Here is a 288,358-nt window from a genome sequence, read left to right as displayed (position 1 = left end):
CTGCCTGCGCTCATCTCTGAAACCAGACCATGTCAACAGGCTGGTGTTTCTTGCAAAAAATCTTTAAGAGATGACATGAGCAGCCCTACCAGCATGTGCCATGGTGGCCAAAACATTTTTATTTGGTCTTAACATGGTTCAACATTTATTTCCTGTTACTTCTGGACCATGACGGTTGGCCAGCCTTCAACGTTTAACTGAGTGGAATATGTTGAATATGTTTTACCAAAATGTTGGCTATATGTTCAGCAGGTTGTGACAGTGCACTGCATCATATTTGATTTAATTTATCTTGGTCTAATTTATTTTTATTTATCATATTAATAATATATGTTTAGTATGGTTTTGGAAGTGTGCTCCAACATATTTGTTGATCTTGTTTATTGGTAAAATATTATTTGTTTTAAAGTTCAATAAATGGCCAATGAATAATCGTCAAAATAATCGTGATATCAATTATTGACCCAAATAATCGTGATTATGATTTTTGCCTTAATCGCACAGCCCTAATATATATATATATATATATGTGTGTGTGTTGGAGGAGGGGCTCTGTAAGGAAGTGGCAGATTTTCTCCGGTCGTGTATTTTTTTTAATTCTAGCGATCTCGAGCCGGTGTTCCGGATTAACTGGTTCCCAGATCAACTGGTTTACAGAGGTGGGGTGCGTGGCCTTTGACTGAAATACACATTTATCCCTTATAAAAACAGTATTCTGCAGCACTCATCCAGATAAGATGTGACTGTTAACTCGTTTTGCAAAGATAGCAGCAGAAATGTCATTGCTGCATGTGCAGGTACTTAGACTTTAAAATGCTGATGGATCATTAATGTTGTCCTACTTAGTGCAGAAGTAGACGCCGTAAACGTTTTAAAAATCGCCGCATATCCATTATTGCTAATTATTGTAATAGCTGAATCACTAATTGTATGCAAATAAAAGCGAGGAAACTTGTGTCCTTAACCTCATAGTCACACACACAAACGTCACAACATGCGACTGCTCAAAAATGAAATGATTTCAAACAAAACATGATATTGAGATTTGTATTGTAACAATCATTATATTAATGCCCCCCCCCCCGCAAAATCCGCCTATGTTTTTAAGGATTTATTCGAGCGGATTACCACAGCTGAAGACTTCTCCACGCTGCTTTCAAACTCTGAGTAAACAACGTGTGCTTCACTTGGAGGCTGTCTGAAGGTGTACACAGGTCTCAGATGGACTTGGTATCACATTAAGAACGATATTCAGTAATAAGTCTGGCAACAATAGCTGGTTTGAATGATTTATTGGAGCTTGCAACGTTTTGAACAGACATACCCATCAAAGCGTGTAGACAAGGACGTCACACATAAACAGATCATGAAACAGCAATATGAAAAAATATGAAACAGCAAAAATGGAGATTGAGAATATGTGTCTGTAAGAGAGAGAGAGCAAATGATGGAGAGAAAGCATCGGGTACAACAATGAGTCTGCCGACCCCTCCCCCATCCTCGCATCCAGGGCTACAGTAGTCTACAATGGGTCCTCAACACAGACACACAGTCTCAGCCAATACAACCATATAAACTCCGACAAACCACAGGAATGCCCTGCAAACGTCCAACTCTGTCACTGGGGTTGCATTTAAATATGTATGCCTATTGTGATCCAGAAATACTACTAGGGTGATACGGATAAACACAAAGGCTTCCGTTTTTATAGATTTTCTAATATTATACACTGAATTAAAAAAAAAATGAAATTAATATGTGTATCCTCTGTCTTGGCTGATAAGAAAAAGTGGCAACCCGTTTAAAATATCTGGCTTAAAGAATTGTAATTAAATATCCATCTTTATACCATTAGGTGATGACAGCCCGTTTGAAATCCTTTATCTCTGCTAGAGTTTGTAACATCTTAACAAACCTTTTTGCAGCTCACAAGCTAAACTAGTGGACGTGTATTAATAAACAACACGAGGGGCTGGCTGCTGCAGTGACACTGCAATACCCCGATGTGTTGACAGGCCAAGATTTCTCACCTTGAAATTGCTGGAGTTCACCCATCCTGCCAGCTCGTCGATGGTTTTATCGAGCCGGGGTTTGTCCTGCTCCACGTCCGAGGAGCGGTCCGGATCATTCAGATAGTCAATGAGGTCCTGACCCACCTGCAATCTGCGGCTAACATCTTTCTGCACTAACTGCTGGTAAAAATAGTCCATATTGTTATGGTCCTCCATTTGGGCACTCAGGTCCGTGTGGCCAGCCACTGAAGCCGGCCGAAGATAGAAGACAGTGGTCGGTGGGACGGGGTGTAAAGCACAGTGGAGGGGCAGAGAGACTGTGCGGTCTGGATTGAATTTAATTTATGATTGAGGATCAGCATGCAATCCTCAAAAAAAACGAAGAGAGACTATTTAATCCCACAAATCATCTCTGCCAAAAAAACTATACTTTGTATGACAAAGACGTTACGTTAGCTCGCTAGCTTACTTATTGTGCAACATTAGCTGCGAAGGTTCATTTAAAACTTAGAGAAAGTTCCAGAAATGTGTAATTGTAGTTGCACACAGTAGGTTTCTTCAATATGCCAACATCAAAACAAGCTTGGCTAATTGTTATGCTAACAAAGATAGCACGTAGCCAGTTAGCACAGCGACCCAAACAAGGGTAGAGCTTCCCATCCGCTAGCCGGGCAGCTAACGTTATGATCCGCAGGCCGGACGCCTGGCTCCGCTCTTTAGTCCATGACCACGGGCTGAAGAGTCTTCAGAGCGGTCTGTTGTGTACTCTTTTAGCGGTAAAGTTGCACCAAACTTCAACAATAGTTGCTCAACTCCAGTCCTGCAGTACTGCTTTCTCTTTAGTCCAGGAATAATCGCTGCTGCCGCTAAACCCGTTAAGTGGCGCTGAAAGCTCGCGGCTACCGGTGACTGCAACCGATAAACGATCAGAGGGGTCCTCAGGCACTGCACAGCTAGCCAGTAACATGCCTGATCAAAAATGAAGGATCATGAAGAGTACTGTGGACTGCAATGTGCTTAAACAGTAAGAATATACTCATACTAAGTCAAATTATATGTTTTCAATAGTTATTGCTAGATGTTTAATGTTTTCTCTTATAAAATAATGAATGAGACAGACCGCACTGTGTGTGGGTGTGTCTGCAGACTACACGGCCCCTGGGTGACATCTAGCGGCTCAGCGGTGCTGTGGTCTGTATTCAGTTTGCCGCAGTTTACTATAAAGTACTCTTATATTGCAGCACTGTTAGATTAAGACAGTGGTGGGAAGTAACTAAGTAAAATAAAGAACATTTTGAGTTGTTACATTTCTGCTACAATATACATCTACTCCAGAGACTAATATTTGACTTCTTAATTAACTACATGTATTTGAACTTGCTTTAGTTAGCCTATTTTCTATATCAAAATATAATCAACATATTCGTTATATTATTGATGTATAAAAAAGTATTGTGATCCCAAGATACATTTACAAACTAACAAGGCACATTTTAATTAATATATTTTTAAAAAATGTACGTAAATAAATTAAAATAGGCCCCACATTTACCAGCTGTAAAACCAAAGTGAATGTAACCCAACAACCACTGGGTTATAGGAGAAAATAATCTCACACTAGAGACAAAGCACATTTACTTAGTCACTTTTATTTATTCAGTTGTTTATTTATTTTTTATGTATTTCTTTATTTTCTTAAACATAAAACTGTTAAACAGCTGTCAGAAAGAGGGCATTAGTATCACAGCCAGTGAAGTCAGCTTTGTATCCATCGGAGTCTTTTTTCAATCTCTCTGTCTGCTCTCCTTCTTAATTCCTATCCATTGTCCTGCCAATCTCCCCCGTTTTTGAGCACTTGCCAGTCTCAACATTGTGAGCTGCTTCTGTTGTGTTTTATTTTCATTGCTTTGTGTATGTGGCATGACATTTCCCATAGACACATTATTCTGCATGGCAAAACAGATCATGTTGAGGTTCTGAACGAGTGCTTGTTTAGAGTCTCTTAACCTGTTACCTGTTGGTTCTGGAGCTGCATATCACATCCCTCTTGTCAAGTGTTTTGTAGGATTCGACCAGTTGATTGCTGATCAATTTAATGCATTCGATTTGCCTAGTGCTATTTATGAACCATTTCTCATGTGCTTCTTCATTAAGCAACACATTATTATATCCTACCTATCATCAGTAAATTGCCAATTACACAACACTTAGACTAAAATAGCTTTCAAATACACAAATTCCTGTGATTGTCAAAAAGTTGAAGTGCCTTTGCTCACATTCTCTAAACTATAATCTCAGTTTTAGGCAAATTTCCATTTTAAAGCAAAATTGCACCAAGGTGAGCCCCTGATTTATGTCCTAGTAATACATTTGATTCATGGACGTCACAGTCCAGTCAACAACTGTGGGTTAACCCCAATTATATAAGTGTACTAAACTCACTCTGAATAGTAGGGAGATTGGACATCCACCGATGTAAACATGTTTGTCTGTGGTGCTAACCTAATCCAGGTTGTAAACAAATGCTTAAGTGGTCAAGTAGGAGCTAGCGCACAGGGCTAATGACAGGATTGGATCAGGGCCTACGCGCCAACAGAACCAGGCAGAACACATGAGAGGCCACACATCGCAGACGCATACACAGTCAACATAACGCTTTTAGACGCTGAGGGTCTGAATCATAGGTCCTTTTTTTGTTAAACAGCAACAGTTGCTTCTTTTCCATTTAAAAATGAATGACAAACAATCTTCCTCTCTGGATAAACAGGCATGGACAATTACAATAAGCATTTTTAAAAAAGGAACTAATTTCCCCCCCAATCTTTAGTGAATTGCCATAAGTGTGTAACTTTTTTTCCATTGCAAAACATTCTCTGTACAAACAGAATCTAAATCTCAACAAAAAGTTTCTCAGATGCACAAATGTCACATTATGTACTTCCTGCCTTCTCTCAACTCTTCCACACTACAGAGTTTAGTTGAATATGCCGATCTTCTTATATCCAGAAAACCTGCCTTTCCTTCACCCCAGAGCTGCTCCCCCTCCATGCTGCGTGTTTTTGTTCAAAGCATAATGAATCACAGGATGGTCACATAGAGGCGTCATGTGATTGTTGAGATGATACTCCGCAGAGAGCCAACTGTATTCCAAGATGACATTTTCGTCTTTTTTTCATTTTCAGTTTGAACATGATGCATGTAGTTCCACTTTTCAGACCCCGTCCAACACCATCTCCAGATGCAGTCCTTTTTTCAGGGGTCTGAGGAGTAGGATGGAGTGGAGAACTTGTTTTTGTCTTTACAGTGAGAGAGAGAAAGAGAGAGAAAGAGAGATAAAGAGAGAGTCCATCCATCCATGTTCTCTCCACAAACCCCGATGCCCAAACCCCGGGCTGCTGCAATCCTTATCGGTGAGCACGAGGAGAGAGGAGGGGCAGGTTCAACTGATCAGGGGCGATCAGTCTATGTATTGATCAGTGATCAGGAGCAGTGAGTGGGTCCAGCCCCTCCTCTCCCCTACACCTACCCCAGTCATCCCCCTTCCCCCTTCCCCCATCCCATTTCCGCTCGTATCAGAGCAGCAGGACCTGCAGACAGAGGTGGCCCCCTCTGGCCCTCCACTGTCAGAGGATGATGCAGCAGCGACACAGACGCTGGCCACCTCCGTGTACAGAGGGAGGGGGTGTCACTGGGGCAAAGTAGGCGTGGACCTTGATCTCTGGAAGGTGGGCCTGTGTAGGTAGGACAGAGGAGTGTTAACACAAGGGAATAAAAACAAACAAGAAAAAGGCACTAAAAAAAGCACATCATCTGGCTTTGCTTGTGTCCAGTCAACTGTTCTCCCCCAAAGAAATAGTTTGGATGTAAATGTCAAGAGTAAAAGAGAAGATCAGTACCACTCTGTGCCAACCTCTCATCCTTTTCCAAGATGTTAAACTATATATCTTTCACTCAAATAAAAACTACTAATAACTCATATTTAATCTCTTTAAGTGTTTCAATATTTACAGTTAGTTATCCATTTATGTATAAACGTCTCACTCTCTGATTTGACTGCAATTGAGAAATTGGTTCGGGCGGAGACCTGGCACTATATCTGTAAATGATTTACCACTGATCTAAGGTGTATGATTTTTAGATAAAATAAGGAACTCCCTGATCCAATCCCCAACGACAACTCATCATGTGTGATCAAAAAGCCTTTCGTTTGAAATATTTGCCCATGATCTCCACTGACCCGGATGCGTTTGATGCCAGCCCTGGTGACCTGCTGACAGTCGTAGAGCTCGATGCGCTCCAGACGATGGCAGCTCTTCAGGTGCTCCAGAGTCACATCAGTGATGAGGGGGCAGTTGTCCAGCTCCACCACAGTGAGGCGCTCTTGGCCACAGGTACTGCTGCTCAGAGCTCTGATGCCATCGTCTGTGATCAGCTCGCAGTGGGACAGGGACTGTATGGGACACAGAAAACATGGTTGTCGACACACATAGATGGATTAAAGCTCCAGAAGCTGGTACTGCAGGTGTGAGTGTTTACCAGAGCTTGGAGGCGAGGGCAGTGAATAGACAGCTGAACCAGGGTGTTATCGGTCACCTGAGGAGAGGAGAAGGTTGATCAACAAACTGTACATTAAATTGATAAAAAGCTAAAATGAATCCAGGTTCAACATGGATAATGACACTAAATAAGGAAACCATAAATCGTCTTACCAAAATACATTCTTCTAAGTCCATTTTTTCAAGCTCATGACAGTTCTGTGAAGAGAAATATGAATCATCCAATGATACTTTAATCAAATATCAATGTGATGGGGAAGATTAAAACAGAGGGTCACAGAAAAGAAAACAAAAGAGACTCACCCTGGCCAGCACGGTGAACCCAGCGTCCGTAACGTGTGAGCATCGTGCAGCTTCAAGGATCCTGAGGACACAGTCGCACAGAAAAACATGAAAAGGCTACTTGAAGTTTATGGTTCAGTATGTTGTGGTAATCAAAATCTTAACCAGCAGAGGGGGATTAGTTTGAACCAGACCCGAGATCCTTATCAGATTGTAACCTTGTCTGTTCAATAAAATAAATAAAAAAGCTTTTGACAATGTGTGGGACCTTTTTTCCTGTGGTTGCTCTGATGAATCTATTTAATTTTAACAAACATATGGAAGTCCTGATGCAAAGGAGACTTTCTGTTAATTATGGCATATTCAAAAGGCTAAAATTATAAATATTTATATTGATCTTGTCTGTTTTGGAGAATAAAACTGAGAAGGATATTTTGTGGATATTGATATTGAGCTGTTGGTGTCCTTGTGAAGATTGGTGGGACAGCTTTTGTGTGTTTTCTCACTTGAGTCGGGGACAGTTGAGTCCCATTGCAGTGAGGGAGGCGTCAGTGATGTTACTGCAGCCAGACACACAAAGGATCTGTAACTTGTGGCATCCTCGGCACAGACTGACCAGGCCTTCATCCGTTATCTGCTAGAGGCAACAGACGAGGAAAACAAATCACAAAAACAAGGAGGCATACAAAAACATTCCTCATGCTTTATTATCGCCCTGCCCCCATCCCCCATCCCACAACCAAAGCTTTCTCTGACCGTGCAGGACTGCATGTTGATGGTGGTGAGTTCTGGGCAGTATTTCTGAAGGTGTTTCAATGCTCCGTCTTCCAGCTGGGTTAAAAAAATTAAAGCATATTATTTGTAATCAAACACCGGGATCAATATTTGTTATATGTTTCTGGGTTTTTGTGTGTTGTTAGGGAAACATTTCCTATATTAGGCCCTTGTTTTAAAATGTGATAAGCCCATTGACATGCCACACTGTTATTTGTGAGCCCCAAAAGACAATTCAAGGAGGTTTCACAATATATATATATTTTTCAGGCAAGAATGATTTATGTTATTGCATATATAGTTTTCCCTGGATATTTTGGATTCTCAGATTCCAAGGAAGTGCACAGACATCTCCCCTTTTTGAGGAATGTGAATACACCTCTCCAGTGATTTTTACTAGATCTTCACGTAATCTGGTAAATTAAAGTTATTTGTTTTTTGTAGCTTTACAATGTGTTTTACAAATGATCCTATAGAGAAGCATAATGTGAGCTCTCTTCACCACCAGAGGACCCTGTTTACAGTACATTTCGATTAATCACTGCTCTGGTAGCAGGGAACACAAAAGTGTACACATTTTATGGTTAACAATTGGTCAATTTTCATTTGATGTGATTGATTTGATACGAGTCGTGTATGGAGAAGACTGAGGAAGAAAGGTAGAACAGTGTTAGATTACATATTAAAAAGAGGTAGGACTTTATAAGTATTCACTTCTTTCTACTCCTTTATGAGCATTACATACTTACTTATTTTGTTTTTGAGTTTGCTGTAGATGCTTGTTAAGTATTCTTGTTGTGTTTTTTTACTTCTTTTTTTTCAATGTTGGAAATAAAAATAAAAATCTAATATAAATACCCACTGAAAGAATAAATAACCGTACCTGTGTGCAGCCTCTGAGGAACAGTGCTCGTAAACCATTGCAGCCTCTAGCCAGAGCCTCAATGCCGTCACGTGTGATCTGGTCACACCAAGATAGGTTCAACATCTCCAGCATTCTGCAGCCATCGCTGAGCATATGAAGAAAGAGACCAAAGAAATAGGACGTGTGAACCAAATGAAAATGACCATATTGTTACATTTATTGTGGGAAGGCGTATGCAGAGAACATAGTGGTTTTGAGATATGGGTTTGGTTAACCAGGGTGTGTGGGTGCTACCTGAGGGCCTTGAGGGAGTGGTTGCTGATGGAAACACAGGAAGTGAGATCTAGCTGTTTGAGTTTGTAGCAGAACTTGCTCAGGCTGAGACAGGTGCTGTCTGTGATCTTGGTGCAGCCGTTGAGGTTCAACACTTCGATGTTTCTGCAGTTTTGCGCAAATGTCCTGAGAGACAGTGGTAGAGAGGGAGAAAGGGAATTACACAAGAGTTGCTTCATTGATTAAATAAGAACTGTGATGCTGGGAGCTGCCCAGGAGCCAATTAACAGTCGTCTTCAGGCCCTTGGGAGGTTGCTGTTCAGCTACTGTATGTTTTTTTCTCTCCGAAGAACAAAAAACTTGTACTTATGGTACTGTAATGGATATCTTCAAGTGAAACCAAGTGAAACAAGAGGTTCTACGGTATCATGTAAAAATATTAGACCCCCATAGTTATTCTTTTGTTTAGTTCTTGTGTGTGTATACAGTGACGTGAGATTAAACAGAAGCAGAAAATAGAGTTTCCCCTGGGACCGAAGAAGCCCAAGCTGCTTAAACGTTAAATAATCACACTTAATACATTAACATAGTTACATTAAACAACAATAGCAATACATCAAACTAATGAGACAATGATATTCTGGTACATGTCAAAGCAGAAGCACACTTGTTTCATCACATTGAATGCCAGAGTGACAATGACAATCTCACTTCATGGAGGCATCTCCCACGCTCAGGCAGCCCCTGAGGCTCAGCTGCCTCAGGAAGCCTCCGCAACGCTTCGAAATGTTCTCCACCACCCGACCCTGAGAGAGAGAGATGGAGAGGGTAATGAGAGAGAGAGTGATATGACTTGGTCCACAGGACAGAGGATCAGCTGTTATGTCACAGTCTGCACCAAAGCCTACCGACCCAGAGTTAAGCCTTGGGCTGGATAAAGCTACTCAACAAGCACACACGTGTAGCACGTATACAAACACACACATACACAAACACAGTTAATTGACCCACTTCACGCTTCCTTTTATTCTCTCATAAAAAACACCCCACACCTCAATGTCCGTCTGGAAGTTGAACAGGTCAATCTTCTGCCAGTTACTGCCGTCGAGGGCCAGGACATTCCACGCCTGAGAGGGTGACAGACAGATTGTGGACAGAGTCCGACATGTGGGTCAGACAGAGGTGGGGGGGAGGTGAATGGTGATCATAATATGCAGGAGAGATGAATAAACATAGTGAGTCAACCCCTATAGTTTACTCTGTCTAAATATGAACTGTGACCACTTTCTGGGGCTGCGAAATGTATTTTTTTTTTGTCATCGCAATGTCAACCTGCTTTTTTGTTGTTGTATTTTAGCATTACACTGAAAGCAAAAATAAATCAAAAGAAAGATTATTTTAACTTCTGTTTATTTGTTGCAAGTATTATTGTTCAGTATTATCAAATATGGAATATTTTCTTCATACAGTGCAGCCTTAACACGTTCTGTTTTTGTTGGTAATGGAGAAAGTGTACGAGTTGCTGTTTTCACTCCTATATCCATCCGTCTAATCTAAAGGTGTTTTCTCTGACGTATATCATCGTTACCTGGAAATTATTTGATTTTGGAATGTTGGTCAGACAACAACAGAGTCTCGGAAACATGCCCTTTGGCTCCAAGAAATTACAATGTTTTTTTCTCCAGGTGTCTGATATATATTGTATTCACAGTCATTTAGCTTTGTCACAGGCGGAGAGAAGTAACATTTTCCCAATAGAAATAAATTAATATGAGAAGCAGCCACCATAGCTCTGCATTCACAGCCCAAGTGCCAAGCCCTGAAACCTCAATCATATAAAACGTTGAGCTGCAGTGCACTACAAACAGGGGCCCATTTACAACTAACCAGCAGATGGCACCATGTTATAGACATTTCTAAAGAATTTGGTAATGGTAATCCGGTTTCAATTTCCATCATTCCATTAAAGGTGGGGTAGGTAATTTTGGAGAAACCAGCTCGAGTGCGCTAGAATTAGAAAATACACAGCTGGAACAAATCTGCCACTTCCTTACAGAGCCCCTCCTCCAACACACACGAACGCGCACATGACCAATGAGGGCACGAGATAAGTTTGTGCACAGATGGAAGGCTGACAGGCAGGTAGGCCATCCCGTTATTTTAGCCGGGCCGGCTCAGATGATTGGTCGTGCTTTTTACAGCGCTACGGCTTCCACAGATGAAATTTTTTTTTTTATGGATTTGTTGTCAAAGCACTTAAGATATTCATTACTATCGGGATGTTAAGAGCATTCCATGGAAGATAACAAAAAGTGTATCTCGAGCCGGTTTCTCAAACTTACCTACCACACCTTTAATTAGAATCACAAAATGCAATACTTTAAGGAGGATGTGAGGAGGTTTTTAATGTGGGAGGATGTGAGGAGGTTTTTAATGTGGGAGGATGTGCTTACCTTTGATACTTGGGCACACCTACACAGTGTAACCACATCTAGATAGGAGAATATTCTAAAAAGAAAGACAAAAAAAGCGCATGAGTTTTTCACAATCAACCTCAGATAAAGAGGTCAGTTTGTAACTAAACTTTAAATCTGAACATCTTTTATTCTGTGTGATTTTATATGTGTGTAGGAAACAGAACAATCCCCTATGGTGTTGGTTGGTAGCAGGAGAGCCCCACAAACGGGCAGTGTTTGAGCTTTGGGGCGGTCGTCCACAAAGGGCTTCATGCAGCCGGCTACTGGGTCAGCTCAATCCATTAATCTGCCAATGAGTAATCTCTGGCACTCAGACAAGCAAGGCCACGGACAGACAAACTTACTTACATATACAGAAGGACCCATGAAACCAAACATGTATGCATGGTCTGAGTTCCCGGTGATTAAAAGGTTACTGCTCAAAACGTGCCTCATCTATGGAAAATGTGAGGTATTCAGAGAATTGTCATGGTGCCAAAGCTTTGAGTGCAGCTGGGGTCTGAATGTCCTTTTAACCCTAGGAAACAGGAGCTGGCCATTGTCTCCTTCATATAGAGGCGGACAAAGGCTGTGTGTTTTGATGTGTGTAGGGTAAGGGCATGTTGGGACATGTTCCTATAATCTGTACTGGAGTTTTGCATCAGGGAGTACATGCACACAATTGACAAAGCAATGCATAGACAAACGGAAAGTAACGCACACTCACACATTGAACACAAAGTCCTTGAAGTGATTGCGGGGAACCAGAGAAGCTGACCAATCAAGCAGGCGCTTATCGATCACCCTTCTAACAACTGGTTAATGGCTGTGACGCTGACCATTGATTGACTGTTTAAATCAAACAGCATCTGACTTTCCATTATGAGCGAGAGTGCGGCCTTTTACTGACCACCGAAGTATTCAGTTAATCATATTCAGAGGGAAGCAATCCGTCAGTCTGAGTCCTGTTTGGAGTTCTGTTAACCCTATTTGACATTTGCTCTTGATCACTATAAGGGCCAAATACCTTGGCTAGTGCAATCAGAATTGTTTGTGAAGGTGATATCAAATGTGTGTATCGACCCAGGGATTTAGACCTGGCCCAACATTTATTGGGTTCTTCCATGGCCCATTTTACCGCCCATTAGATAAAGTTTCCTTAAAAAACAAAAAGGACCTCCTTAGTGGAAGTAATACAAGGATAATTGTTGAGAAAAGCCCTGATGTTTAAGATAAAGATAGATTGTTGTAATCAAATATATTATAGATGCATCAATGACTTTTTCCACAACCAAGGATTTACAACAATAAGGCCAAATCAGAGATAAAACATCAAGATTGTTTACCTTACTTAAAACAAGAAAGCCCCAATGTTGCAGAACAGAAAACAAGCTTTAGATTACTTCGTGAAATCCTGCCTATTTTTTCTGAAATGGTACGTAATGGGATTTGAATGGAGTGTACTTCCATTTGTGGACATAATGTAGGCCTACACCTGGCTCTTCAAGCACGACGAGATAAGAGAGTCAAGTCTTCGCTGTGTGTCTCATGCTGGTTGTCATAGTAACTCCAGTCAGACATAAATTTGGGAGGTGGTGGTAGGGATTGCTGAGTCAGTGCTTCTAGTTAAGAGTACCCAGAACCACTCTGAAGTCTCCGAGCGTCCTCTGTCAGACAAGGATCTTCTATAATAGCACGGCACTGTTTACAGTTTAAATCCATGCTGCACTGGCCTAGATAACAGCGGTGTACAATGCACCGCCTGAAAGGCAGATAAAATGTGAAAACAAGTCAGGTACCCGGGCTGGCTCACATTAAACGTAAACAGTACTGCTAATAACAACGTTAATTAAACAAATTAACAGGCTAATTAGCAAGTATTGTCCTACTGCAATGTACCTGCCAATGCATACCAAACAGGTGATCTGCTCCAGTGGTTTCAAACCTGTTTTTGGCAGGCGACATCTCAAAGGAAGCTGTGTCTGTTGGCAACTCTATACAGGTCACTTTATGTGAATGAATTACTAGCAAGCCGCAACTATCAGGTTTGAAAAGTGAAGTGCCTTAAACATGCATCCTTTTAAAAGGCCCAGCAGGGTGCAACTCCTCGGGTTGCAAAGAAAAAGCAGATTTGATTGAAGTCTACGAGAAAATTATCCAACCACATGATTTATAAACATTTCCCTGGTGAGTTTATGTTCTTATTTGTGTCGTGTTTGAATCAAAAACACTCTAGCGTCTCTAATGTAATGTTCTCGATGTTACGCTTATCTTTGTCACATCTACATATTTATTTATTTGTCTTGCAAACTCTTAGAAGTGGTATCAACTAATCTCCTTTTTATGACTTTGTTTGCAAATGTCTAAACACAGATGCATCCTTGCATTATAGAAATGCACCAGGGACAACATAACGTCACTCCCTATACCATGGTGACGGGGCATAAGAAAATGATAAAGAAAGAAAACAAATGGCTTCAGTCAACCCACTTTCCATGGTTTTAAAACAAGATGAACTGCCATAACAATGAGTCTTCCTCACATCTGATGTTCTGCAAGTGCCTCAAAACAGCACATGTGACACTAAGAAATGTGTTGTAGCTAGAGAGTGCAGTGAGACTGTGATGTTCTGTCTACCAGTGAAAGTAGTAATGGGTGTACTGGTAGTCTAGAGCACAGCTGGAGCACCACCCACACACACACACAGCTTATGAGTAACCCTGACCTCAGCCCAGGGTGTTTTATTGTGTGTATGTGTGTGTATGTGTGTGTGCGCGTGTGCGTGTGCGTGTGTTTGGAGGGGGGATGTTGATTATTAATAATCTTACCTAAGAAGAAGCTCTTTGGGGAGCTTCTTGTTAATGGGGGCTTCATCGCTGTTTGAGAACACCTGCAAAGACACACAAGATAAACAATGAGTGTGTGTGTGTGTGTGTGTGTGTGTGTGTGTGTGTGTGTGTGTGTGTGTGTGTGTGTGTGTGTGTGTGTGTGTGTGTTTAAGGTGGTCAAAATCAGGGACACAGAAAGAAGACAAACAGTAAGAGGGACAAAAGAGATAAAAATAAAAAGTATATTACCATAAAACAAAAATAAGGGAACTTTAACTTTATAAATATATATACAATAATTTTTCTGTAATGGAAAAGAGGAATAATTAATCAAAACCATCAACACTTTGAATGTGTAGTATGACAACATTTAAAAATATGAACCATTCCTTAAATAAAAAACACACATTATCAATATCTTTACTATTTCTGATGAGGAAATAATACAATTTATTAAGCATCAGTAATAAAAAAAAGACAAAGCTTCATTTGGCTTTCCACGTCCCCTCCTTACGAGCTTATAATTCAGTTAGCCTGGTCAGCTTGTTGGCATGCTTATCTCAAGTCTACTCACTGAATGTCTGGCCATCTGCTTACTCACACACACGCACACGCACACACGTTATTAAAGTCAGACCTCTCTGTGAACAGCGGCAGATCATACTCGATCAGGTGGGTTGTATATTCAGCCATGAATTTAAATTACGTCAAGCACCCACATTCGCTGTGCCTCTGCAGACGCGCATCCTGCCAGTGATACACTTGTATCCTCAAAGACTCAGCAACCGTATCTAATGAGGGGGAACTCCCTGCTGTTTCACAGCCAAACGCAAACGCTGAAATGTAAAAACACAAAAGGGGAGCGAGGGGAAAGGCACAGGAGGCGTAAAGGTTGAGTCTGAAAACGTCTCAGATCCAGCTACCTCCATGACAGATGCAGGTTTCTCGAAGGAGAACGTAATAAAGAAGAGAGAAGATGGGAGAAAAGGGAAGGAAGGGGGAGCAGGAGGACGTAGGAGACGCAGGCAAACAAAGAAATGTTGCGACAATAAGGGAAAAAAAGATGTACAAAAGTCATTATTGAATTGAAGTGAAATGTGAGGAGTGTGAGGAAGGAAGGAAGTAAAGGCCATTTGAGAGGAAATGGGGCTTGAAGACAAAAAGAGGGAGTTGTCCAGTCAAGGTCCGGCAAAAAATAAACTGACTAAAACTGGTTTATATTTTAATCTATGCTCAGGTAACAACACAGCAGACAAAGAGCTTTGAAAGAGATCCATTAACTACATCCAAAGATAGCTCTAGGTTAAAGTCAAAACCTTCCATTGGTTCCCACATACCCCTGTATTAAAAACCACATTGGGGCCAACAACCTAATGCAGGCTCACCACAATCTCTGAATAAATGCTTTACAATAAAGCTTTTATCTTCATGATGTGACTTTCAGTTTCAGTTATATTTTGAACCGTATCAATTGATTTACCTGAGAGTAAATTGACCTTAATTGAACAATACTCTGCGTAAGAGACAAATGGCGCGTTTCCACTGCAGGCCTCGCTCGGTTTGGTTAGGCCTCATTAGGCCCGGCTCACTTTAATGCTGCGCTTCCATTACAGTTTAGGAACTGGGGCAGTTACTATAGTAACGCAGTGTAGGCGGAGCCGTGGCGTCATCTTCAATGAGAACCCCAGAAAAACAACACAGCGGTTAGCTCTTAGCACTCAGAGCTCACAGCTCCTCATATCTATTCAGAAACTAGACAAAAGTTAAACAAGTACAAACCACAGACTGCCTGTGTCATGGCGAATACAGTCGCTGGTTTATTTATGTCTGTATAGGCCGTTGTTGTGAGTGTGGACGGTCGGGGCATATATAACGTTAGCTTAGCCAAGCTACATTTAGAAAACACGCATTTTAAAAGGGTTTTTCGCCTGCCGTCTGTCTGCAGATTTGTCAAAGCATTAATTCATGGTTTTTACTAACTGGTATCAGTATGTTGTTACTTCGGCATCATTTTTGAAACGTGTATTAAATCACGGTCAAATATGTTCATCTTGTTGTAGTTGTAGCCCCCTTGCCAGCGATTCTCTCTAGTTTAGCATACTCAGCCTGGTTGTTCCTGGCCCTAGAACCACGATTTAGTCGGGCCAGAAAAAAGGTGAAAAAGTAGCCCGGGCCAAAACTAGGCCAAGTGGAAACGCAACCAAAAACGGGCCCCGCACGGCTCGGCACGCTTAAAGCGAGCTACAAGCTGCAGTGGAAACGCGCCAAAAGCCTGCAGTGTATTGACTCGTCTCTCTAAAGCCGCAGGATTTAGGACTACATTTAGACTTAATTCCAAACCATCTCTGTAACAAATCACTCACCTTTGACCTTTCCTTAAATAGACAGACAAACTGAAACCTGGTGGGCTTCATATAAGGTACATAAAATAGTTTGATCTTGCAAAAAGGAAACAATGATTGTTACTTTGTAATGCCTTCTAGTAATTTACTAATCAGATTTACATTCAGACATTTCAGATTACTGCTCAAACAGTCATTGAAGTCATTTCTCAGGGAGAAATACAAAATATTTGATGGTTCAAACCCGGCTACTATTTCCTGTTTAACCTTATTAAGGGCTGCCAGTGACAATTGTTTCAATACAAATGAATCTGAGGATGTGCTTAATCTAATAGAGCTCATCAAATATCCTGTTTGATGAAGTCCCAAAGCTAAGATATTCAGTTCCCTTTGAAATGAGAAAAGAAAAAAATTCTCACAAATTTGGAAAGCCTTGGCAGCCAAATAGTTATAATAGAGTTCATGGAACATGGCTAGTTTAATTCAAAACCAAGGACTTTTTTAACATCATACTTCCCTTTCTCCCCCCCTGTTCACTGTTAACTGTCCAATAAGAATAAACTTGAATGAAAAACAGATGATAACCAGTGGTCTAATAAACTAATCATTGCAGCGCTAATAACGTACACTGATATGGTTTTTGACTGCTGTCATAGATAACTTTCATTATTATTTATAGACTTAACCAGTAATACATTTTAAAGATCTATAAGTAGATAATACAAATAATCTTTACTGACAGCCCTATTTCATATACATCTTATTTCTATGCCAATGGGCAGTGAGTCAAATAGTTGTGTAACCTAATCCCTGATGGAGAAGTAGTGTAGTGGAACGGCATGAACAAAGTATTTGGTGTGTGATCTCAGCCACAGTTATGACATTATGACACCAGGGTTCATCTCTCGTACGTGTGCTTCATTAAAAGTTATCACCTCAGGACGCTGGTGCCCTCGTTCCCTGTGCCAGGGGAGCAGCATTCCCAAGCAGGGAGTTCCTCTCTAAAGTCATACTCCTATTCCTAGACGGTGTACAACCAGGCGGAAATGTGGTTTCTGAACTTGCATGTCTCAGGTTTAAAGTTGCCACATGAAAGCAACTATAAATAAATTAGATATGGGCCATGTTTTCAATATGTGGCCTTCATAACAACAACACCAATGGGCTTGTTCTTGGTGTTTTTTTAACATCATCTCAGGTGTGCATGGTCAACCAACCAACCTTTACTCATCTAACACACAAAACAACACCCCACACTGATTTTTAACTGCATCTAAGAAGCTTACATCTCTGTGGAGAAATCCACTGGCAACACACATCAGGGCCACTACCGCCTTCTGTTCTCATTCAGTCACACGTAGACACGTACGCTCATGCTACTGACAAGCTTACAGCGAGCTGAACACCTGATGGAGAAAAGTCGAGTACCATCAAGTCAAAGCCGAAAACACCTAAAAAATGTGTGTACAAAATGTCAGATAACCAATGCTCACAGCTCAGACGACCCATAACCAGTTGGGGCGGGAGATCATTTGAGGCTTGTACACCAATTATGAGGGTAATGGTTATTATTTTACGACAGGTACTTCTCATAAATCAATGCAAATGAGCTCAAATGCCATTCAAAGCCATCTGTAAAACAGCATGCAGTAGTAGAAAGTAACCTAGTAGCTTACTCAAACACTGTGGTATATGTACTTTACATGAGTGATTCAGGTTCTTGATACAATACATTTCAGAGACAAATATTGTACTTTTCACTGCACCACTATCATTTGACAGCTGTCGTCACTGGTCACTTTGAAAGGCAACATTTTAAACACAAAGCAGATAACCATCTTTTTAAATATAAAACAACAAACCACATATAAAATACTATTATATTTTACCTCAACTTGGAACAACAGAAGATGCTACATACACAATAATACAGATCATTCTGCCTGCATTTTGACAATGATTTTGTAACGTAAAAATTATGTAATATTTGGAATGCAAGAATTTTCCTTACTTGTAGTACATTGATTTCAGCTTCCTAAGTAAACGATCTAAATAATGTTTTACCCTTGCAGTTGAGTAGTGAGTTTTAACACAATGTACAAAAGAGTGTGCACCACTGTCTGGTAGAATCATCTTGGGAAATGGAAAGGTTGTGTAAGGACATATGGCCAGTCATAGGTCTCATGTAATACACTATAACATCACTGATTATTGAAAAACAAAAGCACCATCTGTAGTGTGCCAGTGACTCTCAGAAAGCCCCTCAAAACCTCCTGAGACACCTGTCATTCAAAGGTACCAGGGGGTGTCACATCAGCGTTACCTGCCAAGCCCAAGTGATAACTAATTTATCGTGCATAGCATAACTACTTGTTATGCTATGCACGAAATTCTTTATTATTCCGCCGGGTTATGTTGGCCGTCTTCTTCTCCCACATTCCACATCGTAGAAGCTCCGTTCAAACATCAAAACGTTCAGCTCCGTCGGGAATCGATTGCTATTACTTTTCTCATTCATAACTTTCATAATTCCAGAGATATATCCCATAATTCATCAAATTGTTGACATTGAAGTCAATGGAGAAACTCTTCAGACTTGAAAAATCTTCATGCGACTTCAACTGCTTACTGTTCCTTCATACTTTCACTAAGAAACCTCATTTCAACTTTAAAATGTTACACTTCTTTCTGACATTATTCATATTAAACAACATTGTTCAGACCTTGGTAAAGAGGCCTTCTTCAGATTTTAACATTAATGTGTATTGCGCAGCTCGTTAACGCGAGTGTGTGATCTCAAAACTAGAGTGGAGGACAGCTTGAAATTCGCCTTCATATTTTTTAAAACCTGCCATAATTCCCAAACCCTACACTCCTGAGACATCATTTTTTATGAGAAACATAGGAAAACATCTCGTAGCTTGAAAAATGAAAAATAATTATACATAATGCCTCTTGAGGGCATGAAGTGACAATAACTTTCAACATGTCTCCATTAAACCCCATTGTAAATTCAGGCTGCTCTTTCCTCACGGCAGCAGCCGCACACCTTTAGTTAATCTGCCAAAAAGGCCACATTATGAACCAGAAAGTACACAAAAAGCACACTTCAGATGCTCAGAGTTCCTGACATGCTTCACGCTTTGAAATTTCACCGATATCTGTTACGGTTCTTCAACAAAATGTTCACATGTAATAGGTTTATCTCATTCAGAACAATGAAAATGCTCTCCTCTCACCGATTACTGCACATCACCATGGAAACCTTTGATCTCTGGACACGTCGTTAGCTCAAATACAAACACCTGTGTTATGGAACACGATGATGTCATAACTCCAACTGACATGCTCAGAGCAGCAGACTTCAGATAATGGTTAATGGTCCTGCCCTCAACAGCTCTACGTCAATTATGGGGTGTTATCATATGCCGTTTCCATGGAAACGCATCCCTCGCCATAAAACACGATTTCACTGTAACTCCAATGGACACGGTCCGATCGTCCCCCAAACTTCGCTTGTATATCACCGGCCCATGCCTCAACAGCTTTACGCCAAATCTGAGATCTCACCATAGGTTGTTGCCATGGAAACGCATCCCTCGCCATAAAACACGATGTTGTCGTAACGCCAATGAAAAGGGTCAAAACAGCGCCACACCTCAGATAATGGTTAACGGTCCAGCCCTCAACAGCTCTATGTCAATTATGGGGTTTCATCATATGCCGTTTCCATCCCTCGCCATAAAAGACTATGTCGCTATGACTCCTATGAAAATGTTCAAAAAGTGCTCAAACTTCACATGTGTGCTAACAGTCCAGCCGTGAAGACATCTACGGGACAGTTTTGAGATTTCTTCAAATTCCGTTGCCATGCCAACACAATGAAACACGGTTCTCATAACTAGAGTGAAAATGCTCCAAACGGCCCAAAACTTCACAGGTTTGGTAACGATGCAGCCATCAACGCATCCAAGCATATTATGGGATGTCATCAAATGCTGTTGGCATGGCGACAGATCATTCGCCATCAAATTAGTTCAAAAGTTTGCAATATTCTGCTGCTTTTCCAAGCCTTTTTCTTTTATTTTCTTCTCTCATTACACATTCAAGACCCCAGTGTTCATGTATCATTTCAATCTAAATTCTTCACTTTCTTCTTACACATTAAATTTCAGCATAGCAGTTTAGCGTCAGCTTTTCAGCATAAAGCATTCCCACTAGCAATTTCTTCAGGAATTGCATTCTCTTGTTGAAAGCTGTTACACTGCTTTTTATGCACAACATGCCTCTCCTATCTGCAGCCCCCCTGGTGAAAGCATGTAACCTCAGGTGACTCAGTGCCAGCAGCAGCCAGCCTCGGCCCTGATATATCGACTATCCTCGGCCACAGCCCTCCTGTCCCGCAGTCCTCAGCTCCATGTTGTATCTGTCTGCTGGTGCGGCAGGACAACAACAGGATTTCGGATTACCCTTGACCAGCAAAACGGCTCCTGACTGCATGTAAAATTAGGAGCACAGTCGACCACACACATACACACACTTTGCTTATACAAGACTCCCACGTCTAGTAGAAACAAACAGTTAGTGGTCCACTCCCTCTGTCATACCTCGAACCGGCCCTTGGTGATACCGTTCATGTCTGCGGCGGCACGTCCCTGCTACAACCCGCAGACAACCAGTCGTTTGACGAATATTGTTTTTGTCGCCGTTTTATTTTTGGTCGGTGGGGGAGTGTAGGGAGCCGAGCTGGAGCTGGGTCCTCACACCCTCCCTCCCCCCAGCCGTCTCCTGTCTCCGGGTCAGTGCGGAGGTAGTGAGGGTGGTGTCGGTTCGGCGGCCCGGTCTGCGGTAACGTTAACGGTCGTTGTCTCGGAGACCAACGGCTCCCAAGCCCGTCTCATCACAGGGCTAACCAAAATAACAATAATAACATGGACGATCTGTCAAGTGACTTCACTTCCGCCTCTCCCTTCATCGAGTCAGCTGGCCCCAAATCCCTTAACTTTACTAAAAACACACGGGAAACGCTGCGTTAATGTCCGCCTTTCTCTTTCTCAGCTTGTTCCCCGCAGCAGACGCTCGTGCAGCCGCTGACATGAACGTATTCCTCTTTTTATGTTTACTTGAGGAGATAAGGGGGCGGGCTTACGTGACGTCATTGCTGCGGGAAAAGCACGCGTGGTCGATTTGTTTTGATTGTGGGGTCTTGCGGAGATTTAGGGAAAATTACGATATTTTTTGGACTCGTTCACCGTGGCTGTCACGGGAAATACAACACAGAGAGGAGTGACCTGCCATGAACCCGTGGGTCCGATTAAAGGAAGGAAACACTCTCGCCTGTGAGGAGGACGCCAGATCCAGGAGCCAAGTGTGTGTCTCCATTAGAGATGTTTAACACACACACATACCCAAACAACAGAGATCGACTTCTCTGTCCCACCTGCATTATGTAAACTGAGCATACTTAACAGTTCTTAACAGCAGCACAATATGTCACTAATAATGGTATGCAAATGACAGTCCTGCATTTGATCTGCATGTTAAAACCACATTAATTGCAAAACAAATTCTGTGCATTCCTGCATTTACAAATATAGAACAATAGTGTATGAGTGAGTAAATAAACGTTAACTCAGTTTTTAAGTAGGCTCCAATTGCAATTTCCTTAAGGATTCCATTGTAATGCTATACTTCAGTACAATTGAGATAAAAACATATAGGCCTAGTAGCCTACTGTTTAGTGCTCTACATTTATTTGAGAGCTACATTGCAGGTTCTTTTTCAAGTAAAATATTAAATTAGACAGCAATGATGCATAATAAATATTGTGTACACATACACATATATACCGCTTACATTTACATTGGGCTTACATTACAAGTACTTCCTTTTGATACTAGTACGTTTTTGTACAACACGTGAACATGCTACCATTACTTTATAGTTATTGCAGACCTGTGGTACAGACAAAAATATACAAAATATCTTCATTTCGTTGTCAGCATTGACAGCTAGAGGGCGATCTAATGCAACTATATTCATCCTGCACCGTTGCAATAAGGGGATGATCATTTAATGTGTATTGTTGTAATACATACCTCAGAAGAATAGGGTATGACCGTATGACATGCAATACTTAACATAGCCTTTTCTGGGATTTTTTACAACATATAAAAGGGAAATATTGTGCTTTGAACTTCACTAAATGTAGTTTAGTTTCATTTCAGATAACACTTTTCATAGCATTCCTGTCCAGTGGTAGAATGTAAGTACAATTACCTCTGCCTTCAGTTTCAGAGGTGGTGCATCCTGGTTCAAGTCATCCTGACTTAAAGGGACAATTTAATATAGCAGAGCCATTGTTAATGTGATTAGTTACAGCTGTGGTTTTCCTGCTAAGCCAAAATGCCTGCTGTGAAAAAGGCCTATAAAGAAAAATGTATTTGTCCCACTTTAAGAAGTTGTTATAGGAAAGTGAGGCGGATGTCTGTCAAGCTCCATTTATGTTCACCCACACATTACTGAGGGGGGGTGTAATTAGGCAAAGTATGTTAAAGCACCTGTGTGTGTGTGTGTGTGTGTGTGTGTGTGTGTGTGTGTGTGTGTGTGTGTGTGTGTGTGTGTGTGTGTGCGCGCGCGCGTGTGTGTGTGCGTGCGTGCGTGTACTTGTAAAGGGCCTTAACGGGGAGACACTACAGGTGAACAGGGTAAACAACTTAAGTAATAAATATTACCACATATCTTCCCTAGTAGGTGACTTACATAAGAGACCATTTTTATGTCATGTTCAGATATGCAGATGTGACATAATTTAATGCTAACTATTGGTTAATTTAGGAGAAATATACAGAAGCAAATGGATAAATTTGGTATAATAAAGACCTTAATGTATCATAAGAACTTAGTTATTGAAGCAAAATATTGACCAGTGCATGAAAACACTTTTTTGTCTGTTTCAGTTTTCTGCAAAAACAGTAAAGTAGTTATATTTATTATAAACTGTATTATTCTGTAAAATAAATACAGCTCAGAGGCGGATCAGACAAAGTTGTGTGTGTGCGTTTTGGCAGCAACACAAACATTTTCTGATGCTTGTGCTAAATCCCTATCATCTGCATGCCACACAATTTCAATCTCACTGCATTGCATGGTAATTAACAATCTCTCATCGAAAGTCAAATTCATTAACTCAGCTCTTTGAATAGCTCCTGCTCTTCTCGCCCTGATTCTGCTGTGGCTGGCAGCTCCGTGTTGAATGTGTCCCGAGGATCGCAGGAACTCCGCTGATGTCAGCCAGGGACATCTCTGTTTAATACTGTTTCTATAGACGTATTCTAATGATGTAGGGGTTGACTGTTAACAGGTGTACTTTACTATCTTTAAAGACTTATTTGTATTAGCGTATTAGGACTTTTTGTCATCATCATGCCTAATCCATTTTTGTAATGTGAACCTTTTTTTGTTTATTTTTATTTCTGTTTGATTACAGTGTGTTGCATTTACTGTATCCATCCATGATTATTTGTTTTATTCTGGGTCGCTGTGTGTTATTAAAGGTGCTATAGATATTAAAATACTTGTATACTGTAGCTTAAACACACATTTATCTGCAGGTCCAGAACAGAAGCACAAACACACATACATTATTGTTACAGCACAGTGAAAACCCAATGTAAACTCTAATAGTTGTAAAAGGCATGAAAATACAGTTGCAGTGGTCACACATTTCAGTCCAAACATGTCTGTCCAATTATGAGCTGTTTTACTGCATGGGTTTAACCAAAAATATTCTGATATCTCTCCTAATCTGGACACTTAAAATCTGCTAACAAATGTTCCCTTTCTGAAATAAAACTCAAGTTAAATGAATGGAGGTAATTTTACTTAAAACACACACACACACACACACACACACACACACACACACACACACACACACACACACACACACACACACACACACACACACACACACACACACACACACACACACACACACACACACACACACACACACACACTCACACGCAAACATTCCTCATCAATCATCTCTTTTAAATCAAACATTTTTCAGCTTCAACTTCATTCTTTCAAAGCTCATCCTGTTTCATCCGGACCCTCACTTCTCATGGAGGATGTTGCCATGGAGACAAAACCATACCCTCCCCTCTGTCCCCGGGATGCACCAGTATGACCAATGATTTCCTCTGAGTCAGTCACACACACCTGCACTACACCTCATTCTGACAGGACATGCCTCACATGGGAAGTAGCCGGTCTCACACATACTCAGAGCAATCTTGTGGTGTGTGTGTGTGTGTGTGTGTGTGTGTGTGTGTGTGTGTGTGTGTGTGTGTGTGTGTGTGTGTGTGTGTGTGTGTGTGTGTGTGTGTGTGTGTGTGTGTGTGTTTACTTCCAGACTGTCTGATGGGTAATGGAAGTCCTGTGAGATTACACATCTGTGTCAAGGACACCTGCAGCAAACATAATTCTCACCAGCCCTTCTGAGACGGTGCAAGTGTGAATCACTGTCTCTCTCCTATTCACCATCACTCTCTTCTCTTCTCCTCTACGACCCCACCTCTCCAGAAATAGCCCCCTGCATGAGTCAGGATCCCAGCCCACCCTAAACTCCCTCATCCATATCCTTTTAACGGGAGGTGAAACTATTTAGAGGTGCATTAAAGGAGGTTGAAAAAAGGTAACAGAGAGCATAAAGAAGAGTGACTGCAATGAAAAGAACATCAGTACGATGCAGAAGCATGAGTTATTCCATTGGGGCAGAGTGAAAGCGCAGATTTATAAAAAAGGAAAAGGGGGGGGGGTGAAATAATGTAATGGAGAGAGAGATATGTAAGTGTGAATCCTTAACAAAGGTGTCACTCCTTAAGGAATTTATATATTGCAGTTAACCGTGTACACACACACACACACACACACACACACACACACACACACACACACACACACACACACACACACACACACACACACACACACACACACACACACACACACACACACACACACACACACACACACACACACACACACACACACACACAGATACTGTTCCTGTCCACTGGTAGTTTTCTCTTTTTCGAAAGCACAACAATCTCCTCTACCATTGCAGCGAGCAGGAGAAGTCCTTTTGTACAAATGTTTTCATTTTGTCATCTTCTCTCCTTTTTTACTTTTTCACCTCGATGGATTTAACAGAGACACAGAATAGAAGAACTATTTAAAATACAAAAGTGATTCCCCCATAAACACCAACACGTACCCAACATGAAAAGACATTTTATAAGACTTGAATGCATGCGATAAAATAAGATTAGAAATTGACCGAAGGTTAATACAATTGATCAAGAAATTCAGAAGATTAATCAATAATGAAAATGATTAATCAATCACTGTTTCCAAGTTAAAGAATTAACTCTCAGCTTTAAGATATTCCATTTTTGTGGCTTGTAAAATCATAGTTATTCCCAAAAAAATCACTTAAAGGACGAAAAGTCTAATACTATCCTCTTGTATATGATGTGTTATACTAGGTGTTTGACAGAAAGCCATGCATATCACCACTGTACCATCCTTGAAAAACACAATTTCTTGAGCTTTGACACTTTTAAGTGCTTTACTTATAAATGTTTACATGGACTGGCCCCCCCTCCCTTAGGGGAACTCATCCACAAAAAACACACTGGACGCTGCACTAGGTCAGAAACCAGAGGAGGCTGTGAATTCCACCATAGACGGACCACTTTTGGATAAAATGTCCTTTCCATTAAAGGCAGCTCATTGTGGAATAGCCTCCCAACTGAGATACAGGATTGTCAAAGATCAACTCAAAGAATGGTTGAGAAACAAATCACCGCTAAATGCACTTTAATACAGGGGTATCCTCTTGCACTTTATGTAGCTCTTCTCTTGCACTTATTGCTGCTATATTGTATTACCATGTCATAAATACTTGTGTATGCTGCTCTTGCTCTTTTGCACTTTTTGCATATCATGTATTTTGTTTTTGCTATGTTTGCAAAATGTAATTTTTTAAAAATGTTTTATGTGAGGGACTGCGGATGGAAATGAGCTCAAAGCTAAATCGAGCACTGTTACGCTTGACATATTTTAATGTTTTAAGTGTTCATTACTGTGCATTGTCCCTGCCAAATAAACAATTAAATAAATAAATAAAATGTAGGGCACATGCATCTAGAACAGTGCATTTATTCATTTATAAAAAGCGTATGTGCACACTGAGATAACTTTAATTGTCGATGTATAATGTTATATTTATAGATTGCTAGGTTTTACAATGTGGATCCTGTATGTACTTGACTATTTGGCTGGTGGTTATCTTCACCTGCAGATTCACTTAAACAATGGCTGCATGCTCCAAATTAAGCTCTCTAACAGCCATGGTCATGTGTCTTTATCTCTCACACCATATAGGACACTCACACTCACACACACACACACACACACACACACACACACACACACACACACACACACACACACACACACACACACACACACACACACACACACACACACACACACACACACACACACACACACACACACACACACACACACACACACACACACACACACACACACACACACACACACCGGGGGACAATCCACTTTTATTAAGGCTTTTTGCTCTATGGCACAGCAGAATTTGTCTTTCCTGAACCTTATTATATTACCTCGTACCAGGTGTTCAATTCAAAACACACTGCACACGCTTCTTTGCATTTATAACAATAAAACAACTCAATTTACAACAATTAATAACGATCTCTCTCTGTCTCTCCCTTAGTGCAAAAAACATTAATTTTGCTATAATTGGAGAGGTTAGTTTCTTTATTATTGACAAATGCACTATAATTCATATTCCATACATCTGTATTTAGATCTGTTTTACAGTAATTATTAGTGTGATACGCTCTAGCTCTAGGACATGTTTGTTGATTGTTGTGTTTGTACCTGCCCAGGAACTGCAGATATATAATAGTAGCCTATGTTGTACAAGGTGGCACTCTCTCTCTCTCTCTCTCTCTCTCTCTCTCTCTCCTCTCTCTCTCTCTCTCTATCTCTCTCTCTCTCTCTCTCTCTCTCTCTCTCTCTCTCTCTCTCTCTCTCTCCACCTTTCCTCTGTAAAGGAGCAGTCCGGCAGTCTCTCTCTCTCTCACCGCCCTTTGCCCAACCTCAAGATTTTGAGCCGTGACGTATTTACTGACAGGGACACGCGAGTTTTCACACCGGTGCTCCATCTGCTTGCGAGGGCGAGTATTTGGGGGAGATATACTGCGCCTCGCTCTTGAGACGCTCTCACCGTTTTCTTTCCGTTATCACCCGGACCTGTCAACAAGCATACATGCCGCTCGGTCCACCGCAGGACTCTCCACCGGCTCTCTGACCTGCAGGACTGTGCACACACAAGTCGTGTGGAAGTTTTTTGGACACGTTTTCCAACATAAAAAGTGAGATTGTGCCAAAAGATGTTGGATCGTTGTAACAAAACTCTTCTACCTTTGTTCTTTGGATGCCTGTCTTGTCTTGTGGGGACATCTGTTGTAAATGCAGACGGTAAGTTAATATTTTATTACTTTTTAATAGAAAAATAAAATTATTACATATTGTTTTATACGTGTGACGACAAACCATGACTTCATTACACATTACAATTGTATTCCCACTCATAATAATGAGTTTTTATGGCAATATCCAGATAGTTTCCAACATAAAAGTTAGATTATGGTGCAGCAGCAGCAATAACCGTTACTTATAATTGGCACATGCCCAAGTTTTATCAGTATTTTCCCTCTCAGCATTAGCAATAATGTCCAAATAGTTAGATTTAAGATGTTAAATATAAAATTACATTTCTTTGTGATCCTGAAAACCAGCTAATGATGTGACAATGAGGTGATGATTATGCTCCTGTGATGCAGTAAAGTAACCACATCTGTAGCCAATACACATACATAAATCAAACTTTATGAAGCACATTTTCATGTTATGTCTCCAAAATATAGTTTCTATTATGTTGTGAAATGAATTTGGAGCAATCATGTCATGGGATGATATGCTGAAAGCTTAATTACCAAAGCAATGTCTTGATTATTTACTATAGTGGTATTCAATGCAAATCTGCGTCATTGCACACATAATTAAGCTATATATTTCAATATAATTGTCTAAATCCATACGTGTGTGTTGCTGCCTCAAAGTATCCTTTCACATGAAATAAAACAGACAACCTGCTTTACTTTGAGCAACCTCAACAATGTATGCCCAATAAATGTAAGCCCAACATTGTGCAATATAATAATAACAATTATATTAATAGATAATTCAGCATTAGTTCTTTATTGCTTTACAATAAAGCAAATGAGACATAGAATGAACATTAAAAATGAATGGGGAATAGGATGGAAAATAAAACACACTTGGGAATAATAGTTACATTTAAGATACAAAAATAAAGCAAGATCAAATAAGATGAAATAGAAAACTGAAAAAAGTTGGAAAATAAAACTGATTGAATAATAACAATTAGTTTTTTTAATCCAAATTAGCAGCATGCACATACACACAAAAGAACGGAACAACAAAAGCTCTATAGTCTCTTCTACTCTGTTTTAAACATTTTATATTGGGATAAATATTGAATATATAAGGTTTATCATATTGTATAAGAAGTTTTAGAGGTTTTTCTTCCTGCTTTTCTCTCCTCAGGTCGAGTGTTCGTGTTGGACCTGAGGAACTCCTCCGGCCTGCAGGGCTTCAGAGATGCCGAGGGGGCTTGTGCCGCCCGACATGCCCGCCTGGCCTCAGCAGAGGAGCTGCATCACGCCGTGGAGGAGTGCTTCTTCTCCCCGTGCACCCGTGGGTGGCTCTACGCAGGCACAGTAGGGTAAGAAAATAAGTTTGTGCCTGAGGGACTTCATTGTTTCAAGGGACATGTAGGGAGGCTTGAGATTTCTCAAGGTGTCAAAGGTCATATTGCTGTGTGCGCTCTTGTGTGTGTTTGTGCGGCGGTTGAAGGAACAGATGAAAGAGAGAGGAAGCAAAGGCAGCAGCGGCAGTTAAGAGAGAGTGGGAAGATAGAAGAAGAGAGTGACACATTTCAGGAGGGAAAGAGAAAAAGGGAGAGAGGAAGAGCGGGAGAAAGACTCCTCTGTTCCTTCCTGGTGAGGGAGGGAATTCTGAGCCGGGGTGTCATGTCGACAACTGCCTCCATTTACACCTCTCATCTCCACGGTAACATGACAGCACCCAAAGACAGAAGCAGACAGACAGGCAGTGAGACAGACCGGGAGTATAGGAAGACACACTGTTAGTTTATAGTGAGGTGATTGACAGTATGTTTATGCTGTTCTCTTGTGGTGATGAGAGGATTCATGATTGGTCTGTGGGGTTGATTTCAGGTGATTTCAGGTACATGGTGCTGACGTTACCAAGATGGTGGTGGGTTGATTGTGTTGTGTTCAAAAACTGCCTTGGATTCTTCGATGTATTGGCAGAGGACTAACCTACTTCAAGCCCCCAATTGATTGTTAAACACAATTTCTAGGACCACATTTCCAAATAAGGGAGAAAAAACAACATGACCGAAAGGAGAAAGAACAACATGAGTAAAAAGTAAAGTCTCTGTTTCCGAATGGCCATTGTGAAGCTCAAACTGGGTGGCTCAGGCGAAGGCCATCTTGGTACCTTCCCCATTGTCTAACTCCTGGATAAAACAAAAATGGGCATCATTGGTGGAGTTGAGGCGGGCCAAGTGGACACAGAGAGCTAGTGGCTAACATCCTGAGAAGGCACCCACCTGTCATTCAAAGCGACAACGCCCAAATAATGCTTATACTGAACCCTTAGTATATTATAACGGTACAAATCACCCAAATATTCATGAATAGGGAAATAAGCTCTTATACTTTGACACCAATACTTTATGACAATTCTGTGTAAAGTCGGGCTTTTAACATGGCCGTATATAGAGATTTACTCCCTTTTAGAGCAAGCCTCATGTGGTCATTCAATGATGACCTGCAGTTTTGTGCACTTCCTCAAATACGTCATTGCTTTGTAATGACCCACATAAAAATGTAGCTTAGTCTCACTTATCAATATTTGCAATTGTTAAAATGTAATGTGTCCAGGATTATAATTTCTAAGATTTTGTATTCAAATTAGTTTGGACAGGATACTCATATTTATAGTATCATCCCATGGCTACTCAAAGTGCCTTTTCAAGTGCCTAAAGAAACAGAAAATGGGCTGAATTAGGTATTGCAACCTATTGATGGGTCCAAATTGGGTCCAAGAATGACAAATGTCTTGTCGGAGGAAAAGCTGACACACTTGTTAGATGTGCCAAGAGCAAGGACTGTCTCAGGTAAGACAGCTTTTATGTGCGCAGCTCCACTTGCTTGGAACAATCTTCAGCAAGAATTGAAACTGAGCAATCTCATTCCTCTGCATGTTTTTAAAGCTAGGGTAAATGAAATGCTTGCCGATACAATGGGCACTTGTAAATGTCTATAACTATGTATCCTGTAAATATAATGTATAATGTTTTATGTTTCATGTGGAACCTATATGCTGCAGGTCTCCCTTGAAAAAGAGATCTATGATCTCAATGGGACCAATCTGGTTAAATAAAGGTTTGAAATGAAATGAAAAAATGTATTCTTCCGTTACACTCCGTGCTCTCTTGGTGTTGGCCAATGGACATTAGCTTTCACACCCTCTTACCATGTTTCACAGTGTATCACCCATCTATTGTTGTCTGTCTAAGCCGAGGGTATCCTTTTAACCCAGACCTTCTTCTCTCTCTGTCTTGATCTTGTGACCCACCCCAAATCTCAATCAAATTTTTTGGATGAATTCATGCGCCAAGACCATGGTGGTGCACATATATGAGCACATAACATTTCATCAGCTCCTTGGATGTACCCTTTTTTTTTCTCACTTGCCTCTTATGGCTTCCACAAGTAACGCTGTGGTGTTAGTGCCAGTAAACCTGTAGTCCTTGAATTTTTTAGGTCTATTGCATAATACAAAATGCTTCTCAGATGGACTCCCCTACCTTAACGTCTTCCTCTTACCTGTCAATCACAAATCTACTTCCCGGCAACCAAACACAAAATACCAGCCGATATCTGAGTTTTCCCTTTAAATACATTAAATTACCCTAAATTGCATTTGGCTGACACTTTTATCCAAAGCGACCTTTGTTGTTAAAGGGGCCCTTTTGTTGTGGTTTTTTACTTTCCTGTAGTGTTATAGGTCTTTGAGCATGTTAATGTTCAATCAATCAATGTTTATTTATATAGCCCAATATCACAAATGTCACATTTGTCTCAGTGGACTTCACAGTTTGTACAGAATATCAGTATGACAATACGACACCCTCTGTCCTTAGACCCTCACATCGTACAAGGAAAAACTTCCAAAAAAGGAAAAACCCCACAGTTTAAAGGGGAAAATGGGAGAAACCTCAGGGAGAGCAACAGAGGAGGGATCCCTCTCCCAGGACGGACAGACGTGCAATAGATGCCGTGTGTAAATCAAAAAGATAATACATTTACAACTTAGGTAGACCAAATGTTTTAAAATCTGGAAAGGCTCAAATCCTAACATTCTCTTCAAAGACGTTATTGAACATCATATCTGAAACCGGAAAATTAGCATAATACGGCCCCTTTATCTATGATAATACACATACAAAAAGAAGCCTGGAGCAAGTTAATGTTAAAACAGTCTGTTTTTTGTCTCTCTCTAAATGTTTTCTTGGCGATTTCTGTCTTGCTGCCCGTTTCTCTCTCTGATTTTTGTCCTTATAAGCTCAAGTTAGCATGGCACAAGCATGCAGCATGACTCACACCACTTCTCACAAACTCACTGCTCTGCCAGTCAAATTCTTTCCAATTACTGACGCTTTGATTAACTTAATTACTGCAAACACCCACCCAAACCCACACAAGTATCCCTTTAATGATGCTTGATTAGTAATATCACCATGCAATATTATATGAAAAGTGTAATAAGTCTAACTTTTAATGATGTTTCGGAACTTTGAATTTACTTTCCACATGACGGTGATATGGGAACTAAATTTGATCCGTCTGGAAAGTAAGAGTCAGTCTTATCTGGTGCTTTTGGATGACAAATAGGCTAATGATGCTATAAACGTTAACGTGGCAACAAAAATAGACTATTTACTCAGCATTTTTTTGCCACTACATTTTGTAGGCATTACTAATTTTGTCTGGTGAATGTGTTAAGTCGCTAATGTTGTGATTGTGCTATTTGAATTTGGGTGTAACTGAAGGCTCCTACATGGGAACATCTATTAATGACCATAGTGTGATAATATTGTGCCAGAGGCTACAGCTGCTGATACTGCAGCATGTCCGAGCCATGATGTGTGTTTCTGGACACTGATGTCATTCTGTAATAATATTTGAATAAGCAACAAAGAGCAGCACGTATATCTGTTTGCGCATGTCGTCAGATTACCCATATATAAACCGAAGCTGCAGCTTTACGTGTGATACTGATCCGTGTGCAGAGATCTCACTTAAATGTTATCAGTGGTGTAATGTTATAATAATATATGACATTATACGACTGATAATACTGCACATTTGTCAGTAAGCAGCATGTAACTGTTGTAGCTGCTTAGGGGGAGGCTAGTTTGAACTACTTTTTGCTAAAGGTATTTCATCTAGTGGTTCCCAACCTGTGGGTCAGTGCCATTCAGTGAAAGAAAAAGAAAACAGTTATGATACATTATGCTGCCTAATACTTAAAACGTATTAAAGAAATCAATAATCTGACACAAAATATTGATTTTAAATTATTTTCTGTTACTTTACCTGGTCCTCCAGAGTCTACCATCAGAATTGTATCTAGCAGTTCTCTGCTATAGGGAAATAACAGACTGGTGTATTCTGTAATTGACCAATCAGATCAGAGTATTGAGCAACGCTGTCTAAAAATGTATTGCTCTTATTTAATGCGATGTTAATCTAAAAAATGCTTCCATCCTTATTTAAATGCTTGGCTGTTCGGCTATATGCACCCATATCAAATTGGAATTAATGAGTGTTTTTATCTCCATCTATCTAGGATGACGGTGTGTAACGTTGTGGGCAGTACACTGAAAGCAGTGGATGTGAGAACAGAAAACGCCACCGAGGACTCTGAAAACCTGGACGCCTTCTGTATCAAAGACAGGGGTCAGTAAACACACCATACACACACATCATTTGTATTTGTGTGGGTGTATGTGGATCTTTCCTGAGATATTTACTGAGGTGTGAAAGAGTGTGTGTTCCTGCGTTCCATCTTCTACTTTCAACACTCTCCATTCTTCCAGTGTGTGTGTGTGTGTGTGTGTGTGTGTGTGTGTGTGTGTGTGTGTGTTTGCCAGTTCTATGTTTCAACTCAAATCTGTCGTCAAATACCAAACTTTTTGCCTCCTCGTGAATATCTGAGTGTGTGAAGGTATTACTTGATCCATGAATGTACGTAAGGCCAGACATAGCATTTCACACACTGGCCTGGATTTAAGAGGGGGGGGGGCAGTCAGTCGTTAGTTTTGGATCAGACTATTTGTTGGCATTACCTAGAGGTCTCTAGTCCTTCCTCATAAGCAGTAGAGCTCCTGTGGCTGTTGATACACAACACACACACTCTGCTGTGAGGAAAAATGGACAGTACAGATCAAAACTGATTTACAGGCAACATTGTGCTTATATCGTTATAGTTATGATAAGAAGTATAAAGTGATATATTAGCCCAATTCTAAAATGAAGATGTTAAAATGTCCACTTCAGGGCGCTTTAAAGATAACAATAAATAAAATAAAAAATGTAACAGGGCATTATTTTACATTTGGAAAAACACGAAATAGAATAACAGAAATAACAAAAAGAAAATAAACGTTTTGTTTTGTCAAGAACATGTTAATATTTTTCAGATTAACTGTGTTGCCTTTTTATAATTACCATACAGAATAAGACCAGAGTCAAGACAATACACAGCCTTTGTCTCTTCCCAGTGGCATTGTTTGTGGTTTTGTTTGTCAAAATTACATCCACATTTACCACAAAGCTCTTGCTTACCGCCCCTTGCGTCATTCTAATCTCTTTCTGTTTACAAGTTGGATAGTCATGCTCTAAAACTGGATAATAATTACCATGAGTCATGTTTCATTAACCGTGCTGTTTAATCCTGAATATGGACTTTTTGTGTGTTGATTTGTTTTTGTTGTTGACAGATGTGCCGTGTGGTGACCCTCCATCCTTTCCTAACGCTCATCTCCAGGAGCACTCTGGGTATGAGATGGGAGACGAGCTGCTGTACAAATGTTTGCCCGGTCATGTCATGCCCAGTGGACGCAGAGCGTTCAGTCTGCTGTGCGACAGCTGTGGAGAGTGGTACGGATTAGTGGAGATTTGTGTCAAAGGTAAGAAGGTGTTTAAACAGTTTATGTTGCAGGAGCGGGAAATAAATAGAAAGAGGCAGAAAACAGAAAGCCCCCCTTTTGTTCGTTTTCTTCAAAGCTTTGACAGAGACGTACAGGAGAGCACTCTGAGGTCTACCTTCTCACTTCTTGCTTGTTAGCTCCCAGTGTTGTGAGGTGATCGGGCGGTGACTCCGAGCTTTTTTTGGAAAATAGACTCTCAGTTGTGAGTTGGAAATGGCTGCGATGACACCTCAGTGTGACATGCCATCGTGTGTCCCGGTTTTAGGGGAAGAAGAAGAAGGGCAAGAGTTGTCCATGAAAGCAAAAGGCCAGGCTTGTGTCCATAGTTAGCTCACACAGTCGTTGTCATGTTTGTGCGCTACAGCAGGAGTTCCTAAACAGTCCTAAAATAGTGTCACGGTGATCGAATGTTTTCAATACCACCGTGACAGATTGAAATGAAATTGCAGGTTTAACAAGATAAGATATTTTTATGAAAAATATAAATATAAAAAGGCTAGTATACTAAGAGAGTGACTGTAGTAAACACTTACAATAATACAACTCTTACATTTGTGAAAACAATACTCTGAGACTGCCTCACTTTAAAAAAAAAAAACTAAATAATGTGTCTTATTTTGGCTGCTGTCCATCTTGACAAATGCAATCTATTAAACATTTTCAAGGAGTCTTTTATTCTCCTTGAGATTAAACAAATAAACATTATATTTGATGTAGACTCGTCACCTGATCAAGTGTTTCATTATGTTTCTGCAGATGAGACTGAAAGTCACGTAGACTATGAGGACAAGTTTCCAGATTCCTATGGAGAGGCAGAGCACCATAGCGAGAGGCCAGAGGAGGCTCAGGGTCCGGTGTACGAGGAGGTGCACGGAGCTGAATACCCACAAGGGGAAAGGCGTCAGGTTCAACAAGAGACGAGCTTCAATGTCGAAGTAGAGGAGGAGCATCAAGACCAACATGGAGTGCCTGAAGTGGAAGAGGAGGTCATCGATACAACATTTGTGGTAGTAGGAGAGGAGAAAACTACAGAAGCACCTGTGTCTCTTCTCTCCCAGAAACACCTCTTCTGGTTCCCCTCTGAGGCCTTCCAGGATGAGGGACGTCCCGCCTCCACCAATCCAGTCACACAGACCACACAGAGAGCTTCAGGCGCCCAATCAGAGGAGAGCAAAGAGCAGGACAGCCAAGAAACGCACCACCACCAGCGTCCAGTTGATGTTGACGACCATGGTCACGACGACCATGACGACCTGGACAACCATGATGACGGTGAACAGAGTCACCGGGAGGAAGACGACGGAGATGATCATGTGAAGCATTATATTCCAGCTAAGGTTGATGACCAGGACAGACGGGACCGGCACAAAGATACAGACGACCATTATGACATGGGTGAACACGAAGACGACCGGGATCGTGTTCGTTACGGAGGTCAAGAGTACGACGATACTTACGATGAACATGAAAGCTACGAAGAGCATGAAGATGTGACTGACGATCGAGAACGTCCTGACGAATCTAAAGAACATCCTGACCCCGATGAAAGTGATGACCGTGAGGAGCCTTATAATCCTGAGGAGGAAGATATTGATCGTAACACTGACCACGATGACCACGATGACCACGATGCCCACGATGACCATGAATCCGACGACCATGAACACGATGTCCACGACCACGATGACCATGAACCCGACGACCATGAACACGATGTCCACGACTACAATGACCATGAACACGATGACCATAACCACGATGACCATGAGAGCCACGAAGATGACAATGACAGTCACCAGCGTGTGATCTTTTCCCAAGAGACGGATATAAAACAGAATGTTACAGCAGAAGAAGAAGCCCCCACAGACGACACCTGGCTGGACGGCTACCCTGTCGTCCTGGAGGAAACAGAGAAAGGGGACTCCACACCAGAAAGGGTTAGACCAGAGGATACAGCAAGGGGGACAGTTGTGAGGACAACTGACAGACCTAATGAGGTGGAAGTTGGTAGACCCGTCCCTTACACCAGCCTACCAGAAGTACCTGTGTCTTCCACAACAGAGCCTGCTTTAGCTCAAGGTGGAGAGGACGAAATGTTGACAGGCTTCATCCCCACCGCTGCTCCCTCACAGCCCTCCGACTCCCCCTCACACTCAGACACCTTGGACTACGACACCCAACAGGCAGCTCCCACCCACTCCTGGCAGGACGACCTCTCTCAGCACCCCTTCCTGGATCATGGCCCAGTTCCCCCGATGCAGGACAGCGACAGCGGAGTTACAGAAGAGCACACTGTACACATCCTTCCAGGGGAGACCGGCGAGAGAGGTGAGGTGGAGGGAGAGTTGGGGGAGGCAATCTGTACCGGTGAGAACTGCCCTCCGAGCTCCTCCAGCCAAGGTCCCACTGTTGCCGCCATAATCGTGGCGGTTTGCGCTATCGCCACGGCGATGATCGTTGGGGTGTGGTGCTACTGCCACAAACAGAAGAAGAGCTCAATGTACGAGATGAACGGGAAGGGCCATAGTCAGAGCAGACAGGGCCAACAGATAGAGATGCAGCAAAAAGTGTAAGGGCGACCAATGATGGAGGGCAGAGACATTTGGGAGGGAGGGAAAAATTCAGAGAAATTTAAGAGGAAACCACAGCCCTTCATCTTGCTAGAAACTCATCAATAACTGAAGATTTTGGATAGGTATGAAGAGATGGGCCCTGTTTGAAGAGCAAAATGTGGTTAAAAGAAAAATTGAGCAAAGCAGTAAGAACTGATGTTTAACACAGTGAAACAAGATAGTTTTTAAGGATTTTTACCTATCTATGATGTACCTACCCACTATTTTCAAATCTCTGATATCTAGCTGGATAAGTGGAGAGGGGCTGGACTCAACTCCAGGAACTGAAAAAGGATATTATAAGGGAATAACCATGTAGGAAAAACACAAGAAGGCATGCCTGCCCGCCTGAATATATGAACTGAGACTTCAGCCTCTTGGACATTGTGGTTAAAGATTCTCTGTGTTCAATTTGTGTTGACTTCTTTGATGTTTATTGCTTATTCAGTTGTGTGTTTCCTGATTTTTCCAAATCCCAATCTCTCTCTGATTGCCTGAGAACTGTGTTGGAAAAAATAACAACTTTATTCCACTTGTTATTCAACGGCAAGAGCGCTGAAGACTTGGGCAGGTTGTCCCAAATGTAGACAAGGTTATTTTGTTATCAGTAAGAACAAAAAGGAGGATGATAGTTAAAAATATGAGAGGGTCGAGTGAGCGGTATGGAGGGAAAGGTGTGAGAAAGAAGGATGGCAGGTGAAACATTTTAAGATCTTCCTGCCTGTGTTGGTTTTGACAAGGGGCTGCTGAAGGATGAACAGCAGCAGGCCATCCAGACTTCAGAGTTATCCCCATGGTGTGTGTGTGTGTGTGTGTGTGTGTGTGTGTGTGTGTGTGTGTGTGTGTGTGTGTGTGTGTGTGTGTGTGTGTGTGTGTGTGTGTGTGTGTGTGTGTGTGTGTGTGTGTGTGTGTGTGTGTGTGTGTGTGTGTGTCTCAGGTGCATGCAATCTGCCAATCAGCGGTACGTCGTGTTTGCTGACGGCAAAACAGAGATAAAACATCATGGTGCCTCCATGGTAACATTTCATTTTCTTTAAGAACAAGTGTATAGGATTTAGTGACATCTAATGCTGAGGTTGAAGATTGCAACTAAATATCCCTCTGTTCACCCTTCCCATTTCCAAGAAAGTTGGAGAACTTCAAGTGAAAGGCACTCTCTAGAGCTGGAATTTGGTTTGTCCCTTCTAGGCTACTGTAGAAACATGATGGTGCAACTTGGCAGATTGCGAGGTACGGCTCACTATCTCGGAGGGAACAAGCCCCCAGGAAGTGCGCCGGCCGTTAAAGCAAATGTTCGCAGCGGTTCGCAGCGGCTGAACAGTGGTACTACACTGCTGTATTTTCTGTGATGTCAATTTGGCTGCAATAGACTTTTTCTCATTGATTTTCACATTGGAAAAGAGACATCTGTAAATTACTGAACCTTTTATTTTAGCTAAATAAACTACCCAGTACTACAGAGTATACTTTCAGGGCCCTTATATAAATCATGAGGGTCTAAAAGTAGTAAAATGCGCTAAATCCGATCCAGTGTTATTTTCTCATTCATTTGACTGAGCGGATAACAGAGTAAAGAGGCGGGGCTTAGGGTGGAAACTCAAGTGCGCATGCTCTATGGGCCTAAGTGCCAGGACGATGCGGCGACTCTTTTAATTTACCCTTGCTCCATTTTTGGCTTCATGTGCATATCATTTTATGCACATGAACTCACTGTTCCTTTTAAGGTTAGTAGCCTACACTTTCTGACGGTTTTGTGAAAATGTGTACATTTGTTGAGTATATGTAGGTAGCAGTGGCGAACCGTGTCTATCATAACTGGACCTTCTGACCCCCCCCCTCCGCGACATTATAATGTCCGTCTTTTCACTGAATTGTCGTCTTGGAAAGGGTACTCACAACAATTCCGCAACAACTTCATCTTCACCTGTTGCACTTGTCATTTCAACGTTAAAAACAATAAAACGGCGTGAATTGCTTCGTCGCATTCATTCTAGATCCTCTGTCTCGAGCCAGTTAACTAGCGGGCCTTCTAGAATACCCTGGAACCGAGGGAAACTCTGAAAGAATACGCCCATTGGCTACAAATCAATATATGATTGGTTGATCAAACTGTCAGTCCAAACGTACGCTCTCATTCAGTGTAACGGCCAGGGCATCCTATCAAGGATGTAGAATACCTTGGTTAAAGGATATTCTACCATGAGACCCAGAACAAGATCTGATTGGTTGCTTTCTTTTCTAACACAAAACCACTGAAATGCGTAGTGCATGGTCCGACAAGGACAAACAAATCAACGTAACACTGTAATAGCAGGTCTCCCTTGAAAAAGAGATCTATGATCTCAATGGGACCAATCTGGATAAATAAAGGTTTGAAATGAAATGAAATATTACAGATCAACAACACAGATACAATTCTCATTTATTCATTTTATTTATATAATTAAATCGATTTTTTTGTTTGTTTTATCTGAGTGTTCCAGGGTATTCTCTGAATACATTGAAGGCCCTGACGGTTCGCCACTGGTAGGTAGGCCTATGACTTTGGGTTAATATGGGTTAATAACAGGCGCATGTAATATCTTTCATATGGTATTCAATATTTTGAATTACATTAATGTAATTTACCTTCATACTCGTGCTCTGTTATGTTTGTTAAGATAAAAAACCAGAATGAAAGTTTTAAGAGGGGTTTTCTCGACTGGACTTTTAATAACCGCCGTTTTATTTAAAATGTTTGGGACATCAGAAAATGTGCGCTGTTAGCAAATTTTGTTAGAATTTCACAATGTTTATACATGTGGTTAACTCTCCAGTCGTAGTTCAGACTTTCATAGTGTACTAGCTGCATCATCAATGATATTCTTTCTCGCTGTCTTCGTACTGTGCCAAACACTTAAGAGCAAAGGTCAAATGTAAATACATTAAATAGCATTAGGAGGGCTTGAACTTAGATATTAGAGTTTGTATTTCTGGTGATGTATAAAGACTACACAAATAATTACTTGGCAATACCTTAAATAGGAGGTGCTTTACTTGTAATACATGTCAAACCTAGGTGACAAAGCACTTCTTGGTGTCATCAGTCATGAATAATAATCAATGTTCCACCATTGTCTCACATGATTTCTAAAAAATTGTTTTAAAATGGTATTATTTAGTAACATGTTTAGTTATAAAATAAGGATTTGTTTGTTTGAGGAAGTGAATACCCACTATTGTTGATTTCATAACAAATATTTCTTACTTTTTTAAATTTCTGTATTTTGGTATCTGAATCGATTTAGTAATGTCCTAATGTTGCGATGGAAAGGGCAATACATTACCTACTGTCTTTATGTTTCTGTAAACATGAATCCCTCCTTAAAATAACCTAAACACTACTTCACTTCGTTATTTCTTCAAAAAGACAGTCTGACTTTAGACATTACAATATATGTCGTTTTCTTTGCTACAGTCAAACTTTTATTAGATTTTTTTAAGTGCATCATGATCTTAAATTACTTGTCCATACTTTACTGCCCTTTATCTCACCTAGATAAAGCTGTTAAAACACAAGTGTTGTCCTCGCAATATCATGGATTGTAGATTATTTAGCAATGAACTGTCTGGTCACACATTTTGCAGATGTTCAATTAGAATTAGTGGTCATCAAGAAGATGGAGAGAGTTGTGATGCAAAAATCACAAATTTGATAGTAAGTAAAGGGCGTTTCTATCATTCACATGATGCTAATATTTCTCCATGTCTGTTTCTTCTTCATCTCAAACAGCCTGATGTGTGTGATGTCAGAATGAAATGTGTACTGTATACGTGTTCTCCCAATAAACTCCTAAACATGTGGTTTGAACTTTGGTGTCTAATTTAATTTTTGCAAGATCAGCTTGTAGATCTCAAATAGCATGGCTATTGGTTCATTCCCATGGTTCATTGTTTGACATAAGTTTTTTATGGGAAAGTGACTGACTTTTTCGTATAAAGGTGTAACTTTGACCTTTACCCCTGCCATCAGCCTTTAATGTTATGTTTCAGACAAGTGCCCTCTTCCCGCCATATACGCCGATTTCTTTGTGATATGTTCAAGAAATGTTCAGAATTTGTTTTAGTATGTTTCAAGAGAAGAAGGCAGCTAATAGGAGGAAGTCATTGGTAAATGAGAAGAGCAGGTAATAAAAGAGACGGGTGGATACAGGCAGCAGAGGAACGCAGAGTCACAGAGGGATACAGTAATACAGCGAGAATGTTCCCCTGTGGGTTTTTAACATCAATGTGTGACAAACTGCACAGAGACTCAATGTTCAAACATTATTAAACAACTCAGTGTTTTCTCTGCATGCCGCTCAGCTCAGCAGGAGGACGCTTGCAAACATCCTGCTGTATGAAGACTCCAGTCAAAAATTATTGGACTGTAACGGTATTATTCACTTGATGAATTGAGCAATCAATTCTCAAGCAAAAGTTTTTTTTAAATGTGTTATGGACCCTATTATGCAAATGTTCAGGTTTCATAATTGGATTTTATTTGGCTAATGTTCAAAAAGGTCTTTATTTGTCTCATACTACCTGTGCTGCAGCACCTCTTTTCACCCCGTGTCTGAAACCAGAGCCCAGTTTGCTCTGATTGGTTATCTGGCCGCTTAGAGATGTTCTACTCCTTAGCATATCACGTACAAATGTTGGAGCGCTAGCCAATAGAAGCGCAAGTGTTAGGTAGTGATGTGACTTTGTTACAGAAGTAAACAAAGGAGTCCAATGGAGGTGTTTCAGGCATGGGGGATAGAAACTCCCTCTGGAGGGAACTTTCAGACCATTTACATGCACAAAAACCTAACACTCTACAGGAGAGGGAAAACCCCAAAAAAGCATAATAGGGACCCTTTAATTTTTACAATTGACCACACCGTGAAAACCAGCATCTGTAGTATAACAACAAAAATACTGATGTTTGGCAAGTTATATTATCCTTTTATTGTAAAATTGACCATTTGACAGACAACATACATGATTCACAGTGGAGGAAAGTATCCATAAAACAGTGAGTTAAAATATTAATATCTCTATTATTATCATTGTCTTTAAATCATGTAGCCATTGTCCATAACCACTGAACTGGAGGTTTAGTGCATAAAAAAGGAAATAGGAAAAAAAACTCAGGATGTGGATCTGCAGGTTAACACACAGTGATCAGTCAGAGACTCTTGCAAAACAAAATAAATACAAACTTGCGGGTGTGGTTTTGTTTTGTTGTTTGTTTCAGATTTTAGGCGGAGTTTCCAGTTTGGGTTCTTCCACAACTTCCAGGAACTGATCTATAAACTCAAACACCTCTCCCTGCAGACACACACATAAGAAAGAAATAAAGAAAATCCACTCAGGAGGGTCTGTTTGAAGGACATTAGCATAAATCCTCCCTCACACAGTTCTCATACCTGGCATTACTAAAGAGATTACAGTGAATAACTGAATGGTGTTTAACGCATAAAGCATGTAATCCTGGTTTATGTGGGGTTGCCCTAATTGCCACAGTCCTTGTGCTGCATCATAATAGTTTAAAGAAGAGCCAGTGTCATGCTGCCACCTCATGGCCGTCTGTAACACTGTAGCCTGATAAACACAGTGTCCATATTGTACTGCAGGGTGTCATGTGACCAGACAGGAGGTTCCCAGGTTTTTACATAAGTTACATGAGGACAGAGCCTCATCCAAACTATAAATGATGTCACGTGAATCATGCAGGTCTTTTTTTCAAGCTGTGTCCCTTTCAGTGTAATACAGAAAACCTAATTACTGGCTAAAGGTCTCCTGATGTGGTGCACTAACACATACAAATATGCAGCTGAACAAAGGCACTCACCTCATCGTCGCTCACCAGGCGCTGTTTGGAGAACTCCAACATCCCTAACTGCATAGAGGTCTGATTGTGGTACCGCAGCGCCTCCTGTAGCACACACAAAGGAGCACAGCAGACAAAATGTGAGTTATAGTGAACCAAAGGCATAACAATAAGAAATCATTTAAGAAGGTTCCCCAGGCATGTGTGTCTCTTAATATAAAACTAATAACATGAAGCAGCCAGATAGCTTAGCTGATTAAAAAGACTGTAAAGTGCTACACTGTTTCTCTCACATCGTCTCTGCGCCTGGCCGAGAAGTATGCACATAACCCCAGGAACAACAACAGTTGCAGTTCTCACACTTCTGTTTTAGTACAGATTGAATAAACAAAATAATGTTAATTAGTGAGCTTAGAAACAATTTCCCCCCCCCTCCAGACGGAGCCATGCAACCATTTTTTTCTCTGTTTACATTTGTTAAGCAAACAAGATTTACTGTACAATGTTCTCATCTAACTGCCTTAAATACTAAGATAACCTTTTAAAAAACGTTTGACCTAATTAAATCAGTACGCTTCTTTGCCTCGAGTTACTGTGAACGGGAAGATTGTTGCATGGACACGGAAAGACCCCAACACCTCTCCTATACGATCTACAGACACAAACCTCATGTTGTAGTCTTTTTTGTTTTGTTTGTGGATGATTTGCCCCTTAATTTAGTCGCTATGCATTGCCTTGCAGTTGCCTTGTGTCTATTTGTATTAATTTTAAGGCTGTTTGTATCTTTTTATAGTTGTTGTTTCTTTGAGGTCGTGCAAGTCTCTTCCTGGTTAGTACGTGTCTCATTGACTGACATTTGTGGGAGAAAGCCTGGGGGGTCCCTTACATAGGGCCCCTAGGCTTGGTCTGTTCAGTAGTTGATCCATGCTGAAAGCTCACTAATTAGCAGGTGTATCTTGTTTGATTAATCTGTGTCTAGCAAACTTGGGACCTATGGAACTGGAGAAAAAAGATTTGAAGTCATTCATATTTCTTACTGTTCTGGGGAGGAAGTCCTCCTCTGTCAGTTCCCACGGTTTCTTGTGATACTGGTAATAGGCAACGTTATTCTTCATCACTTCATCCTTGGGGTCAAAGAGCATGTAGCTGGCTGCACATGGTACTGCGTTCTTCAGGTCCTTCACTAAAAACACAACAATTATAGAGCTTAAACCAGGGCTTCTCATCACAAGTCATAAAACATAAGTTTATCTTAGGAAACAACATGCTACTCACATTTGTAATAGGCGAACTGAAGGTAGTGGTACATGGTTGCCACAAAATTATCAACGACGAAACCCCCGACGACAGGCGTCAGGTCACTTTCACACTTCACCTTCCTCTCGAGGACCTCAATGTAGTGATCTGTAGAGAGATTAGTAACAAGATGAGAAACAAGATGCTAAGAAATAAAGATTAAACTTAGACATAACAGAAAACCTGTTGAAGAAAGGATTAATTCCATAACAAAAAGAAGACTGATGCAAAATGGGGCATTTATCTAGAAGTAAAAGAGAAACACGCTAATAGATGGACAGAGCAGGAGGATCGAAGGTTAACTGACCAGCTATAGAGGGGTAGAAGTCTTTAAAGTCTTTGACGTCTCTGGGACCCTCGGACGCAGCCAGACACTCGTCGTAGACCTTGAAGAAGTCCCGCAGAGCCAGCTCCATGTCTGACACCGAAGTGCGGTAGTTTTCCCCATTATACGCCCGCACCGCACGCACAAATAGTGTCTGCAATAACACACAGAATGGAATTAATGTTTATTTTGTGTATCTTAAAAAAATACATTTCAAACTGTGAGAGACTGATTAGGGCTACTGTACTTTGGAACCAACCGCCTGCAGAAATTAGGCTTGCAAAATAAGTTTAATCTTTTAAATCCTTTCCAAAAAACACCATGTTGACTGGCTTTTAAGTGAATCGCTCTCAATCTATTTTGAAAAGTTTTGCAAAGGTTCTTTATCTCTGTGTGTTGTGTGTTGCATCTTTTAACTCATAAATACATTTTATGTTGTTATTGTTGCTGTTCTTCAGTTCGATTGTAAAGCTATTTAGAAAAGTTATATACAAATGAAAGATTTTGTTATTATACCTCATAGGATTTGGTCTCCAGGTCTTTGAGGTGTTCCTCAGATCCGGGCATACTCTTGTAGTAGGCCATGTTCCTCTGCATCATCTCATCATCGGGGTGTTTGAGCAGGAAGGTGTGAGCAGCAGACACCGCCTTGGCCAGGTTGTCGGACTGGAAGTAATAAAACAAACACACATTGTAAAACCGTTATTTTATGTTTTGCTCATCAGTACAGGTTGATGAGGGTCGATGTGTTTCTTCTCTAGAAATTAATGACTTTATGGCAATTATCAGGTCATATCAAGTCAAATATTCAGGTTTTAAGATAGATAAAAACAGGGACATTACATCTACTCAAGAGTCAAAAAAGTAATTGATTGACAAATAAAAAAAGAAACGAGACAAAAACAAAGAAATAGCACAGTAATATACACTATTTACATTTGTCAGCCTATATAACCTTTTCTGTTAATTTGTCAAACCTTTGTATATAATATGTACATACAAATAAGACAACTGAATCGAAGTCTTAATGTGAGCCAACGTTGGACTCTAAATAAACTAATTCATAACCTAATCTTAAATCTGAACTACTTGAAGTATTTATGTATTTCTTTGACTGTACAAGCCTTGGTGACTAATGTCTATGAAGGGTGCAATATCAAAATAACTGTGTTTGATGGCTAGATCCCTTATTGGGTTGATGATGATCATTTAAATGTCTTTATTAGGGTTTGTTTACTTCCTAATAGGAATGACAAGAAAACACAAGCATTCACAGGTGAAAGATCAGGACCTCCCCCTCTTGCAGAGCAGACCCCCCTGTGTATCCGTGGCACGTAAGTGACGTCAGAACACGTTTCAGGAAAAAACAAAGTGACGTTAAAATAGAAAGTGTGGATGCACTGAAAGCCATCATCACCATGGTTGACAAACAGTCACACAAGTTCCATGTTTAAAGCCCCTTGACCCCACATTCAAGACATTTCCTTACTTTGAAGTAGGCGAACTGCAGGTATTTGTACGGCTCCCTCCTCTCAAACTCTTCTATGGTGTCCCGGCTGGGCATGGTCTGTCTGAAAGCGGGCAACCCCTCTTTGCATCGCTTCAGGCACTGCGCCCTCTTCATAACATTTCCAAACGCCCGCAGCTCTGCAAACTCCGCAAACTTCTGCTCGTCGTCCAGCCTGACGGAGCTGCAGTTGAGGTTGCAGAAGGCCTCGCTGTCCCGCAGCAGCCGATAGAGCCGCAGAGATACCTCCATGTACTCCACCGTCTCCTTCCACTTCTCTCCCGTGTACTGGTCCAGTGCGTATTTGTAAGCGGACTCGAGGGGCATCAGCTCGTGTCTGGGGAAACTCCTGAAGCTGTACTTTTCATACTGAGAGTTCACCACAGAGAGGAAAAATGCGAGTAAAAGCGCCGAGAAGACTTGGGAAGAAGTGGAGGGTGCCATTTTTAACTTTGGAAGCGTAAATGGTGGGCTGGGATGAACCAAGAGAGGGTGCGTGGGTCTCTAGGACCGCCTCAAGTTCCACCACGTATCCGGACACAGCCTCCCCACCCCCGGGCGCAGGGCTGCTGGAGCTGCTCCTCCCACTATATCACAAGTAAATCACTGCTGTTGTTCTTTCCTGTTACATTACAAATAAAAACTTGACAAGAGTGTAGAGCTTTATGCAATAAAATCACTCTAATGGAGAAGTTCCTGCACTTTTTAGCAAAGTTATACTGCATTTATTTTTAATTTATGACTGACAAAGAGCATATACTCCAATGAAATACAGCTCTTTAAAGTATAAGTATAATTGAACCCCCGGTGGGTGCAGCCCCTCCCACTGCCACGTAGAGACATTCCTGCCTGCTCTGCACCCCCTTTAAATACCTGAACCCCAGCAACACAACAACATGAAACATATCAAAACCAACTAAAGGCAAACTTTGTGTTTTGCTCATTGTTACAGTTTAACTACATTCAAGAGGCGTGTCCAGATGTGTTCGTTATTGTGGATCCAGAGGGGGGTTGTGTCTGCAGCTGTATATGGAGACCCCTTCGTTACCACGTTGACATATATCAGAGGCTGCACTGCGCAAGAGCAATACGTGGTGCCCAAAAACTATCCCATTCAATCCTTAATGCATCAAGTCAGCCCGAAAGAAGCAGGGTGTGACAGGAACGACACAGTGCCTTTTCAAAATAAAAGCTTTTAATATTTGTCTAAGAAATTATTGTACGTTTGTGTCTTACGCAGACATATGGCCATATATTTAACAGCCCTTTAAACTTGAAATGTATTTACAAACCATGGTGTTAAGGCGACCAGTAGACGATTTTGACGTTTTTACCTTTACGGCATAACCGGATGTTGTGCAGTTTGTCTAGCTTGACACGTGATTATTCCTGAGCTGGGACCGGGGGCAGGACTTCTGTCCAAGTCGGAGTAGAGGAAGCCAAAGTACCGGGGAACACGGAGGCAGATTACTCACACAGACCGTACCCGCAGTTATCTCCATCGTATGAGAATTAGTCAGCTGTGAAAATGATCCAGTGTTTGCATGCAATGCTGTTTCTGTCGGTTCTGGTGGCCTTCGCCGCCTGCGACGCTCCTCCGGTACCGTTAGACGACATCCTCATTGAGAAAACATTCGTGCCAGAGCAGTGTGTGCGCGCAGTCAAAGTAGGCGACTATGTCAGGTATCACTACAACGGCATGTTTCCGGACGGCAAAAAGTTCGACTCGAGGTGAGTATCACTTTTAGTTTCACGGTGCAGAGAAGACCGGGCTGCAGGGTGCAAACAGCGTGCGCGTGATGCGTAAAAGTGCGCGTTGAGTGTTTCGCCCCTGTGAGCCACGCAGGCAGGCTGAGCTCTGAATCCATGGATGCTTAAACCAAGGGCTCTAAAAAGATTGTTTCATTCCCAGAGATTACACTGAAGGCCCCAAATGTAACTGATAGATATTTTCAATCTTTAACTAATTAATTATGACGGTTAGCCCTAGAGAGTAGGCTACACTCGATTAATTGAAACCTGTGAGTAAAATCTTATTTCTTATGTTGACCCTCCTTCACCTCAAAAGGTCGTTGGACTTCAATTTGGGAACCACCAAGCTTTTAAACTGTAATAACAGCATACCACTCATGTGGTCTTCTGCCCAGGGCCCCTGGTCCCCCATGGGCCCCAAAAGCTCCAGATTCACTTAAATGTTGGTCATTTAATTAATTGCACATTTTTAGTTAAGGTTATTAACTGTATTGCTATCATGCACCCTGGACACAATTAAAATAATCCAGAAAAATGATTTGTACCAGATTTAGAGATTTGCCATCTGTAGTCCCTGGGCCGGTGAAAGAAAAAAACACATCCTTATTCTAGAGAAGGTCCCGTGCTCACATATATTCATATACAGTTAATTATTTCACATTTGTATCTGCCTTTTTGTACATCAATGAAACATCTCAATCACAGGATGTAAAGATGCTGAAACTCAAGTCCAGGCACACATTGACAACAACAAGAGAATTGCCACCAGACATTGTTACAAGATCCTGGCCAGACATCTTGTGAAAAGTTTTGCCAAAGTACATTTTCATCTGAATGAGATGAGGGATTTAGAATTTAGTTTTTCCATTACAAAAGTTAATGTGGTCACTGGTAAAAACAAAAACAGTATGTTTGGAATTCAAGCAAGGAACTGCTCCTAACACTAGGATGGGTCAAATGCAGAGAAACCATTTTGTTACATAGTAAGTAGGCCTACTGTGTAATGACAATAAAAGTAAAACAAATAAAATAGGAACCAAATGAATGTAATGCAGCCATTCATGTTCTCACAGTTATATTAAAGTAATGTGTTTATGTGTTTCAGTTACGACCGTGGCACCACCTACAACGTGTTTGTTGGGAAGAAGCAGCTGATCGCAGGGATGGACAAAGCTCTGGTGGGGTTGTGTGTCAACGAGAGAGTCCTGGTCAAGATCCCACCTCACCTCGCATATGGCAAACAGGGATACGGTATGTTTAAACTTCCTGTCTTACAGCACTATCCTTGTTTATTTTTATGAATGAGGCGAGATCAAGAATAAAAAGTGATCCACTTGAGAGAGGGCTAGTTTAATCCTCTTGGGAGTTATTATTAATACATGAGAGAGCACCCAGCTGGCACTGCTCATCAGAACAATACGAGAATTTGGTCAGGCATTGGCAGGAGAATAAGGGACAACATTTACAGGCTTCTCAATACACACCAAAATGTGTGTTGGATGCAGCCGAATCAGAAAGTGGGCTGCTCCCAAGGAGTCCATGTTGGATGATGTCAGAGAGGCATCACAAACCAGGAAGCAGTTCAGAGGAGGGAGAGGAATATTTCTAGCTGATATTAACTGTAATACAGATGATACAGCATCAGCAGCAGGCAGATAGCATGTCTAAATATTGATAATATATAATCATATATATATATATATATAATCATAAGTAACGAGGAGGTCACAGTACACCATAGAGAGTGTTTGTGTCAGAATATGTCGCATTGAATGCATTTGAGTTTAGTGATGAGAAGAAGAATGTGAAGGCTCTGTTTACAGAGTGGGATGAGTCGGTGTATGTTTTTCGTGTGTGTGTATGAAATAGTTAGATAATGGGAGAGAGAGAGTGGGGGACATGTGTGGACAGGTAAAAGCTGAGGCAGAGTGGAGTCTGTATCAGAGGGAACATCAGGAAGAGAGAATAACATTGGGGGGAGGTAGAAAGGAATTAAAACTGGAAAGAGGCCTGCCAGCTAATAAGCAGTAAAGATTAAATTGCTTATTTACATCATTGGTGGGTAGAGTAAACAAGAATGGTACTTAAGGAAGTATTGTTTTCCTTGGTAATGACTTAAATAATATAGGAAGAAAATATAACTAATTGAATAAGAATGAAACAATATATCTACAACTACTCAAGTAAGAAAGTAACTTCATTAGATGGAATTTATCACATCAATGTTTCCTGGTTCAACAGGTCCAATACAGGTAATAAAAAATACTAATGCTATGTACATTGTCTATTTACACCCTGGATGTATATAGCATGGCAGAGAAACATGCACCCAGGTATCTGTAGTAGACAGTGCTATTTACACCCGGCATACATTTGATTATGTTTTGAATATATAGGTTAATTGGAAATATCATCGTCATTGATAAGTAATTGTTAAAGTGGCAGTAAGGTTATAATTGTTCCCACAAGATGGCTATCTTTGACCAGCAGGTTCTCTGAAAGGCAATGGTATTCAGGGGTTAAAATGGGATTTGTTATGTGGTTAAATGATTCACAGAGTACATCCCATAGAGTTAATGTATCAATAACCTAAATGTTCTCCCTCGCATAGCAATCTTTGCTGCTCTGCAAGTTGTCTTGCTCAGATATATTTTAGTCTTAAATAATGAACAGTTTTAAGGCAAAATCAAGAACATCATGTCATAGCCAATATTATAGTTTATAATTTATTTGGCCTTTTGGGTGAATTAAAAGTCTGACATTTTCACACAAACAATAACTTGTTTTGTGGTACGCTTGGTAATGGTTACACGGACTTGCTAATTTTGAGGTTACATTTCCCAACTTTCATAACTAAAATTTCTCTGTGCATTTAAAAGTATGTTTTTAAATAAATGGACACGTTTTAAGTGCAGAAGTTTGGATTTATATTCAAAACATAAAACATTTCAAAATGCCTTAGGTCTTTGGACGTCTAATCACTCACTAACTGACCTACACGCGATAAGATAAAAGAAACACTGATCTACATTTGTATTTCTATTACAGTTTCCCAACCATGCCAAAAGCATTCATTCTCTTTTACCAAGCACATAGATACTTCCTGCTGAACATTACTTGTCTTTACAAGTGATTGACTTGTTTTTCTCCCCTCAGGTGAAATAATCCCTGCCGACGCAATCCTCCATTTTGACGTCCTGCTGCTCGACGTGTGGAACCCGGAGGATGGCGTCCAGATCAAAACCTACCACACCCCCTCCCCCTGCTCCAGGAAGGTGGAGGTGTCCGACTACATTCGCTACCACTACAATGGCACCCTGCTGGACGGGACCCTCTTTGATTCCAGGTTTGTTTTGTAAAATAATCCCCAATTTAAAAGAAAAATGCACCCAAACACATATATGTAACCTCTCTCCTCCCCCCCTCCCTGTAGCCACACCCGTATGCGCACCTATGACACTTACGTTGGGATCGGGTGGCTGATTGCTGGTATGGATCAGGGGCTTCTGGGAATGTGTGTTGGCGAGAAACGCATCATCACTATGCCCCCGTCACTGGGATATGGAGAGAATGGAGATGGTGAGTGTTTACACATTCTTTAATATGATTTATTTCTTTGAGTCTGTTTTTTAATAACTTTATTTAAGATGTGAGGTACCATTTTGACATACAACCAGGGCACATAGGAACAAAACCAACAAAAGAAAAGGATACATAACAACTGCAATGATTAAAAAAAAAAGACTAAGACGGTTACGAGTATTATATAAAGAATTATAAAACTAAGTACAATATCCAAACATCATCATCCAACCATTTACTTTCAATTACCCACAATAACTCATCCATTTACACATTCAAATTTGTTATTCTCACTCTTCTGAGTCTGATTTTATTTCTGTGATTGATTTTTGAGAAAAAGAAAATCACAGTAAAAATCAAAAGATGCTGTAGTTGCACAGTTTAAGCACTAGATGACAGTACATCACACACAAATGCAGTTCAACTACACAACTCATCTGGTTTGACCCTCTTAGTCTAGTCAGAGATGAATAATAGTACAAACATATACATATAATTTATGATGCATTATATGAAATAATATATTATAAGACTACATTTGTCTTCATTTTACAGCCAACAATATTGGAAAAAAATGTATAACAGTTTTTGTATTTTTAATTCTACTTTGTTCTTGTGAATATAATCTTTAATACAAATGAACTGCCTTTTTCATACGTGAAGGAAACAATTAAAACCTAGTGAAAAGGAGCAAAATAGAATCACTTCCAGTATGAGAGGTAATATCTATTTATCCAAATTTCAAATTAGGCTTTCACTTTTTGTAACAATACCAGATATATTATAAATACATGTTCCTTTATTGCTTCAAGCTTTTCAGAAGGTTACCATGCTGTGAGGTTAACATCAAATTGTCATAGTTTAAAGTTCACCTTGGAAAAGATAGTTTGACAAAATAACAATTTAAAATATATTCATCAATGGAAGAAGAATGAGTAAGAATGTTTCTGGAGTTCCTGTAGTGCCTTGTTTCTCGTCTTTAACCTTTCCTCTTCTTCTTCTTGGCTCTCCAGGTAGCGACATCCCGGGTCAGGCATCTCTGGTGTTTGACGTCGTGCTTCTGGACCTCCACAACCCCAAAGATGGGATCACAGTGACCAATCAGGTGGTGCCCGAGTCCTGCACCAGGAAGACGGTCACTGGAGACTTTGTGCGCTACCACTACAATGGCAGCCTCCTCGATGGAACATTTTTTGATTCCAGGTATGTGTCAGTGTTTAATATTCATCCTATTAGCCACACAGAAAGGCTCATAGTAAATATAACATTTAATTTAAATGATAGTTGTATTATTTTTTCACACTACCATGTGCTATATAAAACCAGAAACAGATGAGCATTACTGCTCATCGCTGTTTCTCAAATTAATATTTCATGTCTGTTGTTCCTCAAGTGGCCTGAGGGTGGCAGCATTTATCTGCACTGAAGCCACATTGAGAGAAGAAACGAAACTTAAAAAGCATCAGTGGAAATGTTCTCTTTGATTCATTTATAAAATACTGCTACTTATCAAAACAGAAGATTACTTCCTGTTTGGTAACCTTTGGCAAAGACTGGTCGACTGACAGAAAGTGTCTTTTACATACTAAAAGTCTAATAAAACTAAAATAAAACTATAAAAATAATGTTCTTTAAGACTATTATTCCATATTTCTTCTTTCATGTATAATGCTGTCAATATATTGCATATATACAAAACAATGCATACATAAACCCATGCAAGGAATTTGAAGTTATTTTCTAAAATGCCATCTTACCTTCGCTTTTTTCATGGCAAGAAAAAACACAAATGTAACCTCCAAAACAAAGCAACTCATGCACACAGTGGCTTTAGCCTTTTATTTTCTCTGCCCCTGTTCCCCGCGACAGAATAATTGTATGTCCTATAGTCACTTTACTATAGGTGTTATTCAGTTGTGCACTTCCTACAACCTCTGTATGTGATTAACTCACTATATAGACCTACTATAAGAAAGTTCATTGTGACTGATTTTTGTAACTGGTAGTTTAACAATACTTTTGTTAATGTTTCTCTTCCACAGCTACTCTCGTAATCATACCTATGACACCTATGTGGGCAAAGGCTACGTGATCGCCGGCATGGACGAGGGTCTGATTGGAGTCTGTGTCGGAGAGAAACGCACCGTCATCATCCCCCCACATCTTGGCTATGGAGAGGAGGGCACAGGTGTGTGCAATGCTCTAATACCTTAAACTGTTACACAAAATGTCTCCATTTACTCTTCTTTGTCTGCAGCTTTTAATATTGTTTTATTTTTTCCCTCTCAGGCTCTAAGATCCCTGGTTCAGCTGTGCTGGTGTTTGACATCGACATCATCGACTTCCACAACCCGACAGACAACGCTGTGATGACCACCGTCCACAAGCCAGAGGAGTGTGATAAACAAACCAAGAAGGGAGACTTTATCAAATATCACTACAACGCCTCTCTGATGGACGGCACATCCATCGACTCTACGTGAGTAAACCTTAGTGAGACACTTTAAGGCCTCCTGGGAAAGCAGAACATCTTAACTCGCTTCAACACATCGAGTCTTTTCCTAAAATGTTCATGTTTCTCCTACATTTCATGCAGGGATTGGTATGAGGGGAAATCTGTACCACTGATTTCCCACTTTAAGACTTTTTCACATTTTATAGAAATTGAATGTACAGCTGTATTGTGAATGAAAGAATAACATTGCAGGGACAAGCACGTAAAGGGTTACTTCCGTCAAAAGAAAGTCTCTGAGATTCTTTAAAAAATATCCTTTAGGTCCAATTTGAATAAAAAATCTCCACTTTAAATAGCTAAAGCGTTATTCCATTACAAAGAAAGAAACTTTCATATGACATTTTTCAAGACAGAAATGTTCCCTGGATGTAGTGCATGTGAGAATAGTGAATCTCACTATCAATTTGTGAAAGAAATCCTTAAAATAATATATTGAAGAGAGAATCTCCACTTTAAATCCATTCCACTTATTCAGCAGAGTTGATAATGGATTGCATTCATGCTGGCATTGAGAAAATGACCTGACCTCTGAGCTGATCTTGAGGGCAAGGGCGTTTAAACCATCTGTTGTCTGTGAAGACCAAATGGTGGGGAGACTGACAAAAGGACAGGATGTGACAAATTGCATGGAAAGGATCAAAGGAGGGCATTTGGTAGAGCTGTGTTACTGCAAGCCGCTCTTTGGATGGTCAAATGTGTTTCAACAGGATCACAAAACCAAACCTCCAGGCAAGGATTTCATTGTAAAACGGAGTTAACTGTCAAACAATAGGATAGGAATATCATGGAGAGATTTTAAAATGTTTTCTACACACGCCTGAAAGGTTACCCCTGGGCTGTTGACAGTGCAAAATAGACGGGTGTAACAAAAGTATTTGGATTCATCATATGGGGAGCAAAAATGTCCAATGTTCAATATTTCTTGGCAATGCATCCACTATTTCTTAAGATATTTCACACCAAACTGACTGACCAACAGACTCATTCCACTAGCATGTCTAAAAATCTTAACAAAATTTGAAATCAGTTTCATACTGTTGTATACAACCACTCTTATGTATGTAAAAAGTGCTGGGAGGAATTGCTATGGTAGTTTCTCTGTCTTCAAGTCCTAACCGCACATTCACCTCCTCTTCCGGTCCTATCTGTCTTTTTAATTTAAAGTCTTCCCCTTTTTAGCGCACCATACAGCCCTACATTATTTGCAAGTTGATTAGTGTTAAATGTATAACCATGTGTACACACGTTTTTGGAAAATTGCAGGAGCTTATAGAGAGCATGCTTCATTGAAATGATAAAAACAAATTAAAGTAGAAAAATATCATAAATATAAAAGATAAGATAATCTTTCACGGATGACTTGAAGACTTGCTCTGTCACGAGATAACCTTCAAAACGTATCTATTTTGTGGATTCAAGACTAGCTTTGGCCTTTCCCCCACTGAAACACAACTGAACGTTGACCTCCTGGCACACATTATCATCCTGACTTTGGATATTTTCACACATATAATATATATATAATAAATAATTGAAGAATACTGTTAGAAGTAACATACTATGTGTGATGTTAAGAGTGATGACCGAGATAGTTATTTTGTGTTCTCTGTTTTTTTTACGATTTGTTTCAGGCATAACTATGGAAAGACATACAACATTGTTTTGGGAGCCAACCAGGTAGTGCCAGGGATGGAGGACGGACTCATGGAGATGTGTGTTGGAGAGAAAAGACATCTTGTCATTCCTCCTCACTTGGGCTATGGGGAGAGAGGAGTCGGTAAGTACTTCACAAAACTCTATCAGCAGAAAGAACAGAGAATATATAAGATGGTGGTCTTTCTGATGAGTAAGATTCAGATTTTCATGCATGTACCTTTGAGTCAGACTAGCTGTGTCAGTCTTTAAGCTGAGCTAAGTTAAGCTAAAAGAGTGGCATTTATCTTCTTATGAAAGTCAATTCATTTATCAAACAAACTGTCACAGTGAAGATCCAGCTTATAGTTTGTGTTCTAATTATATATTTTGTACACATAGGCACTTTAAGACATCTTATCTATGATATTCTAAAAACATATATACAGTACCACCACTCAATCATGGCCCACCATTTCATTGCAATCTTTTAGCAACAGTGGTTAACATTATTCAATGAACTAGTCAGAGATGAGAACTTCTGTATCTTTAATCATGTTTTGCAAAAAGAAAAGCAATCATTCTCTAGGTCTCTATAGAAGAGTGCAACTTCTTACCCTGTTTAGTCAGTTTATTACAGTTTGAGTACACATGCTCAGTCAAGAGATAAAAGACCCATGATTTTGTCAAAGTGTGCTAACTGAGAGGTCATGTGGTCATTTGTGACTGGTCATCTACAAAAGGGATGATATCTTAACTCCATTAATCTACTCTCTTCTGGTATGTAAGGCTCTCACAGTAACTAAAAGCATTAGTTGAGGTAACATTTGAATATTTATAATTAACGTGGAGATATTTAAAGGACAAACGGCAGAGTTGTGGAGGAGATGAGTTGATTTAGCTGGTGAATATAAATACATTTTCTTTCCTTCAGCAGCACTAAGTCCGAACTCTACCACTAATGCTGTTTGTGTGTGTTTGTATGTGTGTGTAGCTGATGAGGTTCCCGGGAGCGCTGTGCTGGTGTTTGACATTGAGCTGGTGGAGCTGGAGGAGGGACTTCCTGAGGGCTACATGTTCATCTGGAACGACGACGTGTCCCCCGACCTCTTCACTGAGATGGACACTGACAAGAACGCGGAAGTAGAGCCCTCTGAGGTATGTGACACTAACCTGCTGTTGCTGTAATATTTGTAACATCTGATACGTTCTCACTATTACAGTCTGGGTGTCCTTAACTTAACATCTTCGACTCCACGTTTGTTTCCACAGTTCACTGACTACATCATGCGTCAGGTGAGCGAGGGCAAAGGCCGTCTGGCTCCTGGCTTCGATCCTAACCGCATCATTGACAACATGTTCTCCAACCAGGACCGTGATGGAGACGGAAAGATCACAGAGGCAGAGTTCAGACTGAAAGCAGATGAAGCCCCTCACGATGAGCTATAACGGGATTGAGGGTGAAACTCAGATCAGGGTGTAGGCTGAAGGGCTAGACAGCGGGAGTGTAAAACACATGTGGGTAGTAGAGTAGGAAAAAAATTGGGTTGTGTGTGTAAAGTAAGCGAGTGTGAGTCGAGAAATGTGCTGCAAGACTGTTTTTTTGTTATATTTTTAGATAGTGTTCAAAGGGTATCTTGTTTCGTAAGTGCCAAATGAGAAGAAAGAGGAAGGATTATTTTTAAGCTTTAAAATCGAAAGAAAACACCTCATTTTAAGTCTGTGATGCCGATTTTTTTTTTTACCTCCTCTCCCATCAAGTTCTTGTCTTGTTTTATGTGACTCTATTTTTATTTTTATATTGAAGGGTACTAAAGCACTCGTGTGTGAAAGAACAAAACAATGCCTCACTCCATATATCTCTACATACAACAATCCTTCCCGACTTTTATTGTCGTTAATATTTTGCATTTTCTTTTCATGGGTATCAACTTGCCTTTGAAATATCTGACAGTCTTCCAGGAGCAATACGTCGGCGATAAGTGAGAATTTTATGTAAGAATATTTGTTTTATACATAGTTTGCAGCTGACACCTTTCACTGTTTTACCTTTAAATGTCAGGATGCCTTCTATGTTTTCTGCTGTTAAATTTTCCAAAATGACGCTGAAAGGTCAAAAACCCTAAAATGTTGTCAGGGGATTTACAGTCTTTCAATCAGGTTTGGTTGGTCAACTCGTTTTTCACCTGTTTTGTTCTTCATTATAATGTCAACACCTGGTTGCAATGTAAGTGTGTGTGTGTGTGTGTGTGTGTGTGTGTGTGTGTGTGTGTGTGTGTGTGTGTGTGTGTGTGTGTGTGTGTGTGTGTGTGTGTGTGTGTGTGTGTGTGTGTGTGTGTGTGTGTGTGTGTGTGTGTGGGTGTGTGTGTGTGTGTGTGTGTGTGTGTGTGTGTGTGTGTGTGTGTGTGTGTGTGTGTGTGTGTGTGTGTGTGTGTGTGTGTGTGTGTGTGTGTGTGTGTGTGTGTGTGTGTGTGTGTGTGTGTGTGTGTGTGTGCTTGAGTATGTGTGCGTTTTTCTTAGTAAGAAATATAGAGAAAAGTGTGTATGACTGTTGCTTGATGATAACAATGTCGACACAAAGTTTGATTTTATTAAATAACCTGACCTAAATGTTTTGTCTGTCTTTATATGCTCCAAGTGATATGTTTGCTTTAGAAAGTTTAACTGCTCGACTGACTGCACACCTATAGCATAGCCAGTCAAAAACAAACACATTGACAAAAAACACAAATGATATATTCTTAATTATGGATAACTACAGTACATTTAAAAGTATAGAGCAAATACGAATAATATACCTTACCTAACAGTGAAAAAAACCAAGTTGAGAAATAATGGAATTTGTGAATAGAATAGGAAAATAAATAATGATAATATTAAAGTGCTCTCGGTTAGCTGTGATATAATAAATGAATGCCCTTCCATCATTTAGAGAGAAAGAAAAAGCAAAGTAGTTACCATTCAAATATCGTTTGCACTTTCACTAAATGTACAGTATTTCTACGCGTAAACAAAAAAAAGGCATCACACAGACAATGGGGTCAGGTTCCCTTCTGTTCTATCCCACTGAACCATAACCTCAACATTTACATAAGCAGGTATGTGTACCAGTGGGAAAAGCCCCCCTTTTCAAGCCTCAAGGATCCTTCTTAGGACATTCTACCACCAACATCATCACCTTATTTTATGTATAGTAAATTATTTATTTTTTAATACAATTGATATTGTAGAATCTGTTTTATATTATGTGGTGGAAATCTGTCAATGAAGGGAACAAACAAATGAGACTTGTGTATGTAAGTTTATTAGGCTTCTGCGCAGAAGGATCAAACTCAGCAAGTCACTGCCAAAGAAATCGATGCCGAGCACACTTTCATGAAGGTTTTTATATGTATTAGTACAATGGATCAACAGTTTCAAATATGAAATCCTATAAAAGGGAACAATTAACAAGTATAGTCGTAAGAAAGGACCAGTTGTTAAAGAACAGAGAGCCAACAGTACTTGCTTTAAGGGGCTTTCCAAAAAACGAAGGCACACTCTTGTCATAGTACACAGGAAAATAAATTAATGACATCCTGGGTTATACTTCTGCCTACATCGTATGCCTGTGACAATTAGTCGTGCACAATTATGTATCGTCTGGGCCACAAGTTGAAACAGAGGACAAGTACATCCTTGTTGTCATGAGTTAAACCAGAGGACAAGTTAATCCACAATGTCATACACAAGACTATAAGTAACAATTATAAAAGACCCCAGCCATTACATTACATTACATTGCATTTAGCTGACGCTTTTATCCAAAGCGACTTACAATAAGTACATTCGACCAGGAAGACACAACCTTGAAGAAAACAGAATCATATAAGAACATCAGGTTTCAAAGAGCCAATCGTTTCAAGTGCTACTCAACTGGCTTTAGATAAGCCAGTCCTTTATTAGTATATAAGTGCTCTGTTAGCAGTTCTTTGTTAGTCATTCTATCGCTCGAAGTGGAGTCGAAAGAGATGAGTTTTCAGTCTGCGCCGGAAGGTGTGTAAGCTTTCTGCGGTCCTGATTTCAATGGGGAGCTCATTCCACCATTTTGGAGCCAGGATAGCAAACCCACGTGTTTTTGCTGATGGGAACTTGGGTCCCCCTCGCAGCGAGGGTGCAGCGAGCCGTTTGGCTGATGCAGAGCGTAGAGCACGTGCTGGGGTGTACGGTTTAACCATGTCCTGGATGTAGGAAGGGCCAGATCCATTCGCAGCATGGTACGCAAGTACCAGTGTCTTGAAGTGGATTCTAGCAGTTACCGGAAGCCAGTGAAGGGAGCGGAGGAGCGGAGTGATGTGGGAAAATTTTGGAAGGTTGAAGACCAGACGAGCCGCTGCATTCTGGATGAGCTGCAGAGGTCGGATGGCACATGCAGGTAGACCAGCCAGGAGGGAGTTGCAGTAGTCTAGGCGTGAGGTGACGAGAGCCTGGACCAGAACCTGCGTCGATTTCTGGGTCAGCTGGGGACGTGTCTTCCTGATGTTGTAGAGCGTGTATCTGCAGCAGCGGGTTGTAGCAGCGATGTTTGCAGTGAAGGACAGGTTGTTATCTAGGATAAAACCCAGATTCCTTGCAGTCTGAGTCGGGGAAACAACAGAGGGGCCGATGTTGATAGTCAGGTCAAGAGAGGGACAATCTTTTCCCGGAAGGAAAAGCACTTCAGTTTTGTCAAGGTTGAGCTTGAGATGATGAGCGGACATCCACTGAGAGATGTCAGCTAAACAAGCAGAGATGCGTGCGACGACCTGGGTCTCTGAGCGGGGAAAGGACAGAATTAATTGGGTGTCGTCAGCGTAGCAGTGGTATGAAAAACCATGCGGGCTATTCGGGCTAATGACAGATCCGAGCCACTAACTGTTCTATCTGCTGCCGTCTGGCAGGCGGTACCACAGCATCCGGACTAAAACCACTAGACTCAGGGACAGTTTCATCCCACAGGCCATAAGACTATTAAACACCTGAACTTTTGAAACAACATCCATAACATTCATCTGGCTGCTACTTAGAAATTATTGATCTAATGTATCATATTCCAATCACTTGTATATAGACTCTTATTGCACTATTGCACTATTTGTTCTGTTTTATTGTGTTGCACTGTTGGTGGAGCCTGGGACGTAATATTTTCATCGCCATAACTACACTGTAGCTATTGTTGACAGTTCTGCTGTTTAAGTGGCCGTGTCAGACCTGACCTTTACCTCACCTTCCTCTATTAAGCTTACCATTGATAAAAAGATACTAAATTGGCTGTAAATAGAAAGGATGTATGTTTTTCCATCATGTATTTTCAGACCACAACAAGCCTCCCTAATTACCAAGGGGTCTCCCAACGACACAGGGTTTCCCCTCCAGGGGCAGTTTTGATACTGCTCTGGGGTTCTACCAGCACCTACTACACGATACACTCCGTTTTGCTATCCTAGCGGTCGGACATCCGTGGCTGGAGTACCTAAAATAGGGATACGACGGGCAATTTGGTGTTAGGTCACGCTGTAAACGCCCACCTAAGCAGATTACGTTGATCTTGGGTGTAGATTCTGGGGGGTTTAGTCCTAAAAACATTCCGTTCACCGGAGCCTTATCAGCACCGGAGTTCGGTATCGGAGACGGCCTAGATATTAACGTTGGTTGTATCGAAGTTAGATTCCTTTTCACTATGAACGTATGCATAAAAGCCTTGAAGGCCAAGCTTGAACCTTGAAGGATCAACAGTCATCACATGATAATTTTTCATTTTTCCACCACAATGTATAGTCAATTATTTATTTTTAATATAACTGATATTGTAGAATCTGTTTTATATAATCATGTTTTAAAGTCACTGTTGTGGCAATTTAGCACTCACAACAGGAAAGAATGAAACAGAGAGGAATCAATAAAAATAGCCACAGATATAGTTGATCAATTATTATTTCGTTGTACAACAATCAATAAGAATGAGGAAACATTACCTTTGCTCTCAAGCAGTGATACAGTAAGGGACCCAAGCCAGTGGAAGAACAAACCACTCTGCACTCTTTTTATTTGTTTTTTTGCAGACATGGCACTTTTAGCACATTAAACAAAGTACAGAACAATTTGTTTGTTAAAGGAAAGACAAATACCCATCCCCTATCCCTACCGCATTAGGTCATGTTCACAGTAAATTTACAGGAAACAATGAAAAAACTTAAATAATAATTGTTAGGGAATAATTTGCTTAGGTATTCAACCTTTGACACAGTTCATCGTTTTCATCTTTCACTGTGTCTTTTCCCATGGAATAGGTCTACGGCCTTGGGTATTGCTGCTTTGGCGCATTGTTGTTGCCAGTTTATGACCGAGCACAAGCTGACATGAGATAGTATTACGATGTGAGGTGCAGGTGAAAGAACGATACGTGGATAGAGGGTTTTCTTGCAAAAAATAAACAGGTGTTTTATTCTTAGCCTTCGACATTATTCCACAGAAACACAAACTGCATGCCTGGTGCTGCATTCACCAGCAAGGAACAAACACAAAAACGAATGCCTTTCCCCTCTCTTCCCAACCACATTTATAGGAGACTGCCCGCCTTCCCACTCCAACCTGGCCAATCAGGTCATGGTTCTGAAAGCGGAGTGAAGGGTTAAATACAGGTTCCCTGCACACATTATTTTCGATGGACGACTGCTCTAGTTAGATTCAGGGTCCATATTTGTTTAGTCTCGCTGATAAAGAATGTTGATTATTACACTCCGAAGTTAAAACCTCGAATTACAGAAGCGTTCTTCAGAATTGATTTGGCATCTCAACCCTGTGGTCAGACCGTGGACCATAACATGTCTTGTGAATTCTCCGGCCGAAGCTCCAAATAAACCGTCAGTGTTTGCCATCAAAGCTCCAGCTCTCCTTGTGTCTCTAAGAGTCCTGTCTCCAATTGCTTCAGAAGTTTCCCCCCCAATAATAAAATAAAATAAAATAATAAATACAATCAAAATAATTCGTTCTTTTGGCGATTTAATTTATACCCTGACAAATGTCCAAATTGGTCAAGGATTGACAATATACTGTAGGAGGAAGGGAGGTCACCGGGTTGTATAGGAGGAGGTCGTCAGCATAAAGGGAACATTTATGGACTAGGGCTAGGCCGTGATGAGAGATGCCCTCAAACCCATCATGACATTTGAGCCAGATAGCTAAAGGCTCGATGGCTACATTGAACAACAGGGGGGAAAGTGGGCATCCTTGACGTGTCCCCACGTTGGAGAGGGAAAGGAGATGATGTAACGCCATTAGCGTTCAATCATTGCTCAGGAGTCAAAGCCACATTTTCCCAAGATGTAGAACAGGTAGCTCCATTCCAAGGGAGATGGGTCCCACAAAGGGTCTTTGCCTTTCTTCAGAGGCAGATAGATGGATGCCAGGGTTGCAGGTAATAGGCCAATATACCTGAAGGGAATCATTAAACATCCTTGCTAGAATTGGGACTAAAAGAGCCAAATATGCGTTGTAAAATTTGACTGTGAAGCCGCCGGGACCCAGGGACTTCTGTTTGGCATCGATCTGGTCAGTTCCTGTATCTCTAAGGCGGATATAGAGCCACCTAGTGCACCAGCGTTAATTTCATCAATGTTTGGGTAAGTTAATGAGTCAAGAGAGTTTGGGTTTATGTCAATTGTAGGGCATTCAGATCTGTAGAGGCAATTGATTTCAAACGGGTCGTGACTAAACTGCCATCAAGCGACTTAACTTTGCTGCACGAGCCTGCTGAGCCAGAAGCCTCCCAGCATTGTCCCCCTGTTCAAAAAAGCATTGCTTGGTTTGACTTAATTGTTTTTCCACCATGTGTGTCTTTAAAAGGTCATGTTCTGAATGCAATAAAAGACGTTCTTTATAAAGGGCAGTTGAAGGGGATGTGGAGTAAGTGTCAGTCTGCACTTTTATTAAGACCAGGGCCGTCCCTGGCCAACATTGTGAGACGAGCCCCCCCCCCCCCCCCCCCCCCCTAACCGACAGGAGTGAAAACATTTGTTTTGGATACAAAGTACTTTGCAAATATAATTCCTATATAATTCCTATATTCCTAGAATTATTATCAACAGTTACTTTTTTATACAGTGAGGTAAATGGTAAATTGTTGGAGAAATACTGTTTTCTCCACTCTTTGGGTTGTTTTAATGCACTGATATCATGTTTGGCTCTGAACTGTGTATGACCTTGCAGCTGCCTCTTCTTGTGATAGGAGGAGGCAGGGCATTTCAGGTTGTTGATATTTATGAGAAGACAGACTTGCCGTCTCCTAAATATCTCATTTCTATGAAGCGTGAAGGAAGTACGTGACTCTTTCCAGAAGACGTCACAGATGACCCATCGCCGATGACCCGACTTTCCGACACCCGCGGCTGATATTAGCGCCACCTCGATTTACGACTTTGTTGTTATCTCCTGTGTTTTGGACTATATAAGCCTGATGTTTTTTGCTGTTCCTTTGAGCAACATATCCCATGTGTGTGAGTTAACCCATATCCTTTGTATGTGATTTAACTCTGCTCCTTCTTGCAAGAATAAATTAGTTACCTGATCATTGATTCTCAACCTGGTGTCGAGTGATATTTTTCTAACATAAATGTATGTCGTTCAGTATGCGTTTACGGGTGAATACGTCTGCATTTCCTGCCAAATACTAGCCTCAAAAAGATTAAAATATAATTAATGCAAACAAACTACTTCTACTAATAATAATAATAATAATAATCATAATCAATGCAATAATATAAATACTATATTATTTTATTATATAGTCAAGACAAAACATGCTTATTACATGCTCAAAAAATGATATTTCTTACATCTGTATTCAAATGTAGTTCCTTCTGTCAGCAATGTATCAACAACTACACACACATTTCTATCAGTATTTCTCTGTGTTGTGGTTGACATGATGATGACTGTTAAGAGTTAAGGGGAGAGGCTGAGCATCACCATGAAATGTGCAAATTGACATAAAAATTAATAAAAGGGGAAAAATGCTCCATGTTTTTAAGGCTGTAAACTTTAAGTGTTATGTAAGCCAACTAGACAGACAGTTTATCACTCTTCCTCCTGTACATTAGCAGATAAACGAGAACTGTGCTGAGAACTGCGCACAAGCCGAGCTCATAAGCCGAGGCCCCCTGCACGAGGCCCCCTGCGCAATGTGAGGCCCCATGCAGGCTGCATGATCAGCCTGTAGGGAGGGACGGCCCTGATTAAGACTGCTACTCAGCCACTTTAGGATGCAATTTCCCTATTTTTGTGTGTAATGAATTGTATGTACTGTGTATGGTGAGTGTTATTTGATCTTATTTGCCATGCCAAAGACACATTTACATGATATGAAAATTGTAATGGTGTAATGTAACTCAAGTACATTTCCTCAAGCACTGTACTAAGCAAAGAGATTTGTACTTTACTTGAGTATTTCAATGTGTTGCTACTGTTTATGTTGTGGCAATTTAGCACTCACAACAGGAACGAATGAAACAGAGAGGAATAAAATAAAACACAAACACAGATATAGTTGATCAATTATTATTTAATTGTACAACAATCAATAATAACGAGGAAAACATTACCTCTGCTCTCAAGCAGTCCTACAGCAATGCTCCAACCCAGTAGAAGTTTTACAGAGACATATATAGGATTCTAAAATGACGCACGCTCATTTTCCTTACATTAACTAACACACAACATCACATGTTCTGGCTCTCAATGCTATACTTGTATGTTCCAGATGTCGAAAGTTTACTTATCTCATGACATCCTTTAGGAGTAGTCAACTAACAAAGGTTAACTGTTTTTATAACCTGAGGCCTTCTATGAACTTCCTCTGACAAAGGCCTCTCCAAATCGGTGTGATTTAACTCGACAACAGATTTAGGCCCAATCCCAAACCACTCCCTCGATCCTACCCCTCCGTGATGGAGTGAACTCCGTCTGTAGCCACACTCGCAGCTCAACGAGGCTCCCTCCTGTCAGATGGAGGGAGTAAATACAGCAGCAAGCTTTGGGACGGCCTCCCCTCTCTCCGGCAGAAACAGGAAATGCCGTAACTGTATGTAACAACGGTTTAAAATCAGCATCTCTTAGACAAAAAGTTTAAATGAATAACTCAAATAAAACTCCAAACATCTTTCATTGTGTTTCAAAGCTCTTTTAGTTTTAAACCTGATGTTTATAAGCTTCTTAGTTTTTGCAACGGTCTGTAAATATACACAACATTATAATAAAATGCACACATTTACCTTTTTCTAGACTAAACACAGGTATGATCCTAAGTTAAAAACATATGAGGTTATCATGCGGTTGTTAACATCGCAATTTATCAGTGGATGTTTGCTGGAACTACTTGTAAACAGCGTGTTTCCTGACGGACACACACTGCGTGACTCCGGTTAGGTAGAGACCGGTCTCAAGTCAGGACCGCTGCAGACTCGCTGTTTGAGGGCTTGATAGCCCACTCCCCCTCCACACCGCTCCACACTCGTTGCTTTGGTACAGCCGTCAATATGGCGGACCCTCCGTGTGAACGCGCAAACGGAGGGGTAGGGTGTAGGGGGCGGTTTGGGAATGAGCCTTAGTATAGATTATCATGTGATCTTAATAAATAAGCCAGAAATACGCTGTAATAAAGATTATGCCATAACACTTTTTACCCCAGGTAAATAGTGTACTGTACCAGGGTCGGCTCTCGAACAAATCAAATGGGGGGGCAATCATTTACCACGGGGGGCACACACTGCCGTCAACAACCAACACACAAACACCAACGCAACTTCAATTAAAAAAAACATTCTGTAAAGTCTATTGTCTTTCACACACATTGCAGGGGTGTAGTGCTATTGTATAGCGCACCTATGACTTGTGCATACATGCACGGTTGTGGCACGATCACCAAAACAGAAACATATGGACATAGGCCACCATATAAAAAGTGTGCAAATGTATTTTGTATCCTGTCCATGTGAACATGTTTTAGGTGGGGGATGGACCTAACCTCCTCTAGGAGGGTCTGGGGGCATGTTCCCCCGGGACATTTTTTTTTTAAATATTGAAGTTAAAAGCATCAATCTGGTGCACTTTGAGAGCAAAATTAAGAGATCTATGGATAGCCTACATCTCTCAACACCCATATAAAACAGAACTGTTAACAGATGTACTTAATTTCTTTATGGATATTTTACTAATCACTCCCCTTTTAAACTGTATTCTTGTGTTACTGTCCTATAGTATTTCATACCTGTTTTTCATTTATTCTCTTATTTTTTAATAACTATAATGATCATATAAAGGTGTCCATCCATCCATCTTCTCCCGCGTATCCGTGGTCGGGTCGCGGGGGTAGCAGTTCCAGCAGAGAGCCCCAAACTTTCTTTTCCCTGGCCACATCAACCAGCTCTGACTGGGGGATCCCAAAGCGCTCCCAGGCCAGCGAAGAGATATAATCCCTCCACCTGGTCCTAGGTCTACCCCTTGGTCTCTTCCCAGCTGGACGTGCCTGGAACACCTCCCTAGGGAGGCGCCCAGGTGGCATCCTAACTAGGTGCCCGAACCACCTCAACTGGCTCCTTTCGACACGAAGGAGGAACAGCTCAACTCCGAGTCCCTCCCGGATGACCGAACTTCTCACCTTATCCCTAAGGGAGACACCAGCCACCCTGCGGAGAAAACCCATCTCGGCCACTTGTATCCGCAATCTCTTTCTTTCGGTCATAACCATAGGTGAGGGTAGAAACGAAAATGAGACAGAGAGCTTTGCCTTCTGGCTCAGCTCCCTTTTCGTCACAACGGTGCGGTAAAGCGACTGCAGTACCGCTCCCGCTGCTCCGATTCTCCGGCCCATCTCATGCTCCATTGTTCCCTCACTCGAGAACAAGACCCCGAGATACTTGAACTCCTTCACTTGGGGTAAGGACTCATTCCCTATTTGGAGTGGACAGTCCATCGGTTTCCTGCTGAGAACCATGGCCTCAGATTTGGAGGTGCTGATCCTCATCCCAGCCGCTTCACGATCGGTTGCGAACCGATCCAGTGAGTGCTGAAGGTCGCAGACCGATGAAGCCATTAGAACCACATCATCTGCAAAAAGCAGTGGTGCAATCCTTAGTCCACCGAACTGCAGACCCCCTCCCCCACGACTACGCCTCGAAATCCGATCCATGTATATTACAAACAGGATTGGTGACAAAGCGCAGCCCTGGCGGAGGCCAACTCTCACCGGAAATGGGTCCAACTTACTGCCGAGGACCCGGACACAGCTCTCGCTTTGGGAGTACAGAGATTGGATTGCCCTGAGTAGAGACCCCCTCACCCCATACTCCCGCAGCACCTCCCACAGTAACTCCCTGGGAACTCGGTCATACGCCTTCTCCAAGTCTACAACACACATGTAGACCGGATAAGCGTACTCCCAGGCCCCCTCCAGGATCCTTGCGAGAGTAAAAAGCTGATTCGTCGTTCCACGACCAGGACGGAATCCGCATTGTTCCTCCTCAATCTGAGGTTCGACAATCGGCCTGACCCTCCTTTCGAGTACCTTCGAGTAAACTTTCCCGGGGAGGCTGAGTAGTGTGATGCCTCTGTAATTGGCACACACCCTCTGATCCCCCTTTTTGAAAAGGGGAACCACCATCCCGGTCTGCCACTCCTTCGGTACTGTTTCCGACTTCCACGCCACGTTGATGAGACGTGTCAACCACGACAGTCCCTCAACACCCAGAGCCTTCAGCATTTCTGGGTGGATCTCATCCACCCCTGGGGCCTTGCCACCATATAAAGGTGTGTTCCTCGCAAATACTTGTTTACATGGTGACCAAACCATTTGGCACTGAGATAACCTACAATAAAGTTAACTATCTAAACACTGAGAGAGTCCTTTACCTCACTGAGCTGACGTTATAAGATTCTCTCAGTCTGACAGGAGAGGACTCTCCTCCACCTTGGTGTAGAAACAGCTCTTTATATCCGTTAGCATAGCTACCTAACCAGATGCTAACAACAACATTCCACGTTACCGCTCGAGCACTCACAAAATGCGCTCGTGCCACACACACAGAGCCCAGCTTGAATGAAACACAGAGACCCAGAAGTACTTGTACTGTACTGTATATCATATTATTTTCGATGGCTTTACTGTCTAATCAGTATAACAGATGAACAGATCGCCACTGGGCTTTCATCTAAACACACAGCCACGTAATGATAACAAAACAAAGGTCCGGGGTAGGGATGCACGATATTGGTTTTTTGAAACCGATACCGATAACTTCCTGCTTCTCAAGACCGATACCGATACCGATAACCGATAATAATATAATATATATATATATTAAATGTACCTGTAGTTTTTGCACACCTGGTGGTAAAAAAAAAGACTAGCAGTGAGCAAATGACATGAGCATTACTACTATGAACAAAACAAAGCCAAGAACAGTTTTGACTCTTCAAAGTGACCATATTTATTTTCCCAAATAAAGTGCCTTTTTCAAAAGCCTCGTCGATAGGTAAAAGCCCCGGTGCCTTTGCAGCTGGCTTTGGATTTGCCGCTAGTTTAGCAGCGCAGGCGTCTTCGTACGCTTTTAACACACCATCGTAGCGATGGCGATGTTTCAGGTGACTAATCAGGTTTGAAGTATTATAGCTCGTTGCCTTTTTCGGTCGCTCTTTTGCCTTATGATTCTGAAGGTAAACACAGCGAAGCCGGTGCGTGAAAGGCACTGCACGCTCGTCTTCTGAGTTAACCCTCCCGCTGCCTCCTGGTGCTTCACTTTCATGAAGTGAAGGAGGTGTTGCTTCTATAAAACAGCTGTGGGCAGCAGATAGGCTACTGTGAGTGTCACGGACATGAATTCATAGATCAAGGCAGACTGGTGCACAGAGTCTCCTGTTTTGCCGATCCGGTGCTTAAACAAATATAGCTCTACACCCCTGGCCGACATGTCCTTAAAATGAAGTCCGAGTTCGACATTTTAATTAATGTCCTGCCAACACTGGTAGGACAGAAGGCGACACGCCCGTTCTAAGCCGTGTCCCTCACTCCTCACATCCCAAGCTGCATCCCCAAAAAGTGTATTATGTCGTTGCATCGTTTCAAAGGTTATGTTTCAGTTGTGCTCTTGATAAGCCATTAAAACAGTAAAAACACGTTCAGTTTCCTTTTGCTTTTTGTGTCTCCTGTTCACCAAAACATACCCATCTGTGATGGAAAAAGAAAGTAATCCAAAAGTAATCTAAAAGTAATCTGATTACGTTACTTTTTTAAGACACGTAACTGTAACTGTATTCGGATTACTTTCAGAGCCATGTATTCAGTAATCAGTAACTGATTACATTTACAAAGTAATCCTCTCTGAAGAACCAGCACCTTACCGTGGTAGAGAGGTTTGTGTGCCCTGATGAACCTGGGGGCTGTGTTGTCTGGAACCTTGTGTTCCTGGTAGGGTCTCCCATGGCAAATTGGTCTCAGGCAAGGGGCCAGACTAAGATTGGTTCAAAAGACCTCATGAAAGACGACACAGGAAGTGAGGATACCCGGCCCGGAGGAAGCCCGGGGTCCCCTTCTGGAGCCAGGCCCAGAAGGAGGACTCGTCGGCGAGCGTCTGGTGGCCGGGCTTGCCACGGAGCCCGGCCGGGCCCAGCCCGAAAAGGCAACGTGGGCAACACCTCCGCTTCTCCGTCCCGCGGGCCCACCACCTACGGGAAACATCGATGGGGTCGGGTGCGCTGCCAGAAGGGTGGCAGTGAAAGCGGAGGGTCTCGACGGACCAGACCCGGGCGGCAGAAGCTGGCTTTGGGGACGTGGAACGTCACCTCTCTGGGGGGGAAGGAGCCGGAGCTTGTGCGGGAGGTGGAGCGGTACCAGTTGGATCTGGTTGGGCTCACCTCTACGCACAGCGTCGGCTCTGGAACCTTACTTCTGGATAGGGGTTGGACTCTATTCTTCTCCGGAGTTGCTCAAGGTGTGAGGCGCCGGGCGGGTGTGGGGATACTCACAAGTCCCCGGTTAGGTGCTTCGTTGTTGGAGTTTACCCCAGTGGACGAGAGGGTCGCCTCCCTACGCCTGCGGGTTATGGGGGGGAAAACTCTGACTGTTGTGTGTGCTTATGCACCCAACAGCAGTTCAGAGTATTCGGCCTTCTTGGAGACCCTGGAAAGAGTATGGGGCTCCTGAAGGGGACTCCTTAGTCTTGCTGGGAGACTTCAACGCACATGTGGGCAATGATGGAGACACTTGGAGGGGCGTGATTGGGAGGAACGGCCCCCCTGATCTGAACCGGAGTGGTGGTTTGTTACTGGACTTCTGTGCTAGTCATGGATTGGCCATAACAGGAGTTGTCAACTGATCACCATCTGGTGGTGAGTTGGGTCGAGTGGCGGGGGAAGCCTCTGGATAGACCTGGTAAGCCCAAACGTGTAGTTCGGGTGAACTGGGAACGTCTGGAGGAGGCCCAAGTTCAGGAGGCCTTCAACTCACACCTCCGGCGGAGCTTTTCGGGCATTCCTGTGGAGGTTGGGGACATTGAACCAGAGTGGTCGGTGTTCAAAGCCTCTATTGCCGAAGCCGCGGTGGGGAGCTGTGGTCTCAAGGTCCTAGGTGCCTCAAGGGGCGGTAACCCTCGAACCTCCTGGTGGACACCGGTGGTCAGGGAAGCCGTCCGACTGAAGAAGGAGGCCTTCAGGGATTTGTTATCCCGGGGGACTCCCGAGGCAGTTGCAAGGTACCGACAGGCCCGAAGGGCAGCAGCCTCATCCGTGGCCGAGGCAAAGCAGCGGGTGTGGGAGAAGTTTGGAGAAGACATGGAGAAGGACTTTCGGGCGGGACCAAAGTTGTTCTGGAAAACTGTCCGACACCTCAGGAGGGGGAAGCAGGGAACCATCCAAGCTGTGTACAGTAAGGATGGGACGTTGTTGACCTCAACTGATGGAGTGTTGGGGCGTTGGAAGGAACACTTTGAGGAACTCCTGAACCCGACAACTCCGCCCTCTATGTTAGAGGCAGAGCTGGAGTATGACGGGGGATCAACACCAATCTCCCGGTGGGAGGTCACTGAGGTCGTTAAACAACTCCACAGTGGCAAAGCTCCGGGGGTGGATGAGATCCGCCCGGAAATGCTGAAGGCTCTGGGTGTTGAGGGACTGTCATGGTTGACACGTCTCATCAACGTTGCGTGGAAGACGGAAACAGTACCGAAGGAGTGGCAGACCGGGGTGGTGGTCCCCCTTTTCAAAAAGGGGGATCAGAGGGTGTGTGCCAATTACAGAGGCATCACACTACTCAGCCTCCCCGGGAAAGTTTACTCCAAGGTACTTGAAAGGAGGGTCAGGCCGATGGCTTCATCGGTCTGCGACCTTCAGCACTCACTGGATCGGTTCGCAACCGAGTGTGAAGCGGCTGGGATGAGGATCAGCACCTCCAAATCTGAGGCCATGGTTCTCAGCAGGAAACCGATGGACTGTCCACTCCAAGTAGGGAATGAGTCCTTACCCCAAGTGAAGGAGTTCAAGTATCTCGGGGTCTTGTTCTCGAGTGAGGGAACAATGGAGCGTGAGATGGGCCGGAGAATCGGAGCAGCGGGAGCGGTACTGCAGTCGCTTTACCGCACCGTTGTGACGAAAAGGGAGCTGAGTCAGAAGGCAAAGCTCTCTGTCTACCGGGCCATTTTCGTTCCTACCCTCACCTATGGTCATGAAGGATGGGTCATGACCGAAAGAACGAGATCGCGGATACAAGCGGCCGAGATGGGTTTCCTCCGCCGGGTGGCTGGTGTCTCCCTTAGAGATAAGGTGAGAAGTTCGGTCATCAGGGAGGGACTCGGAGTTGAGCCGCTCCTCCTTCGCGTCGAAAGAAGCCAGTTGAGGTGGTTCGGGCACCTAGTTAGGATGCCACCTGGGCGCCTCCCTAGGGAGGTGTTCCAGGCACGTCCAGCTGGGAAGAGACCAAGGGGTAGACCTAGGACCAGGTGGAGGGATTATATCTCTTCGCTGGCCTGGGAGCGCCTTGGGATCCCCCAGTCAGAGCTGGTTGATGTCGCCAGGGAAAAGAAAGTTTGGGGCTCTCTGCTGGAACTGCTACCCCCGCGACCCGACCACGGATAAGCGGGAGAAGATGGATGGATGGATGGATGGAAGTAACCCTCCCAACCCGGCATATGTCTATATAAGGGTATTTCCTCTCTGTCCCTTTCTCCTGACAGGGAAGTTTTCACTTCTCATTTCTCCAGCTTCTTGTTCATATAAACTGCTACTATTAAATACAAAGTAATTAAGTACACACATGAATATATAAAAAACACACTTCTTATATATCAGGAGACATTAAAATGAATATACAAAAAATTACACTGTATTAAACTTCCTGCTATAATACATTAATTTAATTCTCTTCAACTTAATCAAAATCAAAATCGCGGGATCCGTGAAACCAGGAAAATGATCGAGAGAGACCAGTAGCCTGAGAGTTACTCAGCGGAACTTCACAGACTCAGATTCACAAATCCTGACTCACTGTGTAAAACACAGCGGACTCGTGCGGACTCAGAGCCGTAACCATATAGCAGCAGATCCAGAGATCCAGCAGACTCGTCGTCATGCACGAGTCAACAGCAGACTCAGATTCGCAAATCCTGACTCACTGTGCAAAACACAGCAGACTCGTGCGGACTCAGAGCCGTAACCGTATTGCAGCAGATCCAGAGATCCAGCAGACTCGTCCTCATGCACGAGTCAACAGCAGACTCAGATTCGCCAAATCACAAAATACCCTTTTTTTTTGTGATCAACAGGAAAAGACACTGTGTAGTGGAGGTTAATATACCGTCAGTTTAATATGCTCGTGAAATGCAACAAGTTTTCGGTTTCACCGATAGGATTTCTACGGTCTTGGTGATGCTGACTCATATGACTCAAATGACTCGTATGATCCGGATCTCTTCAATGACTGACTCAGAAGACCCTGAGTCCGTAAAAGGATCCGGATTTGCCATCTCTATCTGTCTGACGTCCTGGAGCGGAGTCCGTCTACCACCTGCAGCGATGCGGTGGAATCCTCCCGTTTCTGTGGATCTATAAAAGTGGATATTGTGACATGCCACAGGACGCGGTAAGTGTATGGCTATGAGGATTGGTTGTTCAAAATTATAAATGTTTGAGGGCTCCACCCAAAATGTAAAAAGGGTGGTGACCACTGGTGACCACTGTATTACATAATTCACTCATGGAACTACAGGTTGGGGGTATTGTTTCCGCACGGACATATGTGTTGTTAACTGTATATATTGTGTGCCCTCCTGGTTTCTTCCTCTTCTCTTCCCGGACTGCAACCGGACAACATGTCCTTTTTCTGCTCCTAAATATAGTTCCCTTTTGCACCTTCGATGCACCGCCTCCGACTCCTATCTCTCGGCACTACAACACTGTATATATATCGTGATTTTGTGAATTGGAATTGTTTTAACTTGTGAAAATATTTTGTTGATCCATGACTGGATACTTTTTTTTATAATTATTGTAATTAATTACTGATCCCCCAGCCAGCACAATCACACACACCACAAGGACTTGTGAAAATGACATTAGAGTGTCTTGTAATTATATTTTATATAATTATTGTAATTACTCTGATGTAGAATTACAAGACACTCTAATGTAATTTTCACAAGTCCTTGTGGTGTGTGTGATTGTGCTGGCTGGGGGATCTAAAGTATCTATTGAGTTCTGCTCTACCAATATCCCTTGAATCTAGATATTGATTACCCCATAGATCACCTACCAAAGGTAAGGTTACAAGAAGGGTTACAAAAGTGTTGTGTTTTACTGCTTTATTACAGTACGGTAGGGGAGAAACGTGGAGGAGAAGATGGGTCTTTGGAATGCTGGGCATCAGAGGAACAAGGAGAAGACCTATCCTGAGGCTGGTTAAGATCAAGGCGCCACTTAATTCCTCTTGTCACAAATTACGTTCGCCAAGAGACCACGGAGATAACGGACATGGGGAGGGTGTACATGACTGCACTCGCAGAAAGTGGCTTTGTCCATTTCTCTGTAAACCACAGCCAGTCATTTGTGGACCCAGACACAGGAGCTCACACCCAAAACATTGAGCGGGCTTGGTCAACATACAAGTCCCAGGTATGGAGACTGCGGGGAAACCGCACAGTGAAGACTCTGAAGAGTCATCTTTCTTTCATAGAGTGGACACATTGGCTGGCAAATGAACACAAAGATGGTCCCCTAGGCAGATTGTTGCATGACATACGCCACTTTCACAAGTTCTAGATATAAAAGCAATCTCGTTTTGGTTATTACTGTCATTAATAAATTCAGGTTGTTTGTTTATATGTTCCTAATTTATATCAAATTTGTTCATAAGATTTGGATTGTTGTTTAAATTAAAATGTAAACTTGAGTGGCTGTAGATCCGTCATTGTCATCAACAGTGTTTGTTTGTTTGTAAAACTGCTTAACTAATGGTGAAGAAATGATTAGTTAATGGGTAACTACTGTTTTTGATCCAACACTTTACTTGAGGGGACACAAACTGCTTAAGTAACGGTAAGGTAATCATTAGGTAATGGGTAACTACTGTTTTTGATGCATTACTTTACTTGAGGGGACACAAACTGCTTAAGGAATGGTTAGGTAATGGGTAACTACTGTTTTTGTTTGCGTTACTTGAGTTTACCATACCCAAACTGCCTAAGTAATGGCAAGGTAAGTAATGATGACTTAAGCAGTAAAACGTGAGTCCGATCCACCTCAACCAGTCAATGTGGGACCCAAGCCAGCCGAAGATGGCAGGTTTAAAAGTGTCCTCCTGCAGCGGACCATTGCTTCAATCAAAGTCTCCCATGAACTCCTCATTAACTAACCATTAACAAATGATTCATTACTACAGTATCCCCCAGTCTGTTTACCGGTAACTAACCATCAGTTCTTCAATCACAGTCACTCAGGAACTCATTAACTAACCATTAACGAATGATTCATTAATACAGTACCCCCCAGTCTGTTAACCATGTACTAACCATCAGTTCTTCAATCGCAGTCACTGAGAGACTCATTAACTAACCATTAACTATCTAGTCGTTCCTTATTCACTACTCAGTAACTAAGCACATTTTGTGTACCTTATTGTAAAGTGTTACCAATAATTACCAAATATTTTGTTGTATTTTGTTAAAAGGTGCAATACACCTCAATTAAATTAATTTTCTGACTATTATTTGATGTGTCAGGCTTCACAGGGTTTTAACTCCACTCCATTTATAATATACTTAATTCAAATCAAAATCAAATCAAGTTTTATTTATATAGCACATTTATAAACGATTTTTGGTCGAGCCAAAGTGCTGTATATATAATAAAATTAGCCTACAGTAGAGACACTTTACAGCAAATACAACAGCACAGATTGTTCAGAATATCAGTATGAGAAAAAACGACACGCTCTATCCTTAGACCCTCACATCGTACAAGGAAAAACTTCCAGAGAAAAACCCACAGTTTAAGGGGGACAAATAATAATGGGAGAAACCTCAGGGAGAGCAACAGAGGAGGGATCCCTCTCCCAGGACGGACAGACGCGCAATAGATGCCGTGTGTAAATCGAAGAGATAATACATTTTACAGCATATAGACCGAATGTTAGGAAATGCATGTGTCTGTAATAAGAAGATGAATCCACGAGGATGTCAGCTACAATCCTGTGGAAGCCATCAGGTAAGCAGCATGACGAGACCCTAGGCAGGACCGCAGAGACAGGTTCAGCCACGACCCGAACGTCCACGACTTAATCCAGAACTCAGGATAGGGGATCCAAGACACAGGACTACAGCAAGAGGATCAGCCTCGACTCCGGATCCCGGCGTGGATATAGATACAAAACAAGAAAAAAAAAGATTTGGCTGAGTTAATCGGAACAAGAGAATACACAGACACAGACAGACAGAGAGGGAAAAGGTCATTGGATAAAAGTTATTCTTGATAACCCTCTAGAAATATCTCATGAACTTCCCCACTCAATCTATCAAGACCCGAGCAGTTCTATTAGAAGTCCAAGGTAAAGGCACAGGCCGGCATATACCGCTCATGGAATCCCTCACCATATGAACTCTGACCCCTCAAGTGTACAAGTGAAGAGACACCGTGTGTCAGCTCCTTTTTAGAATAGTATTTCGTCTCTTCTCAGGGAAACAAGGGTATGACAAGAACAGCCAGAAACAGAGGAAGAGAGGCACAACGTGACTACGTAAATGCACTCTCCTAAATATTAAACGAGTAAGAGGTGAAGAAACACAAAGCCAGAAATTGAAATGAAAAGGGTGGAAATTATGAAGACCCAAATTATAAAGAGGGGACATGGGATACTAGTGAAGAGGGACAACAGTGAAAAGGCCCAACGTATCCAACGTACTAGCACTCTCCAAAGAGACAGAAAGTCAAAGTATACGCCGAGAGGCACAACGTGACTACGTAAATGCACTCTCCTGTATAAATTAGTTCAAGGGAAAGGGGGTGAAAAACTAAATGCCCTCTCCTAGATTCAGTTAAAGGAAAGAACTGGGGAACAAACAAGTACAGGAGGAAAGGCCCAACGAGTCAACGTCAACACACTCTCCTAGAATAGTTCAAGCTGAAAAGGCGTCCAAGAACGCTCTCCCTCTAGTCCAGGGTGAAAATGTAGGATAAGAAACAGAGATAGAGAGCACAACAACCTATTTCTTCGTCAGATGCACTCCCCCGCCTGGATAAGCGACTCTGTGCCCCATCCCCCTCTACCGGACCTTAGATCCGCAGAGGGAGAGGGGAGGGACCAACCCCAGGGGGGGGTTTAGGGTTTTAAAAGAAAACCCAGCAGAGATCCAAAAATGGATGAAGAAGTAATTACAAAACGATTTATAAAACCAAGAGGTTATTCCTCATATTTCTAAAATGTTCTAATCTAATTCAGTGTTATACCAACTCAGCTCCAAGCAACCAGACGTAGCAACCAGTCAGTCCAGTCAGAACCTTCTCTAAGGTCTCCCCGCCCCCAACCTACTAATCATAAAAAACTGAAACCCCATAAAACCCCAATAATATTAATAACATTTAATAATATTAAAAATAGTATCAATTCTGTGGATAACTAAATAAATAAATAATTAAACAAAAGCCAGAGAGAAAAAGTGAGTTTTAAGTGTTGATTTAAAAACCCCCAGGGTCTGGGCCGACCTCACATGGAGGGGCAAAGTATTCCAGAGCCTAGGGCCAGTCGCTGCGAAAGCTCGATGCCCTCGGGTTTTAAGCCTGGTCTTAGGCACTATCAACAGCAGCTGATCAGCCGACCTTAAGGCTCTGCCTGGGGTGTAGCGATGGAGGAGTTCGGCTATATAGGCAGGAGCCAGCCCATTTAGGGCTTTGAAAACAAATAAAAGGAGTTTAAAATCTATTCTGAACCGAACTGGAAGCCAGTGCAATGAAGCCAGAATTGGCTGTTCAGTGCATATTCCTGGTTCTCACTTCTTTTTAATCTTTTCCCACTTTTTTTTAGGAGAGTGCATTTACGTAGTCTCGTTGTGCCTCTTCACTTTTACACTCTGGGGGTCAGAGTTCATATGGTGAGGGATTCCATTGGCGGTATGCGCCGGCCTGTGCCTTTAACCGTGGACTGCTGGTAGAACTGCTCGGGTCTTGATAGATTGAGTGGGGAAGTTGATGAGACCTTTCTTGAAAGGTCCAAAATTATTTTGCGCATTATGATTAATTATGTGAAATATAAACAAGACTTAAATAAGACTTTAGATAGACCTGGAGTAACATTCCAGCTACCCTGCAACCTACAAAGTAATTAAAACTAGCTGCACATTTACTATCTTTGATAAACACATTGATGCATCAATAATCAAAATATATCATATATATTATTTTTAAATGGGCCAATCTGCATAATAAGTACTTTTCATTTTTGGTAAGTATATTTAGATGCTAATACTTGTCTACAAAATTACTTGAGTATTATTTTGAATGCAGGACTTTAACTTACAGCAGAGTATTCATACACTCTTGTACTTCTTATTTTACTTAAGTACACGACCTGACTGAGTACTCCCATCTCTGGTAAATTGTATGGACAATAAATGATTCTGAACAGTGAAACGGATCTTCAGGAAACCGTTTCTCGGAGGAGGAGTCTCTAATCACCACAGCTGACAGTGCTTCCTCCCCGCAGCAGAAGCATTGTCGCGCATGAAGCATGGCATGAAGCAGCAACATGGAAACTGCGCAACTGACTCAAACAAACACACCTTTTTACGGATAATTTCCACTTTCAAACTTTTCTCAAAGCTCGGTGTCGACGTTGATGTTGTACTTCTCCAAATGACATTCTAAAAAGAATGTCCTGCCTGAGAAGTTGTACTAGTTAGTTAACTTTCATCATGGACCATCTAAACCTGGGCTGTCAGGTAAGCTTTTTTTTTTAATGCACCACAGTCAGTGATATGGAGGTAATATTTCGACTGTCTCTGTGCTTCAAAGATGAAGTGCTTAGGCTTTTATCTGTATGTTAGCATTGCAACAGTGAGAGTAATATCAACCATGTGCAACACAGTTAACAGATGCAACGGTCGACATGATATTATGGGATTAGTTTTGTTTCATAAAGATAAAGCAACACTTTCTCAGAATCAAGCTAAACTAAGAGTTTAAGAGAAATAAAAACGGAGTCAAGCAAAATACATTTAATTTAAAAAATAAAACTATAAGTTGCAAACAAATCATTTGTGTAATCATGTAAACTATAAGTCTTTTTGTTTTAACACATCTTTTTGTTTGCAGTTCTCTTTGCTTCTTTCTCAATGATCAGACTTTTGCTCTCGCTGCAGCTTTCTCATTTGCGCTCCCTCATTTTTTGTTTTCTTCTTCTTCATTTTTCTTTAATGGCGAATCGCTTCCACTTGGAGCATATATCGCCACCTACTGTTGATTTATTAAATGTTCATATTAAATCCTTGTCCTCAGACCAGTGTTTTTGAGGAACTTGAAGATCAGCTTGTTTAGTTCATTTCTTGATTTACTTTCGTATATTGACTTGAAATCCATGTCCTTGATATGTTCCAGTGCAGTTTTCAGAATGAGTCTTTGTCTGTTATAATCCGGGCAGCTGAATAATACATGATGTATTGTCTCTGGTTGTTGGCAACCATCACAATTGCCATTTGGATGGTTTCCAATTGGATGCATTGTTGAATTTGATCCAGTGACCCAATTTTATCCTGCTGTTAATGCTCTGTTCTCTTCTACTACTCCCCCAAGTGCTTCCCGTTCCTACTTCCCCTGGTATAAATGTCTTCCTTTAGTGTTACTGTCCCATAGTTTTTGCCATTGTTGCTTGATAACAACTTTTGTAACAGATTTGACTTCTGCTCTACTAATGGGTACCATAATATCAATCTGGTTTGCTTTCAAACCACATTTTGCCAGTTGATCCACTACCTCATTCCCTCTAATACATTACCCGCATGCGCTGGAACCCACACAAATTGAACAACAATTCCCAAATGAACTAACCTAAACATGATTTAAAATATCCTGTCGACATTCTGAAGAGAAGTTGTTTATACTCTCCTCTCCTTTCCTCTACCCACTGAAGTGCTAGTGAGATAGCCATCATCTCTACTGTATATACTGCGATTTGATCACTCGTTCGCTTTCCCACTTTGACCTTTTAATTCAGGAACATAAAATGCACAAGTAGTTTGACCATTTTCTGGATTTTTGGATCCATCAGTACATATTTGTATAAACTGCCCATATTGTTCATGTAGAACAGTGTTCACATAAGCCTGCACATTGATTTGACTTTTCATTGAATGTAACCGTTTCAATAAGGATAAATCTACTATAGGTTGAGGTAGCAACCATGGTGCAACAGCCGATAACCACACCATCGGACTAATATTCCATTCTTTAACTTTGAATTTCTTACATAATTCCGAAACACTAACATAAAAACTTTCTTTTTTAATTTGGTTACTTTCCCAACTTGTTTTTACAGTTTGTTTAGTAGGGTGAGTATCTTTATGGCCCTGTAGATTTGCCCCGTAATTACAGTGTTTCCCCTAGGATGGAGTCATAGCAGCGGTGTAAAAAATAGTTGTTCTACCACCTGAGAGAGCACCAGGTCACATGCTGCAGGACCTGCCGGTCTGCTGCTGGCAATGACACACGCACACGCACATGCACATGCGTGTATATATATATATATATATATATATATATACACACATCACTCTCGGGACCCCCCTGTTAGTCACACGGCTCCATAATATAACTGGCAAAAATGTAAGAATTTCATGCATCGGCCTACAGTGGGAAAATGGTTGAATCTTGTGGAATAGAGTAGACATATAAAATATCACTACTTTTCTTCTAAATTAAATGCTGACGTTACAAAATGCTTGGTTTTATACTGCAATGGCAGTGAGATCAAAAAATGTGGTTTGAATGGAAGTCAATGAGGCATTTTTGGCCACGAAGTTGTCCAGAGGTAGTATCTGACACTACGTAAAAAATAATAATGCAGTTAAATCAATTTTGTTGCTAATCTTTGACATATCCAAGACTCTAACCACCAAAGTTCCATCCCCCTACTAATTATTATATGGACATTTTTTTCATTTATATTTTTTTGTCATAAATAATGAGAATTCAAATAAAGAAACAGGCATTTAAAGGGTTAAAATCCAGAAAATGGTTGAATGTTTGGTAGTTTTGAGTGAAAAATATGAATAGATAAGAATCAAAGTGTAAAGTTGAACTGTTGAAGGTTTTCTGTTGTCCCGTACAAAACTCTATCCCTTTCTCTGTCCCTTCTTCTATTTCATGTTAATGATGCACCTTCTTCTTCTAGGTCTGCCTTACCACATCGAACTACATGTTTGATTTGAAGACCCATATTCACTCACATGGACATGTACAGGTGGGCATTCAACTTTAGGAACACCTTTACTTGGTTGATTCTCATTCTGTACCATTGACCAATATACTTAACTAGGAGATAATGCAGTTTTCGTGTTGGCTAAAAAAAAAGTATGGGTGTGTGTGGGGAGATGGGGGAGGATGCATTTGGGTCATTTTCTCTTACGTGGGGGATGGGATTTACTCTCAAATCTTCTACTGGTCCACATGCACCGTTCCACTTCTGATGGCATATGCAGAGAGAATTTAAATGATCATTGTTTTGCCTATACTGCATTAAAGCTGACAAGCATATGAGCATTTTACCATAATAATGTCCACAACACAAGAAAGGGCAAAGAGTGCAAACACCCTTAAAAGTGTTTATCTGTCTCATGAACAGCATGTGGGGCCCTATTTTCGATTTTTGTTACTGCAGTTTTCCATATTCCTGTTTCCATCTGCTTTTATAAACCTCTGCATGTTTCTTTGTTCTTTACCAACAGAACATGATTGATGTCTTCCAGCAAGGTATTTCCTTTTTCTTTTGTTGGGAAAACCTATGTTCTGAGTGCACGTCTTGTGTGCGCTCTTGTAAAAATGCAGAACAAAAAGTACATTTGACATTTGTTTGGAAATGAGACTTGAGTTTGAGCTTGCATGGGATCATTGTAATGCTAAAGCTTGGAAAACTGGACAAACTAGCTGAATAATAAAAGCAAACAATATAAGATTGGCATCTATTGATACAAGATACTACTTAGTCAATCTTAAATGTGAATTTATTTTAGCATTAGCTTTATTTCCAGTATACTGTTTTGCTGTTCATTTGATAATTTATCAGCAGTCCAGTAAAAGTTATTTGAAAATCTGCAGCGAACTCTGGACGCAGTGGGAAAAAAATAGCACTTAATGGTTTTTGTATCAGTATTTTTGTTGTTGTTTATATCTTAGTGTTTTATTGCACGTATGGTAATTTGCTTTGGATACAAGATAAACTAAATGAAATGTAATGAAAAAATGTAAAGTTTTAAGTTACAAAAAAGTTGAGGTCTCCTGTAAATTATTCTTGGGGTTAGGTTAAAGATTAGCTTAAAGAAACAATAATGTAACAGTTTACTAACTTACCCAATTAGATATGCAATGCACTGCCCCCAGGTCAAATGGCTGTTAAGGGGTCCCTTTTCTTGTAACCTGCTTTAGAGAATGTGTCGCTCAGATTTTCTGTGCAGTAGATTCACCTTTTTTGTCTTGTTAACTTCTTTTTAGATATGTTCAAGGGTCATGGTAAGCCTTTTTTTCTTTCTTCCTTTTTGTAAATGAATTGTGTAAGCATACTGAAACCTTGAGCTGATTTTGTTTTATTGACTTAAGGTGAGACACCCCAGGTGAATAGGGTAATTTTTTTTAACTTAAAGGTATCGGCTAGACATTTCTCCAGTTAACTACTTACAATAAGGCAATTGTCTTTTGTATTACAAGTTTTCTGAAATGGCATGTTTAAATATGCAAATTATCCATTATCTCATTAAATATCCACATATTTTAACACATTTCAGGAATCTAAATCTGAACTTTGGATATAGCCAGATTCAAAATTATTGTTTCATTTTGTGGTCATATTAGTATCTAAGGCTTTTACAGAGGGGATATTGGATATCTCTTTTTATCACTCCATAAATCAGAAAATACTGTCAACAGCCCTAAAATATCCATTTTCGCCATGTTTTTAGGTATACAATGTTGTATAATAAGGAAAGAAGCCAGTTGAGGTGGTTCGGGCACCTAGTTAGGATGCCACCTGGGCGCCTCCCTAGGGAGGTGTTCCAGGCACGTCCAGCTGGGAAGAGACCAAGGGGTAGACCTAGGACCAGGTGGAGGGATTATATCTCTTCGCTGGCCTGGGAGCGCCTTGGGATCCCCCAGTCAGAGCTGGTTGATGTCGCCAGGGAAAAGAAAGTTTGGGGCTCTCTGCTGGAACTGCTACCCCCGCGACCCGACCACGGATAAGCGGGAGAAGATGGATGGATGGATGGATGTTGTATAATTCAGGCTATGAATTATATATGAACAAACCCTTCTGTAAAAGCCTTCATAATATTGATAGGAATATAACTGGACGGTTTGGTGTCTCTACGTGCTACTGAAGTTGACATTTTGAACTCAGAGTAGGAGAAAAAACTCATTTTGAGAAAACGACCTTTAAAGATTGCAGTGAAGCGCTAGCTAAACCCTCCTGTTCTTTGGATGACAGCTTGCGCATCGACGCACTCCGTGAAGGTATTTCATGTTCGGGGTCATTTTTTTTTGTATAACCTTGCTTCGTGCAAGTGACAATTGTTGTCGTCTTCTCTGTGAACGTTTTTTTCGCGGTTCTTTTGGCATTTTGAGATTTTAATTTCTAGTTGAAAGCTAACCAGGAAGTTTTAGCACACCACGTGCCGCATCTGAACGAATCACGTTGTCAGAAATTGACACCAGCCAATGAGATTTCGTTTCTTGGTTTAAGACACCTTTGTGCTTTCACGATTGGTTGCTGATACAAAGGAAATTACCATATTTGGATCCGATGAGATTGTGCAGGAGAGACGCAGCTTTCCAGCGATACCTCTGTTGACATGGTGCACACAGCGATCGCGGTACTTTATGTTACGTTAGAATGCTAACTTTTGGTGAATTTAGGAGAAATCTACAGACGCAAATAGACAAACTAAAATAAAACACTGTGTAAAATAAACACTTAAATGTGTATTTTGTACGTTTTCCTTCCAAAAGCCTGAAAGAAAACATGTTATGGAATCAAAATAGCACAATCTCAAAATTGACCAGTACTTGAAAAACGATGTTTTTGCCTGCCGTGTCTCGCCTTAAATAACGTAAAACACACAGATGTATTAAAACATTTCAATGTCACTGCCAATTAACTTCAATCTATCTGTTTCTTTTACTTTTTGAATTTAAGTTATGTTGGCTTTCATAAAAATCTAAAGTCTAATCCTCTTTTCTTCCATTGTAATGTTTACTCTACAGGCATCTTTCCCTTCATTGAGTTGATCAAGTCGCGAGTCAGACGTGAAATCACATGGCCCATCATAGGTCAGTAAAGTATCTCTAAGTTGGTTTGTAATTACATTTTTAAGCAGGAACGACCTGCCCCCCCATGTCAAATTGTCACCCACTCTTCAGGCTTTTAAGTCCTGCCTAAAGACCCACCTATTGTCCCTCGCTTTCGAGTCAGTCTGAGCTATGTTTTATCGATTTTTATGCTTTTATTGTCTGTCCATAGCCTTTATGTGCCTTGTATTTATTCTTATGTGTGCCTTTTATCTATTCTTGTAATATTATATTTTATTATAATGTTATGTTCATTGTGAAGCACTTTGGCAAACCCTCTGTTTTTAAAATGTGCTATATAAATAAAGTGGATTGGATTAACATTTGTTCTCATACATCCCAACATTAGACAAACCAGGCCTTTATTGCAGCAGAGTTGGAATGAGTGATGGCAATATGATGAGAAACAACGCACATGAATTACATGTTGTAACATTTCCTTTTATTATTTTAAGTCTCACTAAATGTTGCATTTTATATAAATCCAGAAACAAATTGATTTTGCATTCTACCTAAGAGCAGAGTCTTTATAACTAGGGATGGGTATCGTTTGAAATGTATCTATTCCGATTCTGCTTTTCAATTCCGGTTCTTATCGATTCCCCGTTTCGATTCCAAAATTGTAAAAGAAAGAGGTCAAACGTTTAGATAACAAAAATATCTTTATTCTTTTAAGCTTTAACTGATATTTTTACAAATAACGGGGGGAGCCTCGCTGCGGGGAAACTGTGGACCACTGTCGCCTGTCAGCGCAACGTACATTATGCCGTTTAAAAAAATTAAGGGCGGTGCCGGCCGCCAACGGCCCGCTAACAACCGGCCGTTCTGTGATTCTCCAGAACACACAGATGGCAAGTCCGCCCCTTACCCTGTATTCCACCGGGTCACCGCGGCGCAGACGGACCCGGTGGAATACAGGGTCTACCGGGTTTAAGAACCGTTAAGCAGAACCGAAATTGTGTATTTTATATGGGTACCCGGCATTTTCTTATCGGTTCTCATCTGGAACCGAGTTTCGGTTCCCAACCCTATTTATAACCAATGCTGACACAGGTATGGCAAGCCGATTTAGCGTTTATTCATTTCTGGAGGATATCAAAAAATCAATTTGAACTAGTTAGAATGCAAATTATTGATATCAGAAATTCAATTGTAACTAGTTGTAATGTGTATTTCTGATATCAGAAATTCAATTGTAACTAGTTGTAATGTGTATTTCTGATATCAGAGATTCTATTCTGTGAGATTTGCATCGTTTTTCTCATTCATTTCAATGGGAGTTGGAATTTAAACTAGTTCAAATGCCAATTTCTGATATCAGTAATTCAATTGTTACTAGTTGCAATTCAATCAATCAATCAATCAATCAATCAATGTTTATTTATATAGCCCAATATCACAAATGTTACATTTGGTCTTCACAGTGTGTACAGAATATCAGTATGACAATACGACACCCTCTGTCCTTAGACTCTCACATCGTACAAGGAAAAACTTCCGGAGAAAACCCACAGTTTAAAGGGAAAAATGGGAGAAACCTCAGGGAGAGCAACAGAGGAGGGATCCCTCTCCCAGGACGGACAGACGTGCAATAGATGCCGTGTGTAAATTGAAAAGATAATACATTTGCAACATAGGTAGTCCAAATGTTTGGAAATGCATGTGTGTATAATCGGAAGATGAATCCACGAGGATATCCATCCAGGACCGATAATCCAGGACCACAGCCACGACTCGCGATCCAGTGCTCGCGATCCAGGACACAGGACCGCAGGATCATCCATGACTCCGGATCCCGGCGTATATAGACACCAAAAAGAAAGACATTTGGGGAAGCTGGGTTAATCGGAACATGAGAGTACACTGGTATAGACAGAGAGAAGGAAGAAGTAAGATGTCCCCCGACAAACTAAGCCTATATCAGCTAAACTAGGGGCTGAATCTAATCAGCCCTAACTATAAGCTTTATCAAAAAGGAAGGTCTTAAGCGCACTCTTAAAAACGGATAGGGTGTCTGCCGCCCGAACACAAACTGGAAGCTGATTCCACAAATGGAGCTTGATAAGAAAAGGCTCTGGCTCCCATTGTACTTTTAGAGACTCTAGGAACAACCAACAACCCTGCATTCTTGGAACGCAATGCCCTAGTAGGACAGTAGGATATAATGAGTTATTTAAGGTAAGATGGCGCCCGCCCATTAAGGGCTTTGTAGGCGAGAAGAATAATTTTAAATTCTATCCTGTGTTCTATAGGGAGCCAGTGTAAGGCAGCCAGAACAGGAGTAATGTGGTCCCTTTTCCTAACTCTGGTTAGTACACGAGCTGCAGAATTTTGAATCAGCTGAAGCGACTTGACTGACTTCTTGGTACTCCCTGATAATAAAGAGTTACAATAATCCAGCCTAGAAGTAACAAATGCATGGACTAGTTTCTCTGCATCGTTTTGAGGCAAGATATGCCTGATTTTTACAATGTTACGTAGATGAAAGTAGGCGGTCCTTGAAATTGAATTTATGTGGGCGTTAAAGGATAAATCCTGATCAAATATAACACCAATATTCCTTACAGTCTCACTGGAGGCCAAATTAATGCCATCCATAGTTAGTATATCTTTAGATAATTTGTTTCGTAGATTCTTCGGGCCAAGTACAATAACTTCAGTTTTGGTCGTGTTTAACATCAAAAAGTTTAAGGTCATCCACGTTTTTAAGTCCTTAAGGCAGTCTTGAATTTTATTTAGATGATTAATTTCATCAGGCTTGATTGATAAATATAGTTGAGTATCATCCGCATAACAATGAAAGTTTACAGAATGATTCCTTATAATATTGCCTAACGGAAGCATATATAATGTGAACAAAATAGGTCCGAGCACTGAGCCCTGTGGCACTCCATGGCTAACTTTGGTTTGCGTGGAAGATTCATCGTTAACACGTACAAACTGAGAGCGTTCAGATAGATGGGGCCTAAAGCAGTTCCCTGTATGCCAACTAAGTGCTCTAGTCTTTGCAATAGGATATCATGGTCGATGGTATCAAATGCAGCACTGAGATCGAGCAAAACAAGAATAGAGACAAGTCCCTTGTCTGAGGCTATTAGAATGTAATTTGTGACTTTAACCAGAGCTGTCTCTGTGCTATGATGTGTTCTAAAGCCAGACTGAAAATCTTCAAATAAATCATTGTTTTTTAAGTAATCACACAACTGTTTTGCGACCGCTTTCTCAATAATTTTTGAGAGGAACGGAAGATTAGAAATAGGTCTATAGTTGGCTAAAACCTCTGGATCGAGGTTGTGCTTTTTAAGAAGTGGTTTTATCACTGCTACTTTGAATGATTGTGGAACATAGCCTGATAATAAAGACATATTCATAATATTTAATAAAGAAGTGCTAATTAATGGAAAAACTTCCTTCAACAGCTTAGTTGGAATTGGGTCTAACATGCACGTTGATGGTTTAGAAGAGAGAATCATTGAATTTAATTGTTCAAGGTTTATGGCTGAAAAGCATTCTAGTTTACTATCTAGTGTAATATTAGAACTTACGTTTCCGGGAGCTGTTGATAACACTATACTGGTCAAAGGCATTCTGATAAGAATTCTGAATAAGGACCTGGTGCACGATACACTGTAACAAATAAGATTGGCTGCAAAGTTTTCCAGGTCGGATACGTAAGACTAAAAACGAGGCTTTCAAAGGAGGTATAATTTAATTTTGGTTTAGTATTGATAAGTAAACTTGAGTCAAAGATTGCTGCAACTCCACCTCCTCGGCCCGTGCCTCGAGCAATATGAGTGTTGATATGGCTGGGTGGAATGGCTTCATTTATGCTGACATATTCTTCATGTCTCAACCAAGTTTCAGTGAGACAGCATATATCAATATTATAATCTGATATTAAATCATTTACCAATATTGCTTTAGATGCTAGAGATCTTATATTTAAGAGACCACATTTAATCTTCCTGTTTTGTTGCACTGTAGTAGTTGTTACATTTACTTTTATTAGGTTATTATGTATGACACCTCTATTAGGTTTTACCTTAAATTGTCCTTGGGCAGACACACACACTGTTAATATTGGGTATTTTATTGGGTTCGGGATTCCTATGGATGACTGCCTAGGAGAGAGCGCAGAGAAGCGTGTAAGACTGCGACTCCGCCTCCTGGTCTCAACTCCAGTTTGTCATGGATTAAGTCCACAAAGCCCTGAAATGTTTGCCGAAATAAGATCTGCACCTTCCAAAGTAGGATGGATGCCGTCCCTCTTAATCAGACCAGGTTTTCCCCAGAAGGCTGTCCAATTATTTACGAAGCCCACATTGTTTGCTGGGCACCACCAAGACAACCAGCGCTGAAATGATGACATGCGGCTATACATGTCATCATTGATCAGATTGGGGAGGGGACCAGAGAAGATTACGGTGTCCGACATTGTTTTAGCATAACTACACACCGACTCCACATTAAGTTTGGTGCATTCTGATTGGCGTAAACGAACACCATTACCACCGACGTGAATAACAATCCTACTGTATTTACGTTTATTTTTAGCCAGCAGTTTAAGATGCGCCTCAACGTCGCCTGCTCTGGCCCCCGGAATGCATGTGACTGTGGAGGCTTCGGTCTCTAAATTCACGTGTCTCATAATAGAGCTACCAATAACCAGAGTTGGCTTCTCAGCGGGTGTCTCGCTGAGTGGGGAATATCTGTTAGATACGTGAACGGGTTGGTGGGGACCTGCGGGTTTCGCGTTATGCCCCTTCTGAACAGTCACCCAGTCTCCCTGCTGCTCGGGAGTTGCCGGGGGACGGCTAAGAGGAGCAACCTTTTGCCGGTTCGCACTGGCTAACATGGGCTTTACTGTAGCTGAGTTACTTTCTAAGATGCGGAGCCGGGCTTCTATGGCTATGATACCGGCCTCCAACCTAACAACTATACTACATTTAACACATGTATCTGTACCAGTAAAGGAGCCAGGGAAGTAACCAAACATGAGACAGGAAGAGCAGGAAATAGCACCAGAAGGTGGGGAAAGAGCCATGGCTAGCTATCAAGCTAAAGTAGCTACCGTTAGCAAACCCGAAAAGAGTGTAGGCAACTGTGGAGTTACAGTCGCTAAGAGAAGGAGAGTTTTGAGTGCTTAAGCTGTAGTAACGTGTGATTACAACGTCAGGCAGTTGCCGTGATCAAGAGTTTTAAAACGATCGATTAAGTTAAGATAATATGCTATCAGCAACAGAACAGGCACACGGGATACCGGGAGATGACAACAACAACAACAACAACCGGAAGTTACAACATGCTTACCGCAATAGTGGTAGGTAAACTGTGAAATATCACTGTGGATTACCTAAAATTACATTTTAACTAGTAAAAATACCAATTTCTGATGGCAAGAATTACATTTCAACTAGTCGCAATGCCAATTATAATAGATTAACAGAAATACAATTTCAAAAATCCTGTTTTGATATCAGGAATTCAATTGTAACTAGTTATAATTACATTTTTATTTATAACTAGTTACAATTGCATTCCTGATATCAGAAAAAGGTCTATGAACTAGTTCAAATTATATTTCTGATATCAACAATTGAATTACTGATATCAGCAATTTGCATTCTAACTAGTTAAAATTCTATTTTTGATATCAGAAATAAACATTATTACTCCTAAGAATTGCATTTTTGATATCAAGAATTCTCATTCTTACTAGTAAGAAGAATAGATTTTTTTATATCCTCCAGAAATGAATAAAAGCTAAATCGGCTTGCCATACACAGGATTGAATACCTTAACATAGTTGAAGTCGATAAATGACGCCATTTATTTTCCATGTTTGTGTTTAGGCCAATATTTATAAAAAAATGTATCCCAAAAAGTATATTATTTGTTGCTGAACATCTGAGAGACAAGAGGCTAAGGTCTGACTGTCTGGAAAACAAAAATAGACCGTCTTGACCGTTTAACCTTTTTAAAAGAGGAAATAAAAACAGACCGCTACAGAGAAAAACAAAAGTTCAGCTAAAGGCTAAGTGGAGGAAAACACAAGTTCAGTTAGAGGTTACGAAAAGGGTAGACGTTCGAACCCCAAGGTGTAGCGTCTATCGCTATCTCACCATCTTCCTGCACCTGTCTACACAGCGCTCCACTTGAATAACAAAAATCAGCTGCAGAAAACTCAGATATAATAATTTCTATCAGAGTAATTGTTCAGTTTTAAATGTGCTTTTTTCCAGGCATGTCATTGTGTTTCAGTCGAGAGTCAAAAACACATTTTTACATGTGCCATGTCTGTGAGGAAAAGTTTCTATCAATGAGGATTTTATCGCACCTCACTTCAATGGACCACCACAGAAACAACTTTGTAAGTGCGGATCATCATTACAAAAATATGCAAATATGTTTAGAATTTGGAAGCATACATTTAATTGTATTTTGTATTTCAGAGCTACATAAACCCCAACGCACTGAGTTTCTCCTGGATGCCTGAAAATCAAAAGAAATACTTCCTGAGGTCTGAGTTGAGAGAGAGTGGAAACGATGAAGAAAGCACGACTGGAGACCTCCAGGTCCGTAGCTTAAGGCCTGCAATCATATAACTAAATGTATTTTTTAATATTTAAGCAGCCGAGTAACTCGATAACTTCAAAGATTTTTTGCGTCAAGATTTGTTTGATTGACGTCATGTTTGATTGATTTGACATTTTCTCTTTGCAGCTGTTGGAATTGCCTGGAGAACTGTTTAAACAAGTGGAAAAAAGCAATTACTCAGAGGGTATATGATTGTTAGATGTCTTATAGTTACATCATATTTGAAAAATCTATTCAATTGTACATTATTAAAATTGATCTGTTCCTACTCTCCAGTGGCTCGCACGCTCAGTGAAATTGAGAACCTTCCCAAGATGCATGAAGGTGTGTATGCACATTTATTCTTAGGACTCCATTATTAAAATGAAGCAATGCATTGTCATTCTGTTATACCTAATCAAAGCAGAAAACATTTGTTTGTTTTACCTGTAATAATCACTCAATCTTTGTAATATGTATAATGGTGACACATTTTGTAGCTTTTCTGGATCTAGTTTAGTTCTGATATCTCAATATACTGAATATTTGCATCTGTTTGTACTGTGTGTATTTACTCCAGCTTTCGGTTTTTCTTTATCACTGAAATATCTTTCTCTCCCCCCAGTTTTCAAGGAAGAGAGGATGACAATACAAACATACCTAAAAGACAGCAAAAGGGAACATCCACTTCTTGGTCAGTAAATGTTTCAGAAAAATTCGACTGTTAACTTCCTTAATGGAAAAAGGTAGTCTCTTTACAGCTGTCATATGCAGTTTTCTAGAATCAAATTACTACTCTAATCCATAAGATAAAATTCAAACTTGTTCCCCCCCCCCTTTTTTTTTTTTTTTGATCATTGTCTTTTAGGCATGCAGCACCTGATTGAGTGCATTTGTGTCGGGCAAACGGAGAAGAGATACTACCTCTGCACGCTCTGCAACATAACTTTGACCTCCCAAGGGATCATCAAACACGTTCTGAGCTTTGACCACATATTTTCTTACTTTGTAAGTGCCTCTGACGCAAAGTTAATATACATGAAATAAATGCTGATGTCTAATTTGGCAAAAGAACATGGTAGTTGTGAATCCATCATTATTGTTTGTCTTCATTAAAGTTTTATTCTCTGCAGAAAGCGTGGCACCCTTCAACTTTGTCGTCGAAGGCTTATTTCAACGCTTACACAAAAGACTTTGGCTCCCTGATGCTTAATTTTGCAAAGCAGACAGAGGAAATTCATGGTACTGCAAACATGGATATAAAGGTAATGAAGTTGATTATCTTGTTCATATTTCCAAACGGATGCTTTTGTTCATACTCATGTGCAACTTTATGACTTCCTGTTGCAGCAAGTGATCCTGGAGCCTACCAAATTCTCATCAGTGAATTTCACCTCTTATACAGAAGGTTGGTATTTTTTTTTTTTTTTTTTTTTAGTGGAATTCATAATGTTTTATTAATTGTGCCTGTGGTTGTATGTAGCTTTAAAGGAGTTGGAATCGATCACAAAGGAAAACAATGGGAGCAGCTTGATGACTATTGTCAAACCAGGGAAGAAGCTGGGTATGTATTGAAGTGAAATCTATATTGTGGTCCCTTTGCTGTCCTACAATAGCTAAACTATTACAACATTTTCTCAACATCTCTGTCTAATGGTTTTTAGCGTGGTGTATAATAGAGTGGTGCAGGAACGAGTCCTAAAACCCGGAAGTGAGTCAGCATTTTCCCACTTCCGGTTCCCTCCTCTCAAAATCAATGGGATTTCTCCATAGGATTTTTCAAAATCGCTGGAAATATGGTCTGTGGTTGACACAAATTGAAGAGACGGATCATATTTTGTTCTACGACATTAAATACATCAGCAGTGACCCCACTGGTGATTTTTGAAGAGCTTACGTGTCTGAAAAACGATGGTTGTTAACAAGTGGCTGATTAGGACTACAGAAGTTGTGGAAGAAGTTGTACGTCATTACGCCGAACACGTAAACACTCCCGCTAAGTTTGTTTGCCCCTGTTCTGCTTGAAAGCAAGTACCTGCAGGTCTTGCAAACTGTTAAAACAAACGCTTCAACTTGTACAATTTCGAATCTGTATTTTTGAATATCGATCTTAAGTTGGCGTGACGTTGAAGTCGTGCGACCCTGCTGTAGTTCCTTTATGGCAGGGGTGGGGAACCTTTTTCCTCTCAAGGGCCATTTCAATGTTTTCAACATCCTCCGAGGGCCGTACAAATTATTGACCTCTGCTTAAAAATACTAAAATCACAGCCCACTCATTTCACCTTTCTTTCATGCTGTGCAAAGAAAAAGCAACTTCTTAATCCAGATATCTTGCCATGACTCATGCATGCACGTGCACGGTTGTGGCATGACCACCCCAACAGAAAAATATGGACACAAGATATGTGCAAATGTATTTAGACTCCTATCCATGTGAACATGATTTAAGTGGGGGGGACCTCACCTCCTCTAGGGGAGTCCGGGGGCATACTCCCCCGGGAAGATTTTTTTTTTTAAATGTTGACGTTAAAAGCATCAATCTGGTGCACTTTGAGAGCAACATTAGGAGATCTATGGAAACATCTCAACACCCATATGAAACAGAACTGGAAGCAGATTTTCTTTTTCTTTATGGATATTTTACAAATCACTCTCCTTTTAAACTGTATTCTTGTTTATTAATAACAACTTTTTTTTACTGTCATATAGTATTTTATACCCGTTTACTTTATTCTCTTATTTTTTTATAATGATCATATAAAGATGTGCCTTTACCTCACTGGTTGTAGAAACAGCTTCTTATATTCGTTAGCATAGCTAGCTAACCAGATGCTAATAACAACAAAGTTATTGACTGTATGATCAGTATGACAGATCGCCACTGGGCTTACAACTAAAGACACAGCCACGCAAAAACTGCAGCATGTGTACGGCTCCTTATGGGTACTGCAATTTTTGGAAGTGCCGGAGCGGAGCTGCGTTCTGGTGCTCCCCGTCAGAACTACACCCCTGTCAGACGAGACATATACCACGTGATGACACGTTAGGCTTGTGTTGTGTTCAAGGACCCTGACCTTGGCCCGGAAAAACAGGCACTCACTTGTTTAATTATTTTGCGGTCTAGATTTCTTTACTTTTTTGCGTGCGTTTATAATTTAGATATCATGTGCTTTATACATGTAAAACACACACGAACATACACTTGAAACAGCATACGTGGCAGAGATGTTCAAACCTTATGCAGTCATATGTTTCATCCTCTGAGTTTTACATGATCTCAGATTTCATGACTTTATTTAGCAGCTACCACACATGCTAATGTATACAACTGTTACGGCCCGTCCACACAGCGGCGGGCGTGTCTGACACTCGACCAACAACCAATCACATGAATCTCCCGCCCCTGACACACAAGCAGCGGTTTGATTGGCTAGAGCTTGTACTGGCATATGATTCGATTGGCTGACGTTTCTGCCGGGGCGTCAAAAGTTGAACAATGCTCAACTTTTGCAGCGAGCCACGCCAGCAACGCTCCGCGTCGCTTCCCACGATGCAGTTCGGCTAAAAGTGACGTCACCCCATTCAAAGTGAATGGGCAGAAGCGTTGGAAGCTTCAACGCACGCCGCTGTGTGGACGGGCCGTTGAGACTAAATGTATACACATGGTTTTAACCTAAGCATCGGGCCCCTTTTTCCTGTGTGACCTTAATGAATAACGAAACATGAGTTCTTGAGTCATACAAATAGTAGAATGGTAAAGGGGCGTGTCCAGAGGGATTCAAATCAGAGTAACAGGGGGGACATTCAAACAGGGGACACACACTTTTTTTTAAACTTTAAACAATACAAATGAATTAATAACAAATCAAATTTGGTGAGGAATATTAGCAAAAGGGTTATACAACAGTGACAAAAATGTAGAATTTCTTTGATTTATTTTTTTATATCCGTTACAGAAGTTGAGCAAACATGATTTGGGACACAGCAATTTGGCTTACTTGTCCTAAAATCAGAGTAATTATTTAGAATTTTGAATATCCTGGGTAAATAACATTGTTGTTTTATGGTAGAGGGGGATAAACATTTAAAACCAAGCTTTAAAAAAAAAAAAAAAATACGAGACATTTTAAATACAAAATATATGATATAATGTGTTGGGGACCTAAATGGCACCGAATGCTAGGAATGATCCAGCTGCCGTTTTATGACCTTTATCAGGCATTAAAATCTCTAATGTTTGACTGCCAATGTGTATTCAGTAGGGGGTCGGTGGACTGGTCAAACTGCACGGCGGTAAAAACAGTCCTGCTCCTAGAGGAAACCTGTAGTGCTAAGGAATCGCCTCCTCCTCGCAGCCTGGCTGGGAGTTTGTGTGTGTGCCCAGGCTGAGTTCCGCGTTGTCTCGCTGTCTCGCCGTTTCGCCGACCCCACACCAGTGAGCCAGCTCACAGTGTCCCGCTCCTCGCAGCAGCGAGCCTCGCAACATCCCACCGAGTGTGTGTGTGTGTGTGTGTGTGTGTGTGTGTGTGTGAGGAAGTCCTCGGATTGGTCCAAATGTTACGGCTCCGGACGTTACGTCGCTATACCCGAAATACATCACTATATCCGAAATACGTCACTATACCGAAATACATTACTATACCCGAAATACGTCACTATACCCGAAATACGTCACTATACCCGAAATACGTCACTATACCCAAGAAGTAAACAATGGAAAAAGAGAAATCTCCAACGAGGCGTTCTGGGGCAGCATAGACAGGTATTTTCTGTGTTAGAGTTTTATTCGCTACAGGGTGTACTTTGAGGGTCTGTGACTCTGCAGACCGTTTACATGCATAAAAAGCTACATAACACACAAGGGGACGGGTAATAACCAGAAAAGCATGACATGGGACATTTAAGAACAGCTTCAGATCCCGGTTCTTAAATCCCATTCTTTGAAAGAGCCAATTAAAAAAATCTAACACCTTATGATATCAAACCTACACAATCTAGTTCTGGTGTCAACAGGCCCGGTTCTACGGGGGTGCATTGCACCCTCAGTTGAGTCGTTATGCACCCTCATTTGAAAAGTGAAAAATACGACATATATAATAACAATAATAATAGTAGTAAGAAGAAGAATATAGTTCAAATAAAATAAATTGTAATTGTGGTTAAATAACATTGTCTGCTGCATATATTTGGTCAATTTAAACCGTAAGTAACGTTATTATGTCAGGTGCGCGTGACCTGTGCCGCTGTGCGTTTGTCATCTGCAAGGTGCTTACACAGCAGTCAATGATGGACATCAGAAAATGGTTAAAACAACCAGCCCTTATCGCCAGCAGTAACGCTGCATCTGGTAATAACAGTTCAGATCATGGGGACATTACGTTACCCGCGGCCACTGTCGGGGATACTAACGTCCTCTCGCCCACGGAGGCGGAGCAGCCGCAGCCGTCTTCGTTGCCCCAAACACCGCCACCTCTCGGCGGCCCGCAAGTGCCAGAGGACCTCGGCAAAACAGAGCCTGGCCAGGTATATTTTTTAAAAAGTACCCAACTCGCCTGTACAGTGGGGTAAGGCGCTCATTTTGCAGCTCATGGTTTCAAAACAGAGATTGGCTGGAATATTCATGTGAAAAAGATGCCATCTTCTGCTATGCATGTAGACATTTCGGTCTTAAAACCTTAGCATGTACTCTGCTTCATCTTAGAAATGTCTAACGAAACTGATAACAAGGTTGGTTTTTATTTGTATTTTTCACAGACAGAATGTTTTACTAATAGTGCCTGTGGTTGCTTGTAGTTTTAAAGGCTTTGGAATCCACTCCAAAGGAGAAAGATGACTGCAGCTCGATGACAATTGTCAATCAAGAGAAGATGCCAGGTATGTATGCCCAGTGTTAATTAGACACAGCTATTCTACTCCCTTTGAACTTGCTTTGAAGCCTCAGAGGTCAGTCCCTACACCCCATTAATTTAGGGTGGGAGATTCCCAGTCGATCGCGAGATGTGTCTAAAAATAGAACAACAATATTCTGTTTTATTGTTAATGTCCTATAACATAATCTGTGCCAGAATAATGCACTTGAACGCATCAAAGCTTTGTCATTGGCCGGCGTGACCCCATGTGTCGGGGCGTGGCTAGTGGGCAGTGCACTAATTCGCTAACGTTGTCCGTGTCAACCATGGTGTCAACAGGAGTAACAGTCCACACACAAACAAGACCGCAATTATGGCAGAAGCAAAACGTATATAATTTTCACTCCGAGTGGGAGGATGATTATTTTTGTATTTATTCCAATTCAAAGTCCATCTGTCTCATCTGCAATGTGAGCTTGGCTTTATCGAAGAAGGGTAATTTAGGAGCGGCATTTCAAAACAATGCACCAACGCTACGAGACGGAATTCCCTCCTAATTCTGCCCTACGCTCCCAAAAGGGGAGGGGCCTGAAAGGACAGCTAAATGCACAGCAGTCCATTTTCACCAGGCCCAACAACAAGAGCAAGGCTGCTACCATAGCATCTTATCGTGTCAGTCACGTTCTTACGAAACACATGACGTCTTTCAAAGATGGCGAAGTTGTGAAAGAAGCATTCCTGGAGGCTGCCGACGCGCTTTTGGGGGACAGTAAAAAAACAGTAGCATTTCAACAGGTTTTTGATATAATAAAAACTCAAGTTAGATACCATTATTAATCAGCTGTAAGTTTTAGTTCGTTTGAACTTATTCATTATAATTATTGTACAAAATGGTATAAGAATGCAAACTTAAATTGATTATAGTCCATTATCAATTCAGGTTAAGAAACTAGTGTTGCTTGCATCCTATTTTAAAGGCATTTATTTTTATAATCTACTAAAATGCAACAAAAAAGGGTTTGATTCTATTAATGTTGTCTTTTTTATTGCACTTTGGCAGCAGATTCCTGTGTAGCTTCAGATCTGAGTTGTCTTATTAGTAAGCCTAATTTATACTTTTGTAGCAACACTATTTTTATATAATGGCAAAGAAAGGGTTCAGAGTCTTTTCATTTTTTCCTGTGTCATATGTGGCAGCACTGTTCAATGTTTCTTGAAAACATTACCCACTGTAGTGACGTGTGGATAAACTCCAACTCTGTATCAGCAACACTGTTGTGTAACTTCAGATAAATACTTGTATGTTTATAGATTAGAAAGAGGTAAGATAAAGGATCTGCAGTATTTTATGAAGTATTCATCGTACGAAGGTCAGTTTTATACAAGTAGAAGTGTGTATTTACCTGGTAGTAGGCTGTCAGTAATGGCTACGCCTCTCTATTTGGCCTGGTAGATCTCGGCAGACTGGCAACTTTAAAAGTAGCTCTCGGTTCAAAAAAGGTTGGGCACCCCTGGTCTAGAGCAGTGTTTCTCAAACTTTTTCATACCAAGGACCACTTAACCAATAAAAAAACACTCGCGGACCACCAAACTCCACAAATATCCAAAAACACATCGTTTTTTTACAAATCGCCTGAAAATGGTACAAACAAGTGGCAACATGTGTGATGAAGGTGTTTATCTGGGCTATGAAAACTTAAATTAATTAATTTACCAATATACTCACGGATCACTAGGGGGCGCTCACGGACCACCAGTGGTCCACGGACCACACTTTGAGAAGCACTGGTCTAGAGGCAAGAGCTTCGGAGCGGAGCGTCCACACTAGGGTTGGGTATCGTTTGCATTTCCCCGATTCCGGTTCTTAACGGTTCTCGATTCCGATTCTTTGAGGGGCAGGGTAAAAAAATGATACATGCTTCTTCCACCAAAAAAATTACATTTATTCGAGAAACTTTTACACAGGTTAGTTTAAAGTAATATTCACATGAATCAGTCTGTTTATATTCACTGCTATGTAACTTTAACCTGAGAACCACTGAAGCTACAACAGTGCAACAGTCCAACTTTTAAAAACAGTTCTTGTTGAGAAAAACAAGCATATCTGCCTTCTCAGGCATACCGGGAAGAAATGTTTGAACATTTTGAAGTAAAATGCTTCAATCTGGTGCACACGCAGAATTACTAGAGACTAGATCTAGCGGGTACAACTCTAAACACCCATATGAAAAAGATCGGTTTACATTTTAATAATTAAATAACAAATAGCCTACATGTAACGCATTTTATTTTTGTTGTTCATTCATATCTTATTTTACTATTTTATTTATGCATATTTTTGTATCTCTCCAGTTTAAAACGATATGTCTGATTTACTGTCCTATAGTATACATTGGAATGATTTCAAACCTGTTTTATCCCAATAATTATAAAAGAGTGCCTTGGAAATATGCGTTTACATAAATTGTGATCAAAACGTTTGAGACCCACTGAGATAACTTAGACTAAAGTGAACTATCTAAACACTCAAGAGTCCTTTACCTCACTGAGCTGAAGTTATCAGCCTCTCAGTCTGACTGGAGAGGACTCTCCCTCCACATCATTGTAGAAATATCTTCTTCTTCCGTTAGAGCAGCTAGCACCAGATGCTAATAACAACAGCGCCCTCCCTTTCTCCCTAGCTCACTCGCACTTTGGCTGTGAGCTGCGGTTGCCAGATAAGCCAACATCCCCCATTTTCATCACTTGCAGCGCCCATCGTACAGGGCAAATGAAAAGTGTAACCGGGATGAAAAGGATGTTACATTTACTTAATTATGAATATTGTTACATCAAGGCCGAAAATTAGGATGAGCACCAACGGTCAAAACATTTGTTTTCCCTCCCAGAGCTGTCAGCGCAGCGCCTCCACAGATCTGGCGCCCTAGGAAAACATCTATAATGCCAGTGCGACGGGCCGGCCCTGCTCTCAGGTTACACTGTAGGAAATGTAGATACAACGCTACATTTCCCGCCCCGCTGCAGTCATGCAGTAGGCTACGGAGAGCGGCGAGAAACATTTCCTCAGGAATCGAAAAGCGGAACCGAAATTCACATTTCTAAATGGTTCTCGGTACCCAACCCTAGTCCACACTACAGCTTCAAAAAAAGCTTGGAGCTGGGCGTGTCTGAAGCTTGGGGATTTTATTTGAGCAACGCGACCAACAACCAATCACATGAATCTCCCGCCCCCGACATACAAAGCAAAAACCCCCTGGGATTTTATGCGAGCAATATATATAAACTCCCCAAACAGGCGAAAACCTACCAGTTTCACCCACTGTCTCTGCCACCGCCCGCCATGACTGGTTCTTCCGGTTTGTATCCCGGTAGGTGAAGAGGGTCTGGTCAGAGCCATATAATAGAAGAGTTACGACAAACCATTATATTATTAATAAATATATTATATTATTTTAAGCTTTTCCTCCTAACCGCTTCCTTTGAAACATTAGGATGGGTACCTGAACTGGGCCTCTACTGTATCCACAACGAGAACTTGAAGCTAAAACAACCCCTTATTGGTGAGCGCTTTAACATACGTTTTGTTAGGTGTGAAACTGAAATATATATAACTTCTTAAATGTCCACATCCACATTATAAAATACTTTAGAGCGGCCGCTGCCGTGTGCGCTAACCGGGAGCTAACGGGAGAATAAACTCCCGTGGAAGAGCAGCCAGCACTGCAGCGGTCGGTAAATGCCGCAGAAACACATTAATAAACAATGAACCACGGCACTCTGGAGAAAAGTATAAGGTTGTAGAAGTCGTTATTTAATTTAATCTGGCTTTGTGTGATTAAAAGCAACACGATCATCGACCCGACGCAGTTCCCCGTTGTTGTGAGCGCCGTAACGCCGTTGGGGAGCAAATCAGTGATGTAAACGGTGACGTCATGACGCACCAGTCGAGCTCTGGGCGTTGTGAACAGAGCGGGAGCAGAAAAGGGAAACCGGAGCTGAACCAGAAAAGCGCTGGTGTGAAAGCCGCATAAATGTTAATAACAGTTTTTAGTGTAACCCAGTGTGTTTTGCTTACTATGCCTGTGGTTTCTTTTAGCTTCAAAAGAGCTGGAATCCATCACAAAGGAGAACGATGAGAGCAGCGTGATGAAAGTTGTCAATCCAGAGAAGAAGCCGGGTATCTATTATTTCAATGTGAACTAGTGTTTGATAGATTCCAGAAAAAAGGATTATGTTTTCAATGATCATAAAAACAAAATGATTCTTCTGTTTTTCTTTGCAGAGGATCCTATTGAATCATACAAAGTACACTGTCAGGTAACAAAATATCACTAACACATGTAATTACTGTATCCTGGAAGTTATTACTGTACCTCATGGAAAACATAAAAATAACCTACGCTTTGTTTCACATTTGTATCTCACTTTTGGCAGAACTGCGGTTGGAGCTTTAACTTCTCTAAATACTGCAAACACGTGTCGTCATGGAAACACCAAGAGGTAAATCGACATTTTCAAAGCTTCCTACAGAAGGTCTTATGCTACGGAAACTTACATACTATAATATCTGTCTCATGTTCCTTTTCTAGATGGTGAATACATTTGTTGGCGGAGGTACCATTTCACTTTATTCTTATTTTTAATAATATGATGTATTGTTCAATAAGATATGATAATATTCTTCCTTTTCTTACAGGTGCTGATTGTTATGGCCAACAGGGTAAACGTTATTCCTGTTACAACATGCTGCAACACTCATTTATAAATTAAAACAATATTGGGAAAATTTCGGGGGAAAAAGTAGATCCAAATCTAAAACGAATCACACCCTATATACATTTTCCTTCCATTTTCTTGACAATGATGAAATGTTATAACATTTTCCTAAAATATGCCTTTGTCCATTTTGGAAACTCAATACACTAAAGGAACAAGGATCGAGTTAATTTTAACATGTGTTTTTATTTATGTAAAACTATTATATTATTTTAAGCTTTTCCTCCTCACCTCTTCCTTTGAAACATTAGGATGGGTACCTGAACTGGGCCTCTACTGTATCCACAACGAGAGCTTGAAGCTAAAACAACCCCTTATTGGTGAGTGCTTTAACATATGTTTTTTTAGGTGTGAAACTGAAATATATATAACTTAATGTGTTGTTTGTTTGTGTAGGTATTTCCCTGATTATGACGTTTGTCTGCAATCAGGTTGAGAGCGAACCTTTTTACATGTGCTTCGCTTGTGAGGAGTGTTTCTCCGAGTCCTCTCTCAGACAACACTTACACTCTACACAACATCTCGTACACACGTTGGTGAGCTTTGAGTCGTTTATATGGTTGGTGTGTATTATAGTGACTCCTGTTCTCATTGAAAATACACACGCCACACTCATTTTTGCCTATCAACAGCAACAAGGAAATGTACATACTATCTATTTGAAAATGATACTTTTTTAATAAGTTCAACTTATGATACAGTACCTTCTTGTTTTTAAAATTATCAGCTTTTGTCTTGAATTCTCAGCTGTACCAGAACCCGTGGCGGCTTACTTTTGCTTGGGAGAGTTGCCTTGATCTTTCTTTTTTGACATCAATGGCATGGGAAGAGGAGAAGGAAAGAGGAACAAACGAGAGGAAGCTGAAGGTAAAATGCCCAATAACGCGAACAGAGCTGTGAAAACTGTGAAGATATTCAAAAGCTTATTTGCATTGAAAAGAAATCTAACCACGTTTATCTAAGTCGTCTCCGATAGCGAGCTCCGATGCTGATAAGGCACCGGAAAATGGCTGTTCTATCTTTAACTAACCCCCCAAAATATACACACAAGATCAACGTAATCTGCTTAGGGAGGCAACTAACAGCGTGGCTTCTAACACCAGCTTCCCGTCGTATTACTTATTTCAGTCACTAAAACGTTGCATTTCCGACCGCCAGGATATCAAACGGAGTGTGTAGTGCAGTAGGTGTTGGTGGGCTGGTAGAACCCCAGATCAGGATCTCAACCTGGAGGAGAAACCCTGTGTCGTTGGGAGACTCCCTGGTTTAGGGCAGCTTCAGGACCCACAATCCCTAACCCCCTCTTTTGAACCCTAATTATGCCAATTATAATAATGCAAATGTGAAATCAAGCATAGCCAGAGTCAAACACTGATATCACAGCTGTGATATTACAACACAAGCAAAGCACATGTCATACAGTATTTCAGCATCAACCAAAGCCACATCAACCGCAGTCACCAATATGAAACTACAGCTTAACTTTAGCAGGGTTTCTATTTCCCTTGAACAAGTTGAAGTCCAAATGATTAAACTACGGTCAGCCTTTTCCAAGGAAGGGTGTTCTTACCTTACTCTAAGACCAAGCAGATACCTTTAGAGACCACCAGAGAGACCAGGAATTGGGTCGAAGTGTACAAAGCACAAACCGGTTTTATTGGGTTTTTACACAAATGGAGGATTACAAGATACAAAAATGCAAAAGAAAACTGTAAAGGTTTTACAAAGACACAAGGTCAAAGTACGAAAGCATAGGCTCCCAAGATAACCCCGAAAAATCTCCAACCTAAGGCCCAGGGCCCAAAAGCCAAGACCCAAAAAGCCTAAAAAGACCCCATTTCTCTTCACTCATCATCTGTTATAGTCTCTTCCCTCCTCCCTCTCTGCATCAGGTGGTTTCCCCTTTCCTATCTTTGAGTGAGGAGGTCACATAGGTTCAACTCTTACTTAATGAACAATTAAAATGTCGAGTTAAAATTAAACAAATGAAGACTATAGTAATGATATGCAATTTTAATAAAAGTGAAAAAGAACATTTTTCATGAAAGCAGACCACATTGTCAATGTCATGTCTAGAATTTCGATTTCTTTCTTTTTTGTATTATTACATTTGTATATATGAACATACATGGTGCATAGCTCACATGGTACAGTATACAGAAAGAGGAAGGTCAGGCTACAAAACATGTTAAGTGTTCCTGGTTAAAAGAAAATTGAAAAATACAAAGGTGTAAGATTACCAATCAAACGCTACAGCGATCATAAAATAAATATAATAACAACAAATGATGCTTGATTAGAATAATTGTTCAAAGGCCCTTTTGTGAGAGTCCTACAGTCAGGCTACTAGTTAGAGGTCAGGTATTCCACAGTAATCCCAACTTCCTTGAACCACAGGTCCTCTAACCCTCATTATTGCCAACATAACCTCATATGATGCTGTTTCACTGATCAGAGCCTTCCATTCGTAAAATGTTGGGATTGTGGGTGCTTTCCAGTGTCTCAATATAATTCTGGCAGCTGAGGTTATCCCAACCATTAAAACTGAATGAGCACTTTTTGTCAGTTTTGGAATTACTGTTTTATCGCCCAATAAGCATAAACGTGGGGATAATGGAAAGGATATTCCTACCCATGCCTCTAAGAATTCCAACACTCTTTGCCAAAACGGGTTGACCATAGAACATTCCCATATAAGATGTACAAATATGCCCATCTCTTTCTTGCATTTCCAGCATGTGTTCGTATGTATTAGTCCTATTTTGAAAAGCCTAGATGGTGTCCAGTAGTACCGGTGTATAATTTTATACTGACTGAATTTACCTCTAGTTTCTTTAATATATTTATTTACCGTTACTTAGATTTATTTTAACTTCAATTTAAAATATGCAAACTTTAATTTATTAACAGAACAAACTTAACAAAACTGTCTCTAAGATTTGTTGGTCCAGAATGTTGGTTAAAGTCTTAACGTAGTTCACCTGCATCCTGTGCGCATTGTCTTGGTCAACCGTTGTAACCGCTCTTAAGATGTCAAAAACCACAAGGCCGTCCTAGAATTGTGGTTGAAACTTTATACTTTGCTTCCACATTCTAAAATGCACAATCAGCATAGGTCAAAAGTTCAGGATGTTCTCTCTGGTTTCATATGTCTAGTATGACATTATTGAGAAATGCTTCCTTTCCATCAAACCAAACTAAAGCCAATTTATTTATTTTTTATTTTTTTTATCAATGGTAAGTTTAATAGGGGTAGTAGAGGTAGGTGAGTTCTGTCACGGCCATTTAAACAGCAGATCTGTCAACAGCATAAAAACAACAAATGAAGTCCAAAAGGCAATAACTAACCTCAATAAAGTTAAGCTATGTAATAGAAGAAAACAAAACTACCTCTCTGCAATCACCTTGTGTGGAAGAATGTTTCCTTAAGCCCTCACTTATTAGAATTGTTTTTATTTTCACAGGTTTTTGATATACCATACTGGATATTTGAGGGCCTCGACCAGCTAAATTACGTACAAGGTAGGAAATGGTATTACATTACACAATTTAAAGAAAGCTCTTCTTCCTCTCTGCATTTAAGATCTTGTTTTTATCAAGTACATTTTGTGACATCTCATTCTTAAATTTGTCTGCAGTGATGGAGAGACTTAGTCTGTATCACACTGTCTTAAGGATCAACGGTGAGTGATAAAATAACATCTTAGTCTTTAATAATAATAATACATTGAATTCATTACTTTAATTTGGCTTTTGCATTTTGTCTGTATTTATGTCTGTGCAGTTCCTGAGCGTGAAACATACAGCAAACTCAAACAAAACGGGATATTTCCTCAGCTCGGTGAGTAATACCGAAGAGATTAAGTCTTGCCATGAACAAAAAGTGCAATCTATGTTTTTCTGATGTTTCTTTACTTCATCTTTGCAGGCAGTCACTTCCTGGTCATTTACCCCAGCTGTACCAAAGGGCTTCCTCTCACAAAAAAGGGATATGTGTGTCTGCTTTGTGAGAGGAGGTTGTTTGGCGATGAATGTTACGCTCATGTGTTCAGTTTTGACCATGTGGCAACATTTCTAGTAAGTATCTTTCGTCAAACTTCTTCCCGCATTATTTGTCTTAATGTTGATTGCTTGGTGCTCTTATCGTTGCCAAGTACTTGCAATTATTTGGGTCGATAGGCAAAGTCATGACAGGTCAAATCCAAGAATTGTGTTCAATTGTTAAACTATGCTTTTTCTTTTTTGTTGTTGCATTTTTCCTTTTTCAACCTTTTGGGTCAATCATTCCATTCTGCCTCATCCAGACCACATCATAAACAAAAAGACAATATAAATATAAGAAATTACTTGTGTGTCCACATTTACATGTTGTCAAACATGTGTAGCAAGAGAATGACTAAACTAAACATGTGTGTATATGCACATTGTGTGTCTGTGTGTGTAGGAGAGTTTCCATCCAGGCTCCATGGATTCGAGCACTGATGCAGAGACGTTGCTGGACTTGGCAAAACAGGCGGGGCGCATTCACCCCATATCATGTGTACAGGTAGTCTATACAGGAAATGTAATTTCTGTATCATCTGCGTGAAGCACTACTCTAGCCTTTCACTTATTCTCTTGTTTCCATATTCTCTGCCTTTTTAAAGGTTATATGTATGGAGAGGCCAATCTGGGATTCGTGCTCTTACTCTACCAGTGAGTATTTTTAGTGCAAAATAACTATGTTGCAAATTGGCATCTGTGACTGTGATTTATTTTAACTAATATTACTCTATTTTATTCCAGCATTAAAACTCCTGGCAGGTAGAATGTGGACCGTTTGTCAAGCAGTGCTTACAGCCCCAATTATACCTGGAAAGAAGCTGAGTAAGTCTAGCCAAATAAAAATGTTGAGTCATGGCACTGTTTTGAGTTCAATATCACCCTAGTACCTGTAGCGCTATGGAAACATTATCTTTGCAGTATTCGAGGTCTGGGTTCCGATGTTATTTTCTTTTCATATTTTATTGGTTAGAGTTGAAAAATAAATCTTGAGACCATTTTGCTTCTTAGAAAACCGCCAATAATAATCTTTTCACTTTGTTTTTAATTTGACAGTTTATAGTCCTATCGAGTGGATACTGGATTAGAACAAAGTCAATCATTATAATCAAATGCGTACTTGATGGCATGTATGTTTGTTTTTAAGTCCCCAGAGAAACTCTGAAAGCTGTGGCCACAAAACAAGTGACAGACAGCAGCCAGAAGAATGGAAGGATGATGGGGTGTTGTGAGAACACAACAAGTCAAAAGTCTACAGACCAGAGTGAGACGACCCTGAAAACGATCCTAGTAGAAGTTGGTGCTGAAATCACAAATACACAATTTGCAAAAAGTGGACAAAGTGTGGAAAAGGGAAACAAGGACATTCCTACACCAAGTGAAAAAGAATCAGAGAAGAGAAAAGAGTTTTCAAGAGATGGTTTGGAGGAGATAAAGACTGACGGTAGTGAGACATGCCAGAAACCAAGTAGGGAGACTCCAGTAACCTGCAAAAAAACAGACAAAAAGGATGAAACGGAGAGGGTAAAAGAGAGGAACAAAAGTGACAAAGAAATCCTGAAACAGAAGAGGATAATCTCACAGGAGGACCCTTGTCCTGTTCAGGATATGAAGCAAGTAAAGAAACAGACAAAAGGAATCCTCTCCTCCAAAAAAGACTCATCAGAATCTCTAATTCAGGTTACTGCCACAAACCGGGGAGAAAGTGGCAAACCAGGTCAGGAGCCAGCAAAGAATGAAAGTATGTTAATGCTGTATTTTGGTTTGTGTAAGATTTGCCTCAGTGTTTTTAATAAAATATCTCGGTCTGTGGTTATTACAGGGTCTTCAAACGTGAACTGCCAACAAAAAAAACAGCTGTGGCAGTTTCTCAAAAAGAAGACTCGATACCCTGTGATTGGTCAGTGCCTTTTTAAAAACATTTAAAGAGATTGCTTTTTAATGATGGAGGAAATGGAGAGAGAAAGAAAAGAGAAAGCACTTTTAACTATATACTTTTTGATACAATTTGTTTACATTTACCTGATCATTCAATAAGAACATATGTTAAAGGTGAACAATGCATCTTCTAGGCCTGAGTGGACTTTTTGAACTCCAATGTGATGAGCGTGACCCCATCTACCTGTGTGATTGCTGCTCTCTGACGATCCCCGAAAAGGACATCATCAGCCATGTTTCTGGAATCGACCACCAGAAGTTGTATCTGATGGTGAGTAAATGTTTAAACACTTTATGGGTCGGTCTTGTCTTGTATGCTATGTGTCATTCTTAAAATCCAGTCAGTCAAATTCTCATTATGTACATAAATGCATATCAAAGTTAGATGAATTGATTGGGCACTTCCAGAGGCTAGTTATTTTCCCTCAGGGTTTCACCTTTTCCTAATATCAGTTTTTTATATGTACATATACCATGTGAATATTGCTCTAATTGCCCCTGTGGGTTCATCTAGAGAGGGTGTGGCTGTGCTGTCTTGATTGCCTTGATTGCAGTAACTCGGAGCACCTAGGTCTGGTGCCCTGCAGCTATTTAAGGCCTCTCTGCTCCTCTCTGTCTGCCCTCTGCTTTCTCATACAGGCACTCCGGGTTCGGTTGAGTATGTCATTAGTTATTTCAGTTGTTTTACTTTGTGCACCTCAACACCCTCACACATACATGTTAATGCATTCCTCACCCTGCAGTTACATTACTGATACTACTGACGTTCACACCTCATGCTTTGCACTTCATTAATTTGGTTGATTTGAATTGTTTGTTTAAATAAACATCTTATGCTAACTGTTGATATGGTGTGTCTCCTCTTTGTTGTGGCCTTTTGAGCCAGGTCATAACAGATGGACTTGATCCTGACCTATTCCCTTAGGACACAGCTTCACATTTACAATAAATGCCGGACATCATTTCAGTCATTGAAGTCTTCATTTTACCCCTTCAGCTGCTAGATTCACAACTTATATGATTTAATACATACTTTTAAAAAGTCTTAAAATGAATATTGGAGCTCACATTGCAGGCTACTTACTCATAGCTATTAATAGTAACTAAACATCTTCATTACCTCTCAGAACCTTTCTTTTAGAATGTGTTTCTACCATATTGTATACACAAGAAATGATATCTGTTTTGTTGTGAAAATGTTTTCCATTTGTGTGTTTTTGACTTTAGAAGTTCCAGAAACTCCCGCCTCTACGAGAGATGCAACAGGTGAAGGCAATCAGAGATGTGGCTGCTTTGTTTGAACAACAGAATGGATATGGAGAGGCTCAGGTTTGGTCATTATTATTATATTTGTGGACATTGTAATAATGGTTACTTATTGAACCAAATAAAGTATCAAATGTGGCCATAGTTGAAAGATTCAAACAGAATTAAATAACAAGTTTTCTATTTCGTATATGGCTTCGCCCTCTAAGGCTTTCGCTATTGGGTAATCCCCTGCACTGAAACACTTGTAGTCCACGCCCACCCTCGAGGTGGGCCCACCCTCGGGCTCCCTTCCGGTATAAATAGGAAGGGGGCCCGACAATCTGCTCCCTCTTTTCTTCAGCACCCCGTTACTGAAGCACAAGAGACACTTCGATTGCAGAGTAAACATGAGTAACAATTGTGTGAGAGATTGTCCCTCATGTGGCTCTGGGTTCATAATAAGTTATGACCAGCACACAGTATGTGAATCCTGCCTGGGGTCAGAGCACGTGTACGCGGCTCTAAACCAGCAGGTAGCATGCACACACTATGCCCATCTCCCCTCAGGCGACAGGAAGCGGAGAGCGGACGCTCTCGCTGCTGCGGCCGAGGAGGACGATTGGCTCGTCCAGGCTTACGAGCCCGCGGACGGGGGCCGAGTGCCGGGCAGGAGTCCGACGACTCCTACCCCGCCTTCCTCCACGGTTCACCGTTCGGTTCTCCCCTCCCTCCTCTCCCCCAGACGGGGAGACAGAGTCGGAGCAGGGTGCCAGCTTGGCGGCCGAACAGGCTTTCCCCTTCTCCGTCACCACAGCGCTACCGGCAATAGGTGGCATTATAGGCAAGGCGCGCAAGGCGGCCGCCTGCAGAGATCTCCCCGTTCCCCTTGCTCAGGAGAGGTGTGCTCCGGACGACATGACCGGCGTCGGCGAATAACAACGCGCTGCTCTCCAACTCGGTGGTGACGCTGGTAGAGCTGACGAGGCAGAGGAAATCAGCAAGGCGGCCAGCATGGCACTCACTCTGTGCGCATCCGTCGCTGTCTCCCAGGCAAGGATTTCCGCGTGGGTGACACAGATCCAGCGCCACCTCTGGCTGCAGCAGGCGTCTGTTACGGAGACGGCCAGAAAAGTGCTACTGGGCGCTCCAATCTGCCCGGACGGACTGTTCGGACCCCAGTTTCACGTCATGGTGGAGTCCATGAATACGGCCGCGGAACAGGTGGACGACATTCGCCAGCATGTCAGCTGGCTCCAGCCTGCTGAGCGCCCACAGTGGCACCAACGCCCGCAGCAGCAGCCGCGGCGTCCACGCCGGCCACGCCGGCCACAGCGGCAGCAGAGGACGCAAGCGGAGAGACGCCCACAGCAACCGCCTCGGCGTCAGGCTCGCCCTTCGGCGGCTGCAGGGGCTCCGTCCCACGTCTCCGCTCCCCCGCCACCCCAGAGACGGGGTCTCCCGGCGGCGAGTCAAAGGGGAGTGAGGCTCCCCCGCTCCTGGTCTGCTCCACGAGAGCCTCCGAGGAAGCGGAGCCGGTTCTGACGTTTTTGAGGGATTGTGAGTAAAATAAAGTGTGTTCACTTTCCAACTTTTGTCTGAGTCATCAGTAACAAGTGTTTCTCACATATCCCCCACTCTGTGTAAACCAGCTGCCTATAACCTCGGTTACTAGCCAGCAGGGCTCGCTGCAGGAACCTGCCGGTTTTAACCTCGGTTAATAACCTGCAGAGCTCGCGGCATTCGTCTGTCCGAGATACGCCTCCTACACACGGTCATAATAAACCCATAAGCGCTGTTATAACGCCTCATGTGAACAGCACCGCACACACCTCCACTCATCCCCTGAGCGTGGACACGCCTCATGATGAGAGCCGGAGTGAAACGCAGCATGTAGAGGCTCCCTCGTAGCCCTTTCGCCTCATGGGCAGCGGCGGTGAGGGCAATGGCGTGGCTCGTCACCTTAACGACCATTACAGCACAGAACAGAGGAATGAGACCCATCCTTGATCGTCAGTATTCCAGGCTGAGCGCCCCCAGCGGCAGCGCCCGCAGCGTCAGGACTCGCTGCAGAAACCTGCTGGTTTTAACCTATCGGTTAAAAAACTGCAGAGCTCGCTAATTAAGCCGGATGCCACTAATCTGTTGATTAGTAGACAGCAGGGCTCGCTGCAGAAGCCCTGCCGGTTTTAACCTCGGTTAATAACCTGCAGAGCTCGCGGCATTCCCCTGTCCGAGATACGCCTCCTACACACGGTCATAATAAACCCATAAGCGCCGTTATAACGCCTCGTGTGGACAGCACTGCACACACCTCCACTCATCCCCTGAGCATGTACACGCCTCATGATGAGAGCCGGAGTGAAACGCAGCGTGTGGAGGCTCCCTGGCGTGGCTCGTCGTCATGACGACCACAGAACATCTCGAGCCACTACACAGAGGGATGAGTGTGGTTTTATCTGGACGACCTGCTATTGCTGGCTCGCTCCAGGGAGGAGGTCGCTTTACAGACGTTACATCTCGTATCGCATCTGTCAAAGCCTGGGTTTCAAAAATGAATTTGAAGAAGAGCTGTCCTCTTCCCTCTCAGACAATCATTTATCTGGGAGTGGAATTAAACTCAGCCAACATGAGAGCGCGGCTCTTGCGGCAGCGAGTGGAGAAACTGACAGCTCTCCTCCGGCGAAACCTGAAGCACAGGCATGTCACATTCCGCAGTGTGGTGACAGCCCTCTCCTTGATACAGCTGCTCAGCATGACGTCAGCTGGTCACGTGGTGATCCTCCTGGGTCTCCCCCGCAGGAGGAGTCTCCAGAGGTGGTTCATTCGCCTGTACATCGACCCCGTGCGTCAGAGGTAATGTGCTGGAGCTGTTCTCCGTTTTGGAAAGTATTCCAGCACTTCGCCCTGTTGCTGTACAATCAAACATGTGTTGATTCGCACAGACAACAGGCCACGGCTATGGAAGCAGCCTACCTCAATCGCCAGGGAGGAGTACGATCTGCGCAGCTTCTGAACGCAGCCAGACGGCCGCTGTTCTGGGCACGCACACACGTTGCTCTCCATCAGAGCAAAGTATATTCCTGGCGAATTGAACAGAGGGGCTTGCAGAACGCAGCAGCCGTTATGCGAGGACTACGGAGACTCAGACCTGTGTCACGCGCACTGGCGCCTCAGTGGGATTTGGCTTTGGTGTTACACGCACCAAGCAAAGCCCCATTTGAACCTTTAGATCAGGTTCCCCTTAAAGGTCACATGTCATGCTTTTCCGGTTATTGCCCGTCCCCTTGTGTGTTATGAAGGTTTTTATGCATGTAAACGGTGTGCAGAGTCAAAACCCTCAAAGTACACCCTGTAGCGAGTAAAACTCTAACACAGAAAATACCTCCCCAAAACGCCTCGTTGGAGATACGTCACTGTCCATTTGATTCTTCCGGGTACATCATGATGTCATGTCGTCCCCGGAACTAAATGGACCAATCCCTGGAGCCGTTACGTTACGTCCGCGGAGCCGTTACGTTAAGCCCCCGCTGATTGGTCCAAATTGACCAATCCACGGACTTCCTCACACACTCAGTGCATGCAGCTCTGCTGATTTCTCCTCCCTGGCTGCAGGTTGATAACAGACAGTTGGGATCGTGGCGAAATTCTCTCTGCAGACCCATTCTCACAGCGTTTAGCAACCTTTTTCTTACTCAATATCAAGCCACACTTATTGTTTTTACTTCGGCTGTGCCTTTGTGTGTGCTCAGGGTGAGTTTTGCTGTGTTTCGCTGTGTATCGTTAAACAAGGAAATCACACCTCCACGGAGCTCAGCGCGATTCACAACGTCCCGACTGGTCCCGACCAATCGGAGCACACTGGGCTCACAGGGAGGGGGGGGCAAGAGCTGCAACGAGCCGTTTAGTGGAGAGAGTGAATACACATACTTTACAGAGATGCTGTATGCGAAACCAATGTGAGTTTGGAAAATTGCTTTTATGCCAAGGGTCATCACAAGCTCTTTTAGGTCAAGAGTGATTACCCTGGATGGCTTCTTTCCTCCTCCTCACAGGTCGGAGGAGGAAGCCACGTCTCATCTCCTCTGTCCTGTGCGTGCACTGTCCTGCTATGTGGCGCGCATGGCTGCTTTGCGCCGTTCTCAGCGCCTGTTTGTGCATTACAGAGAGCGCTCATTAGGGCAGCCTCTGTCTGCATAACAGCTGTCACACTGGCTGTGTGAGGCTGTGTCACAGGCATATGTCTCCTCTGGGGTGGATCCCCCGGAGAACATCAGTGCGCACTCCACCAGAGGAATGTCAGTGGAAGACATTTGCACTGCTGCATCTTGGTCTTCCCCCTGTTCATTTATTCATTTTTATTTGAGGGATGTCTCCCATTCCTCTCTGACACACCCTGTACTGAGTGTCCTGTCAGAGTGAGTGACGTCAGGGATCCAGCTGTGCGCTCTCCTGCCTGTCTACACGCAGAGAGCTGCCCTTGTTCCCCCTCTTTTTGTCACTGGGCAAAGTATGACCTTCGTCTCTACTTTCTCACAGCGGCAGGTATGTATTGTTCCCAGCCTTCGTCCTCTCATGGAAAATATTCATGTTATGCTATATTCCAGGGACTGTGACTGTGCATGGCGCAATAGGCATGGGTTATTATCTGAGCAGGTGTCTGTGCTTCTAGTACCGGGCGGACCCAGTGGGGCGCAGACTACATCATGCTTCGCCCTTAACCCAATAGCGATAGCCTTAGAGGGCGAAGCCATATACGAAATGGAACTGAAGTTACCTACTGTAACTCCAGCTTCTATGAGTATTGGCGTAGCCCTCTAAGTGCTGGGCCCCACTGACTCCACGAATAGCTAAAGAAAAGTATACCGGAAGGAAGCCCGAGGGTGGGGCCCACCTCGCGGGTGGGCGTGGACTACAAGTGTTTCAGTGCTGCGCGGGTGCGCAGGGTATTACCAAATAGCGATAGCCTTAGAGGGCAACGCCAATACTCATAGAAGCTGGAGTTACAGTAGGTAACTGCAGTTACTAATTGTTGTTCATATCTGGACTCCAGGTTGTGTATCTGGAGAAAGAGATTTACGATGAAATCTTGGTACAAAACTTTAAATCAGGTGAGTCTACGTCCATCCCTTATTTTAAGATGTTATGTTGTTAGTAGTTTTGGTTGAAGCTCATATCATTCAATTAACATATGATTTTAAAAGTCTAGAGAGCTTCTACTGTAAAGTATTCCTTCTCTATTTTCTATCATCTGAAAAAGCCGTCGAGACGGTTAAGTATCTTCAGGATCAAATGAACATCAGAAGGTATGAAAGACCTTATACCTCAGCTCCGTCTAGTGTTCAACCTGTGGACACATCGGCTGCGCAACATCAGCTCGGTTTTATGAAGGACGACTACCAGGTCAGTCTGTTTGACATCAATCGGGTCTAAATGCATGCTGAGCTGATGAAACAGATATAGCATGAAATGCAGCTGTTTTGATTTGTGGCTCTTTGGCAGCTGCACAACTGAGCAGTCTACAAAATATTGTTTTGTTCATTTCATTTCAAAGGAGGTGAATATGGAGGTTGATGAGGATTCAGAAGACTCCTGCCTGACTGTTTCCAAAGGCAGAGTGCACAAAGCTGAAATACTTTCAAACAAAACGTTTGTACCTTTTCAAATGGCTGCCATTTCCCAAAAAGAGTGGACATGCAAAACTGCACCAACTTCATGTTTTAATGAAACTACGCCAAAGACTTCCATGCCAGCCAAATCAACAGCAGCCAGCTCCATATCCACCATGGGGGAAACTGCCAATGGACGTAGAGCAACTCCCTCCATCTCTACTGCCACCACCTCTGAACCAGCAGCAACCACCACCACCTCAACTGCATCCATCTCCAGTGAGATGTCGACAACTACATCTGCAATATTGCCCAAACCTCTGGAAAATATTACTGGAGCTGCATCCAATATTACAGCTAAGACTTCATATAAAGCTGCCACAGCTTCTAACAAAGAGTCCATGGTAGTGCATGAAGCCGCCTGCAAAACTGCACCTGCTTCCAAAAAGGAAAATACCTTCAGAAACTCTGAAAATGTCTCGACAGCTTTGTTCCCGTCTCAAACCCATCCCGTGACATCTGTAGCCGATATTAAAATGGCAGTGAAATGTGATAATACTGAAGCCTCTGTAAAGACTGCTGCTATGAAGAATTCAGTGGCTTCAACAGCTGATGTTGCACCAAATGTTCAAAAGAGTAAAGCGCCAAAAGCTCCTAAACTGAACAGGCACACAAATCCAACCACAGAGCCATCACGTAACTCCACAACTCCTAAAGTTGGTAAGTATTCTTTGTTATAGAGTGTAAAACAGTGTGTTTTGATATTATTTTACAACCGGTAAATGCATATCATATTCATAAATCAATCGCACTCAATTTAAAAACAAAACGTGGGTCAGGGTTTAAGGCTTGATTTCTAATTTTTTTTTAACTGGTTTAATTTCCTTATTTTACCCCTTAAACACATTTAAGTTGACACTTGTATAAATAATAAAACCGTAATCATGTTCTACACTGGGATCTGGTATCTGTATTATATGATCACCATTGTCCAGTGAGTTGGGATCTTCTTCCTGCTTTTAAAACATGATTATATAACGCACCAAAACAAGTGTAGAAAAGTATCGATTATGTTTGATTCATTATAGAGTTGTTTGAATTCATTATAATTGATCATATGAATGTACTGATATATAAATGTGCTTATGAGTTTACTAATTGTAGAAATAGTGGTGAAAAAGTACAATAAGTAGAAGTAAGTTTAGTATAAAGGCTGCAGAGTTCAGAGCCTGGGTTACCTTGATGAAGAGATGTAGGGGAAGAGGAAACCCTCTACACACACACACACACACACACACACACACACACACACACACACACACACACACACACACACACACACACACACACACACACACACACACACACACACACACACACACACACACACACACACACACACACAATATACATACACTAGCTGTCATGAAGTAACTGACACACACACTGTCACAAGACTGTCATGTGTGGTTTAAAAGCACGAGTATGAGCATCTTCAAACTAGTTTGGTTTGCTCCTATGGACGGACTACATCACAGGATGACCTTGCCTGACTTCCTTCATCATATGAGAATGTGTAAGGGAGCATCTGAAACTGTGATAGAGAACACACTGCATCAAACATCGGGAGGATTAATCATTTACCAACCAGTTGTGGGTTACGATTTGGATTATCAAAAATCTTTTACTGCCAAGACTTTAAAAGACTTAGCATAAGATCACAGGATTTTCTACACGCTCTTCAGTTCAGCAGTAAGGGAGAATTTGCTAGCCCGTGTTATCTCTGATATAATCTTAACATTTAAATAGAAAAGGATTTATGGCTTTTTATCCTGGTGCTTATCAGTGTGAGCCATGTAGGCGTATCTCCTTGCCACCAGCTGGAACAGTTTCTTTCCGTTAACTCTGAGTGGTGCCATTAGGGCTGAGAACCGGACCCTTTCAACAGAGAGCAGGTCCAGTACCACCTGAACAGGGGTAACCTGGGATCTAACAACACAGACTGTTTGATACAGTACTGTATGGTCTTTGTCTTGACTGTCTCTCTCTTCGCTGTAGGAATTCAGAAAACTTTATTAAGAACAAGAGACGTGCATGTCTCCTCACCCTCAACACACACTGCAGCAGTTTTAAGACAGAACGTTACCTACACCAGTCCAGCCTCAAGACAAGATGACTAAGTTAAAGGGTCTTTTTTTTCTCAGCACCATGTTTGAAATATATGCATATTTTGTATCTACATACAAATACATAACAATTTTACACTTGTACTTTTTGATAGCTTGGCAAACTCGTGACTTGTCTTTGAAAGGAAGACATTCAATAAGGCACAGAAGTATAGCATTATATTATAACTGCAATTTTGTCTCAGTTATTTACATCCCGCAAAATGAAGGTCTTTCTCCTGTTAACCAATCAGAGCAGATCAAGCATCAGCTCCAGACACGATTGGTCCAGATTCCAGGTGAAAACATACATGCTTACTGTGTTCACACACAACCCAGCTTTCAGCCTTGCATTGATCACACAAGCTTGACCATTGGATAATTTCTGTCAAGTGGCTGAATGAATTTGGTTGAGTACAGATTTTGCTGTAATATATTTATAATAAAATGGATACAAACAATTATGAAATAACATCATAATTTGTTTACATTTAGAATGTTGGATCTCTATGCTGATGAGCTTTGGCTAAACGGCATCACGGAAAGTTTTCATCTTTGCATTGACTTTGTAATCGTGTGTAAAATCACTTGTGATCTACGATACGATAATACTTTATTGGTCAGATCGAGTCTGAAATTGGACTTGCGTCACAGCAGCAGCTCCATGAGTAAGATCAACATAGACAACTGTCATGATACAATACATGAAAAACAAACAAAATCACTGAAAGAAAACATTTTCAAAGACCCTTTAGCGTGCATTTGATCTGGGATTTAGCTCTGTATTTACTGTGAGGATTGATTGGTGCACAAAGGAGTGCTTCAGTCTGACTTTATTTAATCGTGGGACCCTGTATCTCCGATTTAGATGGTAGCAGTTCATATTCACTCTCTGTAATGAGCCGTCTTATTCTTAAATAAACTACACCTTTTTAATACATCGCTGTTCCTTATTCAGAAATTGAATCCAGTTATAGCTGCATTCATTCAGTAGATTTCGGTGCAATCATTGATATGTTAGGTATTGTTTTTATGCAAAATAAATTGAGTGCAGACTATACTGTGTATACATTTTAATTATGCAGTGTATGACGTATATTTGTCATTTTCACAAATATCCACAATTTCTCATTCTTACCTCCAGCAGTCAATATAGGGAAACATCAGGATTATCAGCCTCCTCTTGCCACTGGTGCTGCAGGCAGATTCACCGACAGCGCAGATACATGCCAAGAGACCTGCAACACGAAACGGCAGCAGGCGAGAAGAGATCCAGAGTTAGAGGACTCGAGCAGGGAACAGCAGAACCAACCAAAATCCAGCCAGAGGGCAGAACATGTGTCGCCACACTCGCAAGAACTCGCAATGTTTTTAACAGGTAGGTGTTAAAGGTTGACCTGCATTATTTGCTGTTTTTTTAAAAACATTAGTTGTGCCAAGTTTGGAAAGTACCGTGCCACAGAAGCTAGTCAATTTGAGTGGCAGTGTTACTTTGTTGAGCTTGGCGTCAGCCAATCTTCTGCAATCTTTTGGAATTTTTTTTTCTTGTTCTCTCATCCAAAATACAAGTTCGGGGCAATAAGGTTTTGAGCATGGATGTATAATAAGAACTGGATACAGCGTTGGAGGCGGGATCTCGTTCTTTCCTATGAGAGCTGCTCATTGGTGCATGAGGACAAAATGGCCCAACTTTTGAGAGCGAAACGTCACAGATTACCCGTCATGCCTGGCTGTCAGAGCAGAAGAACCCGTATGTGCGCTCACAGAGCATGCGCCCCTTAAGCCCCACCCCCCGAGCTCCCACTCTCGGCTCACTAGAATGAATAGACAGAAAATAAATCTAGATTCGGCTTTTAGTGCATTTTACAACTTTAAGGACCTAATGATTATAATAAGGGCTATAAAATAGTTCATACTAGGTAGTTTATTTAGTTTAAGCAAAATTATCCGCTGATTTACAGACGTCTCTTTCCCAATGTTAGTCAATGGGAACAAGTATTTCTGGGCCCAGTGACGTCACGGACTGATACGGAAATTGTAGTGCCGCCGTTTGGACACAACGAATATTTTCCTCAGAGTCCGGTGCACTTCCTAGGGGCTTGGTTTTGAGGCTTAAGCAAATGTACTTGATCAAAACGTACTTGTATAAGGAACACTGTAAGCTACAGTATCGTATACATCTTTGAAATAGTTTTCCATCATCATTAAGTCTTGAGTGTTTTTTGCCATTTATTGTACTAATGTGTTGTTATGGTTGTCACAGGGGAAAGCAGTCATTTGTCCACCTACTTGAAGGTACAGGGAACTGAGCGTGGTGGATCAATCATAGGTGGGTTCAACATTGCACAGCAAACTTTTTTCACTTTTTTTCATTCAAATTAATTTGTCAAGAGCATACAATATGTTAAAGCCAGCGTGTCACCCCCAGGTCAGGGCTTTGTGTGGGAGTGTCAGGGGATTTCTGTGAGCCCGTTTTACCTGTGTGAGAGCTGCAAGGAAATGATCATCCACTATAAGATCTGTGAACACATGAGGAGCTATGATCACCAGTTACAATACATTGTGAGTGAAAAATGGATTCAAAAATATCTTTAAGATGAAAGTGTTGCCCCCACATTTTAATATGATATGCATGTGTTTTCAGTGGATGCAGCACCCAGACTTTCTACTCTTCTGGGATCGTGATTTGATTCTTGAAGAGATGAAACGGGAGATCGTAGAGGGCATCGCCATGATGCTCTCTAAACAAGAGTGTTACTACAAGGTGGATGCACAGGTAACCAGTTCATGTTTCATGCATGTTATCTACATATCCATGCGGTAATACGGTCAAGATCCGGTGTAATTTATGATGGACAAGATATGTCGCCATTGTGCTTCACTAGTCTAATGAAACAAGTTAATATACGAAGTGTTTGTGTCTTCTCTCACAAAGTGCACACTGCTGAGACCGGGGGCGTTTGAACATGTTAAGAGTCTTTCGTTCAGTGAAGGTAACAGAAACAGTCAATTTGCAATGTCTACAGAGTTTATGGTACATGGGAGTATGCTGTGTTAGGTATCAACTGTGCCTTTTGCTTTTTGCAGCTTTAAAACTGGTTAAAGACCTCAAACTGGACTGGCAAACCAGCTTTACAGCACAACCAAAGGGTGAGTCCCATTAGCCAAGTTCAAGGTCTTTTTTTCTCTTTCACACAGCTTAACTAAGATGACAACCAATCAAAATGTTATATGACTTGTCACCAGCTAACCAGAACATGGTATAACTTGAATAGTACTTGTAGGTTGTTCATGGTAAATATCTGTCTCTTGTAAATTTGAAGGTGTTTATTCACATTTGCAGATGCTTTAAAATGTTTGTAGCATTTATAAAAAAAAATATGAATTTTAAATGTGACAAGTCAAACATTAGTTATTCTTGTCTGAAATTGAATAGGGCTCTGATGCTGACAATAAGCCAGGGCCTACATGAGGTAGGTAAAATAATAATTTTGCTGATATGTGTCACAGGGTGTCCGCGGGGTCTTAAAAAGTATTAAAAGTTGATAAATCAATTTAGCGAAAATTAAGGGTATTAAACGGCATTTTCCAAGGTATTAAGAAGGTCCACAGCAACGACAACATGAAACACCCTTTAATTTACTTCAACGACATGTCGGGAAACCCCCTCAAGGCGGCCCCATGCATGGCACGCCGTAAGATTCTGCTTCTTATTTTAAGTTTCGTTGCCTTGCTCGGCCTGGGGGGGGAGGGGGGGAAAGAGTGTTTTGGGGTGCCACTGATGATGATGGCTGGTTCGAGCGGCCCACAGACTCTAGAATCGCCACTGTCGATGGGGATCAAAGCTGTCCGGTCCCACATGCTAGGTAATAGCCAGGGGCGGCGGGTACTGTAGGCTAGGGAAGGCTAAGCCTTCCCAAATATTTTTGTCACTGCATCCTGGTAAAATAAAAATATAATGTATAATGTTTGTGTCTTTGACATTAGCGCTGCTATGCAGCCACCTGTGCCCTGTGCTACGAAGCCAGTTCAACAGACCCTGGATATGTTTGAGTTATCTTAACTAACCCTAACAAACGAGATTTCGCTAAGCGGTTATCAACTTGGTAAATCAAGCCAGGGATTCTCTCTCCAGCTGAGAGCGCGTTCACGTGAAAGGGGCGGGGTTAGCAACATTTGACCAATCACAAACGGTGACAAGTGTACTGACAGCGCAGCGTCATACTTCATTAATGAAAAGTAAACTAATATTTGACAAATATGAACTTTAAACATCCATGATTTAAACATATAATCCAGGATACAAGCCACATAGCCACAAGCCACATGCACCTGCAAGGTGAATATAGAACAACTGGTTAAAAAATAAATAAACGACCGAGTGTTTGAAAGCAGTTCAAACAGTTTTATGATATCCCTGCTCTGTCTAAAGGACACGGGTGGATCTGACTTTAATTACATTTGAGTTGAGTGTTTCGTCAACCTAATGTTTTGCTTAAAATAATACTTCTGTAGACAGTATGTGACACTGTAAGTGTTGCACGGCCAGATATGGCTCGAGAAGCTGACTCAGATAAGGAAATATATGATGGGCTATATTATGATATTATATGAACGATGTTCTGATTGATGATGTGATATGAATGATAAGTGCGACACGTCGGCGTCTTCTCTGCATACGGCAGTTTAAACTGTATTTTCTTTATCCTGTAATATGACTTGATAGATTTAATCTTTTTTAATTTGATCTCTTTTCTATAGACGCCAGAGGCGGGCAGCGTCAGGTAATAAAAGTGATTTAGCCTTCCCAAACCTGAGCCTCACGTGCCGCCTATGGTAATAGCCAGAAAGCCGCGGCGTTTAAAGGCCCTGACACTCCAGGCCAAAATCGGCCATTTCCGTTAGTCGGACGATGAAGCGTGCCCTGTCGCCCAAACTCACACACCACTGCAGACTCTGCACGGAGGAGCAGCGGAGTCCGGCCGATGCTGCTCCTCCAAGGAAGAGACACGCATTCACTAAAGGCCCTGACACACCAAGCAGTCACCAGAGAACTCGCCGACGCTTACTGTTGCGTCGCCGTGTTCTCCTGCGTCTTGGTCATGTGTCGCACTGGAACACACCGCAAAGAATTCAGCCGAGCACGTACGAACTGCGCATGCGTTTTATAGTTTATAGTTTATTAGGATCCCCATTAGCTGGTGCATAACAACAGCTAATCTTCCTGGGGTCCACAAATAACATAAAACATGACATTCGACAGTACATTACAAGACAATGATACAAATCGTGTACGGCGTACATTTTCCTTCAAACAGTGACTTTCATATCAACCATCACATACAGCTTATTTTCTGATTCCCCATTTCCTTGGAGAGAAAAAAAAAAGAAAATAATAATAGTGATTTTACAAATGTCTCCCGTCGCTTCTTTTAGAGTAAAAACAAACTAAATACAATCCTCATCATAACTGTGTGTGTGTGTGTACCATATTCCTGCATGTGTTTAAAAAACCTATATGAACCTATATCGGTGTGCTGCTGTATGTTTACCATAACCTGTCTGCTGCTTGTGTAATTTACAATCTGTGGGCTTCCAGATGCCTCTTCAATCGTCTTTTGAAGCTTGCTTTAGTTGTTTCTTTAGAAATCTGATCTGGCAGTGTGTTCCATGCAGCCATGGCTCTATACAGCACTGTGCTCTTCATAGACTCTGTTTTGGCTTTAGGGATTTGACAGCAACCTCTTGTGGCATGTCTCGTTTTATATGCATGGATGTTAGAGCTAGGTGTAAGTTGCTTATATAGACAGGTTGGATGTTTCAGCTCATTTATGTTTCTCAAAAAGACAAGGAGTGATACCATCAGCCTTTCCGTAACTAATGTCCAGGAGAGCTTGACATGCATTTCGTTTACATTATGTCTTGGTGTACACCTAAGGGCAAGCCGAGCTGCTCTGTTTTGAACCAGTTGCAGCTTTCCCAGGTCCCTCTTGTTTGCCCCTGACCAGATCATTGAGCAGTAGTCCAGTTGTGAAAGGACTAGAGTCTCAATGACTTGTTTTTTCAGTTGCGGTGGTAAAAACACTGAGCACCTCTTGATGACAGATATATTCCTCCCCATCTTTGCCACCACTGACTCTATGTGTTTCGTCCATGACAAATTGTTCACTAGGATGAGTCCCAGGAGCTTTGTTTCCTCCACCTGCTCAACCTCCACATTATTCAGCATCAGATTCAACTGCGGTTTAGACCTTAGTACGTAATTTGTGCCAAATACAATACTTTTTGTTTTTTGAATGTTGAGCACTAATTTGTTGCTGGTCACCCATTCCATTACTGTTTTCAGTTCTTTGTTCAGAATATCAGTTATCTCACCAATTGTGGGAGCCTGTGTATGTATTGTCGTGTCATCCGAGTACATAGAGACTTGTGCTTTTTCAAGAGCTAATGGAAAATCATTTGTAAAGATTGAGAAGAGTAAAGGACCTAGTGAACTTCCTTGTGGAATTCCACTCGCAACACATCTACCACTAGAGATACTGCCATTAAAGTATACACTTTGAGTTATGTTATATAGATAGCTTTCTAGCCATGATATCGCCTTTGGGGCAAACCCATAGCACTCCAATTTGTCAAGTAAAATGCTATGGTCTATCAAATCAAAGGCAGCTCTATAATCTAATAGTACTGCTCCCACCATTTTCTTCACATCAATCTCTTTCATCCATTGATGTGTCTTTTGTGTTAATGCTGTGGCTGTTGAGTGACCCTCTCTATACGCATGTTGATACTCACTCATCAGACTGTTAACAGAAAATTGTATTTGATTGAATACAATTTTTTCTAGTAGTTTGTTTAGAACAGGTGACAGGCTTATTGGTCTGCTGTTAGAGCCAGTGAAGGCATTCTTTGCATTTTTAGGGAGTGGAATAACTTTAGCTACTTTCCAGATTTGCGGGCATGTACCTTCCAGACTCATGTTAAAAATATGACAGATGGGTGCAGCAATGAACTTGGCTATATTCTTTAATAGCTGACCATCTAAGTTATCAATACCTGGTGGTTTATCATTATTGATTGCGAACAATAACTTTTCCACCTCTTCTGTCCTAACTTTACCCAGCTCAAAGGTGCAATTTTTATTTTTCATAATACGTTCTCTAATATTAACATAGGACGACTCGCAGCTAAATGTTGGAATTCCCTGCCTTAGCTTCTCCACTTTATCAATGAAATAGTTATTAAAATAATTGGCAATATCTAGTGGTCTAGTGATGTATGCCCCCTCTGATTCTATAAAGGATGGTGTTGAGTTGTTTTTCCTACCCATGATGGTATTCAAGGTAGGCCCAGAGATTTTTTCCATCATGCTTTATATCATTTATCTTAATCTCATAAAACATTTTCTTCTTTCTGTTCAGTTTTGTCACATTATTTCTTATTTTGCAATATAACTGCCACTCAGAATGATTGCCGGAATTCATTGCTGCCCTTTTTGTTCCGTCTCTATCAGCCATAAAAAATGTTAGCTCCTCGTCAATCCATGGTGCCTTTACTGTTTTAACGGTTAACTTCTTAACAGGTGCATGTTTATCCATCACTGGTAACAACAATTTCATGAAAACATCCAGTGCCGCATTTGTGTCACTCTCTTTAAAAACATTAGACCAACATACTCCCTTAACAACCTCCACATATGAATCACAGCAAAACCCTTTATATGATCTCTTCAGGACTATTTTCGGTCCTGCTTTTGGGACTTTGGCTTTCCTACATATTGCTACAAGGTTATGATCGCTGAAGCCAATTGGTACTGATACCGCTTTTGAGCACAGTTCACTTGCGTTTGTGTATATGTGATCAATGCATTTGGATGATGTTACTCCAGAGCTATTGGTAGTTACCCTGGTTGGTTGATTGATCATCTGATCTAGGTTACATGCACTTGTTACCGTCATCAATTTGTTTTTCAATGAACAGTCTGATGACAGAAAGTCAATATTCACGTCACCCAATAAATATATCTCCCCGTTTTCATCACATGCCTTCTCAATCATTTCACACAATTTATCTAGATAATTACTATCAGAGCTTGATGGTCTATAGCAACATCCCAGCAACATAGGTTTTAAATGGGGCAGGTGAACCTGCAGCCATACCATCTCTACCTCACTTAACATCAAATCCTCCCTATACTTCACAGGAATGTGACTTTGTACATACAAAGCCACACCTCCCCCATTGCAGTTTCTATCCTTTCTGTAAAAATTGTACCCCTGTATTGATATTGCACCGTCCTCAAACGAGTCATCTAAGTGAGTTTCAGAGATGGCCAAAATATGAATATTATTTTATATCAACATATCCTGAACACACTGAACCTTATTTCTAAGGCTGCAGATATTCAAGTGAGCGATCTTTAGCCCTTTCTTAGGTAGTTTAGCATTCACTGACATAAATAGAGATGGTCTAACAGAAAATTAAGCAAAATGTCCATTACAGTTCTGATGCTAAAGTGCATGTTTGTGTGTGTGTGTATGTGTGCATCCCTTGTGTGTGCGTGTGTATATGCATGCACCAAGCTACGAACCCCTTCTGTCTCTTTAGTCCCTTTTCTCAGTCCTCTGAGATGAGTGGCGTGAGTCCGTTCTCTCAGCCCTTTGGGAGGGGGGGATCGGGGGATGGGTGGGGGTTTGCGGAAGATGAACAATGAATCTGTCGTACCTAATGTAAGCAATGTTCCCTTTGCTCATTTGCCATAAAAGGCCAAATAAGGCGTGTCATGGCCGACGGTGCGGGAAACACCCAATTGAGTTTGGGCGACAGGGCACGCTTCATCGTCCGACTAACGAAAACGACCGATTTCGGCTGGTGTGTCAGGGCCTTTAGCCGACATCGTGATGTCTGGATACCCAGTAGCCACGCCCAGAGCTATGACGCACCCTCTGCCAGGCTAGCATATACTGTTGGAATCTCAGGTTCAGTTCAAAACAGTGCTAACTGGGCTAACGAAGTTGCTAGCGTTTACATATATCAACTACAATGTCAGCAGATGGCCTTACATGTTTCTCATAGCAGGAGAACGTCTGCATTCACACAAAAAATACTCATAGACAGTATGCTCCGGGTGATTTGCCCTACGGTCAGTACATTATAGTTGGTGTTCCTAACCGAGCTACCGTTCATAGCGTGTATGCTACCGAGATAAACAACGACGCTACCGAGAGGTAGACATGCTAGGCGAAAACATTGTTTTCATGCCAGCTACAATGAATGACCGAACGTAGCAGACTACCCGTATAAGATTGCAATTGCAAACACGTTCTTCCTAGCCTAATATGAACCGCTAGCTTTTGTTCATAGTGGTTTTATTACACAGAACAAGCCATTGACACAGTGCTAACTGGGCTAACGAAGTTGCTAGCGTTTACATATATCAACCAGGGTTTCCGCTAGGATTTTTTCTCGCCGGTCAAATGTCCGGGCAGAATTTATTTTACCGGACTAATTTGAAACTTACCGGTCATATTTCAATAATAATAATAGTTGTGTAGCAGAGTTTCCGTTAGCAGGTAATTACCGGACTATGAGCAGATATGCTTCAGTTTAAAACTCAGTTCACGGCCTCATTTTTATATTGCTTCAGTTTATAATCGTAACAGATCGAAACAATTCAGATTAATTTTTCAATAAATGATTCCACAAACAACAAACAACATAATTATTACATTCAAACAAACTACTTGTAGTAGATAACGTACATTATTCAGAAGTTTACATTACATTTGAATAATAACACCGGAGAAACGGATCCTCTCTTTTCCCCTCTCTCTCCTGACAGCCCGTCAGTTTCTCAAGCAGCTCCTGCAGAGGGCGGGGCTTCAGGTGATCCTGCAGAGCTGCGTGTCTCGGTCAGACTCAGCAGCTGATCTGATCTCTCTCTCGCGTCCGGTTACACTTCACTCGCGTTTATGTCCATATCGATCAGACCCAGCTCTCCTGATCGGCCTTTATAGAGAGCACTGATCAAACTATTAAGAGTGAATATCGGCCGATAATGACCGGCGGCCGATCGATCGGAGCCTCCCTAATTATTACCAGACATTTTGACCGTCAGGTTTTGAATTTACCGGTTTTTTATAAATGTTACCAGCTAAAAACCGGTAATTACCGGCTAACGGAAACCCTGATATCAACTACAATGTCAGCAGATGGCCTTACATGTTTCTCATAGCACGAGAATGTCTGCATTCACACACAAAATACTCATATACAGTATACTCCGGGTGATTTACCGTACGGTGATCTACCATATAAGATTGCAATTGTAAACACGTTATTGCTAGCCTAATATGAGCCACTAGCTTTTGTTCATAGTAGGTTGGCATATTACACTGAACAACTAGCAAACGTAGGTTATCTTATACAAAAACTGATGCTCCGCTCAGAGCCGAAAAAACACTGTCATGGGCGGCGCCTCTGGTGGTTGACTAATGTTGGAGCGCCTCCCACCGGAGAATGGCCGAAGGTCAGACTTTGCTCCGTGCCGTTCGTTGATGAGTAGTCTTTTCAAGGAAAGGACTCAAACACAGAGTTATGAGATAAGCAATAAGCTGAGTTTAATGGTAAAAGCAACAGTACAAAACACAGAGTACTCTGGACTCAATTCTACTACCGTGTGATAGACGTATCAGGAACGGCCAGTCAGAAGAGAGCCCCGAGTGTAAGAATGTTACAGTAATTATACACATAAGCGGGGAGGGGTTGTGTCGGTTGTTCCTCCCTTCATATCTTCTAATTGGTTGTTCACTCCTGGGCGGGACCCTAGCCAATGAATCAGCAGTCGTTGACTCAGTCTGGTTCGTGTGTGTGTGTGTGTGTGTGTGTGTGTGTGTGTGTGTGTGTGTGTGTGTGTGTGTGTGTGTGTGTGTGTGTGTGTGTGTGTGTGTGTGTGTGTGTGTGTGTGTGTGTGTGTGTGTGTGTGTGTGTGTGTGTGTGTGTGTGTGTGTGTGTGTGTGTGTGTGTGTGTGTGTGTGTGTGTGTGTGTGTGTGTGTGTGTGTGTGTGTGTGTGTGTGTGTGTGTGTGTGTGTGTGTGTGTGTGTGTGTGTGTGTGTGTGTGTGTGTGTGTGTGTGTGTGTGTGTGTGTGTGTGTGTGTGTGTGTGTGTGTGTGTGTGTGTGTGTGTCACACTCCCATCCCGTCACATATTGACGGACGGTCAGGGCCCCTCCCCGTCGCTATATTACGTACAGGGTACCCCTTGCCCGTCAGGCTTCTACGGGCAGGGTGTCCCATATACCTTCATTTTATTTCTGATTATTTGTGCAGTACATGTACATGATGTTTAGTTTGCTAGTTATGACAAAGATTACTTCATGAATGTGTACACATTAATGGTTGCTAAGGTGGTTGCTATGGACGCTGCAACAGCTCCCAGACCACAACAACAATGGCCGACTGATATAATTCATAGATAGGTTATATTTGCACCATAAGGGTGCACAGCTGATATAAAAGGACTTGTAGTTTTTAAAGATATTACTGATTTGAATTGGATTGAATTTTGAATGTAAATACTGAGTCTGAAATAGTATAGCAATATGCTGTAAAATTATGTGAAAACATGAATAAAACTACACATCTTCAGATGTTGTACATACAAGTGTCTGTGTGTACCTTGTGTGCCTAGTGGTTAAAGCACGTTATTGAATTATTGTTTTTATGTGTTATATTTGATTAAAAAAATATTAAGAGTACATACTTTCATAGGGGGAAAGTAGAAGGTCTGTGACAGAAATATAGAATATAAAAAATCAAGAAGATACTATAAGTGATCTCTACAATAAAACAGTTTAGTGCAGGATGTACAAAGATATTAATAGGAGGAGGTGCAAAACAGAAAAACGAATGAACCTTTATTTAAACATTAAATAACAGATTGAGGTCTTCTTTTAAATAAGAAAAACACTTTGGGGGTATCTATCTACAGATAAATATTAAGCCTGACAAAGTACTTAACGTCTAATATATTGCTTTCCTGCAATGTTAACTATGTTGAAGCACTTATTTTAACTGATATTATACATATGGATTATACTCTTATGTATGTAGATAGAATAAGAAATGTGCAGAATATGACAGTTTAATGGTGGAGGTACACATATTGATAGATGTCTTGTAATGCACTGTTGAGGAACCTGTGACCCAAGTTTTTCATTCATTGCATAACTACACCATAGTTGTGTAAATGATATGTCAATACACCTTTAAAATCTTGAAAGGGATGTGCAAAATAGCCATAATATATAGTCTTTAATTAACTATTAGTAGAGAATAACGAGTAATGAATATACTTTATTACTCGTTTCCATTAATGTCAATTGCAGATACATGTTTAGTCTTCTCAAGCACCAACTATCAAATATCTCTCCTGATTGTTGGCACTTGACAATCACCTTCCCTGAATTTTACTCAGGTGTAACTAAAGTCTGATTTAAGGGTTGTTTATATTTCACATCATTAATCAGAATCTGCAAAGTAACTCAAATAAGTGTAGTGGAGTAAAAATACCAGGTTAACCTCTGAATTGTAGTGGAGTAGAATTACAAAGTATCAATGAGCTGTCATGTGGGTATATATTAATGCTATATATTATATTATTATACTTCTAATTGTGGGGAAAACGTTCAGTAGAGACGTCCCATAGAACATTTTGCGAAACACAATAGTGTAGTGCAGGGGTGCCCAACCAGTCGATCGCGATCGACCGGTCGATCGCGAGATGTGTCTAAAAATAGAACAACAATATTCAGTTTTATCGTTAATGTTCTATAACATAATCTTCCTGTGCCAGAATAATGCACTTGAACGCATCAAAGCTTTGTGATTGGCCGGCGTGACCCCATGTGTCGGGGCGTGACTTGTGGGCAGTGGGCACTAGTTCGCTGATGTTGTCCGTGTCAACAGGAGTGACAGTCCGCACACACACAAGACCGCAATGGCAGAAGCAAAAAAGCCCCAAATATATCATTTTCACTCCGAGTGGGAGGATGATTATTTTTGTATCTATTCCAATTCATAGTCCATCTGTCTCATCTGCAATGCGAGCGTGGCTTTATCGAAGAAGGGTAATTTAGGAGCGGCATTTCAAAACAGTGCACAAACGCTACGAGACGGAATTCCCTCCTAATTCTGCCCTAAGCTCCAAAAGGGGAGGGGCCTGAAAGGACAGCTAAATGCACAGCAGTCCATTTTCACCAGGCCCAACAACAAGAGCAAGGCTGCTACCATCGCATCTTAACGTGTCAGTCACGTTCTTGCGAAACACATGACGTCTTTCAAAGACGGCGAAGTTGTGAAAGAAGCATTCCTGGAGGCTGCTGACGTGCTTTTGGGGGACAGTAAAAATAACAGTACCATTTCAACAGGTTTTTGATATAATAAAAACTCAAGTTAGATATCATTATTAATCAGCTGTAAGTTTTAGTTTGTTTGAACTTATTCATTATAAGTATTGTACAAAATGGTATAAGAATGCAAACATTAAGATCTGTTCTGTTTAAATTGATTATAGTCTATTATCAATTCAGGTTAAGAAACTAGTGTTGCTTGCATCCTATTTTAAAGGCATTTATTTTTATACTCTACTAAAATGCAACACAAAAAAAGGGTTTGATTCTATTAATGTTGTCTCTTGTATTGCACTTTGGCAGCAGATTCCTGTGTAGCTTCAGATCCGAGTTGTCTTATTAGTAAGCCTAATTTATACTTTTGTAGCAACACTATTTTTATATAATGGCAAAGAAAGGGTTCAGAGTCTTTTCTTTTTTCCCTGTGTCATATGTGGCAGCACTGTTCAATGCTTCTTGAAAACATTACCCACTGTAGTGACGTGTGGATAAACTCCAACTCTGTATCAACAACACTGTTGTGTAACTTCAGTAAAATACTTGTATGTGTGTAGATTAGAAAGAGGTAAGATAAAGGATCTGCAGTATTTTATGAAGTATTCATCGTACGAAGGTCAGTTTTATACAAGTAGAAGTGTGTATTTACCTGGTAGTAGGCTGTCAGTAATGGCTATGCCTCTCTATTTGGACTGGTAGATCTCGGCAGACTGGCTACTTTAAAAGTAGCTCTCGGTTCAAAAAAGGTTGGGCACCCCTGGTGTAGTGTGTAGTTCTGGGGGGGCGTTCGATTCCAGTTTTCGATAGTCTGGCGTGGTTTCGGTCCATTTCAAACAGCTGTTTGACGCTGTAACCTTGGCGCACTGCCACTCCAACATCCAATCCCAGACCGTGAAGAGTAATCACGGGGACTGTAGTCCTAAACGATAGCTGGGGATTATGGGTAGTGTAGTGTCTTCGGCCATCCTAAACTCAAAAATGTTGACAATCGCAATGATGCTCGAACGGTCCCTTATAGGCCTACGTCTGTTTCCGGTTATTTTTATTTTGAAATTCAGTTCCTGACGAACGCCAAAAAAGACCGAGATTATGGAATTAAACCAATAAATAAAAGCAAGGATAATTGTGTGTTATTGGTGAGTAGATAACAGTGTGTTATTTTGAAAAGAATAACAAATTAGAAGGAAAAAAAGATTTTAAAAATACGAGGCTCTGAGCCCCATGTATTTTCCTCACAGACGGCAGCACTAAAGGTCTACAATAAAGACCTAAATTAATATTTGGGATGTTCTTGCCTTTAGATTCTCCCAATAAGTCCAAGTACAGAGGGTGACTTTGCTGTGAAAAAACACATTTCCACCAAAAAAACGTTAGCATTCATGAAGTAATCTTCGTCATAACTAGCAAACTAAACATCATGTACATGTACTGCACAAATAATCAGAAATAAAAAATCATTACTCTCATACAATGACATCAAAATGCATTTTAATGGCCAAATTAACCTTAAAATAGGCATTTTCCACCGAGAATAACACGAAGGTCGGCCATTGTTGTTGATCACGTGGTCTGGGAGCTGTTGCAGTGTCCATATGTGTACACATTCATGAAGTAATCTTCGTCATAACTAGCAAACTAAACATCATGTACATGTACTGCACAAATAATCAGAAATATAAATTCATTACTTGCATAAAATGACATCAAAACGCATTTTAATGGCCAAATGAACCTTAAAATAGGCATTATGAAGGTCTATGGGACGCCCTGCCCGTAGAAGCCTGACGGGTATAGTTGATCAATGATTATTTCGTTGTACAACAATCAATAGTAACGAGGAAAACATTACCTCTGCCCTCAAGCAGTCCTACAGCAATGCTTTGGAGTAGTAGAATTGTACATACATAGGACTCTTTGACAGAACGCACACACATTCCCCTTCAACGCACACACATCTTAGACATGTAGCCTTCCAGAGGCTTGTTTATGCAGGAGCTCAAACAAGCCGTTTAGGGCAGGGAGTGAATACCGGTGAATCCACATACTTCACAGAGATGCTGTATGCGAAACCAATGTGAGTTTGGAAAATTGCACAGTATAAATCTATTTTAGTATACCTCAACAATGGAATTATGATCAGTGGAAATGGCCATGACATGGGACCTTTAACATATATCGTTTTTTGTGTTATCTCTTGGGAGCAATGCCTAAATCCAAAAAATTCTAATAAACCTTGCATTGGGTTAGTCCAGGGGTGGGGAACCTTTTTCCCCTCAAGGGCCATTTCAATTTTTTCAACATCCTCCGAGGGCCGTACAAATGATTGACCTCTGCTTAAAAATCACAGCCCATTCATTTGGCCTTTCTTTCATGCTGTGCAAAGAAAAAGCAACCTCTTAATCCAGATATTTTACCATGATTCGCGCATGCATGCATGTGCAGGGTGTGGCATGACCACCAAAACAGAAAGATATGGACACAAGATGTGTGCAATTTAGTTTCCTATCCATGTGAACATGATTTAAGTGGGGGGGGGGGGGGACCTAACCTCCTCTAGGGGGGGGGGCATGCTCCCCCGGGAAGATTTTTTTTAAAATATTGAAGTTAAAAGCATCTGGTGCACTTTGAGAGCAACATTAGGAGATCTATGGAAACATCTCTCAACACCCATATGAAACAGAACTGGAAGCAGATTTTCTTTTTCTTTATGGATATTTTACAAATCACTCCCCTTTCAAACTGTATTCTTGTTTATTAATAACAACTTTGTTTTACTGTCATTTAGTATTTTATACCCGTTTACTGTATTCTCTTATTTTTTTATAGCTACAGTATAATGATCATATAAAGATGTGCCTTTACCTCACTGGTTGTAGAAAAAGCTTCTTATATTCGTTAGCATAGCTAGCTAACCAGATGCTAATAACAACAAAGCTATTGACTGTATGATCAGTATGACAGATCGCCACTGGGCTTTCAACTAAAGACACAGCCACGCAAAAACTGCGGCATGTGTACGGCTCCTTATGGGTACTGACATTTGTGAAGTCCCGGCCCGGAGCAGCGTTCTGGTGCTCTGTCCTCCGGCAGCTCGAAACCCCTGTCGGACGAGACATATACCACGTGATGACACGTTAGGCTCGTGTTGTGTTCAAGGACCCTGACCTTGGCCAGGAAAAACAGGCACTCGCTTGTTACATATTTTACGGTCTAGATTTCTTAATTTGTTTTCTTTTTTGCGTGTGTTACCTCGAGGGCCGTATCAAATTGTCTCGCGGGCCGTATACGGCCCGGGGGCCGGAGGTTCCCCACCCCTGGGTTAGTCACACAATTCATTCTCTTGTGCTTTGTTCTATCTGAATTATGATAAGGAGGAGTTATCACAAGCTGTTTCGTTGTGCTATCTTACAATCCATACTGTATAGTAAATGTGAGGTAAAATGTGTCGCCAATGTAACCGGTTAGAACTCGAAGTGGCGATGAGGTCTTAAAATGTATGGAAAGGGTCTTAAAAAAGGTCTTAAAAGGTATTACATTTTACATCAGGATTCCTGCATATACCCTGCACCACCACTAAATATTTTTGTTGATAAGATTTCTTTAGGCTTTTTTTTGTCTGTTAATTGTTAGAAGGTCCATCAATTACAATCCCAAAGTGGCCTTTTTCATTATTTTCTCTAAGCTGTACAAGAGCTAAGCTTTTAAAACTGTTTTCTGTTATTTCTTCTCCCATGTCTCCTTCTGTAGAAACGAGACAAGAAATAGAGGAATATCATTCCGAAAACACTGTTGGATATTTGGATGGGGTCCAACAAAGGAGAGTCTCGAGTCCTCTGAATGTGAAAAGCAGTTCCCCGAATGCTGATTTTCTTGTCCCTCCCATCTCATCTCTTAGTCCCCAAGTAAAGCCAGGACCCCCAGACTTTCAGCACCAGATGCCTATCACAGAATATCAAGTAAAACAGGCTGAGGTGCATCTAGAATCCCAATCTGCCGCTATTGTTGGTCCTAAAACCATTCAAACCCTGTCACTGTCTCCCACAGTTAAATGCCCTCCAACCAGAAAAAGACCAGCTGATGAACCAACTCTGGACAGATATAGCACAGGTAACCCCCAACTCGAGGATCCTTTGCCAAAATATTACAAACCAACATGCAGTCAGCCCAGCTCAGAATCAGCCTCTGAGTCCTCTTTAGTCAACCCTGCTGCAACCCCCCCCCTCCTGTCTCCATTGGACCAGGACGCAGGACCTGAATCTTTTGAACTAGACAAACTCCCCGAGTACACGATGCATTTTGATCGCCTATTGGCTCTGGTGAGAAAGACTAAGTTAAATGTTTCCTCTGGCAAATCACCTCCTTCGAATAATGAGAATGCAACCTCCTGCACTTACGATTCATCTCAAAGGGTTGTGAAAAGCAGTTGGGATCAAAAGCATGTGCAGATAATGTCTAACATGCCCCCAAAAGAAACAACAGGGGATTTAAAGCATGTTAATGTGACACAAGATCCAGCCGCCGCCTACTCATTTGAGGAGATGTCTCTAACGTCTGCAGCTCCTGTGGGCCATGAGAAGCAACTCATCGCCCCTCATGCAAACTGGGCTCTCTCCGCAAACAACTCATCTCTTATGGGCTCGACTTCAACGAGAGGCAACCTTTTATTCAGAGGGACTGAAGCCCAAACAGTCAGTACAGTGTTAGCTTCTGCCAGCACTGTGGACCCAAGCGACCCACAACACCAGATAAGTGTCAAAGATCAGAGAAACCCTAGTCTCTTCTGTGAAGTCCCCAACGATAACCCAGAGACTGTCAGACCCAACCAACTGCCCATTAACACCATCATAACTGCCAGGCCTAACGATCTGTTAATGAGCGGCTATAACCGAGAGGCATTCACTGAGATGAACCACGGGGGTCGGGCTGCTCACACGCTAGCTGCAGCTGCACCAATGCGCCCCAGCAAAGCTTCAGGAGGCCTATACGTCTTGAACGGACAGCAAGTGTTTATTTCTCCTGACGCTGTTGGAAGTTACACAACACCAGACCACATTCCTGCATACACAACAAGGGGGGTCTTCCCAAAGCAGGAAGCAGGGCCCTTCAGTATGCAATCATTTGGACACATATCAGCAAGTCCTCTGCTCCCAGACTGGGTGATGCTGGGACGGCAGCAGCAGTGGCTCATGCAGCAGCAGCAGCAGCAGCAGCAGCAGCAGCAGCAGCAGCAGCAGCAGCAGCAGCAGCAGCAGCAGCAGCAGCAGCACTCCTCATGGACGATGGCTGCAGCTCCAGCCAACTATAGAATTGATCAAACACAGAGTTCTTCTCAGGTTTACATGCAACCTCCGTTCAATCACTATCCTCCTGCAGCCGATAATGGAATCGTTTCCCAGGGATCAGCTAACTCATTTATGGCCACTGGCACAGGGTTGTTTACTCCAGGTCCCCATATAACCGATAACCCTCCTCAATAAAGACGACCTGTTAAACCATGTAAATACAAGGTATTTTTGCAGCACACCCGTTAAATACTACCGATTGTATTGGATATTTTTGTGAACACAAGGAAGTTTGGATACATGGCCTAAAAATCTCCAGTCTGATCTCTTTGTTACATTTCAAATAAGGTGTAAATTGTTCATTGCCATCTTGTTTTTTTGATATATTTGTGTGTTACATACACAATCATTTTAAATTGATTCATTGGAGTAGCAACAGGTTCAATAAACTGCCAGTTCATTTAAAACCTTTGCTTGCTTAATATGAAGGATACGTTTGTAAACATTTTCAGACAGGATATTAAGCTACTGTAGATATTTTTTGTTTTTACATTTTCAGCAGTGTACTTTGATTTATAATGTTTGTTTTAATAAAATTCCTTTAAATGCAGACTTTCTGTTGAACGTGAAATATTTGTTTATTTTTAAAAATTTGAAGATGGGGATAGTGAAAAACTGTCGCTCCAAAAACAAGGATTGGGTTAATATGAATGATATTGGATTCATTGTAAACTTCTGTCCATCAAATGTTGTGCCCGAGTCTATACCACATCAATCAATCAATGTTTATTTATATAGCCCAATATCACAAATGTTACATTTGTCTCAGTGGTCTTCACAGTGTGTACAGAATATCAGTATGACAATACGACACCCTCTGTCCTTAGACCCTCACATCGTACAAGGAAAAACTTCCGGAGAAAACCCAATTTAAAGGGAAAAATGGGAGAAACCTCAGGGAGAGCAACAGAGGAGGGATCCCTCTCCCAGGATGGACAGACGTGCAATAGATGCTGTGTGTAAATTGAAAAGATAATACATTTGCAACATAGGTAGTCCAAATGTTTGGAAATGCATGTGTGTATAATAGGAAGATGAATCCACGAGGATATCCATCCAGGACCGATGATCCAGGACCACAGCCACGACTCTCGATCGAGGACACAGGACCGCAGGATCATCCATGACTCCAGATCCCGGCGTATATAGACACCAAAAAGAAAGACATTTGGGGAAGCTGGGTTAATCGGAACATGAGAGTACACAGGTATAGACAGAGAGAAGGAAGAAGTAAGATGTCCCCGACAAACTAAGCCTATATCAGCAAAACTAGGGGCTGAATCTAATCAGCCCTAACTATAAGCTTTATCAAAAAGGAAGGTCTTAAGCGCACTCTTAACATCTAAAGTTACAGATTGAATTGGTTATGAAGTCTCACAAATTGGTCACATTTTCTTTCCCACAACCAACATCTCTTAGTAGGACAATGTTTAAATGTACAGTTCCTCATTCGACTGCAACATTAAAGTTAGTTAGTAGTTTTATATAAACCTGATGACTGCTAACATTGCAATTCTTTAAAGTGCTGTATGAAATGTATCTCAGTCAACATAACTCCAAATATCCAGGGTATTTCGCAGCATTCTGCAGATAAGAGCATGTATCATCCTTGAGCTGCAAATTAGTCCAGGCTTTCAACCGTATAAAGTGGTATAAGAAATACATGTCACAGTGTACAAGCCCATGAGCATTTTAACTCATCCATTTCCAGAATAGAGCCTATAGGTGACCCTGACCGTGCTGTTTGTCTATCATTGGGATTTTTTTTTACAATCCCTTTTCGTGTTCTGGTATGACCCCAGCTGTGAAAACAAGACATAAAACAGCATTATGAGATAAAGTCAAGAATGTTCCCGGTAAACCCAGTCGGGTGGTAATACTCTCCTGACACATTAAAGGGGTTTTATAGCATCAATGTGTGAGAAACTCTTTCCTGAGGCAACAGTTTACGATATGCAGGAGTGCTTTGACAGACCACCACACATGTGATAAGGACCCCCACTCATTAGTACCCAGGGAACAAAGACACTGATTATAGCCTAATGCAAATTGATACTCATCCACATGACGCTCTCCTGTTACCAGAGGAAAATCCATTTTGCCAAGCTACTTATTTCCTCATGTGATACACTTTGGCTTCATTCATTCATTGCCTCCCACTGTATTCATAATTCATTCATCATTGCCAGGGCCGGCCCTGACCAATTTGCTGCCCTAGGCAAGATTTTAGCTGGCGCGCCCCCCTCCCCCAAATGCAGACACTCACTATGACTCGCGCATGCATGCACGTGCACGGTTGTGGCATGACCACCAAAACAGAAAGATATGGACACAAGATGTGTGCAAATGTATTTAGTTTCCTATCCATTTGAACATGATTTATCATTTAAGTGGGGGGGACCTAGCCTACTCTAGGGAGGTCCGGGGGGCATGCTCCCCCGGGACTTTTTTTTAAAATATTGAAGTTAAAAGCATCAATCTGGTGCACTTTGAGAGCAACATTAGGAGATCTATGGATACATCTCTCAATACCCATATGAAACAGAACTGTAAGCAGATTTTCTTTTTGGATATTTTACAAATCACTCTCCTTTCAAACTGTGTTCTTGTTTATTAATAACTACTTTTTTGTACTGTCATATAGTATTTTATACCTATTTTTCATCTATTCTCTTATTTTTTTATAGCTATAATGATCATATAAAGGTGTGCCTTTACCTCACTGAGCTGAGGTTATCAGAAGCGCTCAGTCTTTCAGGAGAGATCTCTCTAAAGCTCCCCCCCCCCCCCCGACCGCTTATACAGTAAATTCCAATGTTAATAAAAGCACACAGAAGCTGTATACGTTTTTTGGGAGTTTGATTTATTTTAAATTAACACGAATACAAAATTAAAACCTATAATTACACACTAAAACCATTATTTCAAAAAAATAACTATTTCATATAAACCTGGTTTTGACTGGGGCTGGGGAAGTTCAACTTGATTTTGGGGGGGGGAGTGTGCCATAGTTTATTGGCGCTGTACGCAATATAGGCGTAGTTCTGTTAGTTTAAGATGATAAGATGTACTTTGTTGATCTAAAATCGGGAAATTGTGTTATGACATTTCTAACTTTTTTAAAAAAAAATTATTTCCGGCGCCCCCGATGGATTGATGCGCCCTAAGCATTCGCCTATACTGCCTGTAAGGGAAACTTCTGCAGTAATGGAGAGTCAGGACTCAGAGAGACACGAGGAGAGTTGGAGCTTTGATGTCAACAATGTTTATTACAAGTCAACGGCCGGAGAATTCATATCACAAGTCACAGCAGCAAAAGGTTCTGACTGCACGGGTGGGTTGTCATGTCAATTCTGACTAGCCTCGCATCTTGGTAGACCTTTTAACTAGTTTACAGAGAGTCCAATCCACATATTGGGGATGGGCGTAAACATCTGCAGACACAGGAGATGTCTCTCACATCTGTGGAGCTTAGAAAGCCAGCGTTCTCACAGTCGTAAAACCCCCCCTGTGCCCACCAGGTCAGGCCATAAAACCTAGTATCAACATACGACTGCATTAACACATTCCTTACGGGAGATTAGAAGCAGGGATGGTCGTAAATGTCAACACACAGAATAAGGTTAAATATCTTAGGAGTAAGGAAGAATTATTCTTTGACACTTAGGAGTAAGACAGAAATATTCCCTTACACTGCCTATGCCAAGGGCCGGCCCTGATCATTGCCCTAATTCATTCAAGTTTTGGAGTGCCCTACATTCTCAATTTTGAGGGCCCCTCTTAAACAATGGCTTAAGGAAATACAGAACTGTTTTGTGTGTTCAATCCATGTAAATATGAATGTATACGTTTTTATATTAGGGGGATTTCAAAAAGTAAATAATTCATGTTTTCTTAGTTTCCATTGTCATGTGTAGGATTATTTAGAGGGTCATTGTATGAATGTCATATATTAGAGTATGTAATGTAATGTAATGTAATCAGTTAGAGGTCAGTCTATACTCGGCTATGTTTTGTCATGATCTTTGAAGTTAACTCTTATAGTGTATGGTTAAAAATGTTCACATTACATTGTTTTGTTAAGCTTTTAGTCACAAGTAAAGACGGGTTCACTCCATACCAACAAGGTGGTTGCTTTGGCGGGAAGGACCATCAGCATGAGATGGTTTGTTTGATGGAATTCTTAGAAATGTATTCCCGTAGCCAATAACAACAGGTCAGCGTGACATGAGATTCAGAAGGAACAAAGATTGGTCCCGTAACAGAGAAAATGTACATCTTATAGCCTATTCCTAAGCTGGGAACGGTTTCAAACTAAGACCAGAGGGAATCATCTCGAAGAATAGAAGGTCAGGAGTTTATTTTGACATTTGGATGTTCTTGTTATGACAAAACTTGGCATGTCATGTAACTAATCATACTAAATTACATATGCCAGGTGGTTTGGGAAAAGCAGAATATATACGTGTGATATTTGTATAATGAGGGCTTTCGGTATTGTTGCCTTGTTGTACCATATTTGACACTGTAGTGTCAAATACGATCAAAAACAGGTAGGGGAAATTGTGAGAGGATCCACACGAGGACGACCAGACTTGGTTCTCCGGCACCACAAAAAGAGGGTTAACAGTTGGCTGTTAACAGAAGTCAGCCGTTAGCTGCTAGCCGTCAGCTGTTAGTCGTCGTTGTTAGCCGTTAGCGTGGCCGCATGTCCCGAAGAAACAGTCCCATGAACAAGAATTTGGGTTCTTCCGTACCTAGCAAGACGTGCATCATTTCCATGTGGTCGTAAGGCTGGCTGTCTCCCAGTGCCGAAACGATGTGGAAATGGCGAGCGTCGTCCTCGGCCATTACGCGGAGGGCGAACCGAGCCTCAGTCCATGCGCACGATGCAGCCACGGACGTCTCCAAAAATCTCCGGCAGTTTGAGAAAAACGGCGTTTCTTGCCATCTTCGGTTCAGTCTCGGAAACTTCTGCGAGACTTATGTCAGGGTCACCAATGTAGTGCAGAGAGACGGGAGTCGGAATCGGTGCATCTAAGATACAAAGCTAGCTTTAATGAGCGTCAGACACACATGTTATCGGCTCGAAGCCCGGGAAGAGAAAGGAGGGCACACAGTAGGTACAGTCAATATATATGTCCGTGCGGAACAATACCCCCCAACCCGTAGTTCCATGAGTGAATTATGTCAATGACTACAACACTGAAATACAACTAAAACCCGGCACTCAGATCTGCCTCTCGTCTCATCTTTTGTTGCCATTAGATTACCTGTCTGGGAACGACGGATGTATATTATTGTTTTTGCCTGCATTTTTAAATTATGTTTATTTCTACTGATATCCATTAAGTTACACTGTACCCATCAAATTAACCAATAAGTAACGATTAATATGTTTTAAAAAGTGTGTCAATGATAGAACAATTATTCACAGCCGAGAGATCGGAAGGACCAAAGTTGTCTTACATACAGGGATGTTCAAACTCTTACAGGTTGTAAGGCTGTTATCAGACTGCTGTCCAGCACATATTTAACAGGTGACATGTAAAATGTATACATACACAGAATAACAAGTTACATAACAGATAAGGAGTTCTAAGATATGCTAGATATGTAGTGTACATGTGTCTGGAACTGTTGTTACACCTATTCACGGCCATGAAAATAACATGACAAACACGGTCTGCTCAGTATATTTCTGTCACTCAACTTTACTCAACACAACTCTGTCAATTATCAGGGTGTGTCTGGTTCCAGGTTTAACGTATGTGGTGGAATTTCACCGAAATAAACTAACAAATATTATAAAATGGTGAGGAAACCTTCCTGTTATACTGAAATGAAGATACTTGAAATAAGAGAGGCTTTTAACGAGATTAGTCTTGCAAGAAGGTAATGTTTGTGCAATTCAGCACTCAAAACAGGAAAGAATGAAACCGAGAAGAAGCAATAAAACACAAATACAGATATAGTTGATCAATTATTATTTTGTTGTACAACTATCAATAATAATGAGGAAATATTACCTTTGCTCTGAAGCAGTCATAATGCTCCACAGACTATAAATATCTCGTGTGCTTTATAAAAAACACACGAACATACACTTGAACATACAGCTAACACACGAACATCACAATGTATGCAACTAATGCAATACAGGTTTCTAAATGATGCACACTCGTTTCCCCTAACCGCACGAACATTAGAACAACATGCAGCCAACCACACAAACATAGATTAGTTGATATGTTAATATGTTCCAGATGTGGAAAGACCATTATCTCACGACCTCTTTAGGAGGAATTCATATCTTGTCAGGATATGAACCACCTAACTAACAAACTAACTGTATTATCTGAGCAGGGCCTCTTTGTACTTCCTTGGCGTCAGCTCACTTAAAGTGAATAATTAGCAAAGAGACAATGGGCCTCTCTAAATTTGGTAATTCAATAACATATCTAGTTATATTGAGAAGGTCAAAAGTACAAAAGCGAAGTACAAAAATCAGGATATCCGCAGAGGGTCTTATCTTCACATTTTCAGACAAAAAATAGAAGAGGAGAGGCTATAGGATTATTTTTTAATAAACCTGCAACAGGAGAGACAACACGTCTACATTCCTTAAAAGGAGAAGGCAACCAACCTTACAATAATTAATCAATCCGACATTATTTACGACTCATGTAGGTTAGGACATATTTACTGCTACATGTCAACCATTGTATTAGAAACCGCTTGAGAAGAAGAACACGTGGTACACTTACACTGCTCACTTAGAATGATAACATTTCCCATTACACTTATTCCTCCTGTATGTCTCCAAAGTTTGAAGTCCACAACGCATTGATTTGTGTTCATTGTATTCCTATCAGATAATTGATTGTTAAGACTTGAACCTTCATGTGTGAAAACTGCAACTTTACAGTGTTACAGTACTTTAAAAGAAGCAACCATGATCCTGAAGGACAGTCAAAACAGGCCAGACAGCATTGTGTAGCCGACCTGATCCACATTATATGGGGAGAAAGAGAGTAGCAGACAGCAGTTTGATAAACATATTTGGAAAACAGGAAACATTTCACTAAGTATTGATCTTTCATTTCAAACATATATATCTCTTGGAAAAATCCTAATTGTCTAGTCTCTAATCTCATGTGATGACCTGTTGTAGTAACTATCTCTTGGATTTCTTATCCTCTTGTTGACGGATCTGCTGGCCGTGACAGACCTCACCTACAAATCCTGCCTCTATGAAATACAGGAAGAGAGTGAACTCTGTACTTCCATTATTATTTTAGCCTTAACATCAGGAGGCATCAGAACTTAGTAACACTAGTTTACATTTTTAATACGTTTCTTACTGTTCAAAATTAAAGTTTTGAACAGTAAGAAAGTTTTCTTGTTTTCAATTGAGTTAAAAGAAGTTGAATTCCATATGACATTGTTTAAGTATTCTGCTTTCATATATATTCTTTTATTCACTTTTGTTAAAATGTAATATAATTTCAATAATCTTTATTTGTTTGATTTATATTATATATTTTGAATTGTTAATTAGTAAAAGCTGAAACTATGTAACCTCCCTCTTACCTATAGACAGCAAGGGGAAACCACCTGATGAAGAGAGGGAGGAGGGAGGAAGGTTATAAAATATATCAAATGTGTGTCTTTGGGGGCTTTGGGATTTTTTACCTTTTGGGTTTGTCCTTGTGTCTGACATAAGCTTTTGTATTTTCTCCTATGTGTTTGTGAAAAACCAATAAAACCGGTGTGTACTTTGTACATCTCAACCTTAATTTCTGGTCTCAGGTCATCTCTGAAGGTGTTCAGGTCCTAGAAAAAAAGACCTTGGAAAAGGCTGACAGTAGTTGATCATTTGAATTTCAAATGTTTACAAGAGTTAAGGCTGCTTCCCTTGATAAAAACTGTCTAGTCTCAACAGTTTACTCAAACAGACTTTGTGTCCTGACCACACTTTTCCAGGAAGCTTTGGTAATATTTGTACCAGTCTTGGGAACAATCAAGCAAAATCTCACCTGGAATAACATAGTGGTAGGGATTCAAAAGGCTAGTTTATATCTAATGGTAAGAAATGTGTTATGGCTCAAGTTGCCAGACAGAAACTGTTTTTCACAGAACAGCACAGCACATCCTCAAGGTCCCTCTTATCTTACCTCCCTCACAAAGTTGGCTACGTGTGAAGGCCATTCTGACCCTTTGTGTTACAGACAAAAAAAATAAAAATTCTTCCATATTTGTATGCCACTTTTCTACATCATGCAATTTAAATTACTTTAAATAACTCAGAAAGGCTTCATAGGATAATGGAGATACAAGAAACACAAATAAATATATAAAGACATACATATAAAAGGATTTAAAAAAGAATCATACAAATAAAATACAGGATAAATATAAGCTCAAATGAAATCAAACCAAACAGTAGAACAATTATTTTAACGGAGTGGCAATTCCAGAAGTTGAAATTGATTAATGGTCATCTATTGACCTTAACTTAACTAGTGGTGGTAAGTTAAGTAATACTGTAAGTGCACTCAAGTAATGTACTACTTATTTACAATTGCAAGGTAATTCACTACAATTCAGATAAATAATACAAAATGTAATCTACAAATATGTTTTTTGCATTATAAATTAAAATACCTTGTTGATTCCAGGGTATTTGATACAAAAGAGTGTAGCCTACCATCTGAAATGGGCATTCTACATAACGTGTAGGCTACTTTAACATGTTGCACTTTAAGTAGAGGATAATAGTTTAACTTTGACTTCAGTAAAATGTTAAAGGATTAGGCTACTTCTTATTAACAAAGTTATTCTAAACTAATATCTGAATAACTTCTACTTCAATCACTGTCAAACTGACCTTAACTATCACAACAAAATGCCTAATCGGCCACACCCTAACATTATTTTAACCCTAAACGAAGACTATGAGAAAGACGCACGCACGCACGCACACACACACACACACACACACACACACACACACACACACACACACACACACACACACACACACACACACACACACACACACAAGGCTGAAGGTGTTGATTTGATTGGCCAATGTAGAGACGTCATTCTCGCAATCTTGAATCGGTACAACCTAAAGATAAACCTGACAAACGGTGGATGTGATCCCCAACGTTAACCACTATGTCGCTTAATTGTGGATTCTAGATCTACAAGAGAGACCGATACTAACGTTCTAGCGGTAAGTTAACCTACAGTAGGAAGTCAGCGTCTTTCACTTAATCCTGTTAACAAGTACGTTTCAGTTGTATTGTTTCGATGGGACGTCGGACTTTAGCTTGTTAGTTGTTTGGTTGCTCAGATAACAGAAATGTTTGTTTATTTTCAATCTGTAGGGTGAACAAACATCAATATTTCTGACCTTACGTTTAGTCAAGTTACGTCGTTAATACGTTTTATTGATAACACACATGTTTACTAACTTATTCTTAAAACACGTGTAACGTGAGTTTACGTTAATTGACAACGGTTAACGGTAGTGAACAGCCGTTAAGTATTTTATTTAACACTACGGGGAAACGTGGGTAAGTTAGCTGTAATTAGCTCGAAGTTTCACATCAGTGTCGTTACCTAACTGGTCAATATTCTTCTTATGTACAACTTACCACTCTTCTTTTATGAAACTGTAGTGTAAAATAACAACACCAAAAATAACGAACGAAGCTTTTTAAGTTGTCCCTGCTAAACAGCCTGCTTACGCTGGTTTGATTTACAGTGGTGCAAAAAGTACATTTACTCAAGTGCTGTACTTTTAAAAACAAATACTTTTGATTCAACTTTAACTTTTAGGTACTTTTCAGAAATGTAATGCATTTCTAAAAAATAAATGTGTGGATTAACAGTTTATGGTACAAAATAGTAACATTATACGAAATATTACAAAAGTCAATACTTTGAGTAGAATGCTGAAAACATTATCTAATGATGTCATATAGTAAATCACATATGAAGTACATTGTACTGATAATACTTCTGTAGTTTTACTTAAGTACGGTTTTGAATGCAGGAGTTTAATTGTAATGGAGTATAAAATCATGAATGTATTGAATGGGCATATATATGTCTCATAATTATTTGTGTGAAGATAAAAATAATTTGTGTGTAAATAGAGATATTCATAGATCTTTTTTTATTTGTGAAAATATTTTGCGTATTTGCTGATCCGTTTTACACTTGCACATATATTTGTGAGTTTGCAAATCTTTTAAATGCATGTGTGGATGGTGTTTTACATTTACAAATCACATATTTACACACATATAATTGTTATGTTCACACAAATAATTACGAGACATATCTATGCCCATAGTATTGGTACTATTACTAAAGTAAAGACTGAATAGTTCTTCCTGTTCTATCAATTTATCAGAGTGACCGCAGTACAAGACTTCCTGTGTCTTGTGTAACCCCATTTCCTGCTGCTATGATTCACTTTGAAGTGTCTACATACCTCTGTATATGGACTACAAACGTATTTAACGTTGGCATTCATTATTTGCAGAAGGCTACCATAATTACATCGTTGAATAACAGTTAAATATGATTTAGTTTTTTATTTCTTTATAATTAAAAACATTTACATTTTATTTCAAACTTTTGAAAAGTCACAATCCTGTTTGAACAATGTGTTGATATTGCGCGCCATCTTGTGGCCAGTTTGTAAAAAGGCACAGTTTATTATTTTCTATGGTCATTTTATTAGTATAACAAATCTAAAATTCAGATACAAGCAGGATATGACATATACTGTCTTTGGATTATGTACACAACTCTCACAAAACGAAATATGTCAAAAATGACTTGAAGTATTAGTTGTAATTGTGTTAATTCACCATGTAAAGGGACAGGGTATTGCACATTTTCCTGAAAATTGTGGTGAAACAAATATAACTGGACCCTAATACTTTGTTTCACCATGTAGAGTGAAGGTTTGTAAGCTTGGTGAGGATAACGGAAACTTTACATGACATTAAAATACATTTAAATACATTTTCCTCTACATGGGGACTGCTGTTTTAGGTAGAGTTTATAGTTTTATGATAACGATGGTCAGAGGTCGATCATGGCTGCCTAATTTACTTTTTTAATAACTGAAACAGTTCAGGCACAAACAAAGGCAAATTATAAGTAATAACTGTAATCTCCAACCTTAACTGTATGCAGGTGGTGATTCTACAAAGGCAGTATGCAGCCGGTTGAAGCACAAAAAGGTATGTCTTTCTTTGACAGGTCTGCCATGCCTACACTATTTTTCCGTTATTAAGTGTTTTTGATGCATTCTCTGTTTGTAGGTGTTTCTACCAAAAGCCAGCTGTTGGATTCTCTGAAGGTTTATCTGAACAACAAGAGCAGATTACAACCCATCATCGGTCTGTAGAAAAAAATACTTATTTTGTGTATGTTGTGTATCCTGTTGGGCTGTAGCAAATGTTTTCCTCTTGTTGTGTCTGTCATCACATTTTACAGCATCATATCCCTAAGAAAAAGGAAATCCTTGATCCGACAATTAGATGTGTTGAAGTTAAGGAGTTAGTATTTTTTACTAAATAAAATTGCTTTAATGAATATAGCTTGTCAGTCACATGAGTCCCGTGTATGTGCAGCAAGCAGGAGAGCAACAAATGTTTGACTGCATTGATGTTATAATAATAATATTTATCTGCAACTATGCAGAAATACCATTTAATACGAATAAATAGAAGAGAAAAAAGACGCTGCTCAGCAATAGTATGTTTAATGAAGTATTTTAAACCCAACGTTATTAATGAAGTTTCGGCGTATTTGGTACAGCCTGTATTGAAATAACTTGTCACTTCATGTACATTCAGGCCTGGGCAGTATTATAGAATGTGTGAAGGCCGGTACACACAACAAAGAAATATTGTTCCTGTGTGAGGTATGTGTGTGTCAACTTAATAAAGCTGACATGCGAAACCACATCATGGGAAGTCTCCACAGATACAACTACATTGTAAGTAGTACTGTAGAAGAAGTCACGATAAGAGTTTATGTGCTGACTTGGATCTTAGGTAATTAAGTGTTGTTGTGTTTCACAGAAAGCCTGGCACCCCCACTTAGTGTCTGAATGGAAGGAGAAGTCTGACCTGTCTAAGCTGGCCTGGCCACTCATGGAGATGGCTAAGACACTTGAGGGGAAGGAAGGGCCCGGAGACGTCCAGGTATGTTGTTTAACTGTGTACGTTGTGGATGCAAACAGGTGCATGTTTGGATATGAGCCCTCACATCTTTGTATGTACATTCATATAAAGTGGTTAGAGCTCGAAGATGCTGTATACCAGAGGATAGCAACAAACAGCGAGAATGACGGTCAGTGAGTTGTAACACAAGTCTCAAACCCTCTTCAATTCCACATCTTCTCATTTGTATATTATGTGTCTTTTTTTCCTATATATGCATGTCCCACTTTTATTTGATTTGTTTTACTCCACATCAGTCTCTTTTTCTTTTTAACACCACAGCAGTAACTCTGATAACTATCTTGAGAGACCAGCAGGGTGAAACTGAAAGCCTTTCAGAGAGCACATCTACACAGCCGGAGCAAGATTCCCCCCAATCTCAGAGGATTGTATTACTTTCCAAAAACCGACAAGGACAGATCTCCGAAGTGCCAGAGACAAATTTAACAATAGATATAATCAAGTCCACACGGCGTTTAGAGAACACTTCACCTGAACCCTCCCTGCCATCAGAGAACCGCAGCAGCTCTCTGGATGGCTACACGGGAACCGAGCCTCTTATTGGTAAGCACAAACAAATATATAAAGGTCTTCCTATTGTAGCTCGTCTAAATACAATTTTTACTAGCATATTCACAAGCCATATTTCAAGCTCATGTTATTCTTTAAACTTGGCTATACATGCAAAGACGGCATCCATAAATACACATTGCTGTCTGTAGCTACATAGAGTGGCGAAGTCCCTCCCTTTCCGGGGGACCTCCATGGGACCTTATTTCAGAAAAAGTATGTATTGAAGTCAATGGGGAGAGAAAGATTATCTTTCGATCCCGTTTGAATTGTGCCACAAATTACACGGATGATGTTTGTCAATTTAAAAGATAATTTTGGAAGTAAAAAAAAAAAGTGTCGTAAAACTGTGAAGTAACACTTTTGTTTGTGTGAAACCGCTCCATGAACTACATTTCCCGTCTCGCACCACACACCAAGACGGCTGTCACGTTGGCACATTTCACTTCTTTCTTTCAGAATGAGGCGAAAAGTATTAAAAGAGGTGAAAATCACTACAAGTCTGGGAATTTTGAGAGCGGTATACACACAAGGGGAGTTAGTCGTTCCGTAAGAGACGGCATGCGGGATTCTGGGATTTGTAGTCTTTCTAGTTGCGTATTTTCTAACAGTTTTATGACAAATTGTGACTTTTTTGACATGGAAATTATTTTTTAAGATTGACAAACATCATATGTGTAAATCGTGGCACAATTCAAACGGGATCGAAAGATAATCTTTCTCTCCCCATTGACTTCAATACATAATATTTCCGAAATAAGGTCCCATGGGTCGGAAGTAGATGGGCGGGACTTCGCCTCTATTACTACTAATAAGTCCTGAGATAGGTAATGATGTTATCTATCTTGTTGCAAGAAAGCAAATCAGTTACATTTCCAAAATGTCAAACTCCTGCTTTAACAGAAGCTGCTTCCATGTGTTTGCCACAGGTCTTCTCCGGGTTGTTGAATGCAGAGGTGAAGATGGCCGCACATACTGTTTCTTATGTCACTGCTGCCGCATCAGAGCCAACGAGAATGACATCATTGATCACCTAACCAGAACTTCCCATCTCATCAACTACTTGGTATGTTTGTTGTGGAACAATGATTGAAATGAACAAGAGCATAAATACTACATCCAAAGGCTGTATAGAAAATGCTAAGTAAAACTTTTGTTTTGTGTAGATGGAAACTCATCCTGAGCAGGTTGAGGTCATTCTGGCAGATATTAATGACGACTATCAGCTTCTCGTATTACTGGCCATGGAGGTGGAGAAAGAAGAGGGCAGAGGGGAGATGAAGGTAATATATATTTTCTTTTACTGTATTTACAGATTATCCTGCCTTGGGAATGCTAACCTATTTGTTCATTTATTTACGATAAAGGTTTAGAGTTCACTTGTACTCATTTTCCATCGAAATGTTTAAACATGTGATTTTTCCCAGGTGATCAAGACACCAGAATCACTCGGTATTCAACTGACTGGTAAAAGTTACCACTGGTGTAAGTACAGATGCACGCCCATCCTCTTTTTTCTTTTTTGCCCTTAAACTATTCACCTCAGATTCATTTATTTAAAACTTCCTCCTGACTTTAAAAAAAGAAAAAAGAATGCATGGGGTAATCCCCATGAAACCAAGGAGACCCCAACCCTCAGTTCTTCATGAGATGAGATAAAAAGTAGAACCTTTCAGCCCTTGTAGAAGATAACCCTTAGTGAGCAGAGTGGAAACCAAATAAACCAGCTGGAGCTTCACTTGAAGTTTATTAAAACTTGTACAAGGAAAACAGGGTGAGCCATATAAGTGAATACCTATCAATTCTGGAGCACAGCCTTTCCCTAGGGATATTAAACATACATAGGATCAGATGGATTGGGTTGGAGGCTCCTCGGATTTCAATAAAACAGCCGTAATCTCTTTTTTTTTTTTTTTTTACTCTGAGACTGCTTGTGACCTTGCATGCCAAAGACAAAAGAGCAGTCACAACTCTTATCTCTTGTGCAGCTGTAGACCAACAGCCCTAGCTTTTTGTTGACAAGAGAATGACCTGACATGGTGCGAGCCATAACAGGACACTGGGACCTAAGACCCACTGTAGTGTTGAAATTAATGTGCATTACTAAAAAGGCAAGGATGACATCATAACTCCTTTCAGCAACATTTGTAAAAGGATAAGGAGAGTAGTTCATAAACTATTTTCCTTCTTTATTCTTTTAGTCAGTCTCTTAATGTTCATTAAGCCTTAACTTTTACCAGTGTCCAACAAGTGTTTATTTACCTGCATTTAATCAACTATTTGCCTTTTCTTTTACCCATTGGATTTTTAGTGCAGATGCTTGTGTACATATGTTTGTATATCCCCTGTATTGTTTTCCTCTTTTCCAGGTGTAAAGATGATGAGTAATGGAAGGAAACATCCAGACATCCAAAAGCCGAAAAGTGCCAATAAAGGTGTGTCTATTGAAGCAACATTTTACTTATGTAATTTCCTGTTGCTCATTGAGTGAATTTACACTTTTGTGTGGTGTGTGAACAACCCTTCAGATCAAGGCATGCCAGAGAAATGTGCCGTGGTGCTGTCGCAATGGCCAAAGAGTAGGAGCACTAAGAGGAAAATGAGGGGAGTGACAAATCCTGTGTTTAAGGTAAGCCTGCCTCTAACCAAAGGTTCTCTGCTGCTGAAGAGGAGTCCATTCATCATGGACAGCCTTCCTGTGTCCTCTGCATTCCCCCATTCACCGGACTCAGATCTTCCAGAGTCGCCAGAGTTACACTCAGAGGATCGTGAGGTGGACTATGACACTGAATCATTTGCAATAAACCCAGCTGAACAATCCGTTCAACATCAGCAAGATCGCCACAGTGGAGAAGGACAGGCTGGTCCATTCATGGAACCAGAAAGAAACGTCACAGTGACTCCGTATCAACAGATGGATGGACATTATAATGGCAATGAATACTTTAACCCTTCAAAAGACATAACCAGAACAACATATCAAAAGGTTTATGGGGGAAATAATTACAACACACAGCAAGGTTCTCACGTAAAATCAAATAAGAGGGTTTACGAAGAGTGGCCAAATGAAGGCCAACAGACTCAGAATGATTGGTCGACGCCTGCTGTGTCCCACACTCAGGACTGGCCATCCAATAACTCGGTCTACAGATATGAGGCGGGTTCCACCGAGCAGTGGTACAATCCAACTCTGCAAAGTGCAGTTGGCCCAAGAATTGAGAGATGCCAAGAGGTTAGCTTTGATGCTACTCAACATTATTACCAGCAACAACCGCCAACTCAGTACATGGCACAAAATCATCAAAGTCTTCAGATAGGCAGTGCGGGACAGCACTGTTGGTCTGGTGATACGGCTGCTCATACAGATGCTGCTAGGGTCCAAATGCATCCTCACTTAGGAGATCCCCATGCACAAAATGGCAGTAATGCACCAGTGCCTGGAGCACAGTTTGAACCGAGACAAGTGCAAACATACATGGAGTTTTCCGTTGGTCATGTCAAGACAGCTTCACAAAATGATGCGACACAACCTACGGCCCATCAAGGCATCCAAGCAGGCTATGGGATGCAGTCTTTCCCCTACAACTACAATGCTGGACCTTGGACAAACCCTTACCAACACTTACCTCATCAAAACAGCGGTGGAGATGATGTTGGATGGGGGGGGTCTCAGTCAAATGCTTACATGCCACCTCAGCAAGCTCAGTGGTATTATGGAGCCCAGTCTGAGGTTAATTACCGAGCAGCTGGTTTGATTTGACGATTTCAGGAAGTACAGATAAAACATCTTCATGTATGTTAGCATTTCCAATTTTTGACTATGCAAATTTGGCAAACCCCCACTGACACCACGTTTCTATTGAAGGAGACATTTTTCTAGCGCCATTTAATGAAAACGCACACAGATGGGCCGGCTTAGGTTCTATTGGTGCTGTGGCATTTTTCTTTCTTCTTAAAATGTTTTCCCTGGTCTCTGTCAGAAATGGGAATCTCCTAATAGAGGGATGTTATGCCTTTCATTTTGAATGTTATTTAAAATGACCACATTTTTTTTTTTTTTCTTTACATTAAACAGAATTTCTTCTATTCTTTAATCAAAATCTAAAACAAATCTGATTGTGGACCATTGCGCTGAAATGTGCCTAGATAGTGACATATTTCCTTTGACACTAGGTGTTATAAGTAAAAGTGTATTTGTTGTATCATCTGGTTACAGAAAAGTTTTTCGGTGATTTATAAATTGTATTGGTTCAGAGCAACTGCTGATAAGTTATAAAGGTTCAAATCAGACTAAAGCTCAATTTAATAAAAACTTTTTTTTTAAAAGATCAACAAACTGAAAAAAGGTAAGGTTGACAAGAGCTAGCTAGTTCCCCTTAATAAAAAAACAACAACACTGAAATGCTTATGCAATGTACAAAAAAAATCATCCTTATGGTCCAGGAGCTGGCTAAAAGTTAGCATTGTTGTTGTGCTTTCATATTTTTTCCAACTATCTTAGCAAAAAAAGTTATTTAAAATGAATTTTTTTTTTCTTTACATTTAAAACAGAATTTCTTCTATTCTTTCATCTAAAACCAAATCTGATTGTAGACCATTGCGCTGAAATGTGCCTCGATAGTGACATGTTATTTCCTTTGACACTGTTGGTGTTATAAGTAAAAGTGTATTTGTTGTATCATCTGGTTATAGAAAAGTTTTTTGGTGATTTATAAATTCTATTGGTTCAGAGCAACCGCTGATAAGTTATAAAGGTTCAAATCAGACTAAAGCTCAATTTATAAAAAAAAAAAAAAAACTTTTAAAGTGAAGACCTACTTAAGGTTTGTGCCAACATTTATTTACTCTGTTTTTGAAAGACCTCTTTTTGCATGTTTTGTGAACCATTAAAGATAGTATGTCGACAATGGTGTTCTAGGTTGGAACCAGTGTAACAATTATGTTCTGTTCAAAATAAATGCTTACGAAAACCTTTTTTTACTGTACTTCTTCATTTTAGAGAGTTTAATTCAGAATAATTAACTATATACATGTCAAATAAATAAGCTAAATGTTGCAGCTATTGTTGTAACTGATAAAGTAAATCAGAAGTCTATATACATGTAAATAGAATAAGATAAACATAGTTGATATGATAGTGTTTTTTAATGCTCAGTATGGTACATATACTGTAAATTCCCTCTGATTTGAACGCAACACAGCTGCCGTGCGGAAGCAGCTCCTGCAGGCTGCTGTGGTTTAGCCCCGAGCTAACCAGCAGGCAGCCAGCCTACACTACTGGGAGCACGGCTGCAGCTAGTTAGCATTTGTAACCAGTCTTTACGTATAACATGCAATCTGTAAGGCTTACATTTCTAACGCTACTGGCTAACTTGCAGTAGATAACACATCTGGGAGAACCCTGAAGGCTGCCTCGTTCTACCTACGACCGTGTCAAAATGTCAGCTTTCTCTGAGGCAGCTTTAGAAAAGAAACTGTCCGAGCTCAGCAACTCACAACAAAGTGTGCAGACGCTGTCGTTGTGGCTCATTCATCATAGAAAACACTCAAGGACCATTGTCAGTGTTTGGATCAACGAACTGAAAAAAGGTAAGGTCGACAAGAGCTAGCTAGTTCCCCTTAATAAAAAAACAACACTGAAATGCTTATGCAATGTACAAACAACGAATCATCCATATGGTGCAGGAGCTGGCTAAAAGTTAGCATTGTTGTTGTGTTTTCATATGTTTTCCAACTATCTTAGCTAAAAAACTTATGAGGCACCGCGTCGCTGTTAGCCCAGAAAGGCTAGCTAACTTTCCTGCAGAAACGTTAGCCTGCATTGGCTAACCGTCACGTTGAAGTCTTGATCCATGCTATTGTTATTTATCTAACATCAGTTTGGTTATGTGTTGGACACGTTAGGTCTAATACAGTTAATGGTAATATAGGCATTGACGCTATGGCTTTTTAAAGCGATGTTTAGCCCTTGCAAACAACAATAAAGGCCGTCAGACTATGCATCACGATCATTTCAAAAATGACCCCTTACACTACAGTCTGTGGGCGACCCTCCCACTGTAGATATGCACTACGCTAGGGTTTAATGGTAGCAAAGGGCAGACTTTAAAAGTTAGCAACATATTTGTATTTGCAGTAGAACAGTTAGCACCTGATGAGACAAATTGGTTCCCCAAGGAGATGGTGGAGACCAAAAGAGAGCATTCAGGTGACCAGAATGAGGACTACAAATTAATGTTGCGCCACATCTTTGGGATACTAAAGTTAACGCAAATACCAGCTTTAAAGGACACCTATCATGCTATATTTAAATGATATATTGTAGTGCCATACCTATATAAGGTATATTTATACGTTTCTGTTTTCAAAATACCAAACAGATCATGCATTTTAGCCATGCCTCATTTCACTCTATTTGCTGTTCTCCAGCCCTGTTTTTGCAGGGGGCTGATTCTGTGAGCTGCAGCTGACCACGCCCCCCTGCAGGAGAGGGGAGCATGCTCTGATCAAGTCAGAAGAGGGGGAGAAAAATAGATCTCCGTCCTCCGTGTTTTATTATATTATTATATAGAGTCATAATTCATTTGTTTAAAAGCTCAATAAATAACAAAGAAGACCTTTGACCTGCACTTTTCTAATTTTGTCCGGAAGATTTAAACTTTAACGGACATCTTGACCGGCGAAAGAAAACTGAAACTCTGCCGCACGGTCCCCTCGTTCCTTGGAAGAGGCGGAGAGGTGGGTGTTTGTCATCTGCTGGTGGACTAACCGGAGAGAATTACAGTGCTTGCCTCGATGGGGAGGGATTGCATTGAATTACAGCAGCGGGAGCTGAAGTTACCTACTGTTACTCCAGTTTCTATGAGTAAATGGCATAGCCCTCTAAGGCTATCCCTATTGGGTAATCCCCCTGCACCCCCGCCCATCACTGAAACACTTGTAGTCCACGCCCACCCGCAAGGTGGGCCCCACCCTCGGGCTCCCTTCCGGTATAAATAGGAAGGAGGCCCGACAATCTGCTCCCATACAAAATAACATTTCTTCAGCTATTCGTGGGGCCCAGCACTTAGAGGGATACGCCATTTACTCATAGAAGCTGGAGTTACAGTAGGTAACTTCAGTTCTATTTCGTATATATGGCTTCGCCTTCTATATCAAATCAAATCAAGTTTTATTTATATAGCGCATTTATAAACGATTTTCGGTCGAGCCAAAGTGCTGTACATATAATAAAAATAGCCTACAGACACTTTACAGCAAATACAACAGCACAGATTGTTCAGAATATCAGTATGAGAAAAACAACACCCTCTATCCTTAGACCCTCACATCGTACAAGAAAAAACTTCCAGAGAAAACCCACAGTTTAAGGGGAAACATTTTTTTTTTTTAAATGGGAGAAACCTCAGGGAGAGCAACAGAGGAGGGATCCCTCTCCCAGGACGGACAGACGTGCAATAGATGCCGTGTGTAAATCGAAGAGATAATACATTTTACAGCATATAGACCGAATGTTAGGAAATGCATGTGTCTGTAATAAGAAGATGAATCCACGAGGATGTCAGCTACAATCCTGTGGAAGCCATCAGGGAAGCAGCATGACGAGACCCAAGGCAGGACCGCAGAGACAGGTTCAGCCACGACCCGAAGTCCACGACTTAATCCAGAACTCAGGATAGAGGATCCAAGACACAGGACTACAGCAAGAGGATCAGCCTCGACTCCGGATCCCGGAGGCTATCGCTATTGGGTTAAGGGCGAAGCATGATGTAGTCTGCGCCCCACTGGGTCCGCCCGGCACTAGAAGCACAGACACACCTGCTCAATAACACCCCATGCCTGTTGTGCCATGCGTAATGGCGCATCACGTACCTGAACATAGCAAACATGCCTATGTTCCCTGAAGGGATGAAGGCTGGGAACAATACATACCAGCCGCTGTGAGAAAGTAGAGACGAAGGTCCCACCTTGCCCCGCGACCATAGAGGGGGAACAGCAGCTCTCTGCGTGCAGACAGGCAGGAGAGCGCTCAGCTGGATCCCTGACGTCACTAACGGCCCGTCCACACAGCAGCGTGCGTTGAAGCTTCCAACGCTTCTGCCCATTCACTTTGAATGGGGTGATGTCACTTTTAGCCGAACTGCATTTTGGGAAGCGACGTGGAGCGTTGCTGGCGTTGCTCGCTTCAAAAGTTGAGCAATGTTCAACTTTTGGCGCCTCGGCAGAAGCGTCAGCCAATGAAATCCCGTTTATGCAAATCTGCCAGTACAAACGCTAGCCAATCAAACCGCGTGTATGCTGGGAGAGACTACGCAGGTCATTTCTTCATATTCCAAAAAATGGAGGGAAAATTCATTATAGCGGTAATGAATCACCCGGTGCTGGATGATCAGTCTCTGTTCATCTACCGGGATACAAACTGGAGGAGCGAGGCATGGAGGGAGGTGGCAGAGACAGTGGGTGAAATTGGTAGGTTTTCGCCTGTTTGGGGATTTTATATCCAGTTTATTTCATTTTAACATTGCTATTGCTTTGTATGTCGGGGGCGGGAGATTCATGTGATTGGTTGTTGGTCGCGTTGCTCGCAAAAAATCCCCAAGCTTCAGACATGCCAAGCGTCAACGCACGCTGCTGTGTGGACGCTCCATCACTCTGACAAGACACTCCGTACAAAGTGTGTCAGAGGAAAAAGGAACATCCCTCCTATAAGAGGGAACAAGGAGGCTCTCTCCTCGTGCCGGAGGCAGGCGAGAGTCACACAGCTGGATCCCTGATGTCACTCACTCTGACATGACACCCAGTACAGGGTGTGTCAGAGAGGAATGGGAGACATCCCTCAAATAAAACTGAATAAATGAACAGGGGGAAGACCAAGATGCAGCAGTGCAAATGTCTTCCACTGACAGAGGAAATTCCTCTGGTGGAGTGCACATTGATGTTCTCCGGGGGCTCCACCCCAGAGGAGACATATGCCTGTGACACCTTCTCACACAGCCAGTGTGACAGCCGTTGTGCAGACAGAGGTTGCCCGATCGAGCGCTCTCTATAGTGCACAAACAGGCGCAGAGGACAGAGGAGATGAGATGTAGCTTCTTCCTCCGACCTGTGAGGCGGCGGAAAAAACCCAACCAAGGTAATCACTCTTGACCTAAAAGAGCTTGTGATGACCTTTGGCATAAAGGCTGGGTTAGGGCGTAACACAGCCGAGCTGCCATCTCCTTGGATCCGGAGGCATGACGGAGCCACAGAGAGAGCAGACAAATCACTCACCCCTTTCGCTGATGTTAGAGCCAAAAGCAGTACTACTTTGGCTGATAACATTTTAAGGGGAACCTGCTCTAAAGGTTCAAATGGGGCTTTGCTTAGTGCTCGTAACACCACAGCCAAATCCCACTGAGGCGCCAGTGCGCGTGATACCGGTCTGAGTCTTCGTACTCCTCGCAGAAAATGTTTCGTCAGGGGGTGACTGAACAATGTCCCCGCCCCGAAACCCACGTAACAAGATGATATGGCAGCCGCATATACCTTGATTGTGCTGAAAGCCAAATTCCTGTCCAACAACAGCTGAAGGAATGACAGCACGTGAGGCAGGGGGCACGTAATAGGGTCCAGGCTTCTTTCTACACACCAACGCTGGAACGATGCCCACTTGGCTGTGTAGGACGCTCTGGTAGACGCGGCCCTGGCTCCCTGAATGGTACGTACAAAATCTTGAGAGACCCAACCCCTCTAAGTGTTCCCGTTCAGGGGCCATGCCCATAAGTGCTGGCCTATCAGTGGGTGACTGGTGATCGCTCCCTCCACCTGCGAGAGAGTCCCCGCGCCACGGAATTTCCCACGGCCTGCCTGACAGCGTACGCTGTAGGCATGGAAACCAGGAAGCGCTCCGGGGCAATTTAGGATCACTGACAGCCGCTTCTCCTTCACTCGGTCCAGGAACCGAGGGATCAGCGGGACTGGTGGGAAAGCGTACAACAGTCCCCTGGGCCATGGGCGATGTGCGAACGCGTCCACCCCCAGCGGGGGTTGGTCCTGCGCTGTCAGGGAGAACCAGAGGGCGCGTTCCCGCGTGCGGCGAACAGATCCACCTCCGCCCTCCCGAACCGGCTCCAAACCTGGGAGACCAGCTCGGGATAATAATAATAATTCTTATATTTATTATAGCGCTTTATCAATGACTCTCAAAGCGCTTTACAAATTACACATATAGATCATACATGCATTTAATGGTCATCTACTGTGGACAATACCCACAGGAGCAAATTCGGATGAAGTGTCTTGCCCAAGGACACAACGGCCTGACGCAGTGGGGCGGGAGCGGGTTTTAAACTGGAGTTCCCCAACGCAACGCCCCCTTGATCTGATGATCAAACGCACAGACCACTGCGCCACCCGTCCCTATGGAGGCTCCAGTCCCCCTGGCGAGGACCTCCTCTGGACATGAGGTCTGCCCCTTTGTTTAATTTGCCGGGCACATACATTGCTCTGATGAAGAGCAAGTGTGCGCATGCCCAGATCAACAGCCGCCTGGCTGTGTTCAGAAGCTGCGCTGAGCGTACTCCGCCCTGGCGGTTGATGTAGGCTGCCACGGCTCTGTTGTCTGTGCGAATCAATACATGCTGATTCTGCAGCAACGGGGCAAAATGCTGAATTACTCTCCGTACGGAGAGGAATTCCAGCACGTTTATGTGGAGGGACATGTGAGCCGGCCACTGTCCCCCCACTGCCTGCGACATACATGTTCCTCCCCACCCTGAGAGAGATGCATCTGTGAACACCGAGATGTGTGACGTAACTCTGCCCAGGGCCACACCCGCTGACAGGACGTGGGGACTTTTCCAATAGGTTAAGTCTGAACCCACGGAAGGAGGGATGGCCACCATGCGCCTCTTCTGTCGCACGGGGTCGATGCGTAGCCGAATAAACCACCTCTGGAGTCTCCTCATGTGAAGGAGACCCAGGGGAATCACCACGTGACCGGCTGCCATCATGCCAAGCAGCTGCATCACGGAGAGGGCTGTCACCACGCTGCGGGGTGTGACGCGTCGAAGGAGAGCTGTCAGTGTCTCCACTCTCTGCCGTGAGAGTCGCGCTCTCATGCAAGTTTAATTCCACACCCAGGTAAATAATACTCTGGGAGGGAAGAGGACAGCTCTTTTTCCAGTTTATTATGAAACCCAGCTTTGACAGATGCGATATGAGTTGTACCGTCTGTAAAGCCACTTCCTCCCTGGAGCAAGCCATAAGCAGCAGATCGTCCAGGTAAAACAGTACTCTCATCCCTCCTCTGTGTAGCGGCTGTAGAGCACTTAGTTGGCATAAAGGGAACTGCTTTAGGCTGGTTTAGGTCCTATCTATCTGAACGCTCTCAGTTTGTACGTCTCAATGATGAATCTTCCACGCAAACCAAAGTTAGCCATGGAGTGCCACAGGGCTCAGTGCTCGGACCTATTTTGTTCACATTATATATGCTTCCGTTAGGCAATATTATAAGGAATCATTCTGTAAACTTTCATTGTTATGCGGATGATACTCAACTATATTTATCAATCAAGCTTGATGAAATTAATCATCTAAATAAAATTCAAGACTGCCTCAAGGACTTAAAAACGTGGATGACCTTACATTTTTTGATGTTAAACACGACCAAAACGGAAGGTATTGTACTTGGCCCGAAGAAACTACGAAACAAATTATCTAAAGATATACTAACTATGGATGGCACATCAAATCAATTTCAAGGACCGCCTACTTCCATCTACGTAACATTGCAAAAATCAGGCATATCTTGCCTCAAAACGATGCAGAGAAACTAGTCCATGCATTTGTTACTTCAAGGCTGGATTATTGTAACGCCTTATTATCAGGGTGTACCAAGAAGTCAGTCAAGTCGCTTCAGCTGATTCAAAATGCTGCAGCTCGTGTACTAACCAGAGTTAGGAAAAGGGACCACATTACTCCTGTTATGGCTGCCTTACACTAGCTCCCTATAGAACACAGGATAGAATTTAAAATTCTTCTTCTCGCCTACAAAGCCCTTAATGGGCAGGCGCCATCTTACCTTAAATAACTCATTATACCCTACTGTCCTACTAGGGCATTGCGTTCCAAGAATGCAGGGTTGTTGGTTGTTCCTAGAATCTCTAAAAGTACAATGGGAGCCAGAGCCTTTTCTTATCAAGCTCCACATTTGTGGAATCAGCTTCCAGTTTGTGTTCGGGCGGCAGACACCCTATCCGTTTTTAAGAGTGCGCTTAAGACCTTCCTTTTTGATAAAGCTTACAGTTAGGGCTGATTAGATTCAGCCCCTAGTTTTGCTGATATAGGTTTAGTTTGTCAGGGGACATCTTACTTCTTCCTTCTCTCTGTCTATACCTGTGTGCTCTCATGTTCCGATTAACCCAGCTTCCCCAAATGTCTTTCTTTTTGGTGTCTATATACGCCGGGATCCGGAGTCATGGATGATCCTGCGGTCCTCGATCGCGAGCCCTGGATCTTGAGTCGTGGCTGTGGTCCTGGATCATAAGTCCTGGATGGATACTCCTTGTGGATTCATCTTCTTATTATACACACATGCATTTCCAAACATTTGGACTACCTATGTTGCAAATGTATTATCTTTTCAATTACACACGGCATCTATTGCACGTCTGTCCGTCCTGGGAGAGGGATCCCTCCTCTGTTGCTCTCCCCGAGGTTTCTCCCATTTTTCCCTTTTTAAACTGTGGGTTTTCTCCGGAAGTATTTCCTTGTACGATGTGAGGGTCTAAGGAAAGAGGGTGTCGTATTGTCATACTGATACTCTATACAAACTGTGAAGACCACTGAGACAAATGTAACATTTGTGATATTGGGCTATATAAATAAACATTGATTGATTGATTGACTGTTGCGCCGTCTCTACACACTTTGAAAAGGTGCGAGGAGCCAGGGAATAACCGAACGGCAAACGGTTGTACTGGTACGATATTCCCTGAAATGAAAACCGCAGGAATTTCCTGTGTTGTGGGATGACGGGTAAGTGGAAGTATGCATCCTTCAGGTCTATAGAGGTGAACCAGTCTCCCTGGTGAACACACTCTAGCACCTTTTTGATCGTCAGCATGTGAAAAGGCCTTTTCATTATCGCCTCGTTGAAAGCTGATAGATCGAGGATGGGTCTCATTCCCCCTGTCTTTTAAGGGGTAAGAAAATAGCGGGAGTAATACCCCTGATTTTCTTCCCCTTGAGGAACTCTGGAAATAGCTTCTTTCAACAGGAGTTCCCGTAGCTCTGACTGGAGCGCAAGACACTGTTCCCGGGATGACAGGCGTATCTCCTGTATCCCATTGAACTGTGGGGGGGGAGAGGTGAACTGCAGGGTGTACCCTCTGCTGATCAGCCTGCTCATCCATCTGTCCATCAGACACACGCGCTGCCAATCTGAGAAACACTGAGAGCGGGCACACATGCTCGAGATGTGTTTTGGTCGTCATGACGACGAGCCACGCCAGAGCCCTCGCCGCCGCTGCCCGTGAGGCAACCCAAGGTGGGCCTAGAGCGAAAGGGCTGTGAAGCCTCCACACGCTGCGTTTCACTCAGACTCTCATCATGAAGTGCGTACACTCTCAGGGGATGATTGGAGGTGTGTGCAGTGACGTCCACATGAGGCGTTACCACGGTGCTCATGGGCTTATTGTGATCGTGTGTAGGTGGCGTATCTCGGACAGAGGAAAGCCGCGAGCTCTGCAGTTTAATAACCGAAAAGTTAAAACCAGCAGGCCTCTGCAGCGAACCCTGCTGCCTACTAATCAACAGATTGGAGGCAGCTGGCTTAGTTACCAAGCTCTGCAGCTTATTAACCGATAGATTAAAAACTGCAGGCTCTTGTAACGAACCCTGCTGGCTATTAACCGATATAGGCAGCTGTTTTACACAGAGTGGGGGATAAGTGAGACACATTTGATACTGATGACTCAGACAAAAGGTTGGAAAATGAGCTTTCTTTATTTCCCTCACAATCCCCCGCAACCCGTCAAGACCGGCTCTGCTTCCTCGGCGGCTCTCGTGGAGCAGCCGACGAGTGGAAATACCTCACACCCCGTTGACCCACCGCTGGCGGGGGGAAGGAGATGCGGGACGGCGCCCCTGCCACCGCCGACGGACGAGTCTGGCGCCTCGGCTGCTGTGGGCGTCTCTCCGCCTGCCGCTGTGGCCGGGTTGGCTGCTGCTGCTGCTGCGGGCGCTGTTGCCGCTGTGACCTCGCCGCAGGCTGGAGCCAGCCAACGTGCTGGCGGATGTCGTCCGCCTGCTCCGCCGCCGCCTTCATGGATTCCACCATGGCTAGGAACTGGACGGACTGTTCGGAGCGTCCAGCAAAACCTTTCTGGCTGGCTCTGTGACAGCCGCCTGCTGCAGCCAGAGGTGGCACTGGATCTGCGTCATCCACGCAACGATCCTCACCTGGGAGTCCACAACGGACGCTCACAGCGTGAGCGCGCCGTGCTGGCCGCTTTACCGATCTCCTCCGCCTCCTTTGGTGCCAAGGTGGCGGATCTCTCCACCAGCGTCACCACCGAGTTGGACAGCAACGCGATGTTGTTTTCCGCCGCCGACGCCTGAAACGCACACTGATGCGCCCGGTCAGCCTGGCGGGTGACATACTGGTCCTTGGGGGAGGCCAACGTAGGGCGCCGTCTGGCGATCAAGTTGGCCTGCTTAACCCCAAAGAACGCCGTCAGGCTCGGCTCCAGAGAGGGGGTGGTTGGGAAACCATCCTCCGTGAATCCCTCCACCTTAGTGAAGGGAACAAAGGTGGACACCGGAGCCCTCAGGGTCCTCGGGTTCGCCACCACCCCTCCTGGTACCTCCTAATGGCGGGGAAGCGCGGCCAGACCGGATCACTCCTTCCCGCCTGAACCCGGAAAAAAACTCCGGCCATGTCGTCTAGAGCCACCCTCTCCCGACCTAGGGGAACGGGGAGATCTCTGCAGGCGGCCGCCCTGCAGATGATCTCCGGCAGCTCCACCGTGATGCCACCTAACGCCGGCAGCGCCGTGGCAACGGAGAAGGGGACCGCGTGCTCGGCCGCCAAACCAGTACCCCGCTCCGCCTCAGTCTCCCCCGTTCGGGGGAGAGGAGGGAGGGGAGAACCGCACGGTGAACCATGGAGGGAGACGGGGCAGGAGTCGTCCGACTCCTGCCCAGCACTCGGCTCCAGGGACATGCTGCCGTCCACCTGCTCCTGGACGGACCAATCGTCTTCCTCGGCCGCAGCAGCAAGAGCGTCCGCTCTTCGCTTCCTGATGGGAGACGGGCACAATGTGAGCAAGCGACCTGCTGCCTGAGAGCCGCGTCCTCGTGCTCTGGCCCCAGGCAGGATTCGCACATTGCATGCTGGTCATAGCTCATGATATATCCTGAGCCACATGAGGGACAATCTCGGACGCAGTTGTTGCTCATGATGATGAATTTTGTTCTGTGCTTCAGTAACTGCCGTGGTTTGCTGAAGAAAAGAGGGAGCAGATTGTCGGGCCTCCTTCCTATTTATATCGGAAGGGAGCCCGAGGGTGGGGCCCACCTTGCGGGTGGGCGTGGACTACAAGTGTTTCAGTGCTGCGCGGGGGCGCAGGGGGTTTACCCAATAGCGATAGCCTTAGAGGGCTAAGCCATATACGAAATAGAACAAACGCTTGCCTCGGGGAGGGAGAAAAAGAGCTACAGCGGAGAATAAACAGAAGGGCAAGCATGCGCGGGAAGTCTTCTTCGCTGCTTTTGTGGCAGACTACAGCGCCACTTACAGGCCTGGCATATGGCGTATATAGCGTCTCCAGCGCTGGCCCAACCCCACATTCCCCTGATAGGTGGAGAGTTGGCCCAATAGCTGTAGCGCCACCGTCCTGACGTCAGGACATTGTTCAAATCTGGATCAGTTTATATCAGATCCGTTGCAGCCCCTTTTTTAGAGATTTGGGTATGGAGGAAAATAGAGAGGGTTGTGTTTTTGCAGCTGTATTTGATAATGTATCGTTTAGAAAAATCAAATGGCAGTGCAAAATCAGCAATACAAGTGAACAGTCGATTCTTGCAGCATTTATTGCTTTATAATTATGTTTAAATTAACTTTACATTTATGTTCTCTTTATAGATTGCTGAACAGTTAATTTATTTCACCTTTTTGTTCCAGTGATTTCGTACTTCCATAACTGTTCTGTTAAAGACACTTAAACATGTCAATCAATAATTTAAGCTTAAATGCAGTTCACTCTAGCTACTGTTGTTGTTAGCTGATGGGATTGACCTGCTTTTTTGTAGGTTATGAGCGTTGTGAGACAACTCAAGCGTTCATTTATGAATTTGTTTTTTTATGAATTAACCCTCTCTTCTTATGCAAATATCCACAAAGGTGACTTTAATTTAAATGATATCTTTAAAACACACCAACTTCCGATGTTCAACAAAAACTATAAGTTCGCAAGACATAATCAAGTGTAGGACAATATAATGCTGAAGGATTATCCAGGAGATAACCTGAGAAAAAAGTTACATGAGTATTGTTGTACGTTAGTGTATTGAAGTTGACTGATGTCATATCCATATGATAATTTCGTTTTCTTGTAAATGCTTAACTCCATCGAGCATTTATGCGGCAACATGACATTCTTTTATGAGACTCTGAATATTTAACACCTTTTTTAATTTGCAATGTCAACTTAATATTCAAAAAAGCCATGGTGCAATGTTTGAAAAAGTGTAACTGCACAAACAAAATACTGAATGCGTTAAATTTGTCAGTGTTAGTGCAATTCCATTTTAAGACTGTAAAAATGTTTATCCACATTGAATCACAAAAGTACAATTTAGTGTGTTCACTCAATGTATTGACTAAATTAGGTTACAGTACAAACAGATTGAGTTGTTGTTAATATTGTTTTGAATTAGATTGAAAAAGCCTGTTGTATGAATGTCTGATATATCTGTAGTTGTAGCTTATTCTCTACTACTGGCACGGTTTTCCTGAGACTGCTAGTTAACAGCCTAATGATATCTCAAGAGGCTGTTGTATTTTAGGAGCGTGTCTGAGGACTGAAAGCAGTTTGCAATGGCAGAGATAACACATTTCTCTGGAGAATGCACCATTACTTGTATGATGTAACTGTGCCATTAATAGAAGACATACAAAACAAGCCATGCGAAAATATAGTACAAAATAACCCAAAAAAAGGAAATTGTTAAACACCAACCAGATGGTTTGCTGGGTGGCCCGCTTACCATTTTCTAACTCACAATTAAAATGAAGTAATCCACGAAAGTATTTTTTTTCTTCTAATGTAAATAAAGAGCCAGCTTTCTATCACTGCCCTAACCCCTCTCTAAGGCCCTATGTGTTGCTACAACGAAGTATAAACTGTGTGAGTAAATTGCCATTAATGGATTGTGATTTATAATTTGCTGTGGTTGATACTCAGAACATAATTACTTCAGTACATAATGTTCTTGCTTGGTTGGGAACATTTACATTTTTTCCATTGAAATCATTTCTCGGATGAAACTAAAATATGTAGTTTTAGAAGGTTATTTTAACTACTAAGCTAAAACTTCACTCATAAGTTATTACAGAATGCCTCACTGTAATATATGTATGTTTGTATATTTGAATTTTTGCAGCTCCGTTATCACGCAAGCTGACCTTCCTTTACTTGGCCAATGACGTCATTCAGAACAGCAAGAAGAAAGGACCAGAGTTCACTCAGGACTTTGCTCCGGTCATCGTTGAGGCATTCAAACATGTAAACAGGTATATATATATATATATTTATCTTTATGAAAATCCTGCTTACTGTGCCTTTTTTAGGTTTGATTTACATCACTACCTGATGGGACGTACCTAAACATATTGATATACATTCTACTGAAGAGTTAATAACATTGTATTCATGTATTGTCCAGACCTTCCATCAGAGTTTTTTAAAGTTGGTTAACCTGTATGTCCCGCTCCAGAGATGGAGAGGAGGGCTGTAAGAAACAGTTGGGTCGGGTCTTGTCCATCTGGCAGGAGCGAGCTGTGTACGAGAACATCCTGCTGGATCAGCTCTCACAAGTCCTCTGTAAGTTAACATGACTTACAATAAGCTGATGTGACCAAATAACTATCGTGGCTTCGTCGTTCACGTTTAATTTTGCCACATACTATTTCAGAATTGTTTTCCAGTTTCAAAGATTGTTTCCGACTCGTTTGATCCAAACATTTCCAATAATGTTGTAATTCCTAGATGGCGCGAAGAAGGCTAAGAAGAGGTCGTATGAGGAGATCCGACCCGCTGATGAGGACTTTGCTTCTCAGAGTTCCCCCACCGAGCCCCCACAGGTGATTTACTCAACACACAATGCAGCCATAAATACAGGGTATACCGTAACCACATCCTCCTTTTAATAATGATACAGTTGCTTCTGCAAGAAATGTATCATAACTTCCTTTCTCTGCCGCCTCTCTAATATTGTTTGTTTGTTATACTAATGTCAACTGCAACTTAATTATTTCTTAATTTCTCTCCTCCCTTTGCTCCCCCAACTTCCCCTCCTTGCCTCTGATCCTCCGTCCACCTCAGACAGCAGAGTTAATCCGAGCCCTGCAGGAGCTGGAAAATGCAGCTTCTGGCGACTCCGTGCTGTGTCAGCGAATCTCCTCCCTTCCTGCTGAGGTGCACGACATGTCACTACTTCACAGTATAACAGGTAGGAGGCGGGACACAGAAAACTATCCTATACTCCGTTTACACACACAAGTCAGTTCCATGGCTCATTAACACACATATGTATAGATGTTTTCACTTTTGATCAATGATTTACTATCATTGAATCATTTTATCGACCCAAATCATTACCTCTCTAGTACTTAGTAAATCAACTGCTAATAGTTAAAGACGAGGGACCTCCTCTATGTGTGTCATCTAAGAGTTTTGATAATCTATTATACCAGGGAATGGCAGTGTAATAAAAATGGCTATGAACTAGAGGTCAAGTCAGTGCGTGAAGAACCATCCCTTAACTTACAATGAATGTATTCACTCTGACATACTGTACATTAAAAGGCTATGAAGCAAAGCACTATTGCTTAAACTTAAACAAACAAATATTACAAACAAACTGAAGTGTCATGGAGCAAAACACTGAAACTAGAAAAATCTAAATGGGCTAAAATGCCTCAGTGTTCCATAGGAAACAATGATTGGTTATACAGCAGCTATTTACATTGCACCAGTATTGATGGATAACTGAATGACCCCCAGTTGAGCCCTCTAGGCTGATAATGTTTAAACATGGTGCCCTGCTCTGTGTGTGCTTCCTGTGCTTTAGATAAGGAGTCAGGAGAGCGGCTCTCCCGGCTGGTGGAGGAGGCCTGCATGCTGCTAGCAGACTACAGCGGCCGCCTGGCTGCAGAGATTGATGACAGGAGGCAGCTCACACGCACACTAATGGTCTTCCTTCAAAGCCAGAAGGACGGCCTGACCCAGAACGAGCAGAAACTTGAAGTGCGTAAATCACTTTTTTTCTTCTAAATACTGTATGAGTTGTCTACCTCACCTCAGAGTCCTGCACGAGTCCAGTTATGCAAACCTGCACCCCCAGGGTTCAGCACTGAACTGACTTGTGACCCAAAATTATCATCATGTGAAATCTGGATCCTGACATGTTAATAAAACACACTGACGCTTGATTGAACACAGTCACTAACTTTCGGAATCCTTTTTTTCACATTAAAAACAAAAACAATAGCTTTGACTTGCATGTTGAAAATACTGCATCATTATTTACATTTTATTATTTCCTATTTTTACAGAGAACACAACAAATATATTTGTACCTGCTGCAGCCTGCATTTTATTGTAACCGCTGCCAGGGAAATTCTATAAATATGTTTTAACCCAGTGTCCGACCCAGTGCAGGACTCTGCCTCCCTTTTGTGTCATGTTATTGATTATTTTTGTTCATTTGTTCCATGTAGCTGTTTACTGAGACTTCCTATGAACTAACATTTGTTTTCATGTATTTCAGCATGTTGCATAGTTCTGCAATGACACTGTATGTCTGCTTCAGCAACACAGACAGACTGTAGATTTAAATTGATGGTCAGGTGTGCTGGCATTAGAAAAACCTGATTAGATACGCTTGAAATCAATGATTCCTGTTCTTTTAACTTTAAAGTCAGTTCGATGTTAACTCAATGCATACCTACTTCCCAAAAGGTAAGTATCGACCAAAATACTAGAAATGGAAAAATTGGCAACAGAGTTTCTTGTTTTCTCATTGTTCTGGTAAGAATAACTGTCCAGCCTTTATCCACAGGTGGCCGAGAGGATGAAGTATTTCAAATTTGTATCTTCAACCAGTCAACTCTATGTAATAAAAAAAAAAAATGAAAAAAAAAAAAAAAAACTGATTTGTGAGTGCTTTTATTTTGCTGTAACACATGCAGATTCTGGTGGTAAATGCATTGTACACAATTTGAAAGATGGTCTTTAATACCAGAATTATTTTCTTTATGTAGTATTGACACACAGTAAATGCTACCTACACACTCATTGTTACATTTAATTGAGATTAATTCATTAAAATTGGTAGAGCTCAAATACAGGAAAACTCATATTACAGGTCAAACTTAGAATAGAGGCTATGTTTTTATGAATTCTGGTACAAAGCAGGATTATATAGCCTGGTATTGTTAGTATATACAACATAATGTAAATTGATGGATTTTTCATAATGCACATGGTGAAGAAATGCACCACATCGACATGCATCAGCTGTTAGGCAAACAAATACATTTGATTTTAGTGACACTCCATGTTACTGGGTCTTTTTAAGGAATATAAATGAGTGCATATATTTGTCTTACAGTCTATTGTGCCACTACCGTACAGTGTTTGTAGGTTGTCTTTAGGACGGTAAAATAAATATAATACTTGAACCCACTTTGTAATGAAAAAATCAATTATTAAACATTTTTATTTTGATCTTCCCTTTTTTTTTTTTAAGATGAAAGTGAACTTGCAGTCAGTCATGGAGCTGTGGCAAAAATAGTGATACATTTTTGTCATTGAGTTTAAATGGTTTTAAAGCGTAATAACCAAAACATATATATTACATTTTTTCACCAAACCTAATTCATATATGTGTTGGTTTTCAAATAACATTTTAATGTGAGAGATAACTCAGCGTATTGTTTTTCGACGAAAAATCCACACTTCCATTAAAATTCACTTAGACCATTAGGTAACATCACATTGTATAAAGCAATATGCAATATAATCTTATCACATGATTGATATATCATTTCCATTTTTATGTTATCTTTTTGCCATACATTGTTTTAAAAAATTGCTTTTGAAGTTGAGAGAACATTTAAAAATACCAATATCATTCAAATTTCAAGATATCTGAGCTCTGATGGACTTTTTTTTTGCTGTTGACTTTTTCAGGAATACAAACGCAAACTGGCGAGGGTGACCCAGGTTCGGAAGGAGCTGCGATCGCGTCTGAACAATCTTCCATGACGACTCCACATCTCTTGACTGACTGAAGTTTCTCCTCCTGGCCACATACTGGTGGCCTCCTGCTACTGAAACATCTCACCTAACTCCTAAATATTTGACTATAATCCTCTGTTCTTATTTTTGGAAAGTGTGATGAAAGAGGGTTTTTCCCATTATGTTCATCCATGTGGCTTCAAATAACAGAAATGTCTTATTTTCTGTGAGCTCATCTCTTTGTGCCGAAATTTTATCAGTACATTTTGATTCATTGCCATCAGGCCCTTCATGCTTTGGCCCCTATATTTCACAGATTTAAAGTGGCATGGGTGACGCTGGTGTGATATTTTTGTATTTATGATGACTGAAGATAATGCACCAGAGAATATCCCTTTAGTGTGTTCCTTCATAATAATTTCTGATCTTTTGGATAACTGTCATCATTTTCTTTTACTATATCTGTAAATGAATCTGTCTTTCTCTTGGTTATAGATCGGTGTTTTATGGAGTGCGATAAAAGAAAAGTACTTAAATCATTAGGAAACCATATTGTGAAGCTGAGTAGTAAGCCATGTCCCTGAAAACAAACCAAATTGTTTAATTATCATTTACATGATGCTTCTTTGTGATAAGAATCATTTATGGATCAGTGTACAAATTCACATTGGCATTTCAATGATGGGAGTTATACCTGTAAGTGATGGTGAAATGGTCATCAAAATACATTACTGAAGTTTCTCTTTACATTTTATTGTTGCTCAGACCTCCATTGTCCTGAAAAAAGGAGTCTGTTGTCTTGTTTACTGTATCATACTGCTTCATAGATGTATCCTTAAGTCCACACTGAATGCTGTGCATATGCCTCACACAGCTTGATAGGTGCCCAAAGCCAGACTTAAGCTGTTTGTTTTTGTACATATGAAGCAAATTCTTCTTAGAACCAAATAAACAGAAAATGTAAAATCTTTGCAGCTCTGTCCTCTTGATGTGATTGCATGTTATTATCCTTTCAAGGGGGAAACAGAGGTGTGTGAAAAGGCATTCATCAACAGTCATCCACTTTTGTTTTTCAAACTATTCAAAAAACGTTCAAATACAAACAATGCTGATATGTAGCCTACTCAACATAATGGTATGGAGAAATATTAAATCAAACATAATTATAAATAGAATAAACGATCCTATATTAAATCAATTTGTAATAAAAGGAAATGTAATGAAACAAAGGTAAAAAGACTCAATACACACAATAATGTCAGTTATACAGTTCCACGTTTTAGTGTAACAGAGTGTACATAACTGTCAAATAAAACAGTTAGTTATTCTTGTAAATCAATATAAATCAAATTGATTGGTTTTTACTATCTGACACTTGAGATACATATTTATTTTAGAATGCATATTTGTTGCATTATTGTTTAACGTGTCAATGTGTAAGGCTAGGAACTAAACACCTTGTCCGGTGTTTCCTACGGCGAAATGTGCACAAACACACAGGAAGTATTAATAACAGTTAGCCATCGTAGCATTTTCCCACATCTGTAAACCTGATTGAATAGAATAATTATAAAATACAGAAACTCTCATTCGTTACTTTTCGCAAAATTACCACCGGCAGGTCCACATTAAAGTAAAAAGTAACGATAGCGTGGTTGCGTTCGCTAGCCAGTAAAGCTAATCGTTAGCTAACCTAGGAACTCTCGGTTTTCTTGTGAATTCAGGTAACACAAGTGTAACAAAATAAGACAATGGACCACTTCGAAACACCATACGAAGAGGAGGCTAACTTTATTGAGTGCAAGGTGAGATAGCTCAAGTGAGCTTACACGAGCTTCGGTTTTGAAATGAATACAGCGTGTTTTAGTGAGTGAACAACAGGCCTATGCCTGTTATTATCGAGGCTTTAGTTTGAGTTGATGTTGACTGGTACTGTGTTATACGTAGAGATGTCTTACATATGTTATAAGTGGTGTAATGTAACTAAGTACATTTACTCAAGTAATGTACTTTTCTGAGGTTGTTCTTTACTTAAGTATTTCCATGTTATGCTACTTTGTAATTGTACTCTACTACAATTCAGAGACAAATATTATACTTTTACTTATTGAAATGAGTCAATCTGCATCGCGAGTTCTTTTATTTTCGCGACTTATATTTAGATGAAAATATTTCTGTACTTTCACTTGAGTAACATTTTTAATGCAGGACTTTTACTTGTAACAGAGTATTCCTACACTCTGGTATTTCTACTTTTAATTAAGTACAAAATCAAGTACTTCTTCTAAATAATCTAAATCTAAATCATTACAATCGTAACAAGCTGTGATACTGACGGTTTTATGTTTTTTCTTTGAATCCAGGTCTGTGAAAAATCCATAAGGGGTGATACCTTGTACAAGATACACCTGACTGTACCAACACATATAAAGGTACAAAACACAACTAATTGTTTCAGAAAGATATGCAGTCTGTAAAATGTGTCTATACTTATGTAGCTAATACAACCATGAGTACATTTACAAGTCACTTTACTTTACTTTGGCCATGTCTTCTTTTTTAACAATCACAGATTTTCCACAGGATATATATGTTTTATACTCTTCCACAGAATATAAAAATTCACAGCAGGAAATAAGGAGCAGCGATATGTGAAATGTCACCATCTTTCCAAGCTCACAACACTGCCACCACTACGTTGCCTGCTGTGTATCTAAGAATTGGGAGGGATGAAACCCTCTTTAATGGTCACACATGCAGAGCACACAGTGACATTTGGCCTCTGCATTTAACCCATCCTAGTACCAGGAGGCTAGTACTAGGAGCAGTGGGCAGCTAGTGTACAGCGCCCAAGGAGCAATGGGAGAAGTGGGGTGTCCGGTGCCTTGCTCAAGGGCACCACGGCAGGGCAGGAGGTGAACTGGGACCTCTCTAAGTAGCAGTCCACACTCCATATTTTAGGTCTGGTTGGGGACTTGAACCGGCGACCCTACAGCTCCCAGTCCAAGCCCCTACTGACTTGAGCCACTGCCGGACAATCATGTTACCTTACTTGCTTTTGTTCTGCCAGCCAAACACCATGCATTTTGTGGGACCCTCTTGCGATGGTATCATATTGGACCAGGGATGCAAAGTGGGTGACGAAAATATGCCCTTACAACTACCAACCCCCTCATTGCCAACATTCATCTTTATTTTGATCCCAATTACACACCTGTTGTGTGACGCCATATTGGGTCAGGGGTGTTGAGTTGGAGATGCAATGACCCCCTCGCCCTTCCTGCTTGGACCACATCTATTAGGAATCGACCCTCATTTCTCAACTACATCAACTTTACCTTCTTAACAAAAAACAGATACATTAACACCTCGTACTCAAAAAATGATTCTGATGCAGTAGGAGTCTCCAGACCACTTTTTTAGGAAAACAATACCAGCATCACTGTCACAGCTGGTAATCATCTTGTGGTACCAGATCAGTGACACATGCACGGTTTTCCACATTTCTTCTGTTATTCCATCATAAAGACTTTGTCCTGGTGATTTTGGCGGAGTGCCATGTCTTTAAAGAGTGCAACTTGCAGTAAGGTTGTGGCACATGAAGACGCCATACTATCACATTTAGGTTGGGCCGATGTCTCTCTTTGATTCTGCTTTCTTGAAGGCATCATCTTAAGCTCAACCTACATATTTCTATTTCCACGTCTGTCAAGTATTGAGACTCAAGGCAACAAAAACACAGCTTAAAACTATGGATACCACACCATTGGAACAGTTATTTTCTTGGTGTCACATGGAGGTTATCCTTAGACCTCTGAGACACATGCACTTCTAAAAATATTTCCGACGCCTTTTTGAAAACTTGCCAGCTCAGCTTATACAGATTTTTGCAAATCTTCTTCTTTGGCTTTTATCCGATCAAAAGCTGCAGCACTCCGAGGCAAGGCGCATGGAAATGTCAAAAACTCTCTTGTATTATTCCGTTTTATGTTATGCGAAGGAGACCATTGCAAGGGAGTCTGCACATTCCTGTTTTTGTGGGAAGTTTCGACTGCTGTCCTGAGACGCAAGACTACACATGGATGGTTCTTCGAGAGCTAAGAATTATAGTTGATAACAAATTGTCCACAATGGGCCAGGGAGCTACATAAGCTCTTCAGCATCTTCAGTCCATCCTCAGTGTCTACACTTGATGCATACAGAGTGACACAGTACTGATGTGTGGTCAGTCGCGTTTTGAAATATTATACTTCCCAATACACAATCACTCTTGTTATGCGCTTAAGTAAAAGGATTTGAACATTGGTCCAAAAAAACAGGATAATGATTCTCTACATAAAAATATACTTTTTTTTTAAAAAAAATTTTTAAGATTACTACCGAGAATCGGACCGGGGAATTATTTGCTCACCATGTGGTATGCGCCGTAACCTTTCGGCTATCGGGTCAACCACCACAATATCATTTTCAATTAAATGTGTTTTTAAACAGTTAACATTCTCCCACGAAGAAAGCCTAAAATATTAAATTATGTTTAAAACCAATTTAGGATATATATACCTTTTCCACACCTCAAGTGAGCTGTGTTTAGAAGAATGTGTTTCCATGATATAACCCCTTCTCTGTTTGAAGCAGTGGTGAACCATTGTCCTGTTTACCCACCACTGATTGACTTAACTTTTATTGCTCTCTTTTCGTTCCTGGCAGAAAGAGGATGACCTCATTGCTTCGGGTAAGTAAACTTTCTCGCCAGCCTTGACATTTTGTCCTATTCAGGCCCTGAGTATATTTGCTGTCTATTTTGGCACGTAATTGAGTCCACACACGAAGGTAAGCAAGGTCTGGTTTTAATGGTCATCATTTATGTCTAGATTCATCAACTGTAAAAAAAAAAAAATATGAAGTCAGAGGACAAATTAGGGCTGCACGATTTTGGGAAAAAATGTAATTGCGATTTTTCTGACAAATATTGCGATTCGATTTGCGATATTTGTTTTTAAGCGACCCAACGGAGGTTTATTGTATCTCCGGCTAGGAAGGTCGCATCAACATGCTCCCGTCTCTAGCACCCCCGCAGCCCGAGCTACGAGTGAAATAACTAAACTTACATGAAACTTCCGTTGGGTTGCTTTAAAGGGCACTTATCATGCAAAATGCACTTTGTGATGTCTTTTATACATAAATATGTGTCCCCAGTGCGTCGGGGAACTCACGCAGCGTCAGAAAATACAACCCTCTCTCTTTTCCTCCGTACCCAAATCTCTAAAAACGGGGCTACAACAAAGCTGATCCAGATTTCCATCCGCTGTGACGTGTCCATCCGATCTGACGTCAAATCGGCAGCGGACCCACAGAAAATTGCTATCAGAAACAATGCCTGACGTGTTTTGAACGTAATCTCGTCTTTGTTTATATTAGCATGCCTCACTAACACTCAGAGCTAACCTGTACTGTAGAGCATGTGTTTAAAAAGTAGGAAATAAAAAAAGGAGCTCACCTTGTGATAAACCTGCAAGAGAAAAGGCATTTGAGCTCCATACTATTTTAGAAATAACCCTTGACGTGGTTTAAACAGGATGGCGTTTTATCACAACCAAATGTAACTTTATCTCCGGTAGAATTCTGATTAGGCATTAGCTCCGCCTCCTCCTCTTTTTTTTTTTTCAAGCTAAGAACCCAAAATCTGAGTTTCTCTAACAGGGCTTCAAAAGAGGGGTTTGAGCAGTATGAGGCATGGCTACAATGGGTGATCTGTTTGGGATTTTGAAAAAAAGACTTCACAGAAATGTTTTATATAGATATGGCCCTACAATATATTTTTCAAATATAGCATGATAGGTCCACTTTAAAGTCAAGCTTCAGTTTAAGATTCACCCTGTAATAGATGTAAAACATGTGATGGAGCATTACTAACCTGACTCAGATGGTTTGTTTCACCAAACCATCTAGGAAAGCTCCATTGGAAGCCATTTGGAAAAGGGCAGGCACTTTCAAAAATAATCGGCAGGTGATTGGATCAATCTGTCTATCACCTTCTATCATGGACCACTTCTGATTGGTTAACAATGGCTGGTACATGTGGAGCACAGCATTTCTGATTGGTGTGGATGACTGACACACAAGAATAAAAAAAATGTTTAAAAAAATCGCAGGCTTTGCGATTTGATAATCGCATCATTTCAAATCGCGATTTCGATTTAAAATCAATTAATCGTTCAGCCCTATTAAAAATCTATGCCAGCATCTTATATACACCTTTTAGCTAAAAGTATGTCTAAACACCTTAATGTGTTTTTTGTCTGGGTCTGTTTTCATGCTTTGGCTGAGGCCTTACTAACAGTTGAGAGGAGTTTTGAATTACCTGCACAGAGGCCTGCATAACCGCACTGTACTCCTTTGAGAAGAATGGGAACACCGTCTACCCGGGCCTTTTTGCCCCAAAACAGCGACGAACCTCACTAGTCCTCTTGTGGCAGAATTGGGAAAAGAATTCTGTACCCAGTTTCAAAAATCTTCTGGGGGGCCTTTCCCTACAAGATATAATGTGCTTTTGTCTATATTCATGCTATATATTGTATGTTGGACAGTTATTCAGCACATGTTGAGCCAAAACGTCTCACAGCAGTAATAATCAAGGATGTGTGATTGCCAGACTGCGTGTGTTGCAATAAATGACGTTGCAGAACTGGCACATCATTGTCGGTACAGAAACCAGCCAAAGCCACCCAGAGTGCAGCTAACTGCAGCTGATCCACATGCACGGCCTGTTTTTGATGGTGGATAACTGACATTCCCCTCTGTTTTGTGCAGTGAGATGATTGCTCCGTGTAGTTAAATCATGCTGGGGGAAAGTGTCCCCAGGACAAGACTCAACATCTTAGACATGGTTAGCAGGTGAGCCAGGCTTGGCGCCCTGTGAGCTTGGCTAGGAAGACACTTCCTTCGCTCTCTGGCCTGGTGTGTTGGTTCGGACACCGTAGGCAAGACTGGTTGGCTCTGAGAATGCTCCTCTTGGTCTCAATGATGTGGTTACCTAGCTAAATTAGCTACGTCTTCTGAGGAGTTTACCTTGAGATCCGCTGTTGCCACCAGCTGAGGGTGTATATTCTTCTGGTGGCTTTGAGTCAAAAGAAATGTATTCACCCATCATTACAGTGGGTTGCACTTGCAAACATTTGGGTGGCACAGTAAGTTTCTACATGGCTGTCCCATAACTTACTATAGCTACATTCAGTGGCTTCACCAATCATTGTGGTGCAGAAGCATCAGTGAGTGCACCAACATCTCTGTGGTTCAACTGACAGAAGGATGTTCGGGGTAACTGTAAGACGATAGACTTGCAGAGGAGCCGATGCACTAACTGAGTGACAACAATGGTGGTCGTGCAACCATGCACATAAAACAAGCTTTAAGAATCTTTAATGACCACACAGCCAGGCTGGTGGAATTCGTGTTCAGTGCAGATTATTACAGCTTGTTCCATACAATAAACAGACAATGTTTATTGCTGACTGTTCAGTCCAACTTTCTGTTGGAAGGTGGTTTCAAACTGAAGAAAAAAACTATGCTCAAGCTGCGTCATGCTCATAGTAAACATTGCTTTTTTGTGACGATTTTTTGGGGATGGTACTTTTGGTAATGTGGATTAAACGTTACACAGCTGTTGTCTTTGAGTTGCGACAGGAGGCCTAGGCTGTTTTGCCTCTCCCCAGTCATCCATTTTTTACTTGCAATGTACTTGTTTATACACCATAAAAAATCAGATTAGTCAACATTTCTGAACCTGGGGACATTTGCACGGCAACACCAAAGAGTCATGAGATACAGAAGATATGCACCACATGTGAAACAATCTCCCTGCTGATGTAAGTAGAGCAGGATTTGTGGAATGAAGTGAAATGTTCAAAGAAGAAACGTTGGAGATCATGCCTATTAGCATGTGTGGAGGTTATTTTTTGAAGAAACTAGATTTCAGATGTCAGGATATGATGTCAAAAACAAAATGTTTGTTACTTCAGCTAACGGTCTTTGCTTATCCCTTAGTCTATTTCTCTATCTGAACATCTATCTCTCCCTCTCTCATTATTTCTAAATCCATATACAATGATACAGTGTGGTATAGCTAAAACTAAAACAAATTATTTACAATGCATTATTAACTCTCTATTGCAAAGCTTCCCTATCCTCGCTATTATCTCTTGCTAACCACCAGTGTTTGGGTTTCTCAGGGCTTGCCGTCAGACGCAACTTCGTACCAGTATTTGAGGACATATTCCAATTTCTGGATTACTTAAAGCTTGATGAGGCCATCATTGGTGAATAACTTAATACACTTCTTTTACTTCTAATACTTTTCTATGTTCATTTGATGCATATTTAACTTTTTTCTGCTTTTTCTTCCCGTTTTTTAGGTTTGGACTACTTAGAGGAGCTGTCTTGGAGTGACCCACAATCAGGCCCCAGATACTCTTGTACGCTTTGTAGTCATCAGATTTCACACCTACAGGTTATAGTCCTTCATGTGATTGGACGTAAACACCGGCTGAAATATATGGTAAAGCGTTGTGAACATCTTCAGAAAACTAGTGTCTTCTCATGCTTTTTAAGACAAAAAACAATGTAAGAATGCCATACTTTTATGATTTATTTAGGAAACGAAGAGGCCTGAGTTGCTGACCCGGAATAAACAGTTCACATTGACCCAGAGTGGTAAGGCTATACGAGCCAGAGCAGAGATAATCGAGAGACAGGATGGACGAGGAACTCCAGTGGTGAGACATATAGATTTCAGTAACAACGCATGTTGAATATTATAATGTAACATGTTATTTTCAAATCATAATAATTACTTTTTTGCCTTTCAGATAGTTGGGAAAAAGGGGATGGAGAGAAAATTAAATATATCGAGAGGTACAGTCCTACTGTGAATTCTGTGTAATAATGAACTGAAGAAGATATTGGCATGGTTACATACAATATATCCTATGCCCTCCATAAATGTATAATGTATAGAAATGTTATCTAAATAAGTAAGAGTTTGACTAGACATTTTAAGAGGGACTTTAGAGGGGTTCTTATTTGTGGGGCTGATATTGTTAATAAATATCAGCCAATGGTCATTTTATGTCCCCTTCTTTTAAACGTATGTTTTTAATTTTTGGTATTTTTTAACTATATTTGTACTAAGCAAGACATTTTAGAGTATTTTACAGGAAACACAGTGCTGAACTGTCTGACTTAAGTTACACAGTTAAGCACTGTTCTCTTCTGATACACTTCTGTAAATGTTTTAGTATAACCCAGCTGGATAATTTTCAACTCCAGTCTGTTATGGCACATTTCCACTGCAGCGGGGTAGCCCCGTTTAAGCGTCCCTAAGCGTTCTCGCTCAGGCCTCGGGTTGCCTCGCTGGCCGTCCGAGGCCGTGGCGCATTTCCATTACAGTTTAGGACCTGGGGTAGCAACGCAGTGTAGGCGGGGCGATCGGCTTCACATTTCAAGTTGTTCCATCGAGCTCCCGCTGGATTTTATCATCCCCAATGAAATGTAGGAACATCGTCACCTCCTCGGTCGACCACGGTGTGCTTTTCTTCGACGTTGCCATTTTTGTAGCTCCTCCGTTTACAAAAATGCTGTGTATAAAAGGCTGCAAGCTTGCTTCTAGATATATATGCGACGCAAGGGATGATCTCGCGCGCGATCTTGTGACGATTCTCTCTGACCAATCAGCAGTCGAGAGTGTTGACGTCACTAGTTCAGCCCTGGCCCTGGCCTGATAGAACCACGATTTTATGGGGCCGGAAAAAGAGGGAAAAAGTACCCGCTAGCCGGTGCTACGCTATATGGAAAGGCCACCAAAAACTGGCCTGGCCGCTTGAGGACGATTAAGGATGCTTAAACGGGGCTACCCGCTGCAGTGGAAATGCGCCATTAGTGAGATGTTATGAAACAAATGAGGTGTTGGTTAAAATGTACAGACGGAAGACCAAGAAACACCATAAAGACAGGAACAGTAACATATTGAGCTTCTCAAGTCACAAGTGATGCAGAGCAGCAGGAAGTATTAGTACAGCAATATGTCAACAATGTCCAATATTCAGTCCATGTAGCCTAGCAACAAGTAACACAAAGAAACACAACAAAGCTAAGGAATAATAGCCTTTTTTCACACATGCAAAAATGCAAAAAAGCATAAGCATGTGAATAGAATACAGCAGTTATGATGGAGTTCTTGTTAGAAAAGGATTAAAAGATGTCGTAGCAAGTTAGGCATACGTCCTTAAAAGTGATACTTTAAAGTCATCAAATGTGTATATATAATAAAAAAAGAAGCTTATATGAGAGTTATTGTATGTTATATTTTCTGTTGAACTAACATTTAGTTTTGTTCCCTAGTTCCCCAAAGGCAAGAGCATAATAGGGACCAAACCACCTCACAGAGTTCAATGCAGCTAGATGTGCCGTCACACCGCCCAGGACTGAAGGACCATCCGGACTCTCACACACAGAGGCCTCCTGCAGGTTACTCAAACTCACCCCCGTTCCATCCAGGAGACCCTCACATATCAAACAGAGACAGACCGATGTACCAGGAGGAGTACTCTCTCAGACATGGCCGCATGGATGAGGAGCTGCAGAGGGCAGATTACAGGCAAAGTGAAATGCACAGACGAGAGTATCTGGACTCTGACTTTTGTGCGGAGTATGAAAATACTTATGTTGAAGATCCACCAAGAAGAGGCGCACCTGAGCCCGTTGGTGGTTCAAGGTATGATTCAATGGAGCACACGCCCCATCACCAGAATGTAGAGCATTACGCAGAAGAGCCCCCTCCTTACAGAAGAAATCCCCAAGAAAAAGATCAACTGAAGGAGTTCTACACTGATGAAGTCAGGCGTAGCCAAGATCATGCCGAGTACCAACCCTTGCAACAGGTGTACCAAGAAGGCCATGAACAGCGAAGGTCTCTAGAAAGGGAATCTCGTGGAAATAACGGTATGAATAAAGCAGGCAGGGAAGGATCCTGGGAACCAGAGACCAAGAGGAGAGTCCAACCCACACCTATGGAGAGTGGCCAGTCGCATGACCATTTGTTTAACACAATCATAGATTATTGTCATGAAATGGGAGAACCACATCAAGTGCAGGCCGGAGGGCACAGCAGAACCGGACCTGATACCTCCCAGAGGGGAGACGAAGATGTCGTAGCCTTTTCTGAAATCCCTGAGCCGTTCAAGCGTTTCCTGACGGGGGCGGCTAATGATGAGGGCCACAATAGAAGAAAAAGAAAGAGTCGCTTCACTGATGCCACTGCCGAGGAGTTGGAAACGACAAATGAGATGTGAGTTATAATGAACCTGGTTTAGATTTCTATCCCTGTTACTGGCTGGATGATATCTTTTAAAAATGTTGAAATTAAATTCGTCTACTGAATGCTTTCGGTTTTAATCTTCCTAATTTAATTGTGCTTTCTGAATTAAGGTTCAATGATGAGTATAGACCTCCAAATCCAAAGTATGGTGGTCATCCTAGACATGTTAGACCGGAAATCCATCAACACCCTGACAGCATCGAATCACAGGTGGTTGATTAGAAAGTTACACATTTTTCAAGTAATCTTCTAATGTCATTCATGATGAAATGCAAAATCGAGATCAACATTTGAATAATTTAGTGGGCTACACTAATATTAAAAGTATTATCCTTTTTGTAATGTTAGATTCCAGTTGTGGCTGTGTAGGATTGATTTTGATTTGTGTGACCCAAACATTTCCAATAAGTCAAGAGCATTAAGAGGTATTACTATTTAAGTGACGTCAAACCTATTTTTTTTTTAGAGCCTACAATATACTGAAGGCTATCAAAGAGGTGGCCCAGAGTCAAGCAATGTCTTTGATATGATGGTAAGATTGCACATTTTTGTATTTATAACACATGAAGCAGCAATGTGTTAGTTGTGTAGCCTTTCTTTGCAAGGGCATCATAACTGTCTTTTCCACTTTTCATCAGAAAAACATTGAAATTGAAAATGCTGAAGAGGCTCACTTCCTGAAAAACAAACTCTGCGACCTTCTGAAAGACTTCAAGAACAAAAAATCTACGAAGGTTGTGGTATGTGTCACCCTGCATAGGGTCAGTTTTCTACCTGAACATGTCGTTTTATTCTCTGCCTCTTTGCAAAGCAGAATCAATGAATTAATAAGGAAACATGTTTTGGTTGCTATAGCAAAATAGCCAAGGCAGAGGATCCATTTCCCAAGACTACAACAGCCCAGGCCGAGAGTTGTCTCCAAAACACCAGTATGAGACTACCTTCAGAGAAGATTCAGACCGGAGGCGACCAGACGACCTCTTCTTTCAAGAAGATCACAGAGGAAGAGACTGGCAGCAGCATGAGCTTATCCCTGACGTGCGGACTCAAGAATACCACCATCCTGTACGCAGGGAACCGAGGCGGTCAAACAGAAGCCGCTATGAAGGTACAGTTTATAATATGTGCTTTATATACCGTATATAATAAAGGATTTTCTATTCACTGAATCATGCATTTGGGGTAAGTTAACACTCATCATTTGGACAATGTATTCTATATTGAGAATGATCTCATGTCCTGTTTTCCCTTTGCACTTCATTTAGGGTTTTTTCATATTTTTTGTCTTTCAGAGGTCTTTGGATTGCCCGGGCAATCTCGGACACTTCATGCTAACCATCCAGATGAGCCAGCACGCTATCCTGAAAGGTTTCAAGAACCCATGAACCCTCATGATTACTTACCTGCCGGCCAGAAGTTTTTGGACCCCTACAACTCTGCTCCTCCACTCCACATGGAGCGAGAACCTAGGATGGACAGGGGCCCTCGGTACTCCAACAGCCTAGACAAAATCACCTCTACCCTTCTGGAACTGGTGGCAAGGAAATGAATTCCATAACAATCCTGTAAACTAAACATCTATGTGTTCATTGGGATACTTTGATTTGAAAAAATGTTCTGATGTTAAATGTCTTTCTTCCATTGTTTTTTTTTATTACTTATTGAGGTATTCTGCTCTTTTAAAAGTCTGAATGTCTATGTTAACACATTAAAACATTTGTCTACTGCGGCTGATATGTCTTTCAATTCTTAATGTTAAGTAACATTTAAGAATATTAAAGTAGTAGGCCTATGTGATAACAGTAACATACTTAAACTGTGCAGCATATGTATTTAGATTTAACTTAATGAACATTACTGATGTTTTGGAACTATTTTCTGCAGACATTTCTTTATAATGTGGTGCAATCCAAGAGTTTATTGAAAAATAAAAACATTGGGCCATTAAATCTGTCTCATCATCCTATGTTTTATTAGCGGCAGTGGCATTGCATTGACATAGTTTACTACAATTGGACATTGCTGTGTGTTTTAGTCAATTATTTTTACTCATGCTTCACAATGACTAATAACACTTTGTCCTTAACATATTAATCTCTCAATTTGGTACATTTTATAAAAAGAGCCTCCTGTCCTGCTGTTGCTCGGATAACGTAACGACTACGTCATCACGTTTATGCATATAACTATTTCCGGTTCGAGCGGCACCCATCTTGTTTCCTCTTGCTAGCTAAATAAAATAAATAATACGCTGAGCCGGACTTCACTTCGAACCCGTTAAACAAAGTGAGTAAGAAACTAAAAGTCGTTTGTGTGGGTAACGTCTACGAGAAAGTAGCATTTGCTGTGTGGAAGTATGAGCAATTACATCGCCTATTTTCATTTGCTGTTCTTGACCAATAGACGATTGTTTTGGAAGATGAACATAGGCGCCATTTCCCTCTCCGCTCTCTGAGGCGCTTATTGGTGGCCCGCTGAAGGGATCACGGGCGGTCAGGAAACTGATGTTCCGTGTCCACCATGTTGGCTCTAGCCGCAATGATTGCCAGACTGCCTGGCCATTTCTACTGGAGCCCGAATGGCGTCAGTTGCAGAACGAAGTTAGCCCTAAAAACCTTGATTGGTGGAATCTAGTCCGAGGTTTGATTGGTCTGAAGGACAGATCCAAACGTAGTCTTTATTGGTTAGACTGCTTCTTCCTAGCTCGGGAAAGCTTTGCAAAGTTTCACTTGAAGGCAGGACACGTTGTTCAGTGGTGATTAAATGATAAACACTGCGGATTTTCGTTTGTGCTGTTCAACGGTCTCCAGTGGGCATCTCCAACATGCTAACATTTACTCCACTTACGTTAGCACGGTCAACAGTTAACGTTAGCTTGTAGTGCTAATTGTGCTTTGCAGCCGTCATGACACCAATAAGAACTACTGTGTTTTTAAAATTCTAGTTTATATTGGCAACATTACTTTCACATTGAATTAAATGCTGTATTCCGTCGGCTAACGTTAACCATGATATGACATTGGTTTATCCTGCTAGCGGCTTTGTTCTTTCTACCTGGTTTATGCTGTATCGACCTAGTTAAAGTTGCCCTACTGCCAGTGCAAATGCATTTCCTCTTTATATTAAAAGTGTCTTTGTTTCCTTGCGGAGGTCACTCTTGAATCAATTTAATGCACATCATTTTTATTTAATGTACGCAATATCAGTAATAGGCTTAAATGCATCACAGAAATAATATAAATATGTATAAAAAGAACAATCTCTGCTATATCCCTGCTGCAAGGTGATATATCCATTAACGCCAGTAGAGACGAATACTGTGTATAGTTCACAATCTTTCAACCTTGGTTTAAGCTATAAGAGGTATATTACATGTTTTATTTCGTTGTTACCTTTTAATCTAGCAGAGTGTAATTACAATGACTCTCTGACTAACATATACAAACAAGTCATTGAACATTTATTTATGCAGGTGTGTGCATTAGCTTTTTTCACATTTTGTGGGTGAATGCATACATTGGCCCGGCTACCATGAGGGTGCTGTGTGTTTATGAAACCCGTAGTGTGGCTGGTGTATGTTTTATCTCTAAACAGCATCAGTGAGAGCAAACATGTCCCTGATACCAGCACAGGTCACAGGAAGGTCTCATTTGTATGGTGACCTTGCCAGGTGTCGTTACTGAGGCATTTTGGCTAGCCAGAATACATGTAAGGAGAACATTGCTGCAGAGATTAATTTGTGCAGCTCCACTCTAATCATTAACTGGATAGATGTAGTACCTGCTCTAGTCCCCATGTTCCTCACTAAAATAGAAAAGGGAACATTTAGCTTTGTTTCTCTTGAGTCTCTGTCTCTTTCTACCCCTCCCATCCTGTAAAAACTCTCCTCTCTGTCCTTCTTCATCCTTCCGGTTCCCCTCCCCCTCTAAGTTTTTAATTGATTGGGCAGGTTTGCTCTCCTTCACTCACTACAATCGGGATTTGCAGAAATATGCAGCCCTAAACCTTCAGGTCAAACTGCCGTCCTTTGAACAAGTATCAGTTAAAGGCAATTCTGGCTCAAATGTAATCACCACCACAATTTTTGTCCCTTCTTATAACACTTTATTGTCTAAGCTGTACATGTCTTCATCAGTTTGCTTATTATATTTTAATTACTAATTCAGTCAATGGGTTATTAACACAATGTGTGGTGCACATGAGCAGTGTCATGCTATGGTTGCTCTGAAGGGAAGGTTACTGTGTATAAAGTATGCCCATCAAACCATTGGTGAGCCAACAAGAAGGACATTGTATGACATTGCTGACGTGGTTATTTGATGACGCTTTAACCGTGGAAGTTGCTGTGAGCGTAGTTTTTTTGGATCAGGGCAACAATGTCTTTGTTTACACACTTTCACCCATATCTCTTATGTCTTGTTTACCCACAAATAGGACGAGAGTTGAATGCATTTCCCCCCTTTTCCACGGCTGTTAACCAGTCAGAGGATTCTTCTTCATTTTGTACAAAGGCTCTTCAATGAAATTTGCATTTATTCCTTTTAGTTAACATTTGATTGACACCATAAATAAGGGTTCTTTGGATTAATGTTGTTGCGGTATATTGCATAACTATTTGCTCCCATGAAATTGTTAAATAAACCCATCTGATTCATATTCTCATTGAATGTATACTTTTTCCTCTGCTAGCATAACACTAACAGTGTAATCAATCTTGTTATAACAAGTAGGCTGGTTAGAGGCTAGATGTTCGCGGTTTGTCCCTGTGAGTGTGGGCAAGGATGAATGAGAAAGCAAGGGCAAAGTGTGTGTGTGTGTGTGTGTGCGGACGTGCATGTACCTGTGCACACGTATGAGACAGCGAGTCTGCCTATTATGCTTTTGTACTTTAAATCATGTGAATGCAACATGCGGCATCCATTCTGCCACTAGTTTCAGCCAGTGAGAGCCAGCGTGGCTGCCTGCATCACGGTGCCGTCAGCCTGTAGCTGCAGAGAGGAGGCGGGGCAGAGAGAGACATTTAGTTTGACATTGTAAATAAGCAGAGAGCAGTTGTCAGAGAGCAGCCGGTGGAACCTTTCTCATCCGTCAAGCAGCAGGGGAGGCAGAGACCGCCCGAGGACAAACAATGCAGAGGCAAGCCACCACTAGCACACCTTCACACACTCCCTGTAGAGCTTTCCACAACTTTATTTACTCTTTTTCAACAATTCTCTCTACTCTTGCTTCCTCTTTTCCTTCCCTGACCCCTATCCTGCAGCTCAAGGTAACTTAGAGCAGGAAGTTGGTGTCGGTAGAAGGGGGTTGGGCTGAGGAAAGAGGAGGAGCAGGGGATGTGTCACAGCTGACGGGTGTGTGCAGTATCCAATAGCATAAGAGGACCTTGTCTTCTCATTGGTTGTGAGTGTCAGAGCGAGGCGGGAGCAGGGATCCAGGCGGGGTTTGAGTATCATGTAGCCTGCTAGATTGATTACTCTTGAATGTTAAAGGGGAAGGAGGCTAGAGATTTTTGTCTGATAGTCAGGAGTGCCGCTGTACTGTTTGCCTGCCGCTGCGCTGACTTTCTATTCCCTCTCGCTCTCGTCTCTGCGCCGGGCCAGGGGTCAGCTCAAAGACAAACACACGGGTCACTGGTTAGGGAGAGGGAGAGGGGTGAGAGAGTTAAAAAAACAGAGAAAGACAGAAGGTCAGTGAGTTTAGGGGACTTGGTCAGAATAAACAGGAGAGACGGCGTTGTATGTTTAGGCAGGAGGAGTACGTTGGGGGGGCTGCTGAAGGAGACGGGGCAATGTGTAAAGGGAGAGTGGAAGAGAGAAGGGGGAGGGGTAGAAGAAGGGGGGCTTGCTCTTCCCTGGCCGGGCTGAGAGCTTTTTTAGAGCCGTCCAGTGGAGCCGGAGTGCCTTTTTGTCTGTTGATACGATCAGAGGACTTGAGGAAGTGAAGGCGCTTGAGAGAGTTTTTGTGTCAACCTCTGTGCCTCTTCTTCCTGCTGCTGCTGCTGCTGCTGCTGCTGCCGCTGCTCTCAAGGAGATTTGAACAGGGCTATCTGTTTCCCTCTATTCTGCTCCAGCAGGGCACTCCATTCACCATGAAGGGCACAGGGGTAAGTCAGACCGCCTCAAACATGCACAAAGAGAGAAGAACTGTCAAGTTGGTTAGGCTTTGAGTTTCTGAATAAATTGTTTACTTTCTCTCTCCGTCCATCATGCTCTGCAGTGATGAGACAGTGTCTGTCCTTTAAAGCCATCCTCAACCCCCCTCCCTCTCCTGCCCTGTAGTACTCTCCTTGGAAGATTGGACGTGTGTGTGTGTGTGTGTGTGTGTGTGTGTGTGTGTCTCATACATGTCCTTCAGATGTCACATCAGTACATAAATTATGGTTTTTGTCAGAGTGGACTTTACAGGAACAAAAAAAACGTGTTTTCTTTTTAATATAGTAACGATTCAGTCAATCTGCCTTTTGGCTTTCACTAATTTTGACTTTGGACCACCATGCTTACGCACGTCAACACTCACCCACTGTTATCGACTGCATGTAAGTGCATAGCTGCCAGACTCTGCTTGGATGTTTTTCACTTTAATGTCCTGGGGGCCGCAGTGTCTCCCGGTGCTGTTCCAAATCCCGTTTTTTTTTCCCTCCCAGACGTCCTTGTTTACACACAAGCGCCAGACTGTGACGCAGAGCTGAAAGGCAAAGATGGTATCGATGTTGACATTAGATTTTTTTTAGTTTATACTGAGGACTTTGAGAGCATATCTCTCAGTGTTGTTGTTGCTGTTGGTGTCATGGGTCCCCAGGGGTTGAGGTGCAGCTGGTCGCAGTGACCTCAGGACCCCTTAGGCCCCCTCCCCGATAGTGCCAGACGCCCAGATGGGACAGACTGTCAGCCTTTCAGCTTCATGGACAGAGGAGGCTAATAGTTTGATCTGATCTGTTCTGATGGAATCTTTAGAGGTGGCCTCATCTCTCTCTTGCCTCTGACTGCCTTGCTCGTCCCTCTCTTTCCCTAATTGAAAGTTTCCATTGGTGCCTTTGACAAAACAATGTGCCGATGGGGAAAGAGAGAGAGTGCAAGAGATCGAGAGAGGAAAACTAAAAATAACTCTTAAGTTGAAGCCCTTACTGCCAAATCCCAGGGTTGGCTGCTGTCTGCATGAGATTTCAAATATAATTTCTGCCCCATACTGTACCATCGGCTCAGGGGCTCAAGGAAAAAGTAAACCCAAACCACCCAGGCATAGCTAGGCCTTCAGCTTATCACTAAGGTGACCACCACTGCTGTGCATTCACTCTTTTGCCCTTGCCCCGCACCCCCCCCCCCCCCTTTTTTTTACATGTGTACACTGTCACTAAAGACAGCGTGTGCAGGGGGAGTCCAGCGTGTAACACGCAGGTAGCTTTAGCCCTGCCTACTTTGACGGCAGAGACTGGGCCTTGCTTTGGATGAAGGTCACAGGTATGTGAGCTAGGCTCCTGCAGTCTCTCTGTCAGCAATGAGAAGGAAATATGTAGAAGGAGATGAGACGAAGCGGAACCCAAAGGCAGATACAGAACATGGATAACATGTACAGTAAGAGTTGTTTTTTATTAAGATTCCTTGAAAGTACACAGCCCGAACCACTGGGGTCACCTAAGTGCTGCAGTGAAAGTTGAAAAACCTGTCCTTTGCTATCCTCCCCCTCTCCCTCCCCTTCTCTTTTTCATCTATCTCTCTCTCCCTCCCTCTCTGGTTTCTCTCTCTCCTCTGTTGAATGACCTTGGGAGATCAGTGACTAGCACTTCCTGGAGTTGGCTTGAAGCAGAACCAAGGGCAAAGTTTGCAGGGCGGTTTGGTTGGCTGGCTCCATCCAACCATGCACAAAGTGATGTTACACCGCAGGTCACAGCGTGCACGTCCGTCATTATATCCCTGCGTCTGTTGTTTTTTAATCACAACACATTTGCACAAACATCTGTGAAATAGTTGTGCGTGTCCCAGTAGTTAATCTGTAATTCCTGCCTGGGAACTTCTTGTTTTTTTTAGTTTTGCCTGAGTAGATCATTTACCCTGCATGCTGTAACTGTGCCAGTTTGTTTCTGTTCTGTTATATGTGATTGGGTTCATCAAGATTTGTAAATACAAGGCCCCTTTTATATATTGCCTTATATATATATATGTATATTATGTATTTATTCCATCTATTCAGGGAGAGTAAATCATAATAAAACTGACATGTTAAACATTAGGTTAAGATTCTCAGTGGCCCTATTAAATACTAATGTATATGATATAATAATATAACAAATGTTGCGTTGCATTTATTTGTTCTGCTTAGGGGTCCAGTTAAAACATAACAGACTTTGACCTTTAGTGACCTTCCTGCAGAACAGCCCATTCTGCATTATTTACAGTTTCACAAAGTGGAAAATTGACCTTGCTAGATGTGTCAGCAGATTGAAGGTGGCAATAAATACATATTCAGTACAACAATGACTGATGTTCAAATACTCACTTATTGCAGATAATCAGACTTGCCTCACAAAGTAATTTGGCGTATGCTTCTTTATTTCTGTGTGGGTTAGATCATCTCACTGCACATACTTTTCAATAACAAGTGTCAGTTCTGCCCCGGGAACATGTGAGATGAGATGAGCTCTTTTTAAGGCCAATGACAATGTCACTGTGATACACCTCAGGGAAACATTCAAAGCAGAGCCTCAAATAGGCCTTCAGTTTGTCCGACGCTGCACTCAACTACACTCAGCAAATTTTAAATCTCAATGTACACCATCAGGTCATTCAGAGGGTATTTAGATTTCCCCTTAAGGCCACTTTATCATCTTGCTCAACTCTACTGGCTTATTAACAACACTTACTTTATTTGTATTGATGCCCTAGTTTGATGCTGCAAATCGTTTCTTGAGGCAAAAGTGATACTACAGTGATGTTTCTTGCTAGTGTCCTGCCTACACTGCTATCAAGTTTATTTGGACAGGAATTGAAGTCTCATGTAAAGTGTTGTGATGTCAGAGTTGGAGCAAGTGACTGACGCTGCTGTGAGTGGCCACTCGAAGTGACGCTCGAGGAGGGAGGGATGAGACGGAGAGGTGCAGGACTGGGCTGGCAGGACAACATTAGCGCTGATTCAGCTGGAGCAGCATTGACTTTCCCAGAGTAGTCGCAAAGAAGAGGGATCAGGTGAAAGCAAGTAAGACGGAGCCAGGGAGAAATGCACACCCACGAGTGACAGAGAGAGATGGGAAGTACCTGGGAAGAGACAGGAAGAGAGATGTAGAGCCGGCGCCGCTGAAGGAGGAAGAGCAAGTTGCTGTGGTGGACAATGTCGACAAAAGCACAGACATCACATTTGTCCTCAAAGACAAACGCACACAGCAGAGTTGGTAGGAAACCCAACACCGCCATCTCTCTGTCTCAATGACCTGATGAAGGACAACAGAGCCGCAGGGAAGAGGAGAGCAGAGATGCACAGCGCAAAAAGACACAATGTACCCTAATATAGCATAGAGAGGCAGCTTAGAACAACACAGCAGAGATGAGCTTGGTTCAGCGGGTTCATTACAACAGTGTTATCCGCAATAACAAGCTGACATCAATGTTCAAAACTTTGAAGACACTTTATTTAGGGCGACCTAGAACCATGATTATTGAGGAGTGAACTGAACTAACAAGCCTTACAAACATGTAAAGTACAGATTGGCATGAAGGGAGTACTTCAAGCCTTACTGTAGATTAGAGACCTGAAATACAGTAGCAAGGACCACTTATCACTGCAGATAAAAGCACAATCTTGACACTTGTCTGCATCAACCTCCCGACTTTTTACAACTTATATAACGTTGACATTTATTAGCTTTTGGGGAGTTTCAAAATTGATTGCAGCTGATAGCCCCACTGAGAGTGTTTGTTTGATCAGACTAGCCCACAGAAGACCATAGAAGGTGTTGCAGAAGTCAGCAGGAGACATTATGTCAGCGGACCGGGCTCCCACGCAAACTTTCCATTGATGCAAAGCTTTGGAAAATATGGTAATATTACTGAACTGCAGGTAGTGCACACTGAATAATTGCAGGAGCAATGTTTTAACCCCTCTTCTTACTCACATGCTTTTGGGTTTCTTTTTTCCGCTCTTGTGCTTCAGCCTGACTCTAATCACACTTGCTTTCTCATATTCACATTTTGACTACCACTGCCCCCACTCCCCCTGTTGCTGTGCTTATTGCGTGTGTATTTAGATTGAAGGTCACAAGGTCAAAGAGAGGGGGTTGGGTTGTATGTGTGATTTAATTTAATAAAAGCTTTCTCCCCCTCTCTCCCGAAAAGCCAGATGTTTAAGAGAAGTGTGATGGCCTACATGTTTTTACTTTAATCTATTGAATAATTTCCTATTTGAATGTCTTTGTTTCCTCTGGGCCCCTGCATTATCATGGTAATTAGCCTTATGGTTTTCTGCAGTGCCTAATTATTGTTTCTTATCAGGCTGCAAGTGGCAGAGCACCGCACAAGCTGGCAGACGGAACACAGACACACAAGGTTGTCTTGTTCAAACTTATCACAAGATCGAGTGCTGATACGGGACGGGTAGTCAAATGCTGTTTGCAGCTCTTATTTTTGTCCCCATATTTGCATAGTCACGATGCTGCATTGAAACACAGAGGCCTTGAAAAGAACTGGCACATGTCACTTTACGCATCAGGCAGAGGAAGGAAAACTACAATTCCCATCAGTCATTTTTGCCCCATGGAATGCTGGGATTGTTCTAGTGACTGCAGGATTTCAATCAACCTTCAAACGCAACTGGACAGAGAGAGAAGGGGAGACACTGTCAAGGTCAATCACTAGCCTGGCATGCAATGGCTACAAGCCGCCTGATTAATTTATATAAACCCCCCCTCCCTCCCCCCGCTGCCATTCTGTCTCATTGATTCAGGCTACTCTCTGTCCAAAACTGAATGACAGGAGGACAGGATGCAGCAGTGCTTCTCCTGTATTATTCAGTATTTCCCATAACTGCACATGCAACGTTGTGACATTTTTATCTCATGGCAAAAATAATTGCGATTCACCATATTATCCCGATTTAACATTCAGATATGCTTAAATCCCTCCAAATGGCACTGCAATCCCTTTGTCCTACATTCTGGTATGAAACAAGACATCCTAAATGGGACACATCGTTTACAGTGAACACCCTTTAAGTCAATAAATAAAGTCAATTTAATCTTCAATAAAGTAATCACATGCAACCCCTCTCCTCATACATACAAGGAAAACATTATACTTCTCAACTATGATAGCTTTTTCAAATCACTCTAAGAATACTAAGAATAGTTATGATTGTCCTGAAATTGAGATACACTACGAACTTCATCAACTTATTGGGAATGTTTTGTGATAACATTGTACTTCTTCCTTTTACTTCTACCCACAACTGTCAGAGAAACAAAACAAATCAAGGATTCTCATTAAACGATTCCTTTTTTAGTGATTTGTCGGTGTAAAATATTTACAACTGCACTTAAAACACATGAAGAGAGGAGCTGGCTTGGACCCAGAGTCCAAACAATCCCCTACCACGGCGCCGCTGTAACAGGGAGACACTAGATGGAGTGCTTGAAAAGCTGTCTTTTGTTTTGTATTGGTCTGTCAGCTGGACCAGAGCTGCAGCCATTCATGCTTGTTGGCCCAGAGTGAGAAAAGAAGGAGAAGATAAAGAGGAGACCCCCCCTTCTCCTAACACTGTGTTTTTATTTGTTCTGTCATGTCTTTCTCTTCCCCTCTTTACCGTCTCTCTCTTTCTGTCCTGTTTGACCCATATAGCTGGTTTGCACAGCAGTCTGACTGCGGCCCGTTCGTCTCTTACCTCTCCCTGTTAAAGCCTTTGGCACTTTGTCTTAGTGCTGGATTAATACTGAACTGGACAAGGCACTACCCCTCCCTCAGCAACACACACACACACACACACACCCCGTCTCTCTTGAGTAACTCGACACACTCATCTCTTGTTCGGTCCCCCCATGTTTTTTTTCCTTCTCCCTTCTGGCGAATCTTTTCACCGAGGGAGGGAGAAAAGGGAGAGTGAAAGAGTGCGATCCAGACACTCCAAGCTCTGCATGCTCAGACATGCCGGCCGATATTCCTCCAGCAGATTCCTGGCATGCCATAGTAACCGGCTGGATCCTCTTTCCAACCGTCAGACCCCTTGTAGAAGCACTGGCTTTTACAGTATGTCTACATGCTTGTGTGTAACAGTTGGTCTATTTCACATTACAAGTCATGGTTAGTATTTGTGAGCAACATGTGCCTGTGCAGGAGATTGTTTCACTATGAGACACACACTTCTGCGTCTCCTAGGTGTTTGGCTTCAGCATTGTCCTCAGTGTGTGGGGTCACCAGCTGTGTTTGACTCGCACATGACATGCTTTGTTTGCAGAGGAGCTGCAGCTATGTGCGGAAGGTGAACCATTCATAATCAGGGATTGTGCAGCCAGCTGGGTGATGGGTTCTTCGGCATGTCAACATCCTGCTCCAGGACAAGAATAGAAGCCCGTTGGTGCTCTAATTTAGATTTCACTGTATTATAATTATAGGCCATGAGAGGATATGTGATTCTGACACATGGGGAGAGCTCAGGGCAGCACAGGCCTGGACTCACACTGTCATTTGGCGGCTAGTGTCCTTAGCTAACTACCCGGCTTTAGTGTCTAAATCACATTTTGTCTGTTTTTGCGTTTTCTGATAACTAATAAAGCTGAAGCGATTTGTTGACTGACAAAATATATATTTGCCTGCTATTTTGATAATTGATGAACCACTAGAGTAACATTTCATGATATGACATCACGTCATGACACTTCTGACATTTTTCGAACCAAGCGATTAATCGTTGCATTGCTAATTAAAAACCTTAATGATTAACCATTTTGTCTCCACCTTTCTCCTCCCCTGTTATTCTTTGAATCAGCAGATTAGAGGATGTCCGCAGATGCGTTCGGAGCCGGAGGCAGCGATGCCCAGCAAACCCTGCAGTCCTTCTGGCCTCGTGTCATGGAGGAGATCAGGAACCTGACTGTGGTACGCTGTCCACTGAAACAAGCAGTCACACATACACGCTAAATTAACACTAAGATGCGATGGTTTTGTATGCTTCAAACATACTCATGCAAAGACTAAAGCACAACACCCTAGTGCTCTATTCTGTGTCTTCAACTGACCACTGATTAATTTTTTTCCAGAAGGATTTCCGTGTGCAGGAGTTGCCACTGGCCCGGATCAAAAAAATCATGAAGCTGGATGAAGACGTCAAGGTAAAAGGACAGCCTAAATAATTTACAATTTTGAGGAAATAATTGTTATTGAGTATAATTATTTTCATGCCTTAAAAGCCTGACTGATAATGTTCTCTAATTTGGTGTCTGTATTCTATCAGTTACTTGTTTTGTGGCCTGTTGTGCTCAGACCACTCGGTTGGACTTATTTCATAATGGAACAAATATTATCAGCTCGTGTCCATTCAGCGGCGTCTGTTGATAAGAAGTCCATTATTTATATCAATGGATTAACATCAAAGCAGTGTGTATACAGCATCATAATGACAACAATTATTGTGTACTTATTTTGTGAGGCACTTGTATCTATACAAATTAACTTTGATGAAGCTGACATCATTCGTCTGATGTGGCTGAGTTTTTAAAACATGATCCTCTCTCCTGCAAGTTGTGGTTCATGTCAAAGCTCCACTGTGTAAAATAATCTAACAATCTGAATTGTATTGGGATTATTATAATTTAAAGTAATCATTTAAAAGTACATTTCAATACCAATACGGATCTCTTATCGGCTAAGGATGTAGCGCTACAAGCTAAAGGAACCTCCCCATCTAACATTTGTCACTTGCACTGAACTTGACAGTCAAGGCTCAAACTGTGATTATTTGACCCCCATTACACAAGATGATCAGCCACGACTGTCCATAGCCTCTAAACTTTGAGAAAGCTCAGGATCCTGTGTGCGCAAATGTTTCGTGTCAAGATCAGTATCTCGTTGGTTAAGCTGTAGCTTAAAGAGTTAAGGAGGTCAGTAACATATCTGTAGACCGGACCCTTCTGTCCATCGTGACACAGCAGCTTTCACTGCCTGAGCACATGTGAGCAGTGTTATTACAGTCCCATCTTGTACATTTATGTCCCTTTACTTAACCACTTACCGCGTGGCTTTGTCTGAGCGTTCAATGCAACTCGATATGAAAAAGTGGAGTGTGAAGCTAAGTCATTTGCCACTAGAGAGAGGCCTGCAGACTTTTACAACTGTTGTGGACAAACAAAGGGTTAAAAGAATATAAATGATAGAAATGTTTAAGCTTTTTGTGTGTGAATAATGATGAAGTTATGTTGAAGTTAGTAGTTGTGTAGTCGAGTTGACACCTATCAATTTGATATGGTAATTTTATAGGAATGAATGTTTTGCAGCACCTGTGAATGTGATGCAGCTATTTGGCACTCAGGTCCTGAGTGATTCAGAGCTGATATGTGTTTGATGTAAAATACTCTGTGGGTGTATTAAAGCAGGTGTAACTCCACCTCCTCTGTACAGATGATCAGTGCAGAGGCTCCGGTCCTGTTTGCCAAGGCAGCACAGATCTTCATCACAGAGCTCACCCTCAGAGCATGGATCCACACCGAGGACAACAAGAGACGCACACTACAGGTCAGACACGCTAATGGAGATGAATTAACTACTTATCCTTTATGTTCTCCCTTTTTGACACACGGTGCACCTCCATCAGATCAGGCTTCAGTTGAGGAAACCAACTCATCTGGCAATTTCCTCCTCTTTAGTTTCCTACTCTCTTTTTATTGGGATTGTTAAAACCATCTATTGTGATTTTATTATCTCTTGTACATTTCTTCCACCTTTTTCTATTCAACTCGTCAAACACCTTTTACATAATTTGGTTGTCTTGCTTTCTATTCACTGAATGTCTGGGTGCGTATAAAAGGCCCCATACCAGCGCCGCCTTGAGCACCTCTGTTTAGTTCTGCCTCCCTCCATTGGCTTTGGAAGCATAACCAGGCGGGTGCCGGTGACACACTTTCCCTCTGGTGCCATTTTGCCTGCTCTGCTGTCCCAAAGTGAAATAAGATGGGGGCGGGGGGGCGTTAAGAGAGGGAAACCATGAGAGCGTTTCTGGGAACAGTTTGGGAAAATCAGACAAGAGTCTCACCTGGATGTCAAGGGGGGGAAAACTGTGAAGCAGAACATGAAAGCCCTTAAGTCCACTTTATCCATTCACATACCTCTGAGAGATTAGCAGACCATGGATATGTGTGTGTCTGCCAGAGCAGGTAGGGAAAAAAAGACGGTGTATCATAGATGGAGAAGTCTTAAATTGAAGACCTACTTTGGACATGTGTTCACTTTGCTGTTTTCTGTGCTTATCCAAAAGCCTTGTTAGCAATAGACTCTCAGGTTTAAGAACTCTACACTGCATGCATTAAATAGAAACTGAATTTACTGTGCTGTTAAATGTTCTCTACATTTAACAGCACATATGTAGCATTAAGTCCGTGTGAAGGTTGAACGTCATAGATGTGATATTTCCGCGTGTCTAAGTGAGAAAAACTGCATCCTTTTCCCCCCACATGGTTACACACACACACACACACACACACACACACACACACACACACACACACACACACACACACACACACACACACACACACACACACACACACACACACACACACACACAGAGCACGGGTCCTATTGTGAAGAGGGCACGCCAATTAAGGTTACCATAGCAACACTCATCAATAGAACAAGTGTAGATGTGACCTGGTGTTACGAGATATTAATCAAGCTACTATAAATAGCCTCTTGTGCAGGGTGGGCCACAATAGGGGGTCCTGACAGCCAATATCCTGTGGAAAATTCCACAGAGACAGCACACTGCTGTGGATATAGGAAGGGGAGTAGAAACAGAGTGTGTGCTCATGAACGCAGGAAAGTGTCAATCCTGTTGGTCACACATACGCAGGATGCGATTTCTTTTTTGTTTTTACTAGTCCCCTATTCTATAATGGCAAATGGTTAAAAGCAAAGTTGTTGAACAAGTTTAAGAAGAAAAGTCAAAGGCCTCTTCTTCCAAAATATTAAAAATACTGCTCTGAAAAATCAGATAGTATTTCATGGTAAAATTCTTAAAACCAAGACAATGGTGGTGATACAGTTAAGGAAAAGCTTGGTTACACCCAAACATAGCCTCACAATCTGTTTGTTTGTCGTTATTGTTAGTAGAGAGCCTTGGACTTGTTTATTTTATTGACCCTTCTGAGCTGCTTTTTCTTTTTTGAACACATTTTGACTTGAAAATCTGTAACAAGCAAATGTTGTATATTGTTTATTGAAATACTTAGTAGTCGACTTGGTTTTGAATGAATCCTTTTGATCTCAGTTGTCAACGCTAACACTACTAGGAACTTTATTTCCATTCCCCAGCTGCCCCTTGTGAGGCTATTTTGGGGAAGTTGACCTCAGACCCTGAGGCATGTTTAAATATAGGCTGGCAAGTGGCAAAGTCTGACCTCATCACTTGACCCTCTGTGTCTGTTATGTTCACAGAGGAATGACATTGCTATGGCGATAACAAAGTTTGACCAGTTCGACTTCTTGATTGACATTGTGCCCCGGGACGACCTGAAGCCACCTAAAAGACAGGTAGGTAATCAAACGCTCAACAGTTATAGGGCAAACAGCAGATCTCTCCAAAGGTACTGGATTGTAATGTTCTTCCACATCACAGAGGGTCTCGGGTGCTTTCCCATTGTTGGCAACTTGGAGGTGCTGTAAACATCCTTGACTGGAAGCTGGGGTTAGACAGCGTGAGCTTTCAGTCGGATGTTTGCAGCATCTTATTGCCTCTGACAGCCAACACAAACTCCAGTGATGACGCAAATTTCTACAATTAGTAAGAGGGAAGCACAACTTCATCGAGCATGGAAATACGTCCTCATCAGGGAACAATACAATACCGTTTAGTGCCTCCTTACAGAAAAACAAGATACCGATTTTAAGTTTTGCTCAAGCAAGAGATTGGTGTAATGGATCCAAATGTAGGCTAACAGATATGGAGTGAGATATGTAAATCTGTTGTCAAATATACTGTCTCCAGGCATGTAAACATCCTACACTCTCAGCTGTGTTATCATGGAGCTGGGAGAAGGGTGTTTACCCTCCTGGTGATAGAGAAACCTCAATTATGATGCAGAAGGACACAATCGGTTTTACTGATCATTTAATTTGGGATTATTGATTGTCCTCTGGTTGAAGCCCTTATGCCAGAAAGCAAATAACATGCTGAATAAACTGAATACCAACAAGCTCTGGCGTGGAATTTAAGGGCTGACTCAGAAAGAGGATGGGCAGAGTATATCTATCTTACAGTAAAGTCACAAATGTTTGATACTGCTTTGCCTCAAAATGCTGAAGCCACAAGGCCTTCTGTATGGTATGGACCAGCATGGTGTTAGTAATAGATCCTATGTCCAGTTTACATTACCCATCCCCAGCCACATCCCATCAGTTATTTATCAGACCTACCCTCCTCTACCGTTACACCTGCAAAAATAATTCATGTAGATGCAATGGACTGATAGGCCTTCGGTGTGCGTGTGTGTGTGCTCTACAGGAGGAGATGCGTCAGTCTGTAGCTCCTGCAGAGCCGGTGCAGTACTACTTCACTCTGGCGCAGCAGCCTGGAGCCGTGCAGGTTCAGGGAGCTCAGCAGGGCCAGCTGCCCGGCGGACAAACCACCATCCAGCCCGGACAGATCATCATTGCTCAGTCACAGCAAGGACAGGTACTACTGACACCTTGTTAGAAGAGCTTCCAACAGGGTTTACAACAAAGGACACGTATCACATTTTTTAAAGAAGCAACAATGAAATAAAACCACAACTGGATATGAGAATTAAAGCCAATGTCACCTTATGCCACTACAGCTTAGAGACTGACCTGCTCCCACAGTCACATACATTACTAGCTACTGAAGCCTGCACTGAACACAACACACATATTCTATTATTTGAACACTTCAATGATTACCTCTCACACGTAGTTTATTTATCACACTCTACAATCAACCCTGTCATGGAAATCAAGCTGCTGTTCCTCAAGTCAGCACACTTTATTGGTATTAGTCTTAGCTCACATCCAGTAGCTGACCACTCTCCCACCAGCAGGAACCAGTTGATAACCAATCCATTAACCCATGAATCTTTGCAGCTCTAAGTGACTCACACAAAAATGTGTAAATGTATTTCATCCTTTCTTCCAAGAAATGAGCTGAAAGAAACAAAAACAATCAATTGCGGTTTCTTAATGGTCCCTATCACTATTGGCCAGACTGCATTTCCTCCACATCTGGATCACATTTTCTTATTGTATTTTGTCGGGACTAGATGCTGCAGGGTGCCACCATGCAGCAGTTGCAGCAAGTGCAGGTGCAGATACACCCAGGGACACTTTTCAAATGACACTCTCTCATTTTCTCACTGTTATTTCTTCTGCCTCTGCGCGCTCTCTCTTTCCAGCTTGGTCTTTGCATGTCACTCAGCCATGGTCCTGGGCTGCTGTGCTGCTTCATGCTGCTTCAGCAGGCTGCCTTTAGCTGAGCTGTCAGACCCGTTTAGACCTGGCCTGATGCGCTAGCACCATTACTGCTGCAGTCCCTGTTTAGAGCAGGAAGGTCACAGTTTGACACATAGACTCCTTAGTGGGCAAATTACAAGGGATTTCTTTTAAAAGCAAGGCCTTGAGAGATTATGTGAAAGTAAAACATTTTACTCCCTTAAAAGATGGTTTGTTGACGTGCATTTGAGATTAACCCTATGAAGCTTCATCTTAACTGTCATTGCTTATTTTAATTTATTTCCCCCAGTTTTATGTTCATCCTACAGGATATCTGTTTAAGTGTCTACTAGCTCATGCCATGTTTGGTACAATTATAGAGTAAAGTATAAGCAGGACACATTTTAGAATGAAGAGAGTGGATAGGAAAGGATGATGGGCAGAGATCACAATTTATACTGTTTATTTATTAATCTGGGTGCAGAGTTTTAGTGTCGCAAGTTGTCGCTGTCTCTCTCCTCTCAAGTGCTTATGAAACCCCAGTTGACATTACTTAAGCAGCTTAAATGTCACTATGATGTACCTGCTTTTTAAAATCCTGTCAAAACTCCAACAAAATGTCTTCTTTTACCCGTTATTGACATTTCACCTCTGCCTATTTAACATTCATAAACGCATCATTAAATGTCATTTTATCTGCCACTGTTTGCTGCCCTAACCTTTTTTACTTTCTACGCACACACTCCACACCTGCTTACGTTCACATGTTCAGTTATTGCAATCGCTGCTTTCTCACATGTGTGTCTTTCTCTCATTTTCTCATTCAATTCTGTCGGGCCGTCAGATGCTGCAAGGTGCCACCATGCAACAGTTACAGCAAGTGCAGGTGCAGTCACAAGGCACACCCATCACGGTAAACACACATGCACATGTAAATGTATGTGTACAACACACACACACAGAGGCCTCAGCCCTGGAGGTGACTGCTGCCTACACACAGGGTGTTTCTCAATGTCGAGGACGCTTGCTTGGTAGCACATGTCTTCCGAGTCACTTCCTTCAGAAGCTAGGCAAAAATCCTTCCTGGCATTCGGAAAACAAAGAGTGGAACAGGCGAGCAAGTGTGCAGGTGTGCGTCATATGCGAGGCCCCGCCTTACATTTTCTGCCACAGATTTTGTGAAATTGGTCCGTGCACAAAGCATTGTGGGGATTTTAAGTCCGCGCAGCCACGAAATGTTTCGCTACGAAGTACGCCGGCCTCGGTAGAATTCCAAGTATGCTGGACATTGGAACAGTCCTTCGGCGGATTCGATGACGTAGTATGCTTGAAAGAGTGGCTCTGGAGCAGCCTTCCTCGACATTGAGAAACACCCACATTGTCCTGCTCAGGTGACGGAGGCCTGCAGGGGTGACCGCAGAGATCAGGTGGCCTCTGCTAGATGGTGTGACCGCAGAAAACAAACGGCGGTCTGGAAACCTGCCTCATCTTCTGTGCCTTTCTGCTGATCTTTAACAGACATTTACAATTTAAGAACACATTGGTTTACATTTTATTCCAGGGAAGTTAGCGATTTCCTGGTTCTTTGCTTTGTGTCAGTCATAAGCTACATCCTGGTAAAAGTAGTTCAACGACTAATACTGTGTTGCGTCTCTCTTCTTTTCTGTTTCTCTTTCCTTTTACTATATAAGAGTGCACCTGTAGCCATGCAGGTGGGTGAGGGTCAACAGCTACAGATTGTCCAAGCCCAGGGTCAAGCTCAGCAAGGCCAGGGCCAAACCATGCAGGTCATGCAGCAGATCATCACCAACACAGGAGAGATCCAGCAAATTCCGGTAAGAATTAACGTCAAAATGAGAACAGAAAATAAATGAGTAGTGAGAAAATGTGTAAAGAAGTCTGTTTGCTGCATATTTGACATGGCTTTTAGACGTGAACAAACATGGTGTCCTAGTGAATTATCCATCATTCACTTCTTGATGGGAGTTAACAAATCACCAGAGGAAAGTGAATGATTCTCATTGCTGTTGTCCAGAGCAGGAAAATGGCTGTGACCTCTGGGTTTCAATGACCTCTGCTCACAACCAAAATCTGTCTCCCCCTTACGTTGACTGAGTGTAGGTGCAACTAAACACAGGCCAGCTGCAATACATCCGTCTAGCCCAGCCTGTGTCCGGAGGGCAAGTGGTTCAAGGACAGATTCAGACTCTCGCCAATGCCCAGCAGGTAAGCACGAAAGCAACAAAAATAGCATTCAAAAAACAAATTATATTGTAGCCTTGTTTTTTTTATCTTACCTTTTTGTTTCTTTAATTCAACATTTCTTTTCTTTTCAGCTCACACAGGCAGATGTACAAGGACAGCAGCAATTCAATCAGTTCACTGATGGACAGGTAACGAAGGCAAAACATTTAATGAGTTACAGCTGTAACAATGACAGGGGCATTTTCAGCTTAATGTTGAATTTAGCATCTTTTAATTTGAGTCGGTGTCCTTATTTCGGGCTTGTTAGCATTGTTTTCTCATATATTTGAGAAATATATTATATATTATATTATAAATATTTATTTATTTATTTTATTTTCATTCAAATGCTGAGGATGATTACGTGTAACTTAGAAATTGAGAAAATGGACACCACTTCGCCAGATCACATTTAACTAGTGCAGAAAATGCTGTTAATTTAACCTCCAGTTAACCAGGCAAGCCTTATTGAGATTAAAAATGCAAACTTTAAGACTGCACTTGCCAAGAAAACCAGTAATTACGGTATATTACAAACAAATTACATCAAACAGAAAACCCAACTTATCTAAACTATATGAATGGAACAGAATACCAAATTCAGCTGAAATATTTATTTGGAGAAAAAAACTACAACGCAACCAGTAACAACTTTGTCCTATACCATGTAGTCACACAGCCTCTCCCCCTTCTCTCTGTTCTACAGCAGTTGTATCAGATCCAGCAGGTGACGATGCCGGCAGGACAGGAGCTGAGCCAGCCGATGTTCATCCAGTCCACCAACCAGACGGTCGACGCTCAGGTCACACAGGTCAGCACAGACTGAGCCCCACCAGGAACCTTTTCTCCACACACACAACATGCATACCAGACCATGTGATGCCACCAGATGACACCAACTTGGACAAAGGACACTTTAAAATGTCAAGCTCTGCTCTTGTAGAAGAGGGACATGAAACTTTCTTTGCTTTTGTAAGACATTTAGGATTAAAACACACAAAAGGGATGGCTAGACACAGGTGTACATTCACCTACATCTGCAGATAAAATAAGCATCCACTGCCACAGAAAAAGTCTCTACTGGGATCTATCACCTATTCTTCCTCTTATCTCATGTCCAAACCTCAAAGACAACCTGCTCCAGGCATCACTGTGGGATTCTTCTTTCCTTCTGGGAAACCACGAGTAATACTTTCTTGTTTTCCATGTAGTTGACGGATACATTGACGCCATTTACCTCAGATATCACTTTCTACAACAGTCAATCCAAGAGATCTTGAGAAGAAGTTATAAGGTTCAATGATACATTTAGTTTCTCTTTTGTGTTGGTCTCCTCATTGACGATGAAGCAAGACTTTATGTTTTAAGGGCTTCGATCCGTAGGTCAATTTAGTATTTGTGCTTTTATTTCAAGAAGCCAAACAACAGTCATCATTACTCCTCTGTGTTGCTCCTTACTTCCCTGTTGACTTTAGAGCGGGAATCTCTTCTCTGCCTCTACGCAGTTTCACACAACCTTCTCTGCCCGGCTGGTTGTAAAGTCTTTTGCCCTCGTTTAAGTCTCATGTACAAACACATGACTCCGCCTGGAGCCAAAAACCTTTTTTTCTTTACAATTATTTTTCTTTTGGTTTTGAGATGATGTTTTGTCGCATATCTTCCCCCTATTATTTTTTGTACAGTAATAATTATTATGAGTGTTCTTATAATTGTTGTTTTCGCATGTAATTCAAACTGCCAGCATGACATGCAATAGATGGGTACAATATTTTTTTTTGATGTTCCTTTTTGTAAGCAAAATTTGTTTGTGAGAAAAAAAAATAAAAAACATAACTTGTCTAAGAGTAATGAGTTGGTGTCATCGTATACTAACCCGTGTTTTCATTGTTTTATTTTAGGTGGTTTAAGCACCTTACTAGTGAGTGGACTGTAGACAGGGAGACAGGAGAGAAATGCAACAGCACAGCCAGAGATAAACTGGAACCAACCCAGTCAGCATCCTACTGTATGTTCAACAGGTAGACGCAACCCACCACCAGAACAAGAAATATCATTGAATTACTGCTTTTATAGTTGCATTAATCTTATGGGTGATAAATTAGTATTAAATGATCAACACTCATAGTTATCGGCACAATATTGGTAGTTTAAAACATGTTGGTTTGAGGCTTGTGTAGTTTTCACAAATGGCCATAGGAGGGCAGCACTGATCTAACAACTGTAAATGCCACTGAAATCCTGTCTCGGGGCACCTGATATATTGCTGAATTCAGGGTTAACATTTGTCACCAGGAGCATTGTTTAACAAGCATAGATACTGGCAAAAATGTGCAATCAATAAGTGCCCATGTTGCACCCAAACCAGACTAAATAAATGCCACTAATCGTGTTTCTGCTGCCTTCCTCGAGCACAAAGGACAAGCGGTTAACAATAGAGTCACGAGTTATTGTGCTGGAGACTGCTCGGCTCCTGTGAGATCAGACTGCATTCCTTATCTGACCTAAATCTTAAGAGGTACTTATGGTGGAACAGAAAGTTAGGTAGGCAGACAGATGCAGGGGTCTCATATTGTCACACTTACACCAAGTAAAAGGTCTCGAAAAGTTGCACGTATCACTTAGCGGTGTTTTATCCAACTCACATTGACCGCTATCTACACAACTGTCTGGTTAAGCCCACGGTGGTCAGAGCCACAAGTTGACATTACACAATCTGGAGGCACCTTTCCTAATCGACTTAATCACTGTACAATAACAGAATTAATGAGTGCAGACTCATGCTCGGCTCTTTCTAATAAGTGAAGCAGCGGATTGTGAGAATGTCTGAGCCTAAGTCAAGCATGAAAAGGATTGTCTGCTGGTATTTTTCTTGGCCGGATCAAGGCAATCTCGGCCAGATGAGTTTGGTCTCACCAAGTTAGAGACTAACCCTTAATAAGAGTGGACGTCCACTCTGTGTTTGATCCTCTCTTCTCTCTCGCTGAGGTGTCTGCAGAGTTTCTTTCAATCACCATCAAAGTAAAACGTAAGCTTTTCCCAGGTCCTGGCATTTCAGGGTTGTGTAAGCACAAGGTGTTGATTCAATAATCTACAAAGTGAAATTCTATCATCGCTTATCTCTCTTAACAAGGGATGGCAACAGAGCTGTGAAATAGTTTCACAACAAGTGTATCCATGGTACAGTGCCAACAATTATGAGGAAATAATCATGGCCTTATATCACATGTATAGGGTATTAAAGAGTTTGATTCAACAACAAAAAATAGTAAATGTATGTCTGTGTATCTACTCAGTCAATTTCGTGATAACAGGCTCAAAATGAAACAAAACAAACTATATTCTTTGCACGATTATTAACACTACAGCTGCTGGCATGGAGCCTTTAATGTGAGTCCAACTTTTCAATGATGGCAAAAGAGAACAATACTGTCGTGTATACTTAACTATAGATCACAAATGTGGTAGGTATTCTCAGAAAACATGGGGAAAACTGGATAAACAGGATTGCAATCAAGGCACTTCAATATATAAAAGAACACAGAGGAAGGGAATACCCTTAACAAACACTTTCTAGCACTATAGGTCTTTGTCATTGCCCACTTAATACACACGAATGGCGTGACAACAACAATACCCAAATTATTTCCCGGTTAATTCAGGACGAAATAGAAGCATTGTGTTTATAAGGTGACCCAAAATGAATCCTTCAGGGAGACTTCGACTGCACTCTTTTATAATCTCTCTTCTTCAGATTCATATCAGGCACTTTTAGTTTACTTTTAGTAAACAAATAAAGCTGAACTTAATAAACGGTTCACATCAGTAACCTCAAGAATACTGAATCATGTCAAAAAGACTGAATACTTCCGTGGACCAGGGAAGAAGAGAAGAGGTGAAAGAACTTGAAAAACACAAAAGGTAATGTGAGGAAGAAATCTTTTATCTTTTGTTTAGTTTTGACTGTTTAAGCAGAGTGCTACTTGGTTACTTTGACCAATAGTTAGTCGCTTTTTAAATACATAGTCAATGAGAATTATTCCCATTATGGGCGTTTCAGGTGTTAGAAAAATAAGACTATTCAGGTGTTAGAAAAATAACCAACAATATCATTTGGACAAATACCGTTTTATCTAAGTGCTTGTGTCGGCATCAAGACAAACGGCATACATTCATATTAAATCTTAATCTAGTTAGCCCTTTTTGTGAGCCTTTGAATTGTAAGTATTGGTTAGTGTTATATATATATATATGTGACAGAAGTGCTCAGTGGATAAATGCTAATCACTCATTCATATGTTAGACGTTATAATGTGGCTTAGATGCTACACTATGTTTTGGTTGGGGCTCACCAGCAGCAGCTTTATTATAAATATTATTTAACAGAAAATGGTCACATGTAATCCTCTTGTCTCTTCAGATACACTTTTTAAAATTTGAATCCCACCACTGGAAATCCTGGACCACCTGCAGCACCTTCGATGCAGAATCAAGCGCTCCTCCACCCTACATCGCTGACAAGAACAGTAACGCAGCATCAGGCTTTCCTGTCTCCTATCATGTCACTTGTTTTGTTAATATTGTTTTTATAATAAAACGATATCAAAGACATAACAGTATGCTGTTTCTGTGTGAGTGTCTTAACACAATGAAGGATGGGGGAATTGGCTAAAATGCAATAGGTACCAGCTGAACATTTACAGAGGGCACCATGTTGGTCAGGGCCAGCTCTACATGAGAGAATTACATCGAAGTGGCAATTGCTGATAGAACACAATAAACAGAAACACAGGCAACCAAATAAAAAGCAATTAAATCTATCGCAAGCAACAGAAATTCAGGTCAAACATCTAAAATACCTACACACTTTAGAGGTTCACAATCAACCACCTGCATACTTTTTATCTCACCTAACCTCTATATGTTTAGAAATTAGCCTGGATATAGCACCTTTCAATACTGCTACTTGTGTGTGTCTTCACAATCTTTTTATAGCTCTTTTTGTATTGGTGAGAGTTGTTTTTGCCTGAAGGAAATGAGGTAGTGTCTTCACTACAGTCTCCTCCACCCCTCTTAATGCTTTTTAGTAGCATGTGCACAGTCTTAGTCACTGCTGTACACGTACTTACAGTGGTTGTCAGATACAAAGGACCTGACTGGTTATGAATGGGCTTCTGGGTGAACTAATTTACTGACCCAGTCACTAGGTATAGTGGTTCACACTTACATATTCATGCCGCAGATTGATGAACGCAGGAAAACTGCTTCACGTCAGTTGACATTTTAACAGCGGCTACATGATGTTTGGAGTGTGTTGTTCAGCGGGGGTTCTTTCTTTAAACACAGCACTGTTTGACAAAATGTCACTTCACGTCTCCTGAGACTAAAACCAGACGTATCACAACAACATTAACCCAACACAACAGACACTATATCAACAAGTCAGCCCTCCTCTATTTTATCTCCTCTCCGTCTGATGATCAACATTTAGAAAAATCTGTTGAAGGGATGGAAACGGATAAAAAGAGATCAAATAAAAACAAACAAGAGTGCAGTCTGGGAAAGCCATTGAGTGGCGTAAGTAATCGTCCAAGTGCGCAGCGGAAATAAAAGGTTGGTGGGGGTCGGACGCAGCAAGTTTGCACTGTAGGCTACTATGTGTAGAGTACAATTGCTGATGTGAGTATTTTTAAGTTCCCATAGATTCCTTGAGTGGCTGTCGACTCCCGTGGCTCAGCGTGCTCTTCGGGGCGTGAGTGAATGCTTGGAGTGAGGAACGAGTGGAAAAACAACAGCGAGGGGAGAGGTGGGCGTGAAGAGAACAGCCGCCTCTTAACACTAGGCCCCTGTAGTCCACCGTGGGTCATCCCCGACTGTAATTCCACCCTGACTGCATCCAAATCTGTGTATATGAATGGTGTACCCTGCCTTATTTGTATACTTTTATATATTCAACCACACTTTCAACATTTACATTTTACAGTCTTGACTTTGCTCAGCTGTTGTGTGTCACGAAGCAGCTTTTATCCCAGAGGCCACGGTGGATACCCTGCCCAGCTCTAAGTGTTGATTACTGGGTGAAAGAAACACCAGAGCAGTGCTGGCACTGTAATAGAAGGAGGAGTTGCGGGGTTCTGCCGTGGTATAACTTTGATGTAAATCCCTGCGGGGACGACCAGGGATGGCATGTCCGTCTACACCTTCCCCCTTAACCCCCCTTTTGGCCTGCTTTGGACTGCATAGAGGAGGAGAGGAAGCCAGGCTCAGAGAGAGAGGGTTGTAGTGGGAGATTCCCCGTGCGGGATGCCGTCGTGTTGATGTTTAGATAGTTCCTTCTCCTTGCATCATGGGGTGGTTGTGTTCCACAAGGCTCTACTATTAGATGACCTTCATCCCAAATTAGATTCCCTGTCCTTTATCGTTCTGTCATTTGCATTTCTATTCTAAGCAGGCAGAAATATCCTTTACTTAAAGGCCCCATGTTTAATGTATTTATTCAATATCAGCAGTTTATTTGACTCTCAGCTGATTATAATACAATATTCTACAAACAGCATCAGAAATGGAGTGAGCTGCATTTAGTTGTTGTCTAGAAGGAACCAACAATCAATTAGAGTGTGATATCTGGTTTGATTGTTGTCAGTTCAGTTTTGGTGTTGCAGCAACATATCCTGATAACCAGACATAATTGGCATTGTGTTGTTTCATAAACAGAGATGTGGGCAGCAATTTAGACGTATGTAAACATGATAGGGGGGATACTTTTGTGAAACTAGGTCATAAATTGTGCCTTTCAATTGGTTATTTATACAATTGACACTCAGGACTAAAGCGTACTCTGCTTCCTGCACAGAGTACACACACACACACACACACACACACACACACACACACACACACACACACACACACACACACACACACACACACACACACACACACACACACACACACACACACACACACACACACACACACACACACACACACACACACACACACACACACACACACACACACACACACACACACACACCTTGAGAAGGCAGGCAGCACTGTGAGAGTCATGTTTTTTTGCTTTTCCAGTGCTTTCAATACCATCAGACCTGCCCTGCTCAGCAGTAAGCTACTGGACATGCAGGTGGATGCTCCACTGGTGAGCTGGATAACCAACTATCTCACAGCTCGGCCAGTACGTGAAGCTGCAGAATAACACCTCTGACATTATATTGAGCAGCACGGGCGCTCCTCAGGGCACGGTCCTCTCTCCCTTCCTGTTCACAGTCTATACATCAGACTTCAGACACTGCTCACAGTCCTGCCATCTGCAGAAGTTCTCAGATGACTCTGCCACTGTGGGCTGTATCATCAGAGATCAGGAAGCTGAGTACAGGAGTGTGGTGGGCAGTTTTGTGGAGTGGTGCGGTCAGAACCATCTGCAGCTCAACGTCACAAACACTAAGGAGCTAGTGGTTGACTTCAGGAAGCGGAGTACTGCCCCAAGCCCAGTTAGCATCGTGGGCATGGATGTGGACATTGTGGACAGCTACAAGTTCCTGGGTGTCCACATAGACAATAAACTGGACTGGAGTAAAAACACTGACGCCCTATATAAGAAAGGCCAGAGTCGCCTGTATTTCCTCAGGAGACTCAGGTCCTTCAACGTCTGCAGCACTATGTTGCAGATGTTTTATGACTCGGTGGTCTCCAGTGTGATCTTCTTTGCTGTGGTGTGTTGGGGCAGCGGGGTGAAGACAGCTGATGCCAACAGACTCAACAAGCTCATCAGGAGAGCAGGCTCTGTCCTGGGAGTGGATCAGGAGTCGTTGGCAGTGGTGTCGGAGGGGAGAATGCTGAGGAAACTCCTCGGCATTCTGGACAACGGGCCTCCCCCCCTGCATGCCACACTGGTTTCCTACCGGAGCACTTTCAGCCATAGACTGATATCACCGATAACCACCACACAGCGCCACAGGAGGTCTTTCCTCCCAGTGGAAATCAAACTCTTTAACTCTTCACCCTTAAGTAAAGGGAACTGAGAACTTCCACACCAACACTATGTGCAATATACATATCAATATAATTACCATCATTACAATACACTCGCTGCTATATATAACAATGTGCAATATTATTATTATTAGTATTATTAATAATGCTATGATAACGTGCAATTACGTAACTGCCACTACGTTTTATTTGTTGCACTCCTAACTACTAAATACTGCTAATAATTGCATTGATTGTGTGACCATCTATGTTTCTATGTTTCATGTTGTCTGTAGATGTTAATTTCTCTTTTTGCTGCACTTTTAGTGTACAGTTTTGCTGTTGTGTTTATTGTATTTTGTTACTCTGGCATAACAATTTCCTTCAGGATAAATAAAGTCTTATCTTATCTTTCCTGCTACATGTGTCAAATATAATAAACGGAAACAATGATGTGATTGATCTATTTGTCACCAATTTCATAAAAATACTGTAAAAATGTGTCGTAGATGTGGCCACTGTCGTTTTGCTGCTTTTCTCTGATTGAAGTCATACCATCTTTGTTTTTGGTTTTTACAGTTGATCTCACTAAACAAGATATTTGAAAACGTTTAACTTATCTTATTCTAAATTAACTAAATGATAGGCCAATTGTTTGAAAAAAATCTATGTCATGCTTACAAACAATGCTGTTTTTAAAAACAAACATTCGAACAGGTTACATAGATAAGTTCTTTCACAACACCATTTCTAATTTGGGTATATTTGGCCTCACATTTTCAGACAGATCTGTCATGTTAAACAGTCTGTATTAATACAAAGCTGTTAGAGGTACAGCTGTCAACAGTTGAATCCATTTTTATAGCCGCCAGTGAGTCCATTGGTCTGTGTGTGTGAAGCTAAGTAACGAGTTAAGGATTAGTGATGTTACGTTATGTAATGGGAGCGGACCCTGGGAATAATGTCTAGATGTGTGACTTGTGAGAGACTCCAGCTGCATTCCCACACGTCACTTCACAGACCTGCCTGTTCCATAAACTGCAGCAGCCACACCGGACAGAAACGCTCATAGTTAAAGTGAGAGACCTGCCTCTCTGCTGTTGTTGTGGAACAATGTCAAACTTTCACAGTTCTCAACGCGTGTCTATTGCAGATGCTCAGGTTTTCTGTTTGATGCAGGCAACAGGGCCAATAATAGATTTTGACATGGCCAAAAGAATGAATGAGTACGATATTTTTGCAAAAACTATAGAAAATAAAACTATTACTAATGCTATCAGTCAGTTAATCCTTAATTTTGTGTTTTTATTTGGCAAATTGATGTGGCAGGAGCTTTCATGGAGAAAAAAAACGAGAATGGAAAGACATCAAGATTATTGGTGCTGTTTACAGGATGTTATCATATGTGTATTTAAAAGAGATAAATATTACAATGTTTTTAATATCATGGTTATCGTAAAAAACATTATATCGGTGATCTTTTAGCAGGCCGTGGTGTGACTTTTTTACATTTAATTTACATTAGTGTTGTAATTGAACAATGGTTCATGTGAGACATGAGAGAAAGTGGAGTTTCCTCCAAAATCTTCCTCTTTTCTTCTTCAGGAATTTAACTTCCGGTAGATCCAGATTTACATGTTGTGCTTCTGTTTTATCTGAATATAGACGCAATCCCAAAGTCATACATGAATTTGAATGATCTTTGTATTTGTTGTTGTCACTTTTGGTTGTAAGAAGATACATTGAGGCGAGCATGAGTTTGTGGACCACCTCTATAATTAATTCCTGGGAGGCCCCCTGACAGGTGATCTCTCTCCAGGATGCTGTGATTCATAACCCTAACATATGTGTCAGAACCACAAGCTATGTGTCACAGTCATAGATTTATAAAGCTATGTACACTGAGGTGCTGTCGCTGTGTCCCCCTGCACCTGTCTCTGCTGTCCCCATGGGAGTAATTTCCACTGGGGACAGGGGGTACATGTCCCCCCCACTTTTCAAAATCCTGTTGGTGTCCCCCCCACTTTTCAAATGTGTTAATTATTTATTTTTTTACGCAAGCGGGCATCGTCACGGAGGAGTGTCTGTGTGTGTGTGTTGCACGAGCGCATTTTTTGTGTGAGAGAGAGAGAGACAGACAGAGAGAGTTACGGGGTTGTTGTTAGCATATGGTGCTAGCTCGGAGCTAATGGAGATTAGAAACTGTTTCAACAATAAGGAGAGGGAGAGTCCTCTCCTGTCGGACTGAGAGGCTGAGATAACGTCAGTTTAGTTGAGGTAAAGGACTCACTGAGTGATTAGATTGTAAACTTTAGTCTAAGTTATCTCAGTTGGTCTCAAACGGTTTGGTCATATGTAAACAAATATGTCCATCTATTTAATATAGTTGTTCAACATAAGTTAAGAAATCATTCCAATGTCCAGTAAAAAAAGATTCCAATGTCAGTAAAAAATGTAAAACACAGTTTAAAAGGGGAGTGATTAGTAAAATATGCATAAATAAAAAGAAAGAATGCAGACTAGGTAAGATAAAGATGGAGAGAGGAGTATATCAATGATTTGTTATTGGTTGTGAGCCTATTCTAATGGTTTTTGGAGAAATTAAATATATACAGTTCTGTTTCATATGAGTGTTGAGAGCTGTATCCATACATCTCTTAATTTGTGCACCAGATTGATGCCTTTAACTTCAAATTAAAGACAAAAATCTTCCCGGGGGGATGTGAGGTCATCACAAATGAAACAGGCTCACATCTGGATAGGATAAGTTTGCTACACTACACATTTTTATTGGATTTTTTAACACCATAGTCCCTAATATATTTGTAGAAAGGCAGGAAATGGAATTAAATCGAGAACAATGTTTCATTGCGGGGGACCCCTGTTTTGTGTCCCCCCACTTCTCAAACCAAAGTTACACCCTTGGCTGTCCCAAACGCCTGTAGCCATGGATTCAAGCCCCATAACACAATAAACCCAAGTGATATTTTCATTTAAGGGTGAAGACAAAAAGGAATTTTTAAAACTACAAATCCCTGAAAAATTGTAAATGTTTTTGTAATATTCAGAGGAGGCACTTCAATCCTTTTTTAACTTCCTGGATAATTTAGAACAGTTATATATTTAGGCTGATATGCATATAGGCAGTAGCCTATTTTTTTAACAAAAGTAATACAATCTCCAATAATTGCTCATTCTTCCGGGACAGCAATTGAACAACTATCACTGTCCGGTCAGCCTCTCCTCTCACTGCGTGCATCCTGCATGCATCCCACGCGCATACCTATCCAGGCTTCGCCTCTCGCGCTTCTTTTCTGAACAATAACACACCAGAGAGGTGTTTTCCTACTTTTACGCGTTTACAAACCAGATGCAAACACCCGCAGGCGTTGATTTGGCCTTTTATCCAGAGTTTTAGAGTTGGTCGTCTGCGATTCTTGTCATCATACAGATGATCTTCACTTATGCGCGCGCCACCCCGCCTGCAGGAGCGCTGGACCACAGAGAGACGCACGAGGAGGGGAGAACAGTCTGCTGTGGCAAGCCTCACATTGACAATTCATTCTGCTTAGACGGACTTAGACAGAGTGTAGTTAGAGTTGGTCTGGAGGATCCTCTGCACGTGCATTCCGCTTGCTTCCTCTGTAGCCTTGTTTTCTGATTTGTGACTGCACGTTTAAGAAGCATTCATGGTAATATGCTCAGTTGATTGAGGTCAGTCGGGGCTTTTTCTGCAAAGTGCTGGCAGGTCTTTGACTGTTCTTGGAGTTAGTGCATGTGTGAGATCTTCTGTGCACCCCGCTGATTACTTCTCACATATGATCTGGCTCTTAACAATGATCGCTGAAGGTCACGTTTCAGTGCGTCGCACAACTATTGTGCATCTTTTCTTTTGCGACCGTGACTTGATTTACAGATAACATTTTAAATCGTAAGTAACTAAACCGAGTGTAACAGCAGGGATGATATTTACACATGTGTTTTGACCGGTAGACTAGTTTTAGTCCACTTTATACCCACTATGATTTGGTTAAAACTTTGCTGTGCGCTCCTGCAGACGATCTAGTAAACAGTGTCAAATCATATGTAGCCTAGTTAAATCGTGCCAGTCTGAAGATGTTAGGAAGTCCGTCAAACAACGGCGGCATCAGAATGCTGGTGCCCCCGGATCCGAACGAAGACAGGCGGGTAGAGTTTGTGGCTCTCACCGCTGTCCACACGGAGAGAAGCGAGCCCTCCAGCCCGGAGCGCGGACACCCGTCCCACCGCACCGGTCTGCTGGGGACCCCGCGGCCCGGCCCCCCCGGACACCGGGGCAACTCGTCCTCTCCAAACAAACGCTTCAGAAAGTTGCAGAACTGCATGTACAACGTGCTGGAAAGACCAAGAGGATGGGCATTCATCTACCATGCCTTCATGTAAGTGTATCCTCATTACCTTTGTTTTTATCGGCAAGTAACCTAAATGAAGCACATTTAAAACTTTGTAAAACAACTTTTTAAAGTGTCATAAAGTTAGTGAGCAAATCAACTCACATGCTGCGTATGCAACGTTAGACTTTCCATGGTGATTTCCAATCATGTGTTTTGATCAGTATACGCCAGCATTCATTTGATTCATTCTCCAATTTACCAAGCAGAGTTACTTATTCGGCAATTAGCATGGTCGTTTACATCTCAACATGGGGTCTTCTGTTCAATTTCCTCTTGCCTCTGTCTGATTAAATCATCTGTAAGACCCTTGATCAATTGAATTTGTTCAAATCCATAGGGGTTAATTGGCATAATATCCTTGTGAACATTTGTAATGCCTGCTCATACTTTTAAATGAATGACTCTGCAGTATGTTTCTTGTGTTTGTTGTTGGCATGCCTCACCAATGCATCTTCAAAATGTAGAGGTGTGCATTGTGTAATGGAAAGGTTTTAATGACAGTGAGTGAAAAATAACATCAGTGTTTTTGTTTGGGGGGCAGGGGGGGGGGAGTCTTGGGTTAGTCACTTTTTAAGCCACTAACCGTTAGTGGTTTAAAAAGCTGATTGAGCCTGAACCTGTTTGTTGCAGAATTTTCTAAGAGGTGAAGTAAATAATACATTAGTAAAAGGCTTGACCCCATTCTGAACCAGTTACGTGACAGCTTTTTAAGCAGATGAAGAAATATTTCACCAATTAAATGCAGTAAACAAAGAGCTCAAACTGAGGCGACCCCCCTTATTGTAGAAGGTATTCTGTCAGGACTTTAAAGTACCCATGTGCCATATGCTCTATAATGTATACAACATGTAAACACTGGAAAAGAATGAGCTCACTGATGGCGATGGCTGTTCCCAACAGCTCAGGACTCAAATGTAAAACAGTTAGCACACATACAAAACAAACTGTCCTGAACTGTCATTTGTTTGAATGAGCATGCAATTCAGATTTAACATCTTAAATAACAAAATTGCAACGCTTGTTTTGAAGGTGTCAAAGTGCCAATTAAAAGTCAAAGTTCACTCAGTCAATATTCACTGTTTTCAGTGTTAGTCACTGTCTTTTTCAGTCGAACCCAAGACAGTTGTACCCCAGCAGCTGTCCTCCAGCTGTGTCTGGCACATAGTGGACAGAGCATTATGTGTGGGAGCCAGTGGCGTAACTATCAACGGTGCAGCCGGTGCAACGCACAGGAGCCCAGAGCCGGCCAGGGGCCCATGCAAAAAAAGTAGAAAATAATAATAATATTTTGCCCCAATGGCATTGACCGGTTCACGCAGTCTTCAAAGTAACCAAGCAACCTAAATTAATTTGTAATTTGTCTGTCCAATGACCTTGCTCCCTTTCATGTCATGTGATACCTTGCCTGATGAGTGAACCGTTTAATCAACCTGCACTGTACTGTATCAAGCAGCAGCAAGTTCGGTAGCATTATAAAAAATGTAATAGCTTTCATTTATAATGTACAGCAAACCAAAGCACAAGATTGGCGATCAAAAGAGAAAGGACAAGAGAGAGTGTATGTCCGTGAGTGTGTGAGCGCATCAGCGTGTGGCGCACTTATGTTTGGGGCCCATAACAATATTTGCACCGGGGCCAATCACAACCTTGTTACGCCACTGGTGGGAGCTCCTTGGACTGGGCCGGGCTTTCCGTGTCGTTGTTTAGAAAAGTGCAGCCGTCTCCCTGCCAATGCCATCATGTGTTTACAACAGAGGGAAATCCCACTGCAGAGCTTTTCATATTTGTTCTTATCAAATGCCATTAGCACATTAGTGTGTGTAGGTCCGCAAGTTTCACTTTGTCCTTCAGCTCTTTCACTTCCCCCTATTTGTTGCTGCCTTTTCTATTCTCATGGGACTGCAAACATGTCTTTGCAGCACACACAGAACCAACATGTGTTGTACAGCCTCCAACCTGTGTGTTTCTCATTAAGAGCAATGGCCTTTACAGGGTATTGCGGGTGACATTCTCTCTGACATTACTGGGGGTCGTACATGATGGCATGGCCATCGTTGTTATTTCTTTTGTCAAAGAGGCAGAGCAGGCGCTCTCAGGTGCCCAGATCATGTTTAAGATGCCACGGCCTCAAATACTCAGCTTGACGGACTTTGTAAGTGAGCCGCCTCTGTGATAACCTCTTTTATATCGCCATCTTAAAGGACCCACAAAATGTACATTACTTACTCACCCTGTGTGACCTTGAAATATAGATTTGTTTTCCTCTCACATGCCTGTACGTTAAACGAAGAATAAAAAAACGGTTAAGTATTGATTTATTGAAGTATATTGGGGCCATGTTTAACAACAGAACAATTATATAAAAATGGTGTTAACAAACTCTCCCACAACTTGTGTCATTTATTTATGTTTATGCTAATTACTTCCAAATTCAAATTTGCTTAAACCCTACAATGTTTGCCTAGCATCCTTCCTTCTTTGAACAGATTACAAATTGTACCTGGGACTAAAATCTGTTTTTAATATCCATGACATGGCATATTTGAGTGCACATATGTCTGAGTGCATAATTCCCATGTTACTGCATTACCCTGAGATGTGCATTTGTTATGAATAATTACATGTGAAGCGCTCTCTATTCTGAGAGCTGCGCCATGTGTGAGGAAATTCTTTGTATGATGTAGCTCAATTAAGGAGGCCTTGATCTATTGTAATTACATTGAGCCAAATACCGCTGTGTTGGGCTCGGTGATAACTTCCCTTGATCCTTGAATTAGTCCTGCATTGTAATGGTGGACGCTGAAACATATGCGTTGCTTTTAGAGAGCATCTTGTCACATGTGTGTGTCGAAGCATGTATGGGGTGAAGTAGCTCTCCGCTGTAATGTCTCTCCACGGGCACCCCCTTACTGTAAGTCCCTCCCTCCACACTCCTCATCCGTCCTTGGTGCTGTCACAGCTGCACATAAGATCCATCCTCTTAGGTGCTGTTCACACGAGAACGCAAACGGTTGTATATCTGCTATTTTCTCTTTCGTATAGCCCGTTCGTTCACGCGAGGCCGTAACGTAAACTCAAAGATATGAGGATAAGGATAGAGGGAGTCCTATGTTGTACAGATTGTAAAGACCTTTGAGCCAAATTCTTGTTTTTGGGCTGTATAAATTAAATTGACTTGAAACATTTGCTGATTTAGAGTACTGGCACCTTTTTTATTCCAATTCAAGCACTGTTTTTACATCCGGATGTTCTTCAAACACTCACTGTGTTGCAGCTGTATGCTAATTCAGTTCTTCCTCTCCTCTCTTCTCCTGTCTTCTTAGTTCCTCTCCAGCAGTAGTCAGGTGAACAGACTCTACTAAAAGCCTTGTTTTCTATTCTACCAAGGAAAGGGACGGAGGTGGTTGTAAAGATGCAAAAAGTTGTTAAAAAGGACAAAAGTGTTCTCGAAAGCTTTTGAGGATCTGTAAAAAAAGAATTCCTCTGTCCACCAACCCGATCGGTTGCTCAGACGACGCAGCAGGTTCTTGCGTGTGCAAAGCCTCTGGTTCAAACGACGCGTTTAGGAAATGTTAAGTGCCGCTTGTCTAGGTTTTGTCCCTTCACTCAAGATCAAGACCTTTTTTGTCACCTTTGAATCCCTTCTTTTTGTTACACGTGCTGTTAAACTACCAGCGGGAGGGTCAGTCTGCTTTAGTGAGCTTGTCTGTTAAAGTTTGTACAAACACCAGCAGCCCAGCAACAACATTTGTTTCTGTATAGTTTAGACAAATACCTCATTATATTGTACTTATGATTTTCGGTGTGTATTTTGGAAGAGCTATTGGTAATGACTGCAACCAATGATTAATTTTCATTATTGATTACTCTGTCATATTATATTCTTGATTCATTGTTCAGTGTCATAAAAGTAAAAAGAAATTGTGCAAATCACAAACACATTTCCCCAAAAGACAGGCTGACATTTAAAATATCTACTTTTATCAGACCTGCAGTTGGAAACCCAACAATATTAAGCACGCATTTACAACCTTGGTAAAGTTTGTTTTGGTTGGTGTGAACACCTAACTCAAACTCTTGGAAGGACCAAACAATCGCTCTCTGTTCAGGGGACAATTGAACTTTAAAGCCAAAACCGCTCTAACCAATCATAGGAAGCATGTTATTTGAGTTTCATTGAATCACACAACATTTTTCTTGACCAGTAGGCAAATCACAAGCTTTCTAAAATTGGCTTTCTGTGATAAAACAGTTGGATCGCAGAGTGTCTACCTCAAAATGCCTGCATTATTAATGTATATAATATACGCTCTCTTCACATGAACAGTCCTTTAGATTCTGCTGATACACGCTCCAGATCAGCACCAAAATTAAGAGAACGGTGCTCCATGATGTCTGTCCAGGTAGTAATTGTTAACTGTAATTACCTTTGTTCAAATGTCTAGACCGTTTGAGTTTGGTAATATGTTCTGTTGGTCCTTTCATCTGTAAATCTTCATATGAACTTGGTAGATGGGCGACAACATTCAAAGGTATCGGTTTCAGTGTTTACCCTCACCTCTGACCGCTTACCCATTTCCACCATAGGCAGCACCACATATAGAAATCACATGAGGCCGCATGTTTTTGCCCATAGTAATTTATCCCAGCAGGAGGTTCTTTGGGGCTGTTGAACTCCAGTCTAAAACTACCAGTCTCTATTACCAGCACTGTGGAAACCCAACAAACCATGTCATGTCTTGATCTTGGCTTTGCCTGCCATACTCTGTCTGAGTCTCTAGCTCGGTACAGAAATTCACTGGACCCCAGCCTAAATATACAGTAACAGGACAGGAAAAGCAGTGAAGACAGAGCACTGACCAGCCAAAGTGATTAATTGTGATTAATAATATACCGGTCATATATTATTGATGTCTTACAGAGCTAAAGAGCAGAGATGTGGAGGGAAATTACAACATGGAGTTCTTGGACTTGAGCTCAGGTTTCTTCACTATTAGTGGATTAAAGAGAAATGTCTTTTCAAGTATTTGTTTTACATTTGTATTTATTTATTTAAGAAGGGACAGTGCACATTAAATATCATGAGCATTCTTCGCAAGTCTTTTGTGCGAACATTGCTGCACACAGAATGCAAGCTTTTCAATAAAGGTGAATTGCCTTTGTGACATTATTAAACTCATTTAGCCCAGACAGCTTGTTGATTGAATGTGTTCCCTCTATCCTTGCAGTTTTCCCTCCCTCTGAACCCGCTCTGAGCTAATCTACTTTCTCACCTGGGTCATGGAAACAGTCTGGTCTGCTTTTCCAGGTCTTCAACCACGCAACACAAAATCCACTAAAATTGCCACTCCGCCGTTTGGCATCCTCGAAAAAACCACTGACGCGTTTGGTGTTTTTTTATTTATTGATGGTCTAAGTAGCGTCAGAAAATAGATTTTTGTTTTGTTGTTTGCTTGTTAAGTCAGTGCCTGAATGTGTTTTTATTGATGACTAAGTAAGAGAGAAAGAAGAGTGGAGTAGCACCATAAGGGTGAAGGGAGAAAGCCACTTTGTGTGAGGTTTTTAACCTGCGAAGGACTGCAGATTGGATGCTTGTTGTTCATATTCTCATGCTGTTTTTTTATCTGTTCACCTCAGCAGGATGTGTAAATTCTGCTCCATTAAGAATCCTTTATGGCTCAAATGCCTTTTCTTCTCCCGTCAGTCTCTCTCTCTTCCATCATTCCCTCCTTCTCTTTCCTCCTGAGTGGGAATATAATCTCTAATTTGCGATACTGCCCTGCCTAATTGACTTCCCCTCCCTCACTGCCCCTCTATCTTTTCCCCCTCCGTCCTCTCAGTCTTGCAAGGCTGGTCATGTCTTCTCTTAAAGGGCTATATTTGCGTTTAAGCATATGCAAGATGTGAATAATGCGAAGGATAAAGACATAAATAAATTCATGAATTTGTAATAATGGTCACATAAACGGGGTGGTGCTGTTTCCTGTGACTACATTAAATAAAAACCGCATAAGTTAAAACATGCATAAGTGTCATTCCAAAGAGCCTTGTCTTCCAAGTTGAAAATTCACTAAAGATGAATTGCTTTTCTGTTTTATTTTGAATGTTTTCATAAAAAAAAAAAGCAATACCTTAATATTAAAGGTTAGTTTGAAAGACATTTAAAAAAAGGATTATTTCCAAATGTGGCATCCAATTTTCATCTATTTACATTTAATTTAGCTGACTTAATTACACCAATAACACCAGATATAGATGCCTTTATGTTAAAAATGTTAAGGTCTTTCCACTTGTCTTACACCTGCTGAGTGTCACAGTCCACCTGCAGGTCTCATGTTTCCTGACGTCTCTTTCAGTGGCTTGTCACATTCTGCAGCCACTGCTTTAACCTCCTTGCCTGCCCCACTGTAGATTTATTTTAACAGAAGTGGTTTGCTACCCACTTACACAAGTATGTGACACAGAGGACAAGAAGCAATAAGAGGGAGCTTGATTTTGGATGCTAAGTATACATGATAATAACGTGATCGATCTCTGAAAACTCTATTTCAATTGGCCCCTATAAAAACAGCAGCCCTACAGCTGGAAGGGATCCCGTGTGAAGGGCAATTCATCCGGGCAGATGCTGGATTTTTGGGGAAATAAGGTATCGTATTAAAGACAACAGGGAGATAAAAAGGCCGGAGGATATGTCAAGAGCATACAATATGTACTAAAACAAAATGTGAAAAAAACATCTGTTTTTGAGATGTTCATAGCATTGTCGTCCTTCAAAGGAGGGAAGGAGTTATAATAGAACAAATGATTTGTGAGTGCATGAAGGGGAAAGGTAAGAAGAGAATAATAAGAGTGAGATGGAGAGTTGAGGTTAGTCGGTGTATTCATTTCTCCGTTCGGGGCAAAACGTGTCTCCCTTGGGAGGGGACTGTCTGTTCTGAGATGGCCAGGAATCAGGTTTCCCCCCCCCAATATCCAGCCCTGCTCTCTGTTCACTTTCACCAGGGAACATGACCTGCACACACACATATCCACACATACATTTTTCAATAGATGGGAAAACAAACTACTGTTGTTTGACTACTTGACAGTGCAGATGTAAAAAGGCTGAAGGGGAAATTCTGTACAAAAACACATATGCTCAACCAAGACCTTGAGCCACAGACGATCGTCCAGTTTCATTTTCCTGCAGATGGTTGATCAGGAGGGGTGTTGACACCTGCTAATCTGCGGTAATCTGTGTTTATGTAATGTTATTGTGGTGGAGGCGGGCCAGGAATACTGTAGCATTTTAGTCAGGAGGTTCAAAGGGAAATGCCAAGAGTTTATTTTTAATTGTCAAGACAGTCCAAATCTGCTTTCAGAGCCAGGAAAATCCAGAGGCAGTCTCCCTTACACTGTATATCTTATTATTACATCTCTCTGTCTCTCTGCAATATATAGCATCTGCACATTTCTGCAGAGGTGGCGAGACTGCTCAAGTAGAAGCACTACAGGGGCCGTAAATACTGACAGATCTTTGTGTCATTTTCTTGTAGCAGCCTTACATTTAAACAAAATACCTCAGGTGGGGGATTTTGCAAATTTTCTGGGACTTTTGCCAGTGTATCCAGTGAGTTCTCATGAGACTATATTGTTTAAACTACACGTGTTTCCTTGCTGCTGACACATTTCTGTTTATACAGTGATGATGATGAAGTAGGATAACTTTACTTTTGAGGATAGCAATTAGAAACTAATACAAACATTTGTGCTGCAATAGATCATGTACTCTTGTGTTTTTAACATAACAAACAACTCTTTTCTAAATGCGTGGTTCTTATTCACAGTTTATTTTCTCCATAATTGTATTGATTGATTAACATTTTCTTCCATCTATTTTCGCTGCAACATTTCACCCAACACCTCTCTGCCTGTCTGTTCTGGGAGCTTTCTCATTTTACTTTGCGGCCATCGCTTTGAGTCTCATACTGGCCTACTTTAAGGCCCTGACACACCAGGCCTAAATCGGCCGTTTTCGTTAGTCGGACGACGAAGCGTGCCCTGTCACCCAAACTCAATTTGGTGTGTCCCGCACCGTCGGCCGGGACACACCTTATTTGGCCTTTCATGGCCGACGCACTGTTGAATCGGCCGTGCGTCGGCCACAGGCAGTCGGACAAAGAAATCACTCTGATTGGCTGTTCAGCTAGCGAATCAGTGCATGAGAAGCGAAACGGTTGCTTGAGAATATCTTCCACAAGTAACACTCCAATAGCTGATAGCTCCAGTACCGCACGAAACATGTTTTCGATGGACGAGAGTGAAAATGGAACGCACACGCTATTTGTTGTTTGTTTATATCACGTAGTCACGTATCACTTCTTCTCTGTCTTCCGGTTGTTGCCTCTTTTGAATGACGAATACCCACTACCACCGCCTGCTGGTAAGGAGAGTTATTGCCACTCATGCATGCACAGTTCGTATGTGCTCGGCTGAAGTCTTTGCGGTGTGTTATGGCCAACACGCAGGAGAACACGCCGACGCAACAGTCGGCATCTGCGAGTTCTCTGGTGATTGCTTGGTGTGTCAGGGCCTTTAAAGGGGACCTATCATGCAAAATGCTCTTTTTGATGTCTTTTATACATACATATGTGTCCTCGGTGTGTCAGGGAACTCACGCAGCGTCAGAAAATAAAACCCTCTCTCTTTTCCTCCGTACCCAAATCTCTAAAAACGGGGGTACAACGGAGCTGATCCAGATTTGCGGCCGATATGACGTCATATCGGCGGCTGACCCACAGCACTATCAGAAATGTTGCTATCAGAAACAATGCCCGACTGTTTTGGACGTAATATGGTCGGCAGGGGTTTAACGGTATCCGTATTCGTCCCGTACCGTCACGGTTCGGACGTCACGGTTCGGACGTCACGGTTCGGCACATGCAGTCACACGGCGAATACGCCTTTTTTTTTTACGAGTGGGAAAAAAGTCTGTCATTCAGGGCAGTATCCACTACACTATATATAATCCAGGGGGCGATATTGCGCCTAAAAGCTGTTTGCCAGCCGCCCTTTAACAACAAATGAAGAACAAGAACAAAACACAACAAAACGAACAAAATACAAGAAGAAGAAAAGTTAGTATGGCGATTTCAGATAACACACAGGAGCTAGAACCCACCTGCTTCTTTTAAATCAGCTGTGTGGGAACATTTCGGGTTCCCTGTGGACTACAACAACGATAAAGTGTGCGAGTGGTGGATCGGACGAGGACGGTGTGTCGGCGTTGTTAGACAGCGGTGCGGTATGCTAATGGTAACACACGCCAAACATGCTAAATAATATCAGAAGGCATCACCCAGATTTGCCAATCACCGGAGCTCGGAAAAAGACAACAGCAGTTCAACAGCTTCTCCCCGCGGTTTTTAAGAAGCCAATAGACATGAAAGCAGTGAGACCAAAATAAATAACGGAAGCTTTTGGCTTATTATTTATGATGTAATATTTTCAAGACATTCTTTTTAGTTTTACAGCTTGATGAAACCTTTTTGTTTGACATCAGCCATTATGTTATTAAGATAATATGGCCATCTGAGTCTTTATGGTTTGTTTTTAACTGTTTAATACAGTTAATTATTCAAAATGTCAGAGTTCCTTATTTTTAAAACTGAAACTTGCACTACTGTTCAAAAATAAATTAGAACAAACCTGGAATTATGCATTTGGGACTTTTTTTTGCTTTTTCTTGTTGTACCGAACCGTACCGAACCGTGACCCCCAAACCGAGGTACGAACCGAACCGTGACTTCTGTGAACCGTTACACCCCTAATGGTCGGTGTTTACATTAGCATCGCTAACACTCAGAGCTAACCTGTACTGCACAGAGCATGTGTGTGAAGAAGCAGGAAATAAAAAGGAACTCACCTTGTGGTATAACCGGCAAGAGAGAAAGCCTTTGAGCTCCATACATTTTCAGAAATAATCCTTGATAATCCATGAGATGGCGTTTCATCACGGCAGTATCTGCCGGTAGAATCTCCCGCATGAGCAAGCATAAGCTCCGCCCCTCTTTTTTTATCAATTGTTCTCTTCTTTTAAAGCTTTATACATAAAATCAGCACTTTTGAAATAGGAAGTGAAATAGAGGGATATGAGGCATGGCTAGAATGGGTAATCTGTTTGGTATTTTGAGCAAAACACTTCATAGACATGTTTTTTATATATTTGTATATATCTGAGACCTATGCTATTGCCTAAAAATAGCATGATAGGTGCACTTTAAATCAACGTTACACTGGACTGTCAAAGCGTCTTTGGGTTCAGAAAAGCGCTATATAAAATTGATATATTATTATTATTATTAAAACCCTGCAACCCAGCTGTTGGGTGAAACAGGACAATTTGGACGGCAATTCCAGTGAAGTCTGACTCTTGACTGGAAGTGTGTTGTGTCACAAGCCATGGGAAGGCTGCTCTTTAATGTCACTCTCTGTAAATGTTGCACGGTTGCCCAGTCAGTGAGTACACCTCTGTTAAAGACGTCTGTATACAAAGGCAGATAACTGTCCTCAGCTTGGCCACACTGTCACCTTTTGTACAGTTACCATCCCAACAGTATCCACACAACATTAGAGATGGTTTTCCCACATGCAGTTGCGATGGTCCACGGCTTTTACTTTTATTTTCAAGAAGTATCAAGACTATTTTTCTCATGCACTGTTTATATTCACACATAGAAAAAAGTAATCCTATACGGAGCCAGAATGTGCAGGGCTGCTTCTAAAGTGACGTTGTATAACATTTGATAAAGTCGATGAGGAGAGTCAGGCTTTTGGATTTTACAAAAAGTAATTGATACATTGCAGGACTTGAATGAAAGATGTTTTTTGAAGAAGGTTGTTTTTGCGTCAAGGTGTTCAGGATGAGTTAGAGTGATAAAGTGCTTAGGAAGGTTCTGTGTGTCGCCAGCGTCTGTGTAGACCATAACCACAGGCAGAAACAAATCAATAGCTTTAGCCTTGCCATTATCTCTCAACAGCACACTTAAGGCCTGACCCTAATGGGTGGTTGCACCTGCAGCCCGCCGATTACAGATGCTGAATAATGTGGAAGCTAACTGTAGCTAAGTGCTGATAAAGAATGAACATGATAGTTAATCTAAATGTGGTAAAGCTTGCTCCCTATTAAGGCCTTCAATGCTCCATATGACAACTACTCTGTGGCATCATTAGTTATCATAAATTAAAAGATGATGAGTTTAGATACTGAGGCAAGACAGAGATATAAATCTAAATATAATCAAAAGGTAATGCTGTAAAGAAGGCTCCAGAGACCATATCAGGTTCAAGTAGGTGGTATTGTAGCAACATGTTCATCAGAAAGAGTGATGGATAGTATGGATGAAATTCTCTACCAGGGTGTATGGTATTTCATATCAGATATCATATGCTGCAAACTGAGGTATTATAAACTTTATGGAAAATCTATTGAGAAATTGTTTGTCTGTTTTTTTTAACCAGTTCAGCAAAAAAACATCTGACAAATCATATAAATCCAATATTCATAAATAAGTCCTGCTGATTGACTTGCCACATATACATACAAAGGGCTAATATACCAATATGTTTTAAATCTAGAGCTATAGGATGCATGTTCTCCAAGCTATATAAAAGATGATCATCATCTGTATGTGGTGGGTTTAGGTCTCAAACACTTTTGTACATCAACCTGTATTTTTCAGTTTTTAGATTTATAAACTTATAAACGTTACCCCATCTGGCACGTGAGCGCTGTGCATATAGTTTTCATGGTGAGAAGGCTGCATGACTGTGCAGGCAAATGTGCATGGTTGCAGAGGCACACAAAAACTACCCCTGACATCCTCAGGTTTTTAGGATACCTTTGTCAAGAGCTGCTTTAAATCTAACTTGCAGTTTGGAGCAAACCAAGATTTTCTCTTTCTTTCTATCTTCTTCCTGCTCTCTCTGCTCGTTGTCTGTCTCTTGTCTGTCTAGATCCCGGGATAGCCCAGGTCTCTGTGTCTTTCTCCTGTTGTCCCTGCCTGGCTGCACCCGCATGCAAGGCCCATCTTAAGTGTTGTTAAGATCATTTTAATTTATAACGGCAGTCACTATAAACATGTGAGGAAGCAGCACCATGGAGACAGAGCTCAAACAAAATCACAATGTGGGACCGTATTTATAAGGTCTGCCTGGCCTGCAGAAAGCGCTTTGCAATGTGTGTGTATATATGCGTGTGTCTGTGTGTCATTGCTCATGTGGCTGAGTGTGCATGCTGTCAGGAAAAGGTCTTGATTGGCGTCTGCACTGTTGCAAAATGTGTGTGCATTCATCCATGTGTAGGTTTATGGAGATTGTCCGTGTGTGTTAAAGCCTGGCCAATTGCATTGTGGGCTGAGCATAACAATAATCAAATGTTAACGACAAGGCCTTAATTACGCAGGCTGCCCGCCACTCTTGTGAGATTGTTTTTCAATACGTTCGGTCCCCTCCTGCTATAAACGCTTATTACATCACTCGAGCGCAGTGTAATTTCCTATTCCTGTGCGACGGTTACTGTTTCAGTTCCTTTTAGTGTTAAGTGTTTAGTGTTTTTTGCCTTTCTGCACTCTTTCCTCAGTCTATTTCCATTATAACTTCAACACTTTTTTGTTCCAGCTGCATCTCTTTGTCGGTTTTTCCTTCTGTTTCTCTTTTTAATCCTCCTCTCTCTATCTTGATTGCATACTACAGTACAAGTACATGAAGTCAACAGGCTTTTCTAGGAGAGGAGGAGGGGGAGGAACTTTGTTCAAAGGTCATCTTACCCCTATCTCCAAAGTCTTCTACTGTACATCTGCTTCAGCTTCTGGTGCTGCTCTGGCCACACTTTACACTACTTCATCCACAGTTTACAAGAAAGATTTATTATGATGAAGGGTTATTGATGATAAAAATGTTTCATGATTTCAAAATATGTTTTCTTTTAGCGTAAAAATGTACAACACTGTTTATGGCTAAGTGTAAAATACAAACATCAACATAAACCTGCCACATCAAACTTCCTTCTCTTCACCGGAGTCCTGTCCGATTTTTCTTTCATACTTTTCTCCCTTTGCAATTAAAAACACACACACACACACACACACACACACACACACACACACACACACACACACACACACACACACACACACACACACACACACACACACACACACACACACACACACACACACACCACACACACACACACACACACACACACACACACACACACACACACACACACACACGCACACACACACACACACACACGCACGCACACACACACACACACACACACACACACACACACACCACACACACACACACACACACACACACACACACACACAACACAAACAAACACAGTAAATATGTTCTTACTTGCCAGCATCATTGTTTACCATGCACACAACATGTGAGTGTGTTTGTACGGGTGTGTTTGCGCATGCTTTTGTGTCGGTTGGACTTCTCTTGGCCCTGAGATTAAAGAAATGTCAGCAAGTGTGTGATGAGACCTCACAGACGATACCTCATCTCTCCCTCTCTTTTCCATTCTGGCTCTCTTCGTCTCACTGTCCCCTCGTCTGTCCAATACATTATTCAACCAGCTCTTCCTGTCTCTTGCCCACCATTTTCTCATTATCCATGTTGATGTCTGATACCTACTGACTTCTTGTGTTAATATGAATCCCTCTCTTTTTCTCTCTCTCTGCTACTTTATAAAGCTTCCAAATCAATAATTTGGGATGTTGGCCAGACCATGTAGTGTTTTGTCTTAGTGTAAACAATTAACCGCTGAATTAGAATGCAGTTTAGGACAACAGAAAGCTGACATGTGATAGCGACTCATCAATCAAGGTAGCGACATGTGGACCACAAACTTGTCAGTACAATGTTTTCTGTGGTAATACATTAATTCATACATTAGGCGCATTCACACTGCGGTACTTTTCCCACAAAGGTTCATGCGAACTTAGTGCATGAGAACTCTTTTATCGCGTTCACACCAAAAAGAGCCAATAGAGTCTGGCTGCAGACCGCAGCAAGGAGGCGTTTTCCTATAGGGGAACACACTCACATGTCTCATCGTTTCCTATAGGGGCGTTTCCTATAGTGAACGACGGGAGCCGGCTCTCGCCCGCGAACGAGCCGTTTTTTGTTTTGTTTTTGCGGAGGGATCAAGATCGGCATGAAGGCACATTATGCAATGTGCAATGTGGACATTATCCCGCTTATTACACATGGCCACATTCTCAACAAAGTAACGACATGACTCCCAATAATAATTGAAATGCTTTTATGGATTTAGAAAAAGATTTTATTGATTTAAAAAATAGTTGTATGTATTGATTTAAATTGACATGCATCCGCTAAGAAAAGTAGTCCGTTGTTACTGTTTGAACTAACGTAACAACGGCAGGAACTGCTTCTATAGTGTTTTTGAGGAGCTTTTTGATTACAGATTTGAAAACATCGTTGCTTGCTTTAAAAGTAGCACAATTCATTATGTCAAACCTTGAAAGATATCCCTGCCCTAATGCCAAAAGTAACTGGCAACTGAATATGTCTCGCCGTAGCTATGATGTCTATGTCTGGACCGCTGCGTAAAAAGGAGGGTTTCTGACCCATTACTTCTCTTCTTACTTCTATAAGAATAAAACACGGAGGACGGAGATCTCTTTTTGTCCCCCTCTTCTCCCCGCTGCAGCCTAGCAGTTGATCTCAAAGCACGCTCCCCTCTCCTGCAGGGAGAAAAACTATATTTATATACTTTATATAGGTTGATACAGTAGCCCCTTTTTTTAAATAGTTTGTATAGGTGTTGCCATTTGTTTTGTGTAGCGTGGTTCTACAAGCAAGTCAATGCATTCATTGGGTGGTATCAGAGAGTTACACGGGTCTGTAAATGCAATGAAAACAATTGGCCACAGCCAGTGGCGTTGCGCAATATTTCGGGGCTCCCCCGCAGGTCGGACCATGGGGCCCCGCCCCCTCCCCTAAATCAATAATAGAGTGACATGGGATAGACATCGTGGCCACTTTTTTTAAATGTTTATTTTTTCAGACATCTTTTGTAAACAGTATATAGGCCTATAGGTCAGTAGGAACTTTCTGTATAATATACATCTGATTTAAACAGTAAGGTCAGTAGGAACTATATAATAATATACATCTGATTTAAACATCATTGACAAATACAAACAAGTGGCTGTGTATTTTTTGTAACATGAAGGTATATTGTAGAACGTTATAGCCTATCATCATTGGAGTTCACACAACGGAACGGTTCACATATATATAACATTCTGTATAAAAGAAAAGTAGCCTACAAAAAACAAACAAATAAAACACATCCTATAGGCTACATAGAGGATGCAATCAGGAGCTGCTTTGTAGGCCTATTATTTTATACGAGCGCGTCTCCTGGCATTCTTCTGCGCAAAGTCCTGTATAACAGTCTTTAAATCTATACTGCGCACGCGTCGGCTCTCAATACTAAGGACTGCTAACCCAGACAGTCTCTCTTGCGACATTGTGCTCCTCAAATATGTCTTTATTAATTTAAGTTTTGAGAAAGATCTCTCAGCACTGGCAACAGTCACGGGTATAGTTAAAAACAATTTCAGTGCTGTGGCAACATCGGGGATACTTGGCAAAATGGACTGATTTTCAATGAGCAGGGTTTGTGCCAGGTCTTTGATTGTTCCACGCTCAATTTTCTTTATAGTAGGCCTAAGAGCATTACGGAGGGACAGGATCTGGAAAGGAAACTCGGCTGACAGGTCGTCTTTATACTGGCCTGATAAAGCACTTGCAGACTCAGACAGATCCTTGTCTGTTGCGCGCAAAAGTTCGCGGGGAAGCAGAAAAGAAAATCGCTGTGCAACTTCGCTCATTCCAACAAATCGATTTTTGAGTTGGGCAACGACAATATCGATATTTGCCTAAAATACCGCCACTCTAAAATGCTCCCCTGGGTCTTGGAGCCGCTGGTCCTCGCAAAGCTCTGAAAAGTGCCTCTTTGTGCGCCTTGCGCGTCTGTCTTTGAAGAGACTGTGGACACCCCATGAGGATGCCAGGTCTTGCGCGTGCGCTTTTAAGCCATCAAACTCTCCTCGGAGTTGGGCAAGTGTATCGGTTGCGTTACCAAGCATTGCTGTCGCCTGTAAGAGGTCCATGTCTTTGCGCTGGAGAGCTTGGGACACAATGTTGACTGTTTCAAGGACCTTGCCCTGTATTACAGTCATTACAACAAACTCAAAGCTCTCCATGGCCTTTTTCAAGCCAGTCGCCTCGGCACGTTCCTCGCTTTTTTTGGAGAGCAAGTCTATTTTAGTTAGCGCTTGCATAATGTCAGCATAACGGAACCGCAATGATTGGACGGCGTCTTGTCTTGATGCCCATCGTGTCGGGCATAGTCTCTTCAGTGTAGGCTGGCCAGCCTTGGGCACTGAGAGGTGTGTTTCCAAAAGCTCCCATCGTTTGATGCTTCCACTAAAGAATACATATAGCCTTTCAACAGTGTCGTAGAAGTCTTTTATCTCAGGTATATTTTGGCATGCGTCATTGAGTACAAGGTTTAAATTGTGCGCAGCACAATGAATGTACACTGCGTTGGGCTCTTTATCCCTTATGCGTTTTTGTACACCGGAGTAGACGCCACTCATATTGCTAGCCCCGTCATATCCTTGTCCGCGGCACTTCCCAAGTAGTATCCCCTTTCTCTCCATCGATTCGAGAATTTCTCTCTCTAGACCTGCAGCAGTTTGGTCTGTGACTGCATGGAAGCCCAAAAAACGTTCGTTTATTTTCACCTCCGTAGGGTTTCCATTTTCATCATTTGCTATAGTAACATATCTGAACACTTGACTCAGTTGGTCTACTTTTGAAATGTCCTGGGTAGTATCCATTATAATCGAATAGAATTCTGCATTCTGTATGTCTGTAATGATTGTGTCCTGCACTTTTTTCGATAGCAATGAAATTATTTCGTTTTGAGTTTGAGGACTTAGGTAGTGCACCTTCTTTTTGCTTTCAATAAGCCTTTGCAGAACTGGATCATAACGCGCCATAAGTTCTATGGTAGATAAGAAATTACCATTATCTATATCACCTATTTTCTCTCTGTGACCCCGGAAAGCAGAGTTGCGAGAGGCCAGTGTTAGTGTAACATCAGTTATTCTGGTTAGGACCTCGGTCCAAAACCCCACCTCTCTCTTAAACTCAGATGATATTTGCGCGTCAATGGTCAGATTATTTTTCCACGTATCATACACGACACATGCTGCCAAATGAGAGCGAGAGAATTCGTGTTCCTTAATCTTTTTAGAGAGACCCTGCCAATAATTTATTCCTATTCTCCACGCTTGGTGGAGGTGATGGGCAGACGGTCTGTCACCGAACAGCCAGCACTGCTCACAGTACACCCGGTCCATAGATGGCGAGTAACATAGCCACTTGCGCGGAATTCTACATCCAATTTTGGATGTTTTGTTATAGAACTCTTTTGAAAAGCACCTTCCCTTCCCATCCCTTTTGAATGGCCCTTCAGGCTTGCATGGCCCGTTATTCAGAATGTACCGTTTAACATCATCGTCTTCTAAATCTACAGGGAATTTCCCCCTATCAGTAGGGTATTCAGTCACAGAGTTGTCACTGGCCAACGTGTCCATGGGGTGGGTGGGAACTGCTGTCACTGTCGGGGCACGGCTAGCTGGCTGGGCAACCTTGGCTATGTCTGAACTGGCCTCGGAGGGGGCACAGCTGACTTCTTGCTGACCTGCAAAAAGGAACGGATTATATTCCAATTCCAATGTAACCTGTAGCATACTGACTCGTACTGTTTATGGCGATTGGCGAATAAAACTTTCTATTATTCTAACCTGTCTCGAAGCGTGAGGCACGACTAGCTGGCTCGGCTGTAACGGGGCTGCTGGGGTCTGTGGGGGCACGGCTAGCTGGCTGGGCAGCCTTGGCTATGGCCTCGGAGGAGGCACAGCTGATTTTTTGCTGACCTTCAAAAATGAACGGATTAGATTCCAATTCCAATGTAACCTGTAGCATACTCTTACTGGTTATGGCGAATAAAACTTTCTGTTATTCTAATGTCTAACCTGTCTCGAAGCGCGAGGCACGACTAGCTGGCTCGGCTGTAACGGGGCTGCTGGGCTGTCTGCCTGGACTCGGAGCTGACGGCCGGGGGCCGGTGGGGTTTGCTAGCGGTCTATCTGCAGTAACGTTAGAGTCTACTTCTACCTTTGATGCCTGCCGGAACAATGACGTTATTTTAGGTAGTTTTGCCCTCTCCTGTTCGGCTTTCGCTCTCATTTTGCTTTTCTGAGCACCGCTTGGGTAGTGGCGCTTCATTTTTCATGTTTACCGGCAACGCAACTAATGAACGTTATTTATATGAGCAATACTTCCCGCTTTGTTTTGAACGCTGCCCAGCCTGCCAATGAACATTAGTTATCAGCCGGCTAGCCCTATCGCAGGTGAGCAAATAATTATAATGATACACTGTTGTACTACTACAGGCAGCGTACACATGACGTAGCAACATAGCAGGGAGGGGGGGCCCCGCCCTTTGCGCCCTGTTCCCGCGTTACGAAATCTAAGAGGATAGCCTACAGTGGGGGCGGGGCCCCCTAAGCTCCGGGGCTCCCCCGCACCGCGGGGGGTGCGGGGGCCTCCGCTACGCCACTGGCCACAGCAAATAATTTATATTAAACATGTAATTTTTACTTTTGAATACTTTAGTACAAAGGATGTCTTGAATAATTTAAGTGATATATGTGTACACATATAAATCATTAGTCAAAACAGGGCTACATTTGATTTAATTAAAAGGTATAATATGTGGTAAACTGAAGAGCCCTTTGGGAGCCAAAAGAGCCGGCTCTTCTTGGTGAGCCAAATGATCCGGCTCACCAAGAAGAGCCGGAATTCCCATCACAAGAACAATGACTTCTTCTGCGAGGATTTATAAAAGCAGCTGGAATCCCTTAAATTGCTATTGGATAAAAAAAGTTAGGAAACGCCCCTATAGGAAACGCCCCTATAGGAAACGCCTCCTTGCTGTGGTCTGCTTCTACTGAAGCCAGTCCCCAACTCCGGGGACTTCCGGCCGGGGACTTTGGGCGGCAGTATACGCCGTGAAGTGGTTTACGGCCTGCCAGTAAACCCAAAGCAGAAGAAGAAGAAGTGACGTCAGCGGCTTCATTTGCCTAATCCACCCCCAGGGACTTTTTCCGGTGCGCGATCTGTACTTAGTTCATGCGAACTAAAGAGTTCGCTTGAACCTTTGTGGGAAAAGTACCACAGTGTGAATGCGCCTATAGGGTCATTTTCTCAGAGATCTCTATACAATACAAGATTTTTGACAGACAGGATTGACAATAGGGAATAGTAGAAGAGAAGAAGTTGTTAGCGGTCTGGGCAAAGTCAGAAAGAACAGGAACATGGGGTAGAGGGGGTTAGGTGGGATGAATAATTCAGAAGAGTATTATCTCTTCTACACCTCCCTAGCCTGTCACTTAATTGGTTCTAAGAAGTTAAAGAGTGGAGAGGGTGTGACTGAGAGGCCCACAAGTGGTACACTGTGATTTGGCTCTGCTTCAGATACACCAAATAACAGAGGAGATGAAGGAGATGAGACAAGGGTCGGAAAAGGAGAGAAGTTAGGGTGGGAAATGGGTTTACTAAAGGAAACATGTAAGAGTAAAAATGGTGGCTGAATATGTTCAACCGTGAATAAGACAGGACAATGACATGACTGTAGTGACATAATTAAACACTCACTGTAACTCTAACAACATGCAGTAGTGTTGACGAAAAAGAAGACAAAAAAAGCTTATCGAAATCTCATTTTATTTTCGTTGACATAAAACAGAAGACAACATATCAAAGACTGTTTTATTTTTCTTCAATGCAGCTGTTCTGTGTCCTGTGCTGTGCTGCCATATCAGGACTACAGTCAGGATGACTCCATAACTTACTTTCTTAAGGTTAAATGACAGCAACAGGGCTTTGTTAAAAGGAAACCAGGGTCACTCTTTGGCTGGACTAGATCGACTGCTTTGTTAATTAAATCTGATGACTAAAAAAAGACCAAACGATTAATTTATTGAATAAAACCCTATTACAACAGTTACGATTTTCTTTGATTCAGATAAGACTAAAATGCCCAGACCTTGAGTCATTGAAAAAAAAAGGACAAGGTAGACTAAATATAATGAAAACTAAGAAGGACATATGACACAGTACAAGACTTAATATAAAAAAAATGAACAAAATAAACAGTAAACTGATGGACATTAATCAATATTCAACTTTAGTTAATCATAAACTCCACATAATCAGTTTGTTGTGATGAAAAGATCCTAAAAGTGAATGTTGATGTCTGCAGTCTTGTGTGGGAGGCACTGACTTATGTTTTGAGTATCCACTCCAGCAAAATAAAGGAGGGACTTATGTAATCTTAATGAATGCTCTTTATCCTGCTTCATGTTTTTGTTTGGCCGCAAGGGATGTGTGTCATAGGGAAAAAAAAGAACACCACGCTTCACATAGATGACATATATATGACCAAAACTGTAGGCAAATAAAAGGCCAAGTCTACGCGTTAAAACATACTTCCTGTGCTATATTCAGTTAGAAAACAAGGGCCAAAAGAGGGATAAAATGGTGCAGTTTGCATTCAATAAAAACGTTGCTGTGAACTGTAACAGATGCAGCAGTACATGAGGAGCAGCACCCTTTAGCTTACACAAAAATGTAAGCTGTGCTCTTTTTCCCCCTCTTAGATTAGATATTGTGTTGTGTACAAGTAGTTAAAAACACAAGCTGCCCAACCTAGAATTCTCAGTTGTAACAAGATTCGTCTGTGGCTATAATGCAGCTGAAAAAGTTATTGTGAAAAACAGCAAAGTCGTGACGCGGGTGTGGTATGTTTGTGTGGAAAGTGGTGGTGTTTGCAGGGCTTCACTGGAAGATGATATATGCTTTTGAAACATGGCTCTGGACTCTTTCTCAAAATTACACATAACATAAAGATACTGACAGTTACACAAAGACACAGAGACAGACACTCAAACATTTAGTCTGACAGGGAGGGATAGCAGCGCTCACACTGGATTGAGGAGTAACACAGTGCAGCCCCTTCATGTGATGTGACCCTGGTACCAGTGTTTGACTTTAATCACAGCAGAGATAACGTTAACGGACAGATAACGGGGCAGACTACGGGTCCTTTAGAAGAGAAGTCACCACCACTGTAGCTACTGCATATCTGTCCCATACCGACAGACGGTTCACCATCAAAGAAGGAACACCATCTTTAGGGTCGTGGGGTCGCTTCTTTGGCGGACTGTTCTTAGTGAAAGGAGTCTGCGGCAGCATCAAGCCCCCATACCGACCCGTCTTAAAACACAGACCCCATATCATCTACCATGCTATGAAGGGGTGACCTTTCTGCCTTGTCATCACCTTTCATATCTATACAACCAATGAGTTTATAATTGTTTACTAGAGAACAAAGTTCTTCATAGAGCTATCCCTCTCTGCTCTCAAAGTCCACCAGATCGATGCATCTTACAAATATGAGAAATGTTCTTGCTAATTCCAAAGTTTATGAATGATCTCAAAATAACAAAAATAATCTTGATTATGATTTTTGCCATTTGAATCCATGTTATATAGTGCACTTGTTCTACCCTCAATCGCTTTACCTTGCAGAAAGCACTTTTAAACAGGGAACCAAAGCTGTTATCTATGTTCTCTTTAAAGCCACCAGGCTCCTCTGACAAAAATCAGTAATTTTACCTGCACAATACAAAAGTCTACCACTGCCTTGAATGGTTAGTTAGTTTGTGTTAATGTGGGACTTGTATTAGTTTGGATTCACGAACTGACTGATAAACTGCCTGGCCAATATATCAGCAGATATTCACTTTAATACTTGAACACTGTTTCCACAGTGCTCTGGGTGTCTGGGACATGCGCAATGTGGATGCAATGTTCATAGTTCATAATTATTCCCTATCAAATATCTAAAGACAAACGAAGAGAGTAAGGGGCTTAATTATAAAGATTTTGAAATAGTGTCACGAATATGAATTTTATTAACCCTCAAATCTGAACTCTGAACAATATACTTAACATCATTTTTTCAAATAATAGACCTTCGAGGCAGTATCTGCATCATACATCCAATATTTATCAGTTTGTTTTTTTTCCTTTTTTACAGGACATCATGACACTATACAGATTGGTTCATTGATGGTTTTTTCACGCCATGCTTTGAATACCTTCTAACCCTCTGTTTTATTAACGGTGTCCTTGACATAACTCTGTAAATCCTGTCAGCTCTTCCTTGAGATCCGTTGACCACTGGGGTTGTGGTGGTGACCGGCTAACTTTCTCACACCCTGTGCCTCAAACTGCTGATCCCAAATCCATTAACCCAGGTTCAACAGTAACAGTCACCACTTTCCTTTTGTTGTTTCTCAATCCTCAAGAGATGCCCCTGACCTTTTGTAATCCATCACTGTAGATCCCTGCTGCCGTGGTAACAAGATTAGACCTGTCACAGAGTAATGATGATTTGCCTGAAGTTCAGACGAAGCTCCGCTCAAGGAGTAGGGTAACGCTGTGTAGGGTCTACGTGTGTTTTGGGTCATGGGGGGTTTCACTACTAATAGAGCTCCTGCAAGTCAATCAATCAATCAATCAATCAATCAATGTTTATTTATATAGCCCAATATCACAAATGTTACATTTGTCTCAGTGGTCTTCACAGTGTGTACAGAATATCAGTATGACAATACGACACCCTCTGTCCTTAGACCCTCACATCGTACAAGGAAAAACTTCCAAAGAAAACCCAGTTTAAAGGGAAAAATGGGAGAAACCTCAGGGAGAGCAACAGAGGAGGGATCCCTCTCCCAGGACGGACAGACGTGCAATAGATGCCGTGTGTAAATTGAAAAGATAATACATTTGCAACATAGGTAGTCCAAATGTTTGGAAATGCATGTGTGTATAATAGGAAGATGAATCCACGAGGATATCCATCCAGGACCTATGATCCAGGACCACAGCCACGACTCAAGATCCAGCGCTCGCGATCCAGGACACAGGACCGCAGGATCATCCATGACTCCGGATCCCAGCGTATATAGACACCAAAAAGAAAGACATTTGGGGAAGCTGGGTTAATCGGAACATGAGTGTACACGGGTATAGACAGAGAGAAGGAAGAAGTAAGATGTCCCCCGACAAACTAAGCCTATATCAGCAAAACTAGGGGCTGAATCTAATCAGCCCTAACTATAAGCTTTATCAAAAAGGAAGGTCTTAAGCGCACTCTTAAAAACGGATAGGGTGTCTGCCGCCCGAACACAAACTGGAAGCTGATTCCACAAATGTGGAGCTTGATAAGAAAAGGCTCTGGCTCCCATTGTACTTTTAAAGATTCTAGGAACAACCAACAACCCTGCATTCTTGGAACGCAATGCCCTAGTAGGACAGTAGGGTATAATGAGTTCTTTAAGGTAAGATGGCGCCTGCCCATTAAGGGCTTTGTAGGCGAGAAGAAGAATTTTAAATTCTATCCTGTGTTCTATAGGGAGCCAGTGTAAGGCAGCCAGAACAGGAGTAATGTGGTCCCTTTTCCTAACTCTGGTTAGTACACGAGCCGCAGCATTTTGAATCAGCTGAAGCGACTTGATTGACTTCTTAGTACTCCCTGATAATAAAGAGTTACAATAATCCAGCCTAGAAGTAACAAATGCATGGACTAGTTTCTCTGCATCGTTTTGAGGCAAGATATGCCTGATTTTTGCAATGTTACGTAGATGGAAGTAGGCGGTCCTTGAAATTGATTTTATGTGGGCGTTAAAGGATAAATCCTGATCAAATATAACACCAAGATTCCTTACAGTCTCACTGGAGGCCAAATTAATGCCATCCATAGTTAGTATGTCTTTAGATAATTTGTTTCGTAGATTCTTCGGGCCAAGTACAATAACTTCAGTTTTGGTCGTGTTTAACATCAAAAAGTTTAAGGTCATCCACGTTTTTAAGTCCTTAAGGCAGTCTTGAATTTTATTTAGATGATTAATTTCATCAGGCTTGATTGATAAATATAGTTGAGTATCATCCGCATAACAATGAAAGTTTACAGAATGATTCCTTATAATATTGCCTAACGGAAGCATATATAATGTGAACAAAATAGGTCCGAGCACTGAGCCCTGTGGCACTCCATGGCTAACTTTGGTTTGCGTGGAAGATTCATCGTTAACACGTACAAACTGAGAGCGTTCAGATAGATAGGACCTAAACCAGCCTAAAGCAGTTCCCTGTATGCCAACTAAGTGCTCTAGTCTTTGCAATAGGATATCATGGTCGATAGTATCAAATGCAGCACTAAGATCGAGCAAAACAAGAATAGAGACAAGTCCCTTGTCTGAGGCTATTAGAATATCATTTGTGACTTTAACCAGAGCTGTCTCTGTGCTATGATGTGTTCTAAAGCCAGACTGAAAATCTTCAAATAAATCATTGTTTTTTAAGTAATCACACAACTGTTTTGCGACCGCTTTCTCAAGAATTTTTGAGAGGAACGGAAGATTAGAAATAGGTCTATAGTTGGCTAAAACCTCTGGATCGAGGTTGTGCTTTTTAAGAAGCGGTTTTATCACTGCTACTTTGAATGATTGTGGAACATAGCCTGATAATAAAGACATATTCATAATATTTAATAAAGAAGTGCTAATTAATGGAAAAACTTCCTTCAACAGCTTAGTTGGAATTGGGTCTAACATGCACGTTGATGGTTTAGAAGAGAGAATCATTGAATGTAATTGTTCAAGGTTAATGGCTGAAAAGCATTCTAGTTTACTATCTAGTGTAATATTAGAACTTACGATTCCGGGAGCTGTTGATAACACTATACTGGTCGAAGGCAAGAGGTCATTAATTTTGTTTCTAAGAGTAACAATTTGATCGTTAAAAAAGCACATAAAATCATTACTACTGAGTGCTAAGGGAATAGAAGGCTCAATGGAGCTGTGGCTCTCTGTCAGCCTGGCTACAGTGCTGAAAAGAAATCTTGCATTATTCTTATTCTCATCTATTAATGAAGAGTAGTAGGCTGCTCTCGCTTTACGCAGTGCTTTCTTATATTCATTGAGAGTAATATGCCAAATTAAACGAGATTTTTCAAGTTTAGTGGAACGCCATATCCTTTCAAGTTGTCTAGACTTTTGCTTTATTTTGCGGGTTTCGGCATTATGCCATGGAGCTAATCTATGTTGTTTTATTTTCTTCTTTTTCAAAGGAGCAACAGATTCTAATTTTATTCGCAGCGCATCTATAGCACTATCAACAACATGATCAATTTGGGGTGGTGTACATTTTGTATAAGTTTCCTCCCCTACATGCAGACATGCTATCGAGTTAAAGAGCCTGTGACACCATCCCAACAACTGTTGTGCAATGAAATATTGGGCTACTAGTAATCTCGAACCGTCAGTTTAAAAAAGAAAAAGCGATACCGTTCCGTTAAATATCAATAATTTCGAACATCGCGGGGAAATTCCTTGACTCATTTTGAAGTTTTGGGGGAAGCCGGAAGTGACGTCAATGCGGGAACGCTTCGAGAGCCAAACACGGACAAAGTGTGTGTTATCATGCGTAGAAATGGTGAATTACTGAGATTAGGCACGTTAATAACGTTTTAATGAAGTTGACTACAGTATATTCATATTTGTCAGTGCTTTCATGTCAATTCGGCGGACATAAACATAGATGATCGTGGTGAAGATGATGATTACATTAGGATTAAAATCGGGAGTGAGAGCTGCTGAATTTCCTCCCGTCGGATGTGATATAAAAACAAATCGATTCGTTTTGTAGTTGTAAACTCAAGTGGATGAAACTACATTTATTAGTGCTTTCATGTCAATTCGGCGAACATATGATACATTAAATGATGAGTGAGGATGATGATTAAAAATCGTTTGTTTGTGCTGGTCTGCATTTCCTGATGAGAAAACAAACCGGTGCTTTTTGTAGTTGTAGTACACCAACAACATGGATTAAACGTGTTTTTTTTTTACCACAATGTTGGGGAAATCAATGGATAAAATGCACGGATTATTATTATTATTCCCACTCCGATCGGGACACTAGGTCCACCGTTTCCTCGCAGCGAGGCTTCCCCCGTTGACAATTTACGTGGGCTGGGTGCAGTGTCGGACTGGCCATCGGGACGAATCCCGATGGGCCGGTACCGAAGTGGGCCAGTCGGATAAGTAACTAGCACATCCTCCATAGGCGGCGCGTGAGGCTCAGGTTTGAGAAGGCTAAATAACTTCTTTTACCTGACGCTGCCCGCCTCCGGCGTCTATAGAACAGAGATCAACTCAGTGTGCGGAGTTTAAATCTCTCAAGTCATATTACAGGATAAAGAAAATACAGTTTAAACTGCCGTATGCAGAGAAGACGCCGACGTGTCGCACTTATCATTCATATTACATCATCAATCAGATCATCGATCATATAATATCATAATATATCATATATTTCCTTATCTGAGTCAGCTTCTCCAGCCTCATCTGGCCGTGCAACACTCACAGTGTCACAGACTGGATGCAGAAGTATTATTTAACACATTATGTTGACGAAACACTCGAGACAAATGTAATTAAAGTCAGATCCACTCGTGTCTTAGACGTGAACGCGCTCTCAGCTGGAGAGAGAAACCCTGGCTTGATTTACCGAGTTCATAACCAGCGTCGTAGGACTGCTTAGCGAGATCTCGTTTGTTAGTTTGTTGTTGTTAGTTTGTTTGTTACTCAAACATATCCAGGGTCTGTTGAACTGGCTTCGTAGTACAGGGCACAGGTGGCGAGCAGCGCTAATGTCAAAGACACAGACATTATACATTATATTTGTATTTTACCAGGATGCAGTGACACAAATATTTACATATTTACATTTACTATCTACAGCACCCTGACATCCCCCACTCCCCCCGTTGACAATTTACTAGCGGTACCGAAGTGGGCCGGTCGAGAGTCCCGGGATGATTTGTAGTGCCATTCCACCACTGGCTACATGACCATATGATCGCCCATATTGACGCACCTCATTCCTAAACTTCTAACAGATACAACATAAACCGATCCTTCAGCCTCATATGAGCTCTCAGACACGTTCACCATTAACCTGTCATCGCTGTCTGAGCTTGCTGCTGTGTGCGCCGTCGTGCGTTTACATCTGACTGTATATATATAAAGGTTTACATGCAGATGCTGGGATCCTGGACGGTGCAGCTGGAGCGCTGTGCCCGCAATGACGTCACCCATCATTTGGCGGGACTTGAAGAATCCGCGAGAAGATCCAGAAAATTGTCAACATTGAAGGCAGATTAATGGTTATCAAAGTACAAATATCCAAAATCAGTTCAGTAACGGTTTTCAAGGGGACAATATGTACTCAAATTGATGGGTTTGGATGATGGGGGAAAACCGTGTCACAGGCTCTTTAAGTATTGGTTGAATCTCTTCCTTAAATGTGGCTATAGCACTAACAGATAGGTTTCTGCTGCAAGAGCTTTTGACTAATGCTTTGTAGTCTAGTAACAGTACTTCAAAAGTTACTAAGAAATGGTCGGATAAAGCAGGATTATGCGGTTCGACTGATAGTTGCTCAATTTCAATACCATAAGTCAGAACAAGGTCGAGAGTGTGATTATAACAGTGGGTTGGTTTATTTACACTCTGACAGAAACCAACAGAATCTAATATAGAGTTAAATGCAACAGTAAGGCTATTTTTATCATCGTCAACATGAATATTAAAGTCACCTACGATAATTACTTTGTCTGTTTTAAGAACCAAAGTTGATAAAAACTCAGAGAATTCTGATAAGAATTCTGAATAAGGACCTGGTGCACGATACACTGTAACAAATAAGATTGGCTGCAAAGTTTTCCAGGTCGGATGCGTAAGACTAAAAACGAGGCTTTCAAAAGAGGTATAATTACATTTTGGTTTAGTATTGATAAGTAAACTTGAGTCAAAGATTGCTGCAACTCCACCTCCTCGGCCCGTGCCTCGAGCAATATGAGTGTTGACATGGCTGGGTGGAGTGGCCTCATTTATGCTGACATATTCTTCATGTCTCAACCAAGTTTCAGTGAGACAGCATATATCAATATTATAATCTGATATTAAATCATTTACCAATATTGCTTTAGATGCTAGAGATCTTATGTTTAAGAGACCACATTTAATCTTCCTGTTTTGTTGCACTGTAGTAGTTGTTACATTTACTTTTATTAGGTTATTATGTATGACACCTCTATTAGGTTTTACCTTAAATTGTCCTTGGGCAGACACACACACCGCTAATATTGGGTATTTTATTGGGTTCGGGATTCCTATGGGTGACTGCCTAGGAGAGAGCGCAGAGAAGCGTGTAAGACTGCGACTCTGCCTCCTGGTCTCAACTCCAGTTTGTCATGGATTACGTCCACAAAGCCCTGAAATATTTGCCGAAATGAGATCTGCACCTTTCAAAGTAGGGTGAATGCCGTCTCTCTTAATCAGACCAGGTTTTCCCCAGAAGGCTGTCCAATTATTTACGAAGCCCACATTGTTTGCTGGGCACCACCAAGACAACCAGCGCTGAAATGATGACATGCGGCTATACATGTCATCATTGATCAGATTGGGGAGGGGACCAGAGAAGATTACGGTGTCCGACATTGTTTTAGCATAACTACACACCGACTCCACATTAAGTTTTGTGCATTCTGATTGGCGTAAACGAACATCATTACCACCGACGTGAATAACAATCCTACTGTATTTACGTTTATCTTTAGCCAGCAGTTTAAGATGCGCCTCAACGTCGCCCGCTCTGGCCCCCGGAATGCATGTGACTGTGGAGGCTTCGGTCTCTAAATTCACGTGTCTCATAATAGAGCTACCAATAACCAGAGTTGGCTTCTCAGCGGGTGTCTCGCTGAGTGGGGAATATCTGTTAGATACGTGAACGGGTTGGTGGGGACCTGCGGGTTTCGCGTTATGCCCCTTCTGAACAGTCACCCAGCCTCCCTGCTGCTCGGGAGTTGCCGGGGGACGGCTAAGAGGAGCTACATTTTGCCGGTCCGCACATGCTAACATGGGCTTTACTTTAGCTGAGTTACTTTCTAAGATGCGGAGCCGGGCTTCTATGGCTATGATTCCCGCCTCCAACCTAACAACTATACTACATTTAACACATGTATCCTTACCAGTAAGGGAGGCCGGGAAGTAACCAAACATGAGACAGGAAGAGCAGGAAATAGCACCAGAAGGTGGGGAAAGAGCCATGGCTAGCTATCAAGCTAAAGTAGCTACCGTTAGCAAACCCGAAAAGAGTGTAGGCAACTGTGGAGTTACAGTCGCTAAGAGAAGGAGAGTTGTGAGTGCTTAAGCTGTAGTAACGTGTGATTACAACGTCAGGCAGTTGCCGTGATCAAGAGTTTTAAAACGATCGATTAAGTTTAAGTTAATAAGCTATCAGCAACAGAACAGGCACACGGGATACCCGGAGATGACAACAACAACAACAACCGGAAGTTGCACCGTGCTCACCGCAATAGGTTCCTCCTCTCACAAGTCACATGGTTTGGCCTGCTGGTATGTCTTTGAGTTCAACCTTTTAAATAAGTGCAAAATACCTCAATAGAGATAACATGTTTTAATCAAAAGCACCAAGAGTTGTCTCTGCTTCCCATTTGGTTTCAACAAAAGACCCTTCCCCAACCTCCAGCCCTGCTGATCCAAGCTGTGAGAAGGTTAGCTCACTCTCTGGTTCAATGGTGAAATGTCAGCATTATACAAGCACACTGGTGTGTGAAGTAGCGTCCCACACTCGTACTAAAGGCTCTGTAGACTCTGTTCTAATTGGCTAGCTGGTGCTAACAATACCACAGCTAAATGTCAGAGCTCTCTCAGCACTTCCACCCGGTCGCACCTCCGAGCTCTGTACAGTTCAATGACAGAATGTCCATAAGTAGCAAAGAACAGGGAATAAAAAAAAGCTTCAGAAACAATGGAGTGCATCTGGATTGGCGTGTTTTGGGCTGTAGTGGGAGGTTGTGCGTTTGTGCTTGTTTGTGTTTATGCTTGTGTGTGTGGGTCCGTGCTTACGCCTGATTATAAGCTCATTTAGGTCTTTACGATTGTCACAATTTCTTCCAGCTTACTGGAAACTGATGTACATATTGTGCAAATAAATCACACAGCTTCACTTTCGCCGTCCCTTTTTATTTAATTGCATTAATTTTTCTTAATTTATGTGGAAAATCTCACACCTAATTGTCCTGATGTAATAAACTGCACCCATATGATATTCCCACCAGGCCAGGGCAACACCAATCACCAAAGAAATTGTGTATAATAATAACTATTAATCCTGTTCCCGTTAGACACAGCCCTTGACTTTTCTCGCATCATGGATTTATCCTCCCTGTGTGGATATACTTTTATATCACTCAATTTAGTGGTTAGATATGTGGCTACAGTTTACATATTTACTCAGTCTCTAACCATCTAAACCTCATATTTGCACAGAGTCACAGCGTCATGTACATTCTTTCTTACAATGAGTACTATGAGAATCTATCTACTGATACAAATTTGGATGGCATGTGTCTCGAGCAACAATGACCTGCTGCATAATTGTGATGAGTTAATAATTTTGCCTTTTAAATAAAGGCTGATAATATCCAAGATCTGAGCCATAGGTTGTGGGCTTAAAGGGTTTCAAAATTAAATTAACGGCTAATGACTGGTAAAAAAACTGAAACAATTTTCACTTGTTTCGTGAATATTGCATTCTCTAGTTAAAACAGCATGTTACATTTTATACAGTGTAAAGAAAATTAACCAGTCATCCAGTGTTTTCTGTGTGGCTGTGTTGTGGTCTAATGCAGTGGTTCTCAAATGGGGGTACGCGGACCCCTAGGGGTACGTTGGAGTACTGCAGGGGGTACGTGAGATTTATGTTATGTTAATGAAAAAAAAACAACATAAGTAATGCATTTAAACAAACTGCTAATAGTAGATTAACTACTTTATTCAAAGGTTTACAGTAATTCTGGATAATAAAATGGGAAAAATAAACGGGGTGCTCTCTTTTCCTCTCCCTCTCCTGACAGCCCGTCAGTCTCGTGCAGCTCGCTGAACCTGTAATAAGTGACCCGACAGTAAAGAATAAATATATTTATAACTAGTTTAGCTAGTTCGAGAGTAGATAAACTAGCTAAAGTGTTAGGTTTAACTCTTATTGTATTTTGCTCCACTCAACAGTCCGTCACAGCGGCGGAGCTGTGATCATGCAGAGCTGCGTGTTCTCCGTCAGCAGCAGCTGATCTGATCTCTCTCGCGTCCGGTTATGCTTCACTCGCGTGCGTCTATGTCCAAATATATCATATCTAGCTAGTTCTAGTTCATTATTTGACTGCCTTCTTATCAAAGGACACCTAAACAATAAGCGTTGCTTGGCAACGGCGTGTGGCCGCAAAGTATAGCGCAGCATTATGCATATGTTTATATGAGGGGTCAAAATCCCATGCTCATAAAATGCTCATATATTTTTTTCTCTTCAATCCCCACGCCCCAAAATAAATAAATAAATATACCAATTTTAGGAAAAGTAAGGAAGTTTGAGCAGTGTGGGTTTTAAATGAACAGAGTTACACATATTTCAAAATGCGAAGTGTAATAACTGCAGTTTGCCTTCCTGTCAGAATGACAAAGATCCTCAGTGAAGCACAAGCCCATGTTTCTCACTACATTGTAAGTACAACTTATTAAAAAGATCAGTTCAATGCAACTAATGTCGTCTTAGTGTTATTGCATGATGTTAAAATTGGTTTTCCATGAATTTAGTGATGGATTGTAAACATTTGAAATGTAGCATTTAAGTGTTTCTCAGTTACAATGTTGTTGTTTTAATAAATCAGACACTGATGGTGCAGCACTGTACTGTACCTCTTTATATAGGCATGTTTTCCTTAAAAAATTGTTTTTGCGCTGATCAGGGGGTACTTGGCTGAATTTTCTTTTCAAAGGGGGTGGGTCATTCTACAGAAAAGGTGGAAGTACTGTCACTTACTTTTGCAGACACCAAAATACATGACGTTGACCTAATACTCACATTCATTATATATGTTGAATAAATAGAGATTGTCTTTGCAATGGTACTAAATACAAAATAAATAAAAAATGGTTTTATACGTAAATTGCAATTTATTTAAAATGCCAAGTTCAATGAACTGCCTTGTCACTTTGATCATACATGAAAGTGGAGCCTATAGTTTTAATTTAAAAGATTTTTTTTTCAAGAAATAAATCTAATTTATATTTACATAACATTACAAGCATTACATATAACACTGAAATGGTAACAAAAAACTCAAATTATTATTAATAATATCAAATAAATGTCAGTCACCCAAAATTACGTCATTGGTGTTACTGCTACACAAAAATTATTATTATTATTTCAAAAATAAACAGAAGTGCCTCCTGTAACAAGAGATCATTTGAGGCAGTGCAGTGGACAAAGACATAAGGAAAGTCAGATACTTCTTACTTTGTTTGTTAAAGGTGTAATTTTATCTTCAAATGTTACGTGCTTCTTTCAAGTCTGTCATTAGTGTTACTCATTTCATAGCCCTAGGGGTGAACATTTGAATGGGAAAATGTATTGTATTGAAGAGTTAAACGATTTTGATATTGACTGAAGCCTGTTACGGAAATCTAGGGCCCAAACACAGCTGGAGAGTACAAGTCAAATGATCAAAACAAATAAATGGTGAATCAAGCAAAGCTGTCTTTTGGTTATTTATTTGAAGCTTCAAATACACGACATAATAATATATTGTCACCGGTTGGACAGAGTATGGAAAGTCTGCCCGAGAGTGCGCAGAACAATGGGAAAGCAAAGGTTATATAAGGAAATGAGTGGGAAAGAGAGAAATCTGGATTCACACAGTCGGATTGTTTATGAGACACCCAGTGGCCTTGAGTAGATAGCATAACGGTTCTCAGAGCAGGGAAGTTCGTGTGTGTCTGTGTGAGTCTCTTAGTAGCCAAAGCATCTCTTTGGCCTTGAAGGAGAGGAAGAAGAGATATATAATAATGGTAAGAATATATCAGGAAATAAGAAGCATTTGGTTTAAACATATGAAAGATATAATAAGGATAATAATAAGGATGATAATAATAAAAATTTCCACTACATTCTCCCCTTTTGATCATACTTGATCAATAGAAAAAACAAATGATAGGATAGACTGATATAACACATCAATGAATACACTCCATCGCTGGTTTAAGTAAACACATCACAAATATATCATAGAAAACTGGCTGTTTTTGTGGAGGACAGACTCCAATATAATGTAAGCATAAGAGAGGAGATACACACATGATTATATTGATAAATCGGAATCAGACTCTTCTGATTCTAGCTGATCTATCTCACTGTGGCGCAAAGGATTGTCTTGTAATGGAATAGTAGTATACTGAACGAAAGCTGAGGACACCATGCTAGAAACGCATTTCTTCAGTATTGGGATAATCAAACAGGTTGTTAAGATGCAGCACGGTGTCAGTGATGTTCTTGGTGGCGTCGGGAATGTAAGTGCAACAGGAGTCACCGATCACATGACACAGGCCACCCTTTGAGGCGAACAAAAGGTCAAGAGCGAATTGGTGCTGCATGAGCATGTTCCTAGAGGCTATTATGAATGGGATCAAAGCCTGGAAGCCTTGCGTCCTCTCCTAAGTGAGGTTCTCTAGCCGGACGTGTAAGGTATCTATTTTATGGGCATTGTTTACTGTACCCCACCATGGGAACAGGCCACCCATGAACTTAGCTCCAGCGGACGTCAGATCTCTTTTTACCTTGTGGTGGTCGGGGTGTTGGAACTCTGGGTAATGATGTGTCGTGTGCATTAAGGACGTGAGTACAGTGACTGCTGGATTCAAATCCACTAGAGTGCATGTCCCTATCCAAAGGGGAGCCAGAACTTGATAGAGCTTGTTGCCGCACAACCAAACGTAATCTTCTGGCGCGCTAAACCCAGCATCACTGGGCCACGCCAGTTGGAGGGAAATATGTTCAACATCAGGGAATGCTACGTTAGAAAGGATTCTCTCAGGGGCACCAGATATGTGACAATACGAGATTTTGTAAGCACCGTCACCGCATGTGTTCCGTAGGATGCGAGTACAACCAGTAGTAGTGCCTAGGAAAAAATAAGGTGGTGTAAAAGACGTTTTGTGGTAAACTCTCTGGATGCAGAGGTTGTATTTCATCCCTCTCAAATGACTGGGTGCACATGGCTGACGGGTTGGTACTTTGCGTATGTGGTATCAAGCGTGGATACACGCAAAGAGGAGTCAGACCGATTACTGCATGGTGGGGGAAGCTGCCTAGCATAACGCCACTCGGTTACGCTGTCTTCACCCTTGATGGGCTTTGTCAGAGCCATAAACGCGCAGAGGTGTTCAACCTGGGTCAGAGAGCGCGGACGAACTGGCCCGGACATTGATGAGTCCTGGGGGAAAAGGGTGCATGCATAACATGACACATTTTGTCCTGCGGCCTGCAAGAATGATCTCAGAGTGTGCCACCAGACGTTACCGGTGATCCCATTACTGGTCTGACCCACATCAATGTTGCTATGGTCGCCTATGTATAGATTAAATGTAGATGTACCTATGGATGTCAACAGTGGCGTCAAAGGTTGCTTACGCTTTTCCGGGTCTGAGTTTTGGGCGCGATGTCTATGTAAAATGTGCCACACGGGTCGGCGCCGGATACATACATACAGACAACAAAATAAAATAAATGTGGTTCGCCCTGCTTTCCCCATGTACCTCTTAGATACCTCGATTTTGGCTAACATGCTGTGTGCTGACCCTGGATACATAAAATATAGGACTAGTCCTAACACAACTATCATGGCAAGTATGCAGAGGAACCATTCTATGATTGTCCAGGCTCTCCAGTAGCATTCACATTGCTCACGGTTGCGTTGTCGTCTCTCCAGGCGAGCCCTCATCACGAGGGGGAAATGTTCCATGGAGTGTGTGAGTGTATTCTCTCGGTCGATTTCGTGACACGGACCGTCAGACTTCGCACACTGATAACACAAACGAGGAACCAGAGAGCATATGGAACCGCTCAGCTGGCACTCGCTCGTGACACCTTGTGTGTAGTGTGTTTTGGTGTATGTAGTGCAAGTGTGGTGCTGGTGGTGACTAGGACACGTCACTTGCTGTCATCTCTGTTGGTGACTCGGAAACGTCACTTGTTGTCATCTGTTGGTGACTTGGACATGTCACTTGTTGTCATCTGTTGGTGACTTGGACATGTCACTTGTTGTCATCTGTTTCTATCGTTTCTCCTTTCCTGTGACCACGACCTTGCAGTGGCTGGCGTGGACCCATGTAGCTCTCTCTGCGACCTTGACCGCTGTCTGGGTGACGAGAAGCACCTGGTAGGGACCTTGCCAACGATTGGATTTCCAGCTCTCCTCCGGAAATCCTTGACCAGCACGAAGTCGCCCGGTTGAAGGCGGTGAAGTGGACCAGTGGTAGTCGCTAAAGTGGATGATAGGTTAACACAATATGACAACATAGCATCCTCACACAAAGTTGTGGAGGGAAGAGGACATCCTGGAGCCTTGAGTCCAATCTGTGGAGGAGCCCCAAAAAGGATTTCAAATGGGCTGAGTTGACTCCGTGTTCTTTTCCGCATCCTCATGAACATCAGCACAATGGGCAGCGCTTGTGTCCATGACAGACCTGTGTCTGCTCAGCATTTTGTTAGTTTGTAATTTTGCATAATGCATAATGCAGATTAACATGCTTCACAGTGCTTTTGAGCTGTTACTGTGAACCCCCTTGTGAACCACTCCTGATTTATAGACTCTAACATCCCCCCTTTTGACACATGATCCCACCCATGTGTCAACTTAGTGAAATGAGGGAAAAAATGTCTGGGAAGACATGGATTGGAATTTGGGCCAACCCAAAAACAGCCCCAGCAGCCTTCCATTGAGCCTTCTCAACTGGCGTAGCTAGCTGCTGCATGGAAGTCAGTGATGACATTTTGTCAGTGAAGGAGGAGACAGGGATTTTAACAAATGAGTGTGCGTGAGGTGCGAGAGGAATCAGGGCAGCTGCCTTTGCGGCTGAGTCAGCAGACGCATTTCCTAGGGAAACTGGGTCTGTACTGCTTGCGTGTGCGGCACATTTTGCAGACTGCAACCTCAGATGGGAGCAGTAAGCCTGCAACCTAAACTAAATGAAGTCTCTCCTTTTGAAACATCATGTGTTGAAATAAACACCTGCAGTTCAAAAAAAAAAAAAAAAAAAATGAATTGCCTAATATTTTTGTTGTGGAATCAATTAATTTCTTTCTTTAAAGGCAAAAACATGAAAAAGCTTAAGAGAAAAACCGTATTGAATACAATATTATTTGGAGCAACTTAATCTATAAATAGTTGTCAACTTAAAAACATGTGTTCATGTTCAACATGTGGTAATTAAGTACATACAATTTAAGATTATATTTAAATAATACGGTTAAACAAGTTGGAACTTTGGAGTAATCAACTTAAAAACTTGTGTTTATGCTACCAATTATTAAGTAAGTGGTAATTGACAACACCTCTGATTGCAGAGGAAAAGCCTTCTCCCCTTTCTCAAATAACTTTGTTGCTTTAACAACATTTCAATAGAAGTTGTCTTAACTCAATAACCATCGATGCAACCTATTGCCTTGATTTTCTTTGTTAAGCCAATGCATTTGTTGTTAGAGTGTACGTAGACTGGGCCTCCCATATAACCTGGCTGAGCCGATATAAGAACCAATCAGCAAATAACTTTTCAATACATTATTGATTACTATTTTTGAGGTACTTTTAGGTTGGAAGTGAACATAAGTCATAGGTACATGGTGTACTTTTCCTTCACTACATGTATGTAATACCTTTAGTTACTTCACAGATGTGGATGAATGATGTGAAATATAATCAAGTGTTAAATCAGACTTTAGTTCCACCTGGAGTGAATCCACAAGCTACCCTGCAGTCTACAAAGTACTTCAGACTAGCTGCACCTTCACCAGCTACCCTGCAGAATACAAAGCCATTCAAACTAGCTGCACCTCCACCAGCTTTGAGAACACTTTCATGATCAATCATTATAAAACATATCATATATATTATTCTGAAATGGACCAATCTGCACAACGACTACTTTTACTGTCTTTACTTTCACTATATTCTGATAATACTTTTCTACTTTTACTTGAAGAACATTTTGAATGCAGGACTGTTACTGTAACACTCTGGTACTTCTACTTTTACTCAAGTACAATATCTGAGTACTTATTCCACTTCTGGTAGTATATTAGTCTGAATTGTAGCTACAAAATCACACAGAGCTGCATAAAAATAGAATAATATGTACACGTGTGTACAATGATTTGTAGGTAATTTTGACTACTCAAGACACCTCACTTATACATCTTCAAAGTATTGGCTTTCAGAATATTAAACTTGTTTCGGCAAATTCAGATGATAAATACAACTTTGAAGCTTGTAACGGCATAATTACAAGCAGAGAACGGACTAATGTAACGTCACAGCAAGCATAACAACAGCCGTGTGTTATGAACACATACGCAAGAATGACATCATCTGTCGCTTAGTGACTTTTTTAACATTTAGTCTTAACACAAACGTGTGAATGTGTAAGGTTTACCATTATATTCAAATGTGAACAAAAATTGACTGTCTTTGTGTACCGGAATACTGGAAAAAATAACATTTGAGACATCTATGGCAGTAAATATGTTGCAGAGGCTGGAACTTGGGAAATAATCAGATAAGAATTCCGGACGAGCGTGCATGCACAGCTGCATTTACATCGTAAATCCTGGACAAATCTCCACTCGTCAGGAGGTTTGTCTCTGATCTTTTTGACAGGAAACACTGGAATCGTTACACGGAATAATGACCCCTTGTTTAAGCAGAGAGGTAAACACTGGCCGAAATGCCATCAACAGCTTCACGTTTCAATGGGTACGGGACGGAACGTGGACATTAACCCTACGTCATATCTGTGAGCTGCCCAGAGTGAGTATGGCACATCTGAAAGCGCGGCAGGAAGCTCAGAGATATGAGAATTACCTTATCCTCAACCAACAGCAATGTGCGCAGAACGGCTACGTTCGTGCACATTTTCCTTTGATACACGTCACGTGACATAGAGTACATGACATATTCTGTGTGTGTAGGTGCCCAATCAGTGACTGACTCCCAATCTTTAACGATTGGACCCAAATCCCTCCATCTATCAGTGGGGCACCCTGGCTAGTGAAATGTGTGGACCGCCCCTGGGATTTGACACAGCTGGTTGTGTCTTGTGTGTGTGTGAGTCTTAACAGAGATAGCGCTACCCAGCGAATTCCAATACATTTTTAAATATGAGCTCATCATTCACACATTCTAACAGTAAAACTCTCATCATAGCATTTACACGGATCTTTCAACCACGTTAGCAGTACAATGCAAAATGAGAAGTTTCCACACAGCAGGTGGAAAACCACGTTGATCAGTCAAACGCAACAACTCCTGAAAATCAGGATATGTCAGCAGCCCATTGATACACATTCACTAGTTCTTTATCATCAAATGACACTTTTTTTTTGAACCATCGTAGGAGATGGCTGTCGGACTTTAAGACCCTCATTTGTGGAAAAATGAGGTCCAAGCCGAACCCGGAGAATCAGATCTCTGCCCAGTAAATGTATTGGGCAGACAGATGATAAAATAACTGTTTTTTACTGATGTGGGAAATAGATTACTGTCAACACCGTTATCTCCACTCTGAAGTGGTACAGAAACTTCTCCTTTTCATAAACCCAGCACATGAATAAATCTATCACTAAATTTGCATTCAGGCAAATCTGCCCCTTTTTTTTTTACCACAGAATGTGTAGCCCCAGAATCAACCAAAAATGTGTGGGACATTTCTTAATGCAAACATTCACTGTCATATTTCAAATATGTACCCTTTTTAACCACAGACATGTCCTCTAATTCTTCTAATTTCTCAATAGCATGTATGATGCGTGTGTGTGTGTGTGTGTGTGTGTGTGTGTGTGTGTGTGTGTGTGTGTGTCACTTCCCTGGTTTGATGCTGCTGGCTGAATTTCCATCTCGCTCGATTGGGCCCCTTCCTTGCTGTCCCCCTCTGCCTCCACTCCAGTGTTCTGTGAGCAGTCCCATAATCCAATGTTCAACACTTCCACACTTGGAAACATCTTTCTTCAAATGAACGTCTTGCTTCTTGTCCTCTGCCTCTGAAAACCTCCTCTGCCTCTCCCTCGGTATTGTGAGCGGCCAGCATTTTGTTTAGCTTGCGCTGTGTCTGTGAGTCCGTTGAGAAAGGCATTACTGAGGTTTGTTTCCCAAACACCTGCTTGGTCTCCTAGGGCATCGGGTTTGTTTATCCCGCTGTTGTCGAGCTTGGAGTTGACGCTGACTGCATGGCTGGGGCTTGTAGTGGAGGTGGTTGAGGTGTTCCAACCAGATTGCCAGGGTTGTACGCCGGAGGAGGGAAGGGATACCCAGTCGAGGAGAGGTCATTCAGGCCTGCAATGGAAGGACACAGAGATGTCTGGGGTTTACATGTCTTTTGGAAATAATGTATTTATTTTCTTCACATTCATTTTCAACCTTAATATTTTATTTAATACCCAAGGCCAACTGCCTTTTTTTTTACTCCCCAGTATTATAAACACTTTCAATGAGTGTCCAGTTTCTCTAAGTCTTTTACTTTAATTGTACTCTTCTTCTTCATTCCATCTTCACACTCTTGTATTTTATCCCTTAGGTTTTTGATTTTTAATTTACTCAAAGAACCTCCCTTAGGAAATCCGAACATTTCCGTCCATATATTTAATTTAGACAGACTTTCTTCACCATATTTTGCTCGCATGACATCAACTAACGGACCCTCAGGAGGCTGTACATACCCCCTCGCCTGCTTTGCCCCCATAGAAAAGTCTTTTAAAGTGTCACCAAAACACTCCGTGTCACCAAAACACTCCTTAAAGTGTCACCAAAACACTCCGTGTCACCAAAACACTATTTTTCATCCGTCGATGCTAGATATGCCAAATATCTCTGTTTTCGAGCAGTCCCTCTCCTGATGTCATGGAGTTTTAATTACGTTTAACTTTAAACAATTTAGACTTTGCACATCTCACCGAGTATTGAAAGCCCTTTGAGTTCGTTGGATCTCGTGAAGTCAATCGGTTCCACCCCTCGCGCTGGTCCCCTCGTCCCGTACGTTTTATGTCGGGGTAGAGGAGGATCCAAGATCCCGGAGCTAGCAGCCACCAGCGTCCAGAGGTTTCCCCGATCAAACATACAGAGATCCTGCCGACAACGCCATTTGTTACGGAAATCTAGGGCCCAAACACAGCTGGAGAGTACAAGTCAAATGATCAAAACAAATAAATGGTGAATCAAGCAAAGCTGTCTTTTGGTTATTTATTTGAAGCTTCAAATACACGACATAATAATATATTGTCACCGGTTGGACAGAGTATGGAAAGTCTGCCCGAGAGTGCGCAGAACAATGGGAAAGCAAAGGTTATATAAGGAAATGAGTGGGAAAGAGAGAAATCTGGATTCACACAGTCGGATTGTTTATGAGACACCCAGTGGCCTTGAGTAGATAGCATAACGGTTCTCAGAGCAGGGAAGTTCGTGTGTGTCTGTGTGAGTCTCTTAGTAGCCAAAGCATCTCTTTGGCCTTGAAGGAGAGGAAGAAGAGATATATAATAATGGTAAGAATATATCAGGAAATAAGAAGCATTTGGTTTAAACATATGAAAGATATAATAAGGATAATAATAAGGATGATAATAATAAAAATGTCCACTACAAGCCACATCTGGTCTGACACATTGCAGCCATTTTGTTAAAATTGTAGTGTTTTTTCCAAATTGTCACTGGTGTTACCGTCACTGGTGTTACTCTTCTTCCTGGTAACACGTAACACCAGTGACATTCCTATACAAATAAGCTTTGTATAAAGTATAAAAATAATAAAAAAAATAAAAATACTTTAATACTTTAAGCTTTACTTGTTGTGGATTCATCTATTTAACAGGTTTTAGATGTTTTTAGAAGGAATATATTTCAGCAGATTTGTATCACCCAGATTCCACCTTTTCTGTAGAATGACCCGGGTACATTATTGAAAAAAGTTTGAGAACCACTGGTCTAATGTTCCAAATGAATACGTTTGGAATAATGCCTTGAAACCGTAAAATGCTTGAAACAACGAAAACCACTGAAACAATAAAATAACCGTTATTGGAAATCTCAGTTGGAATTCATGAATTGCGTAATTAAACCTCATTCTCTCGAAAAGAGTCAATGAAATGTTTATTTGTATTGTTCGAAGGCACTGATAAATCACCAAAAGCCTTCATTTTGCAGCATTGCATCCTTAATCCATTGTGTGTGATTCTCCACTAACACAGTGGGCAGGAGTCGGAAACAAACAGGAAGAAGCCTTCTGCCTGCTTGGTGTTTTATGCTACTACAGAATTAGTTTCAATGAATCAAAAGTAGGGAACAAAGGGCTCAGTTATAATGTGATGTAACATTTGCTGAGTGGAAGTGCAGGTACATTTGTGTGTGTGTGTGTGTGTGTGTGTGTGTGTGTGTGTGTGTGTGTGTGTGTGTGTGTGTGTGTGTGTGTGTGTGTGTGTGTGTGTGTGTGTGTGTGTGTGTGTGTGTGTGTGTGTGTGTGTGTGTGTGTGTGTGTGTGTGTGTGTGTGTGTGTGTGTGTGTGTGTGTGTGTGGAGGACAGGGTGACGATGGCAGATACTTTCATGGCTGCTGTGACTGGTAGTGACATTCTCCAGTAAGGAAAATGTATCAGTCTAATTGGCACTTTGTTTGAAATGTATCATCTGTAGAAAGACAGTGGAACAGCATTGCAGTCTGTGGCTCTTTGGTGAGTGTGTGAGTGTATGTGTCTTGTGTGTGAGAGATCATCTGGCTCAACAGTAGTGTGACTGCGATGGAGGAGAGCGTGGCACTTTGGTGGCGTGTGAAAAGTCCGTATGTAATAAAGCAAATAAAGTTGCTGTTTGTGATGCAAACTGCCAAGGCTGCACCTTTGTGACACAACACGGTTTCTCTCAGTTCTATAAATAATCATGTAATATTCCTGAAGTTTGTGGCAGCAGAGGAAAACAAATACATTCCTGTCGTTTTTACACAACACACTTATGTTAGGTTTTCTCTCCCTTCCTTTCTCTCTTTCTGGGGGCTTGCGCTGTACTGGAGTCTCTGAAATGCTCACTCAGCTTCTTTACTAGCACTTTTCATCGGTTATTTGTTTGTGTGTTGCGGTTTTGTCCCTGCGTTGAAAAGTTTGCTGTCCCAGAACAAGAAGAGGGAGGAGGGGGTAACTAACGTGCGGGGAGACTGGCATGTTCCGAGCCGTGCTGTGATTTGCTCTGCGGGGAGACTGGCATGTTCCGAGCCGTGCTGTGATTTGCTCTGCAGCTATCTGCGCACATTTTGCCTGTAGTCGCTATTTAAGGAAAGGGAAATGCTATTAATATCTTTCTACTGTTTCCTCCTTTCTCCTCTCTTTCTCCTCTCCCTCCCTTTTATTTCTCTGCTTTCGACACTGTACTACTCCTCTCCGGTCAAGGCTCGATACTTCCTCTCTTTGTTATTTGTTAGCTGCTGTTAGCATTGTGTATGTGTTGCACTTTTGTAAACACAGTAAATGTGTGAAGTGCTGCATTTTCAAGGTGACATTAAACATAGTTTAGATAAAGCAATGCCTAAATCTAATGTTCTAATTGAGCTTTTCTTTTGTGCGTTTGTTTAAGCAGGTATTTGTTTTGAATGTCCTTGTGGAAGGTGTCACTGGAAGACATGTCTTCAATAATTCGACTGTGTGCATGTGTTTTTTTTGTTGAGTGTTGAGCAACTGCAGCGTGTGCACAGACTACGGGTCAATTTATGAAAGCCGTCGTCAGGGTCTCATTGATCAGGGCTGGCATGGCGCCACACATCCACGTAAATGTACAAGTTAAGTGACATGGGTGTTCCTCTAGATTACCCTTTCAATGGCATCCTTCTTTCTTTCTTTTTGAATCCTCAACTATCTGTCTTCACATGTTTCCACCTCAGTTTCATATTTTTCTCTGCAACTTCCCTCTCAGTCTTTTTCGTCGCCCTCTCCCTACGCCTCTTCTGTTGTGTGTAACTGAGAGCTGCTTTATCATCCAGTGGTGATTGAATCAAAGGTGCACTCTCCCACAGTCCAGCTTCCACCGGCAGGCACGCTGACTGCCATGGAGCGGAGAGGGCAAGCCTCTTAAACACACACTGTGTAATGCAGCAATGCACAATATCCTATTTGTTTATTAGTACTGGTTATATCTCACTAAAATATTTTCACAGTCCAGTCAAAGTAATGTGAGATCTCCTTTTTCACTTATGTATGCTTACAGGAAAACAGCCGTAAAAGCCCCCAGCCTAGTAGCTTCCATTAAAAGCAATCTGGATGCCCTGTATAGGCTGCTGTACATGTATTGGTTGTCTGATGCCTTCTTACATCATGCAGAGGCTCATGGTGTGTGATCGGTTAGAGTTTCAGGGATACTGTTCAAAGGATGTGAATGAATGATAATTATATTATGAAGAGTTATGTGTACTCTTTCTTTCTATCTTTTTCTGTATCACTGTGCTTGCATTTTCCCTGATTCCCTGTTTTTGGAGCAATTACTAATGCAGACAGCCTTACAGTTGACCTCTTGAGCAGCTGTCTCTCGGCCTCTTTGAATTGCTACACATGAGATGCATCTGTAACTTAACATAACTTTAATACGTATGATGAGACAGGCTTTTACGTTAAACAGCTCTTCTTTGTGTTTTGTATTGTCTCGGGCCTGGCCATGCTGCAATGTTAATGCTGATATTTACATTCTCTTGTCTCCAAATCCTTAATATGATTTCCAGATATCTTTATTTTCAATATCATATCATATTTTTGTTGAGGTATGTCAGTGAAGCACTCAGGATTAAGCACATTTCTCCCTTATGTCCCCATGAGACCAACCTTGCTGATTTTGGGGATTTCGACTGATGCTTTTCTTTTAATTGACATTTCCCTGAAAAGAGGGAGGGCTGGTGGGACTGGGGGGAAAGTCTGCCCTCAGCAGAAAGATGACTCCCTCTGGACATGCATCTTGCATTTGCCTGAATGTCTCCTCATCATTTTCATTTATGTATTTATTTATTAATGTGTTTGTTAATGTGTACAGTAATCTTGGCAGACGTTCCCAGGTCATGAAGAACGATTGTTGATTTCCATTCACAAATGATGTAGTATATTGGTTGGTAGAAACCAATGGGCATAGTGCTGAGAGATACCACAAGTAAGCCCCACATTACTGCGTACCCTGCGTTATGGTCTATTTTACTCTAGATGAGACATTATTTACGAGGTGGACATCATACTGTTTTTAAGAAGACTTTGCGGCCAAAGAAATGATCAGGAAAACATTTTCTGAGATGATTAATCAAAGTATTTTTCTCATAGACAACCAGTGGAGTCTTGTCCTGCTGGATATTAGAGAAAACGCTTTTTGAGGCACTGGTGCATTTGTTTTACTATTGACCCGGAGGCGCTGCTTGAGTAACAATAGGTATAACAGTAATAATACAAAATATTGAATGAGTACCTAAGTGCTTTAAATACCATAGTTCTCATCATCAGTAGTCTTTGGTATGTTCTCAGTGTCTCTTTAAGCAACACAGGACACTCAGATGCTTGGTTTAAGGGCTTCAACATAGATGATGTAAATAGTATTTGGCAGCCGTATGTGAGTTTCAGAGTTATTGGGATTTGAGGCCTGCCTGTGGCTTGAGGTCTGAATGAGATGAGGTTGGAGTGGTTTGCCACACAACACCCAGTACAATTCTACATTGTGATTAAAAATGACTGCTTAAACAAATATGGTTAACCGTGTTGGCAGTTACTCACTGCGGTATCTTAGTGTTACTGTATGTAAGTGATAGCATTACATTCAGGTAAATGCAGAGTTGCTTACTTTACTTATTTTTATACAGAAATGTTGCAGTGCATCGTGTAAAAAAAGCCAAGCTGTCAATCAGGATCTCTGTGCTGTGACTTGTTTCCTGCCATAAAGCACAATGAAAAGAAACCACCTGAGATGTCGCCCCAACTAATCTGCTATGGAAATACACACAGCGTTAAATCGAGGGGAAAATGACAGGAAGTTTAGTCAGCATGATACTCAGTTGATGAATGACTAAAATGCATTGTATGCACATAGTCTGATTGTGTTTTTGTAAATGAACTCTGCCTTGACTGAAGCACAAACAGTGCATGCATCACTGCACTGTGGAATATACAGTACATAGTAGTTTAGAGGGGGGTCAGTTTATAGTGTCTTTCTACAGTAGCTGTCAAAGATCTACATCTCACCATCTAAAAGCTGTGTACGGCCAAATAATACGAAATAACATTTTCAGAAGTTGCTTGTTCACTTTCTCCTCGCACATGTTTTTGTATAACACTCCTTTTATACGCGGTTTTAGAGAAGGAAAAAATAAGTTTGAATTAAGGCTTTTCAGATTGACCGTATCAACCTCTATTGGTTGTGTATACGTTTTGCTTTTGCAGTAAGATTTTGGCAAGTTGCCAATACCTAAATTGGCCCTCAGGGTTTAAGTCAGAGAGGAAATGTGTCGTTCTTATCTTTTCCACTTCTGCTAAATGCACTTCTTACTATCTCTGTCCCTTTTAGATTTTCTGTGGTACTGTGTCGATGGAATAAATAATCATAAATACAATATTAAATAACGTCCAATTTCTGTTTGTTTCTCAGCAGCAACTGCTGACTGCTTTTTTGTTTTCTGACTTGCACCAGTTTTAAGCAGCTTTCCAATGTGAGCGCCTAAAATGCATTTAATTTCAAACACCCTGGCCTGATGAGAGACCAGTTGATCGGATTACTAATAGGAGAGAAAGGGCCCCATTGTGCGAGACCTTGAGAATTGGTTTAGTGTCGAACAAGTGTTGTAACTTTGTGCTCTGACATCTACAGCAGCTGGACCAGCAGCTGCCAGCTGCTAATCCTGATCACTGATGGATATTCACATGGCACAGAGTGCAGTGCCGCTTTGGTTCTTCTATCTGAGCTGCAGTTAGTCAGCCACTGTTGACCAGCTATATTCTGACTTAATTATAAAGTAATTTAAAGTTGTATACAACAGAACTTACTTATACAGAATGATATATTAGCTGCCATTAGCTTACCTTTTAAAGCTTTATTATTCATTCTTATTTTTGTTATATCCTTGCTGATTTATATTGTTTCTTGAATTCTGGTTCTGTTGTGTTTAGAGGTCTCTCTTGACCCTAATAAGAGGGCCTGATTAAATAAATGTACTGTGACGTTTAGAGGAATGTGGGGTAGGTAAGTTTGAGAAACCGGCTCGAGATACACTTTTTGTTATATTCCATGGAATGCTCTTAACAGCCCGATAGCAATAAATATCTTAAGTGCTTTGACAAAAAAATCCATAAAATAACGTCATCTGTGGAAGCCATAGTACTGTAAAAAGCAAGACCAATCATCTGAGCCGGCCCGGCTAAAGTAACTGGATGGCCTACCTGCCTGTCAGCCTTCCATCTGTGCACAAACTTATCTCGTGCCCTCATTGGTCATGTGCGCGTTCGTGTGTGTTGGAGGAGGGGCTCTGTACGGAAGTGGCAGATTTTTTCCGGGTGTGTATTTTCAAATTCTAGCGCACTCGAGCTGGTTTCTCCAAAATTACTTACCCCACCTTTAAGAAAAAATATTTATTTAATTTGTTCCCTAATTAGCCCAAGTGTTTTGCACCAGCCTGCCCTCAGTTATCTTTATTTTTTGTTCACCCCTTCCCTTGTTTTATTCTCACAAAATGAAAGGGATGAAAACCAGGAAACACCCTGGATAAAAGTAAAAATAAAGACATACAATGATTGACACATAATGATAGTACGAAATGGGTGTAATATCCTAACCTTATCTGAAAACAAATTCCACCTCTCTGCTGTCTGGTAGTACTGTTCGTACTTTTAATCGTGCTGTCGACAGTTCTTCTGAAACATCTAACAATAACTTTTTCCACTGGTTAAGTGGGACATAGTGTGGCGGTTGCTACATAAGTGGCAACATTTTTCTTGTCAGCAGCACACTATTTCAAACATAAATGTTTTTACTTTGAAGTTAAACTTAATGTATCACTTAAGGCAGTTTGTAACCTGTTCCTCACAAGATTTTACAACATATGCAGTCTCTTTATTATTATTATTATTATTATTATTTTTGTCTTCAAACTCTTAAAGATGTAATAACTGCATGTGAAAAATGATCTATAAACTATAAAAGTAAGTAATTATAGTTTTTGAAATTAAAAGAGATGTTGGACAGAAGTGAAAACGATGTTGCTCATCTCCCTCTCGTCTCTTCTTCCAGTGAAGACTTCTCCTTTGTTTATAGTCACATAAAAGGGCCTCGAACATAAAACACAATTTAACAGAATTGATGTTGTGTTTTATAAACGAGTAGTTCTTATGCTGAAGTGGCCATAACTTGCGTGCGGGGCAGTATTTTTTTGTCTTCCTGTGAAAAGTGTACTGTACTTGTCATCAGACAGTACAGTACACTTTTCAGACATGCTGCTTAAAACTTCACTGGCCAAAGTAAAATACTTCAGTACTCTTAAAATACTAAGATTAGGGCTAATCTTGGGGCTACACATGCTTTAAACATTGAACTATTCACAACGTCCTCCGTGTAAACAGCTCACAGTTCATTCAAAGTTTCTCTACGTTTTCGTCATGTGACTTTAGGTCTCAGCCAAGTCATTCATAGCTTCCCAGTTGTGCCAGTTGTTATACATTTGAGTTGTTTTTACTTTACCTGACTTTCATCACACATGATTCCTTCATAGACCGTTGGAAATTGGAAAATCCTCCAGTCAGATAATAATTTCCTTTTAAAAAAATAATAATTTCTTCTGTTTTTCTGGTATGATAATTGGTGTAATTTGGGCTGTTTTCTTTTAAAGTAAACATCTCATTCATACCCCCTCGGGGCTTGTAGGGTTCAAAAGGTTAAAGCACTTAAGTGCAGTTGGCATGAAACCAATAAAAGTAAGTACATATTCAGCTACAACTAATGTATATTCATACAGTGTATGACTTGGCTTGCTGTGCTTGTGTTGCGTTATGGAACAACAAATCCCCTCTTGCTTGTGTGCAGTTTTGTTTTTCTCTGTTGGTTAATCACTCAGAGAGTAAACAAAGCATATTGTAAGGGTCCCATGTCATGGCCATTTCTACTGATCATAATTCCATTGTTGACATATATCAAAATAGATTTATATTGTGCAATTTTCCAAAATCACATTGGTTTCCTCATACAGCATCTCTGTATAGTATGTATATTCACTCTCTGTCTGTCCTAAACCGGTTTGGGAGGATATGATGTAGGAAGAGGGTTTGCTCTGATACTTTCTGTTGACAGTCAGGTCGGGAGTTGTACATTGATTGTTGCGTTTTATGAAACACTATGGACTATAAATGACTTCGGACTCTCCTATGGAACGCGTCACAGCAAAGAGCACATTTTAGCCTCTCAGCGGCATAACTCATAGGGAGTTTGTGCTGCTACAGTGCCTTTGCAGACCGTTTACATGCATAAAAACATTCATAACACACAAGGGGACGGTAATAACCGGAAAAGCATGACATGGGACCTTTAATGAGTTTCATTTAGTGCATTTGTTTTTCCCCTTCAGCGCTAAGTGTGTTTTTATTTCAGTATTTTCAGTGTATTGTAAAGTATTTACACTGACCTGTGTGTGAATCTGTGTTTTAGTTTCCTGCTGGTGTTCAGCTGTTTGGTGCTGTCGGTATTCTCCACCATCCCAGAACACCAGAAGTTCGCCAACCAAGGCCTCTTCATCCTGGTAAGACCTTCTTTGTTACACAAACACAAACATATGACTACTTCAGCATCCGTTTTCAAAGTCTGTCCTTTTCACACACACGTGCCATCTCACGTATCGGTATTTGCTTGCGTGCGTGTTGCTTTGTTTGCCGGTGGAGGCACAGACAGTGGTGTAAGCAGCTGGGAGAATTTAGGTGTTGTTGACTGCGCAGGAAATCATAGACACGATCCACTAATCCTAATAGCTATCCCATAATCCCCCCTTTTTCCTCTGTGCTCCAGCTGCTTTAGTGAAAGGTAATGGACACTCGCTTTCTCCTTATTACCTGACTCCTACGCTTTCCAGCCCCCTCCTCCCCTCTACAACCTTGCTCATCTTTACGTGTTACTTAATGGTCGGACTCTTGTCCAGACACCTGAAAATAAGACAGACAAAGAGATACAGAGAAGACTGATAGAAGGGCTTGTTAATAGGCTATAACTGTTTTAATATACCTTTAATTATTTAGCCTTTAAGTTAATGTTTTATTGAATAAAACGTGACAACATTTGTGTTAAACATACAGTTCTGGCTACTTTTTTTACCTGCCAGGTCATTTAAAATGTCACTCTGTTTGTATAGTGCCATATTCATATTAATGATGCTATGAAAAAATCAAAGACTTGGACGTATCGTTTTCAGGGTAACTAAACAAAATAACAAAAGGTGAATCAAGAGAAAATGCTAATTACAACATACACACAGATATTGCAGAGAATTCTGAAGAAAACAGATTATGCTAACAGTATTTAAAGTAATATAACATTTGTTAGATAAGGACGCAATCTATTTAACATTCAACATTTAATAATGTGTTACAGCAGTCCTGAAAAATGCCACGGACCTCACTTTTAGAATCACTGAGTTTAGATGACCTTTTTCTTGTATAGCCTCACGCTATACATCTTATACATTGAGTACATTCAAATATGCCCATGGTGTGTGGGAGTTCATTTGTTTGGGTGATCTGTAAAACACTAAGCTCACTTGTCTGCTGTATGTCACTGACCTGTGTGTGTATGCGTGTGTGTATGTGTGTGTGTTTTGTAGGAGTTTGTGATGATCGTGGTGTTTGGGTTGGAGTACTTCATCAGGGTCTGGGCGGCTGGCTGTTGCAGCAGATACCGTGGATGGCAGGGACGGCTGAGATTTGCCAGGAAGCCCTTCTGTGTCATAGGTTAGTGCGTGTGTGTGTATATGTCTCTGTGTGTGTGTGTGTGTGTGTGTGTGTGTGTGTGTGTGTGTGTGTGTGTGTGTGTGTGTGTGTGTGTGTGTGTACAGTACAGTACACAAACCCACATCAAACTCCTGTGTGTGTACAGGGTTTATGCAACAATTGTGGTCTTATCTCCTCATAATGACTTCTTCACTATTTTTTCTGTACGTCATCGCAGATTTCATAGTATTTGTGGCATCGCTGGCGGTGATAGCAGCGGGGACCCAGGGCAACATCTTTGCAACGTCAGCCCTACGCAGCATGCGCTTCCTGCAGATTTTGCGTATGGTCCGTATCGACCGCCGAGGAGGCACCTGGAAACTACTGGGCTCAGTGGTTTACGCTCACAGCAAGGTGGGAATGACAGCCCGCTAAATATATACAAAACACGATCTCTGGTTTTTATGAATGACCTGCATTTACATTTTATATACACTAGTTACTTGTAGAGACAATACCCATATTTAATTAAATACTTTGTTTACGTCTGATCACACATGCACATACTGTACTATGTCAGCTCCTCAACTGATAGACAGCACAGCTGAAGGAGTTATTGTAGTATTTAAAGTATTAATTTGAAGGTTTAAGGCTTACAATTAGCTTTATTTATTGGAGTTGTTTAGTTATACTGGAATTGAATTCATGTTTCATTTTTTTACCTTTGACACATTTTTCCTGCATTCAAATATTTAATCTGAAATTGTAATTATTGGTAATTTCAAGTTGCTTGTGCACAATGTATTATTTTTATTAAAAAATAACAATTCAATAAAACTACAAGTTAGGATATCAATATATGAACTACGGCACTTCCACACAGTGAGACTTACAGCTTAACAATGATCAGCCAATACCCAAAGCACTACCCAAAGAGTGAAAACGTAATATCAGAGCATCCCCATCAGTTGTGCTGATATTTAAAATGAAGTGTATACAAATGCGTGTTCACCACATACAGCTTTATGGATTAATATAAGAGCAGGAATGAGCTTGTTATTAAAAGGCTGGGGAGGATGGTTACTAATGGGATGAATAACTTAGTAACTCTCAGCGTTGAGGAATATGTGGTGGGTCTACTGACCAGCTGTAACGGGTTGATTACACTCGCTGCCCTCAACATAAAACGTCCCTATAGCTGCTCAATTTCAGCAATTAGTTGTTTTTATGCTGACCCAAACATCTGACACCCACCGGTGGCCGATGGCGATGATGATGAGTTGAAACATCAGCTGTCTAAGCAGAACTGTGCAGCCAAGTCAAAAGTGGACACCGAATATGATGATGAGGGGAACTTATCCGATAATGATGATAGTGATACGGTAATGACAGCAGGGATTATGATGCTGGAGATGCTGCTGTGTTTCTGACAGGTGAGATTGATTCCTCCTCTCTGTCCCTCTCAGGAGTTGATTACAGCTTGGTACATAGGTTTCCTGGTCCTGATCTTTGCCTCCTTCCTCGTCTACCTGGCAGAGAAAGACATCAACTCAGACTTCAACACCTACGCAGACTCCCTCTGGTGGGGGACTGTGAGTACAACATAACACACTCAGGCACACAGTATCTCTGTCGCTGAAGAGAAAATAACTTTTGTCGTGAAAATGTTCTTATAATAAAAACAAAACAAATAACAAACAAGAGGGTGACGGACAATACAAACATAAAGTGAAATGTAATAACGAAATGTGTGTTTTGTCTTAATGTGTGCATATATGTAATAAATATATCTGTTGACTGTGTATATAGGATATACATATTTTATACATATTTGTATAATTTTACATTCGGGATTGTTGGAAACGTCATTTCGTTCTCTCTGTCTGTAAACACAAACTGAGTAAGATTGACATTAAAGTTGACTTTGAATTTGAAACAATAACAGCATTCATCATAAGTACGTTACATATATAATCCTTGAGAACTATTGAAATATTGCTGAATTTAGTTAAGATTTAACAACAAGCTTTCCCGATCAATTTCATATGATTTATTATGCAAAGTCATAATGTTTTGGACATTTTAAACTTTATTTGCTTATGTTAGTAAAAATACAGACAGATAAACCCATTTAAGTTCAAGGTTAAAACATGTTTGTTATGGTGGAGTATGAAGGGTGAATTGAGGAGTCTCTCCCTCAAAGCTTGATCAAATAGAGTCCAAATTACACAAATTAAACATGGAAAACATTTGTAGTTTCACACAAAATACATGTTATATGAACTTCCTACATCTATGTGTGTGCTCATGTATATTTATCCTCCCATCCAGATTACTCTAACCACTATCGGCTACGGTGACAAAACCCCTCGTACCTGGCAGGGTCGGCTCCTGGCTGCTGGCTTCGCTCTTCTGGGAGTCTCCTTCTTTGCCCTGCCTGCTGTAAGTTTCCTGTATATTCACTACTCTTTATTTACTAAAACCCTCTCAGTGGTTCAGCCTGGTCAGAAATGCTTTGCTGACTTTGATTTGACCTCTGACCCTCAGGGCATTCTGGGGTCCGGCTTTGCCTTGAAGGTTCAGGAGCAGCACCGGCAGAAGCACTTTGAGAAGAGGAGGATGCCTGCTGCCAACCTGATACAGGTAAGAGTCACAGGGAGAGTCATTCACGCTGCTTTTATATCATGTGTTCATTCATAGATTAACAGTGGTTAGTTAATTAGTTATTAGTTAACTTTCACTGTTTGTTTCTGTGTTTTTGTATCTTTCTCCAGGCCGCATGGCGTCTCTACTCAACAGATGCCAAACACTCCTATCTGACAGCCACATGGTACTTCTATGACAGCATGTTGCCTTCGTTCAGGTAAGTTCCCCATATGTGTGAATGCTCAGCACTGAGTGGATTCAACCCACAGAAATCTGTGGTTGTGTTTGTTTGGAGTTTTGTCATAAAAGCAGACAGAGATTTGAGAGTTCCATCACCAAAGAGTCAGCTATGTACAATAGTTAGCGTTGTTTTGTCCCTGCTCATACACATCGTTATGAAAACACACAGCGCAAATCAGAAATGATCATCAACACCATTCAGTTACATTTGTGCAGTGGTGGTATAAGTAAAAAGGGATGTTGGTTTCTGTCATTTTAATATAATAAAAATGTAATTCAAACCCAAAAATGCTTCTACCACCACTGTTACATTTATTATTTTTGTTCTACGCAGTGGTTTCTTATATTTTTCGCTTTTCTGTATTAATTTGACTAATTTGTATTTACTTAAAAGGAAGGGAATATGAGGAAATCAAACAGAAACATATCATAAAACAAAACATTTATATTGCAATATTTTAAAGGCACAATGAGTAGGATTCTTTTGAAAAAAACAACCATATACTATAGATGGCCAACACAGATCCATGTCCATCATCAAGATGTGTATTGGCTTCAACCTCTACACAAAGGTAGAGTTTATTAAAAATGGCAAACAAGTGAGGCATACTGCAACCGACAAATCCTATTCATTGTGCCTTTAAATTCAAACTTGTACGTATCATCTATCCTCTCAAGTATCCCTCTTCTTTTGAGTGTTTGGACCATTTGTTTGGCCTTTTTGTGAGTTTTTCCATATTTTGTTGTTTTTTTGTTCATTTGTCATGTGTTTTTTTTGTTCATTTGTGCACGTGGGGGTGTCAGAGAACTGACGCTACTGTTCAGTCACCTCCAGCGGCAGAGTAAGACCAAGAAGGTTCTCCAGAACTCCTACCACACGCTGCTGTCTGGGCTGCGGCCCTACAGCCCCCCCCACCTGTCAGGGGACAGGTACGCACCCGCCACCTCTCACAGCAGGTGGCCAAAAGTCTGCCCACACACACACACACACACACACACACACACACACACACACACACACACACACACACACACACACACACACACACACACACACACACACACACACACACACACACACACACACACACACACACACACACACACACACACACACACACACACACACACACACACACACACACACACACACACACACACACACACACACACACACACACACACTCACACACACCATTAAAAACAGTAACACCAGGGTTTTACAGGAGCATACATTCAACAGGTGTACAAAGGACACAGACTGCTTCCGGGGCTTTTCTGCATGGATGTGTTGTGTTTCTAATGATGTGTCACTAATGCTGATTTGAGACCACTGTGTTGCAGGCCCCCACTGTGCTTCTCTGCATCTTTGTCTGCTTAGCTCATACTTTTGACATCCACTCCGCCTCCCGCTGTTCACTCACTGGTTGCCTCTTCCTGTCTTCCTCTTTCTTTCCCTTCTATGTCCATCGTGTCTTTTCCATTCTCCATCCTTCATCTGTTCTCAGGAAGGCAGAAGTTCCATGCAGGTTTGTTCTCCAAGTCATGCGCTGTGCTTGTGGGTTGAAGGGTGTTTATAGCAAATGTGCTGCATTAGTTTCATAACATGTTAAGGTTAAAAATAACAAAGCTAGGGCTGATAATGTGAAATGTCGGAATTATGCATGCATTTGATGAAAGAAGCACCAAAATAATTCAAATTGTGCTGGAAGAAATGTTTTGGGTTTGAGGAGCTGCTGTCAAACCATGATGTTTAATGGGCTGTGTTGATGAATATACTCGGGTGAAACACTAACCCACTACCTTTGCATGATCCACCCCCGCCTACCGGTTTAAACCCGCCTCCTCACTTCTCACTAACGCTGTCTCCATAATCCAAAACGGCCCCTCAGAAGTTAATCTTCCAGGTTTAGGTAAGGCAGCAAGATGAGGAAGGGAAAGGGCTCTTTGGAATATTGAGATCTCACTCCTCACCCCTCCATCTCACCCTCTCTCCCCTTTGCTACGTTATCCTAACGGGTTAATAATGTACCCAGGTTTTGTCCCAGAACTTCTCGTTCTCCTTCCTCCCGTGTGCTACTCCTCTTCCTCTCACCATCTCTCCCTCTGCCTTGTGTGTCTCCTCAGTCAACTCCTTTCTAACAAACGGGGTCTCTTCCGGATTCACGCTGGCCGCAAGCAGAGGTATCCGTGGCAACAAGCCTGTGCACGGGGCATACTCCTAAAACACGCATACCTTGCCTGAAACACTCATATTTGTGGAACGGTGCATTGTTTTGTTTTTTTAACCAAATCCTGCACTTACCAATTGAGTACTTTAATCAGGCATTACCACAAGTACTTGAGTGATACTTGACTATGAAGAATTGCTGTGTTCCTCTTTCCTCAAAGGATGTTTCTCCAGCTCAATCTTTCCTGCTGGAGAAACAAGTTCAGATTTTACTTGCTTTAGCTTGAAAATCAGGATAAACCGTGTGTTGAAAAAACATCAGTCCCGTTTTCCAATTTGCTTCCATCTAACATCTCTAAAGAAACAAGAAAATAAAAATATTCCACTGAAAAAATAAGCAAACAACTTTACTCAAAATGGAGCTGAAGTCAAAAGAATTGCCCTGCTCTTGACTTACGTTTTAAACTAAGTTGTTTGGCTCATTTATAGTGTTTTCTTGGAGAGAAGGTTTAAATGATTCAGCATGTTTTCCTATTTGATATTAGTCATGTAACCTTTCAACAAAATCAGCATGTTAGTGCTGTGTTTTTAAAAGGTTTTTTAAGTGTTTCTGTTTGCATGCGATATCGTTCTAATGCTTTGGAAAGATTCAGTGAAGTTTATGAACCTGAATGCATTCAAATTATGTACTTACCAAACAGCATGCAATGCCCTTTCACTCTATCTCCCCCATTTCCTCCATTTGTCCTGAAGCATTTCGGCTAGCCTCTATGAAATGCAGTTTCCACTAACCTCCCTTAACTACCGTATTTAAATTGTAATTGAAATGGCTGGCCGTAACACACGCACAACAAAGAGTATATCATCGTAAAGACGCGGGAGTGAACGACTGCGCTGGAATTGCTCTGTGGTGCATGATATTTGCATTGCCTTATGGATCCGTGACAGTGTGTGAGCTGTAAGTGGCTGCAGAGAAGGAGTGCTCTCAAGAGCATGTTAATACCGCATGGTTCAGAGTAGGAGTCGATCTGTTGGAGAGAATGGTCGCCAAATAGCTTTCCTCCTGTAAAAAGATGACCTCACACGGCCTGCATGGGTTGTTGTGAGTGCTATAGAGTTATTAAAAGACACCTTTTGTATGGCTGCGCTTTGAAGCCGATATTTTGATGCTTATTCACTCTGTGATGGGATTAGGGAAGCGTGTCTTTCCGCCTGCCCAGCACTCCTGCAAGTCTTGAATCAGGTTTCAGTCTTTTTTTGCTGAATCAGGTGCTATGATAGGCAAATTAAATAAGCAAATCCTCACCGCAGAATACGTTTTTTAGCAATGTTGAGGGGTCAAACTGCCTCCCTGACAAGTCAGCTAGACACAATCTAAATGTCTGTTTGTGGCCCTGTTTTGTCTGTTTGTCAAGTCTTTCTGATGATTGTCCTGAAAGTCCCAAGCCATATTTTGTCGTGTCACTTTTACTAACTAACTCTTTTCTAACAAGCTCAGGCTGCCGTTCTGCTGCTCCGCTAAACTCCCAGGATAACACAGCTTAGATTTCTGTTAAGGTCAAAGGCATGGACAGAGTGGTCATTGAGAAAAGAAAACCTTTTAGGATCCAAGAAACCCCCACTGTGCCTAGAGATGTTTAAATATTTTACCTTCACTTTCAGCAGTAAAATGGGCTTCCGGGATCGTATAAGGATGAATCATTCCCGATCATCCCAGTCCATTAAGAACAAGGGGTCTCAGATGCCCACGGGCTCCGGGGTCCGCCGCTCCCCCAGCCAGGAGAACGTCCCCGAGGCCACGAGCCCAGGGAAGGTCCAGAAGAGCTGGAGCTTTAATGATCGCACACGCTTTCGCACCTCCCTTCGCCTCAAACCCCGTCCACCCGTTGATGGTAGGCACCACAAATGTCAAAACACCTTTATTACACCCATACGCACCATTTCTGTTTAATAATGTGTCCTCCTCTGTCTTGGCTCAGTGGATGGGCTCGGGGAGGACTGTGTGGAAGACAAACCTTATTGTGACGTGGCCATGGAGGACGTAATACCAGCAGTGAAGACACTCATACGGGCTGTCAGGTGAGTCCTGACATTAACAATATTCCATTTTTATTTTACATATCTGTACATATATGGTGGTCCTTCTTCAACATTGTAATTGTCGCACCCAGTTAAAATCATTTGTTTGTTCCTTTGAGCACTGAATGAATTTTCAGTTGCTACAGCCGATATGTTCTGTTGATAATGTATATATACGATATGATATGTTCGGTCTGAGTTTCGGGCTGTTTTCTAACCAGATAATGAATACACAAAGGTAATATAAAATTAGAAAAACATTTCTTCATTTGAGACGTTCTAATATTTATTTTATATATTTTTGGACCTTACCTGATTCCGGTTAGATCTAGAAATGGCTCACCCATGTTGAGTTAAATCAATGAAAATATGAAACCCTTAGGCTGAGGGCTTTGTGTGCTCTGAAAGCTCATGTTTCCAGTCTTACTAGGCCAACGCTCCGAAGGTGCAAGCAGGCGTTGCTGTGTTCAGATGAAAAAACCCATGCATGTATTCAGACATGGGCACTTCTCATGGTATTCGACAACATGCATTAGTCTGTGAACATGCTGCTCCTCAATGTAGGCACTGGTGTGCGCAGATTCAGCTGACGGAGTAGAAATGTCCCCACAGAAGAGGAAACTGAGCCCTTCTGAGGCGGGGTTAGTTACCTCGCGTGACCTTGTCGCCGAACAAGCCAAGCTCATTTCGGCCGGCCATGTGTTGTGACAGGGTGGCCTGTTAGAGAGTACACACACACAGCTGAGATAGAATCACAGGATACTGCTGTCAGCTTTGATGTGATGTATGTGAGTGATAGATGTCATGGAAAATGTGTGCTTAGACACTCTGAATGAATAGATACTACGTCCTTTAGATTGCAGTGATGAGGAAAGCAAAAACTAAAAATGGAGATTAGTATGAAGGTAGATATGGTGCAAAATGCGAGAGCGTGTAAAACCTGATGTGAGCACTTGCAGAAAAAAGATCTGAGCTTGTGTGCATACATTTACACTTGTATACAATATCCATGTATCTGTGAACCAAATTTGAAGTCACAGAAGAAAAAAAAAAGTTTTGTAGCTTGTAGAAAAAAAATGAACTTAGTGATGAAATGTTCACTTGCAGATTTAAAAAAAAAATTTGAATATATTTTCCAGTACAACTGCAACTTGGTTATTACAACCTTGGTTATTACAACCTCTCAAATCATTACAACTTCACGAATCTGCTCTGTGGCAGTATACATCGACGAATCTGCGGCCTTGACTTTTGCTACACTTCCTGCGATGAATGTGTCGCTAAAGTAATTTTCACCTGTAGATGTGGGGGGAGGGAGGGGGGTTGGAGCGAAGGGGCGGAGCTATCAGAAAGACGCAAGCTCGGGTCAGTCACACACAAGTGACTACTGTTGCCCCTTTCACACCAACGAATTTATTTGTGAGTTTGCACATTTTTTAAATGCATTTGCGAATGGTGTTTTACATTTACAAATCACATATTTACACACAAATTATTTGTGACACATTCATCGCAAGAAGTGTAGCAAAAGTCGATTCGTCGATGTATACTGCCACAGAGCAGATTCGTGAAGTTGTAATGACTGATTTGAGAGGTTGTAATAACCAAGTTGCAGTTGTACTGGAAAATATATTAAAAAAATTCAAAAAATCTGCAAGTGAACATTTCATCACGAAGTTCATTTTTTGTCTACAAGCTACAACACTTTTTTTTTTCTTCTGTGACTTCAAATTTGGTTCACAGATACGTGGATATTTTATACAAGTGTAAATGTATGCACACAAGCTCAGATTTTTTTCTGCAAGTGCTGACATCAGGTTTTACACGCTCTCGCATTGTGTACCATATCTACCTTCATAAATCATGGAGTGTGTGTGTGTGTGTGTGTGTGTTAGTTAGTTAGTTAGTAATTACTTACTCATGTATTAAATACAAGAATACATAACCTTCTGTTTGGGAATGTGCAGATATCCCACAGGGTTACCAACAATATCCTGAATGCACACACACACCATTAAAAAGAGTAACACTCACACTAACAGCGTAGAGTTTTTCTCAGATGGTGGCAGAAAAAGACTGCTAGCAGACATCTGGTGTTGGGGCCAGGCCGGTCTCCAGAGAGGTTTGATGAGAGCGCATTAGATCGACTCTCTTTCGGTCCCCGATGTCAGCGCTGTTCCATCACAGCATTTCTCAGGGTAGCGTGACGTTGCCTGTGTGGTTGCACATGCACTCTGTGAAGCTCTGGAAGAACGTACTGTAGGTATGTGCCTTGAAATAGACGCCATGTTGTGCACCCATCTGAACTATTATTAATGATCCATCAAGTAAAATCAAATTGTCAACAGTGTTGTGGTAAATACTTCTGTCTATTGTATAAAGCGGAGTCTAGATATGTCATAATCCTTACTACAATTTGGATTGATCCATCCTGGTAATGATGATTACAATATTACACAAGAAAGAAGTAACTAGTCTATTTTAGTAAAACAACTTTTGCTGTCTGAACCTGATGTGTGCTAACACTTAATGGGATAGTTTGAATGGTATCGAGTGTGGCTGTTTGAGGTACTTTTCCAATGAATTGTAAATGTAGCTTTTGTAGATGGCGGCCGGTTACACACATTATCACAAACCAACTTCCTGATAAACCAATATTAAATGATTACTGATTTTGTCAAAGGAGTCTGGTTGCTTTGAAGAAAGCATAGATAACAGCTCTCCCTGTCGGAAAGGGCTGTCTGACAGCGAGGTAAAGTATTCAACATATACAGTAGCATACAGTTAAACTGATATTGATTATTTGAGACAGCCTGGCTTTAGCCGGCTAAAATACGTAAAGAAATACGTTCCTCTTAAAAACATTGAAGCTCTCCTGTTATATTGGAGATTTCTTCTTAGTAAAAACACTACCGCTAGATATTCTCCAGCCGGATGCAACATGATCATTTTAGTTTGGTATCACTTTGCCACTGATACGGTATTATATGACCCCTCCTCAGTTTGCAGCAGACTCAGCAGATAGCTCTGACCTCAGCTCTGCGCTGTCCACAATAGAAGAGAGGGAGTTCCTATATAGAGAGTGCAGGTGTGCAATCAGCAGGTGCTTCACTGTGTTAACACACACACACACACACACACACACACACACACACACACACACACACACACACACACACACACACACACACACACACACACACACACACACACACACACACACACACACACACACACACACACACACACACACACACACACACACACACACACACACACACACACACACACACACACACACACACACACACACACACACACACACACAGCAGCCTTGCCGAGCTTCATGATTGATGTTTGTGAAACACAGAATTACGCTGAGCCTTCACTTTCGAGAGGCACATGTGGTTTATCAGTGCCCGGCTGCTCGGATAAAGGAGTACAGTGTTCTGTTTATGTACGGAGGGGAAGGCAGCGGGAGCAAGAGGAGAAGAAGAGGAAGAAGAAATGGAGCATGGAAAAACAAGGCTTTGATATTTTTCTGTGCTCTCTTCCTGTGACTCCGAAAATGGTTTGCTTTTTAGCTACTTTATTAAGTAAAAAGTTGCTTATGATGTCTAACGATTGATCTCTGGTCATCCTCATCAGTTTTTAGCTTTTCAGCCGTTATATTTTCAAAGTCATATAGTGTTTATGCACAATTTGTGATTTAATCCACACACAGTACTGTACCTGCGCTAGTTTTGTTCACCTAGCAGGTAGGTATTCTTATCTTTGGAGAGTCAGATTCTCCCTGCAGAGGCTCACGCTTTTTGCCCCCCCCTGGATTCTTGTCAGCATAACAGTCATTTTTAAGTCACAGATTAAACCTTGCCATTGGAGACTATCATGGATCCCCCTTTGCTGAATTGCAGAAATATTTGCACTAGCTATGCAAGCATTTCAGGGCACAGAGGACATTTCCTGTCCCTCCAATCAACGCCGCGTTGTAACGTCTCAACTTCCTTACATTAGGAAGATATAATATCTTTCAGTGAGCTGTGCCAGTAAATGTCGTTTTCTGGGAGGGGGGGGGGGGCACACTCAGACCTGACCATGTATTATAAAAGCTATTTTATCGACTAAGAAAAAGTCAGCATTTTGAAGAAACCTAGGATCTAAATCAAACCCCCCAAGCCCCCCCCCCCCCCCCACCACAAAGCTGAGACCACCCTGGCAAAAGACAATCTGCATCTACCTGCAAAATAAGAAATGTCCGCCTGCAATAATACCCAAAGCACAGGAGTCATCAAGAAACAGTGCTGCGTGAGGGGGAGAGCGCACTGACAGCTATAGGCCACCTTTCCTCCTCCTCCTCCTCTCGCTCTTCTTCTCCTTCCCTCAGACCTTCTCTCCCCCTTTGTTGCAGCGCCGGTCACTACACAAAACTGTCGCTGCATGTGGCTGCCGTAATGCAAGCGCTGCAGAGCTCAACAAAGGTTATTTCAGAAACTGACCCCTCTCTGAAGTTCAGAGCACCGACGTTTTCTCAGGACAGCTGTTTCTGATCCCCTGCTTCCTCTGACCTTTTTAGCGATTTCTTTTCTTCGTCCTGCGATGCAAGTTGGAGTATTACAGTGGACTTAGTCGCCTGCGTGTGTGAGATAGGGTTTCCTTTAAAACAAAAATGCCCTTCTTCCTTTCCCTCACACTCTTTTCCACTTGTGCCATCACAGGGCGAGATGACAGCTTGAGTGTGTGTGTTTTGTCTCGCTTACATTTGGTGTTTCCGGGCCTTCTGCAGAGCCAGCATCTCAGAGCCGCCTATCCTGTGAGTGATAAGATGTGAAATGAGTGACAAACCCAAAACTTCCCTTCACTCCCTCCCAGTTATCTCTTGCACATCCTCCACTCCCTCCATCGTGACGCCCAAAAGTACCGACTCTGTTATGTTGTCAGTGATACGTTGGCAGCGCTGGGTCAACATTCCTCGGTGTGATTCCCCCACATTGGGATGTGTGTGAGGGGGAGCAGCTGTGGTCCAGCATGCTGACAAAAGAGCAGGAACAGCAGGACGCTCCGATAGAGGTGTTTGTGTGTGTTACTATGTTAGGGTTGATGCTAATTGCTGAAACAGCATTTGCCGATAAGCAAAGGTCTCTGTCGTCATCATCACAATATATCCACACAGTTAAACTCTGCTCTCTTTATGGGGCTGCTTGTGAATGATAAGGTCACTCTGACTGTAATACATCTTGGTATTCTCAGGGTCTCACGCACCGTTTTCCTGCCCGTGCATATTTCCAAAGGTTTACTGTCGGTCCATATATGTGTGTGTGCCGTTTGGGGTTCTTTACAGTTGCTCAGAGGAATGATAACAGCGAGTCTGGTGTGTTTGTGCAGGATCTTAAAATTTCTTGTGGCCAAGAGGAAGTTTAAGGAGACGCTGCGTCCGTACGATGTGAAGGACGTCATCGAGCAGTACTCGGCAGGACACCTGGATATGCTGGGCCGTATCAAGAGCCTGCAGATGAGGTACATGTCATACCTTTAACAACAAATACATCTCAAATACTTTGTTTTGTACAAATTCAACGTATTATTTCAGCTTTTTTTCTTGTGTGCCTTTGAGCTCGATCAATTCCACTTTGCATGTCTGAGCTTTAAATATGAAGCTATGGTCAGCAGCATGTTCATTAGCGTCAACAGGAAACAGATTTAGTCCCATGAATCTTTGTGTTTATGGTCATTTGTTTGTGTAAAAAGGGTGGACCAGATAATTGGGCGAGGAGTCGTCCAGACCGATAAGAAAATGCGCTCTGAAAAGGGAGAGAAAACACCGCCAGAACTGGACCCACTGGATGAGCTAAGCATGATGGGACGTGTTGTAAAAGTGGAGAGACAGGTAACAGCGGAACAGTTTCATTTATAAACAATTATCTACCAACATGTGTGTCATGATCACAATGGTTCGCTTTCATTCAGTATTGTAGGCTGGCATTGAAAGTGCAGGAATAAACTTAGAGCCGGAAGTCATGTTAGCATTTAAGAGCTGAAGTCTCTGTTCAACTAACAAAGTGGGCTTTCTTCTGGTAGCCTTCGTTTCTGCAGCTCACAAGAGGATTTAACAGCTCAAGACAAGGAACCGACATACAGTCCAACTAGAATGAAACATGCAGAACCAAAAGAAAAAAGAAGGCCAATGGTGCTTTCATGTGCTCCTTAGATCAACCCCTACTCTTTCGACTTCAATGTAATTATGACCTATAAGTCGTCATGTGGAAATCACATGGTTGATTGTTTTAATAACACTACAAATATCTCTACAAATTGACGAGGCGTTCATTTGAATTTTTCCCTTTAATAAACACATTTTACCGAACATCCAGGAGCCTCGTGAATGCAGCACCAATATCTCAGAGTTCACCAAAATGATACATAATGTGACTTTCCACCCCGTGATATCACCGTGATATGAATCCTACTCATATTTTCATGGGTTTTTCTTTGCACCCTTTAACCATGTTTCATGGCGATCCAGTAGTTTTCCTGTAATTCCACTGACAGACACACAGAGAAACAGAACCAAATACATGTCCTCCTTAGTAACAGAGGTAGTAACATACATTCAGTGTAATATAAGACAACTGTAAGTACAAGTAGTGTAAATATAAATACAGGCATTGGAAATACATTGCAATAAACAACAGTAAAAAATGAAATTGAATGAATTAGAAAGTCGAATTTTGACACGTGTGTGTGTGTGTGTGTGTGTGTGTGTGTGTGTGTGTGTGTGTGTGTGTGTTCAGGTACAGTCCATAGAGAACAAGCTGGACCTCCTGCTTAGCTTCTACTCTCAGAAAGGCTCGTCCCACTTCACCCTGTCCACCCTCCTGGACCCCGACCTGACATCTGACTACCAGAGCCCCATGGACCAAAAAGACCTCTTCCCCTCCGCCAACACGCTCAACATCTCCGAGAGCGGCAACCTGGATTGACAGTGAGCCGAGTCGTCCCAACACAGACTCACAAACCCTTTACAGAACGTCTTCCTGCGGCTGGGTCCTCACCTTAATGTCTTCCATCATTTCATATCTGTCTGGGATGATTTTTACCCTTTCATCTCAAACCTCCACCCTCCCCCCTTTTCCTGAAGTGAATGTGTTTCCAGAGCAGATACAGATGGAGGCCAGCAGATGGCTCCACCTGAACACCCACGACATGAGGATGGAGATGAAGAGAAGGCACATGAACAAATATGACTTGAATACTGAACCACTTTCACTCACCTCATGCTATATATCAATGCCTCTTTTAAAGCTTTTAACTGTAGATAGTCAGACCATGAATGTTTGTATATTTGGAGAAATCTTGCCTTTTTTCCCCTCATCATCCCATTTTGTTTTCATGGCTGCTTGAATCAACTGACTGAGAGTTTGCTGACGTAAACAGTGCTGCAAGTGCCATGCCAGTCATTTGTTCGGTACCATAGCATGGCTGTGATGAATGCAATGGGTCCGACCTACACATTTCCCAGCACCAGACAAACAGTAAAGCACTAAAGGAGCCATTGACACTAAAATAATTTGACCCTTGGATCTGGCTCGACAGCCCCCTCGCCAAAGCACCCGAACCTCCGCGGTACACCTTCCTAACCAACAGTGGAGATTTTAATGTGTAAATCCTGCTTTGATTGCCCATAATGTTGAGCCGGAGGAATGAGTCGGAGTGACTGATGTGTACATTGTTGTTTGTTTTCATATTCATTCCCTCTCCCAGATGTTACGTCTCTATCAAGCTCACTTGCAAAAAAGATTCCCTAGGCATTATTCCCTGTTTGGCTGGCATTCAAGTGAGGAATGTTCCTACCTAGTTAAGATTGTATAGAGCCAACATGTCCTTTAACTGGTCTGACATCCCCTCTTTCCAATGTCCCTTTGTCTTTTTATCATGCCCTTTAACTCTCTCTGTCTTGCAGCCCGTCCCCCAGACATGCATGTTACTGTAGATGAAACCTCCCTGACCCTCGGTCTGAATTTAGACATTTATAAAAAATGTCGGTACTTCTCCTCATCAATCACATCTAGCCTCAGGTCAGGTTTACCATTTCAGCTGATGCTCTTCTACTAAAGGAGGGTGAGTCTCGCTCCTACAGTCATCAGACGGCATGTGATCTCTGGCCAGTTTTAAACAAAGAACCACCTGTAAGGCGTCCAGGTCTAACGCATGAATTCCAGGCCATTATCCTCATGAATGCACGTGTCTTAGGAAATGGTTCCAGCCTTACAGCTTCACCCATAGGTGTTACTGGCTGTTTACTCTCTTCTGTCTTTTCTGCTTTCTTTCTTGGACATGTTAGATGCGCAGTTAACGTTCTGTGCCTGTGGACAAAACTGGAGAGTGCACACACGCACAAACATACCAACACACACACAGACGCAAAGAAAGCAATTCCTTTACTTAAATACTTTGGCACTTGATGAACACCTTTTTGTCTTTTTATCTTTGTGTTTGATTTCTTTACTGTAATTATGTTCATGCACTCGATTTTGTGTAACCCATACGGCAAAGTGTTGTGTTTTTTTTGTAATGATTTTGGTTGTTAAAGTAAATGTAGGATTTAAATTAATATATTTAATTGAGTTAGATATGATCTTCAAATAGATTTAGCATTTGTCCTTCAAGTTGAATCATGGATGACACAACGGTAACTAAACACAGCTGATCAGGTTCACACTCACCAATCGCAGAGCTCATAATGTATATATTTTTTAAACATCACCAGATAATTGCTGACAGCTTCAACTAAGAAAACATTTACCATATTGTATTTGGCCAGTGGACACAGTTCTTCTGTTATTCCAGTCATACCAGTTGACTCAGGTGCTCCACTTTTCCATCCAAGCTAAACTCAGACTTCAAACAGTGAATGTATTTCATTGGTCTAATGGCGCTTCAGAGCTTGCAGTGTGCATCATACACATTTTGCATTCATTTTGTAGAAAAATACCAGGTCGCTTTGTTGGCCTAAACTATAGTAAGGAATTATTAGGGGCATTAAAAGTGCTTTCACTTCATTGTCACCTGGAGTGTTGAGCTTCATGAAAATGTGAGATCACTGTATTGCATGTTGTTGTTCGTGGTGGACCCAGTATTAGAAAAAGAAGAAACAATAAGGATGTCTCCTGTTAAGTCATGAGTCAAGACATAAAAAGGAAGTGTGACCTGTGCCTTCTATGTCCTTGTTCTGTAACTGAGCGGCTTTCTGTTTCAAATGTAAACATAGATGCTGCTTTAACCAAGTATTTTTACATAATAGATTTTTTTCCTATTTAAAGAAATAAAAATTGTTCTTAATATGTACTTTTTAGGGTATTAGTCTCTTATGACTGCTGCAACCTTTGATATTTTCTGAGTACATTACTGCGCGTTTAGCATATCATTGTAACTCCAGCAGAGCCTCCGAGCATCGAGTCCCTTACTGTATGTTAACAGCAGTCAGACCTGCAGGCATGGACATTTGTATGGTCACAGGAAACTCTGCAGGCATGATCCGTCCATAAGCATGTCACATAGAGAAGTATGGCTTCCACACAACTACCTCTGAGGCCACTAGGGGGCGCTAGTCTAGGAAACCAAGTATGAAACAGTGGAGATTGTCCAGCTGACTGAATGCTATGCATGACTCAATCTGCACGTTCTCTTCTTCATGACGTGCGACCATCCATCTTTCGCTGACTTGCTGCCATTTGACATTCCAGCTCGCTGCCATTTAACTGCTCTCTTAGGAATTGGAAGTGTTGTTCAAATGAAACAGATCAAAGCAATAAGCAAGTACGCTGAAGCCAACAACGTCTTCCGATTCAAATTGATGTAGCTACTGGTTGATGAAATATGGCACTTTTCTTATTTTTTAATCTAGTGCACACCTATATTAGATATTTTTAAGAGATGCAAAAAGTGTATCTGCTGAGGATAAATTATCTCACTTGACTAACTTATTAATTTATTTGTTTCAATAAAGCTCTTTGGACTGTATGTTGACTTCAGTCTCTTTTTTTGTCTGAATTATTCTTATTATTAATAAATGATCTACTGTGTGATGGTTGACACTTACGGAATGGCTTTTATTGCAGGGGGTCGAAATCAGGTTGAAAAATGTATAGTATTTGGTAATACCAAATCTTTTATGTTTTTACAAGAATGTAGCATTATTAAAAACTTCCTAATCATAATTTGAATTGGATTATGGACCAAAATCATGATATTATTTTATGTTAAAGGTCACCTATTATGCATACATGTCCACTTTATGACATAACGATCTTTTTGCTTTAGTGTAACCCCCCCCCCCCCCCCCCACACACACACCTTATCTCCCTGAATCTCCTCCTAGAGCACCATTGTGTTTATTTGAACCAAATATCTCTCTGAGGGAACCTTTAAGTTGTTGCACTGCCTTGTTGAGTTCAACCACATTTAGAGCAGGATGTTAACTGTGCTGATTATTATTAGAACACAAAAAAAGGGTTCATCATGGCTGTTTAAAACGTTTAATTGAACAAAATAATGAATCCTTCTCCTTTGTTACTGAAACAAATAATTTAACAGATATCCAGGTTGAGCTTCCATTCTTAGCTCACATGTTTCTGCATACAGACGTCCAGAGTGAATAAAGCTTTACAGGGCAGCTTCCAGTGTTTTGCTGTCACAAAGTGAAGGTTCCTACACCGTAGCTGTGGTAGAACAAAGTCACATGACGCTTGAAGGGGTCGACAATCAAATAGGCAAACGTCTGATCCTCCTCTCGTCTTCCGGGGTAACATCGCCCAGATTCATCCTGCAGAAGATGTGTAATACAATATATGTGTGAAATGTGCAATTCAAGTTAAAACTGCACCTGTGCCACTCCTAATCACGTCATTTTTTGAAAGTTTTTGGGTTGCAGAGTCTGTAATATTGCATGATGTGGTACCACACTGTTAAACACTTGTTGAAAGTAAAGTAAATTAGTTGAAATACTAATTAGCAACTTCATGACTTTCAATCGAAATTAGAATGTTTGTGCACATGTATGCATGTAAACAGACATTAACCAGTTACTTACATAGGCGCAGACTTTGAGGACTGTGGAGACAACACTGATCTTCTTAGTCTCTGGATCCTTCTGAACACTACAGAGTAATGGGTAGAATTAAAGTGTTATTATTAAATCAGCATGTATCGAATAACCTCACTAAGTGTTTATATTGTTGGACAGTATGTATTCAGATAGAAGATGGTCAGATGTTGCCCACCTGATCAGGTCTCTGTAGATTTTCTTTGTGGTGCTGATGTAGGGCTCGATGGTGTCTTCGTACTGACAGAGCTCTCCTCCAACACAAAGGTGCTTGAAAAGGCGAAACAGAAGCTCCGCTCGCTCCTCTCTCCCAAACACACGGTATTGCTCAGAGTCCTCCTCCTGCAACATCTGGAGAAACAGAGACTTGGACTGACTCCATGCTGAAAAATATATTTAGATTCAGACAGATGTGTGGATGAGAAAAGAGAGTAACCTGTCTGAGTTCATCATAGTCAGGGTAGACATCATGAAGGCATTTCACTAAATGTCCAGAGGGCCTCAGGATCCCACAAGAGTAGATTGGGTCAAACAGCTCCATCGAGACCTTGGTGCACGGAACAGGCTCCACAGCAACAGACACTATGGGTGTGTCTACAACACACACACACACACACACACACACACACACACACACACACACACACACACACACACACACACACACACACACACACACACACACACACACACACACACACACACACACACACACACACACACACACACACACACACACACACACACACACACACACACACACACACACACACACACACACACAGTCAAGTCAAAGACATTCCTCCGGGGTACAAATATTGTACAGCAGCAGATGAGATTAATGTCCTACTATTAGTGATGAAAGGATTTCTTTCTAGGGGACATGACATACCAAGAGGCACCCAGGCTCCGGCCTCCGTCTTTCTCAGACTGGATACCACATTGGGATCTCTGAAGAAACTCTGTGTAACAAAGAGTGGCATCAAGAGCAATTTCATGTGATTGAACACATGGAGACATTTTATCAGAACAGATTGTTAAACTGTGATTGGGAATGATTAAGCATCACTTTCAGTTTCCCATTTTTTCTAGAAGTTTTGGAACAAGTATATTTACTGAAATACTGTACTAGAGAATAATTTAAGATACGTGTCATTACGTTGTACATGAGTATTTTCATGTTCTGCTACTTCATACTTACTCTAGTAAGGCAAATATTGCACCTTCTACTACACAACATGTCATTACTTCAGTTGCTATGAAAACTGATCAGTTTTACAAAGCATTATCAACAAATAAATTATGCTGAAACATTAAAGCAATGTAAATATAAATGCTTCAATACTGCCGGTAATACTATTTCAAATAATATAATAGCAATAGCCTACATTATCATTTCTACACTGTAGTATATTTTAGTATCCATGTAGGGCACTTCTATCACCAATGTTCAGGTTTTACTGTAGCCTAATTTCAGACTCGTATCCTAATTTATCATGGTGGGTCTTACCAGTGCAAACTTGTCACTGCTGTAAGGGTAAAAGCACTGGTCAAAGCTGTAAGTCTGAGCTGAAATCCTCCCCAGCATGGACCTGAAAGTAAAACACACATCCATTAGGCAAGCATACACCCTGACAACTAAAGTGATAGAGGATGGAGATAACCTGGGGAGATTTCAGTTGGCTAAATGTCATACTTCACCATTTCATAAACAGTTCTAACGTCTCTCGGTCCTGTAGGAAGGAGAACTTCTTGGAGGGAAGAGGACAGAAGGAAAAAGTTTGCTCAAAGTCGCATTTATCTCCTGCCATGTTGTTAGTCTTTCTTTGGTTGTTGTTAGCTAAATTTACAAAAGTAATGACGTCCTACTCGTATTCATCAACAAGTGGCAGAGTTGTCTGCGTTACTAACCAATCAGCAGCACGACTGCTTACTAACAGCCAATCAGCGTGTAGTATGGACAGTTTGTTCCAGGTACGTAGGATTACAACAGAGTGGCTCGTCTCAATTTTTCAACCCATCTCTGAAGATTCGTGTTCTCGTTACCTAGGAAACGGTCGTACGTAACGTTACTCTCCTAAAAGCTAAGTTTAGCTAGCATTACAATTAATTTTACTGACACGTTTTATTTTTGAAAGCTAGTGTCGTCTTCCTGACCTTATACGTTTACTTAACTCACTGTCAATGAATGATCGACTTCAGGGGGTAATACACGTTAACAAGCAGGGGGGCAGGCGACATGTCTTTACAGCCACCAGAGAGCATCCTTGTCCTGCTTTAGGAACACTATTCTGATTCAGGCTGTATTGTATTTAATCTCATGTGTTGTCACTCTTTCTTCTCTTTTGTAAACAGGTTGGAAAAAGTACTCATATATCTTGTACTTAACTAAAAGCAGTAGCCTACCACATAATAGGAATACTCTGTTACAAGTAAAAGTCCTGCATTCAAAATGATTCAAAATGATACTTGAGCCTACTCATTATGCAGATTGGCCCTTTGCAAATTAATATATATCATTACATATCATTCAGCTGACGCTTTTATCCAAAGCGACATACAATGTGCAAAAAACATAAAGAATCAAACTCGGAAAGTGGAGATATATTCACTTCAAGCAAGATCATACCATAGTAGGTGCTGGTGAATCAGATACAAGCCCTAAATTAAATCAACAAGTGCTTTTTAATATATTGTATGTCTTGAATATAATTATTGAAACATCAATGTGTTATTAAAGCTGGTAAAGGTGCAGCTTTTTTATTTCTCTGTAGGCCTATAACCAACTGCAGGGTAGCTTGAATTGTGTGAATTTTAATCCAGGTGTAACTAAAGTTTTATTTGAGTGTTGATTATATTTCACATCATTTATCCAAATGTTCAAAGTAACCAAAGGAATTTAATAACTGTAGTAAAAGTACACAATTTAGTTCTGATTTGTAGTACAAAGTACAAAGTAACAACAAAAACGTTGCTTTACTCAAGTAAAGTACAAGTCTCTCAAAATTGTACCTAACAGTACTTGAATAGATGTACTTAGTTACTTCACACCACTGTTTAAACAGTAGGGTTTGTTAGTCATTGTTAAGTCACTAAGCTCAGGTAAGGTCATAGCGAGACAAATAAACTGCTCTGCTATATGAGATCACATTTTCATTCTTGATATTAGAAGCAATCTCAACTCCAAGGAAACTTCATCCCTTGTCCGGGATGTTACGTTTTTATATTGATATGTTATTTAGTTAAAATAAATAGTATAGGTTTTCATTTATTTACTATAAATGAGCGACATTTTCTTGTGATTGATCATGTCCATCTTTATCCGATCAGACAGCATTGCCTTCTCACATTTACTTTTTTCTTACAACATCCTCTCCTGGGTACACTCCTTGAGATTAAAGATTTAAAAAAACTTTCATATGATTGTGTATCAGTAAAATGTGTACCAGCGCTATGAAGCGAAACAGATGTATCTCCAGATGTTTTTATCATCCCCTTGCCTTAGTCTCTCTTGTAAATGTTGTTCAATTTGACAGAAAAACCTGAGCTTCAGAGACTAAAAGAGCATGGTTTATTTTACTATCAACCTTTTATTTATAGATCTGTTTTTTTTACATAACTTTGAAAGGGTACTGCTTTCCACCAGTAAAGGGTACAATGCTGCAAATGCTTCGGTGCTTGTATGTTTTTTTATAAACATAGGATTTTCCTTCCTCCAACTATAGTCCTTGTAACTCCCTCCATATCATATTTGTATTCATCCTGGCTCAAATACTAATTTAATTCTCAACATTCCTGGTTGGTGGAGGATGTGGGATCTTTTTGATCTACATTCCAGTATGGGACGTCCAGACCCCGATATTCCCAATAAGGAGAGACAAGCATGTCCTTCATGGTCACCCTGAAGTCATAATAACGTAATGTCTCTTTAATTGTTGTGATTTTAAAGTCCTTTAGGTTATTACAATTTCCATCTTTTGCCTGAAATGCATCATGAGGTAAGTCTTACAACCATTGTTTTAACTTCCTTAGCCATTTATAATCAGACCATCCTCAAAACATTGATGATCATTTGAGTAATAAACTGAAATGTATTTAAACATTATATTCTCGGAAAACAGGATAATTTAGTTTGTCTAGACTAGGGAGAAAGCTGATGCTGAGAATATTTGATGGACCGAAAATTGGGCCCATGCAGCTGTTAAAACCCCAAAAATGGATTGACAAAGTTAATTGTGCCAAATTGATGTTTTCATACCGTACAGCCAGGCTATAACCTGACATAATTGAGTCAAGTCATTAAAGCAAAAGTGTTATTCCTCATTGTCTGTTGATTGCTATGTTGTAATTGGACTTGATTTATGCTCATTAGATGAAAACTGAAAAACGTGGCAGGCTGGAATAAGGCAGGGGCAGGTGAGAAGATGTAACAGCTGAGGAATGTTTGCCCTCTGTGATCAAATGTTTCCATGACAGTTTTGCAGATTCAATAGCAGATATTGCATCTTATCTAAATGCTATGTCACCCGTTGATGAATGATAACAATTGCATAATGGAAACCTTGCCTTGCCTGTGTTTTTGTTCAAGTAATTCCCACAACCAGTGTAGAAGAATCAGCTTAAGCAGGACACTGAGGTTATGACCTCTGTTTTTTTAAGTCATTTGGAGATTTTAGGGACCTTTTTGGGGGTTGATTAAAAGGTGTTTCTACCATTTCGTTAAACCTACATTTTAGCCCACGAGATAAGAGATT

At 41.5% G+C, this 288,358-nt stretch overlaps 12 protein-coding genes across 44 annotated transcripts in view; 8 read left to right on the top strand and 4 right to left on the bottom strand.

Moving 5' to 3' along the window:
- Positions 1–2,934, bottom strand: part of clasp2 (cytoplasmic linker associated protein 2) — a 71,097-nt gene extending 68,163 nt beyond the window's left edge. For all 14 annotated transcript variants that reach the window (XM_071204843.1, XM_034094100.2, XM_034094103.2 and 11 more), the window contains exon 1: positions 2,031–2,934. In XM_071204843.1, coding sequence (XP_071060944.1) covers positions 2,031–2,228 — 198 coding nt within the window. In that variant the 5' untranslated portion in view covers positions 2,229–2,934. The remainder of the gene's footprint in view (positions 1–2,030) is intronic.
- Positions 2,935–3,645: 711 nt separating this feature from the next.
- fbxl2 (F-box and leucine-rich repeat protein 2) lies at positions 3,646–21,495 on the bottom strand. Its single transcript, XM_034094118.1, has 14 exons — positions 20,996–21,495; positions 14,047–14,108; positions 11,216–11,270; positions 9,815–9,889; positions 9,474–9,568; positions 8,784–8,948; positions 8,508–8,634; positions 7,607–7,681; positions 7,357–7,484; positions 6,872–6,932; positions 6,722–6,766; positions 6,549–6,605; positions 6,250–6,462; positions 3,646–5,743 (listed from the first exon to the last, which is right to left on the bottom strand). Exons 1-14 carry the CDS (start codon positions 21,023–21,025, stop codon positions 5,636–5,638), a joined length of 1,296 nt encoding a protein of 431 aa, XP_033950009.1. The 5' UTR covers positions 21,026–21,495; the 3' UTR covers positions 3,646–5,635.
- A 6,239-nt stretch (positions 21,496–27,734) lies between these two features.
- On the top strand, positions 27,735–38,271 carry susd5 (sushi domain containing 5). The gene is made up of 5 exons (XM_034095063.2): positions 27,735–27,989; positions 29,142–29,319; positions 33,540–33,649; positions 34,693–34,881; positions 35,659–38,271. The coding sequence occupies exons 1-5, from the start codon at positions 27,902–27,904 to the stop codon at positions 37,473–37,475; spliced, it is 2,382 nt and encodes a 793-aa protein (XP_033950954.1). The 5' UTR covers positions 27,735–27,901; the 3' UTR covers positions 37,476–38,271.
- Positions 38,272–42,458: 4,187 nt separating this feature from the next.
- crtap (cartilage associated protein) lies at positions 42,459–47,137 on the bottom strand. Its single transcript, XM_034094357.2, has 7 exons — positions 46,458–47,137; positions 45,485–45,634; positions 44,951–45,122; positions 44,623–44,751; positions 44,385–44,530; positions 43,369–43,452; positions 42,459–42,845 (listed from the first exon to the last, which is right to left on the bottom strand). The coding sequence occupies exons 1-7, from the start codon at positions 46,917–46,919 to the stop codon at positions 42,768–42,770; spliced, it is 1,221 nt and encodes a 406-aa protein (XP_033950248.1). The 5' UTR covers positions 46,920–47,137; the 3' UTR covers positions 42,459–42,767.
- Positions 47,138–47,580: 443 nt separating this feature from the next.
- Positions 47,581–58,566, top strand: fkbp9 (FKBP prolyl isomerase 9). The gene is made up of 10 exons (XM_034094356.2): positions 47,581–48,206; positions 49,333–49,478; positions 51,384–51,573; positions 51,661–51,806; positions 52,823–53,012; positions 53,852–53,997; positions 54,099–54,288; positions 55,956–56,101; positions 56,951–57,114; positions 57,229–58,566. The coding sequence occupies exons 1-10, from the start codon at positions 48,004–48,006 to the stop codon at positions 57,403–57,405; spliced, it is 1,698 nt and encodes a 565-aa protein (XP_033950247.1). The 5' UTR covers positions 47,581–48,003; the 3' UTR covers positions 57,406–58,566.
- Positions 58,567–79,172: 20,606 nt separating this feature from the next.
- On the top strand, positions 79,173–136,544 carry LOC117455367 (uncharacterized). 4 transcript variants are annotated; one of them, XM_034094850.1, is made up of 45 exons: positions 79,173–79,439; positions 81,887–81,955; positions 82,440–82,464; positions 83,203–83,220; positions 84,964–85,029; positions 91,290–91,417; positions 91,500–91,622; positions 91,771–91,828; positions 91,921–91,968; positions 92,249–92,317; positions 92,492–92,631; positions 92,757–92,888; positions 92,974–93,031; positions 93,107–93,187; positions 97,417–97,497; positions 101,569–101,649; positions 101,755–101,789; positions 101,907–101,972; positions 102,062–102,086; positions 102,169–102,192; positions 102,500–102,568; positions 102,645–102,784; positions 102,996–103,115; positions 105,713–105,770; positions 105,887–105,931; positions 106,033–106,089; positions 106,177–106,325; positions 106,693–106,794; positions 106,895–106,943; positions 107,034–107,114; positions 107,437–108,030; positions 108,112–108,189; positions 108,362–108,498; positions 109,455–109,556; positions 114,526–114,583; positions 114,733–114,875; positions 115,027–115,801; positions 118,391–118,624; positions 119,510–119,575; positions 119,675–119,808; positions 119,891–120,022; positions 120,182–120,239; positions 120,334–120,396; positions 120,683–120,719; positions 134,400–134,459. In XM_034094850.1, exons 1-44 carry the CDS (start codon positions 79,413–79,415, stop codon positions 120,688–120,690), a joined length of 4,806 nt encoding a protein of 1,601 aa, XP_033950741.1. In that variant the 5' UTR covers positions 79,173–79,412; the 3' UTR covers positions 120,691–120,719; positions 134,400–134,459. The 4 variants fall into 4 exon arrangements, with proteins under 4 accessions (XP_033950741.1, XP_033950740.1, XP_033950739.1 ...); XM_034094849.1 differs by lacking the exon at positions 120,683–120,719 and having other exon boundaries at positions 107,437–108,006; positions 134,400–136,544; XM_034094848.1 differs by lacking the exon at positions 120,683–120,719 and having other exon boundaries at positions 118,394–118,624; positions 134,400–136,544.
- An 8,542-nt stretch (positions 136,545–145,086) lies between these two features.
- Positions 145,087–153,791, top strand: LOC117455058 (uncharacterized). 3 transcript variants are annotated; one of them, XM_034094410.2, is made up of 12 exons: positions 145,087–145,235; positions 147,218–147,264; positions 147,346–147,423; positions 147,883–148,025; positions 148,111–148,233; positions 148,324–148,381; positions 148,534–148,815; positions 149,751–149,887; positions 149,988–150,104; positions 150,249–150,306; positions 151,191–151,256; positions 151,350–153,791. In XM_034094410.2, exons 2-12 carry the CDS (start codon positions 147,240–147,242, stop codon positions 152,579–152,581), a joined length of 2,319 nt encoding a protein of 772 aa, XP_033950301.1. In that variant the 5' UTR covers positions 145,087–145,235; positions 147,218–147,239; the 3' UTR covers positions 152,582–153,791. The 3 variants fall into 3 exon arrangements, with proteins under 3 accessions (XP_033950301.1, XP_033950299.1, XP_033950300.1); XM_034094408.2 differs by having other exon boundaries at positions 148,111–148,381; XM_034094409.2 differs by lacking the exon at positions 145,087–145,235 and adding an exon at positions 145,523–145,578 and having other exon boundaries at positions 148,111–148,381.
- A 232-nt stretch (positions 153,792–154,023) lies between these two features.
- LOC117455334 (regulation of nuclear pre-mRNA domain-containing protein 1A-like) lies at positions 154,024–171,295 on the top strand. Its single transcript, XM_034094795.2, has 7 exons — positions 154,024–154,410; positions 166,468–166,597; positions 166,801–166,907; positions 167,073–167,167; positions 167,409–167,535; positions 168,157–168,332; positions 170,280–171,295. The coding sequence occupies exons 1-7, from the start codon at positions 154,260–154,262 to the stop codon at positions 170,352–170,354; spliced, it is 861 nt and encodes a 286-aa protein (XP_033950686.1). The 5' UTR covers positions 154,024–154,259; the 3' UTR covers positions 170,355–171,295.
- Positions 171,296–171,820: 525 nt separating this feature from the next.
- LOC117455017 (uncharacterized) lies at positions 171,821–183,647 on the top strand. Its single transcript, XM_034094353.1, has 13 exons — positions 171,821–172,132; positions 172,691–172,759; positions 175,035–175,059; positions 178,556–178,642; positions 178,739–178,881; positions 178,979–179,098; positions 179,192–179,237; positions 180,723–181,668; positions 181,809–181,908; positions 182,165–182,230; positions 182,337–182,438; positions 182,554–182,806; positions 182,991–183,647. Exons 1-13 carry the CDS (start codon positions 172,079–172,081, stop codon positions 183,245–183,247), a joined length of 2,268 nt encoding a protein of 755 aa, XP_033950244.1. The 5' UTR covers positions 171,821–172,078; the 3' UTR covers positions 183,248–183,647.
- A 246-nt stretch (positions 183,648–183,893) lies between these two features.
- On the top strand, positions 183,894–204,415 carry nfyc (nuclear transcription factor Y, gamma). Of its 15 annotated transcripts, none has more exons than XM_071204841.1 (13): positions 186,736–186,834; positions 186,959–187,801; positions 194,665–194,771; positions 194,933–195,004; positions 196,290–196,403; positions 198,321–198,416; positions 199,387–199,557; positions 200,159–200,200; positions 201,172–201,240; positions 202,019–202,162; positions 202,449–202,553; positions 202,664–202,720; positions 203,278–204,415. In XM_071204841.1, exons 3-13 carry the CDS (start codon positions 194,673–194,675, stop codon positions 203,395–203,397), a joined length of 1,089 nt encoding a protein of 362 aa, XP_071060942.1. In that variant the 5' UTR covers positions 186,736–186,834; positions 186,959–187,801; positions 194,665–194,672; the 3' UTR covers positions 203,398–204,415. The 15 variants fall into 15 exon arrangements, with proteins under 15 accessions (XP_033949948.1, XP_033949949.1, XP_033949939.1 ...); XM_071204842.1 differs by having other exon boundaries at positions 194,662–194,771; XM_034094051.2 differs by lacking the exon at positions 186,959–187,801 and adding an exon at positions 194,131–194,246 and having other exon boundaries at positions 186,750–186,834; positions 194,662–194,771.
- A 10,135-nt stretch (positions 204,416–214,550) lies between these two features.
- Positions 214,551–282,477, top strand: LOC117455610 (potassium voltage-gated channel subfamily KQT member 4). Its single transcript, XM_034095177.1, has 14 exons — positions 214,551–214,975; positions 264,104–264,194; positions 265,266–265,392; positions 265,610–265,785; positions 266,838–266,963; positions 267,703–267,813; positions 267,919–268,014; positions 268,146–268,234; positions 269,062–269,187; positions 272,093–272,319; positions 272,407–272,506; positions 277,889–278,020; positions 278,252–278,390; positions 279,295–282,477. The coding sequence occupies exons 1-14, from the start codon at positions 214,674–214,676 to the stop codon at positions 279,481–279,483; spliced, it is 2,031 nt and encodes a 676-aa protein (XP_033951068.1). The 5' UTR covers positions 214,551–214,673; the 3' UTR covers positions 279,484–282,477.
- Positions 282,478–283,024: 547 nt separating this feature from the next.
- cfap300 (cilia and flagella associated protein 300) lies at positions 283,025–285,612 on the bottom strand. Its single transcript, XM_034095061.2, has 7 exons — positions 285,306–285,612; positions 285,115–285,196; positions 284,497–284,566; positions 284,041–284,198; positions 283,783–283,955; positions 283,593–283,659; positions 283,025–283,325 (listed from the first exon to the last, which is right to left on the bottom strand). Exons 1-7 carry the CDS (start codon positions 285,413–285,415, stop codon positions 283,194–283,196), a joined length of 792 nt encoding a protein of 263 aa, XP_033950952.1. The 5' UTR covers positions 285,416–285,612; the 3' UTR covers positions 283,025–283,193.
- Between the last annotated feature and the right edge of the window lie 2,746 nt (positions 285,613–288,358).

Source organism: Pseudochaenichthys georgianus, chromosome 11 (assembly GCF_902827115.2).
Source record: "Pseudochaenichthys georgianus chromosome 11, fPseGeo1.2, whole genome shotgun sequence".
Taxonomy (NCBI): Eukaryota; Metazoa; Chordata; class Actinopteri; order Perciformes; family Channichthyidae; genus Pseudochaenichthys; species Pseudochaenichthys georgianus.
This window is presented reverse-complemented; position numbering and strand designations above follow the sequence as displayed.

Excerpts from the sequence above, each read along its gene's own strand:
- susd5 (XM_034095063.2), top strand. The coding sequence starts at position 27,902 with ATGTTGGATCGTTGTAACAAAACTCTTCTACCTTTGTTCTTTGGATGC. Across the intron at positions 29,320-33,539 it reads CTCTACGCAGGCACAGTAGG|GATGACGGTGTGTAACGTTG; the intron begins GTAAGAAAATAA and ends CCATCTATCTAG. Across the intron at positions 34,882-35,658 it reads AGTGGAGATTTGTGTCAAAG|ATGAGACTGAAAGTCACGTA; the intron begins GTAAGAAGGTGT and ends ATGTTTCTGCAG.
- fbxl2 (XM_034094118.1), bottom strand. The coding sequence starts at position 21,025 with ATGAACGGTATCACCAAGGGCCGGTTCGAG. Across the intron at positions 11,271-14,046 it reads CCCAAAGAGCTTCTTCTTAG|AATATTCTCCTATCTAGATG; the intron begins GTAAGATTATTA and ends CTTTCTTTTTAG. Across the intron at positions 9,569-9,814 it reads ACTTCCAGACGGACATTGAG|GGTCGGGTGGTGGAGAACAT; the intron begins GTGTGGGGTGTT and ends TCTCTCTCTCAG.
- LOC117455017 (XM_034094353.1), top strand. The coding sequence starts at position 172,079 with ATGGACCACTTCGAAACACCATACGAAGAGGAGGCTAACTTTATTGAG. Across the intron at positions 178,882-178,978 it reads AACACCGGCTGAAATATATG|GAAACGAAGAGGCCTGAGTT; the intron begins GTAAAGCGTTGT and ends TGATTTATTTAG. Across the intron at positions 181,909-182,164 it reads CTGACAGCATCGAATCACAG|AGCCTACAATATACTGAAGG; the intron begins GTGGTTGATTAG and ends TTTTTTTTTTAG.
- cfap300 (XM_034095061.2), bottom strand. The coding sequence starts at position 285,415 with ATGGCAGGAGATAAATGCGACTTTGAGCAAACTTTTTCCTTCTGTCCT. Across the intron at positions 285,197-285,305 it reads TTAGAACTGTTTATGAAATG|GTCCATGCTGGGGAGGATTT; the intron begins GTGAAGTATGAC and ends TTTTACTTTCAG. Across the intron at positions 284,199-284,496 it reads CGGAGCCTGGGTGCCTCTTG|ACACACCCATAGTGTCTGTT; the intron begins GTATGTCATGTC and ends TGTGTGTTGTAG.
- LOC117455334 (XM_034094795.2), top strand. The coding sequence starts at position 154,260 with ATGTCAGCTTTCTCTGAGGCAGCTTTAGAAAAGAAACTGTCCGAGCTC. Across the intron at positions 154,411-166,467 it reads GATCAACGAACTGAAAAAAG|CTCCGTTATCACGCAAGCTG; the intron begins GTAAGGTCGACA and ends GAATTTTTGCAG. Across the intron at positions 166,598-166,800 it reads GCATTCAAACATGTAAACAG|AGATGGAGAGGAGGGCTGTA; the intron begins GTATATATATAT and ends GTCCCGCTCCAG.
- LOC117455367 (XM_034094847.1), top strand. The coding sequence starts at position 79,413 with ATGGACCATCTAAACCTGGGCTGTCAG. Across the intron at positions 101,790-101,906 it reads CATACAAAGTACACTGTCAG|AACTGCGGTTGGAGCTTTAA; the intron begins GTAACAAAATAT and ends CACTTTTGGCAG. Across the intron at positions 108,190-108,361 it reads GACTCGATACCCTGTGATTG|GCCTGAGTGGACTTTTTGAA; the intron begins GTCAGTGCCTTT and ends TGCATCTTCTAG.
- LOC117455610 (XM_034095177.1), top strand. The coding sequence starts at position 214,674 with ATGTTAGGAAGTCCGTCAAACAACGGCGGCATCAGAATGCTGGTGCCC. Across the intron at positions 268,015-268,145 it reads CTGCTGCCAACCTGATACAG|GCCGCATGGCGTCTCTACTC; the intron begins GTAAGAGTCACA and ends ATCTTTCTCCAG. Across the intron at positions 278,021-278,251 it reads ATCAAGAGCCTGCAGATGAG|GGTGGACCAGATAATTGGGC; the intron begins GTACATGTCATA and ends TTGTGTAAAAAG.
- LOC117455058 (XM_034094408.2), top strand. The coding sequence starts at position 147,240 with ATGCAGCCGGTTGAAGCACAAAAAG. Across the intron at positions 148,382-148,533 it reads AACAAACAGCGAGAATGACG|CAGTAACTCTGATAACTATC; the intron begins GTCAGTGAGTTG and ends TTAACACCACAG. Across the intron at positions 149,888-149,987 it reads CCCATCTCATCAACTACTTG|ATGGAAACTCATCCTGAGCA; the intron begins GTATGTTTGTTG and ends TGTTTTGTGTAG.
- crtap (XM_034094357.2), bottom strand. The coding sequence starts at position 46,919 with ATGGCACCCTCCACTTCTTCCCAAGTCTTCTCGGCGCTTTTACTCGCA. Across the intron at positions 45,123-45,484 it reads TGGAGACCAAATCCTATGAG|ACACTATTTGTGCGTGCGGT; the intron begins GTATAATAACAA and ends GTGTTATTGCAG. Across the intron at positions 43,453-44,384 it reads AGGACTTCCTCCCCAGAACA|GAGGCGCTGCGGTACCACAA; the intron begins GTAAGAAATATG and ends TGTGTGCTACAG.
- fkbp9 (XM_034094356.2), top strand. The coding sequence starts at position 48,004 with ATGATCCAGTGTTTGCATGCAATGCTGTTTCTGTCGGTTCTGGTGGCC. Across the intron at positions 56,102-56,950 it reads CTATGGGGAGAGAGGAGTCG|CTGATGAGGTTCCCGGGAGC; the intron begins GTAAGTACTTCA and ends ATGTGTGTGTAG. Across the intron at positions 57,115-57,228 it reads CGGAAGTAGAGCCCTCTGAG|TTCACTGACTACATCATGCG; the intron begins GTATGTGACACT and ends TTGTTTCCACAG.
- nfyc (XM_034094048.2), top strand. The coding sequence starts at position 194,673 with ATGTCCGCAGATGCGTTCGGAGCCGGAGGCAGCGATGCCCAGCAAACC. Across the intron at positions 196,404-198,320 it reads ACAAGAGACGCACACTACAG|AGGAATGACATTGCTATGGC; the intron begins GTCAGACACGCT and ends TTATGTTCACAG. Across the intron at positions 202,721-203,277 it reads ATCAGTTCACTGATGGACAG|CAGTTGTATCAGATCCAGCA; the intron begins GTAACGAAGGCA and ends TCTGTTCTACAG.